Source organism: Labeo rohita, chromosome 21 (genome assembly GCF_022985175.1).
Source record: "Labeo rohita strain BAU-BD-2019 chromosome 21, IGBB_LRoh.1.0, whole genome shotgun sequence".
Lineage (NCBI taxonomy): Eukaryota > Metazoa > Chordata > Actinopteri > Cypriniformes > Cyprinidae > Labeo > Labeo rohita.
The window spans coordinates 9519598-9807955 of NC_066889.1; the positions used below are offsets into that span (position 1 = coordinate 9519598).

Consider the following 288358-nt stretch of genomic DNA (forward strand, 5'->3'; position numbering starts at 1 on the left):
TGGTTGCTCTTGCTCCACCCCTTCTAACTAGAGTGCACTAGCCAGAGTGCACCAGAATTCACCAGTGAGAAAGCACCAGGTGAAGTCAATCTATTAATTAGCAGGGTAGAGCAGACTCCATGTAGAGCAGCAGTGGCTTCTTGAACAAACAGAGATTCCATTTGTGCAGAGTTAATCAATTTACTACAACAAAATAAAGCAGCAGCCGGTGAGCTTTAATATTTTTATTTTGTACTTGGGTTGTTTTGTTGAATTGTGTTGTACTTGAATATTATAGGGTTTTTGTATGAGTTTGTAAGTTAGGTTTGGTTTTCTATATAGAAACTATTTTCAGATTAAAAGCTATAAATATAAATGTTTAAAATCATTAATCATTAAAATCACTCATTTAAAAAGCAGTGCATTTGGTATATAAATGGATTTAAATTTTTAATTATCTGTTGTTCATTTATATGATATCCTTTATGCTAATTTAAAAAGAACATTTTGTATATAAGCTCTGCTTTGTGTTTTGATTGTATTTATTTGTGCTCTTACAGTGGTGTTTGTATTTATGTCTAAAGGTTTTCAGCTGCTTGACCTAATGACTGGCTGATTGATCACTGCATCAAAAAAATGTATAAATAAAGAAAGCAAAATATGGTCAATGAGTTGAATCCGGTCTAATTTTTGTAGTGGGCTGTCTCATCAAGTGGAAGAGATGAATTCTGCACAGACTTTGTAATCCACTTGACAGACACCCATGATCGAGATGGGACAGACAGACAATCCTCTCAGGAGAGTAGATGTCTCAAAACACCGCGCAGGAGGGCGGTGTTTGGCTGGACTCTGGGTCTGGAGCTGGTGTTGTCATCGGCTGGATGTCATCATGGATGATCCGCATGATATCAGCACTCACTCCAAGTAGTCCACGAAGCTCCCTCAAGGGCCCTCCCTGGAAAACTGGGTTTATGTGGTGGTGTTATTGCCAGCGTGCAGAAACGAGCACAAGCAGTTTTCTAGGAAGGTTGTCCAAAGTGTGAGACTCAGGATTTTCTATAAATGTCTCTCGAGGGAGCGATAACCCTGCTTCAGGCAGTGCAGGTTGACACCAGCAAAGTGATCCATAGAACAGAAAACAAAGACGGGAAAATAAATGGGGTAATATCACGCTTATATACTTCTTTGTTGGTCGGGTCTTCTGTCACACTTTATGTCTAAGGAATGGACATGAAGATGAGATTGCAAACAAACAGGCTTTAATAATCCACAGAATGGAATAATCCAGACAGGGCAGGTAGGTGACACACAAGGTATTGATGTTCAAGACCCGACAACAATGAACAGAAAGGAAGCAACTTAAATACACAGAACAGTAAGATAGTGAACAAGGCATTCCTAAACAGAATGATGAAATCAAAACAATAACCACGACAACTAACAAGACGGTGAAGATGGTGCAAACAGAAAGTCCAAACTAATAGAAACCGTGACAGAACACCCCTTCCCTGAAGGCGCAACCTTGTGCCATGATGAGGATATGGCAAAATGGTGAAGGTGTAGAGAACTGCAGAAGGAGGTTTAACAGGTAGACGGATGACTGGGAGGAGGACATCAAACGACATCCAAGGACGTGTAGATGGAGGAAATGACCAGGGAGGAGCCACTGAAGGAGCAGACGGAGAGAGGAGCCAGAAACAGGGGGATCCAGGCAGGACCCAAATTTTAGCCAGGAAGGCAGCCGATGGAGGGAGGAGCCATAGTGGAGGAAGAGCTGACGACTCCAGGGGGCTGACAGATTTAGGCAGATCCAATGGTAAGGGAGCCCAGGGTGGAGATGGAGAGCCGTAGAGCCAGGGCCATGCAGAGGATCTGGATGGCCAAGGCAGAGCAGATGGCTTAGGCGACTGAGGAGCAGACCTGGATCCAGAAGCTGCGGTGGTGGTGCCCCCCAGAGTGACAGAGGACCAAGTTGGAGCTGGAGGGAGGTGCCCAACAGAGCCAGAGGATAGGGGAACAACCTTCGTGGTCATGACGGGACAGACAGAGGACTTCGGGCATGTTTGCATATAAATCTGCGTAGCTCAACCTCAGTTCACCCTCAGCAGTGGAACAGTGGGTGGGGCTTTTCTCTGTGCCCTCACTCTCAATTGTATCATCACCCGTGGCGTGCTTGTTGCAGGTGCGTGCACCTGGTCAACTGCGCTTGTGTGGCGGTGTTAAGGCCAGCGTGCAGAAATTAGCACAAGCAGTCGTAGAGGAAAGTAGTCCGATCTGTGAGACTTCCTCCAAATGTCCCTTGAGGGAGTGTTCCCCTGCTCCAAGCAGTGCGGGTTAACGGTGGCAAAGTGATCCATGAAACATTAATGGGGTAATATCACGCTCATATACTTCTTTGTTGGTCGGGTCTTTTGTCACACTCTGTATCAAAGGAACGGACATGAAGTTGAGACCAAGCAACAACAAGAAGCAAGCTTTATTAATCCACAGAGTACTTATAAAGGAATCAAATACAATCAACTATTCTCAAATAAGTAATATAACATCTATACAGCAGAATAATACTTATTTTATTCTTGAATGATTCAGTGTTTTTGAATGAATCGGTTGACTAAATGATTTAGTTACTCGCTGATAAGGTCAGTCACTTGTTTATTTTTTTAATGAATCAGCATTTTTGAACAAATTAGTTGAGCAAATGATTCAGTTTCTCATAAGATCAGTCTTTTTTTCATTTTTGAATGAATCAGTTGAATGTTGAATGATTTAATGAGTCACTCATAAAGTCAGTGGGTGCATCAAAAATGGCATACTTATGTGAAAAGAGTAGTTCTCTGCTACTGTTCTGTGACACTTAAATTTGACCAAAAACCTTTGAAGCCAACATACCTTCTTTTTTCAGACTGAAGTTTAATGTTATTGAATAATTGTTGTGGCATTTCTATCGCGTGGACATTTGCTCTTTGTGGTGGGTGTCAGATCATTGTTGGTGTCATGTGTGGTAGTAAAATATAGAAGCATCTTGATTTATTGAGGTGTCAGTATCAGCATACCGCTATGGCCATTGCTGCCATCCTGGGCAGCTGTATTAAATAAGAGGGGGCTTTCTGGGGATTTGTGGGGGCAGGTTTAGGTTCCATGAGCACACTGCCTGAGCATGCACTTAATGGCCTTTTATTGCTCAGTCAGAGACACAGGCAAAGAAACAGGTAGTTGTAGGGTTTAGGAATGTTGAAAGAACCAGAAAATTCTTTGAAACTCAGATTTTCAATGGTAGCACTTATCTCATATAGTCTCTTATAGTCTCTCTTATAGTCATATCCAGTCAGGTACTCTGTAACCCCCTGGAAGTATTTTGCAATCGGACGAAATTGTGCAGTGATGCTTTATTCTATGTACTGTTTAGTCCAGTAAAACATTAAGACTATAATGTTACATTTTGGAATTTCTGAAGCATTTTCAAGGTATCTGTTTACATAAAGTGTCTAATTTCTGTGTAAATTAAAACAGACATCTACTCTCCATAGAATAAAACTTGTTTTAACCTATAAATCTGTGTGTATGTGTGTGTGTGTGTGTGGGTGTGTCCCTTAGGGTGCAGATATTCCTGTCTGAGACAGAGACATGTGGAGCTTGTGTCAACGTGTCATTCTTCAGTCCATTGTTATTGTTGTGTCTGTTGAAGACGTGTCACTTGTGCATTTTCAAAGTAACAGCACCTCACTTACCCCTGGGACAGGGATCATTGCCCAGTCATTGCAACCGCTTGTCTTTCAGTCTCTGTTCATTCAACTCTGTTCTATAAGCGTCCTACTCAAAAAAGCTGGAAGACTCAGGTGATGCTTGTTACTCAGCACCAGTTCAGGGTAAACTCCTTTGAAACCGAAACTGTAGTTTGCAGTTTAAAGAACAGGCTTACGATAATTTTAAACAGCCAAAACATTAAAATCATTGACAGGTTCAAGTTCTTGAATTCCAAACAGGAAAAATGGGCAAGTGAAAAGATTTGAGTGATTTTGACAAGGACCAAATTGTGATGGCTAGACGCCTGGGTCAGTGGATCACCAAACCAGTGATGTAGCATTTGGTTGCTAAAGTACTACTCAGTGGAAGTAAGTTGCAACACTACTGTCATTTTACTATTAAATATATGTTAGTAAAGTCTCCACATTTAGTTATTTACTGCGCAACACAGTATTGTTAATTAAAAAAGTTATTTTTTTTCCATTTCATTTGCATTTTACTTGTAGGTCAGATTTTGAGCCAACAAGAAGAATTTCAGACTTACTACTATTTAGTTTGAGAATACTTAATGTAACCAATCTTTAATCTAAGCTACACAATCTGAGAAGATAGACAAAGGAAAAGTAGACGTGGGTTTGGAGAACAGGTAAAGTTGGGTGTCATCAGCATAGCTGTGGAATCGAATACCATACTTCTTTAAAATATTACCAAGAGGTATAAGATAAATATTAAATAAGAGAAGACCCAAAACTGATCCCTGTGGAACCCCAGTAACATATGATGGCTTTGATGTAAACTGCTTTGGCTGTACGACCTGTTAGATAAGAGTGAAACCAAGTCAGAGCAGTGCCCATGATTCCAATAGACTCCAATCTGTCTAACAGAATACTCTGCAAGATAGTATCAAATGCAGCACTCATATCAAGCAGAATAAGTATGGATAGAAGTCCTGAATCAGCAGCTGTCAATAAGTCACTGGAAATCATAACTAATGCAGTCTCTACAATATGATGTGAACGGAAGCCAGATTTAAATTGTTCAACTATCAGAAAGATGATCCTGGACCTGGGCTGCAACAGTCCTTTCCAGTATTTTAGAGAGAAACTGTATTAAGAAAGTTATTTGAATCAGCCCTTAGGTACTTAGGTACAGGAGTTATCACAGCAGCTTTGAGTGGAGGTGGAACGATACCAGAAACAAGCGATAAGTGTATAATATCAGTAGTTAAAGAACAGAGAGAAGATAAGCATGCTTTCACCAAATACGTTTGAATAGGTCCAAGTGACAAGTAGTACATTTCGATATTTGAATAAAATAGAGTACTTCACCTGTGCTTAAAAGTTTAAAAGTGAAAAGAGTAGAAATTAGAGGCTGGTCAGAACAAATATTTAAAGCACAGCAACCTGTCAGGGGTCATGTGCGGGAAGAAGGAGCAAAGACGAGGAAATGATGAACACATACTTTATTAGAATAATCCAAAAACGGGAACAGGAACAGGAACAAACAGGTACAGCAGGGGAAACCACACGCCAACACGACAGAAACTAACATATAACGACATTAAGAATGGATGATGAACAAGGAACTGAATCAAACTTATATAGGACAGCTGATTGGATAGGACAGGTGTGAGTGATTAACCAATGACGACATAACAAGAAACGGAACAGGAAAGACCAAAAAAGGACACAGGAGGGAAAAACCAACAAAACAGTCCACAGGGGTGTGACACAACCTAAATTTGATGCAGAAATTTGTTAATAAATATTTTACATTTTTCCATTAAAACAAGATACAAAAGATTCACAAAGCTCAACAGAGTACAAATAAGAAAAATGATGGCTTTAACATTTTTTTTTATTTATTTTTTTTTTTATCACAGATAAATGGGTTCTTGTGTTCCCTTGACCAGAACTAATTAAACTTGCAGAATAATCTGTTTTTAGCTGTGGAGCTACCTTATAGTTTTGTATATGCTCAGAATTCATTTCTTTATGTACCAGAAGTCCAGTCCTGCTATACAAACGTTCCAGACAACGGCCTTGACTTTAAACCACTGTAGCTCTGGAATGAACCACAGAGCAGAACTGATGAATGAAACAGTCCTGGTTTTCACTACAGAGCTTGAACTTCTAGAATTGTAATGAGTCCAGAGTTGTAATGAAAAACCAGTTCATCTGGGCTTAAAAAATGGCCATTGCTAGAAAGGGCGGCAAGTCCTTCAGCAAAAACTAGACATCAATTTTTCGATGCCATGTATTGTTGCAGAAATTTGATTAGTCTCTTTTATTCATTGGGCATTAATCAGATTTTTTTGCTTTACTTATCATCATGCACTATTTTTGTTGTTCATTTACTAAGTTTAACCTCTCTATGTCTTTAGGATTGCAGGCCTACCAATTGTTTATGGTTCACTGCCTGCCCTATGATCCCTCTCACTTCATCATTCTCCGTTTATCGGTCAAGTTAAATGTCAACATATTCCTACTGTGTGCAATGTCCTGGCACACAGCAAAAGGTTGTAAACCTAACTGCATTAGTCTGATGAGAGACCGTAAAGATGTTTAAAACAGACAATTAGACAGATAGTAAACCATTCCTAAATTATCTGTACGTTACACAGACAAAATAAAATCAGTGTGTGCACTGGAATTTCAGCTCAATCAAACTCAAGAGTAGGCCTCAATCTAAAATAGTTAATCTTGTCTTAAAAACTTTACTAACACCTGAACTATGAAGTCCTGTCAAAACCATATACCCACTCATATTCTGCAGAAAAAATACTCACTCAATTACACGTGTGATGACAACATAAAGGATTGTATTTACATTACATTTAGTCAGACACTTTTATGTAAAGCGACTTACAAATGAGGACAACTGAAGCAAACAAACCACCATAAGAGCAATAATATGATAATATTAAAATAATATAAGTGCTCTGACAAGTTCTGACACGAAGCAATTTTTTTAAAATTATTTATTAATATTATTATTTTTATAATAAATAAAAAGAAAATAAGTAGATGGAATAAAAAAAAAGAGTGCTAGTGTTAGAGGACCAAGTTTTATGAACTTGCCATTTATTACATATATTTTGTGCTTATGATTTGTTTTATTCTTTTCTTTACATAATAATTTATGCTTAAATGGATGATTAATGTATTCAGCTGATAACTTGTTGCAGGGCTGTTGTTTTTTTGCTATAATTCCCCATGTCAATAAAAACACAATAAAAGTGTCTATTTGACATGATTTGGTGTCAATTTATAAATGTAACCCTAATAGAGGCTATAAATAACATATATAATAATAAATAACTAATTATAATAAACTATTATTAAAAAGGTGCTTCATAACACCATTATATAACACTTTCAGAGCATGAATCTTTTAATCTTCTGTTTAAAAACTACATCCTTTCATCAAGGTACATGGACTTCTATAGTGATTACAGTCCATTGATCCTCTTTCTGCCAGTCAAATGCTTATTTATGTTTTCATTATCCTTGTCCAAATCACACAGCATGTTAGAATGAATTTAAATTTCTACATGTATGTTTATGAAACAATATGCTGAAAAGGTAGCGTTTTTTCATTCATGCGTTTGAAGAATTTTAGAGTATGTGCGTATGTTAGATACTGGAAGTGATTTGTTTACATGTGGTGACCTCTACAGCAGAGGGATTTGGACAGGTGGGTTGTGTTTGTTCAGAAATAATGGTGCTAATCTACTGTCTACAAATGGGACACATGAGCCTCTCATGTGCTGTCAGTAGCAATCATCACATGCGTCCATCCCAAACTGCAGATTTTCCAAACTGCTTGTTCTATGTAGGGTTGCGGGGATGCTGGAGCCTATTCCAGCATCTTGGGTCATAGATAAGGAAGCACCCTGTACAGATGGCCAGTCCATCACTGAGCTCACACATTCACTCTTTCACTCATACCTATGGGCAATTTTACAGTGCACACACAAAATGGCATCGCAAAATAGTAATCTGAGATTGTTGTTGGGTAAGTACACTGACTTTGTGGAGCACAATGTTGTCTTCTCCCCAAAAACATTGAATTCCACAGAAAAATATACCAATTACATCTGAATAGTGTTACAGAGACATGCATAGCCAAAATGTTCCAAGTTCACCACCAGAGGTCCCTGTCTTCACAATATTACTGTGTGCATTATTTCAGTGGTTGACTGAATCTATACCATTAGTTTAAAAAAAAAAAAATATATATATATATATATATATATATTTCTTTTTTAACACCATCACCTTGGATCCTCAATTCAACTTCAAGGTAAAACAAGTTGTGAGGGGATCTGTGTACTTCATTGTGCAATATTCATTGTGAAATGGTAGGCAGTATGCAACATTATTTCCAACACAGCAATTGTCAGTGGATGTAAATGGATAGTTCACCCAATATATATAATCACAATATTTATATATACAGTTGTCCTTTGCAGAAGGACCTGACCTGTTGAAAAGAGATGGTCTTCATCCCTCCAGGGGTGGTGCTGCTCTTCTCTCTAGTAATATGGCATATAGTCTTAGAGTTTGCACTTGACTAACTGGGGCCCAGGTCAGGAAGCAGACAGACTGGCTAATCCGACCGTCTGCTAACCGCCTCACGTCACCAGAATCAGTTAATTCTCAGCACATAGAGACCCTTTCACCTAGATATCATGCTATAGAGACTGTGTCTGTTCCCCGAGCTAGACAATACAAAAGACGTCCAAACCAATTTAAGAGTAACAATCTAATCAACGTTCAACAAATAAAAAACTTACATAATACAAAGAAACAAATGATAAAACTTGGCCTTTTGAATATCAGGTCCCTCTCGACAAAAGCGCTTTTTGTAAATGATATGATCATTGATCATAATCTAGATGTGCTATGTTTGACAGAAACCTGGCTAAAATCAGATGATTACATTATCTTAAACGAGTCTACTCCTCATGATTACTGTTATAAACATGAGCCACGTCTAAAAGGTAAAGGGGGAGGTGTTTCTACAATTTATAGCAATATTTTTAGTGTTTCACAGAGAGCGAATTTCAAGTATAACTCATTTGAAGTAATGGTGCTTCATATAACATTATCCAGAGAAACAATTGTTAATGATAAATCCCCTATGACGTTTGTATTTGCTACTTTATACAGGCCACCAGGGCACCATACAGATTTTCTTCAAGAATTTGTTGATTTTATATCTGAGCTGGTGTTAGCTACAGATAAGGTCTTAATAGTAGGTGACTTTAACATCCATGTTGATATTGAAAATGATGCGCTGGCAGCTGCATTTACAGACATTCTAAATTCTATTGGAATTAGACAACAGGTGTCCGGTCCCACTCATTGTCGAAATCATACTTTAGACTTAATACTGTCACATGGAATTGATGTCAATGCCGTTGAGATTCTGCAGCAAAGTGATGATATCTCTGATCATTATCTAGTCTCGTGTATTCTCCAGATGACTAAAACTGTAAATTCAACTCCTTATTACAAGTATGGTAGAACCATCACTTCTACTACAAAAGATTGCTTTCTAAGTAATCTTCCTGACTTATCTGAATTCCTCAGCATGTCCAATAGCTCAGAAAAACTTGATGATGTAACAGAAACTATTGACTCTGTCTTTTCCAGGACTCTAGATACGGTCGCTCCTCTGCGCCTAAGGAAGATTAAGGAAAATAGTCCGACCCCGTGGTATAACGAGCACACTCGCGCCCTAAAGAGAGCAGCCCGGAAAATGGAGTGCAGCTGGAGGAAAACAAAATTAGAGGTTTTTCGTACTGCTTGGCGGGAATGTACCCTATCGTACAGAAAAGCGTTAAAATCGGCCAGATCTACTTTTCGACTCTTTTAGAAGAAAACAAACATAACCCTAGGTATTTATTCAATACAGTGGCTAAGTTAACAAAAAATAAAGAACCAACAGGCACTGACTATGCCCATCAGCATAGCAGTAATGACTTTATGAACTACTTTACTTCTAAGATCGATACAATTAGAGACAAAATTGTCACTATGCAGCCGTCAATTACAGTGTCGCATCAGATAGTGCGCTATAGATCTCCTGGGGAACAATTCAACTCATTCTCTACTATAGGTCAGGAAGAATTGTATAAACTTGTTAAATCATCTAAACCAACAACTTGTATGCTAGACCCTATTCCATCTAGGCTACTAAAAGAGATGCTTCCAGATCTCATAGATCCTCTGCTAAATATTATTAATTCATCACTGTCATTAGGATATGTCCCCAAAACCTTCAAACTGGCTGCTATTAAGCCTCTAATTAAAAAACCACAACTTGACCCCAACGAATTAACTAATTACAGACCTATCTCGAATCTCCCATTTCTGTCAAAGATATTAGAAAAGGTTGTATCCTCACAGTTATCTTCCTTCCTACAGAAATATGATATCTGTGAGGATTTTCAGTCAGGTTTTAGACCGTACCATAGTACTGAGACTGCTCTTATTAGAGTTACAAATGATCTACTCTTGTCATCCGATCGTGGTTGTATCTCTCTGTTAGTGCTACTGGATCTTAGTGCTGCGTTTGATACTGTTGACCACAACATTCTCTTGCATAGACTTGAGAATTATGTTGGCATTAGTGGTAGTGCATTGGCATGGTTCAAATCGTATCTATCTGACCGCCATCAATTCGTGGCAGTAAATGATGAGGTATCATATCGATCTCAAGTGCAGTATGGAGTACCACAAGGCTCAGTACTAGGGCCGTTACTCTTTACGCTTTACATGTTACCCTTGAGTGATATCATCAGGAAATATGGTGTTAGCTTTCACTGCTATGCTGATGATACCCAGCTCTATATTTCTTTGCGGCCTGGCGAAACGTACCAATTTGAAAAACTAATGGATTGTGTAGTTGAGTTAAAAAATTGGATGACAAGTAATTTCTTACTGCTAAATTCTGAAAAAACAGAGGTGTTAGTTATTGGGCCTAAAACCTCAGCGTGTAATAACCTAAAACACTGTCTAATACTTGATGGCTGTTCTGTCAATTCTTCGTCATCAATTAGGAACCTAGGTGTGCTATTTGATGGTAATCTTTCCTTTGAAAACCACATCTCTAGTATTTGCAAAACTGCATTTTTCCATCTCAAAAATATATCTAAACTACGACCTATGCTATCAATGTCAAATGCTGAAACATTAATTCATGCGTTTATGACCTCACGGTTAGATTATTGTAATGCTTTATTGGGTGGTTGTTCTGCTCGCTTAATAAACAAACTCCAGCTGGTCCAAAATGCAGCAGCTAGAGTTCTTACTAGAACCAAAAAGTATGATCATATTAGCCCGGTTCTGTCTACACTGCACTGGCTCCCTATTAAACATCGTATAGATTTTAAAATCTTGCTAATTACTTATAAAGCCCTGAATGGTTTAGCTCCCCAGTACCTGAGTGAGCTCTTATCGCATTATAGTCCCTCACGTCCGCTGCGTTCTCAAAACTCTGGCAATTTGATAATACCGAGAATATCAAAATCAACCGCGGGCGGCAGATCTTTTTCTTATTTAGCGCCCAAACTCTGGAACAATCTACCCTACAATGTTCGGGACGCAGACACACTCTGTCAGTTTAAATCTAGATTAAAGACCCATCTCTTTAACCTTGCTTACACATAACAAATCCACATTCTTATAATTCAAATCCGTTAAAGGATTGTTAGGCTGCACTAATTAGGTCAACCGGAACCGGGAACACTTCCCATAACACCCGATGTACTCGGTGCATCGTCAGAAGAATGGCATCTACGCTAATATTAGTCTGTTTCTCTCTTATTCCGAGGTCACATTAACCACCAGATCCAGTCCGTATCCAGATCAGATGGTCACTGCAGTCCCCCGGATCCAGTCCGAACCCAGCCCAGACGGTGGATCAGCACCTAGAGACGACCTCTACAGCCCTGAATGTCAGCGGAGTCCACATCAACTAGATGAGCCCCAGAGACGGATCCACATTAAAGACCACATCACCTAGACGGCTGTCGGCACAAGACCACGGGAACTTTGGCCAGAGGAGAACTGGCCCCCCCGACTGAGCCTGGTTTCTCCCAAGGTTTTTTTTCTCCATTTGTCACCGATGGAGTTTTGGTTCCTTGCCGCTGTCGCCTCTGGCTTGCTTAGTTGGGGACACTTTCTCTTAACACAATATTGATTAACTACCTTTACCTATAATGTGAGTGTTTAATGTTGCCTTTGGCATTGTTGATGTACTGTTTCCTATTTAATACTGTACAGCCGCCTTGTCACAATTCTGTATTGTTAAAGGCGGTATATAAATAAAGGTGACTTGACTTGACTTGAATATGCAAAATGTTAATAATTTTAACAAAATAAGAGGAATCATGAAATTGCATGTTATTTTTTATTAGTACTGTCCTGATTAAGCTATTTTACATAACAGATGTGTATATATACTCCACAAGACAAAATAATAACTGATTTAATAAAAATGACCCAGTTCAAAAGTTTACACACCCTTGAATCTTAACACTGTATGTGGTTTCCTGAATGATCCACGACAGTTTTTATTTTTTGTGAAAGTTGTTCATGAGTCCCTTGTTTGTCCTGAGCAGTTCATCTGCCTGCTGTTCTTCAGAAAAATCCTCCAGCTTCTACACATTATTTGTATTTTGCAGCATCTTCTGCATATTTGAACACTTTCCAAAAGTGACTGTATGATTTTGAGATCCATCTTTTCACACTAAGAACAATTGAGGAACTCATACATAACTATTACAAAAGGTGAAAACATTTACTGATGCTTAAGAAGGCAACACAATGCATTACGAGCCAGGCGGTGTAAACTTCTGAACAGGATGATGACGTGTAAATTTTTCTTATTTTGTTTACAGATATATTTTTTTCCATTTAGTATTGCCCTTCAGAAGCTACATAAATATCTCCCAGAAGACTATATAAGTACCATTTACCCTGATCATCCAATTCAAAAAGTTTACACTCCCTGGCTCTTAATGCATTAATGCATTGTGTTGCTTTCTTGAGCATCAGTGAATGTTTTCATTTTTTGTAATAGTTATGTATGAGTCCCTCAAATTTCCTTAGTGTGAAGATGGATCTCCAAATCATACATTCACTTTTGGAAAGAGTCCAAATATGCAGATGCTGCTGAAAACTAAAGAATGTGCAGGAGCTGGAGGATTTTTCTGAAGAACAGCAGGCAGATGAACTGCTCAGGACAAACAAAGGACTCTACTATCACAAAAAATAAAAACAGTCGTGGATCATCCAGGAAATGACACACAGTGTTAAGATTCAAGGGTATGTAAAGTTTTGAATGGGGTCATTTATATAAATTCAGTTATTATTTTATCTTGTGGAGTACATCTACACATAAACATCTGCTAAGTGAAATATTTTATTCAGGACATTGCTAAGTAAAAAAAACAGCATACAGTTTTCATGATCCTTCTTATTTTGTTAAAATGAACATTTAGCACATTCTGCAAGGAGTATGTACATTTATGAGCACAACTATATATATATATATATATACTCACCCTCATGTTGTCCAAATCTGTATAACTTACTTTCCTCTGTGGAAGATACTGTAAAAAATATCTCTTTTTTTTTTTTTCTTTTGTCTACATAATAAAAGTCAGTGGGGGCCAGTGTTGTTTTGAACCCCACTGACATTCTTTGTGTGGACAAAATAAGACATACAGTTTTGGAACAACATTTGGGTCAGTAAACTGGTCAGTTTTAGATTAATAAAGTTAAACCTTTAAATGGGGTAAACCACTAACCACCTTCATTTGACAGTAATGTTAGGAGACAAACAGGCAAAGACAGCCCTTTTCCCTTTGCATATTCTCTTTTGTTTGACAAGAAGACATGAGTAATCTTCATAGTGCCAGTAGTATTTGCATAACAACAGTTAGTACATTTTATTAGAACACTGTCTAAACACAAGACATTCATTAATCAGCGTTGGTATTAACTGTACTGGGTACCCGGTTACTGTTCCTATTAGCAGTTTTCTGTTCTCTACTAGGACTAAAACAAATTTACATTAGAATGTGTACATTCCCGGGCTCTATGTATGTCGGTCTTGAACATACATAAAAGTCTTGCACACATGGAGACATATATTTACCTCTGGCCTAAAAGGAGGTTGCCATAGCGCTTAACAAATTACTGCAATTATGCATACTGGGCTAATTGCCCGTGGGCACCAGCTGGGCAGCAGTGGTTAGGAAAGGAGGTATAATTCCACTTGAATGACATAGTCAGTGGGGGGATTGAAAGTGAGGATGCTAGAATGGACATGTGGTCTGTCTCTTTTCAGTCAAAGTAGTTAGACAAGTCTAGCTTGTATATTGTCGACCCACAAAAATCTGTGATACATAAATGTTGCCTGCTAAGCTGATGGAGGAAAGGGGCAGTAAATGCAGAAAATATATGTGGAAATAAAAAGATGGAGAAAGATGCTCAAACTGAAACATTAGATGTAGTGAGAAGCAAGCAAACACTAAAAGATATATTAATAATTAAACAGAGTTTGATTCAGTGATTTGTGATCTTCATGTCTGCCTTTGGGAGGTACAATTATGCAACAGTAGGCCCCTAGTCCAGCCATGAAGGCATCACCAACTGGAATTGATTTTTTTTTTTTTTTTTTAATCTGTATTCTTGTCCATTCTTTTTTATTTATTTTATTTTTTTATTTTTTTCATTAATTTTTCAATAGTCCCGACACAAAAATAAGTTTAGCAGTGTTTGGCATTGCAAGCTCATATTCAGACATGTAGTTTGAATCTCAGAAACTAACTGGCCATGTTTACACAGGTTGTCAGTCCTGTGTCTGAGTCCTTAAAGGATTAGTTCACTTCCAGAACAAAAATTTACATATAATGTACTCATCCCCTTGATGTTCATGTCTTTCTTTCTTCAGTCGTAAAGAAATTACATTTTTTGAGGAAAACATTTCAGGATTTCTCTCCATGTAATGGACTTCTATGGTGCTTCCAAATTTGAACTTCCAAAAGTTTAAATGCAGCTCCAAAGGGCTCTAAATGATCCCAGCCGAGGAAGGAGATTCTTATCTAGCAAAACGATTGTTTTTCCCCCCCCCAAAAAAGTACAATTTATATACTTTTTAACCTCAAATGCTCATCTTGTCTAGCTCTGTGTGAACTGTTTTTTCTGGTCATGACAGTTAGGGTACGTCTAAAAAACTCCAATGTCATTTTCTCCTACGTCAAAATCCTCCTACATCGCTGTTTTACCTTTTTTTGAAAAGGGTGTTTGATCTTCTTTGCATGTTATCTTTGGAAACACTGGGTTGGTACTTCTGCAGTGATGTAGGATGATTTTGAAGTTGGAGGAGAAAATGAAATGGGAGTTTTTAGATGTACCCTAACTGTCATGACCGAGTTCACACAGAGCTAGACAAGACGAGCGTTTGAGGTTAAAAAGTATATCAATTGTAATAAAAAAATAAATAAATAACCGATCGTTCAGAGCCCTTTGAAGCTGCATTTAAACTGCATTTTTTAAGTTCAAATTTGGGGGCACCATAGAAGTCCATTATATAGAGAGAAAACCTGAAATGTTTTCCTCAAAACTTTACAACTGAAGAAAGAAAGACATGAACATCTTGGATGACAAGAGGGTGAGTACATTATCTGTAAATTTTTGTTCTGGAAGTGAACTAATCCTTTAATACATGTACGCTAACATAAAGTTTGGTTATTTATGGAAATGACAACCACATTTTAAAACCAAACCTAATTTTTCAGAACCATATTTTTGCCAAAGCCCTGCTGTATAAACTGAATCATTGTCATGACAAATTGGGTCTTCTTTTGAAATGTAGTCTCCAAGCAATCCCACTGGCATAAAAAAATATTTAATGGGTAGGCCTACTCTCTTTAGCACCTTATTACAATTCCTACAAAACGGCCATTAACGTCTGATTTATTTAGTTTACAAACAGCTAGTGTAGAGATACGTGATTAGCCTGATTGCTTAACTTATACACCACACATTTGCACATACACAACATGCATTCAAAACAATCTTTAATATTAAATTAAATGTTAAATGTCCAAATAAGGAAGAAAAGAAGGAACATGATGTGGTGTCCAAAGACTATAGAATACCCAAGACTTGTCTCTCATATAGTTTTGAAGGAGGAAAGATGCTCATAATGGCCGCAAAGCCCCACTTTCTTAATGAAAGAGCCAATCGTTGATTAGTAAAGTCAGCGCGTCACTGCAGCTGCCGTTAGAAATCCCAGTTGCTATAGAAACAGTCAGCGTTCTGAGACGTGCGCTCAGTACTGAGCATGCACACTTTCTGATCTAGCCTGAAAAATAAGCTTTTTTTAACGCTATTGGAGTATATGAAACTATATTTATCAGGCAGTTCATGTCAGATTTCACTGGTGATTTCAAATAAGAAATTTAATTATAAGCTTGGTGAACAGTTTTGGAGAATTTGATGCCCATTCAAAGAGATAGGAGCTGCACTTGCCTGCCAGAGAGGCATTTCAAAGAGGGCCGCCGAGTGAAATGACTTGCCTTAAAGGGACTTTGGTGGTGTCCTATACTCGGAATTTGTGCACTGCATTTCATCCATCCAAATGCACACACACATCAGTGAGTAGTGAACCCACACACACACCCGGAGCAGTAGGCAGCCATTTTGCTGTGGTGCCCAGGGAGCAGTTTGGAGTTTGGTGCCTTCCATGCAGAAAAATCCAGCATAAACCAGCATGGATTCCAAGCTGGTCCAAGCAAGTTAGTGCTGGTCCAGGCTGGTTTATGCTGGTATAGTGCTGGTCTGGCTGGTAGATCAGCATGTCCATGCTGTTCTCAACAAAAATATAGCTGGTGATGCTGGTTCACAACAGTGGCGGTTCTACACGGAGGCCTAGGGAGGCCCGTGCCTCTGTAGACATGTCCCTGGCCACCCCTGTGGCCCCCCCGTGCTGACCAAATAAAACAATTATGAATTTATTAAGATTTTACACACGAGCGCCAAAAGCGGAACTAATGCGACGCATCGTTCTACACGGTAAATTAGAGCGGCGCACCGAAACACTGTGGCGCTGCTCGGTGAATGAGAGCGCAGCAACAACTAACTACTCTTGGATAGAGGAGCTACGATTCATTTCTCCTGTTGCAAGAGTCGAAGGTAAGCGAAACAATTTCATCTCGTGAGTGACTTCTTGTTCTTGCACATAACCGTGTTACTTTTGTTTTTCACACTGATAATGAAATCAAGTTTGTAAATGGCTGGTTTCGAGATGTTTAAAAGCTTAGTAACACTTTTACATTTGTTACTGTATTTGTTAATCTTTGTTAACGTTAGTTAATAAAAATATACAGCTGTTCATGTTAGTTCCATAATAAATGTTTGTATGATTTTAAAGTAAAATAAAGTTTATAATCTTTAAATATCATTTGTTGTCATTTTTTAATGTGCCCCTCTGGTTAAACACTGGCCCCTTCTTGGCCCCCCTAGTAAAATTTGTCTAGAACCGCCACTGGTTCACAAGCATGGTCTTGCAGGGTTGAGTGTCACACAAGTAGTGTTTTGGGGACAAACATAGTTTTTGCTTGCATATTTCTCTATTTAGCACATTAATGATGCAACAGAAAAAACAATATAAGCTTATGATTTATTGAATTATATGATAACTTTGTAATTTCTTTTGCTCCCTTTTAATTTTAATTGCTTTAGTTGTTTACATTATTATTTAATGTCACTGGTAAACTGGTAAAATGTTTCAAAGAATTTAAAAGGTATTGTCTCCTGTTTCATAAGATCTGTACACAAATCAATTAAAATCAGTTAAAAAGAACTTGAGTACATTGCATAATAAATTCATTTAGAGAAATGAAAACCAAAAAAAAAAAAAAAAAAAAAAAAAAAAAAACCTAATCATAAGCTTAATCATAAGCAGTTTGTTCAATAACAGGGGTTATGAGAAGAGCTCTTTCAATGGGACAGTTAATAACAACTTGATAATGAAAGTTCAAAACTGAAAACCTTTGTTTTTGAAGACTTTGATACTTATCTGGGAAGTCACATATGTCCAAATCCAGCTGTCAGTCACTGACTTCAAAAAGTACACATAGTAAAAGGTATGTCAGTGCAGACCATGAAATGTTATTGAAAATAGTGATAGCGTGCACTTTCTGTGTGCAACTGCTGAAATAGAGTTAATTCAAACAGAGTCAATGGCCAAGTGCCAAACTAAAAGGAACACAAATTACCATAATGGTAACAGACTTCAGAACTCTTTGTACATGTACCATAAGAAAGAAATAAAGTGGTTATGGTGATTATGTTTTTGCAGTTGTTTAATCATCCTCTGGTGAGATATTGATTTCATCTAAGACTGTGTTGCTGTAAGTAGTTGATTTGTTTCTGCTCATCTCTTTACTTTTTTCTGTTCTTGCTGTTTCTCTTATTTTCAGTTACTCTGCTTGTTAATCGTAGGTGTCATCACTAATGCTCAGTCATCACTTGTAGAGTAAATCTACTTTATTTCACTAACTACAACACTGCTTCAATGTTACTTTTACTCTATATAGATCAGGACCATGTGAAAACTGAGCAGTGTGTGTTTAACACCCTATGGATTTTACTTCGTAAACATGTAACCAGCAGCATGTGTTTTTCTTTATTAAATAATTTATTAAAATTAATTTGGAAATTGTCTTGGTCTTTAACTGCAAACACAAACCAATTTCAAAAGAAACGTGATATGTAACACATACACAAATTTTGTTGTGGTCTTGCTGGGATCATAACCAGCACCCAAAGTACATCAAATGCTGGTCCAATTTGTTTTAACATGCACAATATGATGATCAATTATATAGAAATAGAATTAATATAGCTTGTATGTACTTGATACAACAATTAACTGATAATTAATGGTAAAAAATTTTGAAGAACTGAATTGTTACGACACCATACTGGACAACTAGTTGTCTTTCACTTATGGTGGGAAAGTCACTGTGCACTGCAAATAAGTGTGTCTTTGGTGTGTTGTGGGTTTTCATGTGTGGTTTTCGATAACTTACAGATTTAAAACCTTACATTTGGTAAGTCTTATTTACATCGCCATAAAGTAAATGAGTAAAATCTGTGGCATCCAACACTGTTTTTGTGTATGCACAAAACAGTTTAAACTTTTTCAAAACAGGCTAGCCTTAGGCTATCTTCTTTTATTTTCCACAGAAGAATAAATGTCATACAGGTTTGGAATGACATAAGGGTTCACTGTCAGAAATGACAGCACCAGTGATGTGAAATCCTGTGTTTTGTAGTAATATATTTGCTTCTAAATCAGTTCTCTCAGGATGGTGCCAGTATTACAAAAGCTAGCTTTTCTTCACATAATCCGAAGATAAATTTCATACCCTGCATGTAATCCAAATTTTACACACCTAAAATGATTGTCAACAACTAACCAATGAGGGAGTGTTTTAAAATCCTAAATGAGCAATCCACATTTTTGTCATTTCCATCACTTTCACACTGACAGACAAAAAAGGCCTCAAAAGAGACATATTAACTAACCCTGGCAGAGCTCAGAAGCGCTAACCCCGCACACTTCACACTCTCAGGTAATCACACTAGAGTCGTTTTGAGTGCTGCAGCTGATTGACTTGCTATCACTGATTTTCAAAGGCTAGCAATCACTTTTACAATGACTTCATATCAGAGCTATGGTGTAATTTGTTACAATGGAAACTGACATGGAACAAAGCACAGCTGGGGAAGGTGAAGGTAAGAGAACGAGGGAGAGGGTGAGAAAGAGATTTTTTCTTGTGTGGAACAATTGCATAAAGGTGATGAGGTTCTGACCTCTGACCTGAGAAATGGCCAGCTGAAACAACACACGGAGTTAACCCTAAAGCAATTCAGTGACAGGGATCAAAACTGTCTTTTGGCTTTAAGAATCTTAGTAATAAAGCAACAACATTATTTTAGAGACCCCAAGGCACTGGCCCCACTGGCCCGGTCCATAATCTGAACTTTGATTTCAGTCAGCTGATCACTGATTGGTCCATTTTGACTCTTTACAAATCAAATTCTTTATTTCAGATGCAGCTATCTATATGTAATCGCCATGCCATTATGTGAGCATGGGTGTCAACAATATATGGCATGATGAAAAATGATGAATTTGCTTTGCTCCGTTTGCTATGAATAGTTTCAACCCAGCAGGAGTCACATCAGAATTCAAATGACTCTAGAAGTACCGCTGAGAGAATGAGCGAGAGCTAGAGAACACAAGTAAATGACCAAATAGTGGAATGATGGAACTGAGAAGACAGCTTCAGAGCAATCAGAATTTAGAGCACAACTGTAAGGAAAACCAACTGTGGATCTGACCAATCCAAAACAAATGAATACGCATAAACGATAAGGGCATATGGAAACTGTACAAAAAAAAAGAAAAATGTGAGATGTGATCAGTAAGTCTGAAATAAAGCCCTTGAGACAGAATCCAGAATGTAATCACTGTCTATATAATACAATGTAATATAATACAAAATAAAATGTCTTTTAAAAACTTTTGAATATTATTCTTTTTTAGTCTTTTCATTGCACTCAGTGAATCATGTTATGTATAATTTCTTCATATGCAACTGAAGAAAGATAAAGTTTAGTTGTAAACGAATGAATTCTGCCATTTGTGACAGTACTAAGCACAGCTGCACAGAACAGGACATTCATGAAGAAAAACATACACAAATAGCTGTAATCTGAAGTGTTAAAAAAACAAATAATAAGAAAGGGTCCATCCTCTAAGACTTAAGTAAAACTTTATGCTATGAGTCAATTTATGTTAATCTTTACAAAGCAAACAGTGTGGGAAACAAAGACATTTAACTGAAGCGCACGTTGACGTCTCCACACTGCGTGGTAGATCATTTCACCCCTTTCAAAACATAATAGCCTTCTATTTAGCGATATTCAGGCTCAATTTTCAACAATTAATTACACTGGATTGGCAGCGCAAAAATGTCAGTAGCCATGAAAAGGATTTGATTTCAATTATCTCGGCTCAAAGGGGGTATGATTTCCGAATACACTTAAGCAAAATTATAACAGGACTTTGCTCCCCAGAAAATTGGGTGTGTTTAAAGAGTGATTATGTGGTGAATGGACGGGTGTTGAATGGGAGTGAATGCTCCAGGCTCCCTCTGAAAGGCACTCAATTATCCCTGATTGCTCCCCTTCACAGTGTAGCCAGTGGAGATACCTGCTATTGCTGTGATTGGGGAGAAATTTACATGCAGCACTTTCTGCTGAGGGAAACAGAAAGGGCTGTGGGGTTAAAGATTTTCAAAAGACAGCCGAAGGGTCAGTTCAGCAGATGTGGTAAAGCGGTAATCGAGGAGAAGTAGGCCTAACAGGTCATTAAGGGGTGGTGGCGAATGAGAAGACAGTGAAATCAAAAGAGAAAGGAAAAAAATATATATCAAAAGTGGTTAAGTTTGCTTATATGTTTAAAGATACCATCATCTACATGTTCCACGGGGCTCTACTTCAAACGATTTCAGAACATTTGAATGAAAACCGACAGTCAGATGCTGTCTGTCCAATATTATGTTTTCCAAACCTTCATTCTTTAGTTATAAATGACATAGTTTTACTTTTTATTTTTGTTAAGAAATATATGGTCTTGTATGCCAAGTTAGAGAAAGAGTTTGCTATAGCAAGGTTGGTTCATTCTGTTTCTTTGCAGTTGCAATTCTCTTTCATTTTTGGCAGCTTGATAGTGGGATTCATTCATTTGCATGTAGTACAAAATGTATGTATGCAGTAGAGAATGTGGAATGTGTTTTCATTTAATGAACAAGAGATAAAAGTACACCTTTTATAATAAGACATTGTGACTGTTAAAATCACACTGTAGAAAAAATGGCATCTACACCAATTCAACCCTCAAAAGTGGATTCTTTTTACAGACTGCGATGATGTATTTTATAAATTTAGCAAAGTTACTTATATTTTCATTTTTTTAAAAAATGTATTCAATTACAGAGTACTAGTTAATGTTGTTGTGGGAGTGTTTCTAATACAACGGAGATGGAAGCCATTTTTTCCTCCTTTATAAGACATAGAAAACCTTTTTTTTTCTTTTGATATTAGAGCAGAAATTCTTTTTTGTTGTACTTTTGGTTCACCACTAAAGAAGTGTATGCAATTGTGATGGTGTCCAGTTCTGAGAACCCTGGAAACGTGAAAAAAGTGCATTATCATATGACCTGAAGTCAGGTTGAAATATTGAACTTTATTTCTCAATACATGATCATACCAATTATGAGTGTAATATAATATAATATAATATAATATAATATAATATAATATAATATAATATAATATAATATAATATAATATAATATGTGTATCCAAACTCCTTTGGCTGCTTATATAACTTTACGAACTGGTAATTCAGCTTGTAACTGTTAAAAAAAGGCTTATAGACACCTGGACTTCTGTTATACTAGCTATAATCCTGATCCTCAAGTCACATATAACCACAGGTCTCACAATAGCAAGCCTTGAAAATGTTCAGTTCCTTTCTGAATAGAAAGTCTTTTAATCCATGGTTTGGTAATCAGTGGTTTAAATTGACCATTCAAACATTTTAACATGTTAAGCCTACGTCATTAAGGGTAGACCTCTGAATAGTGGTCTCTGAATAGCGTTTCAGATCTTAAGTAGGACATTATTTTCTATATTATTCATTGCTTCGATGTTAGGTCAAATATGCTATACATAGCCCCACACTGGTCCAGCGACATGCTGTTCTCTCACTGATCAGATAACAAATCACCGTATACTCCGAGCTAATTGGATGACGGCTTAGTTCGAAGGAGTTAAACTAGTTTAAGAAGTGGTTTACGACTGGCATAGACTTAACAACCCTCCTTTGACAAGGAAAAACGCAAAGCAGGAAGCTGAGGTAAGTAAGCCTCTTAATTTGCGTGAATAGTGAAAACAAGTATTTGGCATTAATGCCCAGATTACACGGACACCTATGGAGGTGTTAAAGCTCTAAATTTCGCCTCTCTTCACAGCAGTTCCCATGGCTGCAAAAACGGCCACTTGTTCCTATAAAGAGCTGAAAAATGGTTCGTTCCCGATGACGAAGAATAAAAATTATTATAAAATAAACCATGCTAATAATTTTGTTTTTCGTGAGTATGATGTGGTTTTCGAAATTCCGTCAATAATTTTCAATTTCGTCAATAATTCCACTCGCTCACCCAAAACACTGAAACATCCGCCAGATAAAGAGGCATATTTAGCGCACAGTGCAAAATAATCTCGAAATGCACCTTTTGTGGATTTTTGTGCAAAAATCCTTGGGGTTTCTTTCTTTTTTTAAGATGATGTTTAAAAGGCATTTTAAAAATCCAAATTACAAGGTCAGAAATGACACAAGCCATTTTGTAACCGGTCCATCGTCCATTTATTTAAAGCATTAAATACAGAAGGAAGTTTAAGACGACACGAAACAATTTCTGTTTTTTACTTTCACATTATCGTATTTTCCCTGGCTAATTCATCAAGAGAAGCATATGGATATTTTGTTTATTTCCCTGAATAATGGCTCATAAGTTTAATAAAATATAAATAAAGCCCATGGTAATGCATGGCAACATAACCATACCAAAAGTTCTTTAGTACTATTCTGTGAATACAGAAAGTGCAGCCTTAAAAAAAAAATCCTAATACTGTTACAGAACAAACCTTGAAAAAGTTTTGATTTTGTAACAGATTAAAAGCAGCTTGTCCTGTTAATTTGTTCATATATGGCTGTTTGATGATTATTGTATACATTTACTAATGAAAACAGGATGAAATTATCTAAAAGGATCATTCAATAACTAATGAAAAAAAAAAACATTCAGCACTCATTTACAACCAACAATAAACAAACGAGAAAAGCTTCAGAATGCTACAGTTTCAACTGTCTGAAACAGTCTGAAAACTACATGTGCCTATTAATGTATCTATTAATAATAACTCTCCAGATGTCAGTGCTTCTGCTTGACTTTGGTCTTTCGCCATCTCTCAATTGAGAGTAAATCTTAGCACTCCTCTTTTCCACCCATTCCAGCAGCTGTGATGTGAGTCAGTTGAGCAGAATGCTCCTTTGCTTTGAGACGCAGTGCTGCTATGCTGGAAGCACGGAGGTCCACCGTTGGGGAAGAAGGTAAAGGTGGTGAAGAGGAGAGAAGGTTGTTGGTGAGGTGGGAGCGTTGAATTGGACCCTCGATGGTAGGAAGGGGTATCCTTTGCAGTGCCATTGGACTTAAGCTTGTAAAGAGTCTGATGAGAAATGTAACAGAATATTTTAACTATATGATGTGTGAAAGGTAAAGAAAAGGCAAAGATAAATAAACTTTATGATTTGTGTTGAACATGCAGATGAAGCTTACCTTCCAAAAGTGGGGTTAATGAAAGCAGGGTGTCTAAACATGGCCGCCCCTAACAGAGCACTGAAGCCATGAGGGGAGGCATGGTTTGGGGGAGGCTGAGCCAGTCTTTGGAGGGGGACAGGCCAAGATGAATCAATAGCTGGATGTGGGTTTGGGACAAAAGGATTCCCACTCAGGTAATGACACAAGGACTGTGCAGCAGGGGGGGGTTCCAGGATAGTGTAGACTCAGACTGTGTGACTGGACCCCCGCCTTTTCCCTTTTCCTCCATTTTGCACGTCGATTCTGGAACCAGACCTTGAGAAGAAGCAATGCTTTTGTCAGTTATGAGTAGTTAGTAGTAGTAGAATTTTTTTTTATTTTTTTTTTATTGTACATTTAGTAAAGAAATGTTGTCACACCAAGCTATCGTCCCTTAGTCACCAGAAAGATTAAGGCCTGTATTATAGAATAAGCTTAAATAGAATAATGTTGGGTATTACAAGAAATATAAGAACTTGTTTTATTTTTGCATCTCTGAGAATATCCGTAAAGGAATAGTCCACCCAAAAATTAAAATTCTCTCGCAGTCTTTGCAAACCTGTATGATGTTCTGTCCGCTATGGAACACAAGAAAATGAATACTACAATGAAAGTCAGTGTGGTCCAGTTTTGTCTTTGACTTTTTACTTATTGTGTGTGAAAAACAACAGTTGAAATATTCTAGAAAATACCTTCTTTTGTATACCTGAAGAATTCAGTCATACTAGGAGAGTGAGTAAATGATGAAAACCTTCATTTTTGAGTGAACGGTCCCTTTAACAAAGAGTGTTGTTTACTGAAGAAAGTAGTTTATAAAAAGGGGGACCAGTATATATATATATATATATATATATATATATATAAAGAGTGGAAATGTTAAGAGAAATTGGCAATAACATATTAGTAACTTTGTAGGCCAAAATGTGTGCAAGGATATGACTTTTTATTTATTAATAAATGAATAAATAATTAAATAATTAAATTCCGCAAAACAAACGAACCTCGTATACATTCTTGCGCCATTTTTACGTAATATCTAACAGAAATTGTTATTTTTTACGGTGTTTTTTTTCAATACAGTGTATCGAAAAAAGCTTCTAAACACACAAGTAGCTTAAATTGTAGCAAGGATAAGGGTACGATAGGAATGGTTGTATGTTTATTATGAATCTTATATTTTAGCCCGTCGCATGAATTGTAGAATTTTAATGTAAAAAAAATGCATGCAATATAAATGTATTAATTTAGACTTAACGGTGACCTTTACAATGTAGAATTCATTGATGTGATTTTTTTTTTAAATAAATATTTCTATTCTTGTTGAGGTATGTTGTGCCCAGTCGTGGACAGTAAAGGAGAAAAGATTAATAGTAAATGTTGAAAAAGATGAGATGAATAAGAAAGTGACTTACTTGCACTCGTGCTTCTGTAAGATCAAGTCTCATTGCTAATTCCTCCCTTAAATTAGAAAGAGAGAAACAATTTGTAGGTAGAGTGTCTTTATCTCATTTTTACTAAGACTGACAATGAATTTTACTAAAATTAAAAACATATTTATTCGTTTACATTCTAGTGACAAATATAGCCTACAAATTCTAACGGCTCCTGTGCTATTAAAACTGTTCGAGTAAAGGTATTGCAACGAAAACATGCAGCGACAAAAAAAAAAAAAAAAATTATAGGTTTAAAAAGTAAATACAATGATAAAATATAAATTATTGTTCTTGTGATTTTTTTTAAGCCTATTTTCATATGGCTGCTTTTAATATAACTACTGAAAATGATGGTGTTTTCTTAAATGAACATGTGACGGATGGTGCCTTCCAACCATCAATGAATAATTTTCTTTTAAATATTCTTTATATATATGTATATATAAATATATATATATATTTGCATAATATTAATCCATTATCATCTACAAGTTGTTCCTGGTGTTGCCCATACCTTGTGAAAACATCTGGATAGTGAGTCTTTTGAAAAGCTCTTTCCAGCTCCTCAAGCTGATAGCTGGTAAATGTAGTCCGGTATCTCCTCTGTTTTCGTTTTAACATCCCATCTTCAGTGTCACTTCCCGCTGATAAAGTAGTTTCCTCGCTGTTCTTCAAATAAGCCTCTCGTTCTTGCAGTCCCATTAGACCCGGAGACACAGTTGTTTCCCTACATAGTCTTTTATTGTCGGTTTCGTCCACCTCTGGTCTTGGCGTGGGACTGGATGTGTCTCTACAGGACTGTAGAGAAGCATGTTCCTGATACGATCTAGCACGACTGATGTTTACTAGCGAGGCCTCTGTAATTTTTAATTTTTCACAAGCTGTGTGTAGCAGTCTTGGGCCCACTGCCTCAATTTCGTCTGTGTGAATGTCTCTGGTTGAGTCTGTCAACGGGGCGAAGGGGCGGCGGAGCTTCGGCGGCAGGTGCATGTCTGGTTGCAGGGGCCACAAACTGTTTGGTGTTGCTGTGGGCAAAAGTAATTTATCTAAATAGTTATCAACAGGATAGATTAAGTTACAAGTAAGAATACTGATAATCGAATTAAACTTCTTATAGAAGACTTCCCTAACAAAACACGTTCAGTGCCCATACTAAAATGTCACAGCCTGCCTGTTTTGTATTTAACGGTAACTGTAACTTGTTATTATAATTGTAGTTAATAGCATGCAATATTTGTTACACCGACACTGTAATTACAAAATAAATCTAATGTAAGGCAGTACTTTTGCTATGTTAACAAAAAATAATCAGTGGACAATATATGTAAAAAACAACTAAAACAGAAACACAAAATTAAAGAATTAACGATTTACCGTTAACTTTTAAGGGACTTTTCCTTCCTAGAATACTGTCGATGCAGTACGAGGACGACAGAGTAGGTGATTTACATTTGCAGTTTGTTTGGTCTGGATTATCCCCCTCTGCTTCGTTGCTCATATCTCTGGCTTTCATGAAGGCTACAGAAACCAGTGATCCATTGGGCGCGCTTCCCGGTGCTCTCGCTGACTGGTCGTTGCAAAAGCTCGCGCACGGCGACCTTTGTACTGATGCTTCAGCTTCCAAAACTCAGCTACAGCATCTGATTGGTTCTCCGGTGCAAGGCTCTGCCTCAGGGTGTACGATTCAGTTTAAAGATACTTATCGTTTTGTCTGACAAATCTAACTTTACTCATTTAGCCTACACATTTCATATTAACCATGACTACTTAATAATGTAAATAATGTAAATAATGTAAATAATAATAATAATAATAATAATAATAAATACACTTACTATTATTATTATTTGAATATAGACTATATTAAAATATACTGTCGAAATTGCTTGTGACTTGCCAATTATATAACTATTGATTTATGCTCCGTGCTTTTATTCCTTACCCCTAAATTTTAAAGAGAAAGAATGATAGAATGAATGAATAAATGAGAATACTATTCCAAAGAAACAATTCTTTATTAGCATTCTGTTTTTAAAACCAATTTTGTGTGAAATTCGCTCAGTTCACTGCTCCTTGAGCGCCATCTACTGTGTAGCTCACATTTAAAGCCAACACATTCTACCGTTAGTAAATAATCGCAAATAATTTCCAAGTTACAAGGTTGTCAGAAAGGTCCACGTTTAATTAAATCAATAAAAATGCATTGCGTTTGTATAAAACTATAGTTTATAGTTTTGTGTCAGTTTTATATATTTTGTAATTTAATCCATAGGTCAATTTTTTTAAAAAGCGTAAAAATAACATGGAACTATCTTTACATCATAGTGTTTATAGCTACAAGAACAGTTCTCATGGTCATGGTCACCATGGAAACAATACACAACTTTGTATGGCACAACAAAGCGACGTGAAAAATGGCAGCCAAATACGAGGTAGCAGAAGAATCCGTTGACGGTCCATATCACCTCGAGAAAGTTTTAATTCCAGAAGACTCTGAGGATGACTATAAATACGACGAAGTGACTGTCGACGACGAGCTCAGCATAAGTGAGGGGGAAGAGGACTTGGAAACTGCCGTTAAAGCAGTGCGGGATCAAACTGATGCCACTGAATGCACAACTCAGAGGGTCACTTCGGCCAAACATGCAGTTCCTAAAATACCTGAGGTGGTGGACGACTTTCTCCGCAATTATCTGGTAAAAATGGGTATGAAAAGAACATTAGACTGCTTCCAAATCGAGTGGTTTGAGATGATACACAAAGGCTTAATGAAAACAGAGCAAATGGAACTCGTCCCTGATGTCTATACACACAACCAGCTCCTGGACAACGAGCTGAAAAACGTACAAAGAGAGCGGGATAGTTATAAACAGGCCGCGTTTGAAGCTGTAGAAACCATAGTAAAACTTCAAAGAGAGAGGGACTTCCATAGGATGCAGCACAAGCGTGTTGTTCAAGAGAAGAATAGACTCATTGAGGACATTAAAAAGCTGAAGAAACACTATGCATCCTACGAGCCTGCTCTTAGACAACTAAATGACAAGTATCAGACAGCTGTGAGGCAAAAGATGCTGGTAAGTCTGGAGAGAGACAGAGCTGTCAGCCAGGTTCAGAACATAGACAGCTCTTTACGTACCACAGATTCTTCCCCAGGAACCCGGCCAACTCAAAAATCTGCTAACATGCCACATCAAAGAGAAAAAATCCAGAAGAGTCCAGAAAAAGGTGCACACCTGCTATGTGACAACATTGCATCAAATGATGCTGTAAAAGACCCTAACAAAAACACAAGGCATCCTAAAGACTCTGAATTCCCAGCCAGCACTCGAGTCAATCCCTACTTGCCGCAAATCAAAGCTCTTTCCTCACACAGCACCAAATCACCCAACTTCTCTCTCTTCAAGTCTTTTAAAGCTCACACAATGGCAGTGAGCTTCCTCGCTCTCCATCCCCGTAAAATGATAGTAGCCTCCTCAAGTGATGACCATCTTTGGAGATTATGGGGAATACCGAAGGGAGAGATGATCATGACTGGCGAGGGTCACACTGATTGGCTGTCGTCCTGTAGTTTTCATCCCAGCGGTGGTTACCTGGGTACCACAAGTGGGGACACCACAGTTAAAATCTGGGACTTTGCTGAAGGTCGATGCGTGCTCAGTTTGGAGGGACACATCCACACCACCTGGGCCTGTTCGTTCCATTCCTGTGGTGATTTTGTGGCCTCTTGTTCGATGGATAACACGGCTAAAGTGTGGGACTTAAATAGCGAGCGTTGCCGCTGTACTCTGCGTGGACATGTTGACTCAGTGAACAGCATTTCTTTCCTGCCCTTCTCAAACATTCTACTTACCTGCTCAGCAGACAAGACCCTCTCTCTTTGGGATGCCCGTGCTGGATTGTGTGCCCAGACTTTCTACGGGCACAAGCATTCATGCAACTACGCCACCTTTAATGCCACAGGTGATACAATTGCTTCGTGTGACTCTTTTGGGGTGGTCAAATTATGGGATGTGAGGAATGTGTCAGCAATGGTGACCATGGACACTGGGCCTCATCCAAGCAATCAAGTGGCCTTCAATCCAAATGGAAGAATTCTAGCAGTGGCAAGTAATGATGGCACTGTTAAAATAGTAGAAGTGGCATCTTTACATATGTCGAGTCTAATAGCTCATGAAGATGCTGTTCAGAGTGTCATTTTTGACCATACAGGGGAACACATTCTGTCTGCAGGCTCTGACGGTGCAATTCACATCTGGTCATAACAATATATATTTACAATGCTTCAGAAATGGATTTAAATATTAAGATTTAAATAACTACATTAAACAACTATTTAAAGCAATGCATGGCAAAACTTTTCCCCCAGAATATTTAACTGAATAAAATAAAAAAAAATGGTGCATTGGCACTTTACATTAATTTACATTCACAAGTATAAGGGGACCTTTACTTACTCATATAATAATAATAATAAATGTAGAGAACAGTTAATTTATTTTCTTATGATCTAATTTGTTTGCACCCATTATTTATATAACATGCTCTCTTTCTGTAATTTTCCTATGTTCCTATATTTTTTCAATGTTGAATTTAGTCAATTAAAAAGCATGAACCCCTTTGTCATAAAAAATCTGATACAACTTTTCTCCTTGGTAGTCCAGTTATCTTCTTTGCAATGTGTATTTATACATGTGTATATGATTTTATAATATTTTTGAAAGAAGTCTCTAATGCTCACCAAGGTTGAATTTATTTGATTTTAAATTTATTGAATTTGAAGTTGAATTTATTGAATTTAAAGCTGAATTTTTCAGTCTTTAAGGTCACATGATTTTTCAGAAATTATTCTAATATGCTGATTTAGTACCACAGAAATGTTTTATTTTGATCAGTGTTTAAAACAATGGTACACTACCATTCAAAAGTTTGAGGTATTTAAAAATAAACAATTAATACTTATATTCAAATGAATTAAATTCAAAAGTAACAGTAAGACATTTATAACATTACAAAATTACTATTTCAAATAAATCCTGTTCTTTTGAACTTTCTGTTCATCAAAGAGCCCTAAAAACAAATCAGTGTTTCCACAAAACTATTAAGCAGCAAAAAATTGTTTTTTAGCAGCTTCATAGTATTAAAAAGGAAAGTAACAGAATCAATTGTGCAAACTTCAAAAATGAAGAAAACCCAGCAGAGCCGCAGTAACTAGACAATTCATCTAGTTAGTTGTTTATGTTCTGCATAAAGTTCATTTATTATTAAATATGTTAAATTAAGCAAAAAGACAAGCCAGAGGATTTTTGTCCTAGTTTTTAACAAATGTTCTTTATAGGTATACATCCATGTCTTATTTCCCTGTTCTTGTACATTTTTTACAAGTTAATAACCGCAATAAATAATTAAAAAAAAAAAAAAAAAAAACAACAACTGGTGAGTAGTGTGTTATACACTGAAAATTCTAAAAAGAAAAAGTGCCATTTAAATACCCAGATGATCCACTTACATGAGTGAAAATAAATAAATAATTGATTAAAAACGAAGTTATTCCTTCTTTTCAGGTGCAGCCTATTAACTTCAAATTTCAGACATATACATTTACATAATTAAAAGTAAAACTTTCATAAAATAATACGAAGGAAAAGGCTAAAACAGTACACAAGGATAACCCTTCTTGCAAGTGAAAATCTAATACAACTATTCTCCTTGTCTTTGGGTGGCGCGTTTGTGCCAGCTGATGTGAAGCTAACGACGGAAGTGCGTATCTACAAAAACACAGACACGCCCCCTCATGTTATTGGCGCGTGTGGCGGACTGGAGCAGAATGATACATGCTGATAAGCATATTTATTCAAATCACTCGTTAAATATTGATTGCAGTAATAGATTGGGCTTTATCTACATCTGCATGCCGTGATCAATGATTTAATATGAGAAAAATTGCTGAATAATCATTTACGAGACGGGAATGTAATTTGACAGGACGTGCACGGAAGCATCCTGTTGCTGATCATGTGTCTGTAGAAATATAACAACTGGCTATAATATATTAAGTTTAAAATATAACAACATTTCTCGGTGTAGTTAAATCAAGGGCCACTTTTTCTCCGTAAAAATGATGAAAAGCGTGGGAAAGCTCTTTGGGTTAAGGCGAAAATGCCCGCCCCCCAAGACTCTTATTGACAAGAAAAAGACTCGGGTGAATCCCATTGATCGTATGCTGGATGACAGCGACGAGGGCTCCTACGCCAGCACCACTAGCGTCAGTTCAGAAAGTGAATACCAGAACTCCGAAGATGAGTCCGGGACCTCCGACAGCTCTTACCGAGCACGTGAGAGTGAGGGGGATGACAGCAGCGAGACAGACGAGAAATGCGCCGTGCCCCGACGACAAAGGAAAAGATCCGCCAGCGCTCCTCAACTAGATGACAGCGATTCCAGCGATTCTTCCAGCGACGTCGGCGGAGAGCCGCTCAGGAGAGTGTTGCAGAGAAAACGACTCAGGCTGCCGGAGGACTCAGAGGACGAGGCTCTGAGGGAGAAGAAGAGAGAGGCAGAACTCAAAGAAGCTGCTGCCAAGAGAAGAGAGAGAAAGAATAAACTCATGGAGCTGTCAAAGAGAAGAAAGTCAGGCACCACGCGGCGCAGGCGCAGGACGTTGGTAAGTTGACAAGGACAATACAAGAAAAGGTAACAGTAGCTAACAGCACTTTTCTGGGTCAACCATCATAACCTCTTTAGTCCTTAGTAAAACACTTGTGTTTGCAAGTGTTTACATTTGCCGTGCAGCAGCTACTGCCATTTCCATGTTTCTATGTTACAGTGCCACCAAACAGCATCAAACTTAGTATGTTACCTAAGGTGCATGATTTACATGTATGCCAAGTTTTGAGAAAATTGGTCATCCATCCATCAATCCATTTTCTATATCGCCTATTCCTCTGCAGGGTCCTGGGGGGCAGGATCCTATCACACCATCTTTATTTGGAACTTCTGTGCATAATATTTTTGATTGAAAATAAATGAGTAATGATTCATTTATGAGGTTGTTATGTTGATCAAAGTTGATCAAAAGATATTTATTGATGGTTATCTGTAGGGGGTTTGCACTTGCGTCACGATTTGATACTCGGATGTAAACAACAGCATGGATTGCACGGTTAATGTACTACTGAATATATTGTTCTTCTAATTCATGCCGTCTAAACCACGAAAAAATAAGTGGAAGATGCTAAATCATATAGAGAAGGACTTAGTAAGCAGGAAAGGGCGCGATATTTTGACAAACTAAAGTTAATAGGCGATAAAGATTAGTATTAATAAGGATATTAGTCTATATTTTCACCTAGCTGACTGGAAATTATTAGAACAAAACATGAATGTTGTCAAGATTCTTGCCCTGGAAATCCTGGTTCAGTTTGGCCAACCACAAACGCTCAGACAGTTTTTTGCACTATTCTCACATGGTTGTGGAAAACATCAAATGTATTTTGTTTTATTCTATAAAACCATCAGTTACTTAATTCATGTGATGTTTGTTTTAAATCCAGGAGTAGTTTTTAAATACAAACAAAATGTTTCAACCATTTACAATTTCCATTCTCTAGCAGTTTTAGCTTAAAGGTGGAATAAGATCGTGTTATAATAATTATGGTAATGGTGACAAAAACAAAGGGTTCCATGAAAAGGCTAATAACTGTATACCTTGTCTATTTGTTGTTTTCTACAGGGTTCAGAAGAAGAGGAAGAAGAGGAGAGAGAGGAGAACAAGGAGGACAAAGTTGAAGAGCAAAGTAAAGCAGATGATTCTGATGATGAATCTAGTGTGGAGGAGAACAGCAGTCCTCTAAACAGCAGCGAGGAGGAAAAACTTGCTGATAGTAATGACAGTCTGAAGGATTTTATTGTGGAGGAAGATGAACAGAAAAAGGATGAAGATAAGGAGGAAGAGGGGGAGGCCAAAGACAAGGCCTTTCTCTCTCACCTTCCACGCCAGTGTAAGACCATGTGATTCTGGCTTTTGTTTTGCTTACAATTTGGAGTCCCAATATGTGTATGTTCCTGATCTTAATTTGAAAATCTCATTTGTTTCCCTTCCCATTACAGTTATTACAGGATCACAGCGCACCCACTTTCAGGTGGTGGTCAAAGCCTTGCTGATCAATGTCTTGGACTCAAGCTTCCTCAAGTCACTTTACGGTATATTCACGAAGTTATTCCTTATCTTCTTAGCACAGGATTAACAGTTCTCTCTCTATAAGATACAGTAAAGACACTTAAAATGTTTTAAAAAATTTCAAATGATGTACTTTGGAAACTTCCATTCATTAAACATTCCTGAAAAAAGTATTAAAAGTATTATTACAAAAAATATTAAGCAGCACATCCGTGCGATATATGAATATTCGACTTTGAGCACTGATAATATTAGAAGTTCAGACTGAACGATCGTATGACATTGAAGATTGGAGTAATGGCTACTGAAAATTAAATATTGCCATTTCAGGAATAAATAACATTTACAAACTGTATTACAATAGAAAGCGATATGAATGCCATTTTATTTAAGCATATTTAAATGTACTGAATATTTAATAAAATAAATGCAATCTTATTATATGTTTTAAAGGTAGTGTATATGTGACCTTGGACCACAAAACCAGTCAAGTGTAAATTTCTCAAAATTGAGATTTATACACCATGAAAGCATTTCATTAATGTATGGTTTGTTAGGAACGGACAGTATTTGGCCGAGATACAACTATTTGAAAATCTGGAATCTGATCAAAAAAAAAAAAAAATCAAAATACTAAGAAAATCGGCTTAATTTTGTCCAAATGAAGTTCATAGCAATGCATATAACTAATCAAAAATGAAGTTTTGATATATTTACAGTGGGAAATTTACATAATATCTTTATGGAACATGATCTTTACTTAATATCCTAGTGATTTTTGGCATAAAAGAAAAATCGATAAATTTGAGCCATCCAATGTGTTTTTAGCTATTGCTACAAATATACCTGTGCAACATAAGACATAAGTTTTGTGGTCCAGGATCACATATATATATATATATATATATATATATATACACATGACTTTGTGTCAATGACTGCAGATGGCGAACGAACAAAACGATACGCCCAGGAGATGAAATTATCATTGCTTCATTTTGATGAGCGACTGGTTCTTCCGCGTCTGGAGAACCTGAAGCAGAGGAGCCGCTGGAAAGACCGTTACAAAGTAAGCCTTTTGTATTTCTTTTGGTCTTTTTCATAAAAAGATATCACATTTCTAAGTATAATTGATTGCTTTACTATTAGTCACTTGTATGTGAAGTTTAAAAAGAAAAGTGGCGTGGTGTATTTTACTTTAATGTCTGTTATCATTTTCATTTACTAAAAGGAAAGGGTTGAATGTTATCCCAAATTGAGGGTTATGATGACAAGGGTCCAGACGAAGGGATGTGAAGCCTGTGAGCTTCACAGAACGGGACGGTTCACTGTGCGCCTCTCTGGCCAGTTGTACCACAACAACACCCTGCAGGAGGACCAGTTCATGCCTGATGATTCCCAGGTTGTTTTCCATGCAAATCACATATGCAGTTTAACCATAAATAGCTTAATTTTGAGCACTTCTTGATAGAATGTTTATTTGTTAACAATTGCAGAGCTTCTTTGTTGGCTCCGTCTGCGCCAGTCGTACCGAGGTCTACCATGCTCTGAAGCACTTTAAATACCATCTGTTTGAGAGGTGTCGTACAGCTTTAGAAGCTCAGAAGGAAATACAGGAAGACGATACAGGAGAGGATGATGAACCAATAAAGGACACAGTCAACAAAGTGTTTACTAAACTGCAAGATGGAGGATGGATCAGTGAGGTGTGAATATGTAACCTTCATTTTTGTGTCTTTAAAAGCTATTTTATGTGTGCACAAACTGATTCTTGTTTTCTTTCCATTCATTTAGCAATACGAGAAGTTTCAGGAACATCTCAATTCTGCTGATTTCTTCCAGGAAGAAAAGCTGGACTGAATATGTTGAACTTTCCCTGATGGCATCAATCTGCAGTTTTATTTTCTGTAAATATTTTTTTATGTCTTAAAAAGCATGGCTAACTTTTGAGTGTGTGCCCTTAAGCTCTAGCATTTTACTTTTACAGTTATAGTACTGTGTAAATTGCTTCTGCATGAGAATATACAAACAGTAATACAACCCAAAATGTAACAGATCAGTCTAAATTGTGAGGCTTAAAAAAAAAAAGTGTATTTTACCCGGAACATTGTGCTTTCAAAGATTTGTATGCCATTGTTATGCCTTCATTTATAAATCTCATCCTAATGCTTCTGTGTAAATGCATCCAAGTAATTTTAGTGTTTGTGTTCTTGTAATAAACAAGATTCATAACCAGGTTCTGTTAAATGTTTATGTTTTGCAGTACAACAATAATGTCTGAATTCAAATTTTACATTTTATTAGAAACTTGGGTCAAACAATGCATATAACACAATCTATGGGCTTGAGGTGAAAATAGTGCACAGACAACATCCTCACAGAATACCAAGCCTGTATTCGGTCATGATGTGAGGATCGCCCATCATCTCACTTTGGATAGGATCTGGGGGGGAAAAACGTACATGAGACTTAGTATACTACACAAGAATAGCTCAAAATCAACTTTAAAACATCAAGCAATCAGCAGTACTATATTTATACAAAGCAAAATAATGCAGGTAAATAAACTGACCATAATTCTGAGAACATGAAAATTAACGTGTAAGTAACAACAAACGTGTCCTTCATACCATTAAGGATGTCCTCAAAGCCAATGGTGTCATCAGAACCTCTGAGGGTATCCAGGGCCAGATTTGAGCTTGGCAGGAAGGGCAAACGCTGAATCTGAAAGAAATCAAGTGAAATGTTTAGTCTTCCATAAGGAGTTTTGAATGTTTACAGTATAATTTACATGTGTCTATGACATGCTCACAATACCTGTCTAGCCGCTCTGTACTCCATCTGTAGTTTGAGGGGTGCATGGAGACCCTGGATGTTCCTTAGTGTGTTGAAATTCATCTTGTCCTGGTTAAGCTGAAACTGGTTTCACATAATACAAGCTTGCGTTACACTTTGTTTTAAGGTGTCCTTGTTACATTGTAATTACACAAATAAGTATGGCGCAAAATGAAATGACACATAATTACTAAAGGGTTAGGGTTAACTGCTTGTAATTTTGCATAAAATAGTAAGCTGGTCTTAAAGCCTCACAGAATGTTACACTGTGGTCTACTTAAAAGCTAGACAATAATAAACGTTGGTTTCAATACAAACTTATTCAGTTACTAACTATTCAGTTACTGACTATTCATTTATTATTAGACATTCTGTGGTTTATTATGTATGGTAATTAACTGATAACTTAATAAATGTTAGTTTTATATGTTTGCATATTTTAAATATATAATAACTAGTACTGTTCTATGTAATCAAAGAAATCAATATATTTGTGTACTTGTGTGACTATATAAGTGTTTATCACTACGTATTTCAAATCTTAGCAACAGCATCATAATTTACTACCAATAAAATTCTTGAAGTGTGCTGTTCTTTAATTTTTTTCTTTGATCTGCATTTTAGGATCCTGCACATGTATTTATACATTTACAGTTGAGGTCAAAAGTTTACATACACCTTGCAAAATGTTAATTCTTTTACCAAAGTAAGGGGGATTATAAAAAAAAAAACGTTTTTTTTTTATTTAGTACTGACCTGAATAAGATATTTCACATAAAAAAGACATTTATATAAGGTCCACAAAAGAAAATAATAATTGAATTTATAAAAATGACCCTATTCAAAAGTTTACATACATTTCATTCTTAATACCGTGTTGTTACCTGAATTATCCACAGCTGTACAACAGTTAAACTGCCTGCTGTTCTTAAGAAAAATCCTTCAGGTCCCACAAATTCTTTGATTTTTCAGCATTTTTGTGTATTTGAACTCTTTGATTTTAAGATCCATCTTTAAGGACAATTGAGGGACTCATATGCTACTACTACAAAAAGTTCATACACTCACTGCTCTGGAAGGAAAAACGATGCATTAAGAGCCGGGGGTGTAAAGTTTTGCAAAGAATGAAGATGTGTACAATTTTCTTATTTTGCCTAATATCATATTTTTTCATTTAGTACCTACATGTTTCCCAAAAGACAAAATAAGTTCAATTTGCCTCGATCTTTTTCATCCCCTGGCTCTAAATGCATTGTGTTTCCTTTTGGAGCATCTGTGAGTGTTTGAACCTTCTGTAATAGATGCATAAGTCCCTCAGTTGTCCTCAGTGTGAAAAGATGGATCTCAAAATCATACAGTCATTGTTGGAAAGGGTTCAAATACACAAAAATGCTGAAAAACCAAATAATTTGTGGGACCTGAAGGATTTTTCTGAATAACAGTAGGCAATTTAACTGTTCAGAACTCATGAACAACACTTGTATATTAAGCAAAAAAAAAAAAAAAAACAGCTGTGGATCATTTAGGTAACAACACAGCAATCAAGTGTTACAAAAACTTTAAACAGGGTCTTTTTTTTTTTTTTTTTTTATAAATTCAGCTATTATTTTCTCTTTTTTTTCTCTCTATGTGAATGTGCCTTATGTCTTTACTAAACATGCATTTTGTAAGATCCCTCTTATTTTGGTAAAATAATGAACATTTTGAGGTTCTACAATGTGTATGTAAACTTTTGACCTCACCTGTAGATGTATTCTATAGGATTGTGTACACTTGCAATGCACTCTAGAAGCCAAATCTTAGATTCTACTCACATTTTTCTCAGAAAGCTCCAATGGATGACTCGGTAGCAGTTCATTCTTTACACTTGAGAACCTATGATCGCAGCAAAATTAGGGATTTAGGATACAAAAGAAACATTTACAGGTTTATATGACCAGAACATACCCTCTGCGAAGAGAATCCTGAACCCCATAAGGACCTGCCTGTGGACACAGACCTGTCACAGGAACACTGTCCTTCAGCTGAGAGCGCAGACCACGAGTATTCTGCAGAAAACACGTAATATTATAGAAACATGCATAAAAGGAAGTTGATGTAAAAAATGTACACGTCAAATGGTTCTGACAAAGTGTGAATGAGACAGTCACTCAGTTATATTAACATTTTCAGTCTCTTCAGGTGAGAATACAAACTGAAAGTAAGGCCATGACGCATCACAATTCATTTAGAAGCTAATAACTTAGCAGCAAAATAAATTCTGATGTTTATACATTTCTGTCGCAGCAAATAATAAACCATCGAGGGATCAGAGTGTAAATTATGACTAGTTATTTTGTCCTGGAATATAAATAAACACGAGCTGCTGTGCTACGCTATGCTAGCTAATTACCGGTACAACAAAAGTATGCACTTTATTAACGGTAAATGCACGTTTCACACTTTATGAAGACCAGAAAATTAACACACATCACCACCCTATAAAATGCAACAACACAAAAGAAAATAATAAATAATAAACTGGAGCGCTACATTACCATCTTCAAGCGAGGTTCGTCTTTACAATCAGCATAAATGTACTTCCGGTCAATCTCCGGAAATAATGTTATCATGTGATCATGACGTAGGCAATGTTTTTGGTCGCTGTTTATTTAAAAAATATTATGTTGTTATTAATAACAGCGTCAGCATATACCTATTACGAGGATATTTTGTTGGAAATACTTGCAAAAACACGTAAACTGCCAAAATCCATTGCACTTATCCTTGACTAATTTTGAGTAGGTATCTGTGGAGTGCTACATCGTGTAGGGGGGTATAGCTCAGTGGTAGAGCATTTGACTGCAGATCAAGAGGTCCCCGGTTCAAATCCGGGTGCCCCCTCAACCTGAGAACTTTTTTTATGTTTTATGTCCTGGCAGAGTGAACATTGCGTGCATAATACATTTTCGACATCAAACGGTAAACACAAAAAAAGCAAGACAATAGACACAAACAGCTATGACAAGTGACGCCTGAGTTTGAACGGACAGTGCTTGCCTGAGCGTTCCGTCTGACTTGAGAACTGTTTTCCCCACGAGTATTTCAGCAGTTATGTGTGTCCAGTATTTCTATCGATTGAACCAGTGACGCATTTGAATTAATTTTTTGAACTCTGCCGGTTCTTTCTTTTCAGTCTGTTCGACCTGACTGAAACGAATCGAATTTCGGACTGCTCCCTCACTGAATCATCTGAAGCGATTTCTCAATCAGTAAAACATACAAGTATTGAGATAAGAAGCGTTGAGTTTAAGAAACCATTGAACAAACAGCGCTGAATGTGTTAGTGACGGGAATTCCTTTTTAGGGAGCCTTTCGGATCATTTGACTCAGCTCAGCAATAAGAACCGGTTCGTTTGACTGCCAAACGACTCTTTATTTAGTGAACTGCTTCTGGCTTTTATAATTAAGCCAAATTTAGCATTGTTTTGACCTGTGGCGGCTGGTATGTGTGCACAAACATCATGTCATTATTCAAAGTAATTATACTAAATCTTTTTTAAGTGTCATAATTTTACATCATCACTCAAACAAAATAGGCTGCTACGTTTTGAGAGTTAAGGGAAACTTTGAATTCAGCTACTGCTGTGTAATGCGAACAAGCAACCATTCGCACCCTAAGTATTTTTGACAACTAAAGTTTTTTTTAGTTGTCTTTCTATATGAACATCTGCTGGAAGGATGTCTTTGACCATTTCCGTTGATTTTATTTTTTACAGACTTTAGTTCTGCGCAGATGTGCTGTTGCCATAGAAGTCTCATAGAAGTGGGAAATAGTTGCATGAATGTCAGATAGAGAGAGCTTTGCTCATTTTATATCATATAGCCATTAAGTAACATCTGTTTTAAGTAATAAGGGTTAATACTGACCACATATTGTACCAAATACTGACAGTGCAGGAAAGCAAGTAGAAAGACATTTCCGTTTGTGTGTAACATGGTAGCACTGTGGTAGGTGAAGTAGGTCTACCTTGTAAACACAACCGTTTATGGTAATCATTCAGTGTACACACAGCATTGGTGGTTGATTTTAATTTAATTGGCAAATTACAGCTGATATATTGCATATTTATATGTATATTGCATAATATAAATAGTGTGTTGCATTCTCCATTGCTGTCAAACCTGTTGTTGTTGACTAGCTAGATCTTTTTTTCTGTAGCTTGCCCACCACTTTAGTACAGCTTTGAAGTACTTAAACTGCATTAAATACAAATGCAATAAAAATACAAAAACCGACTAAACATTTTTTTAATTCATGATTCTTCATGCACATCTCTATTCTACTTTTGTACTTAACTTTATGACAGACCAGCTATTATTTATATACAGGGCCTATCAAATGCTGCTGGTGCAGAAAAGGAAGCAAATTAAATTGCGGATCTTAGCATAGTGAGACTGGGGCATGTAGTTTGTTATTAATGTACATATTTTGTTTAAAAAAAAACAAACAAACAAAAAAAAAAGCCCTATTGCATAAATATAGCCACTAGTTTGACCAACTACCAATTAGCCAAGGGGTAAGACTGTGATATGACTGTGACTGGCTACATTGCTCGGTGCTATAAAAACATGTTGTACACAGAGAGTTTTGACACTTTTCATAGGGCAAACACAAATACACACTGGAGGCTTTACCAAATATGATGTGTGGCGTGAGAGCGTAAGAACAGTGTCAGCTGCACCAGTCTTATATCGAATGCATGAAAGTTGGAAGTCAAAAGTCTAATTACACAAAGTCAAAAGTTTAATTACACAAACATTTTTCATTAACCTTGTTTTTGAACTATAGCTAAATAGGCTACATTAAAACCACACTAACATCTATTCAGACAAGAGAAAATGTAGCAATGGTATATTACAGCAGTAAGGTAAAAGTAATCACCATTCAAGACAGTTCAATTACCACTGCCCAAAACCCACCCCGAAAATATTAACCAGAGTCAAACAAACGTGGTTATTGGGCAGTGAAACAATTATTTGCATTTGACATTTTTAGCTATGTGAAAGATGTGAACTCAGGAAGCTGAGGTGTTTGAGGTGTAGATTTCATAGTTAAAAAAAAGGATTTCACAAATGCTGCTGTGCAGAGGGTCATTTGAAAACCTTTTTTTTTTTCTTTTTGTCTGCAGACTGATTATCACCCTTCGCCCACACACTCTTGTCACTTTGCAAGTGAAAAGTTTATCATCCTTGTGTTACTGAATGTATTTGAACCTTATAAAACATTTTTGCTTACACCAGGAATGACGTCTCAGGATGTTTCAGGTAAGACTGATTTAATTTAATTCATGTATTCATAAATTGGTCTTAATTTCACTCAAGACCCAGTGCATGTATATTTTATACCTTTTTTTTCACATAAAACTCAGAATACCAAAGCAACATAATAACATTGTAATTTTTAAGGCAATATAAAATTTTTTATATAATTTAATTCTTGTTCAATTACCCAGTCAATTTTTCTGCCATTGAAGAATACGCAACAGTTAAGAACAAGTGCTCAGGCAAAGATCCTCTCATCAGTATTTCTATAGCACTGTGGCTTGGTGTCATCATGTCTGCGTTCTTTCTCTACTTGTACTGGAAGCACATTAATCTCAAACCAAGGTATTCTTAATTTGTTTAATTTGTGTTACACTGTAATCAAGAAGAATTCCACTCATATGAAGATGTTTCAGCATTTTCATATCAACTTCATTTTCCAGTGTCCATGTTTCACACCAACATAATAAAGAGATGGAAGAGAATTTACATACTGAAAAAACTACTGTTCATGCAATCAAAAAAGGCAAGCAACAATATTTATGTAAATTTATGATGGTCACAAAAAGTAAAGTGCAATTTTACGATGTATGCCCTTTAAGTCATAAAATATATTTTTGTGATACATTTTAAGAGATTGTTTTATTTGTCACAGAGCCTGAACAGTGTGGAACAGAGCACTATGAACCTCTTGCAAACAGAAATCAGGGTAAGCGCACACAATCTGAGATAAATGATCCGATAGATTGCCATACAAAGATGCACACTGGTTTCAAATCTCCCTTAACATCAAAGACAAAATAAAGACAGGTTTCCTGAGGAAGTTACCAATCTAGCAATTCCCATTTGAAATGCTGTTTTGTAGTAATTGTTTGATCATTAAAACATCTTTTCTCCATTTTAAAGATATTTATGAAAGTCTGGACACAGAACAAGAAGAGTCCATCACAGGAAATGAGGATTCTACCAGTGCAAAAAACTTTTAACCCGAAATAACGCAATGGAGGAATACACATAATATCATGTTCTGGACACTTTTCACCTCAACAAAATGAAGTAGAAGAGGGATCTGAAATGGTGAGAAAAAAAGCAGGTGTACAAGACACTGAAACACAAATAAATGACAACAGAGCGAGATTCAAGCAGTTTAATGTTCCAACACACTCCACCAAATGGTGGATTTGGGTCAGCATATCATTTTGATTAATATCAACAATAATAACAAACACAAAGAATAATACAAAACCATTTACATGACATCCTAGTTTTGTGCTGAAATACTGCAAATATATAGAGAGAGATTTCTTTACAGAGAGTATAAATAGGAAAAAATAAGAAACACAAGGTGCTACATGACCGTTAACTAAAACTACCAGTCAAACTCTCTTCTCAAGGCTTCTCGTCAATGATCTTACATGCTGAAGAATCGTCCGCTTCTATACTTTTCCCCTTTGTTTTAGCTTTAAGGAGACCTGAGTTAATTTGTGATATAATACATGTTTTTTTTTATTTTATTTTATTTTTTTAATAAGGGAAAGGAAGGAGCAGTTGCATATATTAGATATAGCATCACATAACTTCCTTCAGTGGCATTCGTGTGGGTGCTCAAGTGCCTGTGGGCATCTCAGATCAACATGCGCTGAGGTTGAGTGCTTTGTAAGAGCTTTAATACATTCAAATTAATGCGAATATATTGCCTCAAGGCTTTCTTGCAGTAAAACCACAGTTTTTCCTATGGGTTTGTCATTATCAAATCTGCACTGCCTTTGGGAGTAAATCATATATTTTTAAGGTGTAGTTACATTAGCAAAATTTCACAGGCAAAAACGGACCATTGTCTATTTATAAAAGCTCACACAAAAGTCCTTCTGAAACCACGTGGTTTTCTGTTTGTAAATGCAATGACAAACGTAAAATTGGATTCCTATTGAGACGACTGTATTTTGCTTGTAAAAATTTGCAGGAGAATGCTAAATGTGACTGCACCTTTACAGTGTTTTTAAAATTCTTTTTTTTTAATTATCCAAGTACATACTTAGCTAGTTTTCAAAGCTCCAACACCCTCTGCTTGTGTTCTCAAGTACCCAAGCGAAGCCTCGAATTTCCAAGCAAAATCATGCAACAGTGGCACTAAACTGAGGACTCCACGGAAGGATTATAACAAGCAATGCCTCAATTCTGGGTCACTTGATATCTCCTCATCTGCATTTCTGAGCTCACAACAGAAACAAAGATAAGGACACAAGCCGGGTCTATCTAAAGCACGATTCTTGCACTGATAGCACTATGTTAATTGAGGTCTCTTGTTGTGTGTGAAAATTGCTCTGTTTGCTCAAGATGGAGTAACGACCTTGAAGTTTCGTTTGATTTTAAAGGTGTATTAGAACAGCAAACAGCATCCTTTTTCACAAACGGTTTACTGTTAATATATACGGACACTCCTAGTAGGTTTGAAGCTAAAGTTACTTTTTGAACACAAATGTGACCTAAACGGAAACTCTCTACCATCTACATAGTCATACAAGGATTAGGTCACTGTACATCAATACTTGTTATCAAAATATTTCACACATTTCGATTCAACTGCGATATACATCTTATTGCACTATTGTTGGTCGTAAAAATTTTAGATGATGATATGACTCATTTCTGATTCTGAGGTTGTATGGCATCCAGGGTTATTAGATGTTTCTTAATCACACAGTTGTTGGATCTGCATTATTATTCTTTCCCAAATTGATAATTTTTCAACAGTATCACACAAACAGTAGAGCTGTTCTTCTCCAAGTGTGATATTGTTTTTATACAACCGTTTGATAAATAAGAAGTTAACAGACTAACTTTTTTAGCATTTTTAGACACAATATTACCAGTTACTTTTCTTGCTTAGCCAATGAAAAATGTTGAATGCAGAATCCACCTTTAGCCCCTTTCACACATACAGTCTTTACTGGTAAATTACCATTAGGAGATCATGTTAGAACAGGGCGTTCCGGCAATTTACCAGTAAGGGAAGTTGTAACATTACCAGTAAATTGCCGGAATGATGCTGTGTGTGAACGCAGAATGAAGTTTACAGGTATGAGCATGTAGAATGCACTGACAAATGAGGTCTGCTTAGGTCCAAAGTGGCATTCTTATGGAGATGGCGGGATTACTAAGCTGGTTACAAAGCTCTGCTGCTCAAAATTAGTTTTCTATCTAAATATGTGCTAGAAGGACATCTTTGACCATTGTGTCTCGTCTCGCAACTTTTTCAACATGTTTTTTTCCATTCATCAGTGCTGCGGCTCTGCAGTTATATACTATTATGCGCACCTCTGGTTTATAAGAGCAAAAACACATTCTGTTTGATTATCCCTTTATGCCTGTCATTCTTAATTAAAAAATGTTGTCAAATCGGATAGACAAAACTAAAAGTGCTTCTGATCATGTGGGCGAATGAAGACAATGGCGAGGTTTCTAAAGATGATTTCAGATGATTGGCATCACATAATTTACCGACATTTTGACACTGATGTGAGAAAGGTCTCTTACAGTTAAAAAGCTAGAACGCCGTTGTCTGTGTGGACATAATATTTCTGTATTTACTGTTAATTTTTAGGGCAATTTACTGGGATTGGTGTGTGAAAGGGGCTATTGCTTCTGAGCAACACACAGTTGAGTCAAGTATTCAATGACTTAAGCAGTATACTTTTTCTGCTCCAGTATGTTATGTGCAAACAACAGCACATGTGCAAGTGATTTGCGAGCTTGAAAAGCAAAGGTAAAAGGTAAAGTCCCAGGTATACATTTTCTGTGTTCTGCTTCGTCTTGCACACAGACAGAGCTGGGTTGTAACTGATAACATGTAATATTACACATTCAGACCCTAAATTCGAAGTAGATTAAATTACATTTTAAAATAATCGACTCCAGGCTTTTGTCTTTCAAACACATTAAAATGCATAAATGTGTCTTATTTCTTATTTACATGTAATGTAGTAATTCCCAAACTTTTTTTATCATCTGAACCTCTTTTACCTAATATATTTACCTGAAGTACCCATTGGATAATGGTCACATGACATGCAGGTAAACAAATAATTTTTTTTTTAAGTAAATGTTTTTTGATAGATGTTATTTTAAAATTATTTATTTTAATTTTACATTTTTATGATTGAATTATTAGCTTTTCATTAAGGGAGAAGTCCACTTCCAGAACAAAAACTTTACAGTTAATGTACTCACCCCCTTGTCATCCAAGATGTTCATGTCTTTCTTTCTTTAGTCATAAAGAAATTATGTTTTTTGAGATTTTTCTCCATATTATGGACTGATATGGTGCCCCAAAATGAAGTTTAAATGCCGCTTCAAACGATCCAAAATGCGGTTTCACATTTGGGATCATTTGAAGCCGCATTTAAATTTCATAAATTTCTTAAATTTCGATACTGCGGTGGCTGTTGCTACTAGCGGGTTTGGTGTCTTGTGTCACAGATCCAACGATGCTGATAGTGGAAAAGTGTTGCAAGTACAATTTTTGTCATGTAACTTGGAATCAGTATAACGGACTACAATTTGTAAGTATAATCTACCCAGCTCAAGCCTTTCAAAGTATCACGAAGGATGTGTTCAGACATTTTTTTTCAAGCACTCAAATCACTTGTACATGTGGTGATGCCTGCACAAACCCAATCATTGGGTGGCACCTGAACATTGTGTACAAACATCAGCGGACAGTGCTGATGATGAAACTTACATCACACAGAGTGTCTGCTAGCCGGAACATAATGTGGTTTACACTATGTCAATTCTCAGAGATTTCATGACCTGACAAATGGTCTGAAAATTTTAACTGCTGAAAACAACTGGCAACTAATGCCAACAGATGATGACACTAATCAGACAACACCCAACAAACAATGTCTGTCAGTGCTGTGTGAATTAGTCTTATACCAATCACATTTGAGGACAGTAACTAACTGTTGTATAACAGCATTTAATTGCAGAGCGTTTGGAGTTGTCAGTTTTTTGGAATGTGAGAGCACAGCACCTCAATGTCATTTAAACACTGTTCTGCACACCTACATTCAGATATGTTAATCCTCAAAACACTCTTATTAAGGGCAATTAGGTGGGTTGTTTTTTGTGAGGTCATACTGGGGAAATTAAGTTGGATTTTTCTAAAAATGCCAAAGGCAAAGGAAACTTGTTTCTTAAACTTTTTTAGGCTTTATGTTTATACTTTCCTTTCATCTCTCCATCTTCTGATACCCCCTCCTCGAAGCCCATCAGGCCCCATCCACCTCCCCGAGTTACTGTTGTTAGGGTGTGGATACTGCAGAATGTTTATTTCGAAATGTCTCAAAAAAAGCCAGCATGCCTTTTTTAACGCTGGGAGAGGCCATTTTAGAAGATGTGTGTCCTTGGTGTCGGGGCGGGAAGCTAGAGCTATCCATGGAGTTAGCTCGTTTGACTTTGGAGCCTGCCCGCCACATTTTGGACCTCACCGGAGGAGTCTGTGCCACTAAACACTTCTGGTATTGGACCTGAAGAGGGCGCCAGACATTTACAACAGAAATATGTTACAGACGTTACAGATTTTGAAATTGTATATCAATGCTATAAAGCTATGAATGCTGTGTGTGATATTTTATCATATATATTTTAGTCATATAGGGTGGTTTCCTCACCATGCATGCAGCCTGAACTGCCTCAGAGATGATCCCAGCATCGGGCTCACACCAGAACACATGGCACTCAAAGCGCTGAGTTCCTGCATCCACTATGACTGCAAAAGTGTGTGTGTCATGACCCACACCTAGGAAAGTCAAGTATCGTACCTGGCATTCCCAAAATGGGTCATCTCCATCCTGAAATAAAGCAAAAGTGGAAAGAAAGAGTAAAAAACAAATACTATGTTTATAAAAGCATGCTATTTATACTATATCTATAATATATAACGTGTGTACTATGCACAGAATACATATTTTCCTGTAAGCTACTCCAAAATGCAGTGAGCTTGATGAATAATAATATTACTAATATGTTCTTGACTGATTATTTACTTTAAAGTACCGAAAGTTAAAAATAAATGAATAAATAAATAAAATAAATTATATATATGTATACTATATATACTATACAGTATTCCATCCTGAGTATAGCCTGTTAGTACTCAAATGGAGTACACTAAAAAGTCTCAATGTGAGTACAGAATCTCACCTCTCCTCTCCATAAAGACAGAACTGTATCAGACACATGGATGACTATTGGCTCCCACTCATCTCTGTCTCTGGAGTGCATGATGCTCTCAATAGCTCTGTTTAACACTTCCATTCCTGTCATCATATACATAAAAACATAAACCACAAATATGGTCACTACCAGGGCCATATTTAAAGGTCATGGCTTTTCTCTTTGACATGTAAGCTACGGTTTCTAGGTCTCTAACCATCAGCCACCAAAGTAATAATGAACCGTTTTAAAAACCTGGTTTTAGACCATAGTCTTTATCAGCCAACTTTACCCTCTGGTCTTCAGTGGGAAAGTCTTTACACTTAAAACTGTGTTATGGTGGGCCAAATTGAATTCACAATCTGCTGTATTCATTTTTGACACTGAAAATACTTTAAGTGTGACATTTTAATTCAAACCTGAGGGCCTCGATACTACCATATGCCAAATGTGAAGTGTTTGGTCCTTAAAATATTTGTACAGTATTACAGAACTTACACTAAACAAATACTCATTAATAAAGTATAAGATGTGTTTTTTAAGTTTCCAAATCCCACTCACCCATTGCTCTGGATACAGGCAAGTTTCCAATGTACTCCACCTCAAACTTTTGCACCTTTTGCCTCACTGCTTCCAGAAAGTCAACTGGAAACCACACAAAGACATAAAGTCTGTTAAATGAATATGATAGTAGAGTCAACCATCCATTCAGGTTTATTATGCTCTTTTACAAAGTCTTGATTTTGTTTTGGGGGTGTACTAGAACATGCTTTCATGCTTAGAGGTTTGAAAAACGCATTATTTTTAACATAATTTACCTATTACAATACATTTCTCCCAGCCTGGCACAAATGGCTTGATTAGTTCCGGGTTTAATGAAGGCCTGCCTTCCGAAAAACAAAATGTGTTCTGATTGGTTAGCTCTCCCACTGCATTGTGACACTTGCATTATAGGTGAAGCTATCTACATTGTACGATGAATGTCTTACCACACACTGCACACGTCTGCGGCGCATTTAAGCTCCGACGCGGCAACCAGAGTAAATTACCACACACTGCACACATCTGCGGCGCAATTAAGCTCCGACGTGGCAACCAGAGTAAATCTCGGCTTCTGCATATGTTTCGACCCCCTGCACTGCACTGCGTTGAAGCAGCTCTCCACGCTGCGTCGCTAAAGTTACGCTAATTCCCCACCTCATCCCTACCCCCCCCCCAAAAAAAAGAACTTCCATAGGCAGGATTTAATTTGATGATATTCTAATGAGCCACATTGTGACATCATTGCATGCAGAAAACAAACGCTGTACTAGATCTTTTTTATGCCCAAAGATACACTCTAAAATTCAAAAAGTGAAAAAGCATAACAGAACCCCTTTAAGAGATGCTGCTTTCTCAAAAAGAGTGCAGATGTCATACCCTGGCGGGGCAAGTCTTCTGGGGAGATACTTTCCATGGTGAGAGAACGGGCCATAGAGGGCTGCAGAGCTGCCTTCTCTGACATCATCTGTGGAAACAGACTAGTCACAATCAACGCTGTAACTCACTGACTTTGATCTGGACATTTTTGATTATGAAATTATGTTTATGCTAATGATAATTATTAGCAATAGCTTTGAAATGATTGTGTGATCTTACCTTGGAACACATTTCATGCAGGGCAGATGCAATGGTCTTGGCTGGAGCACTGCAGCGAAACACATGGCACTTGAGCATGCAGGTGTCTTTATCACTGGCCACAAAGGCAAAGTCCCTACAGAGGACCAGGAGACTAGAGTAAATACTCATCACAGTGACTTTGATGCTTTTTCTAACAGCCTCGTAGAAACACTAAACATACACACACATAATATTCGCATTAAAATTGTAAATATCAGTCACATGAATGCATTTATTTCAAAAAAAAAAAGAGTATAATATAATATATTTTAATTCATGTAATGCAAAGCTTAATTTTACTCCATGTTCCTTTAGAAGTTATTGATTTGATGTTCAGGATTCTTTGATATATGGTAAGTTCAAAAGCATTTTTGAAATAGAAATCTTTGGTATCATTATTAATGCCTTTACTGTAACATTTGATCAGTTGAATGCATACTTGTTAAATAATTTCTTTAAAAAATATTACAGACCTCAAATTTTGAACAGTAGTGTATATATCATTTTCTGTACAACAGAATCAAATCTTATTTTGACACTTAAACTCTTATAAGGCACCATGATGATTCAGTTGCAACTGACTTTGCCATAAGCATAATGAAAGGCCACAGTAGTGAGCAGCCCTTCTAAGAATAGGGCTGTAAAATGCTCAAATAAAAATAGGACAAAAACCACTGCAAGCTGAAAATGACATTGGCCAGCTGGGTATTTACAACATGATGCTAAACCGTTTCTAATCTCTCAACCTAACTTGTTATTCATTAAATCTCTTTACATTAACCATAGAAAGTCTCTCTTAGCTGACTGTACTCTCCTGTATCAGATGTCAGTGTTCTATAAATACAGATCGATCGGCATTTCTGGGCAGTATGATTTACCAAAATGCAACGCAGTGGCACGGGCCTACCGATTCTTCAGCTAATGCTGCATTCTCAAAGAGAATATTTCATTCATGAATATTACATTGGAAAAATATAGAGCAGTGGTGCTTCATACGCTGTGCAGCTCAAGCTCAAACAGCATACTGATGCTGGTGAAATCCAGCACTAGTTTACTCTCAATTTTTAAGGGAGAACATGCAAGCCAAAGGGAATAACAAATGAATTTGTCTGTAACAAACCTCATTTGCATCTGAGCACATTCTCACAATATAAATAAGATTTAACTGTCTCTCATGTAGCTCTCCTGTAGACTGTCTGTCATTGGCACATGCCATCATGCTACTGATGGTCTCATTACAAACTAGTCAATCTGTTCCACCCTCTGTGCAAACAATTTTAATAAATCCCCCAAATTAGGCTTTGATTGGTCCATTACAGCAAAATCATCTACAATTATTGTTTGTTTGAACACAGAGGAAGGTATTTCTGGAGACATGCAGATACTTTAATTATTATCAGTTAATCAAAAAAGTTACACAACCTGAGATGAAGCATGACAGTAAAGAAATGAAAGAAAACAAGGCTAAGGAGCTCTACTTCAAAGACCACGATGGAACCCACACGTTACGAGACATGTTTTCTAAGTCTAATTGATAAAAGAAAAAAGTGCAGTTATTACCTGTCTCTGTTTTCACGAGTGGCGGTTTAAAAAAGAAAAAGGAAACAAAGGTTAATAATACTTAAAATAACGCAAAAACGCGAGAAAAGTTTTTGGCAAGCTCTAGACCCTTGTGAAAATTTTTAAAAGAGTACATGTTAAAGAAATAAGTTAAAATGATAGTACACCAAAAAATGAAAATTCTGTCATCATTTACTCACCCTCATGTCTTTCCAAACCAGTATGCATTTCTTTCTTTTACTAAACACAAAAGAAAATATTCTGAGGAATGTTGGTAACCAAACAGTTTCCCACTAACTTTAATATGCATACAGGTTTAGATATGGTTATAGGATGACAAAATTTACATTTTTGTGTGGACTATTCATTTAAGTGACCCTTTCTTTTTCATTAATATTATATTATCTGCAAGTACATTTTTTTTTTAAATACACTTTCAAGATTTGAAGTACAATACAAGTGCACATTCAATACAATTAAGTGCACTTCTTTTTCACAAGTGGATCTACTCTACTCTCTAGCCAGTTACAGCTTTTAACAACACACAAATCAAAAACAAAAGCAACACATTTCATGCAAAACATGTCCTATTATAGCTTGGATTTCAAATATTCACCTTCAGTAGCATTGTGTTTTACTGGCAAGCCACAACTAAATTCAAAATAGCTACAATGGGATTCACTTCAGCTGTAAATAAAAAAAAAAGCAGCTCTACATTTTCAAAGACCTGGCACTGCCCGTCACTGAATGAGGAAATATGACTGAACTAAAGGTCTGTATTGGCCATTTGTCATTTTCCAGTCTTATAAATTTTCTTTTAAGCTGTAGTGAACAGAGTCTCAGCAGAAATCCAGATTTAATCTATGATATCACTGAAAATGGGAAAAACTGAGGAATTTTAGACCCAGAAATAGAACAAATGTAAAGGTCAGTCTACCTGCCATTGTTGCAGCCCACTCCCCATACACGGATGTTGATTATGGGCTGACAATGGATGAGGCTGCGGTCCACAGGGTCCATTAGACTGAGAGTGTCCTTCTTGAGCACCATCATCATATCCTGACCCTGAACACACACACATATGGTTTGAATTGTTACCATGACCTTCTGTGAGAGCTAGGTTGACTGCGCTAAGCTAAGGTGATTTAACATAATGGATCGTAAAATAGTGTAGAAACCTTAAAAAACTTGCAAATGGGTAACAGACCAACACACAGCACTATGTAACAGCAAAGTCTTGTGCTATCACAGGGCTAGCACACTTGTGCTGCTATATTACGCCTGTCTAATTTAATCCAATGGACCTCCAAGGACACTGGTGGGTCCCAGCTAAGTACATCTCATCTATTCTAAGTCACGTGTATGAGCCCAGGCTGTTCTCACCTCTCCCCAGGCGCCCACTGCATCCCGGCCCTCTGCTTTGCTGTGAGAGAGCTGCTGGATGCAGTTGTTCACTGCCAGACTGCTTTTGCCAGGGGTCAGTTCCTCCTCAGGGATCTCAACCCAGCCCAGCGAGCGCACAGCAAAACACTGAAAGACAAATGGAGAGATTTTCCTGACAACTATCATATTTTAGATGCAATATGGGATAAAAAACATAGATTGACACTTGTTGCTAAATCCATTGGAGTTAATCTCCTTAACACTTCTGGGAAGACTTTTTTACACTCTAAACATGAGTGGAAAAAAAGCTATAAGGTATACTGTGAGAATTATGAGATATAATTTTGCAATTACAAGAAATAGTCACAATTATAAAAAATAGTCACAATCCAAGAAATAGTCATATTGATATTAAAGGAGAAGTTCACTTCCTGAACAAAAATTTACAGAAAATTTACTCACCCCATTGTCTTTCAAGATGTTCATGTCTTTCTTTCTTCAGTTGTAAAGAAATTGTTTTTTGAGAAAGATCTCAGGATTTCTCTCCATATAGTGGACTTCTGTGGTTCCCCCGAGTTTGATCTTCCAAAATGTAGTTTAAATGCAGCTTCAAAGGGCTCTAAATGATCCCAGCCGAGGAAGAAGGGTCTTATCTAGCAGAATTATCTTTTTTTTTTTCTAAAAAAAAAAAATTAAAAATGTATATACTCTTTAACCTCAAACACTAATTTTGTCTCGCTCTGTGTGAACTGTGTGCATTCCGGTTCATGACAGTTAGGCTATAGGCTATGAAAAACTCCCATCTGATGTTCTTCTCCAACTTCAAAATCACCCTACATTGCTGTTTTACCTTTTTTTGTAAAGAGCGTTTGATCTTCTTTGCGCGTTCACTTTGTAAACACTGGGTCAGTACTTAGTGCGATGTAGGACGATTTCGAAGTTGGAGGAGAAAATGAGGCGGGAGTTTTTCAACCTACCCTAACTGTCTTGAACCGGAATACACAGAGTTCACGCAGAGCTAGAAAAGATGAGCATTTGAGGTTAAAAAGTTTATAAATTGTAATTTTTTTTAGAAAATAACCAATCGTTTCGCTAGGTAAGACACTTAGTTCTCAGCTGTTTAGAGCCCTTTGAAGCTGCATTTATACTGCATTTTGGAAGTTCAAACTCAGGGGCACCATAGAAGTCCACTATATGTAGAGAAATCCTGAAATGTTTTCCTTAAAAAACATAATTTCTTTTTGACTGAAGAAAAAAGACATGAACATCCTGGATGACAAGGGTGTGAGTAAATGATCTGTAAGTTTTTGTTCTGAAAGTGAACTATTCCTTTAAAAGTCACAACTCTGAAATATAAAGTCCCATCTGCGAGATACAGTATATAGTCACAATCACACAAGAAATAGTTGCAATTACAAGATATAGTCACAACTGCAAGATATAAAGTCACACCTATAAGAAATAGTCATAATTACAGGAAATAATTGTACTGTGGTATTTAAAGCCACAAAGTATAAAAAATATAAAGATTCAGTTATGAGATATGTAGTTATACAATTACAAGAAATAAAGTTGCAATTACAAGAAATAAAGTCACAATTGCTAGATAAAAAGCATCAGAAATACACAGTTTCACGGAATGAAGTCATATTGTGATATTTAAAGTCACAACTGTGATTTAAGCCCCAATTGTATTTATTTAGTCACAACTTACAAATAAATTTGTAATTACAAGAAATGAAATCATACTGTGATAAAGTCACAATCATGAAAGATATAGTCAAAATTGTGAGCTATGATTTGACAACTGTGAGAAATAACGTTTTTTTTGTTAATCTGAAATGGAAACAGACTATTATACCAAACTCTATAATTAGAAGTGTGTTGTTGCATAAATTTGGCCTGCAGTTCATGTTGACACAATGGACAACATCCATTTAGATGTTTTATACTGTCATATCTTTTTTTAGTAAGCAAGTAGTCATTTAATAGATGCTTTTATCAAATGTGACTCACAGTGCACAAATTACGTCAACAAGCCCCTGGAAGCATCCTGGGCTTAAGTGTCTTCTTAAAAGGCACACTGATGATTGTTCATGGCTCACTTCTAGGAATTAAACCAGAAAGCTAACATTTACCAGCCTGGTGACTGATGGAAATCGAAATGTTTTGTACAGAGCATATATCTCTGACCCAGCCTACTAGGATCATTTTACACAGACTCAATAAAGCTGTGTCTTAAAATTGCATCTCTTGTGCTTTTAGAGGTCATAGCCCTCCACCCCCACCTTTTATATACACTCCACCAACAAACACACACATATACACCCTACTACATCACTAAACATGCCCTGATTGATGCTCCTTTCCAACTCTAACCTTTCACGCTCAGTGGTTACCTCAGGATGTGCATTTATTTTCGGTGTGATTTTTGTGGGGCACGGTGACTAATAGCAGAGAAAACAGTAATAAATTTTACATGTTGAACAGTATTAGGGCAGCACACAGCAAGATTCTACCTTCGAGTCAGGATCCATGTTGGCACAGAAATACTCTTCCTGCCAGGAGGGCCTGAAGCAGAGCAAGAGAGCACATCATTATGATAATGACTCATAATTAAATACTGGGCTCATCTGAGCAGAAAAAAATAAACAGGAATACAAATTATGTCCTGAGATGCTGAACACTTGGTTATTTTTCAGTTTGGCGTTCTACTGAGAGTGCTTTCATTTATGCTGTAGAAAAGGCTATTCAGGCCGCTGGGGTAGTTTGTCCTGTAAACAAGAAACAGCGCCTATAATTATAACTCTCAGCTTTGTGCATAGATTCTTTTGAACAAGTCACAGCATTTAGCATATACTTCCTTCCTATAATAAACAGTGGTCTCGCAGAGAAAAATTATAATGTAAGAGCTATAAAATGAAAAGCCCTTGACTGGGTCTTTGTCTCAAAATAAAATAAAATAATGGATAATTACATTCAACAGAATATTATTTAAAAAATAGCATCTAAGTACAGGTGAGCACATATTGTTGATTTATTCTGAAAATCTGGAAGACGCACTTTCAACTTTCCACACTTTCTTTGTCTCATGAGAAAAATAAAATAAAAAAAGATCATTTATTAAAGCTAAATAATACATTAAACAAACACATTAAGCTGAATATTGAATTTAACTGAATATTAAATTAAAAATAAATTATTCATTTTTATTTTGCTCAAGGGCACGAACAGTGCTGTTTAACATATACTGAGGACAGAAACTTAATGTGCCAGGTTCTAATGTTGCCCTCTGCCGCGTTATGCTGCCTCAAGGTGCTGACAAAATAAGTGAAGGTAATTGCATTCCCTGTAGCTGTCAACAATTCCCAAACAACTTAGCAGCAGCCAATCTCTGTTCTCAGAACAAATTCAGTAGAAAGGTCAGTCAATGACAGACCTGACACTTAATATAGGGACGTTCCAGCCTGTTAAATGAATGTGTGTACAGTATTTCGTCCTTCACTGGCAAAGACCATGTTTAGCACCACAAAGTGAGAAGAAACTCTTATTGTTCTTAATTCCCCAGGTGAGTGCTCGCTTTTGTTCGAGCATTAGTGTCACTGGGGCCTCATGGCCTGATATCAGAGTTTTTGGAGGTTAGCCAAAACAAAACAGCCTGTTTTACTCTCCATCTCACAGTTGTATAGAACACACCTGACTGGCTGTCTAAAGCAGGGCAGCTTTCGTCATTTCCACTAGGAGCCAGCGGAACCAACATCTGTTCACACTACTCCAGGTGGGTAATATCACCTTCAGGTATAAGAATGTGTTTGTTCAAATAAATGTCTACTGGCTTCATTAGAGAATTAAACAAATTGGAAAACAGCGAGAGCTCCAGAAGGAGAATTTGGCCTGGCTTGTGTGTGTTTCTGGCTGCTAAGCTGTGTCAGCGTTTAATTTGCATCAAGGATGCAAATTGACACAGTCTATGGGTAATGTGTTACTACATCGAAACGATTGCAACAAATTAGCCGGGGATGCATCTTTACCAAATTATAGTGTGGCTGTGGACACATTTTAACAAATTATTCAGAATAAAAAGAACTTTTGGTGAAGACATGTCCCTAATGACTTTCATAAAATGTATGCAAATACACTCTGGAACATTTAATTCTGATTGGTCAAACATGGCATGGCGTAGTTAAAAAACTGACCACTGAACTGTGTAACTAAGCAGAAGAAAACTGTATAGCTTAGAGGTTTCTCTTTCATACTTAATTTTTTTCTACTTTGTCAACTTTGTCTTAGATGTTTCTCCTCAAATTCCTTAGGAGACATAAAAACAGACATAAATGAGACTGTTAACATGATTAATTACTGGGGTCTTTTTCGCACAAGAAAATCTGAGAAGCAGGAGATTTAAGTAAAAAAAATGCTTTCCATTTTATTCTAATATTATGAATATATAATATTATAATGAACTAATATCATGGAAGTGCATTTCTGCCATGTAGGAAAAAAAAAACATAATTTGGTATATCTACATTAAGACAAAATATTAATTATGAGTCATAATTATGAGCTGAAAAGCTATAAAAGTTTTTATATATATAAATCTATATATCTATAAAAGCTATACAAATAATTACGAGATATGAAACTTAGTATGTCATAACATTGACTTACTATAGTGATTTACTAAGGTTTGCGGTAGTCAGTTTACTGGTATTTGCCCCATTATTATCCACCAAAAAAGCATGTCTTAACACACTTTGCTCCTGTGTTGTTTGTAAACGAACTAATAGCTAACTAATTAATTAATAACTAATTTGTGCCGTTCTTGGTAGATTGTGTTGATAATTATAGAAATGATCTGGCAGCATCAGCATTCTTTAATTTACACACTATCAGTAGATCAGCCACCAAACTTTTCACTCCCATCAGTGCTTCTGCACTCTCACACTAATTTTCTCTGTTTAGTTAATCTAGCTCAAAAATAAATAAATACATACATACTCATCTCACTTATTGATAGAGATTTTTAAAATAAATAAAATAAAATAAAATAAAATAATAATGACACTGTGTAATAAGTTGAATGTTTTACAACCAGTCCTTATCCTCAAACAACATTTTTACAACAATTTTTATTGAACATGAAATATTCCTAATGCTTACAATTAGAGGAATGGCTGATAACAAGGCCATAATTCTAATCCTAAAAAAGAATTTTATCCTAACAAGGATGTTGATCCAAAAACACTTCTAACTTGGTTAAATCATGTTGAGCTTCACACACTTTGCTTTATAAATTTGAATGTCTAGTTTCAAAAATATATCTGCAGCCTATCCCCAGCTGCACAGCGACTAGCGCAGGTGTGATTCCCTCACCTTTCATTTAGAGAGGGCAGTGGGTTTTCAGTCAGTCTGCCTCTCGATTCCCGCCTGCCATCTGCTGTAGTCTGAGGAAATCAAGAGTGGGATGTGACGGCTGACAAAAACATGCACAAAGCCACATGAGTGCACATGCATAAACATAGATCAGAGTATCTTACCTTGATCTGGCTGGCAGTGATGCCATTAATGGCATTTTGTTCCTCCTCTGCGCTGTAGGAGGGATGCTGCCACTGTGTGGTGCCTGTGGGCACGTGCCAGTAATAGGTGCCAGTACTGTCACGAATAGTGCGCCATCCTGGAGGCAGATCTGAGTCCAGCTCCAGACTCTGATCATTCCAGATGTTATCTGCACAGAGATCGGATTTCGGGATTAATCTGCATCTTAAATAATATGTTATTAACATTTCACTCGCATGCTAACTTGAGGCCAGCACACACAGATTCTTGTAAACGTGCCATATTACAATTCCTACAGTAACACAGTGCCAGCAGCCTTCACACACATACTGAGATCATTGAGGCATACACACCACGAGGTGAAGTCACCGGGCTCAGATCTACTCATGAGAGACAGACCAGGCCCTAATCTGCCCACATGACACAGTCTAAAATGAGGTCAAAACTAAAAGCAGCTCTCTCTTATTAAAAAGGGCTGGACTAATGTTCATTTCCATTATCTTCACCCTGTATCTTTCACATAGACATTTCATACAGTTGTACAATTTGTTAAAAGTTGCATGCAAAATACATTTTATTTTTTATTTAGTACTGTCCTGAATAAGATATTTTATTTTTATTTTATTTTTTTTTACATATAGTCCACAAGACAAAATAATAGGTGATTTTGTAAAAAAAAAAAAAAAAAAATGATCCCCTTCAAGAGTTTACATACACTTGATTCTTAATACTGTGTGTCGTTATGGTTTTTGAGATGTTTTAAGTTTTGGTTGTTTATGAGTCCCTTGTTTGTCCTAAAAACCTAAAATCCTCAAGGTCCCTCAAATTCTTTGGTTTTCCGAAGAATATTTGAACCCTTTCTAGCAGTGTCTAGCATCTTGTGGTGGCCAGAAATTCACATTAAAAGATATTATGAGAATGCTTTAAATATGATCAGACAGAATTGTGTTCCCTGTATATTTTGGAAATTATAACCATACAGTTCATGATGAATCAAAGTTCATCCACACCATCTATAAACTGCGGCCAAAACTCATAGAGTATATACATGATGCACAGTGTCATACAAAGACAAACCGTCATCAGGGTAACACATAAGATAATGAAGTAAAGACACTAAAATAATGAAGTAATGTCCTTTTATAGTTTTCCATGGTAAATTATAAGGCAAATATTTTGTTGTTGTTGTTGAATATTATATAGATTTAACTATACATACACTCTTAAAAATAAAGGTGCTTCACGATGGCATAGAAGAACATTTTTTGTTAAAATGGTTCCATAAAGAACCTTTAACATCTGAAAAAGAAGTTTCTTCAAATTATAAAAAGTTAAGAAAGAGATGGTTCTTTAAAGAACCTTTGACTGAATGATTCTTTGTGGAACGAAAAATGGTTCTATGGCATCATAAATTTTACAGTGCTGTACAGTAAAATTACATTTAGTGCAATTTTAAACCATTTAGATTTTTTCACATTATATGGTTAGATAACTTACAGCCAACTGGCAGGTTTTTACTGTAGCATTTCCAAATTATTTTCCTGTTAAAATGACAAAAGTTTCTTTGCATCAAAGTCATCCTGTCACGTCTTCTGATGATTTAGTGCTTCAGACATAGGCATAGGGCTACTGGCAGAACAGCAAGCAGGAGGAAAGAGCAGCTGTGTCTGCTGAATTATATTTGCCTGAATTTATCTCTAGCCTGAGAGAATAATTTAACACAATGCATCTGGAGAGCCGTGTCCACTCTCACATATAACACAATGCAGAAGGCTGGAGGGGATGTTTGGGGAGAAAACAACACTGTAAATGTGTATGCGTGGTACTAGAACTGGGTCAGTAGTGACACGAGATTGCTTGGGCACGGGTATAAGAGTTGCCTCTGACATTCAGTGACACAGCGAGACACAGAAAGACAGAGACAGAGAGTCTCATAGTGACATTTCACAAACGTCATTTGCACATGAATTTTCATGTGGTGCCTTAAAAAAAATACATCTTAATTGTTAATTTGTTGGGGAAACTATTGTGATTTCTTTATACTGGTCAGAATAGTTTTATGCACACACATCAGTGCATAAATGAAACACACACACACACATACACACATGTGTACTATTATTAAAACTACATCTGCATTTCAATTCATAAATAAACTTGCCATTTTAATGGTCTTTCTCTGACAAAGGGTTACATCATGACAAAGGGTCTCCATCATGACTACACTGTAAATACAAATATAAATAAATAAGAAAAAAAAAAATTATCCATAAATAGATTTTTTAGTCACAGATACTAAGAAATGTAAACTACTCTGAATCTACATAACACCAATATTCCTCTAAATTTTGCCATATTTAGCCTAAAGATGCTATCACATTTACCACAGTTTGGTAAATTCAAGTGAATTTATTCAAATTATTTGGTGAACATTTCAGTCGTAATACACAGCTGATCTACAAGCTCCTAGCATTATGAATAAATTATATGTGTAGTGCTACAGGCTTACTGTTTTGTTGTTTGCTGACTTTATTTATCCAGCTGTTGTTTTGTTTACGTTTACTAATTTGCTTGTATTTGTGTAATGATATTAAAAGCTAATCTTTTTTCCTTTTAATTTTAAAGAGGCCTGTGTGTAACTAAAGTCTGTGTGCGACTATTTAAAATTATTACAGTGTAGAAATTGTTTTGCTTTGAAATATTTGTCTAAAGTCTCACATATGAAAAAAGTATTACATTTTAGAACAAGTCCAAATTAATATTGTACACATTAATGTATAAATGTACAAAAATGTAATATTACACTTTGTGTATTCATACCTACCTTTTTATTCTTCCTGAATAAAAGTATTATAATAAACTTCTAAAGCATTAACTAATCATAGTTTAATTAATTTCAGCATGTACTAATACATTTATAAACTCAAAACTTGTATCTGTTAATATTAACTTGTATCTATTAATTTCTCACCCTCATGTTGTTCCAAACCAGTAAGACCTTCGTTCATCTTCGAAACACAAATTAAGATATTTTTTATGAAATCCTAGAGTTCTCTGACACCTCTATACCAGGGGTCACCAGGTCCAGTACTGGAGGGCCGGTGTCCTTGCAGAGTTTAGCTCCAACCCTAATCAAACACACCTGAACCAGCTAATCAAGGTTTTACTAGGTATACTTGAGACTTCCAGGCAGGTGTGTTGAGGAAAGTTGGATGTAAACTCTGCAGGACACCGGCCCTCCAGGAACAAGTTTGGTGACCCCTGCTCTATACAGCAAGGATCCTACCACGTTCAAGGTCCAGAAAGGTACCAACAACATCGACAAAACAGTCCATGTGACATCAGCGGTTCAACCGTAATTTTATAAAGCTATGAGAATAATTTTTGTGCTCAAAAAAAAAAAAAAAAAAAAAATTCAACAATTCTTCTCTATTTTGTCTTTTTTTTTTTCGATGATCATGGTACCTTTCTGGACCTTGAATTAAGTGAGTAATTAATGACAATTATTATTTTTGGGTCAACCATCCCTTTCACTAAACAAAGATCAATAAATACTGTAATGAATGTATTGTTCATTGTTTGTTCATGTTAGTTTCATTAGTTTAATTTCATTAGTTACATTAACAAACATTAACTAATGGAACCTTATTGTAAAGTGTTACAACATTACTTAATGAACCTCAGCTAACATGAAATAACAATGAACAGGTGTATTTTTGTTAACATTAACAAAGATTTGTCAATACTGTAACAAATGTATTGTTCATTGCTAGTTAATGCATTAAACAAGTTTAACTAAGGAAGGGTATTGCTAAGTGTTACAAAATAGATAGATAGATAGATAGATAGATCGATAGATAGATGGATGGATGGATGGATGGATGGATGGATGGATGGATGGATGGAGGGAGGGAGGGAGGGAGCGACGGACGGACGGACAGATAGATAGATAATACTGACCCTAAACTTTTGAACAATAGTGTACACTGTAAAAAATGAAAAACACAATTTGCTGAGTCATCTTAAAATAATTTGCTACCCTGCTGCCTTAAAATTTTAAGTTCAGTCAACTAAAATAAGTTTAGTCAACTTTTAATGTTAAGTTGTACTAAGTAACAACTTAGATATTTGTGTTTGCTAAACTTAACAGATGGGTAAGTAACCCAGCTGCCTTAAAATTTTAAGTTGATTCAAATCAAATATCTAAGCTGTCACTTAGTATAATTTAACATTTCAAGTTGAATAAACTTTTTTTTAGTTGACTGAACTTAAAATTTGAAGGCAGTCAGGTTACAAATTATTTTAAATTGACTCAACAAATTGTTTTTTACAGTGTATAGCTAGTTTCTGCAGTGTGTAGTGAGGTATAAACAGGACTGACAGAGTGCTGAGTGGAGAGGAGGTGGTATTACTCAGCTTTGCTTTCAACAGATTTGAGAGCTTGGAGAGACTCGTTGAAGCCACAATAATCTTACAACACAAAGAACAAAGAGCGGCGGGTTTAACCTCTAAACCAACACCTCAAATCTTCTTCAGTCCAATTAAACTTGTCGCACTCCCGGGGCTTACTAATAATCTGCTTCATAAGATGCAGACAGTGTCTTCAGTAGACATGGCTGCCAGAAGAGTTTTAAACTAATGGTAAAGTTATTAAATAAATAAGTAAATAAATAGTCTTCCATTTTGATTGGGTGAAATGTATTCACTAAAAAACTTAAATATATATTATAAATACGTAAGTATTTATATAATTAATATTATATTGATTATTTTGATGATTAGTATTAATTAATGCAATATAATAAATGCTAATTTAACTAACATTGTTTTAGGAAATCCGTACCCACAGCGAAAATCACTGCAACACACGTCCTCTTGGGGCTTATTGCTGTTGTCCAGGACACATGAGGACACATCTCACTGTCTCTCTGTTATTTTCCCTCAATCCTGGGTGAACAATAACTGATGCCAAATCGACAAATCATAACAGCTCGAATTAAAGTCCCAACAGTTTACATAAAATCCATAAATCCATCAACTGTCTCAGCACACCCTTTATTTTTTTTTTTTACTTTATTCCTTTTATGTCTGTCATAGCAAAGGAGTATGAGTGTAAGTGTCATTGTGAGTGTTTGTGTGTCTCCGGCTATCTCCAGAGATCATCAATCATGTCTATATCGAACTCCTTTCTTTTTCACAAGCCGCCCCTCGCCTCCACTCCTGACAGGCCATAATAATCACACTGTGTTGCCATGACATTTTTAGTGTTTTGGGCTGGCTAGCTGTGCTGTCAGCTGGCAGAAATAAAACATAGGCAGAAAAAGGCTGAAGGAAGAAGAAAGGCTATTTTCAGTCTAATTCTGGCCCCCATTCAGGGTGCACCTGAAATTATGTCTGCAGACTGTCCGTTCTTGGTGCTGAAGGCAGTTTTAATAATAGTGCAATGTGTGGATGCTCAAACACAGATGCCTTATTGGTTAGCGCTTATTTCTCAGGCTCAGAGGCCAGCAGAAAAATCTTGATGGATATTACAAGAATAAAAGGGTTGCTAATATACAAAACATCTATTATTCTGTCACCAATTTGCTTCAAACGATGCCCATGCTACCTACTGCATAATGCTCACAGATGATACTACATAATATATCATATAATATACTTCAGAAGGACGAATCTCAAATGCAAGTCTATGATTTCAAGAAATGTGGGTTATAAACTCTTAAGGGTACTCGGACGCAGCTACAGTGAGATACAACCTCACTTCCTGTAATTGTGGTATCACGGTTTTACGCTCGTAGGTGGTGCTGCAGTTCCCATCACGCACCCACTGACAACTCCAAAGCTATGCCATGAGGATGAAGCGATAACAACAGATTGAATGCTGAAAACAGCATGAAGGTGGGGGGTTGAGAAGAGGATGTTTGTGAATTATTGATGATCTCCTGAGAAAACCTCTACTGCCTGATCAGTCCCTATATCAACTGCTATATAGGGACTGTGTTTGTGTATGTATCCAATTTAATATAGGAAACAGTCACTGTAAGTCTTGAAAATACTGACAAAGTCTGATATATGCTCATTATTTGGCACTCGGCATCTCACTCTGCAATGTTTGAACAGATTTGTACATTTCCTGCAGAGTTCTACTTGGGTGCTAGCCAGGCCATTGCTATACGGTCTGAATGGTATTAGACATAAAGCTATGCAATTGCTAAAGTGTTCTGAATGGTTTTTAGAATGATGTTATGCAGTTATTAGGGTGTTATGAATGATTGCAAGGATGTTGTTTGTTTGCTTAAAAAATTATTGTCTCACTTCCCCTGTAGTATGAACAAAGCCTCTCTATAGCACAAATAGCACCTCTCCTCAAAAAGCTGTTAATACTGAAGCTTGCAAATCAAACACCTAATTATTGAAATCTATTTCAGTAAAAAATTGAAAATCTACTTGAACAGTAAAACAGGATACATTACTCAACACCCACTCACTCTTGAGAGTGACCACAGGCTGATAAAAGAAATGTGTGGGAATTCTCCACTGAGAATCCCTCTTTTTCCGTGTTGCACTTGGTTGCCTCAGAAACCATTGCAAGCAGAGTCTAAAAAACAATTTTCCTAAATTGTGCCTCTTACCAGAGAGATTTCATGTGGCCAATCAGAACTGACCACTCCTGACTCCCATGAGCCACTGAAACAACTGTAATAAAAGGCACCATTGCTGCACTGATTGCAATCAATTTTTTTTTTTTTTCACCTTTCAGTTCAACCACTTTCAAAGTGAAAGAGGTATGAGTTAAACACATGATAAAGAGAGAAAGTAAAGAAAAACGTTTAGACTATTCTTAATCGTTGGTTTGGGTCACTCTTATCCCTGAGATATTAACCATTCTCCACTAAAGGCCTAAGGTGTTGTAAGGTGGGGTTTTGGGGTTTTCTGCTATTTATACTAATTTTTGCAAATGGTGGCAATTATCTGCATCTCAGTATTGTAGTACATTATAAAACAGTATGCAATAACGAGTGCATTATTAAATGGATGCATTATTAAACGCAATTATTAAATGGATGCCACCTTATTGGGACAATAAAGCCATCCCTACACCTACTCTAACCCTACCCGATACTTTATGTTCAACCTATTGATTATTTCCTTCATTTTTATTGAAAATAAATGCCTTTCTGATGTGACATGAGATTTTATAAAAGAGGAAAAAAGTTTGGCAAAAGGCGGTGTCATTCGGTGTCATTTGCGTCAAAAAGACTACAGCTTGCACTTTACCATCTACACCACTACAGCTGTTATTTGACAATCGTCTTTTGTAGAGTTGACTAGCCCATTCACATGTTTGTGGGTGGAGCTAGTGTAAATAGCCTCTGCCAACAAGGTGAGCTATTTGCACTAAGTGTAAGTAGACACTCTGTTTATTCCGTGTTTTTTTTTTTTTCAGGGCAAAAATGCTCCATTGTCTCTTATCAATAGTGTAGCCGTATGAAACACAGCTTACACGGAAGTCATATTCAAACCAAGCAGCTTATATTGGTCACTGTGGTGAATCTGTCTGACCAACTGGAACCTGTTGAGAAATCTGCATAGGAAAATTTATCTCCCTCACACAAAATTCCAGGTTACATGGATTTCTGTTGAAAAGACTCAAATCTGTCAGTGAAAATGCACTAAACAAATGTACAATGTACATATTACTGAAATTTTGGCAATAAAATTTTTAGTCTATTTTTAGTCTATTGTCAGCTCACAAAAGTCACTTTAAAATCAAGGAGATAGGGTTAGTGTGGTGAACACACATAGCCAACTTAAACCCGTTATGAAAACTTTTGCCTTCACACAAAATTCCAGACCACTGATTCCTACTGAAAGGACTTGATTTCGCCCACTAAAATTTGCTATAGTAAATGTGACGGCACCTTTAGCCTTGCTTTTGTGGTACTAAACATATAATACCAAACGTGAATAAACATTATCTTTAGCACCAAAGCGGTTGTGTTTAATAATAGAGAACCATTTATAAACCAGTGTGAAAAGCCCAAGAGGTACCACTGGGAGAAAAAGGGGAATATTGTAAAAAGGCAAGAAAAGGACAAAGCTCTAATATGTCCAGGTTTGAACTCTGTCAGAATGAAAGAGGGAAAGAGAGAAGCAGAAAGAGATAATTGTAGCTACATCTGGAAAAAATAATCCCAATGGCATTATGTCAGTGGTCAGATAATCCCAATTCTGTCCGTGTGAGGTCAGACTGGGAAGATTAAGACTCTAGGTGGATATAAATGTCCATCTGGGACTTAATCCTTGGGCCTTCAATAAATCAAGAGGCAAGACACAGCATTTTATTTGAGGCATCCTTATAAAGACATCCATGTGTCCATGAGGCAGGCAGTATTTCAGTAACTGAAAGTACAACAAAATTGATTAAGACAGAAAATTTGACTCAAATGCAATCGATTCCTGTCCATCTACAGAAGCTCCTGTCATCAGCATACACTCAGCACCATTCAGCATTGTGTCTAAATGCCTTAGTGTCCATGTCTTTGCCTTTGGAGAAGCTCTTCCATCATTCACTGTCTCCCATACACAGACAACAGACAAACACATTCTTACACACACACCTCCTCTCAGTGCGTTTAACAGAAGTTATTTTAAGAGTGATGACGTGGAGAGGACGCGATGAGGACAGTTTCTGCCTTTCTACAGATACTGGGTACTTGACGCACAAGGTGTCCTCTTTATTACAAACATGGTTTTAGGTTAAAATTTCCATGAATGTATAAAACACAGCGCATATTTTTTAGGTGCTGTACAATTGTACACAAACCTTTTTTTGCCTTTTCTAGTCATCTTTAATTGGTCCTGTGGTGTAACAATAATTTTATTTATTTATTTATTTTTATTTTTTAAACACATATTTCAGGTAGTCCCTAAATAAAATAAGTACATATGTTTTGATATATCAAATATATCAAACAGTTTTAGAAAGAATTAGCAATAATGTTTTATTTAATTAACTAATTATTTATCTTTAAGAGTTTTTAGCATGTCACACCACAGGATGGGTTATTAGTCAACAACAGTCTAAGGCCCCATCAAAATGATCTTCTGAAAGCAAAAATCAGCCCACTATCACTCCATCATCTGGGAAGTTTCATTTGAATACTTTGGGGAGCAACTTTTAGCAAGATCTCAAGGCAGGTCTTTTTAATTATACTAGTTTCAGCACTAAATGTATCAGCTTTGATACTACATCTCAGGCAGGAGCAAAAATTATGTATAAACATTCTGGTTTTAGTTTGAGTTCTTTGTATACATCATTACACACTGATTTCACCCTAAACTGTAAAATATCAAGCTCTACCACATGAACTCACAAAGGGGAGGAGTTTACTGGTCTATCTGACGCTTAATGTTGTGTGGGCAAATTATGTTGCTGTGTTTCCATAATCTAATCCTGCAACAGATGCATAATCCCAACAGAAACGCACAGGTGACATTGTCCACGAACGCAAACACTACAAAAATAGATATTTCAACAATATCAACAGGCAACTTTTTTTTAGAATGTGTGGCATCTCCTTGCAGTGAATTCCAGCAAAATCAAGTCTATCTCACTATTTATCTCAAAAACAGGGTCTTTAAACAGTCGGGTGGGTCTAGTATGACACAGCACCTGTAGGTAAAGTCCATGAGTGACCAGTGGAGCATGAGAATGACAGACAATGACTGATTCCGATCCTGTAGAGGAAGGGAAACTCTTCCACTCACTCCAACACCTCCAGCCTGCACTAACTAGAGAGAGATGAAGAAGAACAAAGAGCAGAGGAAAGTACAGATGTATCCGCATACCTACCGTCATAGTTGACGATGATGATGGCGAGCATGTAATCCTTGCCCAGCATGGTGTCTTCCCGAAAGCCCCCAGCGGTTAACTCAGATACATTCCAGTCTAAAGCGTCCCAACACCACCGACAAACTCTGCAGCACACACTCACACACAGGGTGACCACCGCACTCAGTGCCAAACAGCCAGGAATACACTCGCATGCCAAGAGGATTAAAACCCACACTCCTCTTTTCCTCACTCTGTCTATCCCCTCTTTTATTTTGCCCTCAGGTAATTTTACTGCTGTCTAATCAACCTCATCTTTGTCTTTCTGTCTAATGCTTGTGCGATCACGCTATTCTGTTCTCCTCTCTACTCTATTCTGTTCACTGTCGTTCTGTCTAAAAGAGAGTGATGCTGTTTTCAGAATGCTTCTATCTCTCTCTGTAACTGTGTGTCTCTCTCTCTGTGGATTCTGTAATTCAGTAATGCCTGCAGCTATTCCCCCTCCTTCGTCCCTCCATCTCTCTCTCTCGCACACTCTCTTTGCCCCCCCCAAGCTCATGGTGGTGCCTTAAGGATGGCTGAACATATAGCTGACGAAAGCAAACTGCTGGGGTAAACGTAGCCGTCTGCTGTCTATACAATAATTCAGGTGTACATATTTTAAATGGACACATACAGCAATATACACAGCAAAAATGTTAATAGCATTTTTCATTAATCAAACAGGGCACAAACTGTGATGTGTGTTCCTGAGAAGAATTAGTGTCTCCAATCTGTTCCACACAGTGAGGCAGAGAATCACCATCTGTAATATGAAGAGTAAAACAAATTCTCATTCTTGACAATGGGGTTGAGTTTCAGGACATTTAAAAGGCCACTATTGTATTGTAACATTACAGCATGGATCAGAGTATACTATTAGAGTGTATGTTATTATGTTATGCTGTGAATTGTTCATTAAAAATTAATGTAACTAGCTTCATTAGACTTAATAACAAGGTTTCTGGGAAACATGTAAGCACGCCTTAAGATGTGTTGTACTGCGATTAGCAAGCTAACGTTACTAAATACGTTAGACGTGTATTATATAAACATCATAATATGAGCATGACTCATACACCCAACCGGGAACTATTTTTTTAGAAAATATCTATGGTGAGTAAAGAGCTGTGTATGTGTAAAGGTTTTTGGTTTGCATGGTGTTGGTCCACCTTAATTCCTCCCGTCATGAATTCGAGCTAAGTCCGTCATCGTCCAGCCTCCGTTTGCATCATCCCTCTCGTTGCCGTGGCAACGACTTCTCTGTCGCGAGCGTCTGTCTGCTGCGGAGTTACAAGGAGAGACGTGAAGTCACAGAGAGTAACGATAACATAATGACATAATTATATTTTATGTATACTGCATGTTTAAGCCATAGTTTATGTAGGTTATTAAATAGGTTACATAGCTGTTAAAATATGCTTCTTTAAAATGAAGCAAAAACATCAGCTCTCTTGTGAATGTACGTGGGTTTAATTGTACTGAATGTGCACTTGTTGTGTACTACACATCTTAAAAGAATATTAAAAACTGTACTGCATATATAATATTATCTGATAATACTTATCAAATAAAAGTCCCCTTACAGAGAATATGACTCAAGTTGCCTACACTTTAAAACCGTGCACTTTGTAATAACGCCAGATTAAATTAGGCCTACATATTAAATATTTTAATAGGCTTAATCTATTGTCATGCTTTAAAGAAGTATACTTATTTTGATGTATAATTATTTGATGTACTTATTTGATTTGACGATTGTAACTAGTGTGTTATTTGAAGTTACATTTAAAGTTAATATATTTTAAATATACTAAATTGCAACTTTATCATTACAAATAAAAATATATTTAAACACATATGACATAAAAGGTTTATGGGAAATGAGATTAAAGTACACTTTAGTTTACTATTAATGTTTGTAATAGATTCATATAATAGGCTATTTTAACATAATACACTTTCATGTAATTTGAAATAATTCAGTGCCTGCATTTAAGTAGGGTTGTCAGGTAAACTGTAACACCGTTTGCCTTTGAGATGAAAAATGTCCCAATTAACCTTAACTGCCTGAACCCCATATTTGCATACTTTTCCCCCTATATTAATAGATAATAACACTGTAAAATCTAATTAGTTGGGCTTACTTAAAAAAGGCATGCAAACCGATTGCCTTAAAAAAAAACTAAGTAAAGTGAAATAGGAATAGTATGCTGTATTGACAAATGCTTAGTATAGTTTACTTGCACGAGAGTTCTAGTAACTAAAAAAGAACTGTAGAGGGTACTTAATCATTTACTTTAGGCTTACGCTTGACTTAGTATAGCTACACATAGTTGTTGTTTTTATTTGCTAATTTTATTTACTGACTTGTGTCAGTAGTAGCACAACAAAAAGAGAAAATAAAATAATAAAATGGTTATTGTCACAATTAATAAAAATAAATACAATTGAATTGTTACCATTGTTGTGATTCACATGCTGCATGTTGAAGTCTGTGACTTGAGCACATTACCATAAATATTAAAGGATTATCTCAATTTAATAATGGTTCTCAAGGTGTTTATGAAGAACAATGCAATTGTAAAAGATCATTAATAAATATAAAAAATACATTAGCTAAAGAATTAGAAGATTTAGCTAATTAGAAGCTTGGAATTAGAAGGTCGTCTTTGAGGTTCGGCCAAATATTGTCCTATCATAGCAAACCATGCATCCATGGAAAGTTTATTTATTCAGCTTTCACATAATGTATAAATCTCCAGTTCAAAAAATTGACCCTTATGACTGGTTTTGTGGTCCAGGGTCACATATTATATTATATACCTATTAGACCGACTTATTTACAAACCGAGTATGAGACAGACCCTTGTAATCAAACTTAGAGCGCGATCTGAAGCCGATATGTGTTTTAGGTTGCTCAATCGAGCTCAGGATCTCTGATCTCACGCAAGCAGACATGGCGGACAAGGTTGGTGTGGCAGCAAACTTACATAGACGTTTCATAAGTCACTTTCTGTTCTGTAATTTTAATGCTGCCCTGGATTACTGTTTAGCTATTTTGCATAGCATTTGTTTGCTGTGAGATCACGGAAAGAAAACAAAATTTGCTGTTTCGTATTGTTTTCGGTGGTCAAATTGTTGCAAGTTCAGTAGACAGCAGTACATGTGTTTTCTCTGTCAGATATCTGTCTGTTATGTGGAAAAACTTACTCTTTATCCGTATCTTTAAATGCTCTTTAACATTACTTTACGGAAACATGTATGATAGATGGCGCCGAATTAAAATGCCATTTCTGCTGGCACACCCGTGATGACTCATATTGCTGACAGTCCCATTAGCCACAACTATGATGGTTGGTTTGTTGCTAGTTGTTCAGTATTTATGTTTTCTGATCAGGATCCATTTAGGCAGCTGAAAGACCTGTCTCTCCTTAAAGACCAGCTCGATAACATTCAGCGTCGGGTGGAGGATGAAGTCGGAGTTGGGGTTCCACAGGCAAGACTTCAGATTTCTCAGCAGTGGACCCTTTTTTACTTAATTTGATGACACCTTTAGGCAGCAAATAACGTCAAAAAAGTATAATCTTTAAATTTTCATTAAAAAAAAAAAAAAAAAAAAAAAATAGTAATCTATTTTTAATAGCTGTATACTTATTTTACCCTGGTATTAAATTACAATCAATCAATAAATAAATAACCTAGTGAATGCACCTAGAGAGTGCAACAATGCCCATCTAGTTCCCATAAAGTTTTACAAAGTCTTTATTGAAGAGTGAAAAGGCATTAACTAACCACTACAACACCACAAACTTTCTATCTGAATCCTTCAGAAATCATTCTAATATGCTAATTTGCTGTTCGAGAAACATTTACTATTGGTATTATTATTATTATTATTATTATTATTATTATTATTATTATTATTATTATCAATATTTAAAACAGTTGAGTCTTTTTTTTTTTCAGGATTCTTTGATGAATTAAAAGATCCAAAGATCAGCATTTATCTGAAATAAAAAGCTTTTGTAACATTATACACTATACCATTCAAAAGCTTGGAGTCAGTATAATGTTTATTTTATTTTATTTATTTATTTTTATTTATTTTTTTATTTATTTTTTTTTTTTAAGAAATTATAGAAATTAATACTTTTATTTAGCAAGCATGCTCTCAGTTAATCAGAAGTGATGATAACGACATTTACAGATAAATGCTGTTTTTCGGAACTATATTTATCAAAGAATCCTGAAAAAACTCTACTCCGCTGCATCATAACAACATCATCATATTAATAAAAAAAAAAATTTTGAGCAGCAAATCAGAATATTAGAAATGATTTCTGAAGGATCACGTGACTGGAGAAATGATGCTAAAAATTCAGCTTTGAAATCACAGGAATAAATAACGTTTTAAAAAATGTATTCAAATAGAAAACAAATATTTTAAACAGTAAAAATATTTCAAAATGTTACTGTTTTTGCTGCACTTTGCATCAAATAAATGCAGGCTTGGTAAGCAGAAGAGACTTTAAAATGCATTAAAAATCTTGCTGTTCAAAAATCTTTGACTGGTAGTGTACAATATTGTGTACTTAATGACTTCATTGAGGGAAAGAACTACAATCACAAGAACAACAGAAATAAAAACAATGGCTAAATATAAAACTGTTGATTTAAAGATTTTGATTATGTATGTAGAAACAATATGTTTTATGCGTGTTGCAAAATGTCAGTGTAGGGCAGAGTTCTTTTGGTGCAGATGGCTTGTGTTTTTTTTTTTACAAAGATTGTTGTTTATCACTAGAAAATTCTATGTTAAACATAATTGTTTAAAAAAATGAGTTAAAATAATCTGGGGAGATGGTTTTAACAGAAGCGCATACAATTGATTAACAACCTTGTAGCTCACAGTAGGTTTGTTTTAAAGGTTTATAATATCTCGTTAAAAATAATTTCTTCTATGGAGAAAGTCAATGGGATTTTTGCTTTCAGAACCCAACTGTTGCACTCTATATAGCGGCTATACCCTCTGCGTTTTTCCTACTTTGGAGAGTCAATATTTAGAATTTGCATTCCAAGCCCATAAATGTGAAAAGGGTCCATATGATCATTTTTATTTATGAAGTTCTGTGTTCAAGTTTCTCTCTCACTCACTGTTGGTTTTTTTCCCCCTCTTCCTCAATTTAGGGTGGAAGTGTGCTCAGTTCTCCCTTCCTCAAAGGCTTTTTGGCTGGCTATGTGGTGGCAAAGTTCCGTTCCTCTGCAGTCCTGGGAGTTCTTGTAGGAACCTGCACAGGCATTTATGCCGCTCAGAGCTATCAAGTGCCTAACGTTGAGCAGACCATAAAAAGTTACTTCAGCTCATTCAAGAAGAGATAGAGGGAGCCAGTGTAACATCTCAGAAATGGTGCCTTATCCGGGAACTTAATCTTGTACCTCAACTGAGGTGCCAGTCATCAGACCACATAGAATAACTGGATGTATTTAGATGATACTTTGGTGTCTAAAATAATTATGCTTCTCAGGTTAGCAGTTTTAGGTTATTTTCTATTTAAAATTAGTTAGGTCTGTGTTACAACAGCTTTTTTGAAATACACCTAAATTCCTTATGATTGTACAAATGGCCAAAACTATGTTATCAGTGCTTAATATGCTTTAAGTGTTAATGTTCTGTCTGTTACATATTTTTTCCAATAATTGTTTTTTTAAACAGAGGTTTGCACAAAATCAGGTGAACAATCAGAATCAACACACTCTGTAAATAATGTTTGCCATTGAACAATTCTTGTACTTTTCAAATGTCAAAAATTGCTGGACTTGAGTAGCTGAAGCGTTTTAAATAGCTGTTGGATAAATAAATGTTGCACTTTACCACATTCAGCTCTTCCACTTCTGCTTGTAATAAACATTAATGGAAGTCAGCTTTTGGAAGTGAAATAAAAAACATGAAGTAGTCCAGTTAGAGGATGAAAGCTGCTTTTCGTGCAGTTAGTTTTCAGATGGAGTATTGAATTCAGTGGTGTGGTTTTAAATCATAATCCATATCATAATGCATGCTTTTTCTATGTAAAGAATGATTTCAAAAGAATAGTTTTGAATAATAGGATTTTTTTCTTTGATTTATGTAAGTAAAGTTTTTTTCTTTGGCTTGTCTTCTAATATTATTACCATAATGTGTAATATATTGTTAGAAGAGTTTATATACTTTGCATGCGTTTTACCAAGAAGTTTTTAAAATGTTGTAATTTAAAGAATAAAACCTTAAACTGGGTTTAGAAAATGTATGGCAAATATTTTCTTATAGGAAAAAGTAAGAGGCAAAGAGACAAATCCTTGAACATGTTTTGGAATTCCAGACCATGATATAGAATCCAATATCCTTTTATAAAATCCCATATGCACCCCTCATATGCCATCAGAACTCTCTCTCTCTAAAATTCAAATGAGATTTATTGAGATGATCAGTTTTGCCAAAGCTTTGGCGATTGAATAAAATAATACTTAATCACTAAATAAATGAATAAATGTTTTATAAACAAGAAATAAGAAAATGGTTACAGTTATATTTTTAACTGCTTACACACAAAATCTTTACTTGTCACACAATTTCTTAACTTAAACACCAGAACCACACACAAAATCTGCAAATCCATACACTAATTCTCTGCCTTAACACACAAAAATCTCACAGGAAATATCTTGATTTCCTTTTTCAAACACAGCCATTCAAAATGCCTCTCTAATTCACCAGTGCCTCACGCTAACTCCTCACATGTGCAAACACTCATTGCTTTACTTACCACCAACCAGTCATGGCTTTAGAATAGGCCTTGGAATAATCACCTTTTTTAAAATGATGTTTGGTTTTTGTCCAACTACGCATGGTTGATGTACACTACCAGTCAAAAGTTTTTGAACAGTAAGATTTTTTTTTTTTTTTAATTCTCTTCTGTTCACCCAGCCTGCATTTATGTGATCCGAAATACAGCAAATCAGTAATATTGTAAAATATGTTTACTATTTAACAACTTTTTTTTTTTTTTTTTTTTTTTTTAATTCTCTTCTGTTCACCCAGCCTGCATTTATGTGATCCGAAATACAGCAGATCAGGAGTTTGTTTAAATACAATGCCTGAAAATGGCAAAAATGACACAAAACTTGCAGAGAAAATTCTAAATAACAGACTTCCTGTTGGGTTTCAGACTGGGGGACTTTTTTGTAGGTACTGGTGTGTGTACTATTATTTTATAGTAAAAATATTTACAATATTACTGCTTTTGAGGTATTTTGGATCAAATAAATGCAGGCTTGGTGAGCAGAAGAGACTTCTTTAAAAAACATTAAAAATCTTACTGTTCAAAAACTGGTAGTGTATTTCTTTTCTTTCGTACTGTGTAATACTGTATTTACAACCACAAATGTTTACAGTAAAAGTTGCAATCTTTATTCGGTTTACTTTAATCTTGCTTTCTTGGTTTACTGTGAATATTTCAACATCTCTCTGACAATTACTTTCAATCTTGTAGAGAATTGTACATAGGAGCTCATGAAAGAAGACCTTTGTGTATATGATATCCAAAAATATAATATTATGGCAAAGGTGTTTGCAACATAAGACAAATGTTTGCTTTTGAGATGTGTTTGTAATATTTTGAATACAGTGCTTCATTTTGCATAAGTTGTGAGGCATTTTTTGTGTGCAATTCTTGGATTTGTGTGTAACGTTTTGAAAATGTGTGTAAGCAGTTGAAAAACATAGGACAAAAAAAATGTACATACATTCAAACATGTTAAGAAAAAAAACTTGCACTTGCTGATCTTAAAATATATTAGAGCCATATTTGGTAGAGCCATAAAATTAGATGCTATTTGTTGAATTTTTTAGAATGTTCTGATAGTGATCATAGTGCAACAGGAAGTGTTCTTCAGTTTTCACTGCTCTCTGAGAGCAAAGTTTAGTGTGCACAGTCTGTGCCGTCCTCTTTCTAAAGCCAGACAGTAGGGATGCGCGGTATACTGGTACTGAAAAAATACTGGTATATATTTTATTTCAAATGGTTTGAGACTATCATTTTGATCAATTCAGTATTTTATATGCTGCTGTTCCGAAGCTCACCTGTAGTGCTTCCCAAATTGCTGGGAAACGCTGCAAAGCCAAATGGGAGGAGCCGGAGCTCTAGCTCCCCCTCGCTGGAGGTGGAGATAGACGCCTAACCACACCCTAACCCTACCCCTTACCCTATCCTAAACATAACTCCACCCATTAGTTCATACAGAGGTGGAGCTGGACATCCAGAGGGGGGAAGCTGGAGGCGATTCGGCTCTGCAGTGAGCAGTACTTGGCAACTTGTAAACATCACAAACTGATGAAACTCCATCAACGCACTTGAAACTAGTAAATAAAGACTACAGTAGATGTGAAATTCTGCAATATTTTGCATACAGAACAGATAATAAAGGTGAACCAGCTGACCTTACTGCACGTGTATGCAAGCATTACTATAATATGTGTAAATCATATGCTTTTTCTTTGGCTGAGTTTAAAATCTAAAAACAAAAAGACAGAAAGAGATCATAACGCGATTTTGAATACTTTGACTGTTAGAATAACACTTTACGGTAAAGCAGCCTTTGTTAAAATTCACTAGGTAAGCTGACCTTACAGTATTGCAGCACTTACTAATCTAGGTCAATAATTAGTTATAAATGATAAATGAACAAATACATTTTTAGTATGTTAACATTACTTACTAAACTCTTTTCAATTCACTTATCTTGAACTTAACTCAGCTAGTTATTTGTCACCTATGGTATCAATTTAGTATTGATACCAAGGTATCACATTCTGGTATCGTACCGAAGCCAAAACTATGGTATTGAGCCGTCCCTGAGTGACCAGACAGTGATCACTCAGATTGTATTTGGTTAGTGTCTTTCTCACGCAGCTCTGCTGATTTGTAATCTCTTTTCAGCTGTAAATAGAGTTCCAACTTTTGTTTCAATTTTTGGCATTTCTGTGTGTATGTGTTCTAGCCTTAAATATAAAGGTTAATTTAAAAAATCTAAAAATTCCAAATTTACATCAGCTTTTAGACTTTCTCATACAACTTGAAATTACAGGAATTTGTCTAAATCAGACACAGTGAACACAAATAGTTAGTAATTAATTTATTGTCCATCTTTGTTAGCTATCCATCATCCAGTTTCATCCTTCTGTATATTACATATCTCTCTTAGTACACTCACAATAAAAGGACATTAAAGGTTAGTTGAAAAAAGAAATGAAAATAAAAAAAGCAATAGTACAGTTCTATCAAGTTAAAGTTTTTCATTAAAGGTCAACACTGCTGAAGCTAATCTACTAAAGTCTGTAATAATTACCAGTACAATACAAAACACAATTAACTTTATTTGAGATTTCTGCTATTGTGACATCAAAATATCTGAATCAACTGACTGAAGATGTTTACCTCAAACCAAGCCATTAATCTAAAGTGAATGTGAAAGTACAACTGTTAAAGTTCAAAATGGCAGAAAGTGATATTTATGTTTTAAATGCTCCTCACTGCTCCTCTTCACTGGCCATCTGTCCCCACCAGAGGCACCATCACCATTTTATCAGCTAAAATAAGGAATAGTGAAACATAATTTATATTAGAGTTACAAAAACCACTGATAACATTTAAAATGTCAAACTGCTAAATGAAATATGCAAGTCAGATCAAATAATTCCTTGCAGTTTCTAAATACTGGATTTCTTTAAAGCAACTGAACAGATGTTTGAAGAGTGTAGGACAGAAACAGAATTAATTTGCTTTATTAGAAGTCAGTGAACTACCAGAATGATTTTGAGAATGCTATTCTCAGGTAAACACGTTAAATTATGTGAAGCAAAGAGGAAAGAAGCTCTTTCTTTTTGAAGATGTAGCACATTTGCTACTCTTGACATAATATAATTAATGTGAATAGGTCATGTATGCTACAGTATAATTTCTATGACCATTTAAAAAACGAATATTCAGCTCATACCAGAATTGAAGTCTGAACACTGAAGAGAACTGCTGTTGGTCAGAGAATTAGGAATCTCAGCGCCGTTCTTGTCCACACACCAGCACCATTCAGTCTCTTCCCAGCACTGCTGGGCCTGATAGTCTCCGTTCTCATCACACTTGGGGCGGAAGGATGGCAGGAGAGTCTTGATCTCCCCTGTAGCCTCCTTCTGGCACTGGGTGAGCTCTGTGGGACAGAAAATACATAACTGAGTGAGCAAAGAACACAAAACGGCTGAGAAATAATTTGATTCGAAATGGCAATATCTTGATACCTGGTTTGGGATTTGAGGAGTCCTGAAAAATAGAGCATAATGACAAATAAATGCATGATTCAGATGAGAAAAGCTATATATTTCCACAGAATTTTATGTTTCCATTTATTCTGTTTTGATATTCATCATTTCTAAAGCAAAACCATATGAGAAACGCTGCTTTAAAAATTGATTTAGTTTGCTGACTCAATCCTGACATCAAGTGGCCGCCAGCCCACATTAAAACACATTCAAGAGGAGAGGAAATGAGTTTTACCTTCTTCTCCTCAGGCTCATCCTCATACTTCAGAGCAAGGGAGGCCATTGGGAGATGCATTTGCATGGGGGCACGCATGACTGTACAAAAAATAGGAAGAAAGAAGGTATTATTGTGCTTTCATTAGAGGACATCAGTGGTAATGGGTTAGGGGTGGTTTAAAAGGTGGTATGAAGAGAAGCCCACAAAATAAAGATATTAAGACATGAAGCTTGCTGACCAGACTTGCGGCTGATCTCATGCAGGCGGTCGCTGCGTCTCTCCAGGACGTTGAGCTGCTCCTTCTGGTTGTATGCCATGTAGGCAGTGAAGGCCTGACCTGCGATCAAAATGCCAGCCAGCAGAGTCACTCCTGCCACCTTCAGGACCTGATTGCTAGATCTGCTAGGAAACAAGACCAGTGTATTCAAATGAGCGAAATGCAGTGGTGGAATATAAAATACTATCAAATTATTTGAAGGCATTCTTTAAAAACAGTGGGCAGAAAGTTTGATTAAAAAAAACAAAAAAAAAAAACACTGGTTTACATTAAAGTAAACGTTTTATTAAATATTTCTCTTGAAAGCGCAAGAAAATCTAATATGAGGGTCCGGACATTTCATTTGTACTGAATTATGAATCAGATATGTAATGTGAGCAATGATGCGTAATCATTTAAAAGGAGGCAAATACGCAGTTTGCACTTTTCAACAGAAACAAAATTTCACAACATATATTTCACACATTATAACACGTAATGCATTATTTTTATTTATTTTTATTATTTTAGTTCCGTTTTAAGTGAAACACTGACAGTGAGGACTGTAAATATACACAGAAGTATTATATAAAAAAAACATATTACACATTTTTTTCTGCCTAATTATTGAAGGAATCACTCAAAACGGCTCTTTATACTCAGTGACATTTATTTTTAACACATTTAACTGGGAAAAATTAATAAGATTTAACATAAAAACAAAACAAAACAAAACAAACAAAAAAAAAAAACAACTAAAAAAACCTCACCTTCCCTGAGGTCCCATGTTGATTGAAGTTTGCTCACTTGGAGCTCTGATAAGTGGTGCCTCGTTTCCGTCGGTGGACATTTCTGATCAGTAGTCCGAAAGAGTTCTCAAAATTTTGTCAGTTTTCAAAGGGGTTTTTCGAACAGCGCTCTAATGTGAAAATGTGAGAACTGAGAGTTCAGGAGCGGCACTCGGATGAAAGTGTCTGGAGCAAAGCGAGTTTGTCATTTCATTGGTTATTTGGCGGGCTGCATCATCAGTTGTCAGACAAATGTGAACTTGAATGTACTGTTTCCGCATGTTTCACCTGCTAGTTATATCAGTGTCCGAAATATTAAAAGGGGGAAGTAGGTTTTCTGAGGTTTGTCTTTAAAATCTAAAACGTTTTTAAACAAACCTTTTGAAATATTAACGCTTAATAATATGATAAACAATGACGGTACTTGTGTTGTTATTGTAACAAAAAACTCAGAAGACCTTTTACAGTATCAACCTGAAAAATTTGCTAGGAAGTTGTAATGTAGCTTTTTTTTTTCTCAATATAAAATTATACACAGCAGGATACATCGTAATTCTTACTGAAATACTGAAAATACACATTAAAGGGATTGTTCACCCAAAAATGAAAATTATGTCATTATCTATTCACCCTCCAGTTGTTTCAAACCTGCTTGAGTTTCTTCTATTACAGGGTTCCAACACCTTGGTTTACTTCAAATTCAAGGACCTTTTAAGGACTTTCCAGGTCCAATACCCTCAAATTCAAGGACTGAATGTGGGGACACATTTCAAGTGAGAGCAAGGTTACATGGAGTTAGCTTGTAAGATACATTGTTACAGTTTTCATGTGTCGCTATGCAAAAAAGTTTTTTTTTTTTTTTTTTGGCCATATGACTGAGATCTTATATTCTACTTCTTGTATTTCTGTTTTGCATAAAACTGAAGAATACACATCCTGTATTCTAAAATGACCTGATATTAACTTTTGCATGGATTTTATTGAAAAGAGCTTAAGCTCATGTAAAGTTAACGCAACGCGTAAATGTGCGTAAATCAAGCAAGATAGTATGCATCGGCCACGAAGTGTTGGCGAAATAACACATTAGCGGACTGCAGGGAATAATATAGATTTTTCTTCTCCAGAAGACTTATTGCACAAAATAAATGCAAGCACTTGTAAAGACCTGTTTCTATGTACGTTTATTTTCAAAAACTTTACAGGGCCTTGATTTTTTTTTTTTTCAGATTGCCAAACTTTAAAGTATCTGTGGGAGCCCTGTATTAATGACAAAAGATGTTCTAAAGAATGTTAGTAACCAAACAGTTGCTGGTAGCCATTGACTTCAATAGTATGGAAAAACAATTACTTCTGGAGTCAACAGCTATCAGCAACTCTAAGGTTACCAACATTGTTTAAAATCTCTTTTGTCCTTAACAGAAGAAACTCAAGCAGGTTTTGGACAACCTGAGGGAGAGTAAATATTTTATATTCTTTTTGTGAACTACGCCTTTAAAAACGCAAAGGCTTTCACTTTCAATTGTTTCTTGATTTTTCCAAGCACATAAATGCTCCACAAGTGAATTACAGCTAGTGATATCTAGTTTATACAACCATAAATGAGAGAAAGCAACAAAGTATTAGATCTGTTCACAATACTTAAAATACACATTAAGTTTCCTCATTTTTCGTTTACACTTCTACACTACCAAAAAAAAAAAAAAATACTGCAATGAGGAAATCAATTGTTCTGGCATAATTTGAATGATGATGTTTCCTTGGTAATCCCCTAGGGTTCATTCAGTTTTAAAATAAACAAGAAGGCATCAGATACACCAAACCGGTCAGACGTGTAATCAGCTAAAGGAGACTGAATAGTCCAGTCTTTATGCTTTTGGCACTGCAGTCATTTTAATGAAGACAGGAGGCAAAAGTATTATTTGGCGTTTTATTCTGAAAAAAATCCAATAGTTTACAGACGACGTCCACGACGACCTCCCTTTCTGCGGGTGCTGTCCGATGGAATGGGGGTGACGTCCTCTGTAGAAGAAAATGATAGTGAATGAGACCTCCTCACAAAAACAGGTTTAAACTGAACAGGCGAAAAGGCACCACTAGATGGCAGTGCTAGTGCTAACATACCAATACGGCCAATCTTCATGCCGGAACGAGCCAGAGCCCTGAGGGCAGACTGTGCTCCTGGTCCAGGTGTCTTGGTTCTTAAGAGAGGGAAAAAAGCAAGTTAATCATGATGCAAGCTTATGCTTATGTACTTTCTTTCCATAAACTCATATCCAGTTTCATGATCATGACATTTGAGTCTTTGTAAATGTTTTGTGCATTCAGGGCCTCACCTGTTTCCACCAGTGGCCCTCAGCTTGATGTGCAGGGCAGTGATTCCCAGCTCCTTGCACCTCTGAGCCACATCCTGAGCTGCCAACATAGCAGCGTAAGGAGAGGACTCGTCTCTGTCGGCCTTAACCTTCATCCCACCAGTCACACGGCAGATTGTTTCTCTGAAAATGAAGAGGGAAGAAAACTCATTCAGAAGATGATCACCCACCAAAATGTGTAAAAAGAAACCTAACCTGAAAGGAATTTGTTTACCCAAAAATTAAAAGTAGTCAACCTCACAGGGTTCCAAACCTACACAATTTGTTTTTTGTTTTTTTTACATGAACGTAAAAGGCATTACTATTTACAATTAAATGATGATAAGCAAAGGTTTATTCTCTTAAAGTTATGTCTTTCTGCAAAAGTCACTGATGCAAAGCCTGATGTGATGCATCTAAAAGCCATATTTGATTTGAGAACCAAAGAAACCGGTTGGTTAGGAACTGTTCCATAAGTTCTAGAAGTAAAAATCCCATTCATTTTCTCCATAGGGGGATTGATTGTTGAAATCAATAGAATTCCTGCAGGAAAACTATATTAGTCATGATTATCAAAAAAAAATAAATAAATCTAATATCTAATTAGAAAAATCACAACAATCAAATAATGCAGCATCATAAAAGAAGTGCTTTAGCATCTACCCACACCCATGAAGCACTACAAATGACACTACCAAAACTAATTTGTATATACATTTTACAATAAAAGCAAACATTTTACTATATACATAATCAGCAACCTTAAATCAACAATTTTTAGTTTGATAGCATCACTGCCACTGATTAATGGGATGTGAGCTGTTCAAGCATACACTGACATCTTTTTTTTGTCATCTTCAAATAATTAAGTTTATTTGACTGGACAGAATCATAGTTTGAAGCTAAAAAAAAAGCAGAGTCTGTTAAAATCATACACCACAATTTTCTATAAAATCTGTTTTAATTATTTCAATCTGCAAGTTCGTAATTTTCTTCAATTATGCGTTTCAAATCAAACATTTCTAATGTTGCGATTCACCTTGTAGCTGGTTGATTTGGTTTATAGATTGCAACTCAAAAGATGAAAAAAATTGAAAAAAAATAACCATGGGATAAGTAATGAGTAAGAAAAGTATCTGAAGTCTGCGAAAAAGCTATTCGTTTGGTCAAAGCTAAATCGCAAGGCTTACAATAAACTACTGTCAGCTGCCGTATTTTGGAGCTTGACAGTTGCAGTATACATTCACTTATAGTTTTAAACAAGTTGTTTTCAATGTATTTTTGATGGGGGAAAACGACAGCATAACTACATTACAATATCCATTTTGGGTGAAATACTATAAATGTTCAGAGCAATACGTTTGTGCTTTTTGTGTGCATAGATCCTCTTCCATGTTTTTGGGGTACTTACTTGCCAGAAAGGTCAGTGACGTGCACAAAGGTGTCGTTGAAGGATGCGAAGATGTGACAGACTCCAAACACATTCTCGCCTTCGGCAACCTGAGGTCCCAGGCTGATGACCTGCTCTTCCTTCTTTTCCTTACCCTTGCGAGGTGCCATTGCTGAAAAATACCAACATTCAACAGTTAGGTCAACTTCAAAAAAAATCAAATCAAAAATAGGTCTTTTGATAATTAACCCTGAGATCTAAGAATAAAGTTAAACATTTCACTTTTTAACAAAATACTCTAAAGCATTTGACTGAAAACAGACTAGCATGGTGGTCTCAAACTCCATTCCTGGAGGGCCACAGCTCTGCAGAGTTTAGCTCCAACACCTCACACCTGCTTGGAAGTTTCTAATAATCCTAAAGATCCTGATTAGCTGGATCAGGTGTGTTTGATTAGGGTTGGAGCTACACTGTGCAGAGCTGTGGCCCTCCAGGAATTGAGTTTGAGGCCACTGGACTAACGTTAGCATCTTCTTGCAAACCTGCTGGTGTGCTACTGAGAGTTTAAACAGGCTAGACATAGTGTTATACCAACGGACGTAACGTCAAATGCGAACAAACAATAATGAAATAATAAGAAAAACACCCTGAGAAGCCCAAGGATTCCTCGACAATATTCCTTTAGACGCCAAATGGGGGCTTACAAAGCTAACGTTACATTGTCAATTAGCAGTTCAGTCCTAAAACGTTGAGAATATTTTAAACCGAGACATTTATCGATTTGTACGACAAAACTAACCATATTTCTCATACAAATTATAGCGCAGCACAGCGTATCTGCTCTAAATGTACAAAACTACAGCACCTCATGCAGCTCCGCTAGCGAGACCAATATGGAGCGGGACCCCGCTGGAGCAACATTCATTATCCGACTAAAATATCAAATTTATCACTATTTATGAAAGTAATATCCTGTTCTATTGGTGCGTGAAGTGTTATGGAACGTTACTGAAGTCTAATTTTGTTTGTAACACTTTTAATAAAGGTAGGATTTTGTTGGATTGAAACTATATTATCTTACCTATGTGTGTCTCTGATCGAGGCCGAAACAGGAAAGGAAGGAATAATCGCTGCCGGGTTGAAAGTTCAACTTCCACAAGCGGAAGTGATAATGTAATGTATATACAATAAAAGTCCCCGTGAACTTGTACCTTCTATTACTTTCTTTCCCACTTGTTTACAACACAATCTCTGTTTAATATGTGCAGTGTTTTTCTGTGTATGTATAGCTTTATTTCTTCAAGTTATATACTCAAGTCATAAAGTCACTCTTGTCCTATTCATGCTTTTATCTTTGTTTTGTCCGGTGAAAATGGGTCTTTCTGTATGTTGTACACAGATATCACAAATACTTAAACATTTAAACAGTTTTCACATGCAACACCTTAGATTAAAAACATGACTTTATTATCATGTTACCTTTAATAATAACAATAATATTTAAAAGACATGCAATAAGAACAAAATATTTCAGTCTGTAGAATAAGAGTACTGTATTAACTATACTATACATTTATTATACCACATGTATGCAAAAAAAACCTACCATGTTTGCTAATTATTTTCATGGTTCATGTGATTTTGTTAAGGGGCAAAAAAATACTGTTTGTCAGCGGCAAGACAGATTTTGTTTTTCTATTTCTCTTTTCTTAGACCAATGTTGCAAAGGCAACAAATATGTATATAATATATCATGTATTATGCTGTTTTTGAAACATGATCCTCATTGGAAGATCAAGATTGCACCCCAGGTAAAAATATATCTAACAAATAAATGATTTCACCATAGGCTACACTGTCTTCTGACATTTATCCGTACTGCCTATGTCAATAACAACAGGCTTCATTAAAATGACAAATGTTTTAGGACAGTATGTGTGTCTATATTGCATGTTCATCTACTAAAACAAGCCACACAGGCCATTTATACTGTGGCCATACTAAGAGTGTTCTGCCTTCCAAATGTAAATGAACAGTCTGTGGTTAATGTAGCGGCTCATTGGCAGTGTCAGAATGATGGAGTGTACGGCTCTGGCCAATATGCACTCTGCTTTGATGAGTGTGTGATGTGGATGCAAGCCATGCTCACAGATGCCCTGCCGCTGACAGATTGAGATGCAGCTGTAGTTTATGTTTGTTATAAATATCATACCAACCAGTGACACACCAGTGTTTCATAGGACAAGGATCAGCTGCAAGGCTGCTAATCCGTATGGAAAGATGCTTCTTTTAAAATGTAGATTACATCCATATTTCTTAATCTTTACTATTAACATTAAAGCTCTGTCTTAACATAAACACCTGACAAGAGATCAGAGACCATTCCTTCATATAGAATCTCTCCAGATCCTTCAGCTCTATGTTGGTGCCTCTTCTCTTCAGTTCACCCCACTCCTTTTTTTATTGGGTTCAGGTCAGAGAACTGGGACGGTCATGGCAGAAGCTTCATTTTGTGCTCAGTGACACATTTTTGTGTTGATTTTGATGTTTGTTTTGAATTATTGTTCTGATGGAAGATCCAACTACAGCCCATTATAAGATTTTTAACAGAAGCAGTCAGGTTTAGATTTTTTGTGTGTTGGTATTTGATATAATCCATGATGGCATGATTCTGAACAAGATGTCTAGGACCTCCAGCAGAAAAATAGGCCCACAACATTAAACATCTAGCAGTATATTTAACCGTGGGGTACCAGAGCGTATATTTTATCCCAGTTTGCACCAAACCCATGAGGGTTTTACACATTGTGATGGATGATTAAAGGAGAAGTCCACTTCCAAAACAAAGATTCACATATAATGGACTCACCCCCTTGTCATCCAAGATGTTCATGTCTTTCTTTCTTCAGTCGTAAAGAAATTATATTTTTTAAGGAAAACATTTCAGCATTTTTCTTCATATAATGGACTGATATGGTGCCCCAATTTTGAACTTCCAAAATGCAGTTTAAATGTGGCTTCAAACGATCCTAAATGCAGTTGTAAACGATCCCAGCCAAGGAAGAAGGGTCTTATCTAGCAAAACAATTGGTTATTTTCATTTTAAAAATACAATTTAAATACTTTTTAATCTCAAACGCTCATCTTGTCTTACTCTCCCTGAACTCTGTGTAGGGTTTGTCGAAAAACTCTAAATGTATTTTTCCCCCTTAACTTCAAACGTCATTTCAAAATCATCCTACATCGCTGCAGAAGCACCAACATAGTCTTTGCAAAGTGAACATGCAAAGAATATCAAACACCCTTAACAAAAAAGGTAAAACAACAACATAGAGCGATTTTGAAGTTGAGGGAGAACATGAAATGGGAATTCTTCGACATACCCTAACTGTCATGAACCAGAAAAAAACAGTTCAAGCAGAGTAAGACAAGATGAGTGTTTGACATTAAAAAGTATATAAATTGAATTATTTTTATGAAAATAACCGATCGTTACACTAGATAAGACCCTTCTTTCTCGGCTGGGATCATTTACAACCGCATTTGGGATCATTTAAAGCTGCATTTAAACTGCATTTTGGAAGTTCAAAATCGGGGCACCATAGCAGTCCATTAAATGCTGAAATGTTTTCCTCAAAAAACAATTTCTTTACGACTGAAGAAAGAAAGACATGAACATCTCACAAGGGGGTAAGTACATTATATGTAAGTCTTTGTTTTGGAAGTGGACTTCTTTAAGTGAACTTTGTCTTTGTGTTTCTCATATTTATAATCCTGTGGAACAGGAAGTCATGGCTGGCCAATGTCATGCTCCCAGTCACTCTGGTGTTTAAAAAAAAAAAAAAAAAATATTAATAGAAAGAAGCATAAGAGATTTTGTACTTTGTGCTTTGTTTGTACTTAGAATTTGTATGGGTGCCAATAATTGTGGCCAACATGCGTTGGAGAAAAACATAGTTTCCTCCCACTTTCAATTGTTTTACTTCAATGAAAGGTTAGAATTTTGTGAATTTTTTGAATGAAAGATCAAAAAGATAAATGATGCAGATTTATTTTCACAGCCACATTTGCTCATATTTACCAAGGGTGCCAACATTAGTGGAGGGCATTGTATTTATGGTGATGCATATTAATTTCATACAACCCATCATATGAACAGACCTGGGTAGATTACTTACAAAATGTAATCCGTTACTAATTCCAAATTGCATGACAAGTAGTTAGTAACATAATCCATTACATTACACATTTTAATATAATTAGACGACTTTTAGATTACGTTTAGATTACTTTTGACCAATTTATTTATCACATTGATTTAAATAGGATAATATTGTACCATATTGACATAAAAACACAAAAATTAAGAAAATAGATTCTATTCGTTGTTATAAACAACACAAAGTACATTAAACATTATATTACGCCAAGGTTTCCCAAACTGGTGTTCGTTAAGGAACTTTTAAAAAAAAAAAAAATGTAAATAATTTTAAAATCAATAAAAAAAATTACCTGCATGTCATGAGAAACATGAACATGCAAATATGATCATTAAAATATTTAATTTAAAATCTCAGGAATACTTCAAGTAAATATATTAGGCGAAAGAGCATCAGATGACAAAAAGTCTGTGTGAATTTGTGCATTTGAATGTGTTTGAAAGACAAAAGCCTAAAGACAGAAATAACCTACAGAGTGATAATTCAAATAAAAATCAATGTGTGCATTAGCTGATGCATTGTTGTGGTCAAATGCTGTCACCACCTGAATAATTACTGATCTTTATGCGCATGTCCATGAAACCTGAAAAATTTTTGAAAGTATGTAAGCGGTAGGCTATACAGAGAGGAAAATGTAAAAGATGAAAAAGAGGGAAAATTAGGAAGAATCAATAAATGATTAATAATTTATTGCTATTGTGTAAATAATATGTAATCATGTAATCCATAAAAAAGTAACTGTAGTCTGATTACAAGTATTTTAAAATGTAGTTTAATCTAATTACAAGTACTTAATTTTTGGAATCTGATTACATATTCCAGATTACCTGTAATCAGTTAATACCCAGCTCTGCATATGAAAGTGTTAAAGATTTATCATCTTAGATGTGATTTGAGCAACTTACGAAAAGTGGTGATAATCACAATAATGATTTTTCATAAAAAGTTATTACTCATAATTGGTCCCTTTCCTTAGGTAATATTTCACTTCACTAATTTGTACTGTACTGCAATGTCTAAACCATAAATTAAAAGCTCAAACATGAATTATACATATACAGTATGCATATATACATATATATTTTTAATATCTTAAATATATACAAGCATATATGTGTGTGTATTATTTACTCACTGAATATTTGTACTTAATAAAGACAAAAAACTAAAAAGACAGTGGTTTCTTTATTTGCAAATTAATCACAAAAATATTGGCTACCAACAATAAAAAATATTAACAACGGTAGGTTTGATTGTACAGTCCAGATGATTATTTCCTTACAGTTATTTTATTCTATCTATTCATACCTTACATTATGATACAGAAAGCACAATATTGGCAGTGTGAAAGTCATGGGGACTCTCAGCATGTCTGTGTGAGTGAGGTCGATTTATAAAAAAAATTCATAACTAGTTCATTCATATTTTATAATCTCTCTCTGTTCCATTCACTCAAAATAAATGGGTTCTGTACACTGCGACAAATTTTATTTAAACATAATTTTGTGCTTGGTGCAAAACTTCCCATTTTACCAGGAAACACAATATTGCATTATTAGATGTCAGTTGTCGGTTGTCAGTTGGGAGCAGGAATACTAAATAATGATAAAGAAAAAGAAGAACATTACACGTGTGTGATTATGACGAATCCGAGAGCAGCATGTAAGGTGCATGGTTCTGTACCGCAGACAGTTGTAAACTACTTACATTTGAACCAAAACCAAGTAAAACTATCTGTAAAAGTTACTGGTAATACAAAATGCTCTGTGGACCCAAAAGTCTTCCTGTGGACTGGTGCAAAATCTTTGTGTGAAGTGACATCCCTGCACACAAGATATGCATTGTACGCTTTTCCACTCCTTGAATCAACAACACAAACATTGTGCTTCTCAAGCATCATACTTCGAGGTCAATGAAGAAAATTAAGGGTTGTACAATTTTTACAAATAAAATCTGTATTATAGAAAATAAACGCTCTGAGATACTGTCAGTTCTCCATCTGTAATATTGCCAAACCCCTTCCCGAGTGTCCATCCTGTAGCAGGGAATAGCAGGGGTGATTAATCATCAACGATAGTTGAATTTGTACTTTTTGGCGCCTTTTGTTTCCAGAACTCACAAGTGTCATTATGAAAACGCTTGACCAAAGGACGCACCTGAATCGACTGTAGAGGCACACAGCTGTTCGAGGAGACTGATATACGCTGCGTGAAGTGAGTCTGGTGTAAATTGTGCATGGAAGTATGGAAGAAAGTGCACAAAAACCTTTCAAAGACGAATGAAAAACAGAAGGGAACAAAATTAAATCCAATTATTTTTATGTTATACATAAAATGAGATTTGGGTTCGTTTCATGACTTCTCATTTCAGCAGCAAGAGAAATGAAATCCATTAGCGCAGTGGTTTAATTCAGCCCCAGCGACTAGGTTAAGGGGCTTTGTGGAGCTTTCCGTGGATCGCCCTGCCTGCCACCGAAAAGGCATTGTGTCTATTATATAGCATCCTTGCTTACATTCATGGGTGTAATTCATACGGTTCAGTAGCAGTCAACAGCTCCCACAGAACACAAGTCATATAAAACGGCCTTTTAAAATGGTCTCTTAGAGGCAATACATTCCTGGACACATTCTGATGACAACCCTGAATGAAACATGATTAGATGCTGTGATATGCTAAACGCATAAAAAAACTGAAAAAAGGGTAAAACATTCATTAAAACAACATTAAAAAAAGTGATAAAAGATAACTGGCGGACAGGTTTTATGAACCACTATTAAAACTGCAATACCCTTACTTAACGCTCCAGTGAGATTTGTGATATAATGCCAAAATAACACATGGGTCCAGTTCTCGACATTCATCATTCGAATTAAGAGTAAAATGATTAGCCCCTTGAGGCCTGTCAAAACACGTCAGCTTGTATACTTTAGTGAATTATCCGTAATTGGCTTGATAAAGCTGCATTAAGGCAGTTACTGCACATGTAACGGGCCAAAAACATACCCAGCTTTTTTACAGTTTCATATTTACAGTCACATTGATTATGGATGTAGCTTATCTGTGTTTTAGTACCACAATTTATCACGCATTATTAAGCTGTCCTGTGGATTCGCAACTAATAGCCATAAATACATCGTAATGAAATTTCACCTTTAAATGTCACATTTTAAGCCCGGAGGGTGCAGCTGTAATGAATGGGCTCAATATCCTATGAAATAAAACTGTTTAAAACAGAAGAATGAAACTACAAGGCGAACAGCCTTGTGTTGTGCAACACAACACATGAAATGAGTGTTAAAAGAATATTTAACCAAAAAAAACAAACAAAGTCTGACTTTAAGATACCACCCTGGCACTTATTTATCTGTTGCGGACTGATGTCCTACAGCTCCGTCAAAAGAAATATGTGCCCTCTTCTCCCATATTGCATGTCCATTTGTTCTGACATTATGTCTTCCTGGTACTTCAACACACCAGACAAGTAGAATGTCTTCTGGAAGCCTCCCATTGTGATCCCATGTTCGAGCCAAGGATTGTGGCGGGTGTACCCCAGGGCAATGTCCTGGGCACATAACTGTTCTCCAAAATGGAACAGAGCCACTAGCGCACCTAAGCGCATCTTTCTCTACCTCTCTGACTTGTCCTCTAGAAGCTCAGCTCTCCGAACTGAAGGTCCACAAAGCCGCTGGAGGATACTTGACCGACCACCGTGGCCGGCGGCTTACAGGGGTGGACAAGGGGGCGAGTCCCCTCAAGAGCAGAAGGAGGGGTGTCCGAGTCTGACCAGTGTGTCCCCACCCCCCTCTTCAGGTTACCTGCTGTGGAGCAACTCCTCCCTAAGCCAGCTAGGCAGCGGCTGGCCCATTTTGTACAGCAGCTTGGAGAGCTCAATGTTGTGCTCATGGTAATACTCTCTCAGGAAGGTCCGGGACTGTGGAGGAAGAGGATGGGGTCAGTTTTTCTGCACATATGTGATGCACAAAAATTTATGTGTGACAACAAGCTATGTGTGCATTTATTCAGTTTCACAATTTTTATATTTAGATTAGACTACAATTACATTTAGTTATTTAGCAGAGACGATTATCCAAAGTGACTTGACAATTATTTGATGCTCACTTAAAATGGACTTTTAAAAAAAACTTTAACATAAATGTAACACCAATTTAATAACACAGTTAAAGGAGAAGCTCACTTCCAGAACAAAAATTTACAGATAATTTACTCACCCCACCTGTCATCCAAGATGCTCATGTCTTTCTTTCTTCAGTCGATAAGAAATTATGTTTCTTGAGGAAAACATTTCAGGAATTTTCTCCATATAGTGGACTTCAATGGTGCCCCCAAGTTTGAACTTCCAAAATGCAGTTTAAATGCAGCTTCAAATGGCTCTAAACAATCCCAGCCGAGGAAGAGGGGTCTTATCTAGCGAAACGATCTGACATTTTCTAAACAAATTGACAATTTATATACTTTTTAACCTTAAATGCTCGTTCTGTCTCATCTCTGCGATGCGTATGCATAGTCTGTGTAATCCAGGTCAATACAGTTAGGGTATTTAAAAAAACTCCCGTCTCGTTTTCTTCTTCAGCTGTTTTACCTTATTTTTTGTAAAGGGCATTTGATGATCTTTGCATGTTCACTTTGTAAACACTGGGCCGGTACTTCTGCAGCGATGTAGGACAATTTTGAAGTTGGGGAAGAAAACGAGATGGGAGTTTTTCGACATTTTCTTTTTTTTTTTCTTTTTTTTTTTTTTTTTTTACTGTATTGACCGTATTGAACCGTATTTGGAAAAAAAAAAAAACAGACTTAGACAAGACAAGTGTTTGAGGTTAAAAAGTATATAAATTGTAAATTTGTTTCGAAAATGATCGTTTTGCTAGATAAGACCCTTCTTCCTTGGCTGGGATCATTTAGAGCCATTTAAAGTTGCATTTAAATTGCATTTTGGAAGTTCAAACTTGGGGCACCATTGAAGTCCATTATATGGAGATAATTCCTGAATTTATTTCCTCAAGAATCAATTTCTTATCGACTAAAGAAAGAAAGACATGTACGTCTTGTATGACAAGGGGGTGAGTAAATTATCTATAAATCTTATTCTTATTGTACATTAGGGTACAATGGAGTAAAAAGGCGCCTTTGGTTTTATTTTCCTCTAAACCACTAGATGGCACAAATATGTGGCGTAGCACTTTCCAAAACATTCGCTTTTCAAGATGCACGTTAACATTTGTCTGATCCTTGACGTGATCACAGGCAGCAGTGCAAAGTTGATTCTGTGCTTGCTTATGTTGTAGATTTATGTAACAAATGAGAAACGCTAAAATGAATGCATATATTTTGAGACAAATGTCTTCTTAATGAGTTTCAATTTTGTTTAAGATAAAGCAACAGTTTTTAAATAACGAAAGAATACGTAAAAGCATGGTATTTGGAGCAAAAAACGCCCCTGCTGTTGGGGCTAAAAGGCACAATAATTATCATTATGGCTGACTTCCATTTGTTGACATGACATGGTTGGATTCAGATGGTAAATATCAATATTATGTTGGGTGTCCATCTGAGAGATAATCATGTTTAGAATGAAACCATCATATTTAAAAACATGATATTAATCATATCATATAATAAAATATGTTGTTACTACTGTAAATCTATATTAAATTATTGTGAGATCTTCAATGCTTTCAGATTCTTTACTTTTTAAAATGATTTTGTTTCTGTACTTTAAAATATATTTTTACATTAATACATTTTAATGACAACATATTTACTGAACAAAAATAAATTCTTTTATTTTTCAAAATAAGTAGAAAATAGTACAAACTTTGCTAAAGTGGTTGTTTTGAACAAGTATTAACTTTATTAAAAGTATTTAACATTATTAAATAAAAAAAACATTATTTTAGCTAAAGTATTTATATCAATACTGTGTTTATTTTGCCCCATGCTGTCTTTTGCCCCCCCCCGCGTCACCTAATACATTTACAAGATCAAAACAAAAACAAAACTAACGACTTTTATGATTTGTTCTCACAAAATCTGTTGCTCCATAAATGTTCAATACAAACATACATATTTTTTTGCAATTATAATTTTAGGCGCAGTGAACAGCACATTTTTTCTTACGGTGTGCCTTTAGCCCCTTTTTACCCTATAATGATGTGATTCACTTGTAGCATTTAAACTGTTTAGCAGTTTTTTTTTTTTAATTTACCTAGGCAATGACACCAAAGACTTATTTTCTACAGAATTAAATTTTCATTAATTTAAACATTATATGCATCGCTCATTTATTTCTAAAACGGCGCATATCTTCATGTTAAACAGCTAAATATCTTTGACTGGACATTAGACCAAACACCTCAAGCCTAGAAAAGGTTGTGAACCTTAAGACACTGCTGTGACTGTGTGTGTTAAATTACAGTGTCCTGCTCTGTGTACAGCTCTTTCTCTCAGGAGTGCTGCTACTGCGACCGCATCTGCAAAGCCACGACACATCAGCCTGTTCTTTCACCCCTCATTAACTTTGATGTGTCTGCCAAGAAGCCTCAAGGTAACATCAAGGTCCTCGGCATCCGACTGAGCCTCTCTTTATCATAGTCTGCTAAAAGATCTAACTGAAGCTGTGCCCTTGTAGAAAACACACTAGTCTGAATGCACTAGGCCGCAGAGCCATTAAAAATATAACTCTAAATATAAATTAATAAGGGATAATAATATCATTACACTTTCATGTTTTTTTTTTTTTTTTTTTTAAATCAACAAAATAATAAAGTGTGGTAATACTATTATATTTTTAAAATAAAAAAGGGAGTATTAAAAATACAATTATTTTATAGTTAACTTAAAAATAAAATGATCATATGTACTTTTTTATACTAATTTTTAAAATGTTCAAACTAACAATTAGCAAGCTTTTATTTTTGTGGGTTGCTGGCAACCAAATATACGTGCTCCTGGGTTTTGCGCTTCCGATTGAAGAACGTTGAGGGAAAAGTGGCAGAAATGTCATATTTTTGCATTGTGCTTTGAAAACAGCAGCAAAAAAAAAAAAAAAAAAAAAAAAAAAAAAAAAAAATATATATATATATATATATATATATATATATATATATATAAATTATTAATAATATATGTGACCTTGGACCACAAAACCAGTCTTGTGTTGCACAGGTATATTTCTATCAATAGCCAAAAAATACATCGGATGGGTCAAATTTATCGATTTTTCTTTTACTTAGGATATTAAGTAAAAATCATGTTCCATGAAGATATTTTGTAAATTTCCCACTATAAATATATCAAAACTTAATAATAAAATAAAACTTAGTAATATGCATTGCTATGAACTTAATTTGGACAACTTTAGAGGGGATTTTCTCAGTATTTAGATTTTTTTGCACCCTCAGATTCCAGATTTTACAATAGTTGTATCTCGGCCAAATATTGTCCTTTCCTAACAAACCATATATCAACAGAAAGCTTCTTTATTCATTGATGTATCATGAATTTTGGGAAATTTACACTTCTGACTGGTTTTGTGGTCCAGGGTTATATATATATATATATATATATATATATGTATATATATATATAATATATATATATATATATATATATATATATATATATATATATATATATATATATATATATAATATATATACCAAAACCCCACTTTTCTAGGGTGTTTCCAAACTTTTGGAGGGCAATGTATGGTTAACATGTATATGACTTCATTGGATTGTAGATCTTAGGCTATATGATTTTATTGGTTATTATTTTTTCTATTTTATATTAAAATCTTATTTGACCATTTAGACTACCGTTCAAAAGTTTGGGGTCAGTACATTTTTATTGTTTCTTTTTATTTTTTATTTTTTTTAAGAAATTAATACTTTTATTCACCAAGGATGTATGAAGTTAATAATTAAAAGTTTATTAAAAGTTAATAATAAATAATTTACATTGTTATAAAATATTTATATTTTGAATAAACACTGTACTTTTTAAACTTGTTATTCATGAAAGAATCCTGAAAAAAAAATTACAGGTTCCAAAAAATATTTGGCAGCACAACTGTTGATATTATCCAACATTGATCATTCTAATAATAAATCTGCATATTAGAATGATTTCTGAAGGATCATGTGAAACTTAAGACAGCTGATAAAAATTCAGCTTTTCATCACAGGAATAAATTCTATTTTAAAGTATGTTAAAATAACAAACATTATTTTATATTGTAAAAACATTTTGCAATATTACTGTTTTTTTTTCTATATTTTTAATCAAATATATGCAGCCTTGATGAGCATAAGAGACTACTTCAAAGACTATTACAAGTTGTACTGACCCCAAACTTTTGAACGGTAGTGTATGTGGAACTGTTTTCCACACTGATAATAACAAGAACTGTTTCCTGAACACTAAATCAGCATATTTGTATGATTTCTGACAGATTATGTGACACTGAAGACTGCCAGCACAGGAACATCTCACAAAATTATTGCTTTTATTGTATTTTTGATAAAATAAATGCAGTGATAATGAGCATGAGAAAGCTCTTTTAAAAATAAAAAAAATATCACCAACCTTTTAAATGGTAGTGTAGTTCTGAAAATCTGATTTTAATTAGATTTCATGCAGTTTTTGGTATGGAGATTAGAAAAACTGAAGGGATTTGAGTCAAATTACCAAAAATGTCTGAACAAGCTTCCTTTTTCCTTTTGTCTCTACCAACACTCTTTGTAATGTCAAGCAAACCCAAAAAGACAGGAATGTTTTTAACTAAAACAGGAATATGAACCAGAATCATAATCTCACATCAACATCCATGTCAGGATATCTCCTCCCTTTACTCTTCCCCAGGCATTTGGTCTTCCCTCCATCTAGCAGCTGGCACCAGAAGCCCTTCTTCGGATCGAACCTGCAGCAGGAAGGAAGGGACAAAATGAAGGACAGGCAGCAAAAACAGGGCAATGTTTCAACATCAGCCTAATCAAAAGGGAACATAACAAACAGATGGTGCACAGCAAGGCATCCTGAGAGGCAGCCACAGGACAAACCATCTTCATTGTCCAGTGGGAGATGTGGCTGACAGATGTTACTGCTTATGAGATTATGTGGTACAGCATGAGATCGAGAATGAGATAGAGGACAGATAGAGAGAGAAAGAGAGACAAGTGGAAGAGGTTGACTAAAAAGATAGAGGGTACATGAGGTGATAGAGAAGGCAGGGAATTAACAAGCACTCTCATGAACCTGTCAGACTAAGGGGATCCGTCAGGACGAGGAAACTACTGTGAAACACTTCAAAGCAGCTCTAAACCAAACACTCCAGGTGCTCAATAATGAATTGCATATTAATGACTTTATTTTAATTGTCAATCATAAAAGAGAAATGAGAAACTTTGAGCGTTTGGGGACAAGCTTCTTACGCAAGGATCTTGTGGTAGTTAAGCGTGTTCGTCAGGCCTAGAAACTTCTGGATTTTGTCCATCACTGAAGCTGGTTCTGTTCTCAGCATCTGTCCATCCAGGACCAGGATCTGCATAGAAACAAACTGGTTATTATAAATCACAGAAACATCTTCAAATGCACAACGCACCTATGAATACATATAAACTCAATACCTGACTGGGGTGATAGTGTGTGAGCCAGCGCTGTAGGTGTGTGGCGTAAAGTCCGGGCACTAGACAACGGCTCTGTAGGACCCTTAGCTTGATGGGCGCGTCCCGGCCAGCAGTGATGACATCATGGAATGTATATTTCTGAGCCACAGGATCATCATGAGCCCTCTGGTGCTGGAAAACAGCAAAAACAATGAAGACACAATTTTGTGTTAAAAACACAGTGGTGTGAAAAACTAAGTACACCCTATGAAGTACATTTTATTTCAGGGTAGTGCATTTTGCAAAGTTTTCCTGTGACGGGGCAGGCAGAGATGAGAAGAGTTTATGTTGAATTAAATGCCACATAAAGGTAATTGTGTCACCAACATACCAATAACAACCTGAAAAATTGTATGCAGATAAAGATTTTATACATTATTGTTAATTATATTTGGGACTATAAGCCTGAAATGCATCAGACTTACATCAACACAAACTTCTACAACATATGTGACCCTGGACCACAAAACAGCCTTAAGTAGCACAGGTATCTTTGTAGCAATAGCCAAAAATACACTGCATGGGTCAAAATTATTTTATTTTAAATAATTAAATAATAATATTTTTTCTTTTATGCCAAAAATCATTAGGATATTAAGTAAAGATCATGTTCCATGAAGATATTTTCTAAATTTCCTACTGTAAATATATTACAACTTAATTTTTGATTAGCAATACGCTTTACTAAGAACTTAATATGGATAACTTTAAAAGGCGATTTTCTCAGTATTTTGTATTATTTGCACCCTCAGATTCCAGATTTTCAAACAGTTGTATCTCAGCCAAATACTGTCTTATCCTAACAAACCATCAATCAACGGAAAGCTTATTTATTCAACTTTCAGATGTATAAATCTTACGTATAAATCTTAATTAAAAAAAAACTGGTTTTGTGGTCAAGACTCACATGCTACAATATAAAAACCATTAAGTAAACTATCATTATTCATTGCATGCGTACACTGCCGTTCAAAAGTTTGGGATCAGTAAGATTCTTTGTTTCTTAAGTTTCTTTATTCATCAAGGGTGCATTTATTTGATCAAAAATACTCCAGTCTTCAGTGGAACATGATCCTTCAGAAATAATTCTAATATAATGATTTATTATTATTTATTTATTTTTATTTTTTTTAAGGATTCCTTGATGAATAGAAAGTTTAAAAAAAACAGCATTTATTTGAAATCTTTAAATAAAATTATTTTGTAACAATACAAAATACCGCTCAAAAGTCTGGGGTCAGAACATTTTTTTTTTCTTTTTCTGAAAGAAATTAATACTTAATACAGGTTTTTTGTTGTTGTTGTAAGCTGTTAAGATTTCTATTTTAAATAAATGCTCAAAGAATTCTGATAAAAGTACCACAGACAGCAAAAAAAATATTAAGGCCTTAGTTTTCAACAATCAGAAATTTCAACAATCAGAAATCAGACTGGAGTAGTGACTCCAGCTTTGTATCTCAGAAGTAAATTACATTTTAAAGTGAATTAAAATGGAAAACCATCATTTTAAATTGTAATAATATTTCTCAGTATTATGTTTTTTTCTATATTTTTTATTAAATAAGAGACTTCTTTGATGAAGTATAATAATCACATAATTAATGTGACACATAATTAACACATTTTTCATACCAAGATATTGAAGACTTTTAATGATGTTAAATTATGACAATAAGACTTGAGGATGTGCAGAGGCTCTGTATTTATTTTCTATATTAGAATATACTGATTATGAATTTTACCAATGTTAACAGATAAAAGGCAGTATAATTTTATAAATGACACTTAATATTGTGTACATTTTGTAATGTGTTCAGACGGCCATCATAAATGCAACTACGATTTCCACATTATATCAAATAATGCTTAAAAGAGAAGTCCACTTCCAAAACAAAGATTCACATATAATGTACTCACACCCATGTCTTTCTTTCTTCAGTTGTAAAGAAATTATGTTTTTTGAGGAAAATATTTCAGCATTTTTCTCCATATAATGGACTGATATGGTGCAGAAATGTTTTCCTCAAAAAAATAATTTCTTTATGACTGAAGAAAGAAAGACATGAACATCTTGGATGACAAGGGGGTGAGTACATTATATGTGAATCTTTGTTTTGGAAGTGTACTTCTCCTTTAAGATGAACATGAAAAAAAAAAAAAAAGCTGAACTGTAGGGAGACATTTCATTTCAACATGACAATGAATCAACACATGCGAGCAGACCCACCAAGGAATAGTTCAGAAAAAAGATATTGAGTTTTAGAAGTTAAAATCAAGATCTCAGTTCAACTGAAATGCTATGAGGGATCCGAAATGAACCAGTTTCACAAAGGTAATGATATTATGCATCAAGGAATGTGAACAAATATTTTTTTGTAAACAATTTAAGAGACTAACAGACAATTACACATTTTGTATAAGCTGCTAAATGTATAGGTGTATGTAATTTTTATACAATCTTTGTTTATCCATAGTATCCACATAAAATTACAGTATCAAAATACCCACATTCAAAAAGGACAATTTTTCATGGACTGCACATTTTCAGAGCACTCTTGAAGTTGAAAAGTCAAATAATGGAAAACATAACTATCCATGCTCTTTTGAAATAAAATAGTATCTCGTTACTGCAAAAACAACTTACCTTGACTAACATAAGTGGGCTTCTGGGGAAAAAAAAAAAAAACAACCCACAGAAGTATTAAATACGAGCCCTTTTGGACCCAGAAGAACAATGCTGTTTACAATTCTTTCCGAATTACATATTTTTCCCATTTGCAGATCTAATCTGCTGTCCAGAGCAGGCATCATGGCCTTGACTGACCCTGTACGTGATGAGATGACACATGAGCAGTTAGATACTGACCTGATACCAGGAATAGGCTCTGTCAGCCGGGTTGATAAGGATGGTGATGATTTTGGCTTTGGGCAGAAGAGCAGCTGCTCGCCGGGCCGCGACCTCTGAGTCGAAGTAGTTGGCACTTTTCTCAAAGTAGAAATCTGAGCTAGTGTTGGAGGGTAGAGGGAAATACTCCATGTACCTAGCATAGAAACAAAAAACAAAAAAACAATTAGCATTTCATTAAATTAAGTCCACACTTCTGAGGAAAACCAGATTGGAGACATGTGTCAACACCTATAAAAAAACGTTTAATTATTGCTGCACAATTGTTTATCTCTGTTCGGTGAAATGTGCCTCTCCCTTTATAATCAGCATTGTATCCAGCCCTTGTTTTTGAGATCAAACCGCCACATGAACCATCAACCACCGTCATTTTTTCCGCAAACTGATTAAAGAGAAAAAGAAAGGCAGGAAGAGAGAGAGGCACTTGATGATGTGCATCAGACACCTGCTTTCTTTTAGATACATTTGAGACTATTGAAAGAGGCAAAGAAAGAGCTAGTAAAGGCAGCGTTGTGTTTTGAAATGACCCATAATGCCTTCCTCTCATGGGAACATTAGCCTCCATGTCTCTTAATGCTCTTAACATCAAAGCATGCCAGACCTTCACAATCAATGTACTTCACAGCAGTTCACAAGAGCTACTGACTGTAAAGAACTCATAAAATCATGTGGTTTTCTGTGTCCGTGTTGATATACTCCATATAGATATAGTAAGTTAGGGTGCATCAGAAATGGGTGGTTTAAAATCAGAAATTTGTCAGGACCTGTTCACACCATATATAACCATGTACGTTCTGAAGTTCAAGTTTTGATGTCTGCTGATGTTGATGCTAATGTTTTAATCATTCATCAGCTGGAAAAAATGTTTTAAAAGTAATTCCAATGATATTGTTCCTCTGTGACATTATCAAGTTATTACATAGCTGTGTTATGGATTTCCCCATTCTCACAGAATTAAATAAATTCTAAAAAATATTCCTTTGTAGTTAAAACTATTGTTATAGTTACTGTCCTTGGTGTGAATGGGTTTTCAATCTGCTAAATGTTTATTTGATCAACTTTTAGTTGTACACTAGCAAATAAACAACCTCAAAATTAACATATACGGTATATAACAACTATGCAGGAGATTTTTGTTTCTTTCATAATACCACCACATACCAGTCAATGCCTTTGTGGTAGTTTCGGCCGTTGAAGAACTGGATTTCTTCAAAGGTCTCTTTGCTGGGGTAGTTACTGGTCAAATCGGGATGCATGCCCAGGAATAGATAGAGAGCAGTAGTTCCTGAACAAACACAAGACAGAATAAGTTGATTATTTATTAAGAAAACGACTGAAAATAAAACTTAAATGAGAAAAATATAACAATAATAAAATTTCATTAGTAGTCTCAGACTTCAGGAGCCAACTGTGACTCTGCTATTGAGTGTTTGGGAATGCTGCTATTGAACAATATAAGTAAATATATATTTGTACAGTATGCAGTATAAACCCTGAAAAAGTTTGAGTGAAAGTTTACTGAAATGATGATGGCAGCTAATATACTAGGTTAGAAAGTGAAGTAATTACAGCGCAAAAAATAAAAATAAATAAATATATAAATAAATAAATGTTGGTCTAAGGCCCAACCCCCTAATCTAACTTTTATTGAGAAGATTAACATAGCCATTTTACTACCCACTCTTAGAGTGGGCTATTGCTCCCTGAAGACATCTTTAGAAGTTTAATTAGTCAATGCTGTAAAACTGAATTCACTTTTTACTGAGGAGCAGCCAGGGTTGCAGCAGAAAGCCTGCATACATCTGAGCCCGAGCCTGTAAGGAAATAAAACCCCACCAACCCTGCTGTGCATACTTGATTCAAGAGCACTGTATGCTGGAAAAAACATACCTGTTGTAAGATAATCACAGCACTACACCCATAACTGAGTAATACATTTAGGAAAAAAAAAAAAATCTGAAAATTACTAATTAAATTACACCACCACAAAGTTGTAGTGTTTACACAAATGACCTGAGATGAGTCAATGAATCGAGTGAGCCAATGATTCAGTCCTTTGCTTTGTTTCTGAATAAATCAGCTGTTTGAACAAAATGGTTGAATGAATGACCGAATGACTCACTCATTAAAACAGTGATTTGTCACCACAAACTGGTGGTTTGTAGTTTCGTATACAGAGTATCGTTTAATTTTTTTTTACATTTAATTTTCACTATTAAATTTTGTTCTTAAAACAAATTAAATGCTTATTTAAAATCCCTTTTCCTTAGATCATTATACATTTAAATTATTAATTAATTATTAATTATGAATAATTTTTAAGAATGTATTTTTTTTTTTTATTGCAGTGTAAATGCATTCGTGCCACCTCTGAACAGTAAATGTACACTGTTTATATGTAAAATAATCTGTTGAATCAAAATATTTCTTTCTAACGCCACTTTTGTCTATTCAATTTTTTTTTTTCCTCATTTAACACAATAATGATTAGTAATTATCTTCTGGCGGAAAATTCTAAGCCCAAATGAATGTGTGATTAATTTGCGATTAATTTGATAAATGAATAGGCACATCACGTAAATTAATTAGATCAGAAAATTTTTATTATTTGACAGCTCTAATCTATCTATCTATCTATCTATCTATCTATCTATCTATCTATCTATCTATCTCTCTATCTATCTGTCTATTTATCTATCTATGTAACTGGTAGTAAATGAAATGTAGGCATCCTAAAATGGCCAAATATTGGATCACTAACACTGCTAACATTCTGGTAAGCAAAACAATAGCCAATCAAAAAAGGGGAGTTATAAATAAAATAAATGTTAATCAAAGTTGGAATAAGAACAACAGGAATTGCTACAGTAAATTGTAATATTTGTATTTACAGCATTACATTTGCTGACATGTCCTGGAAGGCACCCTTATAACATTAGATCTAGATGGAAAATTGCTGTAAAATGGTTTTAAAAGAGAGCAAATCTAGCAAACACAGCTAGATGGCGCAAGTGCACATGTGTGTGAAATGGGTGGCAGCACACAACACCCACCAGTCTTCTGAGGTCCGATGATAAGCAGCTTGGGGAAACGGTCACAGGTCTTTTCTTTAGACCAGATGTCTTTATGTCTTTTGTCCTCACAGGGGTCCTGTAACGGTAAGAAACGAACAAAAGTGAAGTGCTACCCATACATCATTGAAATGAGAACATTCACAATAAAAACACTGCAGTGAGTCAATCGTTGTGCCTCAATAACCAGCAGGAAATTATAAAGAAGCTGGAAAAATTGTTCTCATTCACCAAGCCAGCATGAATACGAGAAACATACTGTTTTACAAAATTAGCCAGGGCGAGATGTACTTTTTTTTTTTTTTTTGCAGGGAAGTATGTATATTCAGATGTAGAGTACGCCAAAATAGGATGTCCAAAAGTTCAGAACATGCTTAGATTATATAGGAATTTAGATGTAACCTGAGCCCTTGGACTTGGATTTAACATCAGCAGGAAAAGTGGATTATGGGCAGGATGGCTGTTATCTGGCCAAATTAAAACAAACTATTCAAGCATTTCAAATATCTTACAACACATCAGCAGAGTCCAGATTTTAGATTAATTCAGATTTAGTCTCTAAACTTGCCCTAATAACATCCCAGAGGTGGCCGTTTTATGGAATTAACCAGATAGAAATCAGAAGCATAAACCATAAACCAACCCCTGTCAAGAGCTTTGAAGCATCTCAGGAGAAAGATGTCCTGCAACAGCCATTTTGAGCCCTTCATCCATCACAGCTGAAGATGCTGGCAACGGCGGTAATGAATTAACAGCTTTAACCCTTGCCTCTAAATTAGAATCTTGCACAAATGTGAAATGGTCAAACGGTGCATCAAGACTGCAAACCACCAGCAATTCAACACCTGTCTGTCCTAATGAGATTAACAGCTAGCGCCACGGCACTAATGACCGAAGAGTCTTGCTTGAGAACATGCCAGTGCTAAAAGGAATAATTACACTGAATTAACACATTTGGTTTGTGAATTTATTATTAATGTACTCATGGGGTCACAGTTTACGCTAACAGTAAAAATGAGCTCTGTTCTGAAACCTAGTAACTCCCTACCTAGACAGAACTTTAAGGCACTGATGTAAAGGCTGCTCCAAATATCATACAGCATAATTGAGAGTGTCTTATAAGGAGAATTATGCACGTGCAATGACGCAGAAATGGCGTAATTATGTATGACGCATGAAACAGCTGCTGTTGTTGAATCATAAGTGTCATAAATGACTGTTGTGTCAATCCAAGATTCTCCTTCCACTTATCGTCTGTGAAACAGGGCAGGACAAATGTTGTCTCACCAGTACTAGCTTCGAATCCACAGACACACTGTTTTAGACAAGGGAAGCAGCATTTTTACAGCTTGATGAATATAAGCAGCACGGCACAAAGCTCCTAATTAGGACCCGAAATAGATAAATATAAAGTCTGCCTTTTAAAACAAAGAAAAGCAGCAGGAGGATGGCTAGTATTCACATCTTAAACCAGCAGAGAAATTCTGTATATATTCATGCAGAGTCAAAAGATCAAATCCAACTGAAAGCTTGCAACATGCAAATGTGCACATCATTTTATTTAGCGTTCATGCAAACACTAATTTTCAGATTCATTAATCCAAATGGTTTCATTCCAACTGACACAAAAGGTGTTTATGTAAATGTAGCTACTGAAGACTAGAGTAATGGCTGCTGAAAGTTCAGCTTTGCCATAACAGGAAGAAATAAAAGGTAAAAACAGAAAGCAGTTATTTTAAATTGTAATATTTCAAAGTATCAACATTTTACTGTATTTTTAATTAAACAAATGCATCCTTGGTGATCATAAGAGACTTTCAAAAACAAATTAATGAAACCAAACTTTTAAAATACTCAAAAATGATCATTTACTCACTATTTACGTTTGCTGTGTATTTTTTTTTTTTAAGTACAATTCACACCACACACACAAATGCCAACAAATACGTTTGTTGGGTTTTGTCTGAACAGTGTGTTACCCCTGTCAGTGCCTGTTGGTGATGTCAGGGTTTGTTTTCACTTGAGTGAACATGTTCAATCAACGTTTTCAGTGTCTTTTGGGGCAGTGTGAACATGACAGCTATTTTCATAAAATTCTAAACCTAACGCCAACTTGTTTGTTGGTGTTTGTGCGGTGTAAATTGGCCTTTAGGCTTATTTTGAACATTGTGTTATCAGCTTATCTGCATGCTAATATCAAACTCTATTGTTACAGTACGGGCCTATGATTTCCATGATTCAGAAAACATGGACAGAATAGCGGAATCCAGGCATAAAAATGGAATTTACTATATAACGCGGATTGTCACGGAATTTGTCAAAGTTTAGATGAGTTAATCAAAAGTAGGTCATTAACACTTAAATCACGATACGGACTAGCATCTCTAAATATTTACTTCATGAGTATTTTACTGTTTCATTGAGATAATTCATTATAGTCATACCATATACACACAGAAATGTAATGGTACTCACGGCAACCCATCAAAATAAAAGTTCGCTTTAGTTTGAAGACATATATTACTATTGTTTAGTAGAATGTATGTAATACTACAACTACTATTACTAAAATTATGAAAACTTTATTTTATTAAGGAGTAATGACACAATATTTTTTTTGATGTTTTCATTTTAATAGTAACTTTGTTTGCCAAACAAAGTTTGTTTGATTAAAAGATAAATTAAATGAATATATGATGCATATGATGATCAGATGCAAAACCCCCTAAAAGCCATCTGGTTCAAAAATGAGATAATTATACTGAGTGAATGCTCTCGACACATATTATACGTCCATCAAATACTTTTATTTTAAACTCACTAAAATCCCAGCCTCAGCCCAATCAGAAGTACTGGTACTTACATAGAAACCTATACATCGGAGCCTGATAAAAATGCATTTTTTAAAGAAAGATGTCATATGGATTTAGAGGCTTTTGCAACTCTTCATATTATGCCTTTATTTGATAACCAGAAAAATGTATATACAAAATACAGAATTTCTTAGGGGGGCAGGGCGACATTTGGCTATTGTAAAAATGAACTTTAATAAATTAAGTGTTTATGAATTCAAATAATGCTTAAACATGCTTAAACAGAATTTGTTAACAATAAAACAGAAGGAGAAAAAAAAAAACAAAAAAACATTTCATCCCTAAACATGTACTTTTTGTTGAACTTGTAATAATTTGATGTTAAATTGTATAAGTTTCATAATTTTAATTAATTAGACTTACTTTTTAGATTAATAAAATGTAATTTAACCATTAAAAAAAATCCAGACAAAATAAAAATGGAAAAAAAACAGATTCCAGAAAAATGTAAACAGAAAAAAATGGAACATAGAATAAAAAAATAAAACAGAATTTAGGAAAACAAAAATAAAACGGATTTCATAGGGCCCTATTATAGGCATGTGAGTTTGATCAAGGTTGGAGCTACACTTTGCAGGAAAGTGCAAGGGCCTGAGTTGAGAACCCCTGCTCTTCTGCACAACCAACTTCCGTATTCTGTATAACAGGTTACATAGATTCCGGTTCTTGGCTGCGTTTCTCAAAAGCACTGTAAGCTAGGATGATCGCAGAGACCATTGGTGGCAGTGATGTATTTGGTAAATGCAGCCCAGGTCTTTTGTATGTGCTTTGTTAAATACTGAGCTGTTTTACTCATAATGCCTCCAAAGGAGATACCAAAGATGATTATAACCAATGTCCCTCACATATGCTGACTGATATCTATAAGTATTTTATTTCTCTTCTTTTCACTAACATTCTGATATTAAAACTGAATAAAATGGCATCTGAATAAACTGAATAAAATCACCATCAGTCCATACTGCTCCTAAGGTTCTGTCAGGTGACGTTTGACATACAGTATACCCCACTGACCTCAATCGTAAAGGGAGTCTCATATTCAATACAAGACATAATTTTGCCTTATCTATCATAAATTTGCACTATAGAAGATGACCTCCCTTAGAAAATAGCTGCCCATGTAGGATGTAGGCAGAAGAACAGCTCAATAGTTTTTGGGAAAGAGCCATGGACACGCTGTATTTAGTCTAAAATAAAATCTAAACTCTTTCCAAGTTGTATCTTTCCTCTGCATGTAACAGCAGCTTGCAGATTTCTTGGGAAAACAACTGCAAAGGAAAGAAGATTATTCAGAGCAAGGCAAGCTGTGGAACACTGGAGAGCCGACAGAAAAGATGGGACCTCAACCTTGACAGGAAACGAGAGAGATCAAAAGAGGGATTTAGAGCTTTCAGGCTCCCACTTTCTCTTTCTCTAAGGGTGAAACAAAACAAGTGAGTTAGAAAGAGTGAGAAATAAAGAAGCTGGATAAATTGAAATGGGGTGAGCGGGGGAAAGATACAGAGAGAAAGACAGATCTTCTGCATTGCCTCCAACTTTCAACTGAATTATAGCAACCAATTTCAAAAATAGCATTCTCTGATTTCCTGGCAGGCTACACGGAAAACCATTTTCACTCGTTGTACATTAGAGTAAATGTGCAGACAGCCATACAAAAACTGTTCGCCACATATTACGACAACACCGCTCAACACTCTCAACCTCCGCTGATCCATTCCCACTAAATAGAATTGCATTTGTTTCCCATAAATGATCCCTGGACAGTACAGACCCTCAACAGGGCTGCTCCGTTACCTGCCAGATGGGGTCCCTCTCCTCAGGGAAGATTTGAAAATATCTCTGCGCCAGCTGTACAGGTGGGAGAGTCTGCAGTTTCAGGTTGGTCCACATCTGTATGAACTTCACCAGGTTCTTGAAGGTGTACAGGCCGAGACGATCATTCCCGTAGTTGGAAAGGTGGGTCATGAAGATGCTGATCTGGTTTAAAATACATCGTAAGAACTCATTAAGGGCCCAGCCTTCATTAGATTATTAAACAGCAGACTTCAAAACAAGCTGGGAAAAAGCTGTATTTTCAGCGGCTATTACTCCAGTTTGATCCTTCAGAAATCGTTCTAATATGCTGATTTGGTGCTCAAGAAACATTATCAATAGTGAAAACAGTTTAACCTTAAAACAAATGAATAAAAATGGTTTGTAACACTATAAATGTCTTTGTTGTCACTTTTTATTAAATTAATGCTTGTTGAAAAAAATGATAAATGTTAAAAAAAAAATCTTATAGACCCCAAACTTTTGAATAGTAGTGTACACATGTATTAAGAAGAATAATACTATTTAACAAAAGAAACATTATAAAGTTAGACTACAAAACTACAAAATATATAGCCATTATTTAAAACGTGTTTAAAGAAATGCTACGACTGTAAAGCTTGCAAGACATTAGAAGACTGCGAGTGACATATTAATCAATAAATCTTTCATTAAACGCATCAATGCATTTTTAGCTTCACTTTTTAAGATTAATAATTAGTATGGCACTCTCGATCCTCCATAGAGATACAGCAAGTTTAAACATGCAAATATCTAAATGAGATTTGAGAGCTACGGAGTACAGGAAAATTTTCAGCGAATAGCGGCTTAAATTTTAAAAATTAAAGTAAATAACTTAAAATCCCCAACAGGCCTAAAAGTTATTGTTGTATTCTTTATTATGTATAAAACAGTTTGTGAATTACACTTTGCCACTACTTACTGGGTTGAGAAGCACGGTTAGGAAAAGCTCTCCTCCATTAATGAGTTTGTCCAGCTCTTTAGAGCCTCCAGGATACTCATTATAGAAGATGGTGTGAGTGAAGAGACCACAGGTCTGTCTAGGTAACACCTGAAAAACAAAGCCATTTCCTTTAACTATGTAATCTCTATTTAAAATGATCTATTTTAAATTAAAAAGCATAAGAAAAAAAGTTTAAGAGCCGTATGTAAATACATCTGTGACTGCATATCAAATTCAATTTTATATACAGTAAATGAGATAATGTACTCACTACCTTGCCACCCAAGATGTTTATGTCTTTCGTTCTTTAGTCCTAAAGAAATTATGTTTTTTGACGAAAATATTTCAGGATTTCTCTCCATGAAATGAACTTCTATGGTGCCCCCAAATTTAAACTTCCAAAATGCAGTTTAAATGCAGCTTCAAAGGACTCTAAGAAAAAAGCTAAGAAAAAAGTGTCTTATCTAGCAAAAAGATTGCTTCTTTTTTTTTTTTTATTAAAACTGCAATTCATATACTTTTTAACCTCAAACGCTCGTCTCGTCTAGCTCTGTGTGAACTTATTTTATTTATTTTTTTTCCCCCCTCAAAAAAAAACAAAACGATCGTTTTCCTAGATAAGACTCTATTTTCTAGGCTGGGATCACTTAGAGCACTTTGAAGCTGCATTTAAACTGCATTTTGGAAGTTCAAATTTGGGGGCACCATAGAAGTCCATTACATGGAGTGAAATCCTGAAATGTTTTCCTCAAAAGACAATTTCTTTACAACTGAAGAAAGACATGAACATCTCAGATGACGGGGGTGAGTACATTATCTTTTTGATCCGTTTTTGTTTTTGTTCTGGAAGTGAACTAATTCTTTAAAACCATAATTACGTAATCTCATTTGAGAGTCATTTTAGACTAGAGCGGGAACTGATTGACTGTCTGACCTCAGCGTTGAAAAATAAAGTATAACTGGACCACGTCCAACAGAGTTGACATGTAATGGTTGGAATGCTTCTGCTCTAACAAAACAGCATCCCTAATAACGTGGCCCACACATCTGCATACATGATCTTATTTTACAGCGAATGATGGTAGAATGAAGATGGTTTAAATTAAATGTGCTTTTTTTCCCTCATTCTAAAAAAGGACCTCCAATATAATACATGTACACACTGCATGATTATCTTTCCCCCGATATGAACACTGGATAATAACTATCTGTCAGGATGAAGAAATGTTAGATGGCTCATGTGCGTTTAGAAAAAAAATATAGCTGCTGTTTATGATTCCCAAGGTGCTTTTGTTTCTGGCCATTGTGGCAAATTCACATACATTCTTACATTTACACGCACAGAGAAACCGCTCTGTCATGATTCACCGAGCTTTTGTCATACTCTCTCTCTGTTGTCCCCTGAAGCGATGCACAGCTGATAAAAAAAAAAAAAAAAAAATATATATATAAAATTGTACTTTCACAAACAGTTTGCCCTTAACCCCCTACTGGGATTCGAAGCTCAAACTGTACACAAAATAGCCTGGGGTTTATCGTACTGATTTGGAATAAGAATTCAACATAGTATCATTTGACTATACAGCTATGCAGGCTACAGTCTGAATAAAAACGTTTTTATACAGAGGAAAAACTGGAGCCTTGGTGTATTGGTAATGCATATGTTAGCAACATGTTGGCCCCAGGTGTTACTTCCAAAATCCATTCTCTCAATTTCTCCCAATTTTTATCTTCACTTAATCCATTAAAGGCGTTCTTACACTGATGCCGCTGTGTATGAAGCCCCTGCGGAAGCGTGCGGGTTTGAGGTGGGGATACTCCTCTGTACTGGTCACTTTGATGCCCCACACTTTCTTCCAGGCCTCGTACAGCTGCAAATGGATAGGATACACTCCAGAGTGATGGGGAGCCACCGCATAACCCATGTTTGTGGGAATGCCATGCTCCTGAAAGGGAACAACAAAAGCAACTAGTCAAAAATAGTGTGCTTCAGCACATGAACCAATAATTGTGCGTAACTCCATACCAATTTCATCTATACCTCTACTAGGCTAAATGCAGAAGTATATCATCCCTGGTGTTCAGAAAGTAAGTGCTTTCGATAATTTTGTGTTTTGCCACACACTGTAAGTGTTTGCATGTGATTTGTTAAGTTAAAATTAGTTACACCTTCACTCCACAAAGTTCACTTCCAGAACAAAAATTTACAGATAATGTACTCACCCCTGTCATCCAAGATGTTTATGTCATTCTTTCTAGTCATAAAGTAACTATTTTTTTGGAGGAAAACATTTTATGATTTTTCTCCATATACTGGACTTCAATAGTGCCCCCGATTTTGAACGTCCAAAATGCAGTTTCTCTAAACGATCCCAGCCGAGGAAGAAGGGTCTTATCTAGCAAAATGGTTATTTTCTAAAAAAAAAAAAAAAAAAAAAAAAAAAAAAAAAAAAAAAAAAAAAAATTACAATTTAAATAGTTTTTAACCCCAAATGCTTGTCTTGTCTCGTCTGCCTGAACTCCGTTTTTCCAGTACAAGACAGTTAGAGTATGTCAAAAAAACTCTCCTTTCTCCTTTAAAATTATTGTTTACAAAGTGAACATACAAAGATCAGGCAGACGAGCAATGAGAGTTTGAGGTTAAAAAGTATCTAAATTGTAATTTTTTTTTTAGAAAATAACCAAACATTTTGCTAGATAAGACCCTTCTTTCTTGGTTGGGATCATTTAGAGCCCTTTAGAGCTGCATTTTAAACTGCATTTTGGAAGTTTAAAATCGGGGGGCACCATTGAAGTTCAGTATATGGAGAAAAATCCTGAAATGTTTTCCTCAAAAAAACACAATTTCTTTACGACCAAAGAAAGAAATACATGAACATCTTGGATGACAAGGGGGTAAGTACATTATCTGTAAATTTTTGCTCTGGAAGTGAACTTTAACTGTGAAATCCGTACATTTAAAATCTGCTGAGGCAGCTACTCCTTACATTCTCTCGCTAATCTTTTACAACAAAAAGAGACAAAAGAAAGTCATAAATAGTGCTTGTAGACAATATAAGATCAAATAGCATGCATGGATGGGCATTCATGGTTTTATATGGTTTTATATGATTAAAAAAAAAAGGCAATTGGTGATTGGGCCCTAAATAGCCCCATTTTTCAAAAAGGGTTTTAGCAAACAAAAACACACAAACAAATAAATGAAATATTTTTTTTTTCAAGATCATCTCTTTGATTATTTAATCTAGAGTATCACCTCCGCAAACTTTCGGTTGAGCAGCATTTGTTCGGCCAGCACAGACTGGTTGTGGAAGAGATGTGGTTGCATGTGACTCCACATGTGGGGGAACCACCAGAACTCCTTACTGTAGGACAGAAGCAGGTCATCTCCTAGGTCCTCCTCATCTGTGCCTGAAATATAATTACATGGACACAAACGGTAAACATCCTGATATTTATTCTAAAAGCTGCTTTCTAAAACAGCATCATAACCAACAGAAGCTCAGTGCTTGCTGATTAAAGCTTACACATATCAAGAGAGTGAATTGTTAGCATTTTGCTAAGCTAACAATGTGATATTTGCTCACCAGCATGGAAGAACTTTCCGGAGAATCCCAAGTTGAAGGTGAAATTGGGCACGTGGGTTCGGAGTTCGTTCTGTGTCTCCAGTAGGGCCTTTAAAACAAGGAGTTTAGCAATTTAATAAAAGTTGCCTAAAAGTCAGTAAACACACAAAACGCATTCAAAAAGCACACAGACAAGAGACAAGAACACAAAAGAGATACATAGCCAAAAGACGTACGCCAACGCACGTATGCGCACAAGCACAGCGGTAACACAGTGCTAGAGGGACAGCGTAAGCATGTCTGCTGTCTGTTCGTCTCCTGCGTTTGCTTCATTACCCCTCTCAGATTTAGCTCCGCATCTGCCTCTCATTTGATTTGTTTACTGCGCTTGTTTTTGACTGCCTGTCTCTCCAGTGTGACTCAATCAAAAGACTGATTCATATTTAACTGCACAGAGGTCCACAGACAGACAAGACGGCTTTGATTATGTTTGCTTTCTATTCCTTCCCTCGGCTGAACATCTGCATCGGGGCGCTACGAAGATGAGAGATTCACAAGGAGGACGCAGAAAACTGCGTTTGAAATATTCATGCTTGCGGCAAGCCTTTGGATGCCCTTTGAACAGCGAGTCGTAAAAAAATAATAAAATAAAAAAGGGAAATGGAAAGAAGAGGAGATATTTGGAAAAAGGAACAGCAGAGGTTTGAGTATTGAAAAAACAGACAGCTGGTGATAGGAAAAGTGCTGTCATGCCATGAAAAGTTTCGGTGAATAATATGGATCTTACAAACCAGTTTCTCCATGTTCTGTTTGTGAGGTGCAGAAATATATTACATGAAATCTAATATACTAACATTTTTTGAATTGTCTACACTTTTACATAAAATTACATAATTATTGATGGAAATGACAACTATAAATGTAACTACATGACAGCTACAAATTCATACAATTTTGCTGGAAAATGATGAAATACAGTGCACTGGTGATTTATTTTCATCTTCTCACTGATGCCTCAATGACTATCACAAATCATTCTTGCTATTTTAACAAAACTTTATCCATGGTAGCTAGCTAATGTAAATAAATTTAAATTAGCAGAACTCACAATGTTCAGTACATCACAGAAAGTTCTCAAAGAATGAAAAAAAGCATGTGATTAACTATCATATGACATAGTGGTCAACAGGGCAGCATAAATTAGTCGACTAACCTGAAATTCTCTCACCTCACACAGGTTCTGGTCAATATTTCCTCCAACCTCTATTATTTTTTTTTTTTCCCTTGCAGAGTAAAACTTTTCTCTACTGGCCAGGCATTTCGGTCACCTGAGCAAAAATATTCTTTATACCAGACCTGTACAGTGCCAGTGCTGGGTGTAACTAGTTACTAAGTATTTAGGTACTGTAATTTAATTACTTTTCCCTTGAAAAAGTAAAGTAAGGGTTTACTGTTACTTATGTAATTGAACTCAATATTGTGTATAGACTGTAGAAGATTTATATACAATACAGTAGTACATTTAACATCAAAATTTAAAGTTAAACTGTAAAATGCATGCGTTTTTATGTACCCTTCTCACTTTAAATACTTTGGTGAGTATTTGGTAACACTTTAGTGTCCAGTTCTCACTATTAACTAGTTGGTTATTATTAGCATGAATAGTACTGGGATATTGTCTGTTTTTTATTACTTAAAAACATATATTAATGTCTTATTCTTACCTTATTTTAAATCCTTAATCCTACTCAATCCTATTATGTATTAATAAGCAGTAATTAGGAGTATATTGAGGCAAAAGTATAGTTAGTTCATAGATAATACTTAGTTAATAATGAGAATTCGAGCCTTATTAAGGTTATTCAAGTTATTAAATTATTGATACACTAATTTTTTCTTTGATTAACAGACATAACACAGCAGGTGTGTTATTAGGTTATTTGGCTGCTATAACTTTAAGAGCTGCCTCTCCTGAACGTGACGTGGATCTGACATGCATCGTATTTCTCACTCTTCACCTTTTCTGACTCACTAATGTGCTGACGAGTTGAATCAGGTGTGTTAGATGAGAAAGACCAGCACAGTTTTGAAAACCACTGCATTTCAGAGACGCGTTCTCAAATCTGACTCCTACATAACAAATACTGTGCATACATGCATGCACAGTTTTAAGGCAGCTTTAATTGCCTTTTTTGGTAAGTTCGTGGCTTAACTGACTACATAACTACACCATTGGCTACAGGCTACAGTGCATGCCGGTGCATTTGTGCGTGCAATTGAAAAGCGCACACTACAAGCACAGTATAAAGGCAGACTAGACAGGAAAATTCATTTTTAATGAATTATGGCCTGACAACATCTCATCTGAACGCAGTTCAATGTTGTTCTACATAATACAATATAATATAATATAATATAATATAATATAATATAATATAATATACAGTCATGTGAAAAAGTTAGGACACCCTATTGAATTTCATGGTTTTCTGTATCAGGACATAATAAAAAATTATCTGGTCCTTGGCAGGTCTTAAAATTTGAAAAATAAATCCTCAGATCAACATCATCACATGGCATATCACACAGTGTCATTATTTATTAAACAAAAATACAGCCAAGAGGAAAAGGCCATGTGTGACAAAGTTAGGACACACTATGAGTCAATTGCCTGCAGATCCACTTTTAGTAGCAATACTTGAAGCATTCATTTTCTGTGTGACTTTATCAGTCTCTCACACTGTTCTAGAGGAATTTGGACCACTCTTCTTTTCAACGTTGCGCCAGTTTATTGAGGTTGGTGGGCATTTGCTTATGCACAGCTTTCACCACAGCATTTGAGTCAGAATGAGCTCTGGACATGGACTGGGCTATTGCTACGCCTTGATTCTTTTCTTTTCAGCCATTCTGTTGTAGATTTGCTGGTGTGCTTGGGATCATTGTCCTGCTGCATGACCCAATTTTGGCCCAACTTTAGATGTCAGACAGATGCCCTCGCATTTGACTCTAGAATACTTTGATATACAGAGGAGCTCATGGCCAACTCAATGACTGTGAGGTGCCCAGGTCCTGTGGCTACAAAACAAGCCCAAAATTATCAGCCCTTCTCCAGCATGCTTGTCTTTTGGTATGAGGTGTTTGTGTTGACATGCTCTTTAGGTTTTCACCAAACTTAGCGCTGTGCATTATGGCCAAACATCTCCACATCGGTCTCGTCTGTTCAAAGGACATTATTCTAGAAGACTTGTGTTTTGTTCAGATGCAACTTTGCAGACCTACACTGTGCAGCAATGTTTTTTTTTTTTTTTAGATAGAAGAGGCTTTCTTCTGCCAAGCCTTCCAAACATGCCATTTTGTCCCATATTTTTCTAATGGTATTGTCATGAACTTTATCATTTAACATGTTAACTGAGGCCTGTAGAGTCTGAGGTGTAGTTCTTGGATTGTCTGCCATTTTCTCTGAGCTTTACACGGTCTGATCTTGCGGTGAATTTTCTGGGATGTCCACTCCTGGAAGGAGAGGTGTCTGTTTTAAATGTCTTCCACTTGTGAATAAACTTCAAATTGTTTGGAAATGGCCATATTACTCTTCTCAGATTGATAGCAGCAACAATTGCTTCTCTAAGATGATTGCTGATGTCTTACCTTCTTGGCATTGTGTTAACACACACCTGAAGGCTCCAAATCAGCAAACTGCCAAAGCTTATGCTTTTATAGAGGTGCTCAGACTTGCTGATGATCAGTTAAATCAAAGGTATTTGATTAGCAGTGCTTGACTGTTATTTACCCTCTTAATTCCAATGTTAACATTAAAGGCGTCCTAACTTTGTCACACATGGCTTTTCCATTTTGGCTTTATTTTGGTTCAGTAAAAAATGACAGGGTGTAATTTGTCATGTGGTGTTGTTCATCTGAGGTTTTATTTTCAAAATTTTAAGACCAGCCAAGGACCAGTTTTTTTGAATGATGTCCTGATACCTAAAACCATGGAATTCAATAGGGTGTCCTAACTTTTTCACATGACTGTAATATAATATAGGGCAATATGACACGAGTGCTGATTTTGTCCCAATCTATCACAAGATTAAATGTGATTTTTATACAACAGTTCAGTAAATAAGAAGTTGATATTGTGTTATATTTTAAACACAATTTTATGTGTTTTTGGTCAGTTTCGCAGAGAACATATTACCTTTGAAGCCATAGCAGAATTGTTGCGCTTCTCTGAGCAACACAGCAGTGTTTAGTTTCTGAATGAATCCGCATTTTGAACGAACTCGTGAACCAAAGAGCCATTTACTTAATTCCTAAATGAAGCAGCCATTTGAACGAATCTGAGACATTTACAGCCACCTGCTGGAGTTAGTTTCTTATTTAGAATGTGATTTCATTTAAAATAATAATAATAATAATAATAATAATAATAATAATAAATAAATAAGAAGAATAAAAATATAAACATTAAAGGAATAGTTCACCAAAAAAAATTTAATTCTGTCATCATTTACTCACCCTCGTGTCATTGTAAAGCTTTCTTTTGTGGAACATGAAATAAGGTATTTTGAAGACTGTTGGTAACAAAGTTGTTTTGGTTACCAATGATGACTTACATCGTATGAACAAAAAAATACTGAGATGTTTCTCAATTTATCTTCTTTTCCATAGTTTATGTTAGGCCTTTGCAGCCTAAATGTTTGTAATAAATGGGTATAAATGTGTGTAATAAATTCTATTTTGAATAAAATAAAATAAATTTTTTTAAACAAATTATTTCTTGGTGAAGCTACTTTTTGTGATGTCTGTTTGATGCTTTACACAACAATGACTTTAAATTATCTTTTGTGAATAACTTCTCAGCCAAATTTGATGTGCGATTATTTTGCGATTAATTAGATCAATTAATCAAAAAATCATGTAATTACCTAGATAAAAATCGATTTAATCGACTGACAGCCCTAGATATAATAGCATTAATATAATATAATATAATATTATATTATATAATATAATAACATTTTTATAATACTATTTATTTAATTTTTTTTATAATATGTTTAATAATATATAACTTAAACAGTTACAGTGAGATGGGGCAACTATAATGTGCTTTTGCATGGTCAAGAACCATAAAACCACTTACTTTTATTAGGTTTTGGATCTTTAGCAAAAATCTAAATTACATATTTATTTATTGCTCATGAATTTTTTTTGAGGTAATATAATATAATACAATATAAACAAATTTAAGCATTTAAACTGGAATAGAATAGAATAGAATAGAATAGAATAGAATAGAATAGAATAGAATAGAAAAACTGAAGCATTTAAACTGAGATCTGTAAGCTAAACATTAAAAGAAAAGGTGAACGTGAATTCTTTTATAGTTATCTAAACATACCCATGTAGTGAAGTTTGCACACTACTACACCTGTTTGCAACTGTAAATATCTCAGAGTTTTGTTACCTTTCTATGTCCATAATCTGTTATTTCCAGCATTTAATCAAGCCACTCTTCTTTAAAACATGATGATGTTTTATTTCACGTCACTGTGTTTGCGTTGCTTCTCATGTTGAACTATTTGGTCTGCAACCATTAAAGTATTTAAATCCTCCAGCGACTTATTTGGAGCACAGAAAGACAATGCTCCTCTTATGAACCCTGTAAACCGTACTCACCGGTTCTAAGTGACACCAACTCTATAGCGGTTTGCCCCAAGCACTGCAATTATTTGCATTTATAAGAATTTAATCAAATGGCATTCCCAACTTATTTTTGCATCTGCCCTGTGTGTGGCTTATTATTTCTTCTCTATGGCCACACACACACACAGCTTAGAGAGAACATTGGTTCTGGTCCAGTCTTACTTTTGAGCCCTGCGCAAGTCTGAATCACAAGAATGATAAGCAGAAAAAAGAAAAACTGCACAAACAATTTTCAAACAAAACAGCGCTCACCTTAACATCAGACACCTTCATCCTTGTGCCCTCCTTCCCAACAAAGATATCATCGATATCGACCAGTATGTAGCGCTCAAGAGCCAATGAGAGACGTTTGCCAGTCAAGAAACTCACTGCATCCACCAGCACCAGTTTGTGCAGCCAAAAGTTCAGGTTGTTGCCAAAGAGTACCCGCTGGATGCCATCATGAAGACCCAAATCCTGAACCACAGCTGCATGAAGGGGTCCAGGGGCTCCGCTGGTCTCCGTACTCCGTCCACGTGCTAACAGCACAGGCTCGTAGGTGGTATGGTTAGACTGAAAGACCGTCCAGTCGTCTCCAGGTAAGGGACCATGCTCCACCTCCCGGGCCTTTGTGATGAGCAGCAGTGGAGACTTGGGATTGACGCTACAGTCCCTTAAACCCAAATTGGAGTGCAGGAAGAGAGGAAAGCCCTTGAGCTGGGCGCTCTGCAAACTGTTCTCATTAGCCTTTCATGAAAAGAGCAGAAGAGAAATGATTGGTAAAACAGAGCAAGATAAAAATCCACATTAAAGGAGCAATTTTCAGACAGGTTTTTAGTATTTTATTTTTTTCCCATTCATACTGTTAGTCACAGTCATAATTTGGTTTTACATGACCATTATCCATACCTACTGAACCTATGATATCATTTTCTTGAAAAACCTATTTTAACAGCTTAGACTTTGAGTTTCAGGACTTCCAATTTTCTGTATGGAAAAGTGCAATGGAAGCCTATATGGAAACAACGTGTTCTTAGATGCTAGCATAGCACAGCCTCAATTTGGTTGCTAGACCACCACTTTGTTGACAAATCGGTGATACAAATTTATCTTATCGTCTGGGTGTACTGCAAAGGACATTTTTATATGGCCCCTTTCATGTAGCAGTAATTTATTGCTTCCTTTACTCTGTAACCTGAAGTAAACTAGTGCTCTCCTAAATTAGATGCCTTGTGGTACTATGGATGCCCAAATTTGTTTAAACACCATCCATACTCATCTGCATGCAGTCCACTCTCCTCTTAGCCCAGCTGACCCTGTGAAGCTGGATCAATTGGTGATAAACTGCACACTGAGTGGAACAAACACAATGAGCCTTACAATTTGGAGAGAGGCCTTTACCCTGCTCATCTCCTAACACAGCCATTTTTCTGCCACCAGAGGTAGCAATGGGACCCTCTGGAGAGATGCGATGTCCATGGGCAATATCTGATGAATCATGCACATTTTCATCTTTCTTTTAATGGCAACACATTGAAACAAGCTGAAACGTCAAGAGTAGGTGGTGATGTCATTCAGCACTTGGAGAATACGGTCGGGAGATTTTCACATACCAGTGGTCTTAATCAATAACTTCCCTGAGCCTCTCCCTCTGTCCCTAATCCCATCTTCCTGTCTCCATTGTTCCAGCAACACTTGCAAGCCAAAGGCTCCTTTGAAGCTTATCGGCATTTAACTTGCTTTGACACTGAACAATTCATGGACCATGATAGATAATTAGTCCAAGTCCAAAAAAAGCTTTTAAAAACATTTAATCCAGCTTGTTGGCTATAATGCCAACATAGGCAACTACTTTCTAAAGGAGTCACTTTAAAATATTATAAGTGACTCTTCACAGGTAGTAACCCTATGAAGCACACAGGAGAAATTAATTTTAGCAGTTTGATGTTAGCATGTTGCTGAGGTAACAAAACTCTTCTCAAAAAAAAGTAAAAAAAGAAACGTACAGTTTTTAAAAAAAAACTTTGGGTAAACAGTCATCTACTTTCTTTACAATCTTTAGCATTAAATGAAATAAGCATACTTCAAAATCCCTTGGCTTTCTACTTTTTTTAACTCCAAAAAAGTAAAAAAAAAAAAAAAAAAAAAAAACCTCTTTGGGTAAATGGTCAGCTACTTTTCTTAATAATCTTTAGCATTAAATTAAATAAGCATACTTTTCTATCAAAAGTTCAATTATTCTTTTTTGTCTACTGAGCATATGACGTGATGTGATGCTGGCTTTATATTAGGTAAAGAGAAGGTGGTTATGATTCCTTTAAAATGCTAGTAGGGATGTAACAATATTATCAATATCGTGGTATCGTGGTAGCAAAACTGTGTCTACTATTGTGGTCACATGACTATATGAAACGATAGGTTTTCCGAACAAAAAGTGTAGATTTTTAAAATATATGTAAACTTTTTATTCTAATATAAAAGATCTTTAAAGTTGAGTTTTGGGCCATTGTGTTTTGGCACAGTATCTGTCAAACAAACTAAAACCGAAAGCACAATATGGCTTAATCCCTTCATCAAGTTTGTTTTTGCTGCACATTTCAAAGTGAAGTGCACGTAGTTCAGATGATCAGATCATGAGCCGGTGTTTTCCGCACCTCAAAACGGCTCCATTCACAGTGAATGCAGTAAACTTGATGACTGCATGTCTTGTGAGTTTAGCATGCCTTTAGAACGCAACGGCTACCAGTTAGACTTTATTTTCACGGCAGATGATTACAGCATTTCACTATATTTGTAGTGAGACGTGTCTTTATAACCCTGTTTTCACTGAAGCTGGAGTTTTCCATCAAAATAAAAGATCTACTGCAGGTTCCGTCAAAACAAAAGCTGTCTAAAATAAAATAAATTCATTCATAAAGACTAAATGACTAATTAAACAGTCTTTTGCTGCCACCTACTGGTAGTTTGGTTTCATATTTATTTATTTATTTTTTTACAACATTTCTTATTTGTATGTTAAAAAAAAATATTTAAAACATTAATTTAATATAAAATTGTTTATGCATTTGAAATTTTGCAGTGTAAATGCATTTATAGAGAATTTTGTATGCAATTCTTTTGGCATTGGGGAAAAAAAATTGTTTGTTTGTATATGCTGTCAATTATACTTCTTAGAAAGCATCAAAAATCGTAATCGGCAAAAATTAGTATCGGAGGGTCAAAAAATAAAATAAAAAATGAAATCGGAATTGGACAAAAAAATTGCAATTGGTGCATCTCTAAACAATAATATAAAATTGTTTTTATTATTATTATTATTATTATTGTTCTTATGTTCAAATTTGTTTGGCTTCTAAAATACCAGTTTTTTGTTTTTTCCAAGTCCTCATTTGTCTTTTTTTTTTTTTTTTTTTTTTTTTTTATAAATATTGCAATAAATATCTTATTATGGACATTGAGATATTATCGTATCATGAAATTTTGATATCGTTACATCCCTACCAGTCGGTATTGGTAGGCAACTCACTGTTTTATAAAGCTGGTGAGTTTGGTTAGTGGCCTTAGAGATTATACCAACTCAAGTGCTGGTTAGGAAAACAAAGGTTTATTCCAATTATAGTGTGGCTCTATGGACTCCATAGATTAGGTTAGAAAACTAATAAAAGGGCAAACAAGAGCTTGAACCCGTTGATGCATGCCAGCATAGCTAAATGAACTGCTGGTGTCCACTGTGATGCTTTATGTGTGTTCAGACATACTCCAGCTCTTGGGAGATAAACGCATTTGGCATTGACAGGTGCAAGTCAAGGCTTGATGTGAAGGTAATTATGCATGTTCCATTCCTGGAGTAAACTGGAGGCAGCGCTTCTTCACTCAAGGGGACAAAAAGGTTTGGTCTGCTGAACCGTGTACCTTCAGGGTCTGTTATCAGACACGCTCAAGGCTCTAAATCAATGAAATCCAGCAAGGCAAGGATGTTAACTGCCTGGACACGAAAACAGCATTTCCAGCCAATCAGGGATTGAACTGCTCCTGTTAGTGTGTAAACAGAAGAGCCTAGGGGTAAAACAGCTTTGAGGAGAATCAGAGCAGCCTGAGTCAATAAAAATTAACGAGCGCAAATTTCATGCGGTTCCTTTTAAGACGTGTTGATGTCCTCGCCCTTCTGCTGCAGGCGAGCGAGACTCTAACAGTCTCATCAACTGGGTTAACCTCCACTTACAATTAGTGTGCTGCACTCAAGCTTGTGAGGGTAATAAAAGCAGGCCTGGCCGTAGGCAAACAATACATTAGAACAGGGAGAAGAGGTTTACAAGCTGGCAATGACAGACAGCAATGAGTAATAGTCAAATGTGCAGACTCTAGAGCCGATTATTTCCTCTGACTAGTTTTGAAGAGCAGCTCCCTTATAGAACAAGAGCCAATCAACAAGGACATTGATGTTCAGCAATGTGCTATTACTTCAGTGTTTAACATAATGCCCCAACCTCCCTCTGCTGGCTATAATTCTGCAAGCTAACATTTGAATCAGACTGTAAAATGTCAGTAGTGAGATCGTTTAGTGCAAGGTGACTGACCCACTGGAATTAAGAGAGACATTAACACCCATTAGTGACACTATTTGCTAAAAAAGGTCAAGCTGTACAACACAAATGGCTCACCTTGAAAAAGCCGATGATGCCAACGCCATACTCCACGCAGTACTTGTCCAGCAACTCCCTGTTCCAAGCATCAAGGTTGACATACTTGAGGATGTTCTCGTAGATAACAAGCGTAAATCGACCCCGGTTCTTATCTGTGAGTGTGGGCATATCGCCCTTCCCAGGTGCGATCTCGGTCTGGTACCGAAATCTCCCAGATTCCAAGATGGCCACGATGTCCTGGCCCAATTGGGAATACAAGCTCTCCACGAACACCAGTACCACAGGGTCAGTTCGAGACATGTCCGCTGGCTTGGCGGTTCTGGCAGGTAGAACCCTTGCTGACGGAGGGGAAGGAGTCGCCCGAGGATCTTCCCAATCTGCAGTTCCTTCTTCCGGGACCACCACACCTCCAACTCCTGCGGGTTCGAGCTCCCGTTTAACGCCATACAAAAAATAGGCTGAGATGATGACACTGACCATGCAGAAAAGGAAGAGCAGCAGCAGGCTGGTCTGCAGCGTGAGCTGACGGAAGAGCCGCCTCACACGTCCACACATCAGCATCATCACCTTGCGACCACACCAATCAGGATAGACACAGTCCTCTATTTACAAGTCTATTGTATGGTTTTGCCTAAGAGACAAAATAGATGGGTTGAAATCGGGCTTCTCCGTAATGTATGCGCTCATGTCACCATTGCAGAGGGTGGTGAGACTGGGTTGGGCAGGGGACGGCATGGGCGAGGTGGGCTTCCACTCTCCAGCAAGGGATGTGCACTGCCCCCACATGCACCAGCGGCCCCCTGCCCAACACCTCTATGCCTTTTCTCTACCCTCTCTGAGTCCTTATCTCCTGATCCCGTGCAGAAAAGATTCTGGGTTTTGAACTTGTTGAAGGTGGCTTCTTGTTTTTTGGCACTTGATGCTCTAGACAGATCATGCCCAGAGCATTCTAGCCTCCTTGAGTTTACCTAAAAAAGAAAATAAAGCAATGCAATTAATTCCAAAAATATCTCTATTCTGCACTATTTTAGCAATCAATTCTGTTACTTGTGGACTGAACAATACTATAATTTAACAATGAATTTTGACTATGCCAGATGAGAAACTCTTGTATTACCCCTCTCTGAAAGTTGGCTGCAAAACCCACATGATGCCGTGGGAGCCCTACAACCTGGGTTTCTTTTCACTGAATACCAAGAGCGTCTAGAGAGGAATTTACAAAGGCAATGCCAGGATTACGGGATAATGGAGGCGGCTTGTATTGATTAGTAAGGGCTTTAAAAAGTGATCCTAACTATCCTTCATGCACTTCAAAGGGCAAAAGTCATTTAATCTTTTCATCTTAAATGAAGGGTTTAGTGCAAAGTGTGGCACAGGTGAATGAGTCGAGTAGCATTCAGATTAGCACCAACCAAGTAAAGACCTCTGCAGAATGAGGATAGAACTAATGGTGATTGCAGGAAGTTGTACTGAAGGCTAAAGGTGACGACAGTCATGAAACGACTGGGATGTGTGAAAGGATCTTGCAAGAGGGACCATGAAAGTGCAACTTCAGATGTTACCTAAACCTTTCAAATATTCCTTATTCAACTTTCAAAGACATTCCGAACTCTGAAAAACCCATTTCAGACAAAAGGACAACAGAAAGTTTGAAAAGTAAGTAAACATGAAAGTCAATTTAAAGCCTATTAAGGCCATTGAGTAGACACCTAAACAAACAATATGACAGAGACTTTTACAGACATCTACTATGTTCAAGGGCACAGTGGTTTTAGGTTTTGTTCACTTTCAATGACGTCTTCTCAAAAGATGCAGAGTTTATACATGCATGCATGTCACCATTGGCCTACATGTTGTTTAACTAGAGGGAGAAGCACACAATGGGCGTCTGAGGAAAGGCTGAAGCGATGCAACAAGACACGACGTGTCTGAGAAGCAATACAGGTCAATTTTCAAAGGACTCACTTCGTGTATGGGTTATGTGAAAAGGGAGAGTAGAACAAAGAATCAAAGCCTTGCAGGGGTTCGGGGGATAAAAATGCATGAATACCACAAAAAAGGGAAAAGACACAAGAATATGCCTTCAACAAGACGAAGAAGAAGAAAAGAAAACCTTGACAGAGAAATAATAGAGCCTTAGAGAAGGCCATTTTATCACTTCAAAAGGTTGCTAGGAGAACAACATGTGAAAATCCTGTCAAATTCACAATTCTGAAACACAGCTGTTGACTCTCCTGTCTGCTTATGTGATCCAAAATCCCCATCAGGAATTTTAGGGGCCGATGGTGTTAAGAGAAGTACATGAAGCGTTTCAGCTGTAGGGTGGAGAGGCATTAGGTTTTATAAAGAAAAAAGGCAAATCTAGGCTGCATTCCACAAGGGACACTCAAGAATTATGTTTTTGCACCCAGTAGCTCCACATCTCCTTTCCTTTACACCAGGATTACTCTCAGGCCACAATACCTGTCACTGGCCTCTCATTGTGGCCAGAAGAGGAACGTGAACAGCCATCAGCGTGTCGTCAGAGGTCGGATTACAGTCAAAAAGCTTTCCTATTCAGAGCCTGGTTCTTTAATATGCAGAAGTCCTGACTAAAGACGGCTGAAGCAGCTCATTGTGTACTGCATGCTCTGAACAGTATGACTCAGATGACATGAGGCAAGAGAGCCCACACCCAGAACAAAATTCTATGGACATGAAATGGCATTGTATCATACAGTATTGTTTTAATGGAGAAAAATGGGGAGTTTTATGAGGTAATACAAATTTCCACTGTGTGAGAATGAAACTAAATTAATAATTACCAATATTCTATTCAGAATATTAAAAGGGACAGCTCACCAAAAAAATGTAATTGTCATCATTTACTCATGCCTTACTCAGCCTCATGTCATTCCAAAAGTGCATCTTTGAAGAACAATGAGGTCCAACCAACTCATTGTTTTTTCATTGTAAGGACAAAAACACTTTTTTAAAATCTTTCTCAAAAGTTCTTTTATATTCCACGGAAGAATGAATGTCACACAGGTTTTAAAAAGACATGAGGGTGAGTAAATGATGATAGTATTGATTCTTGAGTGAACTTTCTATTTAATTACACTAAAGGTCATGCTGTAGATAAAGACTGTTAAATGAATGTGATACGTAGTCACAGGTACATTGTCTTTTTTCCTGTCTAAAAATGACAAAACTGCTGTTAACGTATTTCGCGACTAAGGCAAAACTAAAATAAAGAAATAAACAAAATGCTGATAGGTTAAAACAAGAACAAGGGATGAAAAAAAGGTGTTGAAACAAAAGTGTCAAGACATGGAAAAATAAGGACCTTGACATTTAGAAACCCGTCACCATCTCACCCACGCCAGCAAGTTTCTTCTGTCCCAGATCTTTCTTTCGTTTCTTTTTTTCACAGTCTCAAAGCCCAACAGACGTGTGAAAAATGCACCCTGCCTGGGAGTCACAAAAGCCATTTTCTGATGGCAGGATAGCTTCCATAACACTCCCTATCTCAAGGGCACAGCATACCTTCATTCCCAAAAGCTCCCACTGTACTGTCAGCTCTGGCTCTTTCAAATCCTGTTGAGTGTTGGTTGAATCGTGAGCCCAGACAATGCTTGACAACTGCTATATTTCAAAACACAGATACAAAATGGAAGATAAAGTTAGTTTAGACACATTTTAATGCCACCGATTGCTGCCGAAGTGTTAAAATGTTTGAGATTTATGTGCTTCCAGTTATGAGCGCAATAAAACCAAGAGACTGGAAAACAAATCAGAATAGCGTCGTCTACATGATATCCGGAATCGATCGGCACCAAATAAAAAAGTTATAGGTCTGGAGTGGAAAAAGCAGAGGATATCAATATACACAGGTGTTTTTGAGAAATCCTGCTGACAGGTAAAAAGATACGGAACCATCAAATGTTTATCTGCACTGTCTCCTCTTTCTTGTTTTATGTCAAAGCAAAGCGATGGTACAGATTTGTTGCTGGAAGAATGGGACGATAAAAAGGACGACATGCTCGAACAGCTTCGAACACCAGGGCCGCATTCACTGCCGCTCAGAGACACAGGACACTTCCTGGAGCAAGTGGTGTGCATCTGCGTGCCAGGATGGCAGGACAATAGCTGGCCGTTCGCCCTGGACAGCTCGACTCACAGGACTAGTTTCTACTGAGCTTGAACCGCAGTCAGACCTAAAAATCAAAAGAACCCCTCCCAAATCGGTACAGTGCTATTTAATGTTCACAATGACGGACATTGTTCGTAGCACATGACGATGACGGTGGCTGCTTTGGGGTCCGTTCCTGCTCATGAATGGAAGTAGTCAGACTGAGACTAATGCTGGCTCTGACCACCTCTGCTCTGTTACAAACTCGGCCTAAACCTACAATAAGAGCAGTCCAAAGCCTGATTTTGCCTGTCAGTGAAATATCTGTGTATTTCATAAAAAGAATGAATAAAACATGTTGTACTTGTCATTAAGCTCAGCTGATGCCGAAAAGAAATATGTGCTGTTCTGTTAATTCATGATGTGTCTTTATAGAGCACTGAAAGAAAAAAGTGAGAAAAAAAAAATACCCAAGGGAAAAAGCTAAATAGTCTAATTTGTTAGAGAGACAAATCACCAGCTGCAGGTCACTGGAAATGAACTCAGCCTCAGTAGATGAGCAACATTCAAAATGTTGTTGACTTCAGGATGATTGCGTCTGTAAAAAGTGGGGAGTTGTTGAAAAATAAAGTGCTATTTGAAAGTTTTTTCTTCTCTGTTAGAGAGGCTTATAGTTATGGAAGCTTATGTCTGTGTATCGCCTTTCAAGTCTCTCAACGGAGCCAAAACAACACAACTAGTCAAAATCACAGCTATGAATATGAACATGACCTGCACATGTCTGGCCACAGATCGAAGAATGCGTGTTAATATAACTGACATGAAAGACTCGTTTCCTCTACAAACCCAATAAACAAATTTCTTTATGAACACAATCTATCAAAACAATGAATTATAATAAACCACTTTTCACATTAGTGGCAATTACCATGACCGAAAGTGGCCATGTTATCTGTCTTGACCACAATTAATTGACTATGTTCATACTGGTCAGTGACTTGATTTTCCAAGTGTGCACAGTAAGGAGCTAAATGTGTTTTAAATTTTTAATATGTTTTGGATTCTTGCTTTTGCCTCATAAATACATGCAGAGCTTATTTTCGGGGTCAGCAGGATGTTGTGTTCTAATCTCACACTCAAAACCGAAGATGTGAAGAGACAATTTGCTGAAGTCTTAATTTTTCAAAGGCAAAGTGCTGCAAACAAAAGCCTCTGAAGTTCAAAGACCATGTTCAGCGAGAAATATCTAAATCTGTCTGAAAGCGAGTGCCAATAATTCCTACTGCCAATGTGTTCACCAAAGCACATTCTTGCTTTCGGATTTATAGTCAATAAATAGCTAATAATAACGAATATGGGATGCCACACTAGCAGAAGAGGACATATTTATGTCTTTATGGTCTATTGGCTTGATGTGAACCCATCTGACATGAAAGCTGTGTGTAATCCCCTCAGGTCTCAAAAACCATGTGATCTAGGCCTAAATATTGATATCACAACATGCAATATTCCCACAGAAGAAATGAATTTTGTTAATGGCAGTTTTAAACGGGCCATATCATTGATTTTCCTAGCTCTTTTGAAATCGGAGTTTGATGTAATAAAAAGACACTTCTTCTCACTTCTTTAAAAAAAAAATAAATAAAAAATAAATAAATAAATAAATAAGGTAAACTAAAAAAGAGCTGGTCTGAAATAGCAAAGGTTATGATGTCAATTCAGAGCACAAGTGTAGCCAAGCTTATATATCAACTATTCACAATATATTAGTAACATATGCTTTTTTATACTATTTTTACACTACTTTTTTGTGTTGTGATGCCTTAATCCATTTGTAGCATTTAAAACGATTAATTCATGACACATACAACTAAATGAAAGTTAGCCAATCATAATAGACCTCATTTACATATAGAAGTCTCAAACGTCCACTGAAGTGCTTTGAAACATGCAGCGTTATTCTGTGTTGACATAATTTCAAATGAAACTGGAAGACATGGCAGGACATATCCAGCAGTCCCACCCCTTTTTTAAATAGCCAATAGCTTTTTTTGTTTTTATAGCACAGCATGAGCCAGAGCCGCTAAGCTCGATAAAGCCACATTTGACAGCGTATGACAGCCACAATCTCATCCACATTGCATTATCTATATATAAAATAGCATTCTGTGTAGAATTAAAATGTTTAGTAGTCTGCGCAAACCTGCGCATATGATCCGCTCCGTTTTAGCGTCTCTCTGGACCGGAGTAGGCGGTTTGTATGACACAAAGCAAAACCAGACTTTATTTGCCCCAACGGAATACATATTTACACTGTCTGAATCGTTTCTTATCCCCTATATAGTGTACTATGTGGCATTTGCAGTATAGAAAATACAAATTCTGTGAACAAGTGACCAATTTAAGCCGCAGCTTTAGTGTCTATTTACAGTGTAATGGGCGGGATGCTCCAGTTTCTAGAGAGAATTTGATTGGACAGAATGTTTGATGAGAAGCTGAAGTGCAGGGTGATGTCATCAAAAACACTCTTCCATATCGGTGGAAGTTAGACACTAAGTTTTGAATGCTTATATCTTCTAAAAGCAGATTTTTTCATTGTTTTGAAGCACACAAGCTTAAAGATAACATTAAGGCTAATATATTCTTACTAAAAGCCAAAAAAAAAAACTTACATTTTGATTTCATGGGGACTTTAAAGGTACAGTAGTGCAAACAGCCTGAGTAGTTGAGGTCTGATAGAGTGAAAAAAATATATGCCAAATTAAAAAAAACTGCTTTTTTGGTTGTAAGAAACATTAGCTATGTTTCCATCACCCTGTTATTATGTGCATCTTGAAGAATCGCATCAGAAACGAGTGATGGAAATGCCACATTTCGAACAAAAATTTTACGCTCCCTTACCTCAAGTGCTTATTCTCATATGTTTTATGTGATATTCCAATTTTTGCGCATAAATTAAATTCACAACTTTGGATGGAAACTCGGGTATTGACTAAAACAATAAGTGGACTTGTTCTGTAAAATTATTATTATTATTATTATTATTATTATTATTATTATTAAAAAAAGGCAAAATTAGAAAATACTCATTTCTGAGTTATGAAAAAATAATGAAATCCAATACTAGTTCAGTAAATGTGTTTATGATGATGTTACATTCAATGCATAAATAAATCTATTTAAAAAAATAAAATAAAAATATGTGTTTATTAGTTTATTGTTATTTCATGGAATTAAAAAATAATACATAATTACATTACATTACATATTGATATTTTATTAAAGCAGATTTTTATTAAAACATTATTATTTAACATATTATCATCACAGATAATATAAATCATTATACTATAAATTCATGTAACAAATTTAATGTTACAAGTTGCTTGTACAAATGCTACTAATGTTGCAAATGTATATGTCCCCTTATAGGTGTTAAAAAGATTCTTTTAGTGCTTTGTCAGAGATCGAATTAAACTAAACAGGACTGAGAAAAAAAGAAAGAGAAATGACCAGTCAGATAAACAGAGCAAAAGATAAAGTGACTGATGGGATGAGAGCAAACAAGAGCTACATAAAAACAAGCTTCTCCATTGAGCAGATTGCTTGGTTCAAAGGGTAAAGACGCCACTGGGACAAACGGTTGGTAAACTCCTCAGGGCTTCAAACACTGAACTGACAAACAGCATTAGATGCCCAAAGGGCCTAGACACAGCACAATCTGGAGAAGGTCGGGGAAGTGTAATCCTAAATCCCTAATCCTGTTTATCTGGGCTGGACAAAATGTGCCGATAAAAATGGCAGATGAATGCACATCGAGTGGACAACATGCAACCTGAAACTTCACTGCCGACAGCAAAATAAAAAAAAAAGGATCTGCAGATCAGTTCACAGTTCAAATCAATTAGAGGCCATTACAGAGAATGCACAAAAATATGGGAATACGGAAGCTAGACAGCCGAGCGAAGCAGATATAACTCACAAACAGGTATCACCATAGCCGGATTTCAATTTAGCTGCCAATCGCCCTGTTTAATGGGTTGATACTGATGAATAAACAAGCGTGAAGTCTAAGGAGCTCAAGAAATCTTGACAGATGCGAAATACTTGAGATGTAAGGACTTCACTTTCTTTGGTGGCAGAAATGGAGGGGACACTTGAAGTCACTATTATGTATGAAGGCACAGTGGAAGCAGCAGAGAGCAACAAATCAATCTTCCCTGCTGGCGGCTCCAATCTCAAGGGCACTCAGTCTCCATCAGAAGACTGCATTTGCCCTTGCCAGGCCAGACGGTGTGTGTGCTGAGCTCCATCCTGTGCGCTCTCACACCCGCCATCCACACACACACCAGTTTTGATACAACTGTACTGGTAAACACTTCAGTCTGTCTGCACACAGTGTGCTGCCACCGTTCTGCTGCCTGTGCCAAGCTCGAGGACAGGCTGACTTGCCAAAAGATCCTTCCCCACCCCACGCACAACATGGGCTGCATTCAGCTGTATCTGTGCATCCACCGCACTGCTGATCTAATGTCCATCCTAATCAGTGGACGTAATCTCCTGTTTCGCTGGGACTGCAATGACCCCGAGAAACCGGACAGCAAAGACATGCAATCATGCGCCCAACCGACCATCTTTACCTCAGGGGAAATGGGATTATGGCTAGGGAGCAGGCTTGTCTTCTAAAAATGAGGGTGAACAGTAGAGGCCGCAGGCTGTTAGGGTAACGGTGTGGTGAAAGGGGTGAAAATAAACACAAGCTAGGACTCTGACAGCGTGCAGAACTAAAAAGCTCAAAATGAAATTAATTAAAAAAAAAGTAAACAAAATCATAAAGTTAATATTATGCAAAAACCCCAAAAAATTGAAAATTCATGATTCATCCATTAAATGTAATTACAGGAAAGTAAACATTATTATTATTGTTATTAGTAGTAGTAGTAGTAGTAATTCATTTAAATCGGCAACATTTGGAAATACTCCATTTTTGGTCATACAGGTAAAATTATACATCTATCAAATCTGTAAAGACTATGTTTATTTGTGTGCACCCAGAAACATTGTGCTTTTGTAAAACAATGAAAGCAAACTGGATGCGCTTCCTGTGAACTTGAGCGTGAAACTATAAAATATAGGCTATCTACAGAAAATTAAATGTCTACTTTAAAATTAACCTATCCAAACAGAAAACAAATATTCTCAGATATTTGCATATATAACATGCATACAGGCACATCACTATTGCGAAGATGACGAGTCAGTGTCGCCAACTTCATCTCTTCAGCCGAAAACAAAGAAAGCACTAGTTTATCAAGAAACTATGCAGTCTCCTTGCTGTTTTTCCCTGAAACATTCATAATATTATATCTGCCAGTGCGCTGTGGCAAGCCTTCTTGTGTGCACTTGAACGCTTATTAGGCTATGTAGGCAATTAAAGCCTCATTATTATGATTTATATGGTTTATTAAATGTGCCACTAATAGTAGACTAGTACTTAAATAAATGACTACTAGTCGACCAAAAGCATCTTTAGTCAAGTGCAGCCCTTTAAACTACCACTGAAAAGTCTCAATAAGCGCTTTGCACTTGTGTTTACCAAGACTGCATTTATTAGATCAAATACAGTAAAAACAGTATACTGTGAGCTAATTTTGGATCACAAAACATCTATATATTTTAATGTATTGCAAAATGTATTTTATACGGCAAAACTGAAGCTTCAGCAGCCACTCCAGTCTTCAGTGTCACAATCATATAATCCTTTAGAAATCATCCCAATATGCTAATTTGGTGATCCAGTAATATTTCTTATTATTTTCAACATTGAGGTCCTGTTTAATTCTGTTGTGGAAAAATTGATCCATTTTTTTTTAAGAATCTTATGAAAGTTCAAAAGAATAGCATTCTTTTTTAACATTATGTTTTTTTTTCTGCCATATTTGCTGCATTTAAAGCATTCTTGCAAAATAAAAAGCATTTTTCCAAACTTTTGTACATAGTCATACTACATGCAATTACAAAAATCTTACATAATTATTACGTAAGTTAACAATTATTAAAATTCAATTATTTATTGACTTAGTCTTAGCACTTTGCAGTGCTTCACACGACTGTTGCTTAAACTACTGCTGTGACAGAAAATGCTTTTTCCCCATCAAAAGAAAATGCAAAAAAGAAATTACAATCATTACTAACAATCCATAAGCAATCATTTTAGCAGGTGTCACCAAAATGAGCCTACAATCATGCAAGATTAGCTAATTACACAGAGTCTGGGCAATCCTGGTGGTAAACAAACCAAAAAGAGTGAGCAGAATATAAAAAGCAATTGCACACATACTGCACATGGACAAAACAGTAGATGCAGCAGGGAGTATAGGGGTCTTCCTATCCGTGAGACGCGTGAACGGATAAAAGCTAACCGTGAGGTGCATCAGAGCAGCTCCATCCTTTTCTCATGTCCCTCCATCAGTCGCTGATATCCAAATACCTCTCAGACGGTGCTAAGACAAAGAAGCATTTCAGAAACATGTTTGACACAGGCACAGAAAGAAATCAATGAGCTGTCAGCTCAATCTCTTCCCTCGGTGCGCCTTAATGGCTCAGACGAGAGAAGACAGTGCAAGCTTGACCCCATCACTTATAAAGTCATCCAAGCTTCGATTTCATTTTAAATGACAATCTACAGGGTTAAAAGTGCAGAATTGAGAGATATTTTGATTTAACTAGCCTTCAAGCCCCATGTGGACATTAACCTCAGGGACGCTTTGAAGAAATTTAAAACCGGAAGAACCTAGTCACTTTGTATGCATCCACCTGGTATCTATAAGTGAAGCTGCACACTCATAGTGACAACCAAACATTCTGAATTTCCCAAAATAAAGTGATTCTACTTGTTCAGAATGACATTCGACGCTAAAGAAAACTGCTTATACCGAAGCTCTTGCAACATAGCGCGCTGGGAATGGGTGCAGAAAAAACTTCCGTCAGCTTCTTTAAGGATATCTACAGTGGTAAGACATGCTACAGGGGATAATTGGTAGCGGTGTGCATCCACTAGCAAATAAAAACAAGGGCAGCCATTACATACCAAGCCCAGATGCTCGGAAGCACCTCCGTCCCTCTCCTCTCAATTAGGTTGCACAACACGAAGGGAACCAGGCTATTTTTAGCCCCTTTAACTACCGAGGGCTCTCAAAGACCAGGAGAGAGTAGAAACAAGAGGAGAGAGCGGGAGAGAGAAATGTCACCTTTATTTCAGAGGACACTGGAGCCACAAAGGTCAGAAAAATAAATTTCAGTCGTGTTACTTGTTATCTCCGGTCAGAAAATTTAGACTTGACCCTGAAATTACCTGCAAAGATAAGAGTGAATTCATTCTGAGGACATTACGAATGAGATTACGCTGAAGGCCAATTGCACAAAATCAATTTTCAAAGAGCGAATCAACTAAATCAAATATTGCATTTTATACACAGTCCTTCTGATGCAAGGCAAGAGCATATTATTTGTATTATAACTCACTCGCCCTCTTATTTTCAAAATATTAAATATTATTTTTTTGGATTCCTTTGTCAAATGGTTTTACAAATCACAGACAATCTTTTCTATACAATATTAAATCCAAACTTACTTGACACTTTATTTTGTTTTCACCTGTTCTAATGTAGTTTTAAAAAAGCAATAGCAACAACCAGCACAATTTTTAGGCATCATTCATGTCAATAGCTCAAATGGCGAGTTCAATATACAGACCTATAGGCTTGGAAATACATCAGCCAAAGCTTTGGCAATAGTAATAAGGATGACTGTCTTAAAAAACCATTACTAATAATTATATCACAGCCCACTTTCATAAGCTAATCAAAGGCTAAATCAAGTCGCGCTCTACAGTATTTCCTGCTGCACTCAGAAATGGGTCACATTACAGAAGTTAAAAGGGTTAGTTTACCCAAAAATGAAAAATGTGTCATTATGTACTCACAATCCTGCCAATACAAACTCATACGCAGCTGGCATTTGCTTTTAAAACAGGAGAATGCTAAACCAGCTACTTTCCATACAAAGATTCAGTGATCATGTCTATCAAAATCCAAATATACAGTACATACATAAAAAAAAAAAAAAAAAAAAAAAAAGATATTTTTGGGTACTCTTTAAGTTTAAAGTTCAAGTTTAAAGCAGGGCTGCGATTAATGCGATTAATCGCATATAAAATAAAGGTTTGAGTTCACCTAATATGTGTGTGTGTAATTATGTATATATAAATACAAACACATTCATGTATATATGCAAGAAATATTTACATGTATTTATTATAATTTTAATATAATTTATATTATATATAAATAAATATATTTTGTACATAAATAACATATTTCTCTTAAATATATACATTAATTTGTGTGTATTTATATATACATAATAACTACACACAGTGCACACACATTTATTTTTGTATGCAATTAATCGCTATTAATTGTTTGATAGCCCTAGTTTAAATTTTAAATAGTTCATCCAAAAAAAAAAAGAAAGAAACACAAGAAACAAGATAGACTAAGTTAAATAAAAATAATAAACATTTAAAAGTGGGTAAGCTGTGTTTCACATTGTATAACTTCTCCAGTCATGCAATATACAGTCATTCATCCCTAGTGTGGCTAGAAAAAACCCCCCCTCAAAAACCATCTTCTGCCATATCTTCAAAAAGATTAAATTCTCAGCTTCGACCACTGTCCTGAGGCCAGTGCCATATCCTATTCTGTCCATCAACCTCAGCAGAGACACAATACCACAATGCTATAAAGAAGGATATAACAGGCTGTCTAATCTCCCACAGCTCACGCTCGATTGATCCAGGACAGCTGCGCAAAGCGCTTACATGTCTTTTTTTAACCCGTTGTTTAAAAGAGAACTGTGTCAAAGCATAGGGTTTTATTAGCTGTGATTAGATGGGGTTTATTATGATAGAGCCTAATGGAATGCCATCAGCGCAGGCGTGCAGTTCCGCACTGGAGTCCTGTGTCTGAAACACAATGAGATGTCTATGTAAAGCTCCTCTTAAGAGACAAACAACAATGGAGTGTCCGTGTCAGTTTGTACATTGCTCTTGTTATCCAGGCTCCATTTGTGCTGAGGCAGGACAAAAGATGCTTCAGGTTTCTCTAAAGGGGGAAAAACTGTCTCTGATAAGGCCATAGTCCTTTCTTTTTCTTTTCTTTTCTTTTTTCCCCTTCTTCAGGTTACTTCAAGTTACTGATAGAAACAGACAATTGGGCTGATATGACTGCAAATAATGACAATAATTTATCAGTTTATTATTCACAATACCAGCATTCACAAAAACTAATAATCTAGATCACACGCAATTAAAGCATATTGAATGTACAGGTTTAAAAGATAATAAATATCTGTGTTAGCACTTGAAATTGTTTATTTGGAAAAATAAATTCTGATATTATCTGCTTCCGATATCCACCTGATAACACGCTCTGGACTATATCTTTGACTCGTGCTCCATTATTACGTTTTGTCTTTCATATGTATAACGCACAAGTTTTAGGCCACATACTTCCAGAGGTTTATGTTTTCATAATAATCTGCTAAAAATAAATAGAAATTTATATAAAACATTTTAAGAATTCTATTTATTTAGTTTTTCCTTCAGTTAGATTAGGTTATCAAGACATTTGGGTGTGCGCTTAAATAATAAGTGTTTATTGAGATATAACTTATTTGTGTTCGAAAAACCATTGTCAACTAAGTTACCCACTAGAAGACCCCCCTCAAAATGGAATGGATTTTACAGATACCGATAACTAGGTTGGATCACACTGGCCGATACCGATTAACAGGTCGATAGTTTTACCATTACATAAACAATCAAGCTAAAGATGGCCATCTTTAAATATCTACACAAAGGCCACAGTATTGAAATTGCATACATATGGATATTGTGTACTTTCACAGTTTAACTGCTTCTGTTCTAGAACATTGTGGTTATCTAATCAAAATATAAACATATTTCAGTCACACAATGGGCAAAAGTGCAGTGCCGTGTCTAGAAAACTCGCAGCTATCCTATAAAAGTCCACAATTAATAATAACCCAGTAATTTATACGGTAGATAAAAACACTTAAAACTATACATGTGGTAAGACATTACATTCATTCATTAATTTGTATACGGACAAAAATTAATCTTTAAGTAATCACTGTCATAAGTACCAATCACAAACTACAGTGATTCAGTGATTCAAGTTTCATAAGCAAAACATAATACAGCACACTGTAAGCTATAGGTGTTTGATTCACAAAAACAAAAACAAAAGAAAACAAAAAAAAAAAAATTCAGCTCATAAGATTCATTTAGAAAATTAACTATACTGGCTAAACTGTGCTTTGTTGATTCATTAAAAAGAAATGACATTGTTTCCTGCACTACTTTCCCACAATGAATGACTCAGTATTTGAGTACAGAATTCATCTGCATTAGTGAAAAACTGCTTACACAAGAACTTAAAAAAAAAAAAAGTAAGAAAATCATTTGCTACAGGCATTAAAAACTCAAACACTAACTATTATTTATATTAGTAACTTTGTCAAATTTTAAGACAATGTGATCACAACAAACAATAGAGTGAACCTTTTAAAAGATATTTCTAACCATTCCACTACTACAGATCAAGTAAGAGCATAGCATGCACTAACTTTCTTCACCATGAAGGATTTGTCATATGGCCGGCTCTCTGACAATCCAAATAAAAGACTCAATGGTTGAGAAGATGGCTCAGCACTCAGGAGCTAGTGCAAAACCTCCCAAAGAAGTGGGTCTGGTACAATAATCCATGTACAGAAAAAGTAATAAGCTAAAGCCATTAGGATACATACAAGCTTAGACATAATGCATCTTCCATGAAGGACGTAGCCGACTATCCGATCTCAACCTTCTCATTACTTATATGAAGAAAGGCAGTGTAAGGGAACACCTTACTGAAACAACTTTGCCCCTATTAATGTGAGAAACCATCCCACTAAGGACAAACATGACACCAGTTCAAAGACAAATGTGTAGCCTACATAAGACTGCAGGCTGAATCTACTTGGTAATAAGCAGAAATGAGAGCAAAAGCTATTGTGTAGGGTCCTCACAACAGGAGGAAGAAAAAACCAGTGCCTTAATCTTTTTGGCATATTCTATATGCCCCATAGCTTTAGGGAATGAGACGATTTCCTCTTTCACTTTGAGACAGGGAAGGAGGGATTTGGGTTAAGAGAGGCAAGAGGAGAGAGACAGCGAGAGGGGATGCTGCTTTAGAAGTTATAGCAAAGCCAGAAGCAATGCATCATGCTGACATGAACGAGGAACAGAGGGAGAGTGAATTTACTCTATTGGATTTCAGAGGAAACAAATACGATTGGCCACCCTCAAGATTCATCACATTGACTACCAATTAGACGGGCTGAGCAGTAGCAGCCATCGATTTCTGAAGGGTCAAACCTTACGTTACACCTTAATTGACGCTCACACGGCTGGAGTTTGGCAAAAACCGAGAAACAACTGTATAATCACACTACTGAGATTAACTGCTGAAAAAGAGGAGTATATGTTTGCAAGTGCGATTTTGTGTGTGTGTGTTTTATTGGCCTTACTGCACCTTGCCTGAGCTGCAAGAAACAAAGTTCAATCACTGTAACGTTGCCATTCAGTTGTGTGATCAGCAATTTGTGAACAAAAACCAGGGTCGTGAAAAACTACATATTTTTATACGTGTATGTTTGTGTGTATATATATGAAGAGTTCAGATGCAAAACCAGCTAAAAGCCATCTCGGTCAAAAATGAGATAATGATACAGAGTGAATGCTCTTGACACATATTATACGTCCATCAAATACTTTTTCTTCAAACTCGCCAAAATACAAGCCTCAGCCCACATAGAAACCTACACATCTGAGCCTGATAAAAATGCATTTTTTAAAGAAAGACATCAGATGGATTTAGCTGGTTTTGCATCTGAACTCTTCATATATAAATTTATTATACAGTGGGTAAAATAAGTATTGAACATGTTTACCATTTTTCCTGGTAAATATATTTCTAAAGGTGCTGTTGATATGACATTTTCACCAGATTTCGATAACAACCCAAGCAATCCATATATACAAATGAAACAAAACAAATAATTTCAAAGTTATGTCTAATAAAATGGAATGACATGGGGAAAAAGTATTCAACTACAGTTTTAATTTATTAAATACTTTGTACAAAAGACTTTGTTATTAATGAAAGCTTCAAGACGCCTCCTGTATGGAGAAACTAGTCACATGCATTGCTCAGGTGTGATTTTGGAGCATTCTTCTACAGAGTCTTCAAATCTTGAAGGTTCTGTGGGCATCTTCTATAAACTCTGATTAGGTTCTTATTTTCTATTGAATTCAAGTCAGGTGATTGGCTGGGCCATTCTAGCAGCTTTGTTTTCTTTTTCTGAAACAAATTTCCTTGGCTGTGTTTGAGATCACAGTCTTGGTGAAATGTCCACCCTTGTTTCATCTTCATCATCCTGGTACTGCAGGTGTTGGGACTGAACCAGCTAATATTAATTCCCACTGACAAGGGGCAGGATAGATTTCAGCTGGTGTCTTGGCTTTCCATGCCATTCTGCACCTCCCTTTCTTCATGTGTTCAATACTTTTTCCCTGTGTCTTTCTGTTTTAGAACACATAACTTAATTTATAAACTTATTTGTTTTGTTTTGTATGGATTACTTTTTGTATGGAAAATGTCAAGTCAACAGCACCTTTGAAAATATATTTACTGAGAAAAATGGTGACATGTTCAATACTTATTTTAACATATATGGGGTGTAACAGTACACGTATTCGTACCAAACACGTACAGCATTTTTTTTCCCCCAGGAACAATAAATGGTGTTTTGACAGTCTTTGATGTGGCATGACAGATTGCTGTATAAACACTTTGGAGAGCCACTTCTGGGACGGTTCAGAATTGTGCTGGCATAAACACAAGCACTGACTATTGTGGCCGCGATCAGCACCGGTGGCCGTGTCAGAGCCGTAACGCGCCGCAGACTTGTACAGTGTAAACATCAAGTGTAGATTATTCTGTGGAAAAATAAATAGTAATTAAATTTTAAACCTTATAATGTAAAAGGGCTCCCTATAGTTTAAAGCATAAGATGAGGTAGATTTTTATCACTAAGAAAATGTTAATTATAACTGAATGCATTTAAAACTTGTTCGGTAAACCACTGCTTATTTAAAAAAAAAAAAAAAAAAAGAAACACTTTACTTCACTTTAAACATTTTAGTTTTCGCCCTGCTGTATCAAAATCCTATTGAACCGTGTCGAACCAAACCGTTCGTATGTATATATATATATATATGCACACACACTTATATAAAATTAATATCAGGACTTTTAAAATCATATTACTATAGAAAATATAGATTTTGAATTAACAATATTATAAAAGATACATATGCAATTATAATATAAAAATTAAATACTATTATTAAAAATATTAATATTTATTAAATATTTACATAAATATTTTTATTTTATATATATTTGTCATACAAGAACTAACAGTCTGATGAGTGTTAAATTTTCTGATCTGAACTTTATAATATAGAGAATTTACATAAATCTTTTAATAATGTTAGAAAAAACTGCATAAATATGATATACTCATACTCATAGTCAACTAATATGACTCATCCCTAATAGAAACACCTTTTAAAATTCATAGTTTTTGCTGGAGTATGATGTACATATACAGTGTTCCAAAATGGATAGTTTTCACCTGTGTACAATCCCAAATCATCCGTAATCTCTGTTTGAATATGGATAATCTACCAGAAGAGGAACAATCCAACATACACACTCCCTCTGTGCTGCACGGATGGTGTATTATTAGCAGGGTGTAATATGGTCTAGTGTGGTTTCCACATGAAGGACATGATCAAATAATCAAACATGACAAACAAAATTCCACATCTAACTGCTTTCGTTTCTTCCATTAGCACTTTTCACTTTGTAAACTTCAAGCATAAGACTTTGTGTGCCTAAGACCAACCAACCAACCAACCAACATGTATAAATGTCTGATTAGCCTTGTCTTTAAACGAAAACTACAGTTCTGAGCTCAAAGGACTTGTGACCTAAATTAAATCTGCACTAGGGGTTTGTCCAGCTACATTTAGACACTCCAAAGAGAAACTCGTCCTAAACCTGGAACTGAACAAGTGACTTCTGAAGTTCATTTATCCACAGGTCTCCCTTTTCACCGCAGGTGCAGTGATAAGTTCGCAGGGCAGCACCGCACACAACTCCGTTGGCACCTCCGCATCCCGTTTCTGACGCCAAATCCTGCTAAGTAAGCCAGGTGGTGAAAGTCACAGGTATAAGCCAGGCCACAGGGTAAGCTTTGTGTGTGCACAATGTGGGATAGTGCTAATGATGAGTGCTAATATATGCATCTTTGCTTCACTAGATACAGAGCAGTAAAAACTATATACAGCTGTCACATTTAACAACACAGCATATTTGGAAAGAACGCTGTTGCTATGTTATGAGATGGAGAATAACATATCAAAGTCAATGTGAAATTTTGTTTGTAACTCATTTCCATGTGAAACAAGATATTTAATTAGAAAAATGAAAGCATAATGCAACTTGATTTTATGCACAGAGAACTGATGCAAACTGATGAAAAGTGGGAATTATATGGGCCATTCTACAGAATTGGTCCAAACTGCTGTCCCACAAACAAAAAACACATTTAAAAAGCATTTAAGTCTTCAAATCTTAAATGTTTACTGATCTTCTTGCATTACCTATTAAAACCCAATAATATTTAAAGGGGTCATCGGATGCAAAGTTCACTTTTATATGTTGTTTGAACATTAATGCGTGTTGGCATCACACCGGCAGAGGCCGCTCCCACGATAGTTGATTGTGTAGCGTCTGGACCAATCAGAAATACATTAATTGTTACATTTAACAAATAGTCTTTAAACACAACAAGCCAGCTATGTGCTGGAGCTCTGGAGACAACCCCCCCTCAAAGCAACTAACACCCCAAAAGGGCTCAGATGCCAGGACAACGATCTGATAAGAGGTTTTATTGCCCAGAGGAATGCACATCTGCCCATGCTACATTCGCCATAGGAAAGACACAGTGCCTATAGAAATAGACTCTTTCCTATTCATTCACAGACAAACCTTTCTTTGACCTTCCTATCACACATAGCCCAGGTCATTGTGTACAGTATTACTGCATTGTATTTTAATTTTGCCTGCTGTATTTGTATTTGTCTTTCTACTGTTTTATGCATGCGTTATGACAGATGACTAGTTGTATAACCCACCTATGTCATGTTTGGTTTCTTTGAATTCGTATTTTGATGATCTAAAAGATGGTGTAAATTAGATGTTGATACCTATGCAACATATTAGTGTTTTAAGAAACCTTAGTAGTTTTTGCATCAACACCCAATCGAATTACATATGCAAAATACCATGCTCACAGACAAAGAGTCGTAAACTTTCCCTCCAAAGGTGAAAGTTACCATTGGTTCGTGGACCTCCTGGAGGCACAGCCTCCAGAGAGCTTAAAGGCAAACGATTGATTGCCTCCCTCTCTCTTCACTCGTCTGCAACATCTTCCAATTGCTGCCCGTGTGGAGGAACCCATGGGGAGCCTGAGCCGGCACAAGGCGTGCCCGGCGGGCCCGACAGGCCCAACATACAGAGCTGTGGCTCTCAACCACAAAGAGCCAGACAGTTCCACTTAACCCTGGAATTCATCTTCATGACTCGCCTTAGTCAGTCAGTGGTTCTTGGAGGACCTAAGAAGATGAGCTAGAACTCTTCAGGACTTCCCTAAGCGTGCGCCAGGCCTTGCAGCCTTGTCCATTCCCCAAAGATCACAGGACTTCAGCTGGGTCCCTCTCAGCTCTTGGTTTTTCTTCACTTTTCACATGGGAAGAAACTCCCAGTCACCATTGAGTCAGAACATCTTTGGAATTCATCACTCTTCAGACCCGGAAGAACATGATTGCACTTCCAAAACCACCACTGCTCCAAACCATCAAGACTTTCACCAGAGACTGCATTCGGACACTTGTTCAACGACCAAGGCAATACAAATATCGTACATTTAACTAAACAAAACAGGGGTTTAGTATAAGCTGTAGACAGCACTGATGGTTCTGCTCAGGTGGTTAACTGACTCTTTTCATAGCTTAATTTCCTTGTCTCTCTCTAACTGCTTCTCACTGAACATCCCCCCATGTATGAGTGATTTCATGTTTGTTTGTTTAGATTAGTTATGTGTTAGTCCTACGTTAATAAACTATTGTGCACAAATTACATGAGTTCTGATTCTGATTCTGCCTTGCAAATTAATGTCCCTTTACGATTCCGATTCGAGCTACATGCTCTAATGCAATAGTACTTTAAGTACTTTAAGTATTAGTACTTGTGGCCAAGAAAATATCATTTCTTAGAGTTGATAGAAAGATTATACTGAATGTTCGCTGGGCGAACAGATTAGTTGATGGAAAATTGATTCTGCTACAGTTACTCCTGGCAGCTGATATAAATAATTGTAATTAATCATAATCAATTGTAATTATTTATATACATTTCCCTTTGAGCTAAATCGTGACAAATGACAAGAGCGTCTTACCTCAGACCCGACCTACAATAGCTGTAACAGTCCGACCTCTATTGTTTTGATGCCGAGGCAGGGATGTAAGTTAGACAAGAATATCTGCGATTGAGGTGTTCTGTTGCTAGATGTAAAAATGAATATAGTGGTCGTCATTTACTCCCGACATCTGAGCCGCTGAAGATGCAATGAATCACATTTTTTTGTGAAGGGAATGCGCCTCCCGATCTACATAAGTCTATGTTCGCGCAAATCATTCGTGATCCAGCTTCACCTACAGCACAAGTGAGTATAAGGGTTTTTTAATGAATTTCTGCAATCACCTTTCCTAATTACGTGCTAGTTGGCAAGTTTCGGAGCTAAACGTGCAAAAACTGGCTAAAGTAAATAGGCTTGTCACTCCACAGAAAAAGAGAGGGGTGGGGCGAACAGAGCTCATTTGCATTTAAAGGAACAATCCCTCAAAATGGGATGATTTTGCAGAGCTCATTTTGACAAGGTAAAAAGGGTGTTTTTTTTTTTTTTTTTTTTTTTTTTGTTTTGTTTTTTTCACACAACCATTGAGAATTTTTAACCCCAAAGTATATTATAGACTTTTCATTAAGACCCTAAAGAATCATATCAACTTGTGGAAAATGGGCACCCGATGACCCCTTTAAAATATCAGTAAGCTTAATATATAAAATCATTTAGTGGGTACTTGCAATTGGGAGGTGGCTGTCCCGAACACTAACCCCTAAATAACTTATGAAAATATTGAAATAATTTTCGCATTTTATTCCATTGTTTTCGTATTGTATTGTATTCCATTCTATTTTCTTTGTAAAATCTGAAATTTTAAGTTTCCCACATTTTCATGTCACTACCGAAACCGAAAGTTACCGAAAGTGTATGTTTTAGTCCATTGGCTGAGACTGATTTTAACTACACACCTATTTATTTATAATCAGGAAATATTTATGTCACTCTCTCTCATAGCTACATGGTGAGTAGATATACCCCATCATTTTGAGGTAAATATGCTCAAAATTATGAAAAATATTTGTGTAACTTTGTAGAATGTAATTACCAAACACCATTTTTCTATAATTAAACACTTTTTTTAGGAGTTATTAACAGTCATGAACGGGACATGTAATCAATGTTTTGGTAGTGACAAAAGGGAACACATAAGTTACACAATTGTTTAGTATTTTTGTATGTTTTTGTAGTGTTTTAGTATGTGGGTTAAAATTTTGTGATGTGGTTGCTACCAAAACATTACTGTCACTACTGAAAATGTGCTGTCAAAAAAAAAAAAAAAAAAAAAAAAAAAAAAAAAAAAAAAATTACTGAATTATCAACTAAGATGTTATGATAGTGTTTGGTTCAATGTATATTCAAACTAATGAAACCTTAAGTTCAAAATCAGTATGATCAACTTTTTGTCTATTATAAAGAAAAACTAGATTCAGAATACAACAAATCTCATAAATCACACTTGAAATATTGTTAAAATTTTATTTATTATTGATTTACCTCTGAAAACTTTTTACTAAAATAGAAAAAATATTTACATGGAAGATGTAAGCAAAATCTTAACAGGTCAATTTAACCCTTCTTATTAAATTATATATTGGTGTGTTTCGGTAGTGACAAATTTGGGGAGAGAACAAATATTCCAAAACGTTCTGAAAATACAATGAGAATTAACTGCACAATTACTACAAATGTGCACCTTGGATATTATACAATCTGCATACATACAAAATGAGGAATTTTTTTCCAAGACGTTTTCAACTCTGACTTTGAACCAATTCTTTTTTTTAACCCTACTGGTCAAAAGTTTGGAATGATTAAGACCGGCAATGGTGCATTTATTTAACCAAAAATAAAAACAATAAAAACAAAAATACTGTGAAATATTATTAAAAAAGGTTAATATTTAACAATTCTATTCAATATGTATGCATTTAATTTATATATAAAACGTATACATAAAATACATTTTAAAATATTAAATAATGTTTTATAATTTATTTAAAAATTTATATTTAGTATTAGTAATAATTCATAATAATTGATTATTACGTTTTCTGAAGGTTAATGACAATAAAGTAATAACGGCTTATGAAAATGCAGCTTTTCCACAGAAATAAATCCCATTTTAAAATAAAAAAATAGAGAACATTACCTGAAATAAATATTAAAAACATTAAGCAAATATTTCAGACTTTTGATCAGTACAACACAATCTAATACAGACATTTTTAGAGCTGCAAACATTATCCAACACTACACAGTTGTTGTTTTTTTAATACACTGTAGCTACCTTTTTATGGTCAGCCCCTAAGATATCCATTTTGACTGCCAGAGCATTGACTCATGCTGGAATAACTAGAGTCGGAACAAAGACGCACGTCAATCCACATCCACCCACCTAAAACACCCTGAAACCATCCTGCTTTATTCTCTTGCTCGTCTTCCTAACTGCCAGAGCGCCGGGTGCCATTTGAAGGCGAGGTGTAGCATTTGCACTGCCTTGATCATCAGTGTGTGTGTCCAAGCTCTCAGTGGGGAATTCTGGCTGGCATCTCTTTTGGAATTGGCAGCGCTATTTGTCAGACACAGGGAACGACTCTTGCAGAGATGAGCATCTTAAAATGTCAACATCATTGGAAAGGCACACAAATAGACCAAACATTACTTTTTTAAAAAGTTCTTTGCTGAAAAATCAGCAAAAGCCACTTTGGAATTGCCATTGCCTTTTTGCACTGCAGGACTTCAAGTCCAGCTAGCTTTAATCACAGTGACGCAGTGAGTCATCAGGGAGACTTGGCTCAAGGTTCACTGCGGGAATTTGCAGAAAATCTCACTCATGTTGACAGTCAAGCATGTGGAGCGCCAATCGATAATAAGCTCTACAGTTCGAGCGAAAGGTCAGTCAACAACATTCATCAAATTCCGGACATCGCTGAGATCACATATTATCATTTCTTCAGCAGAGTAGATGATGCTACTTCAGTGCAGAATAAAGTGCTGAATAATGTTATTTATAAAATCACATCAGTGCAACGCACTGCAGCGCATCCCTAGGGTACAGGTCTGACATTTGAGGCTAAAATCCACTAAGTGGTTCCATCGTCAGGGTGCTAAGTCGAGTCCAGCTTTCAGGCTACTGCGGAGGAAACGTTCTCTCTGTGAGGGGGAATCTATACACACAGGAGCCGTCTCTGTCACTTTCATCGGCACAGCATGCTTAAATGGAGTCATCACCCCATGAGAAGTCAGGTTGGGAATGGTCTAAATGTACCAGACCAAGTCACATGTGATGGGGAGGAAGAGATGATGGACACTTATTGGATGCGGTTCCAGCTGAGGGCCATTTCCACTCCCTTAGAGAACAGGGAGGTAGAAAAGGAAGGTGAGCGATAACCCTTCTCTCTTCTGGAACAAGCGATGGAGAAGATGACCACATTCTGGATATAAGGATGTCCACAGTTTTTTTTTTTTTTTTTTTTTAATTTTTTTATATAGTTTATAGCGTCAAGTTCTCCAAAATGTACTCTTTATATTCGTGCTGGTTTAATATAACTTTAAAACACAATTTTCAAGGTTTCAAGAACCATCAAGTAAAAAGCAATAACATTTACACCTAACTGATCCATACATATGCATTATTAGTCATTATTAAAATTGTCAAGCATGGTGACCCACACTCAAAATTGGTGCTCTGCATTTAACCCATCACAAGTGCACACATATAGCAGTGAGAAGTGAACAAACACACACTGTAAACACACACCTGGAGCAGTGGGTAGCCATTGCTCCAGCGCCCAGGGAGCAATTGGGGGTTCGGTGCCTTGCTCAAGGGCACCTCAGTCATGGTATTGAAGGTGGAAAGAGCACAATCTTCAATTCCTGCCGGTGCAGGAATCGAACCGGTGTCCTTTGGGTCACAAGCCCTCTCTAACCATTGTGAAAACTTTTGAACAGAATGAAGATTCTAAATTTTTTCTTATTTTGTTGAAATACCATTTTTTTCTATTTAGTACTGTCCTTCGGAAGCAACAGAAGATACTTGCATGTTTCCCAGGAGACAAATTAAGTACAATTTACCTTGATCATCAAATTCAAGTTTATTTTAAAAAAGTTTATTTTAATAATTTCAGCTGTTTTTTTGTTTTGTTTCGTGGACTACAGGTAAACATCTTTTATGTAAAATATCTTACTCAGGACAGTATTAAATAAAAAAATGATCTATCTTATTTTTTAAAATGAAAATTTATATAAATGTATACACTGACCTTTTTAAAATGTATATATAAAATATCCAAATGAAGATTAATTCAGCACTTAAAAAAAATAAAGCTACTAAATTTCATCACAGATCCCTTTATGAAATTAATTTTAATGTATTTTATAAATAAATTAACAGGTAGGACAAAAACTAAAAAAAAAAAAAAAAAAAAAAAAAAAAAAAAGCATCATACTGATCTAATTCTTACAGTTTTCTAAAAACAAAGAGGTTTTAGACATTTTTGTTTTTAGATCTTTAGACAAACACAATAACTTTAAGCTGAGGTGCTCTGGAAGAAGCACAAAGAAGCAAGAAAAGTGAACCCAATTCAAAAGGTTATAGTGTGATATCCTAAAGATCATCTCTCATAACAATAATTCTCTGAAAGAAATTATGTGTACAGTGAATCGATGGAAGAAAATTTAGAGGATTAAGTGGAAAAAGCAGGGATTCTTTTTGTTTTGCGTCAGCGCCGAGCTCTCTGGGTTGAAGGATGGCTCCCGGGAGCAAGGCCTGTAGGCCTCATTCCCCCCACAGCATGCAGAGAATTCCTAATAGTACCGCACATTATGAGAGCGGAACAGACTACTCAGCGAATCAGATAATTGAGTTGAACAGCAGCTGGGGAGGAAAAGAGCGAGAGAGCAGCGGTAGCATCTCTGCTGAACGTTACGGGGGGGGAATACATTTCCACCCAGCATCCCAGCTCTTTTCTCAGTCTCCACCCTACTTGGAGAACATTCGAGCACTTGAAGCATGCTAGCACATGTGGCCTGCTGATGATTGCCCTGGATTGTGAAAAGAGCGCGCTCAGATTGTTAAGACGGCTTATTGTTCTGGGACCGCGAAAGGAACATGAGGGGCTGCCAGGAAAACAGGGGGATGTTTAATTGTGAATGAGTGCGTAAGTCTGAGAACGTTAGTAGCATTACGACTGCACCGAGCAACGAAGTGCAAGCATGTGGAGCCCATGAGAGAGACTGATCGATACCAGGTGCTTGTTCCATTTAAGCCGCCCAAAAAGGACATGAGCTAAAGTTAAAGCATCTCTGTGTCTGCTAAAGTGGGTCGAAGTACCACTCCTGTTGCTGTGCTGCATCCTTACCGACTCGGTGGGTCAAAGGAGGCTGTGCGAAGCTGGCAGGCAACCTGCTTCTTGTCTCCCAAGGTGCTGGGAAATAAAAGAAGGGTGTTGGTCTCCAGGCGGATTCGATCAATCAGCAGTTAGAGGCCAGTGGTGCAAGACACAAGAGGGGCGTGTCGGGAACAGGACTGAGCGAGGACACAGACTGAGGCATGTGTACACATATACACACATAAAATCACCAGCTGGCAGTTGGCTGTCAACTGAAGAAGCATGCAGAGAATGATGGCCACAACAGGAACATATTGTAAGAGTTCATTTGCACACAGAAGCCCTGAAGTGTCAAAGAGAAACACGCACACACAGACACAGATCTAAAAAAACTAAGCAAAAATCCTTGTATATATTAAATTAATTAATTCATTCATTCATTAATAATAATAATGATAATAATAATAATAATAATAATAATAATCCCATCTTGGTGACATTTTAAGCTCCATGGCTCTTCATCAAAAAAATAAAATAAAAATAATAATAATAATCAGTTTTATGTCAAATAACCAAAAACATCCTAAATATTCTACAATGCATGATGCAAAGAATTTGTAACCAAGTTAAGCAAAGCAACACCTAATAATAAGTGGCCCACAATGGACAGTATTGAAATTATGATAATTATTAATTTAATAATAATAATAATAATAATAATAATAATCAGAATCAGAATCAGAATAATCATCATCATCATCATCATCTTAATATTTTCCATTGTGGGTCTCACTTATTATTAGGTGTTGCTATAATAATAATAATAATAATAATAATAATAATAATAATAATAAAACAAACAAACAAACAAACAAACAAATAAATAAATGTATGTATGTTTTGTTATTGTTAATATAATAAGAATTTGTTTAATTAATGCATTTATTTTTAGCGTTATTTTTGTAGTTTATCTTATGGTTATTTGATTATTATTATTATTATTATTATTATTATTATAAATAAATAAATAAATAAATAGATAAATATTTTAATCTTTTCTATTGCGGGTCTCACTTATTATTAGGTGTTGCTAATAATAATAATAATAATAATAATAAAAATAATAAATGCATTTATTTTTAGCATCGCTATCTTGTGGCTATTTGATTTTGTGAAACCTATATTATTACTATTACTATTACTATTACTATTACTACTACTACTACTACTACTATTATTATTATTATTATTATTATTATTATTAGCGTCATTATTTTTGTAGTTTATCTTATAGTTATTTGATGATTATTATTATTTTTATAAATAATATTTTATAAATATAAATTATTAGGTGTTGCTAATAATAATACTAATAATAAATGTTTTGTTATTGTTTTTGTTAACATAAGATTTTTTTAATTAATGCATTTATGTTTAGCGTGTGCTCACTTTGGTTATTTGCAATTCATTCAGAGTTAGGAAGATGATAATGCTTATCACTACTACTACTATGACTATGAAGAAGAAATGTATTATTTATTTATTGTTATTATACTTCATGTATGTGTTATTAAATTTTATTTTTTTCGTTTTTAATCTGTACTATTATTATAATTATAACTTTGATTTTATGTGGTACTTACTACTACTACTACTACTACTACTACTACTACTACTACTAATAATAATAATAATAATAACAGTACAGATTAAAAATGAAAAAATAAAAATTAAATCTTTTAAAAAGGTGTTGATTTAAAAATGATTTGATAAAAAGTTATAATAACAATATATATAAAAAATAATTATAAATAAATAATACATTTATTATTGTTATTATTATTATTGTTATTATTATTATTATTATTGATAAGCATCATCAACTTCTTACCTCTGCAATGAATGTATAGCAAATATCCAGAGTGAGCACACAGCTCCAGTGGCAGCCCTTCGAAAACAACCTTATAAAGTTTTATATTCCTAAATTCAGTATTGCATACGCATAAATATTTACGCTAAGCCATATTCTGCTTTCAATCTGCACTTTTGAAAACATAAACAGGCACTGGTTTAATACACATTTCTGTAAGTAGAGTCTTTTTAGTAATCAAGTTTGTGTGCAATTAATGCTATGCACAGATAAAGGACAACAAAAGCATGGTAGGTTATCTCCCTTTTCCGTATGTCTCAGAGTGAATGTTAATGCCAGATGCCGAGCTGCCGGCGTGAGCGATCCCACCGGTTCCTGCACTCCGCAACTCAACTAAGCGCAGGACCCGTGACCACCTGAGCTATGTGTGGACGCTGCTTTGTCAGAAAAATCTCTTTCAAGTGTGGAATTGTGATGATTTGGCAGGGCAGGACGACTCTGGAGTGTGTCGGGTACAGTCGTCAGAGGTCCCGGCCAATATGCAGCTGTCAGCTGTTTGAAATCTCACCTTCATTTCCTTTGACAAAGCAGCACAAGCCATATACTGAGACCAGACAGTGTTACATCCACAGAGAATCATTCTGAAAATGGGAACAGACACAAACCTCACCTTGACCACTGCTGAGACGATCACTAAACAGAATGATAAATCAGGACAGGGAGAACAAAAACAGAGAGTAAACCAGTACTGTTTAAGCATCACGGTGAATTTGCTCAAAAGGCTGTTCATTGGTATTCATGGACATGATCCAGGCGCCCTCCGCAACAGTTGTAGGTTTGCATTTACATTTAAAAACACTCGCACAAAAGATGAGGATGGCACAAGTCTAGTGCTCTTGGCACTGCCATTGTCTAGAGCAAATGATCTTGGGCGCATAATTAACCGTATTTACATGAGTGCAAAAGAACGAGTGTTAAAAGAACTCTTCCTGGTTGTTTAGAGGCTTATCGACTAAAATTGTTGTTGAAACCACAAACGACGCAATGTGGATTCCATGTGTTAGTGCAGGTTCTTTGCACTATGCCCACTGTTTGTTTGGAAAAACACTGCGGGTATATAATTATGATTAATCTAATTTTCTTCCTCCTTCCACTTCTGTATACAAACCTACTTGAACAATTATCAAGAAACATCTGAAGAGTCATCCTTTTCAAGTACTTGACTACATCTCATTAAATGCACTAATACTAATACATATATATATATATATATATATATATATATATATATATATATATAAATGTCTAAGGCTACATTTATTTGATCAAAATACAGTACAACAGTAATACTATGAAATATTGTGAAACTTTTTTTTTATGTGTTTATATTTTAAAATGTTATTTATTCCTGTGATGGCAAAGCTGAATTTTCAAAAGCAATTACTCCACTCCTCAGTGCCACAAGATCCTTCCAAAATCATTCTAAAGTGTTGATTTGGTGCTCAAACACATTTGTTGTTATTATCTATGTTGAAAGTCACTTATTTGAAATATGAATTTTTGTAATATCAAAAACGTTTTTAAATTTAATTCAATTTAATTCTTGCTGCATAAAAGTACATTTGTAAAAAAATAAAAAATAAATTAAAAATTAAATAAAAATAATGACATTTGAATAGTAGTGTGTGTACACTACCAGTCAAAAGTTTTTGAACAGTAAGATTTTAAAACAAAGAAAACAAAGAATGTTTTCTTTTTTTTTTTTTTTTTTAAGAAGTCCCTTCTGCTCACCTATTTGAATCTGATTTCTATTTGAATATATTTTAAAGTATAATTTATTACTGTGATCAAAGCTAAATTTTCAGCATCATTACTCCAGTCTTCAGTGTCACGTGATTCTTCAAAAAATCACTCCAATATGCTGATTTGCTGTTCAAGAAACATTTTTATTATTATTATCATCAATATTTAAACCAGCTGAGTCATTTCTTTCAGGATTCTTTCATGACTAGAAAGATCCAAAGATCAGCATTTATCTGTAATAAAAAGGTTTTGTAACATTAAACACTATACCATTCAAAAGCTTGGACTTAGCATAGAACAGAAATATATATATATATTTTTTTTTATTTAACAAGGATACTTTAAAACGATCAAAAGTGATGATGAAGACATTTTCAATGTTGCACAAAATGAAGACATTTTTAATGTTGCACAAAATTTCAGATTCAGATGTTCTTCTAAACTTTCTTTATTATATATACACATGAACCTTCAGAAATCATTCAAACATTCTGATTTGCTGCCTATATGTCTATGTATGTATATACACATACATACATACACACATATAGGCAGCAAATCACGTGCGTTCAGCTGGAGCGGCAATTAATACACAGAGCCGTAAATCACTGACAAGCTATGCAAAAATCGCACTCAATCGCAGATGAGTCGCATTCGAAACGTGTCTCACAATCATTCATATTTATATTTATATATATATATATATATATATATAAACCTTTAAGCTTTGAAATCAAAGGAATAAATACATTTAAGATATATTAAAATAGAACAACGTTATTTTGAATAGTAAAAGTATTCCAAAATTTGACTGTTTCTGCTGTACTTTGGATCAAATAAATGCAGGCTTGGTGAGCAGAAGAAACTTTAAAAACCTTACTGTTCAAAAACTTTTGACTGGTAGTGTATATTTCTATACACTTTCAATATATTATGCACTAATTCTATAAAAGCTGTCCTCTAGATTTCTTACTGTCAGCTCTATTCTAGCCTGTACTCTTCTGAACAATTTGGATACAACCCCCTTCAAAACAATCACTTGCTGTATTCCTCATTTGTAAGTTGCTTTGTACAAAAACGTCTACTAAATGAAAAAAAAAATGCAAATGTAAATGCAAATATTATTTTTTCATTATTGCCAAACAAGCATGTAATAGTGCACAGAAAGCAGAAACAAATGAAGCCAGCGTTTCACGTCGAGCAAGACGAGCTCCAGCTAAGGATCAAGTGCTCATTCACAAAAAAAAAAAAAAAACTGAACTGATTCATGAATAAGTCTTCATTACGTAAAATGAAATTCCACAAAAGGAGGAAAATCTCCAGACCTTGCCAAGCCATTCCAGAGTCATATCACACTAAAAGTCAAGCCACTACTTGGTACCTGGCATAGACCAAGGCTGTGATTCCCAAATGCGTTGTAAGCCTAAGTAGATCATAGAAACCATTGGTGCCAGCAGTTTCTACGATCTACTGAGGCTTACGATGCTTTTGGGAAACAGCCTAGATTCTGATGAATGGGTGAAAACAGCAAAATGTATTAAACATTTGTTTTTCAAATTTTAAATATAAAATTCGCTCACCTGACCTACATCTCAAAATTTAGATTTATTTTCCCTCTTACACGTTAGATAAGATAGCAGTGACGCCAAATCATCACTAAGCACTCAGGTAAGGTTAGTAGAAGCATGGGAATTCTTACATTGAAATTATTTTATTTTATTTAATTTTGTAAGGGATAATCAATGGTTTGGTGTGCATTAAATTATTTTAAATGCACAATGTGGAGACAAAGAACGGCCCGGTGCAAAGTACATTTAAAATCCTTTAATGCACGGCAAGCTGTTGATTATCCCACTTATTTCATGGTCACTGGCCAAGTTATGGACAAGTTAAAACTAGTATTGCTCTTTGCTGCGCAATAATGACGGTTATTTTCATCAGTTATGGCACATTATCTCTAGCAATCCGCCCACTTCAAATCAGACACAGAGATGAAATAGTGCGGTAAGATCACATTTATTAGGATGAATTACAGCATTTATTTCAATTAATTATTGATTGATCAAGAGAAACAGAGAGGGAGAGAGAGAGAGAGAAAGAGAGAGATGACAGTTGTGTGTGTGTTGCCTGTCTGATGTGCATCTCTCTCTACAAACAGTCAATTGCTTCAAAAACAGCTATTTTACCACCTCGATGCTGAGGAATATAATGTAGCGATCTAGTGTCTAGGCTATTTTATTAACAAAAAAAAAAAAACAGGGAAGCGTTGACAACAACTCCGTGTGTGTGTGTAGCGCAATCTGTGATCTCTCTTTCTCTCCCTCTCTCTCTATCAGTGTGCATCAATTCAAGCAGCGCATTACTATAGAAAGGTGATTAAACTGACCTGGAACTACCTGTGCATTAAACGGTTTTACTGCATACCTTATATTATTATTATTTTATTTTATTTTTATTTTTTTTAATGTATGTTGACACAATATATGTCCCTGTAATACATGTAAAATTGACCGTCGGTTTAATTTAGTTATGAAGTATACAGGAAGCAAAATGCTTTAAGACAAGGGAAAAATGTGCTATTTAACAAAACCGCACAGTTGGTTATTTTTTTCAGGGTCTCTGCAGGTTTCATGAAGGTAAATTTAAGACATTAAAACCAAGTAAAGAAAATTTAAGGAGCAAATACAGTTAGGGCATGTCGAAAAACTCGTAAACACTCAATCGGTACTTCTGCAGTGATGTAGGACGATTTTGAAGTTGGGAAAGAAAACAAGTTGGGAGTTTTTCACCATACTAACGTGGTTCGGTTCGGTTCGGTTCTGATAGCTTGCCACTTCAATGTGTGTTTTTTTGCCACAAATTAACAAAATGCTCCCGTAAACCTCTATACAATGGAAAAGGCGTGGTTTAGTATATGTCTGCTTAATATTTCATCTGAGAGAGGTATTATTTTTTCGATTTTTTTGCAGAATAGAATGGACGCCATTCATACTGGACGCCAGAGGGTGCCCTCGTGCAAAAAACCCACAGAAAGAAGTAGCACTAATGAAATTTCCGTTCCAGCTTCTCTAATATGGATAAAAGCATCGCTATTGCTGTAACTGAATAAAAACAAGATATAACGTTAAACGTTTTGAATAACGAAATGTAAGGACAATAAACACTCATCTGCAATAATATATGGTTTATCGGTGTTCTTCAAGCCATCTCATGTATTTTCATAAGCCATTGCTAATCGATTTGCTAATAGAATATGAGTATAGAATATTGTCTGCCTCATTCTGTGATAAGAATCCACATCAGATCACATAAGGACGTTATTTCAAAAACTCGACTGATGTTGTGAATTTAAAACAAGTTATGTTTTTTATAACTTTTGGTTTTTTATAACTTTGGTTCTTTTGTTGGACAACAGGTTTAGAAAGGCTTATCATTGCAGGTCATTAGAATGGAAGATGCTCTGTCTGTGCTGCTTTTTTCAAATATAAGCGGGGAAGCGTTTCCTCATTTCAGCACGTGAAATTGCGGGCACACATACGGCAAATTCCGAAAGAAAAAAAAACAAGGACGTTATTTAAAAGCAAAACCAAAAAAACGCAATTCACAAGTGCGTATTGAACCGTGGATGTCGTACCGAACGGTTCGATATTATATTGAGTATTGTGACATCCCTAATACTAACTGCATTGACCGTATTGAACCAAAAAAAAAAAAAAAACGCAAAAAAAAACAAAAAAAAAAACAGTTCACACAGATATAGACAAGACCAGCATTTGAGGTTAAAACGCATATAAATTGTCAATTGGTTTTGAAAATAACAGATCGTTTTGCTAGATAAGACACTTCTTCCTCGGCTGGGATCGTTTAGAGCCATTTGAAGCTGTATTTAAACTGCATTTTGGAAGTTCAAACTTGGGGGCACCATTGAAGTCCATTATATGGAGATAATTCCTGATTTTTTTTCCTCAAGAAACAATTTCTTATCGACTGAAACAAGAAATACACGAACATCTTGGATGGCAAATTTTAGTTCTGAAAGTGAACTTCTCCTTTAAGTGTGTAGTATTTTTGAAGTAAAACTTGTTGCAGTTAAATGTGCAAAAACAAATAAGTAAGCCACTGGTACACACTTTAACATTGGCTGAACCAATGGCGTTACCTCGGGGGTGGGGCTATATAGTTCATCGACTAATGAAAGGCAGGTACCAAAGCCACTGGAAGCAAAGCCTGCAACCTTTAGCCAAAAAAAGTGCAACGGTTAATGCTGCTTTGATGGTACGTAGAAAAGGAGACCAAAGGCCACTGTATGACTTGACTGAGATGCCTCACGTGATCCAAGTTGCGATTTTTCAAATGGTAAGTACTACATCTCTGCAGGAAACCTCTTTGTTCACAATTCACATCACGGTGTTGAAAGCACCACATTAGTCTATTTTTTTTTTTTTTTGAAGATGTAACATCAAGTTTAAAATCATACTTTAAAAAAAAAAAAAATACAGGGTACAAGTGCAAAAATAACCACAAGTACTCCAGTTGCTCTATTTGGCAAAATCACACTTTTTTTTTTTAATGAGAGGAAATAACACGTCCGTTTCATGAAACTAAGACAAGCTCATGTTAGCCCATCTCTATGCATCTACAGCGATGCCTTTTTCACCTATTAATAATTCACTTCTGCCGATGGCTCTCAATTATTTATGAAAGTTTATAATTCATCTTCCACCTTCACTGCCATAAGGTGAAAAACAAAAGAGGATGTAAAGATCAGTGATGCCCATGAGCATCACATCACCGTCAGGCCCCAAGTATACAACTGTATGAGACACGTATGTGCAGGTATGTTACAACATGGTAAACATCTGAAAATGTTTTTGAGTGTCTATATGAGGCATTTGAACATAAATGATCAAATACAGCTCACAGCAAAACAACAGATTGGCAGAATTTCAATTTGTTAAGGAATCCAGGGTTTCATTTTTCATGCATTCCCACAGGCAGAAATGTGAACCGCGTGAGGGATACAGTCAGGCTCTTCTCCAAATCTTTGGCTGATCAGAAACACTGGTACCTGCCATCAGTGTGACTCATGTGCCTTTTTGTCTCTCTTTGAATACAGAAGGGAAATGCTTCATATATGATGCTTCAAACCCTGTCGAATCTCAATTCCAAAGATGAACTTTGATACAGGCCTCTACAGACGTCGCCTTAAAGACCTACCAACAACCAGTCAGAATGTGGCAATTTGCCATTTTTTATTAATAGAATAATGGAGCATGGCCAGGAAATCATACCTGCAAACAACCTGCAAGCTCTGATATATTTCTAGTGAAGTTGAAGAACGGACTGGTGTACCATCATTTAAAACAAAATCTGGCCAAAATGAAGTCCATTTAGAGTTTGTTTCGGTAGTTTGAAGCAGCTTACCAAGGCAAATTTCCCAAAAAAGGTTGCACCGGTGGGTAAATAGATGGGATGGGAAGCTTTATCAGAACTGAATTCAAATGTTGTTTTAATACCATTGACTTTCATTTTTAGAGAGAGAGAGAGAGAGAGAGAGAGAGAGAGAGAGAGAGAGAGAGAGAGAGAGAGAGAGAGAGAGAGAGAGAGGGAGGGAAAAAAAATTTTCGAAACATTTTCTGTGTTTCCCAGAAGAAAGTAAGTTATACAAGTTTGGAACAACATAATGAGTGAATTTTCACTTTTGGGAGAATTAAAAATTACGCACTGCTCCTATAAGATGCAAATTGGCATGGAAAGATATTAATGAGAGTGTTAATACTATTAAGTCAGAAGTCAATTCTATGACTACATGTGACTACAGCAACCATGTGAACATTTGAGGACTTTGTAAAATTTGTTTACTCAGTCTTCTGTCCTTTGACAGACATGCAGCTGGTGCAAGCACATTACAAGAAACAGCAAGACCACACAACAACGTTCCAACTGGTAAAGCAATAAACCCTGACCGGCTCCCATCCTACCTCTGGTTGACAGTATGGTCCTCCCAGAATCTCATCAAAAGTGGCTCTGCTCGCCTGAGCTCGGGATCTGCAGGTGAGTCTTCCGAGACGCTTCAGGCATTCCTGCGAAACGAATCAGAGCACATCGATTAACAAAGCAATAACAGGAGCAAGCAGGGGAGAATATAAGCGACACGCTGGTGGGTTTCAGACAGATTACCACCCTGGTTTTCTGGAGAACAACAGGCCTTGCTTAGATTCATTCAATTAAAGTGGAAGGACGGATTTAAAGTATATTAAATAGAGATGTAAAGGTACACAAAAATGACATTTCTGTATACAGAATACCTCAGTTTTGAAATTACAGATCAGTATGCTTCCGGTACAGCTGGGATAAAAAAACAACATTAAATTCCTTTTTTTATTAAGCAGTAGTTTACTACTAAACAGTGGCTGTCAATACTGCCGCGACACACTTCTTACTGGAGTTTATGGGGGAAGAGATTTGAAGCGCTTCCACTTTTGGATGCAAAACTGTTTCGAAAAATTTATACTTCAGTCAGAATTACTGCACTTTCATTCTATTGTGCTCTGACTGTTTAAAGTTTAATAGAGACTCATTGGTGCCAGAATGAGATTTTATGGCAAATAGAAATAGTCGCTGACATTTACAGATAAGGTTACAACCCTAAGATGTAATTTACATGCTGAAGAAAACTGGTCTTAAATGCATTAAACAACACAGGCAGGAGGGCCAGTCACTTTAAACTTTACAGTTTATGGATTCATTTGAACCGTTCAAAAAAAGGCACATCTCATGTTTAGAACAACTTGGATCATGCACTTCTCCCACAGCAGCTCACTTGGTTTCCTTCATTATTTGACATTTGCAACATCAAATTATACTGATAGAAATTATACTGCTCCATCCAAGGGGTGAAACGGAGTTTCAAATTCTGTTTTGTTTAATCCCAATTTTGACTCAATGTTTTCTTACACACACACACACACTCACACTCACACTCACTCTTTACACTCAGAAATTCATTTCATTGTTTATGAGTTTGAAATAGATTTTTAAAAAGGAACCCAATTATCAAAAAGCTGTAACAACTTGTCACTAAGACATTAGGTAAAATAAAGTAAAAATGTCAAATTATGTCACTAGAACAGACAAAAGGCACAACAAAAATGAATAATAAAACCATCAGAACAATTAAACAAAGCAACAACCCAGACTCAAAAGTCTCTTAAATGACGAAAAACCAGAAAGCCATTTACAAGCAATGACTTTTAATTTCGAAGCCATTAAATATAAAGTGCACTGTAAAACTTAACTAAGGCTCTGATGTTCTGCTTGACTACATATCTGAAGTAGCTGCAGCTTTGTTAACAATATTTGTGGGCACCATATCTTTGCATAAATAAAATGCGGTGTTTGTTATTTCTTTATGCCTTTTTTGAGCTGCTTTAGCATGGTGTGCAGATGTTAACGTGGCTTAAAAAAAAAAAAAAAAGAAAACAGTATTTTTGTTTCTCTCTTACATAGAAAACTATTATAAAGTAGAGACTTAATGTAGCAAGGGTTCTACCACATTCAAGGTCCAGAAAGGCACCAAGAAAAATCAACAAAATAGTCCATGTGACATCTGTGGTTCAACCGTAATTTTATAATGCTATGAGAATACTTCTTGTGTGTGAAAACAAAACAAAACAAAAAAAAAAAACCCTAAAATAACGACTTTATTCAACAATTCTTATCCTAAAACCACTGATGTCTCATGGACTATTTTGTAAATGTTCTTGGTACCTTTCTGGACCTTGAATGTGGTAGGGTCAGAAAGCTCTCGGATTTTATCAAAAATATCTTCATTTGTCATCCGAAGATGAACAAAGGTCTTACGGGATTGGAACGAAATGAGGGTGAGTAATTAACGACAGAAATTTCATTTTTGGGTGAACTATCCCTTTAAATTGCATTTTTTCTTTTATATTAGTTACTATGTATGCCTACTGTACTGCTCAGTAACTTAAAAACTAACAAAAAAAAAGATAAGATTTTTGCCATATCATTAAAACAACATTTGTTCAGTATGCAAGTGTTTAGTCGTTCAGTCTCTTGCCGTACCAAAAAAAAATCAGTTTTAATATGTATACAGTTAACAAAAAAAGAAAGGAAAAAAAAACGTGTCTTTCATCTGAAGATCACCTGAAACTTTGAATTGTCATTACTTACTTTCATGTTGTTTCAAACCTCTATGACTTAATCTTGTGTGGAACTTAATGATATTTTGAAAAATAAAGTGTTTTTTTTTTTTTTTTTTTTTTTTTGGTCCATACAAAGTCAATGGTAAACAAATACTGTTTGATTAACCAACATTCTTTAAAATATCTTCCACAAAAGTCATCATAACAGTTTTGGAATGGCACATGAGGGTGAGTAAATGATGAAAATTTTTGGGTAAACCATCCCTTTAAATAACCATGCCACTTCATAAGAAGCTTAACTAACTAACTAAATAACAGCATGGGTGAGTCACTGCTGTTCACTGACTGACTGAAGCCGCAGAGTGCATTAAGAGATCATTTAGAGTATCTAAATCCAGTTACTGCCCCCAAAAAGCAAGTCAGTGTGCTTCGAGATCTATTATATGAATAATTCAAGCAGAATTTGCCCTGTTTTGATGCTCCACAGCACCGGCAACCACAGGTCAATTTATCCGGTTCCTACCAGAGCAGTCAGGGAACTCACAGCCTGCAAAAACTCTTTAAATTGAGCTTTCATGCATGAGCTACAGTACGCATTGTAGCCCCTGACGGGAGAAAACACGAACAAGGAGCTCTTGCAAATGGAGTAAACTTCACATCAATATCAGTGCTGAGACGTGTGCTTTATCTCGAAAAAGATACATTATCTTAGCAAGGCCACATTACAGCAGTGGGAGGGGAAAAGTGCTGAATCCGAGCAGTTGGACTGGAGCCACCAAGGGATTGGCAATGACACAGTGGCAGCTCTGGATTCCTGCCAACTGGTTCCTCAAAAAAAAAAAAAAAAAAAAAAGTCATATCTTGCAGTCTGTCATCCTGGCAAAAAAGCAAGAGAACGAACATGCTTTTCCAGCTATGTTCCAAAAGGGTTAACATAATGCTGATCTGTCTGACCAAAATGCAAGATATCCAGCAGATGGCCGCAAACGCTGACACACAGGCGCTCAAGTGGAAGTAGGGGTGCTCCGATCAGGATTTTTAAAAGCAGATCACCGATCACAGGAAGCAGTATCTGACGATCCGATCACCAATACCAATCTTTTTAAAGCCTTCTTTTTAGCATGTAGAATTATTTATAGTGATACTTCAATCAGGATTTTTAGACACTTATTCAGAGCCTGAATTATTTATTTATTTATTTTTAAATGGGGGAATTCACCTCTTAGTTGGCTCTTGTGAGAGGGGAGTTTTTTGTTTGTTTGTTTGTTTTTTTTATTTGAGGGGTGGAGGGGAGCATTTTTTAGACATTTTTCAAAAATATATATTTATCTCACCTAAAAGTTTGATAATGTAGTGCATTCTTGTTTTCAGAATTGTGCAATTACTGCACAATAGCTTATACAGCACAAGCCTGATTTCCACAAACACATTTATCCATTATTTTGATTCAAATCCAAACATTGTAACTGATATGCTTTTTCTGCATTGTGATTCTTTTTTTACACAGTACAGAAATACAGTACAGTAATCTTTAATAGATGTGTTTAAACGCAATAAATATAAGCAACACATTATTAAATGCTTTTTACTTTTGCATTTACTTCTAGATTAATATATTAAGTTGCTCAAGCAAGTGGTAAAACTAAATTAAAAACTCACCATTGATAGAAACGGTCAGTTCCACTCCTTTTCTTTTGCATTTAAATCTATGTTACAGGCAATTCTGCTATTAATAAAGAACTCTGTTTTCCTACCTTCATGAGTACCATCTATTATTGCCTTGTTTATCTAAATGTGCTATTTTCCTTTAAATCTATAGTCAAAAAAGCTAGTGTTGACTGTGAAACACAGTAGACTTTAATTCTATGCATTTATGGTGCCATTATGACAATTCTTCATATTTACCGCAAACAACACCCTGTCACTTTACTTCTGCGTGTGCAGCACAGACTCAGTGCGGAAATGATCGCTGCTTTAATAGACCGTAACCATGTGTAGCTTGAACGCTTTAATGCGTTAACTTGAGCACAGAAAAAATACGCACTGCAAACGGATACATGTAAACCTGCCGTTAGGCGTGTACCAAGTGGCAACCTCCCGATCTCCCTCTTGAAGCTTACACGGAAGTGACTAAAACTGCAACTCATCGACTGGCCGCTAGAGACTGGCTGCAAAAGGGAGTCAATCCCATAGACTCCGCATGTTAAAATGCCCAACTTCACAGCAGAAAAAAATATGTTTACAGCCTGGTTCAAAAAGTGTGTTTGGTCTATATAGCTAATTTTGGCCTTCATGTCAACTGTGAGGGGGGTGAATTTTTTTATAACTCATCCATTTAATTTATATTAAGCCTTAAAGTTCTGCATAATTTAGGGCGTGGCCACTTAAATGACAGGTGGATTGCCGCTGCTGTCACCACCGTCGCACTAGGTGGGTGTGGTTTCAGCATCAGCTCAACCCACGTCCCGCCTATTTGCCAATTTTCCATTATCCAGGAGTGACGTGCAATGACGCGATTCCAAGATGGCAACGGCTGACTCCCGCCCACTAAGAGCTTCAAACATGATCTTCAAAAACATACGGGTGACATCACGGACACTACGTCCATGTTTTTTACAGTCTATGGCGTGTACGCGTAAGCGTGCATGAGCGCCCAGTCTCTAGGAGAGCGCGCGAGTGCTGAATGGTTAAACACTGGAAAGAATTAAAAAGAAAAGCAATTTATAAACATTACGCCGCATTCACAAAGGACGTCAGCGCTAACGTTTCTTGTTTACTTTGAATGGAGTGACGTCAAGCTTTGCTGAACTGAATTATGGGTCCTTTGCGTCGCGTTACTGGTGTTGCTCACGACAGAAGTCCTCCTGTAGTGAAAATCAAGATTTTTATGTTGTTTATTTGTCTATGTGGTGTTTTTAATATGCTTTTAGACAAAACATGTCCCAGTCCATTAATCAACACCATTGCAGAGTATTTTCTCCTTAAAGGCTGTCCCAGAAATGCAGTTTGAAACAGCCCTTTTTTTTGCTACGTCACAAAATAAGTAACCAATCATGTCAAAGGATAGATTCCTATCATTAGCATGCAAAATATACCAATAGGATTTTCAGCACAAAACCAAACATTAAATAGAGCATTTAATAGAGAATATAGAGCATTAAATAGAGCACAACCGCTAGGCGCTAACCGCTAACTTGAAAAATAACCCATAAGTTTTACATAAGTGTAAAAGTAGCCCGGAGTCAGACACACCTCTCCCGCATTGCCGTCTGCACTTCACTGGCATATGCTCGCGGGCGCGAACTGGAATCACAAACTAGGCTGCAGCCGAGCCTTCAAGGGATTTTGAGGGCACAACATCGTCAAATAAGTAACTTTAAAAAAATGTTACAGTATCTACTGCAGTTGTCCGCTAGTAAAAACATAGTTTTATCAGTCATTATCAGTGTTTCACCATTATATCACGTTTACTACAGTTCAGTTAGTGGATCACGGGGCTCTGGCTGGTGTGACTGTGTGGGGGCGGGATAAATTTTTATATTCATAGATCCGCATATAGTAAATGAGGCAAAGGGGGCAGAGTTACATTCAAACTGTTTTAAGGCATGAGAAAATTATTTTCACAAGAAAAAACATTTAAATATGTCATTTTGATGATCAAAGATCAGTTTTAGGGGATAAAAAAAATTAATAAGGGGGACTTTAAAATTTTTTCAACTTTTCAAGCGCCAACGCAGGCATCAGCCAATCAGATCGCCTTATGCAAGTATACTAGTGCAGATGCTAGCCAATCCCGTTCAGTGCAGAAACTGGCCAATCAGCGCAAAGCTTCAGACACGCCCTCCGTAAAGCGTTAGCGCTGACGCCCCGTGTGAATGGGGTTTTAGCGATGATGCGACACTGATTTTATTGTGCAAGTAACAATTCCTGTGTTAACTGTGCAGCTCACTTATAGTCAGACGCAATGTGGTGACTGGAAGCTATTTGCGCACTTTTGAGAGAGAAAGAGAGAGAGAGTGCGCAGTCATTCACTCACGCTGTTTGTGAAATTAGGTCTCACATTAGGTTTTCAAATTACTTTCAGTTATTTAATGAAAAAATATGAATTGTACCTCACCTATAATTGTTTTACTTGCGCTGAACAGAGAGTGAGATGGTGCTGCTGAATGTCGTGCCAAACCTCTCTCGGCAGGCGCGTCATCAGCTGTAGATCGGTTTTTGAGATCTGCCTTTTTAGAGACCGCCGATCAAACATCCCAAAGCGATTATCGGCCGATAGTGATCGGTAGCCGATCAATCGGTGCAGCCCTAAGCGGAAGGTATCGTTCTCTGCCCTAATGACCGCTCCCCTAACCAAGAGCCTCACGTGGAGACGTCTTGAGTGGCGGAGTACAATCAAAGGTGCACAAAATCAGCACCGGGTGCCGTCATCGGTCCTGAGGAGTGACAGGCGAGAGCACAGACAGAAAGAATGGTTTTTGCAGCTGTTTGGGGCCAAGACCCCTTATATATCCGGCTGGCAAGAGCCACTTTAAAAGAGCATCAAAACAGTGTAGGTGAGCACAAGGAATGGAGCCAAAAATAACAACTTCACACTTCACTGGTGCCTGTCTGAACAGCTGAGGCTGTTCCTCACCAGCTCACACAACTGCTGCAAGCGCGCTTTCTGGGCAAATGCAAATCCGTGGGTTATTAAGGAAGCTCACGAGTTCCTGAGTCCTCACAGACTGAACTTCATGAAGGATTTGTTACAGGCAAAAATCACTGAAAACAAACATGCAAAATCCTACTTCAGAATTAGAAAAAAAGTTTACATTAAGCTACACCATCTGAAGAGATCTTACTTCAACAATGCGGTAATGACTGAGAACATAATATGCAGAAAAAAAGCCTCATTACAAGTATGACTTTGTTGAGAAGAAAACCATAGGTAGCACAGTATAATCATCACTTAATATCACTAGGGGAGAAATAAATCAGTTTTGTTAAAAGTTAAATAGTTGCCAAATCAGACAATTGTGCAGATACATGTAGGGAAAAAAAAAAAAAAAAAAAAACACACATTATGGTCCAAAAACGATTTTTATTTTATTTATTTATTTTTTTTTTTAATGTAATGATTAAATTTTTTCTTTTAATGATTAAGATGTGTAGTATACATTCACATGTATTCAAGGTGTGACGAAAATGAAAAATAACATTTTCCATATACACTGTTATTATATGCGACTGTGTGCAACTTAACCATTATTTTCTAAAAAGGTTTAAAAAAATTGTTATTAATTCATAAACATGATTACTTGGTTAAACCACATTATATTTTCGCAATCATTCAGAGACAATTTTGCTGAGAATTATATAAAAAGGCTGACAGGAATTAAAATACGAAAATGTATCTTTAACACACTTGTTTGTCACTGACCCAGCAGCATCAAATTCCTCGCAAATTGTGTGTCAAAATGTTGAAGATCTCCCCCATTGTCCAAATGTGATTTGTTGTCATAAGAAAGTTTAGACAGAACAGAGTTTAAGAGAGGGAGAGGAGGACAAAACCCTCCTAAAATGGCTGCACATTTAAAGTAAATTTATCAAATTCATGCCTTTCGGCCTGTCATCTCTTTTCCTGTGCCTCTTGCCAAAACAGAAGTTGCTTTGCTCTTTATCACAGTTCATATCCCTGAAGCCAGGATATCACTACAGAACCACATACCACACAATATAGCTATTTCCCCTGCTCCCCCCGTGCACAAATGCCAAGACGTAACAGAAAAAGCATTCACTAAACAGCTGCTCAAAACTTTTGGAGAGGTTGTGTTATCTAGAGCTTTTTCTTTACAATGACAACAGTGAAGTATTACCTTTAGAAAAAGGCATTTATGCTTTTCTGCATCAGACAGAAAATCATTTAAAAACTGCCAAAATGTCACAAACATTGTCCCTAGGCTACGACTTCAATATTCCAACAACAGCACGGCAAGATTTCCATTACGCTTCATTATTCTGTAACCAGGGGACAGTTGACAGGAACTCGAGGCATTGAGTTTCTATACCATTCAATGTTTTGCATTTAAAAAGGTTTGCGTTTCCAAAAAAAAAAAAAAAAAAAAAAAAAGCTTGAGTTATGTAGCTATACCAAATTTAACATGCAGAGGTTAGCCAATCATAAGAGAGTGATTCACAAAGCAAAAACACCCTGTTTTCCTATAAAGGTCAGAAAGAGATTGTGACATCAAGCTAAATTACAGTGTTTGGTGCAAGAAACAGTGACATAATAGGCAAAGTGGAATTAAATAAACTTAAAAAACTTAAAACAAAACAAAAACAAAGTGCTAACAAAAAAGGACAAAAAATATAAATAAACAACAAAAACAAATACAAAACAAGACAAATAAACAAAAAGTACAATATGTTCGCTTAAAAAAAAAAAAAAAAAAAAAAAAAAAAAAAAAAACCCAATCGGAAAACTGTGACAAAGCTAAATTAAAGGGTTTGGTGCAAGAAACTGTGACAATAGGCAAAGTGGAATTAAATAAACTTAAACAAGATTTAAGCAAAAATAAATAAATAAATAAAATTAAAACAAGAAAAAAAAAAAACAAACAAAAACAAAAAAAAATCAAATAAGTAAATAACAAAAACAAAAATAAATAGAAAACAACAAAAACAAATACAAAACAAACAAACAAAAAGTACAATATGTTCGCTTAAAAAAAAATCCCAATTGGAAAACTGTGACAAAGTTAAATTGCAGGGTTTGGCACAAGAAACTGTGACAAAATAGGAAAAGTGGAATTAAATAAACAAAATAAAAATAAAACAAAACAAAAAAAGCACTAAACAAAAAAAAAAAAAGCACAGATAAATAAATATTTATTTATTGGTTTATTTGTTTGTGTTTTTTGGTTTAATGCTTTTTTAGTGCCCCAAAACAAAAATAAATACAAAACAAAACAACAAAACAAACTAAACAACATGTTCGCTTTAAAGATCCTGTAAAATGAAAGAACAAGATGACTACTTAATTTTTTTGGAAAAACTAGGCACTTTAAAATTATTTTGTGAACTTTTGTTGTAGTACACTAGTATACACATACCTCAAGAGTGAACAGACTGACTAAAAGCCACAAAACTTCAATTTCATGAGGTATCTCTCACTCGGCAGCGTGTGGTAATAACCGTTTTACGTTCATAGCAGCCCATAGGAATGTGAACAGACGGAATTAATACGTTTAGTAAACATTACGTCTTGGGTCACTGCACAGAGCTGGTCCAATCATTCCCGGTGCAAGATACCCATCTTGGAAATCAGTGGAGAAGTAATGGTTTTCACCCCCCAAATCCGGGATGGAATGCAGCTCACAGCTGTCTGGTTGGATCAGCAGCTGAAGAGGCTGACAGAGCAGGAGGAGCTGGAGCCCTGACAACTCTGGATCCATGCGTCGTTGGCTTGGCCTTCTCCACGACGGACCCTGGCATCATTCCAGGTCCTTTCCCAAACCCAGGTGGTGGCTTATGAGACGCAGCACCCTTCCTGAACATAACACTGGAGTAAAGAAACCCACCCTAAAAAAACTTTTGCATTATGACATGAATTATGGCCCATCTATTCTCATTTCATTCAAGACTATCACAAGTCATTCTTGCAACTTCGCCAGACCTCGTCTGTGTGAGCCAGCCAGATAATGTTAACGGAGTTCACAACAATAATGTTCAGTACATCACAGAAAACCAAATGTTTATGTTGGCAAGGCAAAAGAACACATGTGCATGATCAGTGAACGCAAGATGCAACAGTGTCCCAGTGAGCCAAAAGACAGTCTAGCCCCTTTCACACAGAGCGTTGATCCCGTAAAACTGCCAGAGTGCCTTCTGTTTAAACGCAAACACGTCCCAAGAACGTTCCCGGGATGGGGACCTAGTAACATGGCCGGGATCAGTCCCAGAATGAAAGGCAGGACCAATACCGTAAAGGGTGTGTCGTAGTGATGACGCACGTTATCATGCGACTTTTACAGGGTGTTTTGAAGGCAGATCAACGTTCACTACAAAAATTTTTTGCAAACTGGAATGAACAACAGATCAGGGAGCTCCTCCGTGCTGAAGCTGAGATCATTCGCCAGCTTAGTGGAACAGTACGAGTCACATTACACATCACATTCTAATGTCACATGCCTTTATGGGATCTTTACGGGATGCGTGTGAACGCGTACACAGATTCCAGAAAATCACTGGCAGTGTGAATGAAACAAAATCAAACGATTCCGGGACAAATCATAGGACACATTATCTGTGTATTTTCCAGAATCTGTGTTTAAGAGGCTTCTGTCAGTTAACCCGTAACTCTCTCACACTGGCTCTGAGCCAATGAGACATCCTTACACTTCACCCAAAAATTACATTTGTGACATCCAAGCTGTTCCATACAATGCAAACATACAATGACCAGTATGGAGGACTAGAAGTACCACTTAAAATAAAAGGAATCAATTATTTACATAAACTGTTATTATTAAAAAAATTAAAAACTTAAATTAATTAAACCCAAGTACAAGGATAGACAAGCTTTTCAAAAAAAAAAAAAGTTTACATGATTTTTTTGATTTACATTTCCCATGGAAATGCAATGTCTCATTTTAAAATGGCTTTCAAAGGATGAATTTTGAGATTTTAAGTTTTCGACTGATATATAATTTCTTATGATTCTAAATCGTGATAGGGAAAAAGGCAGCAAATAAAGTCTTTTGTGACAAAGGTCAGAACTCCTGTTATGATGTAGACTCTTGACATATATTAATCTATTACTTTTCCTACATAATTTGTAACACAGAAATATGGTAAAATATCTATTTAGGAGTTTTAGAGCTTTCCAATAATATATAGTTTGTCATGATTAGATTAGGATTTATTTGTAATATGGTGAACTAAATTTAGGTGTCCCACTGAGGGGAAGGGTGACAGTTACGAGGTTAAATAAGCAGTTCTAATCGACCAGGCAAGCAAGTTATTATAAACAATTTCATAATTATTAAAATCCATATTCAAAGCGATTTGTGTGATACAAGCCTTCTGAAAGCTTTGTGTGAGTAACACACTGAAATGCAAGCCATTATTCATTGATAATCTCGGTTTTCTGTGTATTTAAATATGACATGTGACACCAACAATCCGAATGCCTTTGGTTCTTCTATCACGTGACTGTTTAAATTGTAGCAATTTTTTTTTATACACTACCTTTTTTAGTTTTTTTTTTTATGTTTTTCATAGTATTCTCTACTGCTCACCAAGCCTCCATTTATTTGATTCAATATATAGCGAAAGAAGTAATATTATGAAATAGTTTTACTATTTAAAATAACTGCTTTCTATTTGAAATTATTCCTGTGAACAAAGCTACATTTTCAGCATCATTACTCCAATCTTCAGTGTCACATGATTCTTCAGAAATCATTCTAATATGCTGACTTGCTGTTCAAGAAACATTTATTATTATTATTAATACTATTTAAAACAGTTATATACATTTTTTCAGAATTCTTTGATGAATAGAAACATCTAAAGATCAGCATTTATCTGAAATAAAAAGCTTTTGTAACATTATACACTATACAATTCAAAAGCTTGGAGTCAGTATAATTTTTTTTTGGATGATAGAAATTAATACTTTTACTTAGCAAGGATCCTTTAAATTGATCAAAAGTCGTGATAAAGACATTTATAATAGTTTTTGAGCAGTTTTTGATCATGTGACTGGAGTAATGATGCTAAAAATTCAGCTTTGAAATCACAGGAAGAAACTACATTTCAAATATATTAAAAATAGAAAACAGTTATTTTAAATAGTAAAAGTATTTCAAAATTGTACTGTTTTTCCTGTACTTTGGATCAAAAAATGCAGGCTTGGCGACTTTTGAATGGTAGTTTACCTCAGGAATAATAACATTTTTGTTCTGTTTATCACATAAAGCTAGAAACTTGGAATAAGTTCATATAAACTACTTGACATTTCCTAATTTTTCCTTTTCATGTACCACAAATCAAATTAAGCGGATTTTCTGTTTAACACATCTGGAAAGTTCTTCTAATTAGATTACTGCATAAACCCAAAGCTACACTTAGCAATTACATCAATGAGATTGAATTACAACATGCAGATGAATTTGAATTAATTAGAGATCAAAGGCAGAGAAACAAGCCAAGAAACAAACTGATTTTATTTTATTTTTCCACCTTTGATAGGTACAGATGAGAGAACATAAAATAAGAGAAAAGAGGGGAGAATGTGACTGGGGAAAGATGTGAATTTTAATTTCTCTGAAGTATTCCTTTAATATCTAATGTTCAAAAGCGGAAGCGGTAGATCAAGACCATCTAAACGAACTTGTAACCTTGAAGAGTTTCCCATAACAGACAAGCAGGACTCTCTGTTGGCAGCCACACAGAATCAAGGCTAAATATGCTTACTGATTACCATCACCCAATAACGGCTTCACAGTAGGAGGGTTTTGTGTAGGTAGGTGCACATCTCTGGAGAGGAATTCAACTGAAGAACCACCTCCAGACTGCCATGAATAAAACCTCCCCAGACTAAAAGGGGTACGCCAGTGCTCGCTTTTTAATTCTTTCGCAGATCGCCCCTCATTGGACTTTTTTTTTTATTAACCACAAAGGCTTTTGAGAATCACAAGTCTTTCTGGCACAAGTACTTTGGCTAAAGCTCTCAAGAATCGCCCATCATTGCTGGCGTTCACAAACAGCAGGCACCTGACTGTGGGTGGTAAAAAATAAAGCTAGAACAGTACAAGCTTGGCTGTGTTACGATCCCTCATGCATCCTAAGTGCTGTGATGATAACAGTCAGATGGATTTTAATCAATTGCTCAACAGACAGTAATGTATAGCTGCCCAGCGATGGCATGAACTTCAAACCACAGCATTTCAAAGCATATTTGAAGAGCATGAGCTCCAGCAGGATTTCAGAAACATGCATATATGCATACATACATAATTAAGCAGCACACATGCCTTTGCACAGTATAGTCAAGGGATGCATGATATATCAATCTCATATTAGGGCTGGGTGATATTTTGTTAACAAAAATTCACTATAAGTTTCCTCAATAAAATGATATGAAGAGTTCAATATGTTCAATATAATTTTTATGTGCCAAAAACGGAACAAAACAGCACGACTTATTTGAATCGCGCCACATGGACCATTTATCCGCTGGGATCAAAGTTCAAACTGCCGCATTGTGCGAGCTCACATGCATCTACTCTGTCACGCGAGCACTAAACAGCACTGTAAGATCCAGTGTGAAACACCTGAATTCAGCGATGAACACAAATAACTATGTCATTCAAACTAGTTAAATCTGTGTGCTTTTCAATCTACACATCACCATCATTTACCATGGATTTAGTGTAGTAACACTCACTGCACCATGATATTGTGGCAGAAATGTAGGATATTCACATTCAATTTTATAACAGGAGTAATGGTATATAATTATAGTATGTATGTATTCGTGATTAAGCTATAGCATTTGTGCATTTATACTGAATGTTTTTAGACTACCGTTTTTAATACAAATAGGCTACCTATAAAACCATGTAGTTATATTTTTACCATGGTATTGAGGTACCATTATGTGTGGTTTTTACTGTTTATTATGATCTAAAATGTATGCTTGCTACTATGGAAGACCAATGTTTAATTTAAAAAAAATAAAATAAAATAATAATAATAATAATAATAATATATAAATTTAACCATATAAAACTGAGGTTGCTACAATTTTTACAGATGTTACTGATTGATAATGAACAAAAATGCACCTCTGCATTCTCAAGCTACCTTCAAATGTGCATTTCTAAAAGACAACAATTAGGAAAAAAAGGAAAATTAATGGTCTGGTTTCTAAAACTTTCACTTTGTAGCAAAAATCTGACTTTAAACTTGAAAGAAATAAAGGTTTGACATTTATTGTGATAATTATCTATATCGACGATATGAAAAAAATTATTGTGATAATTGTTTGGCCCATATCGCCCAGCCCTGTGTCATATCCATCATCAGGTGATATTAGAGGCTTTTTTAATTGATCAGTATTGGTTGATATATGCAGTTGTGATGTGTCCATCTCCTCTATTTGTTTTCATTTAGATTACTTTTGTCATCATCTAAAGCTCACCTAAAGGTATGGATGTAACAATATCAAAATTTCACAATATGCTAATAGGCAGCCAAAAAATTACAGCAAAATAATAATAGTAACAACAATTTTATTTTATTGCTATTCCTATGACAGTAATAGCCATATATAAACAACTGCACTGTAAAATAAATGAAAACAAACATTTCATAAGTATATTATTTTTGCTTTACACCACAGTAAGGTAAATTACAATACTTCTTTCCTAATTTCTACACCTGAAAGACATATTTAGAATTTTGGCTAGGGATGGGCTTAAAATTTTAACCACGATAATTTCTGGTATTTTTGCGATAACGATATCAATGACGATAATTCAGGGAATCCTGTTTCTTTAGAGAAAACTGAGGAAACTTGACAATTAACATATGATTGCTACAAAATATGGTGTGCCTGTGTTCTTCAAGCAATCTTGTTTTTTGTTTTTAGAAGAATAAAGTATATTTATAATGCAATGCTAATCGATATCATTTTTATAATACTATAAAATAGTATGATTTCTGCCTCATTCTGTGATATGAAGCCACGTCTGATCGCAAAAGGTTATTTCAAACACTCAATTATGTTATGAGAAAAAGCAGGTCTATAAATGATATCTTTGATGGACAACAGATTTGTTAACAGGCTCGTACACATGCAAAACTGTATCGCACACATGCTACTGTGAAATGTATCGTTATTATCGCAGCAAGACTAATTCTTGTCATAGGGAAAATTTTTAGCGGTATGTCGCAAACGATAAAATATCACCCAGCTCTAATTTGGACTGCAGTTACGTTACCCATTTAAACCGCTAACTGTCAGCAATTCATACTGCACTTTTAAGCTTTTATTTTGATGGAAATGACAGTAGAGCTTTTATTTTGATGGAAAACTCCAGCTTCAATGATAACAGGCTTACAAAAACACCTCTCACTACAAATCAAGTGAAATGCTGTAATCATCTGCCCATTAAAATGTTGGGAATTACGTGAATGTGAAAATAAAGCGTAACTGGTGGCCACTGCATTCCCAAATGCGTGCTAAACTCACAGAACATGCAGTAATGAATTTAACTGCATTCACTGTGAACTGAGCCATTCTGAGGCGCGGAAAACACCGGATCACGAGGTGATCGCCTGAACCACGTGCTCGCTTTGCTTTGAAAGACTTGATGAAGGGATTAAGCCATATTGTGCTTTCAGTTTTACTTTGCTTTACAGATACTGTGCCACAGCATAATGGCCCAAAGCACAATTTTAAAGATATTTTGTTAGAATAAGTAGTTTAAATATACTTTAAAAACTTTTGCCTAGAAGAACTATCGTTTCATATCATCATGTGACCACGATGATATCGAGACAGTTTTGCTATCACAATACCACAATATTGATAATACCATTGCACTCTACTTAAAAGTAATCTTTAACAATCTTTATCTTTATTTGTCATACTGTACATTATAATACTGTAATGCCTAAATTCACTTGTAGCATTTAACTGATTTTAAGTGTTTTACTTAAATAGTTTCAAATTTAAATATCAGCCGTAACATGAACGTTTTTGTAACTGTTGCACTTTGTAGTAATGTGCTATTTAATTCTGAAATTGTTTACAAGAATAATATTACACCACCATTCAAAAACAGCAAACAGAAGCTACTCAGAAGAAAAAAAAAGTAATCTTTTGAAATTGGCCATCTTTACAGCTGCATCAGGTATGCAATACATTTTATTTATTTATTTTAATTAATAGAAATTACAGACTGCACAACTAAACATTTTACCAGTCACCCAAGTAGCCGGGTCAAACATTTTCCTTGTGTAAAGAGGATGCATTCATTCATTTCTGCTAATTATCACATTTTTTAAATCAATATCCATTATTTGGGGAAATAAAATACAAGATAGAAAACCATTTAAACCATAACATATCACTTTTCCTATTATTATAAGTCCTTACCCGCCACTGATAGAATTTTCTGTCTTTCTCTGTTTTCACTGTTATGTAAAGCAAGGGCGTAACTTTGGTTTGAGAAGTGGGGGGGGGGACACAAAATGGGGTAAAATATTTTCGATCTGAATCTCATTTCCTGCATTTACATACATTACAAACTCAACTGACTGGCTTCTCTCCTGTATAATTTCATGTGAGTCTCTTCAGACCTTAGAACTGTACATGAATTATGAGCTTCTAAAATGTTTGTCCTCTTAACTAAAGATCTTTTTACAAATATAAATAAAAAGAGGATAAAAGGGAGACGAATGTCAGGTCAGGATCAAAATGCAGCAAAGAAGCAGCAGAAACAAGTGATCACATATGCAAGCACATACAGATGTAAAATAACACAATCAAGCATTAAACTACATAAATCAAATCTGCCTAACATTACTGAATGAAATGTCCATGCAGAAAGTGGTATAGGACTACGCAAGATTTGGGAGTGTTGATGGAAGCAATCTATTCCATTTATGTTTTGATCGTCATTCTAAAACTCATCCAGATGCGATTTTGGTTCAAAATACTGTTACTCACAAAATACTCACATTAAAGTGTTGCTAAAAAAGAATGCATGGCGCTGGAATAGAAGTTTTTTTTTTCTGTTTGTTTGTTTAAAAGAGGTGGCTCTGTCTTTCTTTTTTTTTTTGGACATATTGCATGTTCAGATATTTATACAGCAAAATAATCAAAATGATCAAAATTGCTGGTTGTAGCTGGCAATGTAAAAAAATAAATAAATAAATAAAAACAAAAATAACGCTGACTAGCATGGGAAAGAATTAAATTGGATATTTAAGTAAATGTCAAAGATATGACTGACCACATGAGAAGTACATTTTCAGATTCACAAGATCCCAAAACTCCTCTGACATGAATAAAATGCATACGTTTCATCACTGAGAAGCCATGCAAATGTATTTTTACAGACCCCACATTACATTTTACCAGTCCCCATGAGAAACAATTACCATCCGAATAGGGCTACTAAATGAGAACTCCATGCTGCATTGAACAGCCTCCTTGACAAACTATCCTCCATTTCTATTAGCTAATGGCTGTGGCTCATGGAGGAATTATGGGAACTGGCCTGCTGATGACCGAAAGCAGGTCATCTCATCTCGATCTTCCAAAGGAGCCTGCATTATCCACTCCAGTGATCTGGTTTATCAGGTGATCACCTCTGACCTATGGCAATTTAGCAAATAGAATCGAAAAAAAAAAAGACATTTGTGCTTTCTATATCATTGTATATTGATGATACAGTTACAACAACACAAATTTAATCTTGTCCAATCTTCTTCATATCAAACCCTGTAGTCCTCATTTATATAAAACCAATCTTTCAACGGGGGAGCAAAATGACTGACCCATCTGCTTTCCCAGCACCATCTGTGCCCAGGACAGTGAGCGCTTGACAGAGTAAAAGATATCATGAGAAATGCTGCTTGTCATTTTCGTGAGCTAACAGAGACGTCTACAAAGAGACACACGGGCTTGTTCCCTTCCTTTCGGCCTACATTTATCCTAACAAATACAGACAGCAGAGGAAAGGAAAAATTACCCACGCGAGTTTGATGCTACGTATCGGATTTGCCTCTGGGTTCCAAGCAGTAAAAAGTGGAACAACAAAGGCGAGCACGTAAAAAATTCAGATGGGGAAATGAAAGCAGCCCATACGTCAGCAATTCGGAAGCACAAGTAGGTAAGGGGAAGATTGGGGTAAAAATCACACATGGCTATTCAGAATAATTTCATTGTTAAAGCGCAGCCACCTTGGCAGTAAAGGTGTTCTATAGGAAGCAGAATCGCATGAATGGAAACGTGTTTGGAACAGGGGACTTAAATGAGCACTAATCAATCTGGAATATGCATAAACATGAGGTCTCAAGAGATGCCCCTAGTGATAATTATAGAGCTAATGAAGAGATCAGAGGAAGAGACACAATGATGATACAACCTTAGAAATCTCTTGAAGCAATCTGATGTCAACGGCTTTGCTAAAAAAAAAAAATAAATAAAAAAAATAATGCAACAGCTGCTCAATACATTCTATGACAGTTCAGGAATTAATGTACATTACCGGTCAATCTGCATTAACTTGCAGTAAAAACAGTAATACTGCGAATATAAGTTTTAAAATAAAACTGATTTCTATTTGAATATATTTTGAAAATGTAATTTATTCCTGTGGTAGCACAGCTACATTTTCAGTAGCAATTACTCCAGTCTTTAGTGTGACTGATTTGGTGCTCAAGTAACATTATTATTATCGTAACATTGTTAGTGTCGAAAACAGTACAATATTTTTGTGGAAACCATTAATTTTCTTCAAAGGATTCTTTGAAGGTTCTTTTTAAAGTTCAAAATAACAATTTATTTGAAACAGAAAACTTTTATCTGAAACAAATTTTAATGTCACTTGACCAATTTGATTAATCTGTGCTGAACAAAAGTATTAATTGTTCTTCTACTTGTAATTATTTTTTACTTACCCAATTTTGAATGACAGTATACCACTACTAGTATATTGCTTTTCATCATTTAAAAAAGTTTTTCATCACTGATGACAGTAATAGGAAATATTACAGCATATTAGAATGCTTATTACAGCATATTAGAGTGCATTCTGAAGGATCATGTGAGACTAAAGACTAGAGTAATGGCTGCTAAAAAATAAATTACATTTTTAAAATATATTAAAACAAATAACTGTTTAAACTGTAATCATATTTCACTTTATTACGGTTCAGGGCTTTAAGCTTTTCTTTTTAGGAGCACTTGTGCTCCTAATTAAAAAATTTAGAAGCACAGTCAAAAGATTCAGCAGCACTTCTGATCAATAATCAAAAATTAACCTTCCCATTATGAGGTGATATTTGACTTCTTAAAGTGATTTACAGAGGGGTTTTTTATTTGTTTGTTTGAAACTAAAACTGCCAGTAGGTGGCAGCAAGCCACTTGATTTTATCAACTAAATCATTCATTCAGTTGATTCATTCAAGCGGCTGATTCATTCAAGAATTAACCAAGTGACTCTTTATAAATGGGTAATCATGAATCACTGACTCACTAGATTAGTTTAAAAACGCATGTTTATTCATAAACGAAACATTGCTGTGTTTGCTTTTAGAGATTGGCAGCTGCTCAGCTGTGACTGTTTGAAACTATTTTCGATGAAATAGAGCAAAATCAGACAACAGCGATATAGTCAGAGAATATAAGTCACTTAATATTAACTTCTTGTTTATTAAACTGTCGTATTAAATCAGTATCACATTTGCAAACTCCATTAATTATCAGTAAAAACTGTCACTCTCCTTAGTTCATCACAATCTCACAAAGTTTTGTTATAATGAGAGGATTTGTTCGCTTGCAGAACTCGGCACTGAACAAAACGGATTTTTGAGCAGTAAATGAATTCTGATTCTAATATTGCGTTAAAGGAATCAACAGATATGTCAACGCTGCAAAAACACGCAAGTCGAAACATTCAACGCTTCCCTGAGTGCAACAAAAATCTGCTGATCAGGTCAGTCACACTGGTGATCCTAAATATTTTTTTCATAGTCACATGCAAATGCGACTGAAATGGTCGCACTGCGGAGCCCTGATTTACTGTTTTTATTATATTTTTGATCAAATAAATGCAGCCTTGGTACACAGAAGAGACTTCTGCCCAAAACATTGAAAATCGTAATTATTTCATACTTTTTTCAAACCGGTAGAGTAGATCTGTCCTAAAGACTTTTAGGATCACGTGGATCACTTTGTAAACCTTAAGAAGCACAAAGGACACCAAGGCTGCTGGGTTTTATCCTGAAATAAAGGAGAGTTGCTGGAGCTCAGGGGCTGCTGGACTTGAACCTCTGCCATTCCCTTGTCTCTGCTCTGTGTTTCAATGCCGTTCCCTGTGACAAAGCGGCCTTTTGTCGGCTCTCCACGACAACAACGTGGATGGGGGAGAAAAACAAGGCAGTCATTTTGCCACTGCTCTTGACATCTGAACTCAATTCCTCTCCTCCGCAAAAGTAATCAAAACTGCCTCCATGCCAGAAGGGTGTAACGGTCCCCCCAAAACTCAGCTGATACAAGCGAGCAAATGCTAAGGAAAACAACGCAGCCGCAATGCCTGAAAGCAGCGGGCTTCTCTGTGAACTTCTCACGGGTTGTGATGCATATAATTCATGTCTTACGAATAAAATATTTCTGCAGAGGAGAGAAGCTCAGACGCTCTTACATTTGATTGAGATTACGAATGTGTGCTTTTGTTGCTGACCTTTCCAGACATGCTCAAGATAATTTAATTTTTCACAGTCTCAGAGATGTGTAAACAATGATGCAACTTCATGGAGCAAATATAATTAGAATATGTGGCAATGCAAGATCCTGTTGTTGCCAGGGCATTGTTATGCGGTTGCTACACTGTTCTGATTTGCTGCCGCATTGCTAGATGGGTTATAACGGCACGCTTAGGCCAGATAAATAGGTAAATAAATAAATAAATAAATAAATAAATAAATACTCTGCAAGTCTTTCAGATGTTTTGATCCCAAGATATGGCTGCATTCCTTCCTTCAATATAAAATCTCTTAGAATTATTATATAGTCCACCAGGAGGGGAAAAAAAAAATCATCTATTTGCACAGCGAAAATAAATATATATATATTTTTATAATATTTATTCTATAATATTTTATAAAATTACTCATCAAAATGCAGAAAATTTTATATAAAATATACATTTTAACAAGCAAACTATACTTATAAGCAAAGTTAATAAAACAAAAATATTATTACAATTTTAAATTGTTTTTTATTTTAATATTTTATGGAACTTATTCCTATGATGGCAAAGTTACATTTTCAGCAGCCATTACTCCAGTCTTCAGCGTCAAATGATCCTTCAGAAATTATTCTAATATGATGCTAATTTTGTAACATTATAAATGTCTTCACTGTCACTTTTGATCAATTTAACGCATCCTTGCTAAAAAAGTATTAATTAAATCTTACTCACCTCAAACTTTCAAACTGTAAGGTGTGATCTCAAAGCACATGATGAATACGTAAGTTATGCAATTAAAACAAACATGCTGACATCAGCTATAAACAAAAATGAAGCAGCCGATGTTCTTCTAACACCAATGGATTCATTAGGGGATTTAATAATTCATTATTAGGGAACGTAAAAATGTTGGTTGAAGGCCCATTTAACAGTGTGAAGATCAGTCGCAGCACACATTCTACACCTCTGAGTGCTCTCTTCACTGGCACGTACAACGGTGAATAACCCGTCTCCCACCACACCTGAGGCCTGATGAAAACAAACGGACTGAAAAAAAAATATACACTGATGCCTAAATACAGTCATGCAAACGTAAAGCAGGGACAAAAGGCAGCAGCTGCCTGAAGGTAAAGCAAAACAACACTGCAGCTCCGCCAAAGCATGACCTAATGACATTTCATCAGTCTTCCATTTACAAAGACTGATGCATTACATTTTTAATACCTTTTCACATACACAAAAACAAGTTCAGACAAGAGAGAGACAAATAGTACCCTTACAATACTGTAAGTGAAGAGTGGAAGCCCAGCCCTGTGTCCTGATATTTAAAAACCTGAGTCTGTTTACCTGTCAATTTTGACAAAAGTGCTGAACTCCAACTAAAAACTGCACAAGATGAAACACAATGCAACAAACTCCTAGGAAGGTGCGTGTGGTCTCCAGGGCACTGCTATGCAGATGCTTTACTGTTATAAATATAGGGAACCATTTAGATAACCCTTGTGGCAATAATAACTATAAAGTTTTAATAATCGTTTTACTTGAATGAGAATAGGGATGTCCAAACTACAACTACAACAACACAGAATAACGATATTGCTGGAATCATTTTCATAATGATTTTATTCCAGCTGATAACCATTAAGAACACTGACAGCCAATCAGAATCCACCCGACATTAAAGAGCTCGAGCATTTAAAAAGGCAGATGGCATAACTGCAACATGCACTTATAATATAAATAGAATGTTATTGTGCGACGTTGTGGATGCTAATAGTTATTGTTCTTTGTGTGAATGGGCCTTAAAGCCACTGCACTGCTTTTCATTGCTTTATTATGCAAATATGTTAAAAAAATATTTACATTTTATCAGTTCTTGCTGTCCCAGGAAATTAAACCCATGACCTTGGCATTGCTAGCGCCATGCTCCACGGGTTGCTCCACTACAGAAAAATGTAATATATATATATATAATTTTTTTTTCTCTCCTTCATTTTTGTGTGTGTGTGTGTGTGTGTGTGTGTGTGTGTGTGTGTGTGTGTGTGTATATATACACACACACACACACACACAAAAAAACATATTTTTGTATGTATAAAAAATGCATATTTTTGTATGTATATATATATATATATATATATATATATATATATATATATATATATATATATATATACACACACATACACACACACATAGAGGTTGGAGAAAAAAAAAGCATATTTTTTAGATCTGCATCTCACGTCTTTCTATCAATGTTGAGCTTACAGTAAACTAATATTTTTATAACACTGTCAAATGTTAAATTGAGAAAAATCTCACTGTAAAAAAATATCTATAGAACCTGCTCGGTAAAACTGAGGTCACAACATTAGTTCACTTATACCATTTAAAACAACTGATGTTAGTGGATTATTTATTTCGCTTTTTGGGTAAAATTGTAATATCAGTGTATCGTTACATAATTTTATGCTAACATTACAAATATAGCATTGCAATCCAAGGTCAAACATCAAGATACAAATACAAAGTGCATTAAAAAAAACAAAAAAAAAAGCATACGCTCGCATGAGTTAGATGCAGGTTTTAACCTGCTATGTGCATACTCTATGATGATCTGTTCATAGAAGTAAATATAATTAAACAAATGTTATTGCTTACCACCTCGGTTGCTGTTCTAGATTTCACTGAACGCTTAGAAATGCAAGACCTCATTCATGTCTGTAGCACAAACGGTGCAGGATAAGTTATGTGCCATCATTAAATATTTAAAGTTAAAGGTTTTGAAAAACCATAAGCCCATGTATGAGCAATAGCACCGCAGCAAACAGCACTAATGAGTCATTGTTATACCTGGCTCTGGTGAATGTGGTTCATTCATTTATCAGGTCGGATGTTAAACACAGCTGAGATTGTTTAGCTGGTATCAGTGGTGATTACAGATGCTGAGGCAATAGCACTGCTGTCAGCAGAGCCCACCTGCAGCAGCACTGCTGCACAGTTCACGCCTGCTGGATTACAGGATCACGCACAGATTAAAGCATTCGTGGCTCCAGCGCATTTTCGCAATTGGACTGCGCTGAGAAACCGCGAGCAGGCAGGTGTGCTGGAAACGTTGCAGCTTTCTCAGCTCAGTGAATTTGATACTATATTCTTCTCTGCATGTTGCTGTTTACAGGCTTGAAACAAAGACGCACCGGCATCCAAGCGATACCGCCACTGCCAGAGGAGCAAAGCCTTCCTGGAGCACCGCCAAAGACAAGTGTGACCGGATCAGAGAACGCAAACAGATGCCAATACAACTACATGCTCACGCGCCTCACAATACAGGTGTCAGCTCATCAGCAAGAAAGACAAAAATCGCATTAACTTGCAGGTTTGTTTTGTTTCCTTTGATGGAAACAGGGTAGAGATGCAGCAGTCTGTAAAGATCCTTAAAATTTCAGACAACAGTCATGGCCATTTTACCAGACCCCAGCCTACAACCAGCAGCTTATAAAAATGCAGAGCAAGAGCAGTTGTTTTCCTTTCCAAATGCTGTCCATCTGTCAGGAAATGTGCAGGCCTTCTTAAGACAAATTTAACCCAGCATGGGCTGGTTACTAAAACTCTTGTCTGATCTCTCCAAATGAACTCAATCTGCAAGCTTGTTTGAGTGGGGAAGGAAAAAACTTGACCAGATGGCACAATTTAAGAGGAACTTATATGGAAAAGTTAATACATCTCAGACATGAAAGTGGGTTTAAGCAATTTCATCAAGAAACAGCAACAACATCATCATCTACTCTCCTCACGTCACTCCAAACCTGTATGACTTCCTTTCTTCTATGAGACACAAAAGAAGATATTTTGAACGTTTCAGTTGTTTTTGATCACTGAAAGTCAATGAGGTCAATACAACAATAAAAGCCATTGACTTTCTTTGTATGAGAGAAAACAAAAACACTGAAACATCTTTTAAAATGCCTTCCTTTGTATTCTGCAGAAGAAAGAATTTGTATGTTCATGGTTCTCTGTTGTTAGCTGATGCTGAAATGAGACGCAAGTAAACAGATAAAATAGCATTAGTAAGCATTTAGTAAGTAAGCATTAATAAGCATTATATTTTGCTTTTTGAACTTTGAAGTGGACTCAATCTTATATATATAAATATATAATATAAACACATATACATATATATATATATATATTTATTAACGCTGGTGTTTTAGGAACCTAGTCAAACAGGAAAAATGAAAAAATAAATATCATAAAATAAAGACAAAAATAAAAAATAATTAACATGCATTGAAGTGTTAAAGAAATTGACAAACACCACACGTGACCGCAGTGTCTGTCTCGTCTCATTCGCTCTGGTTAAATAGAGGGGCCGTTCACATATCGCGCCTAAAAACGCGTGGAAAACGCGAGGCGCACCGATTTCTCCTTCTTTCCAAAGCGCTCTGTAGCTTGCGCTCCCGTGGCGTCTGCCGTTGCTAAGCAACCATGACCCGCACTCTCAATGAAGACGCGGAAGTTTCAAAGGACAAACGGATTTATAACACTAAAAATTGCTTGCTGTAGCTCTGTTACTACATTTAATGTAAATCAACTTGTGCTTATTTAACTTTACTCAAAAAAATATTACTTAAATTCTGCAATTTGTCTTGATGTCGATCCAGTGAGCAACTGAGCTTTGTTTTCGCGTGTGATGCACGCACGTTTGCATGCGTGGATCGGTGATTATATGTGAGTCCGGCATTAAAATCTGTTCATCAAATAATTTTAATGTATTAACCAGCATTTATGAACGATGAGCAATGCATTTGTTACAGTATATTTTAATCTTTGATAACGGTAGGTAACAAAAAGACAACAGATCATGTTAGCTCTGGTCCAATGAAAAAATATTAACAGATAGAACTTTGGATTTTAATTAGTTCATGTATTACTAAATGTTAGTTTAAATTAACTTGTAACTAAGATTAATAAATGTTTTGGAAGTATTTTTCATTGTTTATTCATGTTAAATAACGTTAACAAATATCTATTACCATTAGCTTAAGTTCTAATATTAGTTAGATAGTTCAGTTCATTTTAAAAGTGTGGTCTAAAAACAAAACAAAAAAAGTTTATTAAAGTTTGGCACCAGAAAGTATATAAGACCTGCAACAAAAACAACACGCTCACAACCTACACTACCAGCTGTATTTGAACAGCAAAGAAAGTATGAAGCAAACTCCAATGAAGCTAAGAAGCTGAACAGGGCTGTAGCAGTGTAGTACCTCAAAACATTTTTGTTCATGTAAAATATACCTCATTGTCATGTTCTAGATTTGTTATATTTATCTTTAAATTTTTTTAAAAAGTACCCCCTTAATATTGTGGCAGTTTTCGTGGTATCGAAAATGGTATTGAATATCGATATTTTTCAAGGTATCGTATCGAAGTTAGAAATTCCAGTATCGTGACAACACTACATGACACATGCATACACATTCCTCTGCTTGCAAACAAGGCAGCACATCCGGCTCCTGCGTCAGCAGCACCACACTTAGGGTTTGGGTACCATTAACATTTTTAACCAGTACAGCATCAGTACCTGAAATTCAGTGCCGGTACTCAATGGCACCTTTTTTCCATATTGTACTCTCTATGTAATAACAAAAGCATTTATTTCAGTGAAAAAACAATCCCAAAACAGGTTAGTTTGTTTGAGTTTTCCCTCTTTTAGACAGCTTTTAAAAGCGGTGTGCACATTTTACTTTCACTTTCAAATTAGCTGCAATTTGGTGTCAAGCAACTGTTTGTTTGAGGTTTCCCTCTTCTCCTCGCTTTTAAATAGCTTATGCGGTGTGCACAATTTACTTTCACTTCCAAATCAGCGACAATTCGGTGTCAAGCAATTGTTTGTTTGAGTTTTCTCTCTTCCTACTTTCTTTCACTTTTAAATAGCTTGTAAAAGCGCTGTTGGCATTTTACTTTCACTTTCAAATTAGCGCCAATTCGTAGTTGTTTCAATTCAAGCAACAGTAAAATACAATGTCAAACTCATCAAACATTTATTAGCAAAATGAATAAGAAAGCTTGGAGGCACGGCATAGCCTACGTTTATGAAATTAAAATAAATAAATGAATAAATAAATAAATCAAATACACAAAATTTAAATAAAGTAACAAGCACTGTGGAACCAAACAACCAAATAAACAAGAAATTAAAAAAAAAAAAAAACAACGCCCAAAATCACTTTAGATAAACTGCAAAAGTCAAAATCTAAAATATTGCCAAACATTTAATTCTTCTGTCATCGTCTTGTCTTTCTCACCTCACTCGTCGTATCAATTAGCTCGACTCAATGCTCTCCTCACTTAAAGTAAATCAGACTCCTGCTGGTGTTCTGTGATGTTCCTCCGCTATTCATATACAGAGGCAAGTGGAACCATGCAGGATTCATATTTAAACCATCTTTTTTGCATTTTAATATTCAAGGACACTAGTCTATATCGCGATTCAAATTAAGTGACAGACCTACTTTTGATTTATTCATCCAAACATGTACAAATTCCATGGCATTCCACACTATAGAATAATTCTGTTTTTATGAATGGTTGTTAAATTTCTAGGGCCATATGGTTTCTGTAAAAATGCGGAAGGGATCGCAGAGTTCATTCATAAAGGAATCAGGACGACACCAGCGGGAGCACTCTGTGGGACCGTCCCCTTAACTCCTTGAACAGGATGACAAGGTACATGAAATGCAACCACGTACCTGGATTCAACGGATTCCGTTTTTATGAATGAACTCTGCGATCTTGTCCACCAAGATCCATATGGCCCTAAAAATGTAACCACTGTTCAGAACATTTCGGTTTGCTCTGTGTTGTGTTTGAACGAGTTTCAGGGGTGACATCACGTCACAGGGTCTCTCTCTCTCTGTGTGTAACGTACACGACCAGATGCATTCTCAGGTACCGAAATTTGGTACTGATTGATTTAATGTGAATCTGTACTTTGCAGCACCAACGCAATTCGGTCTGTATTCGGTACCATTGATATTCTAATGGAACATGTAGTGACATCATAACATGTGGAAAACAAAAGCTGTAGTCCAGAGGAGCCGTTCGTTGTACTTCTTAGAAAGGGATTTTTTAAAAACGAAATATCTCCCTTTGGAGGGGACTTTGAGATTTGTAACTTTGTAGATCTTTTTTATGCCCAAACACACACTGACTAAAAAGTGAAAAAGTGAAAAAGTGAAAAAGCATAATAGGACCCCTTTAAAAATATATTAATTTGTGTTCCGAAGATGAACATGGGTCTTACAGGTTTGAACAACAAGAGGATGAGTAATAAATAAGATGGGAAATTGAAGGTGGGGGGAGTGAATAACAATCTCTCCACCCTCAATACCACGACTGAGGTGAGTCCCTTGAGCAAGGCACCGAACCGCCAACTGCTCCCCGGGCACCGCAACGATAGCAATATGGCTGCCCACTGCTCCGGGTGTTTGTTCACTACTCACTACTGTGTGTGTGCACTTGGATGAGTTAAATGCGGAGCACAAATTCCGGAGTATGGGTAACCATACTTGGCCACACGTCACGTCCTTGACAGAATTTTCATTTTTGGCTGAACTATCAATTTAAACAAAAACTGAAAAAAGACAAAAAAAAAAGTGACATTCCACATTTGTTAGATTAGATCTTGACTCAAGTTTGTTTGATTCCATCTTAGAGCACTGTGGACTGCACGTGGATCTGACCTCCAGGCACTATCATAGCAACACTGGCACCTATTAATGAAGTGGAGTGTCTCAGGAGTGCCAAAAGATAAGAAGCCAGCTGCTGATGTACCCCTGCTCAGATGACGAGAAGCCGATACTGGGGCGAAGCGAACACAAACACTGGCGTGTTGACGGAGAAGCGAAGCGACAGCTTGCTCTGTGTTACGTTCCAGCAGGAAGAGAGCAGGGGGAGATCGGGCCAGGCAAAAATTTTGCCAACGCCCCGGCGAAGAAGACAAATTGTTATGCAGTGCCCCGATCTGGCACACTCCCTCCTGGAGATTAATTACTCTTCCCTGCACGTCCAACAGAATCATCAGCGGAGGGGACGTGGGGGCTGGCGGAGAGGGCAGAGGACGACACAGGTGGGAAGCACTTTGTGGGACCGTCCCCTTAACTCCTTGAACAGAATGACAAGGAACATGAAATCCAACCATGTACCTGGATGTATAAACAAGCATGTGGGATACTATAGCACTAGAGCTGGTGAAATGCTAAATAGTAGCTACAGTGAGGGAGGAAAGCGTGATTTAAGGGTGTATGCGAGAATTCATTTCAGGGTGGAGTGATAATTTGTGTTTGTGGGAGTACAGATAATGAGGTTTTTTGAAAGCCAAGCCAGGATTTGATCACACTCGAGTGCTCTTTTGGGGCCTCCACAAATCACTTGGGCTCTGATTGGTGTTTTTCACATCTCATTTTGCAAGTTTCACCACCCCAATGTCACTAGGGTTGAATGAGGCAACATCAGCACATAAAATACGGGACCGGACTGATATTGCGCATTACTTTCTCTCTGATTGGATCTGGCTGAACCAATGAAAAGCCATCCTCTCTGTGATATATTACAGATTAGACTCGAAAGATTAGTCCGACCCCACAATTACGCTCACGTTTAATGGATACTGAAAGATTGTAGGACCTTTTAATGATAAGAGGGCTTATGAAAAGAAAATGAAGGATAATTCTGGGACTCAGAGGAAAAATAAATGCCTTTACCTCAACTCCCTTCAACATTAAAAGATTAGCAGTGGAAAAACAGCTGGTTGAGTTTCTGCTAAGTGTCCATTATTTTGATAATACCAGCGTAGCAGAGCAATAGAGTTAATTGCTTGTATAACATGCATCTGAAACGTATCAGCATTAGATTTAGAGAGAATCCCAGACGTTTCAATGCCATTAAGAGTGATTGCGTTACAGAACCACCGGCAAGCTTCCCGGCTGCTGGCTGCCAGTGCTGTCGTGATGCTGCACGACGGTGACGCTGCAGTGTAGCGAATGGCATTACAGTACAGACTTCCTTCAGTGCAAAAGAGTGGAAAATGAATATTATATAAAGGAATTCTTCGCGGTTCCCAATAGCTGTTCACATGCAACCTAATAATCTGTTACTGGCTCAACTGTACTGAAAAGACTTTATGCAAACTCCTCAGTTGACCTGACTGAGCTTTATCCGAATGAAATTTTATTTGGGCTGGAAGGGGTGGCGAAGACCTGAAATCACCTGATAAATGTGATCCTGGCTGTGAAAACCCAGACAGTCAATTTTTGTGATTTACTGTTTTCTAGAATAAAATCATTCTTCATAAGGTAAAGAATATTCTGTAAAATTATAACCTTGACATCTTTAATATTGACAGAGTAAAACCATATCAAATATTAAAATCATAGTGAAATTAATGGTTAAAAAAACTTTTATGCTTATGTCTTTTGAGACTTTAGCCTGGATTTCAGAGACAGGGTTACAAACAGGGTAAAATTAATCATGTAAATGATTTGATTGTTTTCTCAATCAAAATATCTTGTGCACAAGTGCAGTGCAGTGATGCATATGTTTGCATGTTTTATGTCTTATGAATGTGCATATGTTTGTTTACATCATACAAACTAGTAATTGGAGAAGCCTGAATATTTAATAAAATTTTGCTAAAAAAGAAAAAAGAAAAAAATCTCTTCTGACATATATGTTAGCTTTCTTTTAAGATACATCAAGACAAAAAACAATTGTACTCAGGTTAGCAAAGTCCCTTTAAGGCAAGTCATTTCACTCGGCGGCCATCTTTGAAACACCTCTCAGGCAGGCAAGTGCAGATACTGTTCACAAAGCTTATGATTAAATTTCATATTTGAAATCTCCAATGAAATCTGACAACAAACTGCCTCAAAAATATTGTTCCTTATGCTCCAATAGCGTTAAAAAAAGCTTATTTTTCAGGCAAGATCAGCCAGTGCGCATGCGCAGTACTAAATGCACGTCTCAGAACGCTGTTTCTATAGCAACCAGGACTTCTAACAGGACTTCTAATCCAATTGATTAATTTTGTGGAAAAACTGAAACAGACAACACTGAAGAAAGAAATACATCTATATAAATGTATTATTGTTAAACTATATTAAATTATTCAAATTATGAACTAAATTGATTGGACATGTTTTTTATTAAACCATTAAAACAAACATAAAACAGAATTTGGGGGGGAATGGTTTCACAGGTTCCAAAAAATTTAATTTCCATTTAACTTGTTATAAATTGTTGTTAAATTGCACAAGAAAAAAACAGAAAAGAAAAAAAAACTAAAATGAAAAAATGTTTTTTGGGAAAAAAAAAACAGAATTTGAAAAAAAATAAATAAATAAAAAAAATAACGGATTTCATAGGGCCGAAACTAAAGTCACACTAAACTAATTTATTTTCAGGCATAAAGTAACATCTAAAATATTTGATATTTTTCAGTCAGTGCAATTTCAAAATATTCCTGATAAGCTAAATGAACAGCACATCTCAAAAAGGGTGATAACAAGCAGGCCTGTCACAGCAAATGAAACAAAACAGGCAGTTCAAGGGCAGCAGTTGAGCATTTAGATAACCATGGTCATTAAAACTTTTGCTTTTGCACTCAGCAAAAACTTGACCAACTTTCCGTCAATGACCTGAAGTGCACTTACACTTCACAAAATCAGAAACCACCACTATCTTCGGTCACTTGTCAACAAGTATAAAAAGAAGAGAAGTGATAAAGGAAGTACTCCAGAGCTTGTTCAATACATTATCTGTCACCAGCTCAAACTTCAAGCTTCGCTGGCTGAGTCTTGGCAAGGAGTCGCTCTTCATACGATGTTGCCTTTAATTACTGAAGAGCAATTAGGCTAATTCATGTGTGCACTTCATGTCAACTAATCAACCATGAGACGTCTGTGCATTAATCAAACATGGGGGGGGAGCACAGGCTCTTATGTTATGCAACAAATGAGATGTATTTCAATATCCCTGGCCTCCATCATTCAGGAAACGAGCGAGAGCTTACAAATAACTCAATCTTTAAATTTCCTTAAGAAAAGGTGAGTGGCTAAAGTTGTCTCCATGATGCTAGAGTGTTGCTGGCCTTTAAGTAAGCCCCCCATTTTATCATTAGCCAAATGGAAATTAGAAGTCTAAAAAAAAAGAAAATCCAAAACATTTTTGTTTACTAGATATGTAAGATATGTAATCACATTGTAAATAAAAACATGATCTAAATTTTTGATAGTTCTAAAAAAGTAAAGTCAATTCCACAACACAGCATATCAGGCCGTTTTTAATTAAGAAAGATATTAAGCTTTATTTGCAGGTCTTTTTGATGACTTTATGAATTTTATCTTTATTACATCAACTTCCTGGAACAACAAACACTTGACCTCATCCAGAGGTCAATATCCAGTGGTGGAAGACATGAAGTAAATTAACATGTAAATGATGATGCGTTACCAAATTCCAGATCATCTAAGTACACAGCTATTATGTAAAGCACGTCCCATTTTAACTCATGCCGCTTCTTCATTAAAGTGTTTTAACAAAATTAATGGACATACAGTCATTTATTACCCTGACCTGAAAGCTCATCTCGAGCACAAGTTGACATGTACCAAGAATTAAAGGAATACCAAATTATAGGATTCAGAGACTTTTAAACTAGTAGGTATAGTACTAAAACTACACCTACAATAACAGAACAGCCAAAATGACTCACATCAGTATGAATGTTTAAAAAGAGTTCTCTAGGAAAACAGAGAAAGCATACACTGACCACAGGCTGTCACACTTGGACAAAAAACAAATTATTTCACCATGTGTAATTGATCTGTGGTGGTGGGAATATCAGTAAAAAACAAAGTTTAAATTTTACGCAATCAATCATCCCATTCTGATGGATTGTTCCATCAAATGCAAATGAGCTCTGCTCGCCTCGCCCCTCTCTCCTCTCTCTGGAGTGGCTTTAGCCACATTTAGCCGCGTTTAGCCGCTAAACTTGCTAACTAGCACGTTATTAGGAAAGGCGATCGCAGAGATTCATTAAAAATCCCTTATACTCCCAGTGAAGTTGGATTACGAATGATTTACACGAACATAGACGGATATATGTAGATCGGGAGCCGCATTCCCTTCATAAACAAACGTAATCCACTGCATCTTCAGCGGCTCAGATGTCAGGAGTAAATGACAACCACTATGTTCATTATACATCCAGCAACACAACACCTCAATCGCTCAATCGGAGATATTCTTGTCTAACTTACATCCCTGCTCCGGCATCGAAACAATAGAGGACTGACTGTGATAGCTGATCTGAGGCAAGACGCTCATGTCAATCAACTATCGTGGGAGAGGCCTTTGTCGTGACGCCACACCGACAGGCATCTGAGAATGGCTAGATTTGTAAAAGGGGATATTATTTTTACAGATCAATTAAAAACCACTGCATGGATTTTTATCATTATAGGGTAGATTTGTACACACACTGCCAATAAACAACGTTCAAACAACATGTAAAAGTGAACTTTGCATCCGATGACCCCTTTAAATCTTGAAAGCCACTGCTTCCATAGTATGGAGAACAACAGCTGGGAAATAGATAAGTTATACAGGTTTGAAACAACATATGGGGTCAAACTATGCCTTTAAAATCATACCATCTGAAAGCCAAATAATCACAAGGGTATTTTGATCAATTCAAATGCTCCCATGCAATTTTGGATATTGCTGTAATTCATAATTCTTTCAAAACCAAACGTGTGATAGCATTACGCAAAGACCCCAATCACTTGTAATTTGAAAGCTTTGTTGTAATGTCAGTAAATGGCCACTACAGGGATTCAAAACAATTTCCTTCATCAGTTACGTAAATGCACTTGTCCTAATGTTTCATATATCAAAAACACTGCTATTCAGAGAAAGAGAGAAGAAAGCTAAGCTATTGATGTGCTGCAGGAGTAAAATCGAGCTCTAAGCGCACTCTGCTTCCCACTATCCTGCTTAATTTGCCTGATTGCTCCTGGCAGACTACCCCCCTGGCTCTATCCAGTCATGAGAGGTGAACCCGTGGCACTGCACAGCGAGAGCTCAGGAGCATTAGATGCGCTACAGACTGCAGTCTCACCCGGGACCAATCCGCTAGTAAAGGGGGTTTTAACCTGAGGGGAAAGGGTCAGATTATCTGCACTTGGAATGCTGCAGGCGTTATAGCTGTTTGCACAAATATACCAACCTAATATGAAAATCATCTGCTGCTAGCCTCATTCCGCATAAACATTTAGCCCTGGGTTACAAGATAATCATCAATACAAAAACACAACTATTTAAAAAAAAAAAAAAAAAAAAAAAAAAAAAACAGGTCCAAGCTGACCACAAAAATTACAACAAAAATGTCTTCCACTTGTTTCTCTCTTCTTTAAATAAAAAAAGCAAAAATATGAATTAGAGTGAGGCACTTATAATGGAAGTGAATGGGGCCGATTTAGAATTTAGAAACACTCACTGAAAGCCAGAACGTAAACAATAAGCGTATTAACATGATATCTGTGTAAAGTTATATCCAATTTTACAACGTCACTTAAATAACACACATATTTTACCAGAAAAATTAGTATTTTACAAAATTATAATAAAAATGGCACTTAAAAGGAAGCACGAGGATGAGTCAAAATTATTTTGGTAGCAAGCAACATTATAGCACAAATGTATGGCATCAAGTACATCAATAAAAATCTATAACAATCAATACATCCACCAGCTACGTCACTTTACAGTAGTGAATAATGTATTCCTATGGACAAAAAAAAACTCTGAAATATGACAGAGAACACTGCAGGTTTTCCCTAGCGCATAACTTTCATTTAATGTAAACTTTCAAAAGTCACAAATATCGTCCATTTTGCATCGGCTCGTCCTGACAAAAAAAAAAAAAAAAGAGTCTCCATTACACTTTACAGACTTCACTGACCAAACGCCCAAGTGCACATCAAACAGACAAAGTGCAATAATTCTGACTTTGTTTGTTGAATATACATTTCGTTGGATGTTACAGGATGAGTGAGCGTAACTTGTATTGAATCTTTAAATATTCTTTTAAGGACACAATGAATCGAAGGCAAACACCAGACCTGATGTTGAGAGAGCCACACAACTAGCTGACTCAAAGTTCACCACTCTCAGCTCTTTGCCGCTAGCCAGAGGCGGTCTGAAATCTTCCTTTATTGACTCGAGGTCACACTCGGGTTCTCTCTGCATTGCCGGCAAGGTCTCTTTCCATTCTTTAATGAAAAACTCAATTTGATATTTATCTTGCTGCACACAGAGCCACACAAATTGTGAGCCACCTATTTTCATGCCCCCGGTTTCCATCTGACTCCGTCATTCACATTCAAACCAGAGATAAATACCTGCATGAGCACAGACATTCAACAGCTCTGCCTATTCAGTGAGGAGGTTTAGAATGCCCGTCATTTCTCATTATTGAATCTTCTAACCTTTCCACTCAGATGCAGCTTTTCGAACAGCAAAACAAGAGACTCTCGCCCTAATCCCAGAGACAAACCACTCTGAACGCCTTATGCTGCCCCAACATGTTTTGCTGTGCACTAACAGATATTCCATTCGCAACCACTGCACTGATCTCCCACAAAGCTGTTTTTCAGCGCCTACAGCCAATATTTCCAAAAAACCCTGTTCAGACAGAAAGTCAGTGTACCACAGGTAAATAAGCATGGGCCAAAATATTTGACCAATGCTGACCAGTCTCACGCACATTATTTGTTTATCTGGTGGGTTTGCAACTCGCTTTGACCAGATCGGCTAAATTTCACGACACAAGGAGGTTAATCTAAATCTCAATGAGAAACCTTAAGACTCCAATTACTACATCAGCACTATAACGTATTTGTGAGCTCCCTAATACATTATAGGCTTAAATAAAGCCCCAAATCTAATTAAAAACTAACATGCACATTCTTTTCACAACCCTACCAAACAAACACTGTATAGTAATTTGAAATCATACCACAGTATCTACTCATCAGGACATCTGACAATTTAAAAACTGACACAGTGTTGTTTCTTGTACATAAGCACTGATTTGGGTTGCACATACAGTGAATAATGACATTTTAGTTTCACTAATATACTTTACAAAAACATAACCTTCAGATTTGAGTCAATACCAGGTTGCTCTCTTTACAGTTGCAAACTGTGCATTTAAAAGATACATCTTTGGCAAAGGAAAACAGGCAAATTTACTCAATATACCCACACATCTCTTTGAAATAACATAAATGCATTTACAAACACATTCATAATAATAACTCAATATTAACCACAACTCTAGAGAGAAACAGATACTGACCTGTAATCGTTAAAAGAACCACGCAACTCCCCAAATAATCCAATTCGAACGCAGGAGAAAATGAACTTAATACAATCCAAACTTCTTTATCTTCTCTGGCTTGTTAGCTTGCTAACAGCTAGTCGACCCGTTTAGATTCAGTGCGGCGGCTAATGTCGAGTTGTGTTGGGGTGGACGGGTAAAACTGTCACATAAAACCCCATTTCCAGCGCTGTTTTGTGTTTACAAGCGCTTTCAGAAATTACTGGGGCAAAGTAGATGTTTTTATAACACAAAACAGCTCCAGAGCAGTAGCAGACTGGCTAAGCTAGGCTAAACAGTGGAGAAGGTAAATGAGGTTCATGATCCACAGAGACTTAGAGCTGTGTTTCAAAACCTAGTGAGCTGCCTACCTAGACAGCTTTTTTGGGAATCGCTCGAACACGCCCAAATATGCTGTCTGCATAGACGGCTCACTGTGTTTTGAAACAGCCTTTGGGGCTGCTGTTATGCTAAAGACGGACACATAGAACCTAGCCTGCTACCCATTCCTACTAACACTATAGCCATTATCTCTGCGCGGTTATAATAATTCGGATACCTCCAGGGCGTGTGCCAGCCTTGACAAAATCTAGGAGTACTTACGCTTTTTCACAAAATTTGTTTAGTTTACATATTAGCAAGTTAGCTGGTCCAGAATTCAAAGACCCACTCACCAAGTTAATATCAGCCAGCGGCAGCTGCAGTGAGGCAGTCTTCAATCCTGAAATAAGAATGTAGCATGGGGGGTTTTCAGCCTGATAATGTAAGCCTTCTGCTTTAGGGAGAATCGAGCGTCCCGGTCCGAGTACAGCGTAAACAGCGCGTCTCTGCTGGGCAGAACCCAACAGAACTCGAGCCTGACTGTCCCTCTCGCTCACAAACTGGACTCCCTCTTCTCCACAGGCTGGAGCTCACTCAGAGGCTGCAACGCACGAATTCGCCGCTAGTGGACAGCAACGTAGCGGCATATAATCAGCTATAAACTCTTTGATGGATATTAGCAGTAATCTGTGTCGTCCGCACTGATGGATAATTAATGTAAAATTAATGTGTGTATTTTATGTAAAGACTTATTTTATACAAACCAAAAAAAAAGAAAAAAGAAACAGTTTCAAGATAGATAGACTGATAAATTGATAGACAGATAGACTGATCAACAAATCGCTAGATCACTAGATAGACAGATAGATAGATAGATAGATAGATAGATAGATAGATAGATAGATAGACATCAGCCAGACAGATAGACTAATCAACAAATCGATAGATAGATAGATAGATAGATAGATAGATGGATGGATGGATGGATGGACGGACGGACAGATAGATAGATAGACATCAGCTGGATAGATAGACAGACAGATAGATAGATAGATAGATAGATAGATAGATAGATAGATAGATAGACATCAGCCAGACAGATAGACTAATCAACAAATCGATAGATAGATAGATAGATAGATAGATAGATAGATAGATGGATGGACGGACGGACAGATAGATAGACATCAGCTGGATAGATAGACTGATCAACAAAATAGATAGATAGATAGATAGATAGATAGACAGACAGATAGATAGATAGATAGACATCAGCCAGACAGATAGACTAATCAACAAATTGATAGATAGATAGATAGATAGATAGATAGATAGATAGATAGATAGATAGATAGATGGATGGATGGACGGACGGACAGATAGATAGATAGATAGATAGACATCAGCCGGATAGATAGACTGACCAACAAATAGATAGATTGATAGATAGATAGATAGATAGGTAGATAGATATAGATGATTTTTTTTAAATGTGTTGAATGATTCTTAAATGATTTTAGTCCAGTGAAACCAATTAAAATTAACTTAATTAATAAAACAATGTAGTTTTTGTAACTGCATTATGCTTACTGTATAAAGTATAAAGGCATTATCTGTGGAACTATAGAGTGATTTCTTGTTGCTTAGAGAAAGCTTCTCCTAACTCGTATAGTGACAGAATCACACACATGCCCTCCAAACTGAGATTTATCTCAAATATTAATGCCTTTTAACATCAAAAGTATAAGCCTGATAGACCTTGTCATTGTGCATTTATCAGCTGTAGTGGAGAGTCAGTCTACACAATCTGTCACTCTTTATTTAGAAGCTGCAGTGTCTGAAGTCACATGGCCTTCAGTGCTTTGACACTAATGGGCTAGGGGACTGTAATGATATTTTGAGTGGTTATTATGCTATTGCTCATCCTACATTCCTTTGTACATCCTAGGTCATGTGACATATGTTGACTCCCTCCACAGTGCAGTCAAATCAGTTTTAGTGAGTTATACAAACTACAGAAAGTGAATCTTTGAATTGCAATAACATTACCACAGTCCATTTCAGATATAGCGATAAAAGAAATTGCCACAATATAACTTTCAGTTATATTTGTTACTAAATGTTAAAAGTGATACAATAGAGTACAATAATAATTCAAAATTTATAAAAGTTAGCACTTAAAGAAAGATAACATTTGGTTAGTAAAGAATATTAAAACAAATACCACCCTAGCAATCAGTTTAAATTGTGAAAATGTTGAAGTTAAAGCACATTTCAAATGTTTTGATTAATATTATTAATATTAAATATATATACTGTGTGATGTGTCATTTTTTTTTCATTAAAAATAAATGTGATATTACTGCAGTATTACAGATTAAATTTTCATATCTTAGCATTTGTGGATGTTAGATTAAAAAGGAATTAAATTTACAATAAAACATTCAACAATATTTATCTGTCTGTGCTCACAAGGCAAAGAGTGGTTTTGTACCTGATAAACAGGGAAGACATTGATGTCTTTCTCCAGACTTAGGGTGAACTGGCAAGACCAAAGTAAGTGAGGTATTGTTTCAAGGAAGGTTTCAGAATATTAAATTAAGGTGAATTAAATTAAATTCTTAAATCATTAGTGCAGACTTTTTCTATCGTGCTTGAGGCGAAAAGTGTATATTCCTCCATAACAGTAGGATGCGCTGTGATTCTTTTCCTGCCCTATTGACGCAAAGCATTGTAGGTAGGTAAAGGTTTTGTTCGCGCTAGCCTGTAGCAATGGCGACTTCTTTAGGATCTAACACTTACAACAGGCAAAACTGGGAAGATTCGGTGAGTACAAAAATATTTTTATTCAGGAATATATAAAGTAGTATTGCTTTTCGCGACTGGCGCGTTTATGTTCTTTGTTTGAGCACGCCAAATCAACACCTTTCCTAATTCTGTAGTGGCTTAGCTCATGGCTAACGCAAACCCTTGCTGCATCTAAATTCTTTTCGTCAATGGCCAAAAATGTTGTTATATAAATATACTGTATAAACAGGCATCGACAGCATGAAGCATGAAGCATGAAGATCCTCTGCCCAGTCGCTGTGTTGAAATTGATCGTTATTGTTCAGACAAATAAACATTCCATTGAGATACATTAAAATGTGATCGAATGTCCTAGTAACAAAACCGTATTCGTAACATCAATAACATTTGATATGTATAGACTGCTTTTAATTCATATTAAATAATCGTTATATACGTATAGAGTACATTTATTTATTAATGATTAAATGCATGTATAGCACTGACTTTTTCGTTTTTCAACAGGATTTTCCCATTCTCTGTCAAACATGCTTGGGAGAAAACCCTTACATCCGGATGGTAAGTTGAGTTAGTGTAGTTTTACTTATTACTTCCATCGTTAATTATAGCTAAACTCAATTGAAGTTGTATTTTTTTGTATTTAAACACATTTTCACTTTGTACATGTATTTGTTTTTCACAGACCAAAGAGAAATTTGGCAAGGAGTGCAAGGTACTACTGTGTTCATGCTCTCAAAAAAAGCTAAATGTTGTCCTGACAGGGTTCCCACAGACATTTTTGTCTTTTATGCCTAATATATAAATTCAATTAAATACAAATACGGTTGATACCTGTCATGCGTGATGAAGTCTTGGAAATACACTGGACAAAAAGTGTGGGAAGGCTGTCTTGAAAAATTCTGTCCCTTTTTTTATTTTTTTTTTATTTTGGAGGTGCAGCATGTTATTTTATTCTTGATATTTGCTATCCTCTAGATCTGTGCACGTCCCTTCACGGTGTTCCGCTGGTGTCCTGGGGTCAGGATGCGCTTTAAGAAGACAGAAGTGTGTCAGACCTGTAGTAAAATGAAGAATGTCTGTCAAACCTGCCTTCTTGATCTGGAATATGGTAATGATGTCATTTGTGGCCATACTCTAAATATGTGTTCGTAAAATTATGTTGACATTAGATTGTCAGGATACTTGGATTTTTTTTTTGATACAATGCTTTGAAACATTATGGGCTCATTCAAGCATCACTGGCACATTTTGCATTTTCAAATCCACATTAAAGTCACAGCGTATATAGAGATTGAGCTTCTTTTTCTTTATGTGTGTATATATGTATATGTGTGTATTTTTTTTGACAACACTTGCTGACATTGCTATATTAGTAGTGTGGACATATGTTTGGTATTAACTTCACGTGAATGCACAAAGTGAACTTTTTGTTCTTTCCAGAAAGCAGATTATACATTTTTAGAAACTGACACATTCCTAGTTCTGACATTTTAATGGGATAATTCAGATACTTTTTTTTTTTTTCTTTTTTTTAAATAGGTTTATGCTGTGTTGTTGTAAAAATTACTAAATAATAATATTTTTTTGGTCTTCATATAGGTTTGCCCATTCAGGTTCGTGACACTGGGCTGTCCGTTAAAGATGAAGTACCGAGATCAGATGTGAATAAGGAGTATTACACTCAGAATATGGAGAGAGAGGTAATTTGTCTGTACACTACACATTTACTCCTGTTTTATTATGTTATTATGATTTCCACATGATAACATAGCATAGTAAATGCAAATACTAAACATTCTTAAGTGATATATATTAAGTGTATCTGTGGGTCACATACTTTGTTTTAACCTGTAGATCGCTAACTCTGATGGAACCAGACCTGTGGGGCTGCTTGGGAAGGCACCGAGCAGCAGTGATATGCTGCTGAAACTAGCTCGTACCACTCCATATTACAAGAGGAACAGACCACATATCTGTTCCTTCTGGGTAAAGGGGGAGTGCAAAAGAGGGGAAGAGTGTCCATACAGGTGAGCAAAACCTCAAGAATCTTTTATGGGTATAAAATTGTCAGCCGTGATTCTCAATTTCACCCTGTGTTGGTTGTCATGATTCATTTTGCTGCTTGTCTTGCATCAAGTAGCTTGTTTAATAAACCTTATGCATTTTTATTAAGTAACTTTTTTTAATGAAATATGCTTAAAGTGTGAATTATGTATGAGGGATTATGAATTTTGATTACATTTTTGACACAAATGTATTGCTTTAATATCACAGGCATGAAAAGCCCACAGATCCAGATGACCCATTGGCTGATCAGAATATTAAGGATCGTTTCTACGGCATTAATGATCCTGTGGCTGATAAACTCCTGAAGCGGGCCTCTACCATGCCCAGATTGGACACACCAGAGGACAAGTCCATCACCACACTCTATATCGGAGGGCTGGGAGAAGATGTAACAGACTCTGAGCTCAGGTAAATTCACTTCAGAATTCATAAAGCTAAAACTATTAAAAATATTTTTGTTAGCTGAAATATTGCCTTGGTAACTAACTGCAATGACTAAAATTACTGACTAGAAATAAGTAATGACAAAACTGAAATAATAATAAATTAAACCAAAATAGTATTATTTTAAAAGTACAAAAACTAATAAAACACCATACAAGTCTTTAATTATTTTGGCCACATTGTTTAACTGGTTCAAAAGTACATACATATAGTCACTCAGTTGATATAAACTATTAAAAAATAACAAAATGGCATTTACATTGGTAAAGAGAATTACATTGTTATATTATTGCAAAAGTTGTGTATCCTTTTTATGTGTCAATTCCTGATTTTTGTTTACTTTTTCCACAAAGGAATCACTTCTATCAGTTTGGAGAGATTCGTACCATCACCATCGTTCAAAGGCAACAGTGTGCTTTCATTCAGTTCGCCACACGGCAGGCCGCAGAGACGGCTGCAGAGAAGTCCTTTAATAAACTCATCATTAATGGACGCCGGCTTAATGTTAAATGGGGCAGGTCGGTGTCTAATCGTGCAAGTAAAATCTAACATTCAAACAGTAACATTTATGTAGTGGAAGTCCTGAATGTTTTTTGTGTCGTTCAGGTCACAGGCGGCTCGAGGAAAAGAGAGAGAGAAGGATGGGGTGACAGAGAGTGGAATCAGGCTGGAGCCAGTGCCCGGCCTCCCTGGTGGTATGTGATAAAGTCTTTCACACATTAGCATATTTTATAGAGTACATAATATGAATGTGAGTTGTATGGATTGCGCTTGTACTTAAATATGTGACCCTGGACCACAAAACCAGTCATAAGGGTCAATTTTCTGAAATTTAGATTTATACATCATCTGAAAGTGGAATAAATAAGCTTGATGTATGGTTTGTTAGGATATGACAATAATTGGCTGAGATACAACTATTTAAATATCTAGACTGCTACTGCTACTAATGATTGGTTTTGTGGTCCAGGGTCACATATTTGCTTATTGTGAATTGTTTGGATAGCTTGTAAAAAATATGTAATTATTTATTCATTCACTAATTTAAAACTTGATCCAGCACACTGGTAAAAATAAATAAATTTACAGTGATAATTTGATAATACATATGCAGTACATTTCATCATTAGCTTATGTTTTATTTTTTATTTTAATTTAAATTTTGAATTTTATTTTAATTTTAATAGTATGGATTGGATTTATTTATTTTATTTATTTATTTTGTTTTGTTTTGTTTTTTAGCTTGACTTTATTTATTTATTTATTTATTTATTGATTGATTGATTGATTGATTGATTGATTAGACCTTGGTCTGTATCACTAGTAAGTAAAATATATGTTAGAATAATAATTTGGTTATCATTTAAGGTAAAAATGAACATATGTACTGGTATAATAATAAGTAAAAATAATTATTATATTAAAGGAGAACTTCACTTCCAGAACAACCATTTACAAATAATTTATTCACCCCCTTGTCATCCAAGATGTTCATGTCTTACTGTCTTCAGTCGTAAAGAAATTATGGTTTTTGAGGGAAGCATTTCAGGATTTTTCTCCATATAATGGACTTCATTGGCGCCCCAGGTGCACATGCGCAACATCCTGTTAGGTTCTGTACTGGAATTAGTTCAGCTGTTTCGAATCTTCAGGTTTTTCGAGTCGTTCGTTCATCTCATGGGGCTGTCACGTGATGAACGAACGACTCAAACCCGAAAACTTGTCAGATAAGAAGTGAGGTGAGCTAATCATAGACTAAAGACCCAGGTAAACAATTAATTAATCTTTTCTGTTTCTTACAGTGTTATAGTTTCGTCTTGTTTGTAATGTGATAAACATTTGTGTAAGCAGTAAATGTGTTAGGGAAGTAACACGTAACATTTCGTTCATTTTAGCAAAATATAATTAAAATGACTTGCAAAAAGATTAGTTCATTTTGCTGAACGAGACTCAAAGGTCCGAGTCGGTAAAATGATCCAAACTTCCCATCACTACTACGAATCGTGTAAGTTCATCGTCTGTGTACTGAGTATGGCGAAAAACTCCATCTTATTTTCTCCTACAACTTGAAAGGAGGACATCGTTGTACGTTTTTGTTTGTAAACACCATTTACAAACTTACTTGCACTTTCTTAGTCTTTGCGCGTTCGCTTTGTAAACACTAGGTCTGTGGTTCCGCCTACGTTCCACAAGACCTTTCGACTTGATTCAAAAGTACGTAGCATCGTGCATGCGCATCCCAGAGCCTGTGCTACACAAGCTTTTGTGCTTAAAGTATAAAAATGTTTTATTTTTCTGAAAAAATAATGACCAATCGTTTCGCTAGATAAGATCCTTCTTCCTCGGCTGGGATCGTTTAGAGCTCTTTGAAGCTGCATTTAAAGTACATTTTGAAAGTTCAAAATCGAGGCACCAATTAAGTCCATTATATGGAGAAAAATCCTGAAATGTTTTCGTCAAAAACCACAATTTGTTCACGGCTGAAGACAGAAAGGCATGAACATCTTGGATGACAAGGGGTGAGTAAATTATTTGTGAATTGTTGTTCTGGAAGTGGAGTTTACTTTTAATAAATAAATAAAATGCATCTATTTTTATTTATTCATTTATTTTATCTTATTTTATTTTATTTATTTATTTTTTATTATTTTTTTTTTTTTTACAGTTATTCCAAAATAAATTGATTGGGTTCCACTACAATATTATGTAAGGTAGAGCAGTGTGTGAATTTTCCATTTTCTCATATTTTTTAAACAGCTTTGCCCCCACCCCCTGTGTCTGATGAAGATGCCTCCACCAACTACTTCAACCTGGCTCCCACCAGCTCCCCTGCTGTTATGAACCTTGGACTTCCTCCTCCACCTGGGGTTGCCATGCCCCCACCACCTGGTGAGTTTCACCCCACTCACTTCCTCCTTCTTCCTTTTTTTTGTACTCTGAGAAACCATTAACCATATCTGCTCTCTCCAGGTTTTGGTCCTCCTATGTTCCACACCATGGATCCAATGGCCCCGCCAATGCCCCCTCCAATGGCGATGAGGCCCCCAGGACAGGTCCACTACCCATCCCAGGATCCTCAGCGGATGGGTGCCCATGCAAGTCGCCACGGAGGCCCTTAGATAATTATACAGCTACCTCACTGTTCAGCAATGACTGCTGAATAACTGAACCCAGAGTGATGTCACCTCTGCCCTCATTTTTAAGTGTTTATATCTGTCAATCATTTTCACAGCCAGTGAATAAGAGTGTAGGATGGAGTACATAATGAGAAAGGAAAACATTGGAAAAATACCAGCATTTTTGAATTTAAACCATGACAGACTTTTTTTTTTTTTTTTAAGCATTTGATTTATAATAACCCTTCATAGTTTCTGCTACCTTGTCAGTTTTATGTTGTATGTAGTGATATGAAACAGATATCATGGCTTTTTTTATGGCCAAATGACAAAGAATTGGTTGCAGTGACCAACAATTACCAAGTGGGGGCACTATTGACTATTTCATGCACCTGAAGTCTTTATTTGTTTGTGACACTTTGTCCTGTTGTCCTACACCGCTAGAATATTCCAGGATTCATATTACATTTCGTGCTAGTGTTCATCTCTTCTCTCTTTTCTGAAAAGAATGAAATGTTGTCCTGAATTATTTTTAAGACTTTTCTTTAAGTGTACAGCTGTCTGGTTTGTGGTTACATTAAAGCTTCACATTTTTAAATATTGTGTGAACAATTATGTAAACATTATTATAGCATGTTAATAGACAATGTATGTAAACTTTCAATTGGTATTTGATGGCTCAAAATGGCTCAGCTCAGCTCACAATTCACAGTAGCAGTTTAGGCATTTGTCATAAATTCAGCCTTCAGTTGTAGTTTGCCAAAATCGTTGAGTATGCCAGGTTCACATATCAGGAGACTCTGCACCGTGCTGAGTGCCCCAGCCCCGTGGAGTACGGTTGAAATTGGGCCGATGGCACATCGTGTCCCAGGTCAGGTGTGGCTCTGTGTGAGCCTGCAGCATCTCAAAGCCAGGTAGCGGCAGAGTCCTCACAGTACCTGCCGTCCCACCAAACGGTGTAGGAGCTCTGTGAAGAATGACAATTATTTTTGTTCATGTTGCTTTTTTTATTGCTAAAAATAGTCTGACTTTCCCTAACAGCTGAGTGGAACAAGCCTTGTCTTTTTCACCCACATACTGATACATGAGCCAGGACCAGCATAAGGTTTCAAGACACAAATTCCGTTTTAAGGCCTGACCTTAAAACCAACAATTTTTTGGCAGGCAGCCTTCCCACGCTGGACATGCTAGGAAGTCTTTTATGTATACTGTTACTAGTAGTGGCTGATGTCCTTTTTTAATTCAATCACCATTTTCAGGGACCTTTGCTACTTGCTACTTACTTGCTACTGTACTTATTAAAGTGATAGAGAAATGGAATTGGGAGTGATTCCTGGGGAAAAACTACTTTACCCATGTTTCCAAAATCAGGGACCAATCAGAGAAATTGCAGCAAAAGAACACATTAATGTCCTATTTGCTTCCGTGAAGCACTGGAAGTGATGTAATCAACCCCTTATGCTCCCAAACTTACATATTTGTGTGTGTGTGTGTGTGTGTGTGTGTGTTATATGTAAGCCGAAAGCTTGTGTTCCTTCCCAATCCCCACTCTCTCCCACTTTGCTTTCTGTCCTCTTTCCAACTGTTCTATCTAAATAAAGGCAAAAATGCAAAAAACAATCTTAAAAAAGCTCATATTGTTTCTAAATGCATAATAAACATTAAAAATATCTTTCTCCATTTATTTTTTTAGTTATTTTTCATTTGCAATGCTTCAAAGGATTGTAGTTCTTTTAAGCAAATTCTTGTACCTTTGATTTTTTTGTCCAATTTTCAAATACTTTTTTGCTTCAAACCAAACGTAGGTTATTTCCATAATCTGAATTATGTCTGATGATTTTCAGCAGGATTTTCAATGGGAAAATAATTTGCCAGCGTTATTTAATAGCTTGTGTGGCTATTAGTAGATCAGTAGAAAAGCAGAGTTGCTGCATGCAATGACGAATAATTCACAATTAGAAAAGGAATGTGTGTTTAGAATGGAGGTTCTCAACTCTGGCCCTCAAGGTCCACTCTCCTGATGATCAAACTCATCTGCCTATAGCTTTCTACAGAGATTATTTTACTATTGTGAGACGAGAGGGTCTGTATTACTATTGGAGAAAACAGTCAATTTGGATCATGTGTGCCTTGATAAACAATCACGTTACAGCCTAGACCTCTCCTCCATTGATATCCGTTAGAAAAAAACTGTGTTTGGTCTCCGTTCCCAAACCAGAAGCATTAGCCGTTACACTTTTTTAGGCTTGCCTTCTATTGGCTTTGCTTTCTAGCAATACTGAAGACCTTGTTTAGCTTGTTCAGGTGTGTTTGATTAGGGTTGGAGCTAAACTGCAGGAAAGTGGAGCTTGAGGGACAGATTTGAGAACCTCTGCTTTAGAAAGTAAATGGAATTAATCTTGGTTTCAAATTTTAATTAAACATTTACTTCATGCTGAGTTTACTAATGAGGGTGAAAGTATCATTATGTTGTGATTAATTTGTACCTGTTGAAGCATTTGTAGTTGGCTGGGGTGAGTTTAAAAGGTGGCTCAGGCAGATGGGTACTGATGTTAGCCAACAGCGTCTCACTGTCAATGGGTTTTTCCTCCCAGGGTGATTGGTAAGACTTGGGGATCACAGTGACATTGAACTTCTCAGGAGGAACCTCTTTCAGAGGCCCCCCATAACCTGTGTGGGAAAGATTTTCCTTTGACTTTGAGAACAACAGAAACCTTAATGTACTCATGCAGAATTAAAGATAAACATTGTGCTGTATTTACCAGGTGCAAGCACACATGGGTTTCCTTTCTTAGCAACCGTGTGCTTTAGTGTGGTGACTAAGCTGTTCTTTCCAGGCTGGTTGATGTAAACTTCAGAGGTGAAGCAATCACTTCCTTTCTCTCCTTGTGTGGCATTCTGGCCTTGAAGTGTTTCCTCTAAGTGCTGGACAGTGTTAAAACATCATCCATTATTACTAAACCTACATGCTTAAAAAAAAAAAAAATCTCCAAAGAATCTTTCAGTGAGCAGTTCTTAAATGTTTTTTTTTTTTTTTTTTTTTTCTTTCTTTTTTCTTAGTGTGAAGAACGTTTTAATAATCTAAAGAACCTTTTGTGAAATGTACAGGTGCTATTAATGTTTAAGGTTCTTTATGGAACCATACTGAACCAGTGGGGTTAATTACTTCAGGGGTGTCCAATCCTGCTTCTGGAGCCTGGGCCTGCTGGGTTTAGCTCCAAACCAGCTGGCTGGAAGCTTTTAGTGATTATGAAGACCTTGATTAGCTGGTTCAGGTGTGTTTAATTAGTTCAAGAAACTCTGCTGGAAGGTGGTCCTCCATGTATAGGATTGGACACCCCTGAGTTACTAGTAGATTTGCTCACTTAACATCTTTAGTTTTGCTTTGGGGTGTCCAGTCCTGCTTCTGAAGGGCCTTCTGGCAGAGTTCAGCCTCAACGGTAATTAATAACGCCTAACTAGCTAATCAAACTCATCAGGGTGATTAGAAACATCTAGGCAGCTGGTTGGAGCTAAACTCTTCAGGAAGTTGGCCCTCTAGGAGAAGGAAAAGACAGCTCTGGTTTCACATTCAAACAGCTTTCACAACCCATTTTACTTCTGTAAAGTAAAGGTCTTGCAACTCTGAGTGAAACAGGATATTATATTAGAACAAAATAGGGCGGTACTTGATTTTATCCATCAGGATTGATTGGATCATAAAAAGTGGGTGTTCCAGAATAGAGCGGGATCTGAATGTGAGTTTGCAGTCGATTGTGAAACTTTCGATTGTAAAGAAGCTTTTTTGACATAGAGGCAGAAGAGCAAATTCCCCCTCAAGACAATTTCAGCATATCTCAAAGGTAAACTTTTTTTCAGACATGTTTTTTTTTTTTTTTTTGTTATTATTTCCACAGTATTAGTTAATCTGCATAGAAATAGTCTTGCCCAGCTATTTGTCTACTGTTTAACATTGGCGCCAAATTCGTAAACATTAATTTTATTGAAACTGGAAGTAAACTGGATCAATTCTAAATCCATGTTGACATTAACCTGGTGAACACAATAAGATATCTTACATTGAGGTGTCTCTGTGCTATATTCTCCAAGGTGAACCTCTCCACTCTTTTGAGTCTCTCGTGAAACATTATAGATCCTCTGTTGGACAGCAGATTGAGCTCCTCCATCATCAGATCCTGAGGAACACTGATCTTCTTTCCCAGGTTCAAACAAGCTGATTTACCTTTACAGATATGTTGCGATGCATTGATATTAATCACAGAACATCTATCTTTTATAACATGTATTACAATGTTATAAACTAGTAATTACACCACTATAAACTAGTAATTACAAGTCATTATTCTGCAAGTTTAAAAAAAACTATTCTTTTTATAAACACTTTCAGGTTTTCTTTAATACTGTATGATCATTCATTATTAATGTCATCAAAAGCATGTCTAACATTCTCTGTCATCATCTTTGGCTCTCCAACCATGAGCACAATATGTACGACTGTGATTAAATCATTAAATTTGACACAGGCATCTGGGTGTAACCTCAGCATGCTGTTTGTTCAGTAATGTTTAAGAGGGTTCAGATCTTTCCCAATCAGGCGTGGATGAGTCATGATCTCCTGGAGTAAAGCGTTTAGTCTCCTGCTGTCATATTACATTACAAATACCCTTACTGTTTGGGAGCTGAGTCAAAGCAGTTGAGACATGCCAGAGCAGAAAGTGAAAATTTGGCTCTTTACAGACTGTTTTGCTTTTTTCCCCCCTCACACATCACAGTCCTGTTGCTTTCAGATGAATTCATTGAATTAGTCTTATCCATTGAAATGGCATGCTGTTTGAAAAAACCTGTCTTACCTCCATCTGTGTCTAAGCACAACTCCTGTTGCTCTTTCTTGTGTACGTCAGTGTATGGCACAGGCATGATGATATTAATAGTGTCCACCCTTCAATAAAACCAGTCCAGTAAGATTAATAATTTATTTTTTTCCCACTAAATGAATCTGATTTGACCTTTTCTTTATGATAAATACATATGTATTCCTCCTTTGATCTCAAATCGGGCCTGAAAACTCTTGTTCAAACTGAGCCGCATAGATCACAGAACAAACCAATCCTTTGATTACAGCAAAACTTACCAATTTAAAATCCTGTGTTCGTCTTTATGCAAGCTTAGATGATGTATCCCGTTCCGAGGTAGAACTGCTTATGTGAGCCCACATCAGACACACTGTGAACCTTCTTTTTTGCCCTGGTTAGATCACTGTCTTATTATAGCAAGTGTGGTGTGTATCTAATGGGCTTGGATTAGCACAGTGGTGTTTCAGCATCCACACTAATGAAAATTTGATCCACTGGCCATAATACTAAGTGCGCAGACTGGTGACCGGGGAGGAAGGCAAGACTCTGAGTCATTTCCAATTATGTCTGCCTCTGAGGTTCAATACCTTTTGCTGAAGGCATGCCAGAGGTTTTCTTTTTAGTGTTTGGCTAAATAGAGTGCTGCAGGGAGGACATTTTTTGTAGGCCAAACCTGAAAATAAGCATTTTGTCACTTCTGGTTTGGACCAAAGGTTTTTAGAATGGGTTTTTGGTTAAATACTCTTGCATCATAAAATACATCAGTAATACACCACTTGTGATTGTTTTAAAGCTCTTACTAAATGGGACTACAGAGGTTGTTGGGGAAATTAAACGACACAATGCAGAACAGGTAAACTCATCTGCTTACTAGTATGCTTTCACAGTCTCTTTGTGTTTATAATTATGCTCTTGCAAAAACTTAAACTTTATTGGATTTTTTAAATAAAAACTTACAGAAGCTTAATGGTGGTCATATGACCCTAGTTTATGAACTTAGTTTAGTTTTTTGTGATCTTTAAGTAATTTTGGTCTTTAAATGCAAAATACACTGACCAAAATTATAAACGCAACACTTTTGTTTTTGCCCCCATTTTTCATGAGCTGAACTCAAAGATCTGAGACTTTTTCTATGTACACAAAAGGCCTATTTTTCTCAAATATTGTTCACAAATCTGTCTAAATCTGTGTTAGTGAGCACTTCTCCTTTGCTGACATAATCCATCCACCTCACAGGTGTGGCATATCAAGATGCTGATTAGACAGCATGATTATTGCACAGGTGTGCCTTAGGCTGGCCACAATACAAGGCCACTCTAAAATGTGCAGTTTTATCACACAGCACAATGCCACAGATGTCGCAAGTTTTGAGGGAGCGTGCAGTTGGCATGCTGACTGCAGGAATGTCCACCAGAGCTGTTGCCCGTGAATTGAATGTTCATTTCTCTACCATAAGCCATCTCAAAAGGCGTTTCAGAGAATTTGGCAGTATATCCAAACGGCCTCACAGCCGCAGACCACGTGTAATCACACCAGCCCAGGACCTCCACATCCAGCATCTTCACCTCCAAGATGAGACCAGCCATCCGGACAGCTGTTGCAACAATCGGTTTGTATAACCAAAGAATTTCTGCACAAACTGTCAGAAACCATCTCAGGGAAGCTCATCTGCATGCTTGTCGTACTCATCGGGGTCTCGACCTGACTGCAGTTCGTCAATGTAACCGACTTGAGTGGGCAAATCACATTCGATGGAGTCTGGCACTTTGGAGAGGTGTTCTCTTCACGGATGAATCCCAGTTTTCACTGTACAGGGCAGATGGCAGACAGCGTGTATGGCATCATGTGGGTGAGCGGTTTGCTGATGTCAATGTTGTGGATCAAGTGGCACATGGTGGCGGTGGGGTTATGGTATGTTATGGACAACAAACACAGGTGCATTTTATTGATGGCATTTTGAATGCACAGAGATACCATGACGAGATCCTGAAGCCCATTGTTGTGCCACGACCGTCACCTCATGTTGCATGGCCCCATGTTGCAAGGATCTGTACACAATTCCTGAAAGCTGAAAACATCCCAGTTCTTGCATGGCCAGCAAACTCACTGGACATGTCACCCATTGAGCATGTTTGGGATGCTCTGGATCGGTGTATACGACAGCGAGTTCCAGTTCCTGCCAATATCCAGCAACTTCGCACAGCCATTGAAAAGGAGTGGACCAACATTCCACAGGCCACAATCAACAACCTGATCAACTCTATGCGAAGGAGATGTGCTGCACTGCGTGAGGCAAATGGTGGTCACACCAGATACTGACTGGTTTTCGGACCCCCCCCCGGACCCCCCCAATACAGTAAAACTGCACATTTTACAGTGGCCTTTTATTGTGGCCAGCCGAAGGCACACCTGTGCAATAATCATGCTGTCTAATCAGCATCTTGATATGCCACACCTGTGAGGCAGATGGATTATCTTTTAGTTGGACTTCAGCACTACTTCCGCACAATTAAAGTGCATTAAGTACAAAATTAGTTGTTCCAATTTAGCAGACTTTAAATATACCAGTTTAGAATATTAAAATTACAATTGCAGGGTATTTTTATTAAGTGGTGTACATAATATGTAAATGTATTTGTAGTGTACCTAGCATGAAATACAATTTATTTTAAATACGTTTTAGTGTATTTATTTTTCACTTTTCACTTATTTTTGTTCAAATTAGAATCAAAGACAATCCTAAACAACTAGAGAAAATTTAATGTCACAATTTTAATTCTCATAATCATACACAAGATGTCCACACAGAATATTCATAGAAACTACTAAATCCAGTCATACTGAGACAAAAAACAAAACAAAACAAACAAAACAAAACAAACAAACACAAAAAAAAAAACAACAAAAAATCATCTTACACAAAGTACAAGAGATTTGCTCTGTTAGAGATAATTCTCTGGGATGACAACTATCAAAACAGCTTAAGAACACTATATATTTGTGATAGATACACAGATGCCTCATCCTTATTTAGACTGCAATCTGCTTGTGTGAAATTATGCCATGGTATGTCATATTTCTCAAAAAATGGACAGCAAAAGCATGATTTACAGTTTTTAAAGAAAGCTTGTTTAGTCAGAGAGCAACATAAACTCTCTGTATAAGAGCATAAGAGAAAAAAGAGGGAATTGGCAGCCAATTTACAAACAGGAAGAAAGATCATTAATATCATTAATATGATTAAAAAAGAGTTTTCCTGAAGTAAATATTTTATATGTGGTTTACATTAACAGAAGAATCAGAGCAATTGTACAAAATAACACTTGGAATAACCAGATTCATTTCTTCTTATTTATAATATTGTTGCTGATCCAGTTCATGCCATCCTAAAAGAAGAAGAAGAAGAAAAAAGTGTTAAACTATCCCTATAAGTGTAAAATTGAAATAAATTCCCTATATATTTACAGACCTGTACACCCTCACCAGATACGGCAGAACAGGCCTGAATCTGCCACTCTCTGTCCCGGTACGTGTGCAAGTTGAGGCCCTCAGCAATCTCACTGGCCGGAGAGGCTGTGGCCAGGTCCTGTTTATTGGCAAAGATGAGCAATGGCACACCCTTCAGGTTTTCCTCATCGATGAGCTCTGAGAGCTCCTGTTGAAGAAGATCAACACAGAGGAGTCAAAGAGAGTGTAATCAGCACCATATAGAGGTTGGCATTCAAGTACTACTTGGCCTATACTATGGATGTATAGCATGTACACTAAAGATTAAACCCAAGATGCCCTTAAAATGTCATTGGGTACCAGCAACTGTTTCCATATTCTTAAAAATATCTTCTTTTGTGTTCAACAGAAGAAAGACATTTGGTTTGGAACAACTTGAGGGTGAGTAAATGTTGACAGAAGTTTATTTTTAGATGAACCTTTTAAAAATAGGAATTCTCCTAACTGTATTTAATGTGCATTCATACATTTATCTTAAGATTAGTGCTTTTTTGTATCTTCAAACTCATTGATCATCATTGTATCATCAAACTTCATTTTGTTGGCTTGATAAAAATGTGTTCACTTCTCATTTCCACCGGTTTTCTGAGTTATTCTCTAAAAAGCTTGCCGTTTATACGTAAGAATACCAAATTAGTTGTTAAAAAATATCTTTTGAATTTCTCAGGAGCAATAGCCAAGTAAAATTCCCCTGATTGTAACACTTTGATTTTTACAGAGGGGAAGTAAAAAATTTGCTTAGGGGACAAGACCAAAATAATGTAACTCGGGCAAATTTGAACTGGCATTTCAACACTCTTCAAACTGAGGAACTAATTAATGACACACAATAAAAAGTTTAAAGCTATTAAAATGTGTCCTTTAAAACTGGAATCTGGAAAGATTGTTTTGCTTTTCCTTTTGAAAATCTAATACAGTAATCAGCACAGATACATAGATTGAGATCTCCTTTGATCTGTGCTGACAGCTGTTTCAATTTAGTCTTGAGATAAAAGATATACAGCCTGTGCATATTACAAGTGAAAGAAATTAGGGGTGGATTGCTTGACGCATATATATTTCAGATAAAATGTTTTCAGGAAAACAAAAGAAGCTGTGATTGTCACAGATTGATTTTGTGTAGTCTTACCAGCCCTGTTTCCTCAAATCTCTTTTTGTCTGCACTGTCAATCACATAAATCTAATAAAAGGGAGAGAGAAAAAAAGACTATTAAAAAAAAAGGGCTTTTTGACTGATACACAAAACAGAAATGTTATTACATATGTGACTGTAAATACTCTTACAACATAGTCAATGCCAATAAGTTAACTTCAGAATTTTCCGGAACACTGCTGTCATACCAATAAATCTGTGTTCTCCAGGTACTTCTTCCAGAATGGTCGAATCTTCCTCTGTCCTCCAATGTCCCACACATTCAGCTTCATGCCATCACAGGTCACACTTTTAATGTTAAAACCCTGAAAAAACAATATTAGCACATGATAAAGCTTTAGATATTTCTTCCCTTTTTTCCCCTGTGATTTATGAAGTTAATATGACTTTATGTCTCATAGTTGTGACTGTATATATGTTATATTGTGACTTAAAACTTTCGCTTCAAAATCATAATGGGAGAAATAAATATTACAATATCACAATTTTGTATTTATCTCGCACTTAACTTAAATCTCCCAATGTGACTTTAAATCTCACAATTGTGACTATATACCACAGTTGCAACTATCACTTTATACCTTAAAATATGACTTAAATCTTACAAATTTGACTATATATTAATTGTGACTATAATTTAAAAACTCACAGTTGTGACTTGATATTTTGTAATAGTGACTTTGTATCTTATATCTTTAATATTCAACTTCTCAAATATCAATATATAATCAATATCTAACAATTCTGACATGCTAATTCACACCTATGCCTTCAAATCTCACACTGTGACTTTAAATTTCACAGCTGTGATATGTTATGACAACTGTGAGATTTAAAGTCACATTTTAAGATGTGAAATTTAAAAACCCACAATTGTATTATGATATCTCATAATAGTGCATAATGCATCTTCATATCTCATAGTTGAAACTATATGTATATCACAGTGTGAATTTACTCTTATTTTAAACTTTATTTCACTGTTCCCTTATTAGTTTTTAATGAGGCAGAAACAGGCTTCTGTAATGAAGGCTTGATTAGGTCACAATTCTGACACCATAGAGGCACAATGTATTAAAACTCTCCTAGTCTAAATTTATCCTGCCCCTGAGCAGCCTCCAACTACTGAGACTTTATGGTTAAGTAATCTTTAACCGTGGGATTAAAGACACTGTTGTGGTGCTATTCTTGGAGAGGATCTTCTCTCCCCACAGGCCTCAGCTCTTTACAGCTTTAACTGGCTGTGGCATTTAATGTCTGTTAACAAAACACATGCTAAACAGCAAATAGTCTCACATAACATCTAGGTCCCAGGATATTTTAAGTAATCAAGTAACGGTGTACCAACATCTTAACTAGTAGCAAGCTGTGCACAGCGGAGTCCAAAAGAATCCATGCTAAATGTTGGGTTAACAGCCACCAATTGCAGACACTCTATAAACTGAAGTTACATTAAATCAATTATATATGCATTCAGACTTTTATAAATTGATATTAGAGATTTTTTTGTCACATGTGTTATCTCTATAGTTGACTTCATGCTAATAGCTAGCACTAATACACACAGTGATGGCATGCTCTATCCCTGACCTCTCAACAGTAAACGGAGCGGTAAACCAGACTGACTACATTTGATCCTATTAACTTTCTTGGAGGATTGAGATGTTATCATGTCTATTTATACCATTTATTTGGATAGTAGTTTTTTTCTAGGACTGTCAATCAGGTGGTTACCTAGCAGTAATTGTATTCAATAGGTACATTTTTTTTTTTTTTCAGGGGTTGTAGGTGAAACTCAACATTAAGTGGATCACTACTGTTACACATACAATTAAATTAATATTTTTTTTAGGGGGTCAAAGGGCAAGGCTGACTGCAAGTGCTGACTACATTTAGCCATCAGCAAGGCTGACTGCAAGTGCTGACTACATTTAGCCATCAGCAAGTGCTGACTACATTTAGCCATCTGTCTTATAAAGGTTAAAATTGTACATCATTTCTAAATGGAAGTGGTGTTCACCTCAGACTAAAACAAAGGCTATTATGTAAAAATAAGCTGTGTTCAGACAAAATAAATTTTCTGCAAATTGCATGTAAAGTGAAAAAATGTATTATAATATTATTGATGGGACTAAGGATTAATTGACTGATAGATTGATTTGTTTGTTTGTTTGTTTTAATATTTTAATAGTATTTTTATTTTATTTTATATTTAATTTTCATAACCACAATAACAATTGCGTATAAGAACTTAGTCCACTCATAATTGTGACAATTTCACTATTTCACTTTGTATGTCATTATGTGTTTTATGTTTAGTTGTATGTCATATTCATATTCTCCACTTTAAAAAAATACTATTATATTATATTATATTATATTATATTATATTATATTTATTATATTATATTATATTATGTTATATTATGTTATATTTTATCATATTATATTATACATTTTTCATATTTCATAATTTAAAATTTTATCTCACAATTTTTTTTCTCTTTCTCTTAGGCAGACCCCAAAACAGGTAATCCCCAAAGACAATGATTATGTTGTAACTTTTTAATTTTTTTTTTTTTTTTTTTTTTTTTTTTTTACTGTACTATTCATCCACAGTCTGCCCTCTTTATCACTGATTAACCTGATTCATCCATTTTGGTTGTACAGACTACTGTTATCCAAGATGCAACTAAAGATACACATTTGTTTCATGCCAAAGAATGACTTTACCACTATCATTTCTAATTCTGTATGGTATCTGAAGTGTAACTGTCAAAGGCTTTGAGAATATTTATACTGAATTTGTTAAACAGTAAAGCAGCACAAGAAATGTGTTAACATTTCACACCAGCTAATAACTTCACACCTTTCAACAGCCTCAGCAAATTGGGCTGAATTACTCATGAGACATTTTTTTTGCCATTCATAACACATCATTAAAGAGTAAATGTACGTTCTGGAATGGCAGAGGGCTGTGCTTCTTTTATAACCACATGTGTAACACTTTTTTTGAACAAACATATTAAGAAAGTGCAGAAGTAAACTGTAAAAAATCGAGTGCTTTGAAAGCCCCTCGCAGCTGCTCTTCTCACCTGAGTTGGAGTGATGGTGTTCACATCTTCGGAGGCGAGTTGTTTTAACAAAGTGGTTTTCCCAGCATTATCGAGACCGAGAAGGACTATCCGCAGCTCTTGCTCTGTAGTGCCTTTTAGCTTCTCAATGACTGAAAACAAACCCTTGAAAACAAACATTTGTGCCTAAAAGATCTCTTTAAAGTTTCATTTTAAGTTTCAGGCACATCTATGCAATCTGCTATTCTTCACAGCGATGTGTATAACATTAGCAAATATATATTTTTGATCCAAACAGGCCTTTCAAGCAGATCAAAACACTTACCTTTTGGACTTCTCCCATAGTGCCGTGAATTTGTGGTAGGAAGAGGATGTGGAGAGAGATGAAAAGGCGCAGCTACATTCTATGTGGGATATATCCAGGTAAGTGTTAGGTTTTCTTATCAGTCTACTGTTTCTTGGAACCACTTCCCTCAAAATACTTGTTCTTCACTTCACAGGCAGCAGTACCTTTCCTTCTCTATGTGCTTGGCCTTCCTCATATGTGACATAGGGGAGGATGTGGAGGTGGGTAAAAGTGGGGGAGGGGCTGGATTAGTAGGCCACAATTAGCAATCTCTCCGCCCGCCTCCCCTCCACTTGTCTCCTCCAGCACATCTCCAGCATTAAGGACTTACCTGGATTATCCTTAACAACCACCTGCTTCAGAACAGGCCTCTGAGGCTCTCTCAGTAGTCTTCGCCATGCTGTCTTCCTCAACATTTACAAGCTTGGTTGGCCTTCACATCTGAGTTGTTGTTTTCTGAACCAGCAGGTTACAAGAAAAAACAATCTAAGCAAATAATATGAGATAAGATCTCATGTCAGTTTCAGTACCTCTTGTTGTTCCCTATGCAGCTTCACAATACTTCTCCCAAGCAGCAGAGGGCAGTCGTGTTCATATTTGAAATTAGAGTTCTTTTGGGTGTAATGTGAGGTAAGGGTAGCAGTGTTAGTGTGGGGATCAAAGGATTCCGGTTGGCTAATAGAGTGCTGCAGGGATGACAATTTTGTGTGGGCTAAAACATAAATATAAAACTTGTTAGAATTTAAGCACTTCTGGTTCTATCATCCTGAAGTCAGTAGAGTTTTTGAATGGGTGTTTGGTTAAATTTTTGAAATAAGGTTTGTGGTTTACACAAGCTCCAACAAACCACTATAGTTATTTTGGTAACACTTTCTATGAAGTCTGTATTTAGTATACATTATGAGGATATTCTTAAGGCAAAACAAAACAAAAACAAACCAAAAAAAAAAAAAAAAAAAAAAAAAAAAAAAACTTATCATATGTTGTATCATCTTATAAATAATCATAACAAGTTTTTAATGCATAAATATAAAAATACATACTTGTAGTGTTTTTACTGTAAGGTGGCAAATACAATTTGTTCACAATGTGGTCATATTATTTATAACTGTCTTTATCTGCTTTAAGTAATGTTACTTTAAGACTACTTATAAATAATAATAATTATTATTTAAGTAAAAGTGATATTTTTTTCCTGAAGCAGCCATAAGATGATTTGATTTGATTTGTATACTTAATATCTGCTAACACTTTATTTAAAATAGGTCCTAGATTATGATTTAACTTTTTTAACTTGAGTTAGTGTGTAATGTTGCTGTTTGAGCATAAACAACATCTGCAAAGTCACGACGCTCAACGTTCAATGCAAAGGGAGATATCTATTACAGAATTCTTGTTTTAAGGACTACAACAAATGGCTTGTAGGGACTACAACAACCTTCTTCCTGGGTTTGTGACATCACAAACATAATTTAAATAAATCCTGCCTCCAGGAACATGCAACTACCCATAATGACAAGGGGGATGATGTTTCTGGACAATGTCCACTAGGCAGTTAGCGAATCACAACACACTGGGCCAGCTAACCAATCAGACGCCATTATGTACTTCTGAGAGAAAGGACTTCATAGAACCAGGAAGTCAACAGACTGTTTATTAGGAGAATGGAAACAGAGGTGTAGAATAAAGGTAAAATACTTAAAAAATAATGTGATTTTTAAAAAATGAAGCATGAACACGTGTTACAGTGCACCCCATAAACACAATCAAGCCTTCAAAAATAGCTGAATTGCCACCCCTTTAAAGGACATTCTACTGACTGTAAGTAACAAGCAACTATGTCAACATATTCTCCTAACCTTAACCTAACAGTCTACTAATACTCTAATGAGGGTTAGTTGACATGCAGCTGCAAAGCTCCTTATAGTCAACAGACTTATAGTCAAAAGACCCCCCCCCCCCCAAAAAAAAAAAAATGAGAAAGTATCAAGTAGACATTGCAAATTGTAGCTTTAGAAAGAAATATTGTTTTTGATTTAACATAAAATTTGATAATTTGAGAAACATCTCAGTATTTTTGTTCATACAATGAAAGTCACTGGTAACAAAATCAGTTTTGTTATGACTTCAAAAGTAACGTGTTCTCTGCAAAATTTAGCAAAAACACATAATATTGTGTTTAAAATATAACACAATACTAACTTCTTATTTACTGAACTGTTGTATAAAATCACATTCAACCTCATGAGTTCGGGACAAAATCAGCACTCGTGTCATATCGCTCTTGTTGCCCGTGTGATATCGTGTGATACGCGATATAAATATGAGACAAAACACATACAGCGGCATTTATTTGCACCAATATCTTTAATTTAGGACATAAGTTCATTTGTGGAGTTGTTGCCCTGCATCATATTTGTCAGCAGTCAACTGTATGAAATGTAAGATGACGTAAAGGTCTGGGGGCGGGGCCAGCACGTTAACTGCGTTAATATAATTTAATCACGTTATTTTTCATAACTAATTAATTAAGACTTTAAACTGACAGCCCTAATTAAAACCAAGCTTAAATTAGTTCACATTACCTCACAGGAAACACTTAAATTAGACTCAGCCACTCCTAACCGCTTACAGGATGTAGTAAGTTACTATGCAGATCTTAAATAAACAAGAGATATAAGACTTATTATAAAGTGGATTTAACATGGCGTTCATTATGTAATAAATCATAATACTCTTAATAGTTTTGTAGTGTATTTTCATTGGTGTTAGGATTATTTATGAGATGATACAACATATTATAAGTTTTATTTTTATATTGCATTATGCATTCATTATAATGCCTTAGGAATACCATTATAATGTGTTATATATTCGGGCTTGAAAATGTTACTGTTATTTCCACTATAGTTACAGTGTCAAGAACAATTACAAGTGCTTGAAATAGAGTCTTTATTCCAAGATTTCACTTCATATTGACTCTTTAAAGCTACTTTCCCTTACAGCATAAGACCTCAGTAGATACAAGCAGGCAGATAAGGCTTCAGATCTGTTTCGGTAGCAGTATAATAGACGCCAACATCAAGACTTCGTCTTTTCCTTGCAGAAACACTTCCCGGGGATTAGAAACGGTCCTTCCTTCCCTTTGTATTACTCCAAAGAGCCATTATGTTCCATTTTCCCTGTTAATGAAAGCAGTGGGGAGCATCTCTATCCACAGAGCAGTAAGAATCCAGACTCACAATGGAGAAGTTCCCTGGTGCATCCCAAGAGCCCTTATCACTGCTCTGCAGACATACAGCACTCCATTGTTGACTGTTTGCTCTTCTAGGGATTCCATAATATTCAGAAGGATCAGGAACCAATTACTGAATGACCAACTAACTCCTCCAAAGATGTTAACCTAGTATGAAGCAGCGTCCTTTGTTGCTGCCTTTACTGCCTATCATCTTTAGGATGAGTGAAACTTTGAGAGTTATTACTCATTCTATGATCATAGTTAGTGTCTCTGACATTTCCAAAAGCCTAGCATGTTAATTGTGGCAACATCATTAGCAATAATTACATTAATTTCAGTCTCCATGATTACATTAGCCTACTAGTCGCATACATGCGCTGACTTACTGAAATGAGTTGATCCCTTAGGAAAATATAAAATCACAAACGAGATCTCATTAATATAATTTCTCTCAGCATAGAGATTAGAGTCAAAGCAAATATAGATGTTTGCTCTCCTTAGATTTTTCTCCTAAGCAAAAGGTAGCTTCAGAAGAGATTTTGACATTGTCACACACTGTACTTTTTTAAGCTTTTAAGCCTTTTTTTTTTTTTTTTTTTTTGGAAAAAATTACTGTTATTCAGCAATGACATGCAATGATCAAAAGTGACATTTATAATGTTAGAAAATATTTTTGTTTCAAATTATCTCTGTTCTTTTAAACTTTCTATTCATTAAAGCATCCTGGAAAAAAAAATAGTATTATGGTTTCTACAAAAATTTTAAGCAGCATATGTTTTTAAGAAATGCAAATCAGAATATTAGAATGAATTTTGAAAGATCATTTGATACTAGTGGAGCAATGATGCTGAAATTATATTTTAAAATATATTAAAATATATAAGAAAATATTAAAAAATGTATACTGACCCCAAACATTTGAAAGGTAGCTTATAAGGATTATATATATATATATATTACATATGTATCTGAAATAAATACAGATGTGCAGAATTTAAGTGATGAAATCAGATTTCATTTAACTGGCATTCATAGTTTTATGTTCAATAATGTAACTAACAGTAATTATTTTTTAATATATTTAACAGTACTTGAGTGGGGATTTAAAAAGGGGTATACTGTCAATTTATTACTAAGAAAACATCAAATATTATAGATATATTATTTTACACGTGTGACCCTGGACCACAAAACCAGTCATAAAAAGCATGGTTATATTTGTAGCAATAGCCAACAATTCATTGTATAGGTCAAAATGACTGATTATTCTTTATGCCAAAAATTATTAGGATATTAAGTAAAGATCATGTTCCATGAAGATATTTTGTAAATGTCCTACCATAAATATAAAACTTAATTTTTGCTTAGTAATATGCATTGCTAAGAACTTAATTTCAACAACTTTAAACGTGATTTTCTTCGAATTTTTATTTATTTATTTATTGTTTGTGCTCTCAGATTCCAGATTTTCAAATAGTTGTAAATCAGCCAAATTGTCCTATCATAACAAACCATACATTAATGAAAGCCTATTTATTCCTTGGATCCTTGGCCTCAAAAAGTTCGCAAACTCTTATAACAAGATAGCAAAAAACATTTCTAACCAAATTAAATAGATTATATTGTCAACATTTTTATATCTTTACAATCTGTATGTCAACTATTTTCCTTATTTCTTCCTTTATTGTCGTTTCTATATGGTTAACCTCATATAAACATAACTGTGATTTCAGCTAAGTTCTTCCAAGCTCTTAATGTGACTTTATCTAATTTAAGCACACCTCTGTTCCATGACACATCACTGTCATTCTAAAGCAATACACATATAATAATACTCATTATTCAGTATTTCCTATGAAGAGTTGTGACAACCAGGTCTTTTAGTCCAAGTTTCTGAATGTGAACATCATGACAAACTCGTTCTTTCGTTTTTGCTAAGGGTCATTAATTACCACATTTGCTTTCTCCTCAAACACACAGGAACACAAATGCCTTTGTTGCTGGCTGAGCTCATCTTTCCAGCTGTGAGAGTGATGGAGAGTGGGATGAAGAACGGGCTTATGGCCGCACGGACTGCTGCACTGATGAATTGAGAGGAACAGGTGTCAGCCATCGCAGAACAGAAGGAGCTTTGGTGACGTAAAACAGAACTGGTTTTGGATGGTTTTCTGGTCTGGACCTGCTTTGGGCAGTTTGGACAACAACTGGACATATGGTGATGAAAAACTTCTTCATAAAGCACTACACAAATCACAGTCTCTATTTGACAAACCTTTAAATGTCCGTAAGACTGAGCATGATCTAATTGGTGTTAGCATTGTCATATAAGAAGTTGTTTTCTGTTTAGGAGGTAATGTACATATAAAGGGCCCATCAGGGATCACATAAAAACATCAATATAATCCACAGGTTAATCCACATAGTTTCAGCTGATTCAGTTAAAGTCTTGTGAAGCAAAAAGCTACGAGTTTGTAAAAAACAAATCTTTCATTAAAGCATTTTAGCATTAAACCATCGCCTCTGGCCAAAATAATAGCGCTTCCTTCAGTGAAAAAGTCCATCCCCTGTTGTCCTCTCACAACAAAATCCACTAACCACTTTTATTTCTTTTCTTTCTTTCTTTCTTTTTCTTTCTTTCTTTCTTTCTTTCTTTCTTTCTTTCTTTCTTTCTTTCTTTCTTTCTTTCTTTCCTTCTTTCTTTTTTTGTTTGCTGTTTTCGCTTGTAAACAGTGCTTAATCTGTGCATTTTTCTCAGCTGATTTAAACAAGTTGACTTTTCACTAGAGAAAGCATATTGTAAGGACTCATATTTTAGCTGAAAGCAGTGGTTTAAAGTTAAACTTGTATTGATGGATTTGTTTAGTACAAATACAAAGATTTTCACTTCACAAGATGTTAATTAATGGACTGGAATCATGTGGATTACTTATTATTATAATGTTTTATCAGTTGTTTAGAGTCTCATTCTGACGGTGGCACCCATTCACTGGAAAGGATTCACTGATGAGAAAGTGATATAATGCTAAAATAAATAAAACAAACTCATCTGCATTGTGGATGGCTTCAGTAATATGTGATGTGTCTAGTCTAATAGTGCATTTTTTTAGTAATAGTAGTAGTAATAGTAATAGTAAAAGTAATAGTACATTGCCATTGACATTTTAATATCTACAGGCAAAAATTAGATTAGAAGATTATTGAGCTTCACATTGCATGAGGTTAAAGATGATGACAGAATTTCAACAAATCACCCGTGGAAGGTGTGTTTCAGATCCTAACATGTGAGACAAACACTTTTTTTTATGATAATTGTTCATTTTATTTGTGTCTGTCAAATGATGGATGGTCAGTCAACCCCAGGTTTCTCTCGATGATTGTTGCCTGAATGTGCGTCAGTGTGTTTTCCTTCTCAGTGACTTTTATACCCAGCAGCATTGTGTTTTATGGTGTTTGCACAGTGACACGTTGTTTCTGTGAGCCCAGAAGTTCTAGCACAGATTTTGTATTACCTCACTGGTCTCCAGCACACAACCAGCTTCATCATGGAGATCTCTCTGTCTCACCATCAACAGAATCCATCTGTCCAGTCCAAGGAAAAGGTACCAAATTTCCCTTTCACTACTTATACCTGTGTTATACAACTGGTGGGGTGGAAACATCTGGGTCATGATATGATAATATTGTTATTCTTTATGTTTAGGGTATAGTTATTCAAAACTGTGAATGCTCACTTGTTTCTTTTTCATCTTAATTAGATTTTTGCTTTTCGTAACTATATTCGTAGCTAATTCCGAGTTTGGATGTGGGCCAAACTGAAATAACTGAGTGTGTGTTGACCTAATGAAACTGTATGTTTGACTTAGTCTCAGTGGTGGTAAATCTACTTTTTCATGAAGACATTCATGAAAAAATGAATTATTATTTGTGTGAGGATATGGATAGAGTACTGTGATGTAAAATAATATATTATATTTAAATTTAGCATATATATATATATATCTATATTATAATATCTTTTTTATCTAATACCTGTATAATTATATTTGTATAAGCATTTATATAATCATTTTACATCACATCTCAATGTCAAAAAGTGTCCCAGTTAACCTGAATTCACCTCATATGGTGATATTTTGTGTGTGTGTATTTTGATTTAGAGGACCTTGAGCTTCAATGAAATCACTAGAGGGTTCTCAAACCTCGGTCGACGCAACTCTTTACGAAGAACTCTTGGGAGACACAACACCCTGTCAGACTGTCACCCACACACGCTCAACAAGGTAAAACCTTTGACTAATTTCAGAAGAGCCCTCATTTCCTCATCTCTTTACTGTTGCAAAGCACATGGAGTAACTGCTATGCTAGCCATTAGGTGAAATTCCAGTAAAGACTTTTAAAAGTTGGGTTAGGTTAGATAGATTGTATTTGAAAGCAACTTGACTGACATTCACCAACAGAAGTGCGGAGGTATTTTGGTCGTGATTGCTTGAGCGGTAATGTTTTATCTAATCTAAATGTGCTCTTTGAGAATCTGACAGGAGTAGTGCAAAAACATACAGTATCAGTAACAATACAATAAATGTTAAATGTCACGAATACACAATCATTTCTTTTCAGTTAACATTCTTCTAAAATAATTACTTCATTCATTATGTAATGATGGAAGAACTGCAGCCATGGTTTCACTCTAAAAACTTTCAAAAAAGAGCTCTGTCTGAAACATGCCCACACTTCCTCTTGTGGCATGTTACCATGGTAAGACTTCCTGTTCAAGCAGGAAGTTATATTGTGTTCAGAGCACATCTCATACGCACATCAGAAACAACTCACTCATGCACTCATTAATAATCTAAAGTACATGTGAATCAAAGGATATGTCTCTGAAAGGGAACAACATTGGGATATCCAACGGACTTAAGGTACGTTCAGAGGGTGTGACTGTAAAGCTGTGTGTTGGTTTGTGTACGCAAACAAAGAACTGCCACAAAATATGAATATGATAATCAAAATGCGCCTGGTAACAATGAGTTGAGTATTTTTTAACCTTATCAGGTCAAGTTATAAGGCTGAAAGTAGCCTTGAATAAACTAAGGAAAAGTTGCGACTACGTTCTTTCGTTTAGGCCAAAAAAATAATAGTTTCAAAAAGTGTTTTTTGGCACTTCTGCTTGATTCTTTCCTGCAGATCACTAAAGATATAAGCTCTACTACATTACCCTCAGCGAATGAGAAGATCATAGAACAATAATACCAGTTAATATCCAATTTGGGAGGAAAAAGAGCAGCCATTTTATCTCTGACTTCAATTTTGTGTCACATGTTGTTGTTTGCGAGCGGAGAGCTCCTTCCCTCAGTCTGTCTCTATCGCCTGCAGGCATTGAATCAAACGACATTCATTTCCAAAGAAATGTGACTCCACTGAGTCTCAAATACCACGGATGACTGTACGCGTGATCCAACATATATATTTTTGATTAGTGTACTTTATTACAAATCTGATCAATATTATTTCATTGTCTCCCACAGACCCTGGCTGTTTCAGATGGAGGTGAGTTATGCATTAATAATGTTTTTAAGACAAGATGGAGGATGAACGACATGTTCCCCTCTATTATGTATTTTTAAAGGCATCAGAGGAGAACTGTGTTTTCATACTTTATCCACGTGGCTGATGAACAGCATTAATGCAGTCATACATCTAGGTTTAGCACTTTACCACTGACTTGTTTACATCCGGTTTTGGGGGAGGCAGGTGTAACCACATCAGTTTCCTCTCTCTGTTCAAATGTCATAATGAGACTGGGAGATAAAAAAACAGGTAGGCGGGCAGGCAGACAGACAGAGGTATAGAAAGTCATGTGACTGTCTGGAAGTGAGGACAATCATTGATAGCACCAAGTATTATCATCAGGCGCCTGATGCTAGTCATCAGTGTGACTCTAAATCATGCTTGGGAAATTCCTCTACTGCCTTTCAGTGCCACAAAAACAAGTGACAAGTGAAGTGCCGGAATAAAGGAAGAGAGTTGTAGAAAGTGTCATTAACAGTTTTTTTTCCGGTTGCATTTACCCCGGTGAGACAGTTTAGCAATGCATAGACATGAAAAAGAAGTGTCAGATTGACAAGCTGATTGTTTAGCATGTCTCACACATTGCCACAGCCCGAGAAAGACAAAACTGGGCTAAATCAGCTCATGCGTCAATTGACAAAGTATTGAGATTCACTGACTGACATGTTTGTACATTGTTTTTTATTTTCACTGTATTATGAACAGTGCTGTTGATCTAACATTACATTTAAATGGAAAACATCAGTTGTTAGAGCAAAATGTAAGAGTAAAAAATGGCATATTTTCCAGTACTGATAAAAGCTTCATACTCACAGCCCTCCTAAATAAGAACATATCAAAAGAAAATTTGGTGTAGTGTAATTTTTCAGATAAAGTGGCACAGATCAACAGCAAAAAAAAAAATTGTGATTTGAAGTTTATAGCATATATGTATTTTTTTTTCTTTACTGTCAGAAAAAAGGTACAGTTCTGTCGCTGGGGCGGTACCCTAAGGTACAAAAGTGAAAAGGTACATGTTTGTACCTTACCTTTCCCTAAATGCTAAATATTAGTACCTTAAAGGTACATTTTAGTACTTTTAAAGTATATTGGTACCTTAAAGGCACATATTAGTAGTTTAAAATACATATTTGTACCTTAGGGTACCGCCCCAGTGACAGAACTGTACCTTTTTTTCTGAGAGTGTAGATATATATATATATATATATATATATATATATAAACTATTTAAAATATCAGCAGATCAAGATTTTACATTTTTGGAAGATTGTAGCTGGCTTGTGTGTCAGCTTGATCAAGGCCTACCAGGTCAACCACCAGCTGGTAGTCCATCTGATCCATCATTCCTCCATCTAATGACTGTAAATGACAAAAATGGTTATTCTAGAAACAATGTAAAAACAACTGAAACTCACAAGCAACCCTTATTTCATGTCTGTGCTATACATTCTTAGAAAAAAAGTACAAAAGCTGTCACTGGGGCAGTACTCTTTTAAAAGGTAATAATACGTAGCATTTTGGTATTAATATGTACACTAAAGTACTAAAATGCATATTTTAAGGGTAAATACAGTACAAAGGTGTACCTTTTGAAAAGGCATTGCCCCAGTGACAGCTATTGTACCTTTTTTTTATTATGAAAGACCATTTATGGATAAATACCCTTGTGAAAATCTCCAATTTAGCCTCATTTAAGTGTGTGGATATTATGAAAAAAGAATATGCTTAACTGTAAATTGATTGTAATGTGTTAAACAAAATAGTATTATCGTTTAAACTATGTTATAGTTAATAATGCTTTTTGACCCACTTAAGTAATCCTATATCTTTATACGTAATTCAGAATTTATTCTATTGTCTTTGAAATGTGGTTTAAATGCGCTGCCTAACATTTATAACTAAAATATACTTGTATACATATATATATATATATATATATATATATAATGTTGTTTCTTTTAAAGCTTGTATGTAATGTTTTTAGTAGATATATTTGTAATTACAGACTCAATGATGCAGTTGCAATTTAGTACATTTAAAATATAATAACTTTACATGTAATATTGAATAACGTGCTTTAGTATAATATTTAACACATAAAAAATATTTTTTGAAGAATGACAAAACATTAAAACATGATGATTTGATAGTACTTCAAAGTTAAATTTTAATTTGACATGACTACAAAGTATGCTTTAGGGTGTGTTAAACAGTCATAAAAGTGTATGGTCTTCAAGTACTCTTAAGTAGATTTTTATTGTATTAATATTTTAAGAGATTATTTGCAAAAACAGATAGCTCTGTTTTTTAAATTTTTCAAAAATCATGTTTTTTTAAATTATGCTTTATTGTGTTTTATTGTGTTAGCTGTATTTTTTTCAAAATAATCAAAATAACTCAACTGCAGTTTGAGATTAATTGAAATGCACAATGAAAAAACATGATTTTAGAGTTATTTGTTTTTGCAAATGAACTCTTCATTTAAAATGATATTTTCTGCAATTTCATTATATATGTATGAACATTCAGTACAATTATGTGCACTTCTTGTTTATAAGGGTATCCATACTCTTACTGTTGAATGGCGTAGTTCATATTCCCACATAACAGTATAAAAATGAGTGATCATATACCATCAGAATGGTGTAAAAATCTCCCACGTTACCTGAAAGTTAGACTATTTAATAAGGTAAAGTCAAGGTAAAGTATTATTATTTATTAGTATTTTATTAGTATTTAAAGTCTGCTGTACTTAAAACTCCTAAGACTCTCGCAATACATAAAAATTCTTTAAGTTCATCTGCCAGTGGTGTTTAATATCCTCTTTGTCTCATGGGTGATAGAACTAAATGTACTGGAAACAGATAATTGGCCAGGATCGCAAAACTCCAGCAGTAACACCAGTCTGCCCACCGTGCCCAGTGAAGGGAGCAGAGGGGTGGGTCAGGTGGCCAGCTGGGCTGTCAGCTTTGAGAGGCTCCTGGAAGACCCAACAGGCGTACGATACTTCACAGTGAGTAAAACAACCACTATTTGTATAGTCACGGCAGTGAGAGTGAATATTTATCGATAAGTGGACTTCACGGGTAGATATTGATTTGTTTACTGTGAAGGTATATTTCACAAATAGCTCTTCTAATAGCACTTGAGTGTACTGGGCAGGAAGGTTGCAGAAATGAAATATGTATAACATCTAATATTTTCTGTTTTATGCTTTAATTTAGTCCTTTTTAATACTAAAAAAATGATAAAAGGCAACTGGAGCAATTCAACATTAAAAATACCACTTTAAACTGCTGCTACAGGCAACTTAGAAAATTATTTTGATTAATAATTTTAAATTAAACGAATAATTTATTTTAAAGAATATCAAAATTCAAAACATTACTTGGTGGTTTTCCAAGATCTGTTATATATAATAAGCTGACTATCTTACTCAGCAGGCAAAAGCAGAAGTGGCGTCCTAGAAATAAGCCTTTGCTTCTAGTTTCTAAGTGTACACGTCATAATTCTGTACTTACTCACTTCTTAATAAACAGAGTGCCGCTGAAAGCTGCTGCCATGTTGCTCAGCACTCTCATTTGTTTACCGACCACGCAGAGCAAGTAATTCAACCCCAATTCATTGTGAAATGTGTAAAACCAGAAGAAAAAGAAGGTGAGGAGGAAAACAGCCCACGGTATGAGTCACTGTAATTATAGGGAAATGAGGAGGTGTGAAGAAGGGGGGGCTGGAAGAGAGTTTGTGGGGGAAAGGAAACATTCAGGCATTTAGGTGAGAGAGCTCTGAGACAAATAAACCTCTTTGAATTCTCATTTGGTGGCCAACAGAGTTGCCTGTCAGAACCAGAAATTAAATTGCTTTGTTTTTAATAATAATACAGGGATGGTAATTATGATGTGTATATGCCCACAACCCATGCAGTTCATCTACAATTGAGGCATATTCTTATTGGAAATGGTGTTTTCCCAAAATTAAAATTTTGTCTGTATTCACCACAGGCATTTCTGAAATCTGAGGTCAGTGCTGAGAACATCTTATTCTGGCTGGCATGTGAAAAGTTTCGCAAGATACCTGCCCATCAAGCTGAGCAGGTAAATCTCAGTATTCAATATCTAACTGTTATTTTTATCATTGTTTCTTTTCTTATTAATTCCAAGAAATAACATAAATATTACATATATTTTCTTACCCTAGCTTAAAAGAGAAGCATCCTCAATTTATAACAAATTCCTGTCCAGCAACGCGACTTCTCCCATCAACATAGATGACAGGGTACGAGTCGAGGAGAAAGATGTACAAAATCCTCAACCTGACATCTTTCAAAAAGCCCAACAACAGGTATGTGATATCATACCCTACTGTGGGGTTTCCAACCACTATTTCCAGACAGAATTTGAATGCTAAATTCAAAATTCATTTGGTAAAATTTATGAAGAATAAAAACATAACTTTTTTTTTTATCTTAAAATAAGAACGTATTTAATTTTTAATTTTCACCTGCTGTCTTTCTCTAGGTTTTATGTTGTTTGATAAAACATTCAATCATGACAATTCTTGAAATAGATTTTAATAGCATTTTATTGATGAGAATGGAATGTTTGTAAGACTACTCTTGATAAACTAGATCTGGCATGAGTGAAGGCTTACTGCTGAAACTTGCTCAGAATTATAGGATACATGGTGCCGCTAATGCAATGTAAAGTAGGGAGAACCCTGCTGAAGATCTAGACAGATGGTGCTGGGGAGGAGGAGGGTAAAGAATATTCTCATTGCATTCAGTACTGATCTGGACTAGGTAGGGATGTAAATAAATAAGGCAGACAGGAAGGAGACATTGATTGGCTTAGCTGTCGACTTGAGTGAACCAATCAGATACTCAAAATAGTTTAATTACTTAAGTATGCATATTATAGATGTTTTGGCCATTGTTCTATTATTGTTGTTGAGAAATAGAAAAGAAAAAAACATATTCTTTACAGCATAGATCTACCCAGTAGAATTACCCAGTTTATTTTCACAAATCTCATATTTAATATTGGGGTGTCTGTTTACACTAAGTGCAAATAGCCTGCCTTGTTGGCAGAGGCTATTTACACTAACTCCGCCCACCAATGTGTGATTGGGCTAGTCAACACTACAAAAGACAGTCATTGAACAACAGCACCAGTGGTGCAGTTGGTAAAGCACCTGCTGTACTCTTTTCAACACGATCGACCCAGGTTTGAATCTGCCTTTTGCCGATTTTCCTTTTTCAAATCTCATATCATATCAGAAAGGCATTTAGGTTTAATAAAAATGAAGGACATAATCAAAACATTTTGATTAGGGTAGGTGTAGGGAGAGCTTATTGTCCCAATAAGGCTGCGTCCATTTAATAATTTGAATTAAAACTATAAGTTACACTCAATACATTATTATTGCATACCGGTTAATAATGTACTACAATACTGAGGTGCAGCTAATTGCCTCTGTTTGCAATAAGTATTATAAATAGCAGAAAATCCTATTTTAACATAGTGTAAATAGAATCTATAGCTATTTACACTTAGTGTAAAAAGCATTTAACTGCTATTTTCACTTAATGTAAATAGCATCTATCACTAAGAAAATATGCTATTTTTATTTAGTGTAAATAGCATCTAACACAAAAAACTAGAGCATTCCCATTATAATCAACAAAGTCGTCTTCACTGCATGCAGGCACCATCTTAAGTATCTTTTTCAATAAATTTCAAATGCTTTAAGCCTCATCAACAAAACAGTAGAGATTTTTGCATTGTTCAAGTAAAAAAGGATCAAAACCTGTGAAAAACCTATACGACCCTGGATACTATTATCCACAAGTTTCCTACGCCCCATTAGGCCTTGCGTCAAAAGTGGGAGCGTCTTCCGGTTCAAAGTAAACAAGCGGGACGTGACACTCATTAATTCAACAGTTGACAGGAGTGACGGGCAAATGAAGCCTCGTGAAGCACCGACACTTTCCTCTGACTGTTTCGGGAAAAGATTCAAAGCTTCGAGAGTATTGATCTGGTGGTTAGTAAAAAATAAAGCAGCCAAAAGACTGAAGCTCCGTCGGAAGACGCATTCACCACAATTTCCATAGATCGGTCCATGTTATATGCACAAATAAAAGCCTAACAGTGTGTGTGTGTTTGTTTGTTGAATTTCTGACTCTGATGAATTAATTTACCCATTGAATAGTGCCATTAAATGCCAGGACGAATATCAATATGATGTAATATAAGAATAATGTACACATATATTAATTGCATATGGCATATATTTAATTTTCCTGAAATAATTTGTATTCTTCATATTACTTGTATGACTGGGTATTTAAAAATGTAATTATTAAATAGGTCCTAATGAAAATGTACTCGCAAAGTAAGATCTGGGGGTTGAACATACGACATGAGTGAATCGCGCACATGACTGGACAGAAAGTGAGGCTTCTACGAAAGGGATTTCTACATTAACAAGCCTCGAATCGAGGCTTCATCTGGCATGCGCTTTAACACAAGCTTTGATGTCTCGGTTCAAATGTCATTTCACTAGTTGACAGTCATTCAAGATTTAGCAATCCAAATTTGCTAATAACGCAAATTTGAAAAGCATATGTTGTCCATAAGAACGTAATGGCATCTCTCATAAAGGTGTGCATCTTTACAAAGTAAACAATGGTCTAAAAAACACTTAGCCTCTTCGCTAATTAGCACACAAAATACCATTGGTATACTACAACCGCCACCTTACTGTAAGTTGTACCCACGTTCTTTTTTACAGTAGCGCCCCCTGGAAACTTGTGGATAGTTTTGCTCTTTTGTAAGGCTTAAGAAGAAATGTGTCATATTGAAAATATTCTTCTCCTCTACAATCAAAAGTGACAAAGACATTTTTGTTGTGTCATATGGGGTGAGTCAAACCACTTTAGTTTAAGAACAGACCGCAATCATGACTCAATTATCCAGAGCTACTAAAAGCAATCAAATCAAGAGCCCACCCTCCTTTGACTCCCTCTTGAACAGAAGTGTCCTTACCTATCCTATCCTCTCTTCTCTCTCTCCCTCCTTTCAGATCTTCAAACTGATGAAGTTTGACAGCTATACTCGTTTCGTGCGCTCACAGCTCTATCAGAGCTGCATGCTAGCTAATGTGGAGGGCAGGCCTCTGCCAGGGCTGGACCCACGTGGCAGACCCCTCATGCCAGCAAAACATACCAGCAGCACTTCACCCAAAGAGCAGGCCAAATTCGATAGAACTAAGGAGGTATGAACTGGATATCTCAATGCAAAATATAATTGTTTTATCCTAATAAGTGATTCACATGAGTTGGTTTTTTTTTTTTTTTCCAGAAGTTGAAGATGAAGCCAGGAACAGCTGATGGTGATGATGTCGTAGAGAGGAGGAAAGTCAATCTGCAAGGCATGATGGGAAAAGACAAGCGCAAAGAGAAAAGAGGGTCCTGGGGAGGTAATTTTATGATGTCAATATGGGACAAATTGAACAAATTGAAGAAAAAGCATTTAGGCCGTGTAATACATTATCTATTCTCTGTTGGCCATTTTCAGAATCACCTATCAGCTTCATGACTGGACTTGTGAAGAGTTCAGAGGTAACTTGCCATAAAATTTACTAATACTAGTATTTTATCATGTCATACCAGTACCAGCTGATATCAGTACTGTTGTTGCAGGTTGAGAAATTAGTACCACGCTCTGCAGACGGAAGGGTAGATAAGTACTGCTGTGTCTTTCTGCCTGATGGTACAGCATCTCTCACCCCGGCCCGACCTGGCGTTACCATTCGCAGCATGCTCACCGGCTTGTGTGAAAAAAGAGGCCTTCCTCTATCAGACATCATTATTTATCTACATGGCAAAGACAAAGTAAGAAGTGTAAAACATTTACATGTGCATTACCAGTCAGAATATGGACACATTTTGCTAAATTTTACTTCTAATAAACCTAAAAGCCTTTTTATGTAATGTTTTTGTAGACAAATAAAAATATGCCTATATATGAATTTCTTTACAAATCTAAAAGTTCGTTTTTATTTTACGTATTTATTTTGTATTGTGATCTCCCTTTGGTGTTATTTATAGCAACCACTGTCACTGGACCAGGACAGCTCTGTGCTGAAAGACCAGCAGGTGTTTTTGGAACTGAGGGTCACATTTGCGTGAGTGGTAGAGGAAAAAAAAAAAAAAAAAAACTAAATCAATTTTTTAATAAAAATATAATTTTGTACAAAAACCTGTTAAAATGAAAATTATTTCATCATTTACTCACCCTCATGTTGTTCCAAATCTGTATGATGACTTCTGCTGTATGCAAAAGAAGGTTTAACAAAAAAGTTTCAGATTCCTGTTGACTTCGATTGTATTTTTTGTCCATGCAATTTAAGTCAATGGGAACAGAAGCTTTATAGTTACCAAAAAGTCATAAAGAAAGAAAAAAAGTCATACAGGTTTGGGACCATATGAGGGTAAGTAAATGATGATAGAATTGTCTTTTTTTGGTAGACCTTTTAAATGCAAACAATCTGTTATGTGCACATGAGTTTGTATTGTGTTTCTTCTACAGAGTGAAGGTAGCCTTCACAGGAAAGACGGTGGCTGTTGTGGTGAAATCTAATAAGATGCTGCAGGACGCCCTTGCGGCAATGCTTAACAAATACCGCCTCAGGCCACAGGACGCCATTGTCACCATGGTGAGAGGGGGGCCTACAGTGACCGGAACAAGCATTTCATTCTTTGTTGAAAGTTAATAGTTTGACCTTTTTTGATGGACCACAAACATACAAGGAGACATTCACAGATCCTGTTTCCTGTTTCTCTAGTTATTAAACTGCAGCTGCAAAAGTAGGGCAGTGCCAGTACTTTAGAGCCTGCACAACCCTAGTGAACACTCTAACATTACACTATTCAGATGTTCCAAATTTTAAGTAACCTAATAATTTGTATTAATTGTAATTAAATTCTGGGAAATAAATACTTGAATAAATTACATGATCTGTTTGATTTAGCCATTATGTCAGTAATGTGCTTACATGTTTTATCATCTGTTCTCTATTTTCAGAGTGGAACCGGACAGATATTAAGTATGAACACAGCAGTCACCTCTCTGGCCAATAAGACACTAATTCTAGATAAAGGTATGCAACAAATATTTATTAAATTCAACGTGTGTTGGTAGACAGACAAACAGACAGACAGACATAGATAGATAGATAGTTAGATACGTAGATAGATGATAGATAGATAGACAGACAGACAGACAGACAGACAGATAGATAGATAGATAGATAGATAGATAGATAGACAGACAGACAGACAGACAGACAGACAGACATAGATAGATGATAGATAGATAGATAAACAGATAGACAAACAGACAGACAGACAGACATAGATAGATAGATTAGACAGATAGATAGATAGACAGACACATAGTGTTGTGGAATTTTCCTTTGAGCTTAAATGAACAGACAGTGATCTATGTGATTTGTGTTTCACTCCCTGTGCGAGAGCTTCAGTGCTGTCCTCTGTGGGGAACATGTCATCTTTCATTTGTGTTGTTTTTGTGGGCCCTATACAGCACTAAACCTCTCGCACACTACACCGATTACATATTTGGGTTTTAAATGTGAGAGAATTTTCACTCTAAGATGAAATTTCTAATTTATTTAGCAGGTGTTGATCAGGCCAGCAGCCCAAAAGGGAACTTCTCGCCACCTTTGCTACAAGTGAGTCTACTGCTTTAGGACAGCAGAACTCAATATCTTCATATTCTTCAGTCCTTCTTTGTGGTCTAACATCTTATGCATCTGTCACCAGGATCGGAGAGGTGCTGTGGATGCGAACATGTTCCCTCCAGGAGTTTCCAGATCAACTGCCCGGCAGAGGAACCCTGGATTGCGGAGAACCTATGACATGGAGGGTAAATGATGATTATCTCTTTTCTCTTCACTGGTCTTCATAATAGTACCCAACCTGCTTATCTACATATGTTGGGACTTTCAGGTTTGGTGGAGCTGTTAAACCGGGCTCAGTGCTGCAGTGCAGATGATCAGCGAGGCCTTCTGAAGAAAGAACATCTAATGCTGCCTCAGTTCCTCCAGTTGGAAGAAGATGAAGAAACTGAGACAAACAGATCACTAGAGGAGTCCTGTTCCAGTATGGGGTCTCTTGAAGTGGACTGTCCTACAGTTCAACCAAACACATTAGGAAAGGAACAATCAGAGAATGAGTGCTCAAACCCAGCTCGAGAAACTGTGGTGTGAGCTAAATGGACCTGTTACATCTTTTGCGTCAATGATCAGTCACACTGGAGCATGAAGAATAGAGAATAACATTGCAGGAATATAAAGGTGATGGACAATTGTCATTAGGATTTTTTTTTTTTTTTTTTTTTGATAAAAACAATGCTATGAAATATTGTTTACAGTATATGTACAGTAATTCTGCACATGTTAATGTCCAGCTGCTTGTATTTATTTCAAAATGATAACAAACATAAAAAAAATACATTCTATCTGTTTTAATGAAGACTTAAAGGTTTCATTGAGGTTTTTTAATCATTGAAAATTACAATTACTGGTAACAAAAGTACAGTTTACTGTATGTTAACATTAGTTATCAGTTTTAGTTATTAATCTGGATTCAATTTAATTTATAAAATGCTTCAATTTGTCTTTAATTTTAAAAACATTTTAGTGTACTTAAACATTTTACATTAATATTTTAGGTCTTTAAAATGTTAATAGTTTAGTTAATGTAACATTTTTGGGTGAAACAAGATATTTCTTAAAAAGTGATAGACAGGACTTGATTATTTGCGTCATGATTTTTTCTTTAATCAGACCATAAAAAGTATGGTTCCATACAGTGGTTCCATACCAGAATGACTGGAGTTATGGAGGCTCAAGTTCGCCTCATTAGCGTGTCTAAAATTCATTAGTGTGTCTAATGTACCAATGGTTCTTTTAAAAATCATAATTAGTGGGCCAAGTATGGAAAGTGCTGCAAGTTATCTTTCGCTTTTCTTGTAATTCCTGGTGAAAGGGAGTCTGTAGCAGCCCTATGAACAGCAAATAGGAAAATTATGTAAATTGGCACAATATAGAGGTGGTAATGAATAGTAATCTGACCTCTGTGGTCTCTAGGACCAACTCTACAGCAGCACCACCAGTTCAATAATTCACCTTCCCAATGGATATAAAGTTTGAACCCTTTGAACCCCAAAGTTGATCACATTCAGTATCTTACATTAAGACTCCGGTTTGTTCAGTTCTCAACAAAATTGGACTAGATAATTATTGGACAGAGATGTTCAGGAATAACTTTTGAAATGTTTGTCAGAAAATCATAAGCTTTTGTAGGGTTCATTGACAGCATGTCCTAAAGGTACCTGAGATGTTTAAAGTGCCGCTTACCTTTCAGAAGATATATGGCTTTCTACAAAAATGCTTACAACTTTTGAAAACTTTGTCTGAAATCAAATTTATGCCATTATGTTCTTTAGCATTTGCTGATTCCAGTGAAATCTAACCTGTCATTTTCCAACATTTTGCTGGTTCACTATAGTATGAAAACTTTTTTTATTTGCTGCTCATCCTTCAAATCTTGTCTAGTTTTGTCTAAAATTTGTTCCTGTTTGGTGCAGCCTCAGCACGATACTGAGCATACATGCAATATAATGTAAAATAGTCCCTCTGATTGTTCCCTGTGACATTTACAACCTAGTCTCATGACAAAAAACATACCTGCGGCCACTTTTTGCGAGACATGAAATATATACAAGTACATATATCTGCAGTTTCCAAAAGAAATTAACACTAGAGGCAGTAAAACAGCAGCACTTTTAATTGTTTTCGTACAGTTATGATTACAGCCACCTATGTTTCACTATCTGGTGTTCTGACAAATAATGCTACCAATTAAATTATGCTACACTGTATTTTGTAATACAGTAATGGAAGGTTTAGGGTTGGGTAGGTGTACACAAAAGAGTAGCACAAATGGACACAACACCGGTTATAACAAGCTTGCTCGAAAGCTCAGGCAGCACAGAGTTTGACTTAGGTACGAATCCTGTGACAAATTTGACTCACGCTGAAAGACGAGAGATCGAAACAAAAGCTAAAATGGCAAGCTTGTGATTGCGTTTTTACATCATATTCACTTTTGTTAATATATTATTGCATAGGTTTAGGTGTAGTGCAGATAGTAGGGTACAACAGGGCTAAAGGCACACCTTAAGAAAAAATGCCTGTTCGCTGCACCTAAAATGTATAATTGTAGAAAAAATATATAAATATATAATATATATTGTATTGAACATTTATGGACCAACAGATTTTGTGTGTCAAAAAATCATTCAGGTCATTTATTTTGTTAAAAATTGTATAAATGTATGAGGTGGGAAGGAATTTGTAGGTTAATATTTGTTCAAAACAGTCACTTTAGCAAAGTTTGTACCATTTTCTGCTTATTTTGAAAAATAAAATAATAAAATAATATTTGTTCAGTAAATATATTGTCATATGTTCATAGAAAAAATATATTTTAAAGTACAGAAGCAAAACAATTTTTAAATGTAAATAATTAATAATAATTTATTAGATTTACAGTAGTAACAACAAATGATATTGTATTATATGATATGGTTAAAATCATGTTTTTAAGTATGATGGTTTCATTCTAAACATTGTGATTATCTATAAGATGGACACCCAACATAATATATGATATTTACCATCTGAATCTAACCATGTCATGTAAACAAATGGAAAAGTCAACCATCTATTAATTATCATGTTAATTATTGTGCCTTTTAGCCCCAACAGCAGGGGCGCTTTTTACCCCAAATACCATACTTTTACATATTCTTTTGTTATTTAAAAACTGTTGCTTTAATTATCTTATACAAAACTGAAAATCATTAAGAAGACATTTGTCTCAAAATATGTGGATTCATTTTAGCGATTCTCATTTGCTACTTAAATCTACAACATTTTAAAACATCAAATATTAGATCAAGTAGGCACAGAATCAACTTTGCGCTGCTGCCCGCGATCGCGTCAAGGATCAGAGAAATTTGCATGTGCTTCTTGAAAAGCGGATGTTTTGGAAAGTGCTACGCCACCTTTTTGTGCCATCTAGTGGTTAAGAGGAAAACAATATCAAAGGCGCCTTTAACCTCAGGTCACCTTTAGCCCTGTTGTACCCTATGTTATTTTAAAACGTCAAATAAATTAAAATTTCTACCTATTATATTGCTTTTATTAATGTGTACATCTACTCCAACCCTAAACCTACCCCTTACAATAATAATAAAAACAGTAATTATTGTACAGTATATCTGTACACCATCTAGCCTTTACCATTCATTTGTTCTGGGGAAAAAAAACAAACACTCTTTTAGTGCCACTCAGTGGACATTTCTGTTGGAAACTGCAGTGATATGTACTTATTGGTACATTTTTGCCATGAGACCATGGTAGGACATTTGACATGCATGCTGTACTTGCTGTGGTTACTGTACTTGCTGTGCTTTCAGTGCTTGGCCCCAAATTGCTGCTTGCAGCTATGTTCTTCTATTATTATCATAACTTTTACTACATTAACAGATAACATACTCGGTTACTATCGTAACCTCGGTTCCCTGAGATACGGGAATGAGTACTGCGTCGCTAGACGCTATGGGCACCCTTTGGGGGGCCTAGAATACAGCAAAAATTACGCAGACGTAGCCTGAAGTCGCTCCCATGGGGCCCACATAGCCTTGGTATCCCGGGAGGGTGCGGAAGGCTCAGTTTAGCATGCTAACTCAGTCATGCACAGAACTAGCTCCATTATACAGAAAAGACCCTCGCCTGTAGGGTGGGTATGTCCAGGTTGTAGAACCTAGTGAAGTGGATGGAAAAGGGCCCAGCCGGCCACTGCACAAATTTCTGCAATGGACACACCGCTAGACCATACCCAAGACCAGGCTATGCCTCTGGTGGAGTGGGCATGTACCCCGATGGGATATCGCAGCCCCAATGAGTAAGCTAGCGTCATAGCGTTGACTATCCACCTAGAAAGTCTCTGCTTCGTTACCAGATGTCCTTTTGCGGTCACCGAAGCAAACAAAGAGCTTTTTCCGACTGCCTAAAGGGGGCGGACCGCTCAATGTAAATCCTCAATGCCCTGACTGGGCAGAGTAAATTAACCCCTGGTCCCCCTCTGAGTGAGGGAACGCAGAAAGCATAACTACCTCTGCCAGAAAGGGAGTAGAGGGCACTGTAGGTACATATCAGTGTCTCGGTTTCAGGATGACTTAGAGTCACCTGCTCTGAACTTAAGACAGGAGGGGCTTACGGAGAGTGCCTGTAAATCTCCCATACGCGTGACTGATGCTAAAGCCAGCAGCAGTGCAGCTTTAAACGTCAGGGGTTGAAGATCTGAACCCAGTGATGGTTAAAAAGGAGGGCCCTTCAGTGCCCCGAGGACCGTAGTGAGGTCCCAAGTAGGGATAGTGAGGGGATGAGGAGGGTTCAACCTCCTGGATCCCTTCATGACCCGAACAACCCAGTTGTTGCTGCCTACTGACTGGCCTGCTATCAGGGCATGGGAAGCCATTATAGCAGCTACGTAGACCTTAAGCATGGAAGGGGAGCGTTCCTTATCCAGCAGCCCTGGACAGTATCGCTGGAGGTACCTCACAGGAGGTTGGGTCTTCACCATGGGTTGAGCACCAGGCGGAAAGGACAGACCATTTAAGAGCGTAAAGGCGTGTTGTAGACGGAGCTCTAGCTTGAGAGATAGTGTTCAGAACACTTTCTGGGAGGTTCACAGACTCCCGTCCAGAGACCAAAGGTGCAGGGCCCACAACATCTTGGGCTGGGGGTGCCATATTGTCCCATTCACCTAAGAGAGGAGGTCCTGTCTCAGGGGAATGGGCCAGGGGGGGCTGCTACAAGCGGCTGCCACAGCTCCGAGAACCAATGTGCTTCTGTTCCCTGACTCGCCTGATTACTTGAGGGGTCAAGGACGTCAGGGAAAAGCGGAAAGGAGGAGATTGGGCCAGCTGTGGGCCAACACGTCCCTGTCCTTCAATAGTAAATTGGGCAATAAGAGTTGTCTTCTGAGGTGAAGAGGTTGACCTCTGCCTTGCCAAAGATCTCCCAGATTCTCTGAACCGTCTGTGGGTGAAGTGTCCACTACCCAGAGGGGACGTTGCTTCATGATAGCATATCTGCACCGCGGTTCAGTCTGCCCGGTACATGCGTTGCCCTCAGCAAATGCAAGTTAAGCTGAGCCCGTTCCAGCGCCGTCGCACAGAGCTCCCCAACCCGTGTTGGAAGCATCTGTCGTGACCATCTTCCTTCTGCACAACAATGCCTGGGACACGCCTCTCTGCATACATTGTGAGTCCTTCCAGGGGATCAGGGCTTTTACACAGGTCTGGTCCACCCTGATACGCAAGCGCCTGTGACGCCATGCATGAGAAGGAACCCATGGTTTGAGCCAATACTGAAGGGGCCGCATACGAAGCAGGCCCAGCCTTAGTACTGGGCCCAACTGAAGCACTAGAGATGCAGGGGCCATGAGGCCAAGCATCTTCTGAAATGCCGTAAGAGGGCGAGTGGCTCCAAATTTGAATGAGGCCACAAGCTGCTGAATGGCCAGTGCATGTTTTGGCATGACTACTTCCTTCATTTGGGTTGAGCCGAGAACTGTTCCGAGGAACGATATCCGTTGGCTGGGAGACAGTGCGCGCTATTGGGAAAATTGGCCCAGTGTCCCAGGCAAACCAAGTGGCTGAGGAGGAAGGCTCTGTGAGATAGTAGCTCATCCTCCGACTGGGCCAGGATGAGCCAGTCGTCGAGGTAATTGAGAATGCGGACTCCCTTCTGTCTTAAAGTGGAATTAGCCGCACCAATGCACTTTGCAAAAGTCCAAGGAGCTATGTACAGTACAAAGAAAATGACCGTGTACTGATATGTGAATCTCAAGAACTGTCTGTGGTGGGAGGAAATTTTGATGTAAAATTGAATCCCCTGGGTCAGACTTATGGGAGGATCTGCTTTAATGTATTCATCCTGAACGGCCGTCTCAGGCTGCCATCCTTCTAGGGGACGAGGAAGTAGCAGCCGTAGCCATAGCTGTAGCTCGCTCTGAGCTGGGGGGACATTTTCTATGACTCCTCTAGCCAGCAGATTCATCACCTTGGTGCATAAGACATGTGCATCCTTGCGCTGAACCAAGGTGGAGACCACGCTGCTGAACACGGGGGTCTCTGAGCGAATTAAAGTGTATAGCCTCGTTTTATTATCCCCAAACCCCAGTCTGACACTCCTGCGATGGCCTGCCAGGCCTCCGCCCGCATGACAAGGGGTTGGATTAATTCTAGTGGGTGGTCACCATATGGGGACCCCGCACTAATGATAAACAGTACAGGAAACTTGCTCTCCTTTGAAAACATTTTTACACAAGTTTTATTTGCGAACAGGGACACGCAGATGGATCAAAGTGCAGTGGGGAGAACGAGCATGTGGGCTCTCCGCCGGCATGAGATCGCTCAGACCCAGTTGCATAGCTCCCTGACTCTGCTGTTTATTTGTCCGAGCTTTGCTGAGAGAGAAAACACGACAGAGCTGGGCTGCCTCCATGGAGGAGGTCTGCGAGCAGAGAAGAGCGAAACTCATACTCTCTATAAGAGCATTCCGTCTCAGTGAGTGTGAACTCACTGCTCTTCTGCACCGTGCATCTTGCACGAGCCACACATTTGCAACAACGTTGCTACAAAATTTGCTCTTTTAGAACTTACCTCTTAGAAACAAGCAACAAGAAACCAGATGGCGGCAGGGGAATCAGCTGGGACCACTGCTGCTGTGATGCCGAGGGCGGCGGAAAAGCGACGAATCAGCCAAGCAGAGGGTCCGTGGTCCAGCTTGATCTGCTGTGAAGGTGTTTCAACAGCGAGAGGCTTCGAGTCTTGTCGGTCAACAAAGAATATCGTTGCTGAAGGAGAAGAAATCTGAGGATCCTATGGCGAAGCGGCCGCTTATGCTGTATGGTCCCGCCCCTTCTGGCGGGCTATGGCGGGCTTCGTCGCCATAGGCTTGTGCAGCACCACTGCCGAGTCATTGGTTCGTTTCGTTTCACTGTACAATCCAGTGTCCGTGCAGTTTCACTGCGTTATTAAAAAGGCTTCAAGGAAAAAAAGGACTTTTTCCCATAGCATCTAGCGACGCAGTACGAGTGTGGTATCGAAAGGGAACACATTTTTATGCATTGGTATGCAGAAAATATACTCCTAATATACTTCCTAAACTATATAACTGCATTAACTGTCTTGAGATACCACAGCGATTTCTGTGACAGCCATAGCCTCTGTAAACGTTCCCGCTCATTCTTTGATTGGTCCTGGGGTCTTCAAACCTGTTCCTGTAGGTCCACTTTCCTACAAAGTTTAGCTTCCACCCTTATTAAACACACCTGAACCAGCTAAGTTAGACCCTAAGAGCATGCTAGATGAACTCAAAGCAGTTTTTATGAGTTTAGAAGGGTGTGAAAATATGTGATCTGTCAGCAAATGAACAAGATTAGGAAGATCGAGAAAAATAAAGGGGCCAAAAAAAACAAGACTGGAGTTAAATAAACTTTTTATTGCAAGGGAGGAAGCTTCCAGGTGCACGCAAACAGATGCCGCTTTTCTTCTGCTTGACAGGTAAGAAATCAAAGTTTTAGAATAGATAACATTCTTTACACAACCTTTAACTAGCATTAAATTAAGGCAGTATGGTTTTAGAATTTTAATTATTTTTTATGTTGTATTATATTTTAAAAATACGTTTCAGAGGAAGTTACAATTGATTAAATTTTTTTTGTTGCAAGATAATGAAAACATTATTTTTTGGCTAATGAATTGTCCACAGTAAGACTTTGAATCTAAATTAAATATGATCAGTTTTAATTTCATGCTGATTTTTAATGGCTTAAAAGATTGATAATGGCTGGGCTTCTGTGAGGACCTCTCAAGGTTTGTTGGGCTTCGCCCACTCATGGTGTGTCTTCCAAAGACATGCAACTGCCCCAGGGTGAATAGAAAGAGAATGACAGAAATGGAAGGAGATAAAATAGAGGCAGGGAGGGAGAAGAAGCGAATGCATAGAGTGTACTCAGCACGTAAACTTGATGCTGATGGTTCCCTAGGCTTTAATAACACACACACAAACTAAACACACACACACACACATTTCCCTTATGCACCTTGTCCTCAGGAAAGTCTTCATCATGGACATTATTTTTATGGTCTCTGAGTGGACATTGTGTAGTGAAGTAATCAGATGACCAGCCCCCAAGCTGAGGCACTGATAGAAAGAAAGAGAATGGGAGAGAGAGAATGAGAGAAGGGATGGGAAGGCAGACAGAGTGAAAGAAGACTGAAGGGAGGGAGGCGAATCTGTGAGGTGAGGATTCTGCCTTACATCACTGAGCATGTCTTTGTGAGGATACGATTGTTACTGTTCTAACTCGTTTTCATAGGTCTATTTTGTGGTGTTTCAAGCTGAACAAGGTGCACAACTGCGTGTCTGTCTTCAATGAGTATACACTGAAATAACAACAGGTTTTGCAAGGTAAGACCGCTTTAACAAACTCCAATGTGTAATGTTTCTTTTATTTTAGTTTATTTATTTATTTATTTTTTTAATGCAAATTACAGCATATGCACCAGATTTGTATTTATTATTATAATATTTAATTATTTAAAAAATATTTTTCTTTTAGTCTGGGGTGTTGATGTCATTTTAACCCTGTGTGTGTGTGTCAGAAGCAGAATAGTTCAGTCAAAAACAGAGAGTCTGCTACACACACACACACACACACACCACGCACACACACGCTTGTTTTTCTTTCATGTTGGGGACTTTCCATCGGCTTTTATTGTTTTTAATACTGAGCCAATGATAAGTCATATCCCCCAGCCCTACAAGTAACCATTTTCAGTTTCATTAAGATGCTATTTTGCCTGTTATTTGGCAGTTTTTCATGTTGGGTACCGTTAGCCAGTCACCACAATTTAGGTGATTTCAAGTTTTGCTATCCTTTTAGTGACAATTGTCTTCTACATTGTAGCTACACCTAAATACACCACTGAACGCCACTTTCCACAGTGTTCATTCAAATAAGCGAAATTAATCTAACAAATGTATGTTATTGCTGAATTTATGTAAATTTGAATGTTTTTAAAAATTGTAAATGTTTTTAGCTGGTGTTTTTCATTCTTTCTCAAATGCTATGTGAGGTGCTATAAGATATGTTAAACTATCAATCTAACCATGGCTAATATGTAGTTAAGCAGTCCGAAGTGTTTTGGTGGTGTTCTGCATAAGTACACAGAGAACGTCTCTCGGTTTTCCCAGAAAGTCCAGTTATGTCATAAAAAAAAATAATAATAATAATAATATATATATATATATATATATATAATTAATTTTTTAATGAAATGATACTCTAAAGAAAAAACTAAATCTGCCAGCAGGTCACTGTAAATGTCTTTATGAGTCATTCATTCATTCATTCATTCATTCGATTCGTTCAAATGGCTGAATCATTCAGGAATTAATTAAATGGCTCTTTTTATGAATGGGCCGTGGAATCATTGGTTCACATGATTCGTTCAAAACGCAGATGCGTTCAGAAACTAAACACTGCTGTGTTGGTCTGAGATGCACCACAATTCTGCTGTGGTTTCAAAGGTAATATGTTCTCTGCAAAATTGAGCAAAAACATATAATAATATGTTTAAAATAACTCAATGTCAACTTCCTATTTACTGAACTGTTGTATAAAATCACATTTAAGCTTGTGATAGATCGGGACAAAATCAGCACTCATGTCATATTGCTCATGCTGCCCGTGTGATATTGTGTGATATGTGAAATACATAAATGTGAGACAAAATACATACAGGGGCATTTTTTGCACCAACATCTTGAATTTTAGTACATTACTGCATTTATGTCAAGAGTCAACCATAACAACATATTTGTCAACAGTCAACTATATAAAATATAAGATGACGTACAGATCTAGGAGCGGGGCCAGCGCAGTTAACTGCGTTAAAATATTCTAAACGTGTTATTTTCTAAACTAATTAATTAAGTTAATGCGTTAAACTGACAGCCCTAATATATATGTATTATATATATAATACAAAATAAAGTAAAAGCTAAAACATTTACAGTTAAATTGTTCACAAGATCTATAACATGAATTATAATATACAGGTAGGAGAGTTGTCAACCTTTACAATGACTTAACATGTAGGAAATCTGTAACTTGTAACAAACTGAAAATTTGCAACTCAAAACTGAAGTTATAAACTATTTAGCAAAATTTGAGTTAATCTTCTCATAGTGACTCTTCCAGTTTAATAGTTTTAATCTGTTTTAGAGTTTGTGAACAATGTTCAAAACTAATCTAAGATGAGTCATTAGATTTAGTTGGTTTGGTTTATGGAAGATAATAATTGTCTTGACTCATCTGCCAGTTAATTATTCATAACAAAGATGTAAAGTACACCATAAAGACTATTTTAAACAACATGAATGATTCTATGTATTCAAAGGTGAAGTCAGGCAGCTTAAATGAGTCAAGCTAATCATTTTCCATTACTGATTTGAGTGAACTCAAACCGCATTGTTCTTCAGAACACTGTGCGCAGGCACAAAGTTGACCTTGCTCTGTTTTGAAAGATGAAAAATCACATTTTGAGACAGGAGTCCCTGTAATCTAAACCCACCCTGGAGGGACACCGCCCATCACATTCATTCCTTCATCTGTCAGGCTCCTGGTACCGGCTTGTTGCCATGGTAATACCGTCTGGTTATGTAGTCGGAAGAGCTGTAGAGTCCTAATTGGCCTCAGTCCTGGGTGAGATTTTGAATAGCAGCTTCCGTGCCACGCTCTTGTTTAGAATAACTATTGAATACTGATTAAGGATTCTGTTTTAAGGACACATACACAAAACACTGAACTGAGATGCAGGAGGAAATTTTCTTTTTATATTTATTCTCGCTTAAGATTTTCAATCTCATTTTGAAACATTCTCAATCTCTGTATCTATCTATCTATCTATCTATCTGTTTCTGTTTCGCCCTTGTAGCCTATTTCCTGCCAGCAAATACACATGCATGCTACAGGGCTGATGGTTTGATGAGTCACCGTCTGCTGTCTTCTAGGTGCTGACATTTGCACCATCTCATGTTTGAGGTCAGACTCGCCTCAGCTGGTGGCCTTCTTCCAGTTGATGTGACATTTCAAGTGTCCTGCAGAGTGATAATTTCTCTATAGTTCCTCTTAAACAATTTTTTCTAATAATAATTATAAAACAAATAATAACTGATAGTAAAGAATCAATGTTGTTTTAATATTATTGTTATAAATTATTCATTTTATTAATATTCTAGAATTCAATTGCAATCAAATTATACAATATATTTTAGACATGAGATATGGCTGTATATCAGCACAGCTGTGATTCGACCGTTAGCACAAGGCCGCAGGCAGAGTGCTGTAGGTAATCACAGTGTGCCATTATACAGCCATATTTCACGTCTACTCGTATGATATTGCATTTATACAACAGTTCGACAGCACAAGTATGTAAATACATAAAATAACAACAGAGTGTCTTTAAAAACCCTTTTTGGGCAGAACTACGGCTTCAAAGCAAAGTTTGACAGTTGAACAGCTGAGCCCAAGCCTCCGTTACTAATTCCAAAATGTCACTTTAGAACTAGTAACGAAGGAATGTTGAGTTGCTTTATTGACAGCTTATTCTATTACTGTATTAAAAGCTGTGTGTTATGTTTAGTATTGAGAGAGAGACTGATTGAGCGATCGTGGTTACCTGCATCTGATACAGCATTCATTATTCAGATCAATCTCATATCACAATAAATCATTTTCTGATAGGCTTGTACTATCCTTTCATCTGTTAAGGGTGATTCCTGATGACATCGCAGCTCTGTGCATTTGCTGGCTGCATACAAGATGGTTTTGAAAGAAAAAATAATTTCATTGCTCAAAACGGTGTATTTTTCAATTTAAAAGTCTTTACTGCTGACTCGTAAAACAGTCTCTTGTCACCATCTAATGGGGAGATTTGGTCCCCACAATGTAGCAAAAACAAGTACACACACACACACACACACACACACACACACACACACACAATGTTTCCTTATACTAAATACTACCATTATTTATATAAAATATAATTGACTGAATAATAATACTGAATGAACAAAAACAGCCATCATAAAAATTGCGAGGCAATTCAGTCAGAAGTACACAGGCAGCGCTCTGATATACAGCATTAAATTTAAACATGATGAGATAAATGAGACCAAAGACTGCTTGTTATATTTATCCATAACAAATTACATCTAATTTTTAGCCACTGCAGAGACATTTGAGCCAGTGATAAATTCCCGGAGATCTGGCCGAGCTGAGGTGCTTTCGGGCGGGTTCTTGCTGCGGATGCTTTGGAGCTCACATGTCTAAAAAAGCTGACGCAAAATTTATTTATTTTAAAGATAACAGACGTTATCTTTATTAACAAACTGCATCTTTAAAGTCCAAACAAGTACATTCTTGCCTAAAAAGCTCTTGAAACTACATTCCGTGACACAAAACAGTATTATTTTTAACATTATAGTGGATTTGGGTGTCTGCCATGATACATGATACAAGTGGAGTGATACAAACAATGAAATGGCTGTTGGAGTTCTGATAGCACTCTAATCTAATCAGCCATAAGGACCAGAAAGAACTGTTGTATAAACAAATAAATTATTGACACTTATGTGATGACCTCATATAAAATGAATGGGAACTTTCAATATTTATACTATTTCTGTAGTATTTGTACTACATATTTGTACTATTTTTGTTCAACATTCCTCTGAAACCCTCTACTTCCCCCATTTCCACCTGTCTGGAACTGCTATGGATTTATGTATGCTTTTTCATGCAGCAGCAGCATATCTTACATGCTCACACATCTCTGTATTGCCATTTGCAAGTCCATACTTGTAGCAGTTTTCTTAGCAGATCTAGTCCCCCAAAACCAAATACAATAACATTGTCATATAAAGTACAACATTTTAAGTGGATCAAGAAATTTCAAAGTTCAAAGTTGTGCTAAGACAAGAACAGCTATTGTTTTTGTTTTAGGACTATTTTGATAAAAGCTTTTGATACACTTCAGATGTTGACTATTGCATATTAACACATTAAAACTACTCTTAGAATTGTCATGATTGAAGTTAACCCTAGCTTAAATCATCTTAAAAAAATAAATAAAAATAAAATAAGAATAACAAATGACTGTATTATGAGTCAGCTACTCATAAACAACTGTATTTTATGTGCATACTGTACTTCAAAAGAAATTGTACTATGGAATTGTGCTGTTTTATAAATTGCTTGCCTCAGCTGCTTTAATTCTAAGCTCTGTCTATGCATCAGTCAGTATATGAGCTATGTGTTTGCAGTTGAAGAGCTTTGAAAGGTGTTGATGAGTCATATCAGTGAAAGGAAAGACTAAGCACAAAGCAAATAAATGCAGTCAGCCTAGGTTTAGTTTGGCAAAGCCTGAGATTATCAAAGGCATTTATGCAGTCAAGGTTCTGAACAGTCAATAACAATGGAGGTTTAAATAATCTCATATAAACAGAACGAGCTCAGAGAATATTTATTTGAAGCTGAGATGGCATTCACAAATGCATTTAGCAAACATCAATATTTCTACACAAGCCGTTTCAGATATCATGTGAGCAAAAAGAAAAATACCTAAGCCAGTCACAAGCTTATTTCTGCTTTTTTTGGTAAAGTGTGAAATGTATACAATGAATTCAGTGACACAGCATTCACTTCACTGTTCTGATCCAGATTTTGGGTTGAATAGCGCAAATCATTACTGAAATGGAGCAATGGGTTCTTAACTTTATTAGAATTTTTTTTTTTTTAAGATTTATTTTTGGCATTTTTAGCCTTTATTATGACAGGACAGATCAGAATGGACAGGAAGCGAAGTGGGAGAGAGATAGGGGGCAAGATCAGGAAAGGTCAAGATTCGAATAAGTTAAGATTCGAACACGGGACGCCCGTGGCGCAAGGGTGTTGTATGATCGTCCTAATATCTATGCACAACATTGGCGACTGTATACTACCAGTCAAAAGTATTTAAACAGTAATATTTTGAATGTTTTTTTTTTGTTTTTTTTTTTTTAAAGAATTTTCTTCTGCTCACCAAGCCTGCATTTATTTGATAAAAAAAAAAGTTAAAATATTTTTACTATTTCAGATAATTGCTTTCAATTTGAATATATTTAAAAATGTTATTTATTCCTGTGATCAAAGCAAAATTTTCCTTATTACTCCAATCTTCAGTGTCACGTGATCCTTCAGAAATCATTCCTATAGAAATAAATACATTATAGAAAAAAATACTAATAAATTCTACTCAGCTGTTTTCAGCATAATAATAATAATAATAATAATAATAATAAATGTTTTTTGAGCAGCAAATCAGACAGTTAGAATGATTTCTGAAGGATCATGTGAGTGGAGTAATGATGCTAAAACTCCAGCTTTGAAATCACAGCAAAAAATTACATTTTAAAATATATTCAAAATGAAAGAAGTTATTTTAAGTAGTAAAAATATTTCAAAATTTTACTGTTTCTGCTGTACTTTGGATCAAATACGTTGCCTTTGTGAGCAGAAGAGACTTCTTTAAAAAACATTCAAAATCTTACTGTTCAAAAACTTTTGACTGGTAGTGTACATGCCAGCACAACATCTAGATCAACATGACAGCAGTCTTTAGAAAATATAAAATCTAGTTGTTATTCAAATTCAGGCTTCTGTTGACATGTGCTTTCAAGGGTGCCTTTCCTGCTTCACTTTACCTCGCAAATGTCTCACTCTCAGCTACGCCTACAGTACCTTGTCATGGGATTCCCGCCAGAAGCAATTTGGAATCTGTTTATTCTGTGACAAATATTCCACAGAGACATGGTATAAAAAAATTATGAAAGTAAGCCAGGCTTCTAAAGAAGACCCATCTCTGTGGACCAATTATGGTTATCATCCTATCAAACAAAAGAGTGACATTCATAGATGAAGACCGCTCTTTGTAAAGCATTATCACGACTAATGTTGTTGTTCTCTATCTCTTTCATATTTTCAGATAACCAACAGTGTTGACTACATTATCTAGAGACACAGCTGATTTCCCTCCTAAAGTCAAGACATGGAAAGGACAGAGAATAAAGTGAGTGGAGACTGAATCGTATGCTGAAAGCATCATAGAATACAGAGGAAACTTTCCTAATAGAAAACACAGATGGCTCATAATTCTGGCCTTAACCCATTTTATTTTCATTCTCCCAAGGTGTCCACCATCTCCCCACAAAAACAGACAGTAAAAAATAGATCCAAGTCCACAGAAGAGGTACAGCAAGCCAAAAAGGTAATGGCTCTATATGCTGATGTCCTACATATTTCATTTTAAGTGACTCTCACCTCATCTTCAATGCAACGTTTGTGCATATAGATGACAGTATGGCATTTGTGCATCAAATGAGATGAAGATTAAATGGGCGGGGGACTGTGTGTCAATTTTCAGCTTCTAATTTTCAAGTGTTTTATTGACCTCACCTACTGTTTTACTACTGCTGTGTACTGCCCACAATAAAAACTCTGTAATTTACAAGCAGTGTGTTATGTTACTCCACTAAAGATTTCAGCAGCTGTCCAGCACCATCTAGTGATGTGGTCGAATAATCTCTGAATGTGTGTGTGTTTGTGTGCACAGGTTTATGTGATTTATGAGGACACTAATTTGACATGGGTATAACGTAGGTATTAAAATCTGAAGGTGGTTTATGAGGATACTTCTTGTGTCCCCGTAATTTAATTGGCTTAAAAAACATTCTAAATGTTGTTTTTCTGAAAATCTAAAAATGCAGAAAGTTTTCTGTAAGGGGTAGGTTTAGGGGGATAGAAAATACAGTTTGAACAGTATAAAAAAAAATTACCTGTGGAGAGTCCCTGTTAACCACATATACCAACGTGTGTGTGTGTAGATTTACTCAGGGACAAAGTATCTCTAACTGTCTTTAAATGCATAATGACAAGACATTTGGAAAAATGATTCAGAACTCTTTTCTATTTATAACAAAAATATGCTCTATAAGGAAAAACAGTACATTAAAAACAAGGGGTGTAAACTTTTGAACGAAATGAGGATGTGTACATTTTTCTTATTTTGCCTAAATATCTTTTTTTTTTCATTTAGTACTGCCCTTCAGAAGCTACAGAAGATACTTACATGTTCCCCAGAAGACAAAATTGATTATAGTTATATTTACCCTAATCTTCAAATTCAAAAAGTTTTACCCCCAGCTCTTAATGCATGTTTTTTTCCTTCTGAAACGCATTTGAACTTTCTGAAATAATTATCATAAAATAATTAACATTTTGCAGATTCTGCAAGATGAATGTAAACTTTTGACTTCAGCTGTATTATTATATTATTATTTTTTATTATTAAATATTGCTACTATACTGCTAATACAAGTATTATTTATTTATTTGTTTGTAGTATACAAAATATCTCTGCCTTTCTTAGTGCATAGTGACATCCTCTTATGAATTCATAAATAATGGTTTATTCTATTACAATAATAAAAAAAAAATACATGAATGGACGGATGAATGAATGAATACATTAATGAATTCATTAATGACTTTTTTTTTTTTTTAATAAAATAAAATAAAAGTTTTCCTTGTGTGGGTCTGCTGTCATTATAAGTAACTTCATGTAAAATAATTTAAGTCTGGACACTGTGTCAGCAATTCCAAATTTCCTCTTTTATTTATCTATCTGACAGGAGTAGACCAAAACTTTATTAATGCAAATCATATCTTTTTATTATTTCTGTGGGGTAGATAAGGTGTAAAGATGTACTGCACCTTGAGTATTCTTCCTCAGTCATGAAGAAAAAAAAAATTGCAGATTTTTGGAGAGTGCATGTCCTCATTTAGATAGCAAAGTAAATGTGCATGTGTTCAGAAATCCTCTTACTGCTTTCTAAAATCTTTCGTTTTTGCCCTCCTGCCACAGGCTTTTCATACACCACAAAAATCTCTCCCGGCTAAACCAGAAACTGAACAACTAGAGGTAAACATGAAATGACAGATTATGAGGTGCTTTAGAGCTTGACCAAAGACCAGTCAGTGCTGCTTGTGCTGTCAGAACTGCTTTATTATGTGCTTCATGTTTGTGTTTGATGTCCTCGATTACATTGTGTCTAATGCGTTGTATATTTTATAGGAGACCTCAGAATTGAGTGCCTCATCGGAGGAGTTCAAATGATTGCTGGATTCGGGGCTTTGAGATTTAGACAGATCAAATGGAATTATGGGTGATAACAAGTGGATGATTCAGTGTCTCTGTTTATAGAATTGTGACTTGGTTTTAGCTAGTTTGCATAGAAGAAAACCAACAATAATCATGTGTAGCTTCTTGGATTTGTATGAGTCTGATAATGTTTGTGAAATAAATGCTCAACTGGATATCACAGCGAACTGTGTATGTGATTTTTATTAATAAGTTCATACAGTACATATGTAGTAGTAAATCATCAATAAAACTTAAAATTGAATCACATTTTTTATTGTACTCTTTAAGTGAATCAAAAAATTTTCTAAATATTATATATATATATATATATATATATATATATATTAAAGTAACTAAATATTTATAATGCATAAAAATCCTTAAAACAACATCTGGTTTTTACTTTAAATTCATGTAAAATAATGCAGCTTCAGATAATATATCTTGAATAAAGTTTATACATTAAGCATAAATGTCACTATTTTGTAACATTTATAGGTAAAACGAGATAAATATATTAACTTAATTCAAGGTACACAACCAGTCAAAAGTTTTTACGATTTTTAATGTTTTTTTTTTTTTTTTTAAAGAAGTCTCTCCTGCTCACCAAGCCTGCATTCATTTGATCCAAAGTACAGCAAAAACAGTACAATTCTGAAATATTTTTACTATTTAAAATAACTCTTTTCTATTTTAATATATTTTAACATGCAGTTTATCCCTGTGACTTCAAAGCTGAATTTTTAGCATCATTACTCCAGTCACATGATCTTTCAGGAGTCATTCTAATATTCTGATTTGCTGCTCAAAAATATTTATTATTATTATTATCAATATTTAAAACAGTTGAGTACATTTGTGGTTGCTTTAAATGCTCAAAATTCATCAAAAGTATTTTCAGCTGTTTTCAACATAGTAATAATAATGATAAGTAATAATAATAATAATAATAATAATAATAATAATAATAACAATAATAAATGTTTCTTGTCAGTACCGATAGCCTCGCGGGCAGTGCGTCGACATCCCACTTTATTTCCTCAGTACTGTCCTATCAATAAAAAAAGCAAAAATGGCAAAAATAAATGTTCAAGAAAAATAAATAAATAAATAAATAAATAAATAAATGTTTCTTGAACAACAAATCAGTATATTAGAATGATTTCTGAAGGATCGTGTGACACTGAAGACTGGAGTAATGGTGCTGGAAATTTAGCTTTGATCACAGGAATAAATTATACTTTAAAATATATTCAAATAAAAGCAGTTATTTTAAATTGTAAAAATATTTCACAATATTACTGCTTTTGCAGTATTTTGGATCAAATAAATGCAGTCCTGGCAAGCAGAAGAGACTTCTTTTAAAAAAAAAAAAAAAACATTAAAAAAAAGCATAAAAAAAAGCACAAACCTCATAAAGGCCAAAAATACTGATTAAGAACATAATTTTTGCATTTTGAGGGGGAAATGTAACATAAATAATGAGTCTGGGTTTCATTTCTAAGCACTGAATATGTTATCAGCTTTATATTTCCAAATTCACCCATTGCAGTCAAAGGCTACCAGCTCCTATCTATTGCTAACAACCATGCCAATGTCCCTTGACTGATAACAGACAGATGCCGGGTGTTCACATCATGAGCTTTCACCCACTCTAAATTATTTCTGCTTATTTGGCACTGAAAATTACTGTGGCCCAGATCATTAGTGCTGTTGCTCCATTGTCACATTACCACAGTCAGCTCACCACAGGAGTACAGACTGATGCTGAAGGGTGCAGGGTACCAGGGTTAGAGAATGAGAGATTCAGGAAATAATATGCTTATAGTGAGACTTTATGAAAAAATGAATCAATTCTGTCAAGCTTTCATTTCACTGTCCGTGGGTGCCCTGTTTGCCAGCTAGGCAAGATGTAAATTATAGGAAAGTTTGGGGAGAAAGCTATTTTTATTGAACTCACCACTGCTATTTGATTGTTGTGAATGACTAGTTTCTGGGAAAACAAATAATGATCAAAAATAATAAAATTAAACCAACATAAGTAACATCTTAAGAAATTAAAACGAGAATTACAGTTGAGGTCAAAAGTTTACACCCCCTTTCAAAATCATTAAAAATGTTCATTATTTTACCAAAATAAGAGGGATCATACAAAATGCATGTTATTGATTATTTAGTACTTACCTGAATAAGCTATTTCACATAAAAGATGTTTAGATATATAGTCCACAAGAGAAAAGAATTGTTGAATTTCCAAAAAATGACAAAGTTTCAATAGTTTACATCCCCTTGATTCTTAAAACTGTATTGTTACCTGAATGTTTCACAGCTGTTTTTTGTTGTTGTTGTTGTTGTTGTTGTTGTTTAGTGATAGTTGTTCATGAGTCCCTTGTTTGTCCTGAACAGTTAAACTGACTGCTGTTCTTCAGAAAAATCCTCCAGATCCCACAGATGGTTTGGTTTTTCCTTCTGGAGCATCAGTGAGCGTTTGAACCTTCTGTTATAGTTGCATATGAGTCCTCAGTTGTCTCAAAAGCATACAGTCATTGTTGGAAAGGTTTCAAATACACAAAAATGCTGGAAAACCAAAGAATTTGTGGGACCTGAAGGATTTTTCTGAAGAACCGCAAGCAGTTTAACTGTTCAGGACAAACAAGGTGAACGACTCGTGAACAACACAGTATTAAGAACCAAGGGGATGTAACCTTATGAACCGGGTCATTTTTATAAATGTAACTATTTTTCTTTTGTGGACTATAGGTAAACATATTTTATGTGAAATATCTTATTCAGGTCAGTACTAAATAAACAATTTAAACATACATTTTGTATGATCTCTCTTATTTTGGTAAAATAAATAACATTTTTAATGATTTTGAAGGGGGGATGTAAACATTTGACCTCAAATGCATAGAACTGACTTATGAAAAAGTCAATAATCTCTTGTTAGTTTAGTCAAAGAGTTTTAAACAAAGCAATCAGTTTAGATATAATTTATAATCTCAATTTGATGCCGTTTATGCAGAATAGCATTGGGATAATAGGGGTCTTTTGAGGTCATTTCATTTTACAACTGACTACATCAGGGATTTTATCATTGTGGCCTTATGTCTCACTTGGGACGAAGAGGATTAAGTAAGTACATCAGGGAGTTTATGAGATGTTGAAAGAATGTTATTCATTCATGCATCTTACAGTTAGCAGTGATTTATAGTGTTACTGATTATCAGACTCTTAAAGGAATAGTTCACCCTGAGGCCATTTAAGATATAGATGAATTTGATCATTGGAATTTTCTTGGAGAGGTTTAGCATTATATCACTTGCTTACCAATGGATCCTCTGCAGTGAATGGGTGCCGTCAGAATGAGAATTAAAACAGCTGAAAAAACATCACGATAGGTGTTTAATTATCACAATAATACATTTTAGGAAGCAAAAAGTTGCTTGTTTGTAATAAACAAATCCATCAAGACATTGTAAACTTCAGACCATTGCTTCCAGCTAAAATAAGAGTCCAATATCCATATTTTCTGCAGTGAATAAAGTCATCTTGTTAGAATCAATAGAGAAATATGCATAGACCATGCACTGTTTATAAGTGAAAAGAAACTAAACTAATAAGTCAGTGGATTTTTAATGTGAGACGACACATCACTTTTTTTGGTGAGCAAGTAATGTAATGCTTAGCTTCTCCAAATCTGTTCAGATGAAGACACAAATTAATCAACATCTTGAATGACCTGAGGGTGAGAAAAATGTTTACAATTTTCAAGTTATCATTTTTGGGTGAACTATTACTTTACTTCTACACTTCTAAACATCAATAATTTATGCATGTATGCATTATGCACAAGTCATTTGCTATCTGCGATCAGGCAGTGTAATTGAAAAGCAGAGCAGGTCTGCAAGTATACAAACCGTTCATCAATGTCTTGAAAAAATCTCACCACTTGGTGTCCCACTGTCCATTCTGTGGCCCTCAGAGCGACATAAACAACTACTGAGCTATGCGTATCAAAATGCTCTGTCACAGCTAAAGCACTGTGAATAAAATCATTTGAGGTTGTGGGTAGTTTTAGTAAATAAACAACTTTTATTTCCTCATGTTTTTCCATTTACACTTTAACCATGCACTGCTTAATGAGCGACTTTGTCCCCCAAAGTGAGATGGCAGGTATAAATGATGGCTGATAAATGCATACACAGACAGCCAGATGAGCAGTGCATCATTACATGACAAGGTACGTATTGATCATGCCATTTTCTTATAATCTCATTTCTTGAGTTTAATTGCTTCGTAATCAAACCTGTGATTGTCACTGAAATAAAAAAAGAGGAAGGAGAAAGAAAAGGGGAGAGGAGTAGGCCATTCAGAACTGTTTTAGTTTATCGAGCTTTTAATGTTCAGGAATAGAATGAACTTTATCGTCATTAATGTTCAGTTTTTAAAATCATAACATTCTGGGTGAGACACATAGATACAAACTTTCATAAAGAGACACGGAATGAAATCGTGGTAAAATGCCTCAGAATAGTTCTAAAGCAAAAACGAGACACTGAAAACTCATTTTCTTACAATGACGGTATTAATTATGCAAACTGATTCAAATGTGTTTCTCCTTTCTGAGTCCTGGATAAGTGAAAATGGATCTCACAGAAGGGGGTGAAATTAAAGCTAGTTAAATTTTCACTGAATTCACAAATTACATTGGAATGACTCTGGAGCCAACTGCATGTTTAAAGAAATGAATCCTCTCTGTCAAATCAAAAGAAAACAATTATCGGAAATAATTTGCACTTTAATTTGGGTTGTACATACATAGTGAGTATGTGTGTGTATGTGTAGTGAAATTCACTATATTATAGGGACCAAATGTCCACACAAGTATAGTAATATCAGTAAATGTTAACTTTGTGGGGACATTTTTTACGTCCCCATGAGAAACAAGCTTATAAATCAAACAGAATGAAGTATTTTGAAAATCAGAAATAGCAGAAAGTTTTGTGTGAATGTTAGGTTTATTTGTAGGGTTAGGGTAAGTGGATAGAAAATACAGTTTGTACAGTCGAAAAACCATTATACTTGTGGAATGTCCCCATAACAATAGGAATACCTGTGTCTGTGCATGTGTGTGTGGTTTATATAAATATATATCTAAAAACAAATTCAGATAATAAAAGAAAAAATATTTTTCCTGCAGCGATCCATGGCAAGATGACCCATGATGTCATCTGAGCCATAGAAGGATGATTTTTATTTTTATTTTTTTGTCTCAGAAAGATCTCAGAACAGTCAATAAAATATTAGTTGAGTGTATTCTTTTCTTCAGTCATTTGATTGTCATATAATTTAAATGCATTTCATATAAAAGCTGTGAAGAATCTAAAATGTGTATTCCTAAAAAATCTTTGAAACTTTTTAGGTGGAATCATATCATGAGGACAATGGAAAAACACATCTTCATCAATATTTGCAAGATACCTCTGCTTTTTCTATTTCTGTACATGTTCATCTGTTCGCTGGACATCCTCAGCTCAGCCTTTCAGTTAGCTGGAGGTAACCTTTAACACCTTTGTTTTACATTTTCCACTGTTCTCTGATACAGTAACTATTGTAAATATTCTGTTTCCAAAAGAAATGTGAAAAGCTGGTTACTTTGTGACCACTAACTACTAATCTCAATATCACATCCTCAATGTGGAAATAAAAGCTGTGAGTGGACTGTGTTGTATCTTTGGACAGGTAAGGTTGCAGGGGACATATTTAAGGACAATGCTGTCCTTTCTAACCCTGTAGCGGGACTGGTGGTGGGAATACTCGTTACTGTCCTGGTCCAAAGTTCCAGCACTTCTACTTCCATTGTTGTCAGTTTGGTCTCCTCTGGATGTAAGTCATATGCAGCCATTACAAACACAGTACTGCTCTGCCTAACCGAAAAACCTGTATATATTAGAATTTTAGGAATACTCAATTCTGATTGGTCATTAGCGCCATCTAGAGGGCTGATATTTTATAATATTCAAATTGTTCAAATTTATTTAAAAAAACATTAGGTGAAAAATACCCAGGTTATCTACTACTTTTGCTGAAATTCTGAAGTGCGCATCCAATACTATCCCATGAGGCCATAGGATAGGAGTTGTGAATGGCAGTAACAAACCATGCCCCTATAAATTTTGCCTAATACAAGTTACACCCCCTTAAAAAGAAACATCCAATGCCATCAGAGCCCCTGCCCTGGAAATTGCTGACACTGCCACTAGTACTGCTCTCATTTACAGGTGCATCTCAATAAATTAGAATGTCATGGAAAAATGTCTTGTTAAGTTCTGAAAACAATATTTCTTACAGTTTTTTAAATGTTTTTAAAAACTTTTTTGTGTGTGTGAATGTTACTAAAACAAAACTAAACTGTATATGAAGTGAGGAAAGTAAAGTACAGGTGCATCTCAATAAATCAGAATGCTGTGGAAAAGTTAATTTATTTCAGTAATTCAAGTCAAATTGTGAAACTCGTGTATTAAATTCAATGCACACAGACTAAGGTATAGTTTAATTCTTTCGTTCTTTTAATTGTGATGATTTTAGCTCACATTTAACAAAAACCCACCAATTCGCTATCTCAACAAATTAGAATACTTCATAAGACCAATAAAAAATAAAAAATAAAAAAAATTAGTGAATTGTTGGCCTTCTGGAAAGTATGTCAATTTACTGTATATACTTGGTAGGGGCTCCTTTTGCTTTAATTACTGCCTCAATTCGGCGTGGCATGGAGGTGATCAGTCTGTGGCACTGCTGAGGTGGTATGGAAGCCCGGGTTTCTTTGACAGTGACTTTCAGCTCATCTGCATTTTTTGGTCTCTTGTTTCTCATTTTCCTCTTGAAAATACCCCATAGATTCTCTATGGGGTTGATGTCTGGTGAGTTTGCTGGCCAGTCAAGCACACCAACACCATGGTCATTTAACCAACTTTTGGTGCTTTTGGCAGTGTGGGCAGGTGCCAAATCCTGCTGAAAAATGAAATCAGCATCTTAAAGCTGGTCAGCAGAAGGAAGCATGAAGTGATCTAAAATTTCATGGTAAACTAACTGCAGTGACTTTGGTTTTCAAAAAACACAGTGGACCAACACCAGCAGATGACATTGCACCTTTAATCATCACAGACTGTGGACACTTAACACTGGACTTCAAGCAGCTTAGGCTATGAGCTTCTCCACCCTTCCTCCAGATTCTAGGACCTTGGTTTCCAAATGAAATACAAAACTTGCTCTCATCTGAAAATAGGACTTTGGACCACTGGGCAACAGTCCATTTCTTCTTCTCCTTAGCCAAGGTAAGACGTCTCTGCCGTTGTCTGTGGTTCAGAAGTGGCTTAACAAGAGGAATACGACAACTGTAGGCAAATTCCTTGACAGGTCTGTGTGTAGTGGCTCTTGATGCCTTGAACCCAGCCTCAGTCCATTCCTTGTGAAGTTCACCCAAATTCTTAATTCGATTTTGCTTGACAAGCCTCTAAAGGCTGCAGTTCTCTCGGTTGGTTGTGCATCTTTTTCTTCCACACTTTTTCCTTCCACTCAACTTTCTGTTAACATGCTTGGATACAGCACTCTGTGAACTGCCAGCTTCTTTGGCAATTCTTTGGCTTACCCTCCTTGTGAAGGGTGTCAATGATTGTCTTCTGGACAACTGTCAGATCAGCAGTCTTTCCCATGATTGTGTAGCCTAATGAACCAAACTGAGAGACCATTTTTAAGGCTCAGGAAACCTTTGCAGGTGTTCTGAGTTGATTAACTGATTGGCATTTTACCATATTCTAATTTGTTGAGATAGTGAATTGGTGGGTTTTTGTTAAATGTGAGCCAAAACCATCACAATTAAAAGAACCAAAGACTTAGACTACTTCAGTCTGTGTGCACTGAATTTATTTAATTTAATCAATTTGAGTTAAACTTTTTCATGACATTCTAATTTATTGAGATGCACCTGCACTTTACTGTCCTCACTTTATATACAGTTTAGTTTTGTTTTAAGTAACATTCACACACACACACACACACACACACGTTTTTAAAAACATTTTTAAAAAATGTACGTTTTGAAAATATTGAGAACATTCAGAAATATTGTTTTCAGAACTTATCAAGACATTTTTAGAACATATTTACTCCATTCATCTAAGTAAGAAACTGTGCTACTTTTAATGTGTCTTGTAGCAAACTGTATACTAAGGCAAATGGCACCATCTTAGAGTGTTTTCATGATGCGACTGAATGTATACAATGCCACTGAACCAAACATAACTTGCAAATTTCGCTGATTATTGCTCCTTAAAAATGGTAAATTATTGTCATGTTTTGTGCTGTACTAATTGGTTGTTCCAGGAAAAAACATTTGGAGTACTGTAGACTGCCAAAAGTTATAACAAATCTAGGGGAAGAGTGTTTGTTCTTATCATTTCCCGTCAGGAAAGTGATATATTAAGGCTAATATCTTAATTAATACAGCTCGTATGTATCTATATCACCTATTAATTTTAGTTACTTTCCTGCTTACTACAGCAGTAACTTGACTTGGTTCATGAGGATCAGCTGTGGCTTGACTTGATTCGGGAACAACAGCAATAACTTGACTCGTGAAGAACAGCGGTGACTTGACCTGGCTCGTGAAGACCAGCTGTGACTTGACTTAGCTCGTGAAGACCAGCTGTGGCTTGACTTGACTCAGGAACACTAGCAGTAACTTGACTTGGCTCTTGAAGATCAGCTGTGGCTTGACTTAACATGGAAAACACAGCTGTAACTTGACTGAGGAACAACAGCTGTAACTTGACTTGATTCAGGAACAACAGCTGTAACTTGGCTTGACTCAGGAACAACAACTGTAACTTGACTTGACTCAGGAACATTAGCTGTAAATTGACTTGACTCAGGAACAACAGCTGTAACTTGACTTGACTCAGCAACAACAGCTGTAACTTGACTCAGAAACAACAGCTGTAACTTGACTTGACTCAGGAACAACAGCTGTGACTTGATGTGGCTCAGGAGACACAGCTGTGACTTGGCACAGAAAGTGCAGCTCTGACTTGACTTGACACCAGAGGATCAGCCATCACTTGACTTGCTTTGGGTATGGCAGACATGACGGGACGAGATTCGGATGAGATGACCTTGGCATGATGAGGCTCAGGCGTGGCAGCCATCTTGGCCGGGGACTTAGATGCAGCGGCCATCTTGTGAACTGTCTTGGGGATGGCGGCCATCTTGTGAACTGTCTTGGGGATGACAGCCATCTTGTGAATTGGCTTGGGGATGGCGGCCATCTTGTGAGCTGGCTGTGGGAGGGTGGCCATGACAGTTGCAGACTCTGGAAGGGCGGCCATGACAGGTGCAGGCTGTGGCTTGACAGATGTGACGAGTGCAGGCTGTGGCTTGGCAGATGTTACGTGAATACGCCCTGGAGCGGCAGGCATGGCGTGAGCAGGCCCTGGAGCGGCAGGCGTGGTGTGAGCAGGCCCTGGAGCGGCAGGCATGGCCAGAGCAGGCCCTGGAGCAGCAGGCATGGCAGGAGCAGGCTTTGGCTTGGAGGACATGATGTGAGCAGGCTTTGGTTGGGTAGGTATGACATGAACAGGCTTTGGCTTGGCAGGTATGACATGAACAGACTTTGCCTTGGCTGGCTTGGCGTGAGAAGTCTCTGGCTTGGTAGACATGACATGAGCAGGCTTGGCGTGAGAGAGCTCTGGCATGATGTTAACAATTCCAGACGTGACAGAAAAATACCCTGGTTTAGCAGATACTGGGGGATAGCAGGGCTCCTTATCAGCAATCCCCACAGTAAATGCAGAGCCACTTAATAGCAATGCAAAGTCAATATATTGTTCCAGTGACCAATGAATTTTCCCTCCAGGTAGGCAGGAACGAATGGGTTCATTTAATCCATGGTGAAAAATGTCCTTAAGCACTACATCATTAAAGCCTACAAAGTTACAGAGTTCACAGAAGTCCATAACATAATTTTCAATAGGCCGGTTACGTTGGCGGAGATGAAAAAGGTGTGATGCTGGATCCATGGTTGATCTGTATTCCGTAAGCTGCTGGATCTGTGGGTGGTGAAGTATTCTGTAACGGAACTCGACAACGTTGATAGATCCTAGTGTGAGCTTTATTGAACACAACGTAGTCAGACAGGCAGGGTTGATCTCCAAACAAAGAGTGATATGTAGGGCAAGACAAAAGCGTAATCCAATAAACAGGGAGGAGGTCAAAATACCAGAGAGCAGTCCAAAGTAACAAAATAAACAAGGCAATGAAACAAAACTATGAACATGGAAGCAATCGCAAAGAAACAAGGAAAACATTTGGTAGAGTCCACGCAGGCAAAACAATACTTCGCAATCTCCTGTTTGGCATGGCCCTCCTTAAATGGCTGCCAAACAGGAAGTCATCAAAGAAGGAGCAGAGTGGTAACAGACAGTACATGGGCAAGGACTCCCTCTGCTGGCGTGGTGTTACACAGAACAACTTATTCAGTAGTACAATAACCATGTAATCCATGCTGTTGTTTACATCCAAGTATCTCCAATATGGCCGCACATCCATATAATTGACCAAATCATGATGTAAGTGCCAATCCTCTATTATTGTGTCTCACTTTTCAACTTTTAATATTACTGTATTATTATAGTGCTGTTCGCTTTGTTGTTGTGGTGTTATTTTATATTGCAATTGGCTATTAGCTGTCTAATACTTATTTCTAGAGAATGAATTTTGTGGACTATAGAAGCCCCTGTGTTTTTTTACAACTGCCTAAGGATGATTGTTGTACTTAATGAAACGTGACTCACATCTATCGATCGTGCTTCTGCATTCTGTGTTTCATGCAGTGTTGGATGTTGGATCCGCAATTCCTATCATCATGGGCTCAAACATTGGCACATCTGTCACCAACACCATCGTGGCTCTCATGCAGGCAGGGGAGAGAGAGGAGTTCAAACGGTAGAGAGAAAGCATACAACAGCCTACCTCATACTGCCAGCATTCAACCATCAATAAAAAGTTTGGAGTTCTTCAATGACACTTTCTGTGTGGGTCTGTTTCAGAGCCTTTGCGGGTGCCACAGTGCATGATTGCTTTAACTGGCTGTCAGTGTTGGTGTTGCTGCCGCTGGAAGCCGTCACTGGCATGATGAGGCTCATGTCGGAGGCGGTGGTTGAGAGTTTCAACATCGTGACCGGAGAGGATGGTCCGGAGCTCCTGAAAGTCATCACAGAACCCCTCACTAAACGGATTATACAGGTGCAAAATATAACTAATAAGAATGTGTTCCAGGGTCATCAGCCTTCTATTCTTCTGTGAAACACAGAAAGGAGAAGTTTGGTACATAGTTCATAGGCTGTCAATATTGAAAAAAGACAAAAGGTACAATAAAAGGTATTAGTGGTCCACATGACTCATTCTCTAAAGTTTTTTCAAGCTGTACAATACATTGTAGTAATGATCTACATTTTGGTCTGTTTCTTACATTAAGCTGGCTTCAGAAAATTAAAGGAATGTTTATACCAAGAACAATGATAACTATAACTGTAAAGTTTTAATAATAGTGCTAATTCTTTGATAATAGACCAATCTGGAGTAGACGTCACAGTTACTTACATCACTTGCAGCTGCGTGCGCATCGTGGTTGTAGAAAAACACTGGTAACAAGTGGAGGTAAATGGGTAATATCCATAGAACAAGAGAAAAAAAATATTTTTGTGCCTTTTGATGTAAAAATCAGAATGCAAATAATTTTTTATAGAATACTGTCATCAAAGATGCCATTTGAAACTAAACGCATAAGTTTAAACGTACATACACTGACCAAAATTATAAATGCAGCACTTCTGTTTTTGCCCCAATCTTCATGAGCTGAACTTAAAGATCTAAGACTTTTTCTATGTACACAATGTCCAAAAATCAGTCAATATCTGGTGTGACCACCATTTGCCTCACACAGTGCAACACATCTCCTTTGCATAGAGTTGATCAGGTTGTTGATTGTGGACTGTGGAATGTTGGTCCACTCCTCTTCAATGGCTGTGCAAAGTTACCGGATATTGGAAGGAACTGGAACATGCTCTCGTATACGCCGATCTAGAGCATCCCAAACATGCTCAGTGGGTGACACTGTCCATCAATAAAACGCACCTGTGTTTGTTGTCCATAACTTACGCCTGCCCATACCATAACCCCACCGCCACCATGGGCCACTCAATCCACAACGTTGACACCAGCAAACCGCTCACCCACATGACGCCATACACGCTGTCTGCCATCTGCCCTGTACAGTGAAAACCGGGATTCATCCGTGAAGAGAACACCTCTCCAAAGTGCCAGACGCCATCGAATGTGAGCATTTGCCCACTCAAGTCGGTTACGGCGACGAACTACAGTCAAGTCGAGACCTCGATGAGGAATACAAACATGCAGATGAGCTTCCCTGAGATGATTTCTGACAGTTTGTGCAAAAATTCTTTGATTATGCAAACCGATTGTTGCAGCAGCCGTCCGGGTGGCTGGTCTCAGATGATCTTGGAGGTGAAGATGCTGGATGTGGAGGTCCTGGACTGGTGTGGTTACATGTGGTCTGCGGTTGTGAGGCTGGTTGGATGTACTGCCAAATTCTCTGAAACGCCTTTGGAGACGGCTTATGGTAGAGAAATGAACATTCAATTCACGGGCAACAGCTCTGGTGGACATTCCTGCAGTCAGGATGCCAATTGCACACTGTGGCATTGTGCTGTGTGATAAAACTGCACATTTTAGAGTGGCCTTTTTTTTGTGGCCAGCCTAAGACCTGTGCAATAATCATGCTGTCTAATCAGCATCTTGATACGCCACACCTGTGAGGTGGATGGACTGTCTCAGCAAAGAAGAAGTGCTCACTAACACAGATTTAGAGAGATTTGTGAACAAAACAAGAAATAGGCCTTTTGTGTACATAGACAAAGTCTTAGATCTTTGAGCTCAGCTCATAAAAAATGGGGGCAAAAACAAAAGTGTTTATAATTTTGGTCAGTGTACTATGGATGAAAACTGCTATGATTACTCTACTTTTAAAGCATACATTTGATTCAAACAATAGGTCTACATAATATTCACATATGCTGCTCATAGGGGATGGATTGTATTAGCCCTACAGTTACAGAATGAAATATTACTTAAACCTATTACTATTAACATTTTTACATAACATTTATTTATTTTATCTCACACATTTTTCCCCTCGCAAATGCAAGTTTATATCTCCTAATTCAAACTTTATAACTCAATTAAACTTAAAAATAGTGAGTTTGTCAATTCTGAGGGAAAAAAAGTCAGGTCCTGGAGAGCCGCAGCCCTGCAGAGTTCAGCTCCAACCCTAATTAAAACTCCCCCTGCTTGTTGCTCTTTAGTAACCCTTCAGACCTTGATTAGCTTGTTCAGGTGCATTTGATTAGGGTTGAAGCAAACCTATGTAGGGCTGTGGCTCTCCAGGACCGACGTTCGCCATCTCTGCTATAGACAATAGACAAAGGATTTTTTTGTTTGTAAAAATTTCACTAAAACTTGGCCGCAGCCTTAGAATATAGCACATAAGTCTTACTTTTATTTCTCTTTTTTACCTTTTTGGGTGCTTGATATTCCCTCATCACCATCCACTGTCACTATTTGCGAAACAGCAGCCTGAACATTCTTCAAAACATCTTCTTTTGTGTTGCACAAAAGAGACAAAGTTTGGAACGACATGAGGTTGAATGAATAATAACAGATTTTTCATTTTAGATAATTTATTCCTTTAAGTACACAGCCAGTTGGGTGTCATTATAAACAAAAAGAAAACTGGTCATTAGTTTTCTTGTTAAGTGCTTTGGAGCTTGTTAAAACTTGTGAAGCCTAATTAAATATCACACTGTTTGCCCTCCAGTACTCTTCTGTCTCTCATTAATCTGGGTTTAGAGTTAAAAGACAATTTAATTTTTTTCCCTTTCAGCTGGATAAGACCGTAATCGTAGGTATAGCAACAGGGCAAGAGGTGCTGCGCAATAAGAGCCTGATAAAAGTTTGGTGCCATACACGTATCCCGGTGAGTGACATGTCTGTTTGACTACAGATGAAGATCTTTTGATGCACTGACATTATCTAAATTTATTATCCACAGATCCAAGAGAATGTTTCTTTCGTACCTTCAGAAAACTCAACAGCGCAAACCACATCACTACACATGAATGCTGAAAAATGTGAGTCGAAACTCTGTCAAATTTCAAAGGAATAGGGAATGAAATGGACAAAGACACAGCAAAGGCCGTCCTTTGATTGATCAACCTTTAGTCATTTCATGCATACGCTTTTAAAGTAACGAAGTATTGTTCTCCATCCTATGTGACTTCAAACTTGAAGATTTTTTAATACAGAGAAACACTTTATCCAAACAATGCACCCTTTTTGCTGTGAAGAAAACTGATTTTTCAGTCCCTCTGTAGACTGTTGGGCTATTCTTCATTTACTCAAAGCACTGTCAGGGCTAATAACTATCATTTATTCCGTATTAGTACATCCTGTGATAGAAACGGCTACTGAGTCATATGCTTGTCTGAAAGACTAACTACACATTCAACATCAAAAACAGTAAGAAACAGTGTACAGGCTGTATTAGTAAACAAGATGTTTTTACACTTTCAATGAGCTTTTGAATCATCCTTCCTCATATAATGGCTTCCTCATATGCAGCAAAAAGCTGCGTATTTTATTTTTTAATCATCTTTTGAATACAAGACCCATCATATTAAGGTAAAAAAACAGTACTGATTTCATATTTACCTGGGGACAGTCAATGGTTACAGCCCTTAATTATAACTGCAGGCCTCATTTTTAGAAGCCACTTTTTCATGATGCATAAATAATGGTCATTTATAAGAATCTGAAATCCTCTTTCTTCTAACACGCCATAATCAGCAGCTGATGGGCTAATCACTGTTAATATGAACACATGCCTGTCAACGCGTGAGTGACGGGCACATTTCCACAAGAGACTGGAGATGTAAATGCATGTGTGTGTTGGAGCAGGCACTCATCTATTTGTGGAGACGGGATTGTCTGATCTGGCTGTGGGGTTGATTCTGCTGGCTTCCTCACTTCTGGTGCTTTGCACCTGCCTCCTGCTGCTGGTTAAGCTTCTCAACTCCCTTCTCCAGGGACAAGTGGCCAAAGCTATCCAGAAAATCATCAACACAGGTGGGAACTACCTCTATACACGGATAATGTGATTCTGAGAAGCAATGGCAAATGCTGTAAAAGATTTTTCAACTATTTTTCTCTTGACAAAAGATGTATAACATCTCAGTACATGGCTTTTGGCAGTTCAGTCAGAACATCAGCATTTATTCTGAACAGTTAATTTATCAATTATCGTGGCATCTCATTTGCTTATTATTTTATCGTTTGAATTATTTGCTAATGAATAATGAACTAACCTAAAAAAGCTGAATCTTGAATAATAATAATAATAATCATAAAAAGAAGTTAAAATTGGTTGTACAATTTGGGGGCACCACAGAAGTCCATTACATGGAAAGAAATTCTGAAATGTTTTCCTCAAAAAAACAAAAAACAAAAAAACATAATTTCTTTTTACGAATAAAGAAAAAAGAAATGAACATCTTGGATGACAAGGGGATGAGTGCATTATTTAGCAGCTAATTGGGAGTTTACTGAGGCAAAAGTTGTAGTTAATAGTTAGTTAATAGTGAGAATTGGTCCCCAAACTAAAGTGTAATCAAATATGTTATAATTTATCAGTAGACATGTTCATCATTGCCTATTTTAAGTGCTCTTTTGAAACATTAATAGCAGAAACACCACTGATTTTTTGGAAAGCATGCTACGAATTTCATCCAGCGTTACAGTCTGAGAAACCCCAAAGGGAGCCTTGAGTATTTTGTCATTTTTACAGCATTTTCAAGAGATGTAAACAAAACTCTTTCCTGCAGACTTTCCTTTCCCATTTGGCTGGCTGACTGGGTACATGGCCATTCTGCTTGGTGCTGGCATGACCTTTGTTGTTCAGAGCAGCTCGGTGTTCACTTCTGCCATCACTCCTTTGATAGGTAAGTCCTTTCTCTTATAGACGACCAGGCTGAACATATGGCCAAGAATGTCAGCTAAGTGTTTGAATTTCCCCTGTATAATTTAGCTGTGCTCCCAGATGACCTGACAAATTCATTACACCCAAGAGTACCTCTGAGTAATGCACTAATATTTGCATTTAGACACCACTAAGCCTCAGATGAGTTAATCTTTGGACCTCACAGGGTTGACTGTTGACTTCCACTCATTCGTATTCACTAGTCTATGAGCTTTGTGCTCTGGAAATCAATGGGAGTCTGTTCTGGCCTGTGAATAATATGAAGGTTTTACTCAATACGTTAACTCATGCACTCGATTTCCCAGGGAAATGACAGACATAAGTTGTTATGCGTCAACAAATAAGAGCGAGGGAGAGGGAAATGAAATAGAGGAAGGGAGAACCAGTGCCAAGAGAACAGCGATGTTCACTTGATGCTCTCAACCCTTTCTAATCCACCTGCCCTTCTGATGGATTGACGAGTGATGGTCTAACATTGCTCTTGGATTTATTGTAATTAGCTACGCAGTAATTAGACTTTCTAGTGAGGCATGACAGCTAGATTATGGATCCACAGCATCCTAATTACATTGCCTGGGAGACCACTAATCCCAAAGAGTTTTAGGGCTGCCATGGAAGCCGTAATTTGTGCAGACTATATTTTTCAAACATTATTTCTTGCTCTCAAAGGCAAACACGCAGGTAGTCTTTTCAGACACATTTAGGTCCTGTTACAAATGGTACACTTGATGTGGATGCGCACAAGACTTTAAGGGTCTAAAAAATGGGTCTAGAAAAAAACTCTATATCATTTAAGTTAATGTAAATTTACAATTGTGCAATTGTTTTGAATAGTTTTTTCTTCATTAGGATATCAGTACATTTTTAAATCAAAATTAGTTTTAAAAATAGAGTTGTATGGAAGTCATTTTATGAACTGCATCTTTATTTTATTTTTGTGAATACATCAAGACAAAAAAAAAAAAATAGTTTCATGCTTTTACAAAACCTATAGTATGGACTTCACAGCAGATTATTCCCTCAAAATCCATGCAGCTAATGTAGACTCTGAGGGCCGTGTGTGCCATTTGGGACAAGGCCATTTTCGTAAGGCAAATGCCAGTTCCGTGATGGTCATACATGGTCATCCAATTTGCTCTTAATAAGGCTAGACTGACCTTATTGGAAGGTCTCATTAGAAACAGATCCTCTGCTTTGGTGAACTCTCAAGTTCATTGTGCTTCCAGGTATTGGTGTGATAAGTATCGAGCGGGCCTACCCTCTGACCTTGGGCTCCAATATTGGAACCACCACTACAGCCATCTTAGCCGCATTAGCTAGCCCAGGAGACAAGCTAGCTGCGGCCTTTCAGGTGATCCTGTTTGAGACTTGAACTTTTCTTACTTAATTAAACAGTGAGTTAGTTAGAGGACTCTAGGAATGGTGGGTTGATCTTAGAATATTGATGCTTCTAGTATGTTTATGGAGAGGACTGATCCTCACATAAATCACATATCCTCACATTTACAGTTTTAAAAATAACAACAAATATGAATCACAATTATTAAGGAGCTTCATACTAAGGAAAAAAAAAATTGTTTGAGGATTTAGTTTTGGAGAATAGGAAGAATTTTCCTTCTCATTTTAACACACAGAAATGCTGAAACACAGTGTGTTACGTATTTATATAAATACATACAGTTGAGGTCAAAAGTTTACATTCTGCTTTCAGAATTATTAAAAATGTTAATTATTTTACCAAAATAAGAGAGATCATACAAAATGCATGTTATTGTTTAGTTAGTACTGACCTGAATACAATATTTGACATAAAATATGTTTACATATAGTCCGCAAAAGAAAATAATAGCTGAATTTATAAAAATGACCCAGTTCAAAAGTTTACATATTCTTGATTCTTAATACTGTGTTCTTACCTGAATGATCCACAGCTGTTTTTTTGTTTAGTGATAGTTGTTCATGAGTCCCTTGTTTGTCCTGAACTGTTAAATTGCCCTCTTTTCTTCAGAAAAATTCTACGAATTCTTGAATTCCAACATTTTTGTGTATTTGAACCTTTTCCAACAATGACTGTATGATTTTGAGATCCATCTTTTCACACTGAGGAAAACTGAGGGACTCATATGCAACTGTTACAGAAGGTTCTAATGCTCACTGATTCTCCAGAAGGAAAAACAATGCATTAAATGTGTACATTTTTCTTATTTTGCCTAAATATCATATTTTTTTCATTTAGTACTGCCCTTCAGAGGCTACAGAAGATAGTTACATGTTTCCCAGAAGAAAAAAAAAAAAAAATAAAATTGAACCTGAACTTCAAATCTTCAGATAACAACACAGTATTAAGAATCCAGGGGGTGTAAACGTATGAATTGCGTCATTTCTTTATTTTCTCTTGTGGACTATATGTAAACATTTTTTATGTGAATATCTTATTCAGGTTAGTACTAAATAAACAACAACATGCATTTTGTATGATTCCTCTTATTTTGGAAAAATAATTACAATTTTTAATGATTTTGAAAGGGGAATGTAAACTTTTGATCTCTGCAATTTATTGTTATTTCACACCAAATAATGAGTGAATGATCTGTATTATAATTAAGGTATGTGTGATGTTTATTATATTTATTTAAAAATTAAAAGTTACTATGTTCATTAGTTTTAAAGTCACCATAATGAATGATGGATTTCCAATTTAATGTTATATGGCCTAAATTATTTTTGTGATTAAAGATTACATAAACATAAAAATTAAATAGATAAAATGTATTAAAAAATGGCTGCAAATATAAATTATATAAGTTAATTCTAATATGCTGATTTAGTGTTAGAAACATTTCTTATTATAATCAGTGTTTAAAACAGTTGTGCTGCTTAATATTTTGTGGCAACAGTGACACACTTTTTTCAACATTCTTTGAAAGAAAGTTAAAAATAACAGCATTTACGTAAAATTTAAATCTTTTGCAATATTTTCGTTGCCTTTGAATAATTAAACACACCTTTAATATTCTGCTGACCTAAAACAGAAGTCTGATAGTTTGTGAATGATGGCTTTTCAATTTAACATTAAATGGCAAAAATTTATTTAAAAATTATTATTTTATTATATTATATTATTTAATTTTCATTATTTATTTATTTATTTTAATTTTATTTTCTAGGAATAAACATTAAATAAACATCAACAATAAACTGACAAAACTTAAAGAATAACAGAGATACTGGTATATTGGTATATTGGCCTTAATAGTACTTGGTAAATGACTAAAAAGAAATCACATCACCAATTCCTAGAAGACTCACAGCACAGACCCATTACACAGATAGTCAGCAAATAAAACTGTTGTATGTTCTATCCCTCATCTTGCTCTGCACATCTTCTCTCTCAGGTTGCTCTGTGTCATTTCATCTTCAATATTCTGGGCATATTACTTTGGTACCCAGTTCCTCCTAGTCGCCTCCCCATCCGCATGGCACGATTCTTGGGTGAGCGGACAGCAAAATACCGGTGGTTTGCTGTGCTGTACCTGATTCTTTGCTTCCTCCTCTTGCCATCCATTGTCTTTGCCCTCTCCATGGCTGGATGGCAGGTTCTGGTGGGTATCGGTGTACCAGGTATTGCTGTCCTCCTTTGCATTGTTGTTGTGAATAGACTGCAATCACAAAAGCCTCACCTCCTGCCTTGGTGGCTGCAAACATGGGACCACCTGCCTCTCTGGATGCACTCACTCAAACCAATGGATAAAATCATCACAAGAGTCACATTGTGCTGCAGGGAAACCCGGAACAATGATCAGAGCCGCACGTCTCCTGAGGATCTGCCACAGCTGACAGAATACGAAGCTGAGAAAAATCTTGCGCCTTTGGCACACAAAAGCCCAGCTTTGATTTATGGTTATGAGACTAAGACTGGGGCTGTTTTTGACACACTGAATGGCAAGAGCAGCAAGCTGTAGACGATATATGTGGTACATTAAATGCGTTTTGGTCCTTAGAACGGTTTATCTTTTCATATTTTGATTAAACCGGTATTGTCTCTACACTTTTTTTGAGTGTGAGTATTTGTAAAAACATTTGTGTGCCACCCCTAAACAGACAGTTATGTGAATGCCTTTGGGTTGCGCTCTCTCGAGATGTGCAACCAATGCAACCAATATACCTACATTAAATGTGCGAAGCAACTAAATGTTAGATTTTCAATATATATCAATGTCAAGGCAAAATGTTGATTTGGTTTGTTTACTATTATTTTAAAACTACTATTTAAAACCATGCTAGAGTTAATTTTATGCTGGCACATATTTGAAATCCAATAACTCTCACAACAAAAAATGTATCAAAAACGTAATGTGACACAACATCAAAAGTAATGGGACAACGGAGTGGCATATTCCTGCAAGTGCCTCATTACAATTGGTCAGAAAGGAAATGGGAACCCCCAATTTTTTTTTTTTACATCATGTGGCACAGAATTCTATGAACATGCCTGAAGTAATGGTCTGTCATAAATACTTGAAGGGCTGTTTTTCAGTCAAGCTCAGTCCGGCTAGATGAACACTTTTAAATTCACTTCATTGAGTGGTCCCTGTGGCTTCTACTGACAAGTCAATTTTAAAATGCACCAATTCAGTCTTTAGAAGCAATGACATGCATAGTCAAGCGTATAAATGGCTGACTAATTACAACACACTTCTAAAAATGAAAACTGTCATTGTCACATGAAATTAAACTGACCAACTTTTAAGTTCAACTTGATGCATAAAAGTAAAAGTATTTTACTATATTTTACTACTGGGTGCAGGACACTGTAGTTTACTTATGTAAGTGAAGATAGCAAAATAAAGTAAACTGACAAATTATACCCAAAAATTCTCCATACAGTGGACTACCAGTAAAATCACTAAAAACTATTTATTCAAACACTGTGATCTTACCATGTTTTGCTTGTGACCTTTTTACACCACAGACTGACAAAATTAAGCATTGCTTGGTAATTTCTAAACAAAGTATTGATAGTTGTATAAATATTGTCATACTAACAGAATTTTTGGTTGAATGTAATCCATTACATACCTTTATATCAAAGTTATCTGACATTATTAAGATAAATTTGTTCTGACACAGTTTAACTCTGAGTTCTTGTCATTCTTTATTACAGTTTTCTAAACTATAGCAAATAAACTGTGATAATGTGAGAAATGTTGAAGGTGTCTGAATAAATTTTGGTTTGACTGTACATAAATATCAGTCCTCTTACTGACAGTTCTCACTGATGGTGCTGCACAAGGTTTGAATGGAATATAGGCCTATACTGTACATAGTGTACTTAATGAACGCTCCACAGTGTGACCAATAATTCCAGGAACAGCAAGTATGTGGGCTTTGAGGACCACCCACACAAACAAGATGCTGTAAAAATGTTTTTAAATTACTTGGTGGTGGTGCAATTAAAGTTTGATTGAGGACCTCTGTATATTTCTCTCAAATGTTGATTAAGAGGTTGCTGCAGGACAGAAAGCCCAGTGCTTTTACAACATGATTTTGATAAATGTTTGCTACAGGTTTACTCACATAAGGCTATTTACACATTTAAACAAATACAAGTGCTGCTCTGAGAGATTGTTTACTTTAGCTGCATTTAGCGTGTTTATCAGGTGATTGCAGAACTTCATAAAAAAACCCTTATACTCACTTCTGCTGCAAGTGAAGCTGGATCATGAATGATTTGCGCAAACATAGACACATTTATGTAGATTGGGAGGCGCATTCCTTCACAAACAAGTGTAATCCACTGCATCTTCAGCGGCTCAGATGTTGGGAGTAAATGATGGCCACTGTGTTTATTATTACATCCCTGCTCCTGCATCGAAACAATGGAGGTCTGACTGTTACAGCTGATCTGAGGTAAGACGCTCATGTCCAATCAACTATCGTGGGGAGTGGCCTCTGTCGGTGTGGTGCCAGGCAACTGAGAATAGCTTGATTTGAAGAAGGGGATATTATTTTTTACAGATTAATTAATAACCACTGCATGGATTTTTATCATTATAGGGTAGATTTGTATATACACTGCCAACACACATTAATGTTCAAACAACATGTAAAAGTGAAGTTTGCATCCAATGACCCCTTTAATAAGTAATTACTCAACAACCATTTAAAAACTACTACTATGTACTATATCCGCTATGTTGCCATTGTCATGTGACCTACCAGTGTTAGTTGTGTCGCTTCACCAAAGCCACCAGATGGCAAGCCTGCAACCACTACCCGAAAAAGCATAATGGCTAAATCTAATGCTTCCGGTCTGGCAGTAAGTGGGAAAGGAGACCAGAGGCTGTTTTCTTTGAATGGATGTCAATGGAAGAGAGGCTTCACTACGCTGAATAAACAGCTTTTTAGAGGAAACAGCTTATCATTTAAGGAATCGACAGCCTATCTGCTAATCTTCAACATGTTTTACACTAAACAATACTTTTGGATTGAACTATTTTTAGAGTTTACCACAAAAAAGACTGTTTTATAAGAGAAGTCACTGACTTTTTGCGGCAGGTGGGATGCAGATTACGGCACTTCTCATTTATTCCTATGGAATCTGTACACGGCGTTTGGGTGACACACAACTCTGAATGAAATTCAGTGACGTCTAGGCTGTAATGTGATTGGTTATTAAAGGACACATGATCCAAGTTGACTGTTACGCTTTCTCCAATAGTAAGTAATACAGACCCTCTCATCTCCCTATAGTAAAAAAATCTCTGGCTTCACTACCATTCACAAATCCTGTCCCATGGCCGCATGGGATAGTGAAGTGTTCATTGGATGTGCACTACAGAATCTTGCCAGAAGTAGCAAGTCATCCAGGTACTTTTTGCCTACTGTTGTATGAATACAGTACATTTGGACTACTATTATTAGTATTTTGCGCAATTTTTTTTTCACCTACTATATAGTTGTCACAGTTATGAACTCTTTTGTTGTGTTTTGTTTCACATAGGTTCTCTTATGTATTGGTTTATTCCTTTGTGTTGGTTTCTTCAAGCTCCCATTTGTCCTTATTTAGCTAAGTTCCTGTTCTCATTAGTTCAATATTAGTTAACTCCCATCACCTGTTTTGCCCTCGTCAGCTACCCTATTTTAAGTCTCGTTTCTGTTCAGTGTTTGTTTAACCTGGAATATTGACCTTTTGTGTATCATGTGGGTTCTAATTAAAAGCATTTATGTGGATTACCTGCATCTTCTTTGCCTTACTTGGACCTACCGTGACAATAGTATAGCAGTTTAAGAAACAGCCATTGTATTTATGATGAGTCATTGAATCGTTCATTTAACAGATTTGTCCATAACAATGATTTATTTAGCAATGAAAAAAAGTGTTTGTCATTATGATCAAGTCATTGAATTGTTCATTAAACCAATTAGCTCTAAAACACAATTCATTTAGTAATGCAAGTTATTTTTTTTCTTTTTTTAATTGTTCTGAGATGTCACATTCTGTTTTGAAAGCAAAACAGATGGGCAATGTTACAGTTGTGGCTGCAGCTTTGTGGCTGTACATAAACGACCTGACTGACCTGAGAATCATTTTCCCTGTGAATATTTCAGTTTGGCTTTTATGTGCATCCTGTATTTTTGTTGACTAACCAGGTGATGCTTCATTTATGAATTAATCATTTAAGTTTGTTGTCTTCAAAGTATGAAATTTATGAACGAAATCTGAATGAAATTTAGCAGTGGTGTATTTGAAGGGTGTTGAATTGTAGAGTTGCTTTTGGAATTTACAGTCTGATGGAAACAGGCAGGTTGTGGCAGTTTCATCATATGAGGAGTTAGGTTGGTTGACCTTGCGAGACTGGCATGGAACTGGAACTGGCTCTGTGGGGAAGGTTTCCCAGGCCAGACAGCATGGGAGAAATTGGAGAAGATCAAGCAGCACAGCAGTTAATTAATATGAAGCTTTGGCAGTGCAGCAGGTCTTCCCTCTTTTTGAATTTGTAGTACAGATATTGTGCGCTGTCACTTTTTAAATATCTGTAATGGCAGTTATTACATTTATAGCAGTTATGAATGTCAGCCTTACTGAGTACCAAATATGTGTAAGTGTTTTGCTTGGATAAAATGCTGTTGTTTCAAACAGATATTTACAGGGACTAAAACATTTTTGATGGTCCCAAGTAGGTTATAGGCCTTAGGTTAGGAGCCATGTTGAATATAACGTGGATGAAAAGGAGGATGTCAAGAAAAGACATACAGTCTTTACAATGGTCTGCACTGTGTGAAGGTTCTAGATCACAATTTTGTTATTGTTTGAGTTTTTGTCTAATGAAAGTGTTTTTCAGAATTACGTTTTGGTTGTTGGTATGTTGTTAAAAGAGTACAATCCATTGAATGCACCACACTTTAAGTCATCACAGCCATGTTTTCATTCCTGTCAAAAAGTAAACATGGATCTATCCTGACTAAAGTCTAACGCATTTCTTAAAATTGAAATTGTTCACCCAATAATGAAGATTTACTGAAAATGTACTCACTCTCAGGTCTCCGAGATGTAGACGAGTTTGTTACGGCATTAAAACAGTTTTGGAGAAATTTAACTTATTTAACATTTAGTTTAACTCTATATCACCAATAGATCAGAGAATGGGTGCCACCAGAATGAGAGTCCAAACAGTTGATAAAAACATCACAATACTCCACATGACTCTAGCTGATAAAAATAACATCTTATAAAGCAAAAAGCTGAATGTTTGTAATAAATTCATCATTAAGATGTTTTGAACCTTAAACCGTTGCTTCAGTAATAATTTTGCTTTCTCCAGTGAGAAAATCACTCACCTGAATCAGGTGAGAAGTACTGTACGCACTGTTTATAAGTGAAAACAGCCCAAAACAGTTTTAGACAAATACAGTGCTGCTTGAAAGTTTGTGAACTCTTTAGAATTTCTGTATTTCTGCATAGATATGACCAAAAAGTTCATCAGATTTTCACACAAGGTTTGAAGATTGAAAAAGAGAACCCAATTAAACAAATGAGATGAAAATATATACTTTGTCATTTATATATTATGAAAAAATATCCAGCATTAAATATTTGTGAGTTGCAAAAGTATGTGAATCTCTAGGATTAGCAGTTAATTTGAAGGCAAAATTAGAGCCTAGCTGTTTAGAAGTGTTCTCAGTCAATAGGATGACAATTAGTTGTCAGCCCTGTTTTATTTAAAGAACAGGTATCTATTGAAGTCTGATCATGTTTGTGAAAGTGAATCATGGCACAAACAAAAGAAGATCTGCGAGGACCTCAGAAAAAGAGTTGTTGTTGCTCATCAGGCTGGAAAAGGTTACAAAACCATCTCTAAATAGTTTGGACTTCACAAATCTACAGTCAGACAGATTCTGTACAAATGGAGGAAATTCTAGACCACAGTTAGCCTCCCCAGAAGTGGTCGACCAACAAAGATCACTCCAAAAAAAAGATGTATAATAGTTTCCGAGGTTGCAAAGAACCCCAGAATAACTTCTAAGCAACTAAAAGCCTTTCTCACATTGGTTGATGTTAAAGTTCATGAGTCCATCATCAAGAGAACAATGAACAACCATGGTGTGCATGGCAGGGTTTGCAAGGAGAAAGCCACAACTCTCCAAAAAACACTGCTGTCTGTCTGCAGTTTGATAAAGATTATGTGGACAAGTCAGAAGGCTATTGGAGAAATGTTTTGGACAGATGAGACCAAAATATAATTTTTGGTTTAAATAGTGTTATGTTTGGAAAAATAAAAACACTGCATTCCAGCATAAGAAGAACCTTATCCATCTGTGAAACATGGTGGTGGTAGTATAATAGTTTGGGCCTGTTTTGCTGCATCTGGGCCAGAACAACTTGCCAACATTTATGGAACAAAAAATTCTGAATTATACCAGCACAACTCTAAAGGAAAATATCAGGACATCTGTCCATGAACTAAAATCTAAAGAGAAAGTGGGTCATGCAGCAAGACAATGACCCCAAGCGCGCAAGTCATTCTACCATGGTTAAACAAGAGCAAAGGTAATGTTTTGGAACGGCCGAGTCAAAGTCCGGACCTTAATCCAATTCAAATGTTGTGGAAGGACCTGAAGCAAGCAGTTCTTAGGAGGAAACCCACCAACATCACAGGGTTCAAGTGTTTCTGTATTAAAGAATGGGCTAAAATTCCTACAAGTCGTTGTGCAGGACTGATCAGCAGTTACATAAAAAAATGTTACCTGCAGTTATTGCTTCAAAAAGGGGTCACAACAGATACTGAAAGCAAAGATTCACATACTTTTGCACCTTGCAAATATTAAACACTGGATCATTCTTCTCAATAACTAAATGACAATGTATTTTTGTCTTGTTTGTTTGATTGGATTCTCTTGTCAACTTTAAGGACTTTTGTGAGAACCTGATGATGTTTTGTGTTATATTTATGCAGAAATATAGAAAATTCTAAACGGTTCACAAACTTTCAAGCAGCACTGTATATTGTCTATATCTGTCCCAATGAACAAACAAATGGCCTGAGGGTGAGTAAATTGTCATCAATTTGGGTGAGGTATTCATTTAAGTAATATGTATATATATATATATATATATATATATATATATATATATATAAATAAATTACAAATACCCGTTGGTCAAAGCTGTTTTTATGATATGAGGGGATAATAATATGCATCTTATTTGCAATTGTTTTTTTTGTGCACATATTATCGTAATTAATATTATGTGTTTTTATATTCATACATTTAAGATGTAAAGTAATGGAGTGGAAATTCTCTTATAAAAATCTTATACAAATTAATTACACGTTTATTCCTGGAATGGCGTCTAATCTATCAAACTCTGGATTTTATTTATAGAGCTCCTGCTCACTCCAGGTGTCTGATTTGCTAGTGGATGGTGTTTGATAGACAGAGAGACCTTTTCTTTTGAATCTTACAGATTGTGTTGGGTACTTCAACCCCACATTTGAGGCCCCTGTGAAATGGCAAATGCTTGTCATCATAAACATACTCTTGATATAGCAAGATTTTAAGTAACATTTCAGATTACGCTTATTCAAAACACTCACTTTTTAAAACAATTTTTTGTTAATCAATCACAAGTGCTCAAGTTATGAGAACTCCAGCATTATTCGGCTTTTCGTTGAAAAGTGTCTTGGAGCTACAAATCCATTCCCCAGTTTGGGGAACAATTTATTGCATTACTAGCCAGTTTTGTTTTCTGCCTTTAGCCTTATTTAACATACTGATTTAATTATCTTTCACAAAAAAATCATAAGTCTTCTGCCTCAAAATGCATCTGATAATTTCATGGATTCTGCATACAGCAATAATCTTTTGAGTTATATAGAGACAAACAGCAGTTTAGGGATGTCCTAAGGTGATGGTGCTTTAGGAGAAAATAAAATTAGGAAGACCTTTTACCTCAAGGGTTGCTTTAGCCATGTTGTACCCTGTGTCTCTGCTGCAGAGGTTTATTTCAGTTTAGGATTAAAGTGTCAAAAATGATTGGGTTTTGATGAAAGTGTTGCTTTCAGGTGACAGCGAGGAAATTGTTTTTACGGCTATCCTATGGTGAGACATGATTAAAATAATGTTCTGAACACTTTAACATGTTCACCATGAGGAGAAAAAAATATTTAATTATGCATGAGGTTATGTTTACTTTAGACAAACCCTCTGTGATTGCATTAAAAATAAAGAATCATTGTTTTTTCGTTCAAACACCAGTAAATAGTCATCCCATTGTGCTAACTATTTTGTCTCAAAGTTGTCAAATGTTACTTGTGTAATTTAGCTCTTGCTGATTCAGAACAGATCTGAACAATTTTCCATATTAAGAAAAAAGTGGTCATTTCAAGTATAAACCGTGAACTGAACATAGCTGGAAATAAAGTCCTAAATGGACAGTTCACACAAAAATTAACATGACTAACATGAGGGTGAACTATCCCTTTAAAGTCATAAGTAACATCAATAAAGTCGTAAATCAAGGAGTTGATTTAGTTCAAGCTTTTGGTGTGCACTCTTTCTATTCTACAAATAAAAAAACAAAAGAAATAGGTTGTGAAAACCCTCTTTTGGCCCACCATTGTGGACTGCAGCCACAACGTTTGCAGCCAAGCTATTCTCCAAGATGCTTTTCAGAAGAATATTTCAAAAGTTCACCTTTGAATAAACTCTGCAGTACACTGTTATGTTCACATTTATGCCAGTGTGTAGCGGCATTAAACATTCATAATAAAGGTTAATTTTCCGCATAGAAACACAAACAGCCAGTTGCAAAGTCCTGTCACTAAAATTACTGTATGCTTTCATCACAATCTCTGTTTTGTTATTCTCTAAGCTTTTTGATATTAATGAACAACATGCTTAAGTCAGTCAACAACCTGATTAGAGTACACTAGATCCTTACCTTCTGTTAGAAGATCCATTCCTGCATCTTAATAATATAGTGCTGTCCTTATGACAGTGAATTCACTGATGGAGTCACCTACACAGTTAAATGAGCTGCACTCCTAGTCACCTCCCCCTCACTTTTATGTAAAGTGCAGCGTGTGTTCCAGCCACCTACACTGAGAATGTTAGCAGCAGGCCCATAGGGAAAGAAACAAACTGCTCCACATTTGATGCATTGAGCTTGGGCAGAACCATTTGCAAGTTTGATCCACTTCATTCTTATATTGTAAAAAATCTAATTGATCTGATTTTAAAAAACATTTCTGCCAAATTGTGGGTTTGTTTCAAAGCTACTTATTCACGATGCATTTTCAAATTGAGTTTCTGTTAACATGATTTTGTTAGGGGATGCATATCCATTTTTAACTTCATTTGAACAGGCGGACTACAAGGTGTGTAATAGCCTCAGAATCCATTTCAGCCTACACAGCGAAATCTGCTGCCTGTGATACTAAACAACCTGCTCACACATTTATAATTCACCCACACCTGAAGTCATTGATACACCCTGAGAAACATAAGTGTATACGGAAAATGTCACATTTTTTTTTGTATCCATTTGAATTTCATGAGAAGGCCCGGTGTCTGTTTGTTGAGAACATGGAAGTGTTTTGCCACACTGGCAAGATCATGAATTGCACATTAAGCCTCCTTTTCACTGGTTTTAGAAACGCTCTGAATGGCATTTCCCAGACATGCGGTGGTAACATTAATTAGACAGTAATTTGTTGTGAAAACCCCCCAGAGGTTGTAATTGTTAAGCAGGGAATATTCATAAGTTTAAATATGTCTGTGTTTGAAGAGTATTTATTTTGTTTAACATAATGTCTCTTACACCTCAATTAGCCTTTCTTGTTGTGACGCTGGCAAAATCTAAAGGGAAATTTTGGTAACACTTTACAATACGTGTGCACAAATATGTTCAGGAAGGAGTTAGTTAAGTAGTTAATAGTTCTGTGCCTCAACAAGTATAACATTATGATATGGTTGCAAATCATTAGCTAATGATTAATTAAAGCAGACAACTGGAAGATGAGATGCGTGGCTTCAACCTGTTGTGGTAATTAACACATGAATTTACACTCTTAATAAAATAAGTTATTAGGTAATTAATACATTATGACACATTTAACTAATACAGTTTATTGATTACTTAATCTATGAATAATATAGAATGTTCATTTGTTGCTGATGAAATAATTATTAATAAATGTTTTAGTTCTTCATGAGTTACTGTATATTAATTTACGATTATCTCTGCATTAGTTAAGCATGGATTAATGCATATTTGTGCACCCGTATTGTAAAGTGTTACCGAAATTTTATCTAAAAATGACAGTTCTGTCATAATTTGCTCAGCTTCATACCATTCTAAACTTAACAATCCTCTTTCCTCTGTGGAACACAAAAGTGGCCCTATCATACGCAATTGACGCAATTGATTTTTGCTAGTTTCAGCCCGACGCAGTTATCATTTTCACTTCCTGCGCCACGTTGTTTAGATAGCAAATGCATTTGTGCCCATTTGTGCGCCCATGCTGGTCTGAAAACGAGGTGTGTTCAGGCGCATTGTTGGCACGTTGCTATTTTGAGGCAACTAAACTGCGCCATTGACCAACTAAAACCTGATCTAAAGTCAATGGTGCAATATTTTTCTTGTTATTTAAAGAGCGTGTTAGTAATATGCGCCTATAGGCAGGTGCACGATGCTTATTACACACACAGGGTTGCGCAGCAGCATACAAACAAAAAATGGCAAATATTAAAAATTAAAGAATTACAATGTAAAAGATTATTATTGTGTACATAAATATAAAAATGGCTGCATGTCATAACGGATAGTCAATCGCTTTCTTATGCGAGCTGTTTTTATGCGAGCCCCCCCCTTGCGCCGGCCCTGCTCTCGGGAGAAGGGATCAGTCTTTGTTCTCGCAAATTCCACCGTGTAAAAGCGAATCCTATGGCGCGAGCGAAACTGGCTCTTAAGGGAATGGGAGATGAGACTCTGATTGATTTAATGCACGTTACACCCAAAACACACCCACGACTCATTAAGAGAATAGGGGCAACCCTTTTAGACCATGCGCTGTGTGCGCCAGTTGTAGCTAGAAGGTATACAGCTCAGACCGGAAACTAACAATGAAATTAATTGTTCTACCTATTACATTTTTTTTTAACGTCTACACCTACCCCGGCCCTAAATTTAGCCCTTACAAATGGCTGTCCCTAAATCGATAGATTGTTACAATATCTGCATCTGTGCAGTTCATAAATACAGTTTACAAAATATCACTTATTTATTTAAACCGCTAATGGATAATTAATTGGAGGAGCATGGGCGCACGGTCTGCAGAGCTTATAATGTTTTGCTCGATTTGAGCAGATCCGCGGCTGACTTGAAGCAGTGTAACTAGCCTATGCCATCAAAGTAGGCTACCGGATGCAAGAGCGAGCAGACGCGGGTTATGGTCAAGGATGAGCATTCGTGGGCGGTGCCCCACCGAGTCACTGCGCCCCCCCTTTCCATCCTCTCCCTTCCTTGTTGAACGGGTTCGAAAGTGTAAAGCCGTCTTTCCACTGCACACGACATTTGGCCACGACTGTCGCATTACTTCCCCTAGTGGCAGCCGTCACTAACCTTAACCTTGGCATATTCTCCTTGGTAAAATGAATGATTTGAATGAATATGATCAATGCATGATTGTATCTTCACAAAACAAATGCCCCCCAAAATAAAAGCATAGTAGGTTTCATGGGGCTAATCAACGTAAATAATAATTTAATAATTATAAAATAATTATTTCTGCCATAATTATTCTAAAGCAACATTTTACAGAAATAGTGTTTAAAGAATAATGTAAAAGTGAATAAAATATTGGTAATTCTAACCATACGCTCATAGTTTTTAATAAAATACATATCTGGTCGGGCAGTCGCATACGGTCTAGCCAAATATTTTAACGCATCCGCAGCTCAACTCAGATCCGAATTTCCGCATACGCATATGATCGGAACTCCACGCAGCTCCCGCACTACTTGCCATTGGAAATGAATGACTTCCGGTCTGTCGCTTGTCATTCGTCGGAGATAGTGGAAAGGCGGCGTAAGTAAAATCGGAAAAAGTAGTGCGCATACGAAAGTCATATATATATATATATATATATATAATTTTTTTTATTATTATACCCTCACTGGGGGCTGAGCCCCCCTAAAATGAATCGCCCCTGGCCCTTACTATAATACAAAAACAGTATTATTGTTGTACAGTCTGACAAAAATAATGTTAGATTGATGTGCGCATGCCCAGTAGCTAGAGATGTATTCCTTCTAGCCTTAACCGTACGCGCTGACTTTTTTCCCGTCCTTAAAATAGCAAAAGTGGATTCGAACACGCCCCAAGTGAATCTGCGCCGTGCGCTTTAGACCATGCGCTTAGATCGTTGAAATAGAGCCCAAGGAGACGTTTTATGTAACTGTATGGCTTTAAAGTTTAAAAAAGCTGAAAAATCACCATAAATTGTCTATATAAAGTTGAAATGATATCTTCGTGTGGCAAACCAACAAAAAATTTGTTTGTTATTCACTGAAAATATACCCCGGTTTCCAGTCAGCTATTAAACAATCAAGTTTATTGTGAGTTTAACTCAAAAAATAATTTTTTATAAAAGAATAATTTTAAATGACTGTTTTCTGGACTGGATCAACCGATTCAAATAATCTGACTCCTGACATCATGCTAGATCTGACATGAATACACAGAGGACAGTAAATGTCAAGATTTTTGTAGTGATTTGCAATCTGTCCCTCATATGATTTCAGCATACTTAAAATTTGCATAGACAATTTTTTTTAATTAATGTTTTTTTTTTTTTTTCTAATTTAAATGGTGCTTTTTTGTTTTTATTTTTTTTAAAGCCTTTTTTGAAACTTAAAGACTTCCACATCCATTTACAGAAATTGCAATGGAAAAGAGCAACCAGGACATTTTGGAAAATTTCTTCTTTTGAATTCCACAGAAGAAAGGTTTAAAGTGACACAAGTGTGAGTAAATACTACTGTGAGTAGAAACTGAATTCTAGTATATTTCACTAAGAAATGGTTTGGTTATATTTTTGTAGTGGTAAAACAAGACACCTAATGATCCTCGGATAAGATGCTTATTTATTTTGACTGGCTCTGAAAGAAATTACATTTATATTCAGTGGGTTGTTATTACTTTGAGCTTGACTTAAATCTGGCATGTTTTCAAAGCACCTCCTTCTTCTTTCCCTCAGGGTGAAATAAGAAACGAGACACGTACTGCCCATGATATCATTAAAGATTAAGCAATCACAGTCGGACAAACCTGCTCTAGGTTTAGCACATGATGTAATGCTGTACAAACATGTTTCTATCTGCTTGAAGGATAAAAAAGTAAAAAAAGTAAATAAAAAAAAATCTCATCTTCAAAGCACGTTGTAATGCACATCTTGCTGTGCTGTAATCAGTGTGCACCTGTTCCATTTTGCTCGCCTTCCATTTACTCTAGATTGTGATTTCAGAGGTGTTATGAAAAACCCACAATATAGCAGCTGAGCGCTTTCACAGTAAAATGTACCCATTGTTATGACCCTGAAACAAAAAGACAGACTCTGTTTAATGTTATGCATGCCGCAGTATTAGCAGCCTGATTGTGATTTCTTGTGCTAATGCTATGTAAAGTCTTAACACTCAGATTTTATATAGGCAAGTATATAGGCAGATCTGGAGTTTACTACAGGGATTTATTTTAATGAACTTCATATTAGCTTTGTGCGATCCAGGCAGGCTAAGCCTGAGCTAACAACAGGCAGACTACGTCACTTTGGGGATTTCATCTGAGAAATAATAACAGCTAACAATCAGTGTGTTTGTGGAAGGTACAGGGAGAGCAGAGATCTCTGGCTATATGTGTCAGACCCCAGAGAGCCCGCTGGGAGGCTGTGAAAGCAAAACATCACACACAATAGAAAAACTATTGAATACGTTCAAAACAGATCTCACAGGATAGAAAAGAGTTATGACAGATTTCATCACAGAAAGTCAAAATGTGCTTATAATTGGCTTGCTTTTGACTACTTCTGTTATGAATGTTTTCTCTGGGCCTACAGCAAAGCATTCTGGGAATTATATGAAGGATATTATATTATTATTTAAAGGATGCTGCTGTAAATTTTTGAAGTTCCACATTCTAGGAAGCTGCACAGCTAGACTGCCTCAAAGGAACAATTTGTCTTAAATGAAGTGTCATCATTTACTTACCTTTAAGTTGTTCATACCCTAAAGACTTTTGTTCATCATTGAAACAGAAATAAAGATTTACATACCTCTTGATTCATATGGATTACTTTTACAGTGCTGTAATGAATTGTTTGAATCATTAAAGTTATTGTCAGTGGAGGAACAGAGATTTCTCAGGTTTCATTAAAAACATATTAATTTGTTTCAAAGATGAGTGGAACGACATGGCGGTGAGTAAATGATGATAAGATTTTCAATTTTAAGTGAATTATCCCTTTAACTGATGCTGTCTCGCTAAACATCTTACTCAAATTTGGAACAGAGTTAGGGACTGAAACTTCAATAAAGATTAATATTAATAAAAATAACAAATCAAATAAAAAATCAATCAAATGAATTGTGATAAAAGTTAATAAAATACAGGACAAAACAGCTTGGTTGATTCACATGCCTTGGAAAATAATCAGGAAGCTATATCAAGAAAATATTGGTAGATTAGAGGAAAAAATGACTATTGAAGCTGAAAAAAAGAATGGGTGCCCTTTAAACAAGAATGACAGCTCATTAGATGAGATGCTAAATGGAGATTTTGTAGATCCTCCATCTTATGACCACTGTGTGCAGTTTCTCTGTGGGTGGCTTTGTTGGTTATGGTTTATGAGAAACCTAAACTTCCCATTGTGCTACCTACTCATTTCTCACAGGAAGGACACTCGAGGTCAGTTTCTCCATGGGGATTCTTTCTTGAGTGTGAGGGAATCAAAGGCTTCAGAAATGCTTTGTTAATTTACCATTTATTCATTGCACCTGAAGAGCAAACATTGAGTATCAGTTCAGTCTAAAGAACGTATTATCTCTTCTCATCATGCTAATGTGATCTTTTGTACTATTGAATATGACAGTTAAATCACAGTGCCGCAAATAGTGGCGGCTAAATGACTGGTTTTATTTTTTGAGAGTGCACCAGGTGATGAGTGAAAAGTGTGAGTGATGGTTACAAAGTAAACTTTGTGAAAGAACCTTCTGACTGATGCAAAACTTTTTTTCCCTGATAGTCCTATTTAATCAAATGAAAAGTCAATGATACATACTTATAAACAAACAAGCCTGAAAGCACTTCCTAGAGTTGAAGCCCTACAATTTGCATTCCATTTATAAACTGTTCATGTTAATAAATAGATCACGATGTTCACATTAGTATCATCAATGGAATTGCAATGTTCAATGTTCATGCTCAGAATTAAAGGACAGTCTATAAAGTAAACAACAACATTGCTTTTAAGCTATATAACCTTTGATTTTTCACTGCTGATCATCCTTGATAAGTTAATTAGATGATTTTGTTGGCTGGTCACTTTATCTAACATTGTATGCTGGGTTGTAAATAATGAGGCAAGGAAAGAAAAGAAAATGAGAACAGAGTGAGGTAGGATCCACAGTGGCGCCAAATAGTTGCCAGGCCATAGGAGGAGTGATGGGCATGGAAGTCCAAGGTGAAGCTAATGGTTCTGAGTAGGTCCAGGCCTGTACTGTTGAC

The 288358-nt window shown here is 36.2% G+C and overlaps 14 protein-coding genes, 2 long non-coding RNA genes and 1 other non-coding gene across 25 annotated transcripts; 9 read left to right on the forward strand and 8 right to left on the reverse strand.

Moving 5' to 3' along the window:
- Window positions 1–23677: 23677 nt before the first annotated feature.
- Window positions 23678–27237, reverse strand: arxb (aristaless related homeobox b). Its single transcript, XM_051093598.1, is given in 6 exon segments — window positions 23678–24116; window positions 24227–24432; window positions 24434–24523; window positions 25660–25705; window positions 26195–26705; window positions 27055–27237. Coding segments are annotated over 6 exon segments (1233 nt in total). The 5' UTR covers window positions 27194–27237; the 3' UTR covers window positions 23678–23875.
- Window positions 27238–28073: 836 nt separating this feature from the next.
- LOC127152109 (sperm-associated antigen 16 protein) lies at window positions 28074–30243 on the forward strand. The gene has a single exon (XM_051092537.1). It carries the CDS (start codon window positions 28095–28097, stop codon window positions 29940–29942), a length of 1848 nt encoding a protein of 615 aa, XP_050948494.1. The 5' UTR covers window positions 28074–28094; the 3' UTR covers window positions 29943–30243.
- A 1211-nt stretch (window positions 30244–31454) lies between these two features.
- Window positions 31455–36091, forward strand: ccdc82 (coiled-coil domain containing 82). The gene is made up of 7 exons (XM_051093585.1): window positions 31455–32341; window positions 33410–33677; window positions 33787–33879; window positions 34801–34925; window positions 35088–35258; window positions 35353–35562; window positions 35651–36091. The coding sequence occupies exons 1-7, from the start codon at window positions 31796–31798 to the stop codon at window positions 35714–35716; spliced, it is 1479 nt and encodes a 492-aa protein (XP_050949542.1). The 5' UTR covers window positions 31455–31795; the 3' UTR covers window positions 35717–36091.
- Window positions 36092–36134: 43 nt separating this feature from the next.
- On the reverse strand, window positions 36135–39289 carry pomp (proteasome maturation protein). Its single transcript, XM_051093586.1, has 6 exons — window positions 39229–39289; window positions 38639–38739; window positions 38506–38566; window positions 36674–36775; window positions 36487–36580; window positions 36135–36299 (listed from the first exon to the last, which is right to left on the reverse strand). Exons 1-6 carry the CDS (start codon window positions 39229–39231, stop codon window positions 36232–36234), a joined length of 429 nt encoding a protein of 142 aa, XP_050949543.1. The 5' UTR covers window positions 39232–39289; the 3' UTR covers window positions 36135–36231.
- Window positions 39290–39502: 213 nt separating this feature from the next.
- trnac-gca (transfer RNA cysteine (anticodon GCA)) lies at window positions 39503–39574 on the forward strand. Its single transcript has one exon. It is a non-coding gene; the product is annotated as a tRNA-Cys (tRNA).
- Window positions 39575–39588: 14 nt separating this feature from the next.
- LOC127152762 (uncharacterized) lies at window positions 39589–42799 on the forward strand. The gene is made up of 4 exons (XR_007825133.1): window positions 39589–39652; window positions 41863–41998; window positions 42187–42340; window positions 42439–42799. It is a non-coding gene; the product is annotated as an uncharacterized LOC127152762 (long non-coding RNA).
- A 329-nt stretch (window positions 42800–43128) lies between these two features.
- Window positions 43129–69492, reverse strand: apbb3 (amyloid beta (A4) precursor protein-binding, family B, member 3). The gene is made up of 13 exons (XM_051093602.1): window positions 69419–69492; window positions 68229–69012; window positions 58354–58541; window positions 58190–58260; window positions 55336–55387; window positions 52817–52963; window positions 52371–52498; window positions 49853–49967; window positions 49634–49721; window positions 48776–48859; window positions 48203–48318; window positions 47671–47850; window positions 43129–47526 (listed from the first exon to the last, which is right to left on the reverse strand). Exons 2-13 carry the CDS (start codon window positions 68275–68277, stop codon window positions 47302–47304), a joined length of 1443 nt encoding a protein of 480 aa, XP_050949559.1. The 5' UTR covers window positions 68278–69012; window positions 69419–69492; the 3' UTR covers window positions 43129–47301.
- Window positions 69493–71160: 1668 nt separating this feature from the next.
- LOC127151952 (SLC35A4 upstream open reading frame protein) lies at window positions 71161–74129 on the forward strand. Of its 2 annotated transcripts, XM_051092311.1 has the most exons (3): window positions 71161–71217; window positions 71647–71745; window positions 73437–74129. In XM_051092311.1, the coding sequence occupies exons 1-3, from the start codon at window positions 71206–71208 to the stop codon at window positions 73626–73628; spliced, it is 303 nt and encodes a 100-aa protein (XP_050948268.1). In that variant the 5' UTR covers window positions 71161–71205; the 3' UTR covers window positions 73629–74129. The 2 variants fall into 2 exon arrangements, with proteins under 2 accessions (XP_050948268.1, XP_050948266.1); XM_051092309.1 differs by lacking the exon at window positions 71161–71217 and having other exon boundaries at window positions 71632–71745.
- A 3273-nt stretch (window positions 74130–77402) lies between these two features.
- cd74b (CD74 molecule, major histocompatibility complex, class II invariant chain b) lies at window positions 77403–80040 on the reverse strand. 2 transcript variants are annotated; one of them, XM_051093749.1, is made up of 6 exons: window positions 79838–80040; window positions 79050–79213; window positions 78830–78909; window positions 78574–78595; window positions 78279–78485; window positions 77403–77871 (listed from the first exon to the last, which is right to left on the reverse strand). In XM_051093749.1, exons 1-6 carry the CDS (start codon window positions 79915–79917, stop codon window positions 77825–77827), a joined length of 600 nt encoding a protein of 199 aa, XP_050949706.1. In that variant the 5' UTR covers window positions 79918–80040; the 3' UTR covers window positions 77403–77824. The 2 variants fall into 2 exon arrangements, with proteins under 2 accessions (XP_050949706.1, XP_050949707.1); XM_051093750.1 differs by having other exon boundaries at window positions 79050–79210; window positions 79838–80039.
- Window positions 80041–81768: 1728 nt separating this feature from the next.
- Window positions 81769–84814, reverse strand: rps14 (ribosomal protein S14). Its single transcript, XM_051093889.1, has 5 exons — window positions 84678–84814; window positions 83618–83768; window positions 82189–82350; window positions 81977–82053; window positions 81769–81874 (listed from the first exon to the last, which is right to left on the reverse strand). The coding sequence occupies exons 2-5, from the start codon at window positions 83764–83766 to the stop codon at window positions 81807–81809; spliced, it is 456 nt and encodes a 151-aa protein (XP_050949846.1). The 5' UTR covers window positions 83767–83768; window positions 84678–84814; the 3' UTR covers window positions 81769–81806.
- Window positions 84815–88982: 4168 nt separating this feature from the next.
- ndst1b (N-deacetylase/N-sulfotransferase (heparan glucosaminyl) 1b) lies at window positions 88983–195858 on the reverse strand. Of its 2 annotated transcripts, none has more exons than XM_051092710.1 (16): window positions 195606–195858; window positions 158830–158931; window positions 123034–123983; window positions 118646–119119; window positions 112712–112799; window positions 112381–112535; window positions 110885–111070; window positions 109104–109232; window positions 108143–108325; window positions 103458–103554; window positions 101566–101689; window positions 100366–100540; window positions 97461–97631; window positions 97266–97375; window positions 96652–96754; window positions 88983–91747 (listed from the first exon to the last, which is right to left on the reverse strand). In XM_051092710.1, the coding sequence occupies exons 3-16, from the start codon at window positions 123577–123579 to the stop codon at window positions 91628–91630; spliced, it is 2661 nt and encodes an 886-aa protein (XP_050948667.1). In that variant the 5' UTR covers window positions 123580–123983; window positions 158830–158931; window positions 195606–195858; the 3' UTR covers window positions 88983–91627. The 2 variants fall into 2 exon arrangements, with proteins under 2 accessions (XP_050948667.1, XP_050948668.1); XM_051092711.1 differs by lacking the exon at window positions 195606–195858 and adding an exon at window positions 194911–195591.
- A 2116-nt stretch (window positions 195859–197974) lies between these two features.
- rbm22 (RNA binding motif protein 22) lies at window positions 197975–203925 on the forward strand. The gene is made up of 11 exons (XM_051093727.1): window positions 197975–198078; window positions 198565–198618; window positions 198743–198772; window positions 199036–199168; window positions 199660–199760; window positions 199915–200087; window positions 200335–200535; window positions 200925–201089; window positions 201178–201266; window positions 203329–203460; window positions 203542–203925. Exons 1-11 carry the CDS (start codon window positions 198025–198027, stop codon window positions 203688–203690), a joined length of 1281 nt encoding a protein of 426 aa, XP_050949684.1. The 5' UTR covers window positions 197975–198024; the 3' UTR covers window positions 203691–203925.
- A 288-nt stretch (window positions 203926–204213) lies between these two features.
- Window positions 204214–208963, reverse strand: LOC127152863 (myozenin-2). Its single transcript, XM_051093728.1, has 6 exons — window positions 208819–208963; window positions 208538–208626; window positions 207746–207909; window positions 206450–206612; window positions 206174–206357; window positions 204214–204654 (listed from the first exon to the last, which is right to left on the reverse strand). The coding sequence occupies exons 2-6, from the start codon at window positions 208602–208604 to the stop codon at window positions 204471–204473; spliced, it is 762 nt and encodes a 253-aa protein (XP_050949685.1). The 5' UTR covers window positions 208605–208626; window positions 208819–208963; the 3' UTR covers window positions 204214–204470.
- A 2348-nt stretch (window positions 208964–211311) lies between these two features.
- On the reverse strand, window positions 211312–216742 carry arl3l1 (ADP ribosylation factor like GTPase 3, like 1). The gene is made up of 6 exons (XM_051093200.1): window positions 216600–216742; window positions 216296–216439; window positions 213389–213505; window positions 213177–213227; window positions 212010–212195; window positions 211312–211926 (listed from the first exon to the last, which is right to left on the reverse strand). The coding sequence occupies exons 1-6, from the start codon at window positions 216615–216617 to the stop codon at window positions 211879–211881; spliced, it is 564 nt and encodes a 187-aa protein (XP_050949157.1). The 5' UTR covers window positions 216618–216742; the 3' UTR covers window positions 211312–211878.
- A 33-nt stretch (window positions 216743–216775) lies between these two features.
- On the forward strand, window positions 216776–236874 carry rgs14b (regulator of G protein signaling 14b). Of its 4 annotated transcripts, XM_051093197.1 has the most exons (17): window positions 216776–216841; window positions 221839–223457; window positions 224016–224138; window positions 225384–225405; window positions 228270–228439; window positions 229428–229520; window positions 229624–229767; window positions 232507–232698; window positions 232785–232902; window positions 233001–233044; window positions 233126–233317; window positions 233534–233610; window positions 234015–234141; window positions 234510–234585; window positions 235124–235176; window positions 235268–235370; window positions 235454–236874. In XM_051093197.1, the coding sequence occupies exons 2-17, from the start codon at window positions 223401–223403 to the stop codon at window positions 235711–235713; spliced, it is 1851 nt and encodes a 616-aa protein (XP_050949154.1). In that variant the 5' UTR covers window positions 216776–216841; window positions 221839–223400; the 3' UTR covers window positions 235714–236874. The 4 variants fall into 4 exon arrangements, with proteins under 4 accessions (XP_050949154.1, XP_050949153.1, XP_050949156.1 ...); XM_051093196.1 differs by lacking the exon at window positions 216776–216841 and having other exon boundaries at window positions 222333–223457; window positions 235121–235176; XM_051093199.1 differs by lacking the exons at window positions 216776–216841; window positions 221839–223457; window positions 224016–224138 and adding an exon at window positions 224605–224777.
- A 6912-nt stretch (window positions 236875–243786) lies between these two features.
- LOC127152040 (uncharacterized) lies at window positions 243787–253075 on the forward strand. The gene is made up of 6 exons (XR_007825023.1): window positions 243787–243891; window positions 243968–244059; window positions 250686–250769; window positions 250890–250967; window positions 252624–252680; window positions 252834–253075. It is a non-coding gene; the product is annotated as an uncharacterized LOC127152040 (long non-coding RNA).
- A 4032-nt stretch (window positions 253076–257107) lies between these two features.
- Window positions 257108–274299, forward strand: slc34a1b (solute carrier family 34 member 1b). Of its 3 annotated transcripts, XM_051092230.1 has the most exons (11): window positions 257108–257145; window positions 258328–258461; window positions 258648–258791; window positions 263795–263906; window positions 264011–264206; window positions 266923–267015; window positions 267091–267169; window positions 267996–268163; window positions 268919–269035; window positions 270300–270424; window positions 272469–274299. In XM_051092230.1, exons 1-11 carry the CDS (start codon window positions 257138–257140, stop codon window positions 273033–273035), a joined length of 1743 nt encoding a protein of 580 aa, XP_050948187.1. In that variant the 5' UTR covers window positions 257108–257137; the 3' UTR covers window positions 273036–274299. The 3 variants fall into 3 exon arrangements, with proteins under 3 accessions (XP_050948187.1, XP_050948189.1, XP_050948186.1); XM_051092232.1 differs by lacking the exon at window positions 258648–258791; XM_051092229.1 differs by lacking the exons at window positions 257108–257145; window positions 258328–258461; window positions 258648–258791 and adding an exon at window positions 261945–262523.
- The last annotated feature ends 14059 nt before the right edge of the window (window positions 274300–288358 follow it).

Coding starts and splice junctions, on each gene's coding strand:
- LOC127152109 (XM_051092537.1), top strand. CDS start 28,095: ATGGCAGCCAAATACGAGGTAGCAGAAGAATCCGTTGACGGTCCATAT.
- ccdc82 (XM_051093585.1), top strand. CDS start 31,796: ATGATGAAAAGCGTGGGAAAGCTCTTTGGGTTAAGGCGAAAATGCCCG. Junction 33,678..33,786: donor CTCTCACCTTCCACGCCAGT/GTAAGACCATGT, acceptor TTCCCATTACAG/TTATTACAGGATCACAGCGC. Junction 33,880..34,800: donor CTTCCTCAAGTCACTTTACG/GTATATTCACGA, acceptor CAATGACTGCAG/ATGGCGAACGAACAAAACGA.
- pomp (XM_051093586.1), bottom strand. Junction 36,581..36,673: donor AGTACAGAGCGGCTAGACAG/GTATTGTGAGCA, acceptor GATTTCTTTCAG/ATTCAGCGTTTGCCCTTCCT. Junction 36,300..36,486: donor CTTTGAGGACATCCTTAATG/GTATGAAGGACA, acceptor TTTCCCCCCCAG/ATCCTATCCAAAGTGAGATG.
- apbb3 (XM_051093602.1), bottom strand. CDS start 68,277: ATGCTGGGCAAGGATTACATGCTCGCCATCATCATCGTCAACTATGAC. Junction 58,542..68,228: donor CATCATCGTCAACTATGACG/GTAGGTATGCGG, acceptor ATCTCTGTGCAG/ATAACATCTGGAATGATCAG. Junction 48,319..48,775: donor GCCTGTATCCAGAGCAATGG/GTGAGTGGGATT, acceptor ATATGATGACAG/GAATGGAAGTGTTAAACAGA.
- LOC127151952 (XM_051092309.1), top strand. CDS start 71,632: ATGTTTTCTGATCAGGATCCATTTAGGCAGCTGAAAGACCTGTCTCTC. Junction 71,746..73,436: donor TCGGAGTTGGGGTTCCACAG/GCAAGACTTCAG, acceptor TCCTCAATTTAG/GGTGGAAGTGTGCTCAGTTC.
- cd74b (XM_051093749.1), bottom strand. CDS start 79,917: ATGTCCACCGACGGAAACGAGGCACCACTTATCAGAGCTCCAAGTGAG. Junction 78,486..78,573: donor CTCCTCAAATCCCAAACCAG/GTATCAAGATAT, acceptor TCTGTCCCACAG/AGCTCACCCAGTGCCAGAAG. Junction 77,872..78,278: donor GTGTTCAGACTTCAATTCTG/GTATGAGCTGAA, acceptor TCCTTATTTTAG/CTGATAAAATGGTGATGGTG.
- rps14 (XM_051093889.1), bottom strand. CDS start 83,766: ATGGCACCTCGCAAGGGTAAGGAAAAGAAGGAAGAGCAGGTCATCAGC. Junction 82,351..83,617: donor GTCACTGACCTTTCTGGCAA/GTAAGTACCCCA, acceptor CTTCATTTTCAG/AGAAACAATCTGCCGTGTGA. Junction 81,875..81,976: donor CATGAAGATTGGCCGTATTG/GTATGTTAGCAC, acceptor TTTCTTCTACAG/AGGACGTCACCCCCATTCCA.
- ndst1b (XM_051092710.1), bottom strand. CDS start 123,579: ATGATGCTGATGTGTGGACGTGTGAGGCGGCTCTTCCGTCAGCTCACG. Junction 112,536..112,711: donor CGGAAAGTTCTTCCATGCTG/GTGAGCAAATAT, acceptor ATTATATTTCAG/GCACAGATGAGGAGGACCTA. Junction 91,748..96,651: donor ATCCTGACATGGATGTTGAT/GTGAGATTATGA, acceptor CTTCCTCCACAG/TCCCGGACCTTCCTGAGAGA.
- rbm22 (XM_051093727.1), top strand. CDS start 198,025: ATGGCGACTTCTTTAGGATCTAACACTTACAACAGGCAAAACTGGGAA. Junction 198,619..198,742: donor AAAACCCTTACATCCGGATG/GTAAGTTGAGTT, acceptor TGTTTTTCACAG/ACCAAAGAGAAATTTGGCAA. Junction 199,169..199,659: donor CCTTCTTGATCTGGAATATG/GTAATGATGTCA, acceptor GTCTTCATATAG/GTTTGCCCATTCAGGTTCGT.
- LOC127152863 (XM_051093728.1), bottom strand. CDS start 208,604: ATGCCTGTGCCATACACTGACGTACACAAGAAAGAGCAACAGGAGTTG. Junction 206,613..207,745: donor TAGCACAGAGACACCTCAAT/GTAAGATATCTT, acceptor AACACTGTCCAG/CACTTAGAGGAAACACTTCA. Junction 206,358..206,449: donor CCCATGTGTGCTTGCACCTG/GTAAATACAGCA, acceptor TTTCCCACACAG/GTTATGGGGGGCCTCTGAAA.
- arl3l1 (XM_051093200.1), bottom strand. Junction 213,228..213,388: donor TGGAGAACACAGATTTATTG/GTATGACAGCAG, acceptor CCCTTTTATTAG/ATTTATGTGATTGACAGTGC. Junction 212,196..213,176: donor GATTTGAGGAAACAGGGCTG/GTAAGACTACAC, acceptor CTTCTTCAACAG/GAGCTCTCAGAGCTCATCGA.
- rgs14b (XM_051093196.1), top strand. CDS start 223,401: ATGGAGATCTCTCTGTCTCACCATCAACAGAATCCATCTGTCCAGTCC. Junction 225,406..228,269: donor CCTGGCTGTTTCAGATGGAG/GTGAGTTATGCA, acceptor CATGGGTGATAG/AACTAAATGTACTGGAAACA. Junction 234,586..235,120: donor GACACTAATTCTAGATAAAG/GTATGCAACAAA, acceptor TAATTTATTTAG/CAGGTGTTGATCAGGCCAGC.
- slc34a1b (XM_051092229.1), top strand. CDS start 262,085: ATGATGAGGCTCAGGCGTGGCAGCCATCTTGGCCGGGGACTTAGATGC. Junction 263,907..264,010: donor GAGAGAGAGGAGTTCAAACG/GTAGAGAGAAAG, acceptor GGTCTGTTTCAG/AGCCTTTGCGGGTGCCACAG. Junction 267,016..267,090: donor GGTGCCATACACGTATCCCG/GTGAGTGACATG, acceptor TATTATCCACAG/ATCCAAGAGAATGTTTCTTT.